Raw genomic sequence first — 266,370 nt, forward strand, 5'->3', positions numbered from 1 at the left:
ATCAATGATAGCTTCAGCGAAAGTTCTACTAGGAAGACTCGTAGTGTAGCTTACTCCTCCCATGCTTACACAGAGCCAATCTTAGCTTTGCCTACTTTCGGGAAAGCCCTGCAATCTGATCATTCACTCATTCAATCAGCGCTAGCCTATAGGAATTCAGTGGGCTCTTTAAATATGTACCACCTAACACTGCTTCTGCTTCTCAGTACGCTGACTTTGACGTCCCCTCCACCTCCCCTCCAGCCACCTCTGCCAGCAGTCCACGTCCATCGGGCACGGTCTGCCTACCACATCTTCATTCAGCCACCGCCACCAGTTGGTCCCCGTCTCGTCGTGGGGGGTAGGCTCCCCGCCCCTGCCTTCATCCATCGGCAGGAGACGAGATCCGCTCATCGCTGGACGGATCCGAGACGGGGCCTACGCCAAAGACTGTTACCTATTCAGGACTCTATCATGCTTGCATCCAAGCCGTTCCTTTACTAATTAAATCGTCAACTGATTCTATTCTGTCTACTGAGTCTTTCTGGTAGAATCACAGTTAATAATCATCAAAGTTAATTTGAATAATGCACTGGATAAATAAAATCAAGGATAAATAAAATACTTCTCAATAGAGAAAGGAAATCAAAAGACTTGATAGTCAAAACAATACAATATACAAAAATATTCTAACAATAAGATGAGCGCAATGGACTTGTCACTTGGGCTACACACATGAGACAAGCTCTCTAGACTTATGCCTATTCAAATTGCAGCTCCCACCCCCCCAAGCACCTACAGGCATGGGTTTAAGGATGATTGCACTCCTGTAATTGGATCAACCAATGCATCATAGCAGCACAGGGGTGTTTCAGGATACCCACAGAAACAAGTTAATACAGCCAATAAATAAGTCTACGCAGCTAGACAACATCTACTGAAGATTTAGCATATCTGCTGAACTTTGGCATAACCAAAAAGTATATGAACAGCCTAAATAATCATTAAAACCCAGAAATCATAGCATGCACACATTTAAATGTCTCTCATAGTAGGCAGCGCCTCGCTGCCGTGATGGTGGCTACTCGCCCCGTCACATTCTCTTTATGGACCTTGCATTTTACACACCAATGTTCCCTCTAAGCTTTGCAAGTGCAGGGTAGACCACTCGAAATCCCCGCACACAAAAATTTATCAGTAGGTCTCAGGGATGGAAATTAGCACCAGCTCCCAGCCGATTGCTGGTAAAATATGAGTGGCAAGTAGATTTCAGTAATAATTTAATATTGAGTGGCTGGTGAATTTGGCCAAAAATCTGCCAGTGTCTATAGGCTAGGCTAGATGTAGGTGGACCTACACATTTTCAAATGTAAGTTCCACCACTGCTAGGGCTGCAACGTTGATAATGAGAATCTGTTGATGCAGAATTGTATTATTGACATGTCGTACATAGGCCTAGGCAACCTGAAATCATGGGTGAAACTTGCATAGACACTGTAAAATCTTGAGAAAATCCTTCCGAAAAACTGTTACAGCTGCAAACTCCCTATGGGATGTTATAGAAGTCCCTGTGGCTGTAACGGCAGGCATCCCAAATTACTGTTGTCTAGTGTACATCAAATGGTGGCAAGTTGCTGCATGGTGTTGCTTTAAGGGGAACTGCGTTGGCAGCCAGACATACAGTAGGAGGACTGTATGCTGTTGTGAAAGGGGCTATGCTCTGTGCTGTGAGGAGTATAAAGCTCTGTGCTCTGTTCTGCAGCTCCACACTGCTACAGCAGTTAGATGAGGCCATGACTTGGACACAGGTGCTGCTAGTGAGCCTCTTCCTCTCCCCCTACGTGCTCTTCAGTGCCAACAGCAGACATGGTGAGATTAACAACGGCTCTTGCCTATTACTGCTGTAGATGATGGAAAAAAAGCCAGTTTGATTAAGTGGATGGAATGTTGATGTAGATTGCTAGATTGTGTGCCTTCCCATGCGGAAATTTGATGCAGTGTCAAGTAAAGCATATTTTGTGTCAGTTGTTTCAAGCAATAATGAAAGCCCTCACCAATCCATCCGTATGCTGCGGAGTCTGGAAAGCGTCATGGATAAATACAGAGAGCTGATTACCTCTTTTAAAACTCACGTAAGTTCCACACAATCTTTTACCTACTTGTAGACAGTAATGATGAACAGACAGATAATTATTTTATGTTTCATAATATGCATCCTGTGGTGAATATGTTGAATATGAGACTATGAGTCTCAGACTCGAATCCCCATCTCTGTGATGAACCAGGACACCTTAGAATAATTTCTCTCTTTTTTGAAGGGAAATATTGATAATTCTACAGAGGTGGAGGTAAGACCATTTCTTTGAAACTGGATAAAATCCACAACCATGTTTTGTTTTCATGTTGTCAAAAAAACTATATTTTCCTTTGTTTTGTTTCATGTTGATGTAGACTACATTCATATATTCATGCCTGGGTAAGTGTGTATACCATATTTGTATTCATATTTTATGTGACAATTCTACATACTAGGCTACTATATGCAATATAGGTTGCAGCATTATGAAAAACCATTATGTTACTGTGTAGGCCTATGTTACTGAAATAATGTTATGATCATAAGTTTTAAAATGACTAAAGAACCACATGTCAATGCAGCATTAATTGCTATAAAACTGACACCTATAGACTTTCTATACAATAATCCACATTTGTTGCTGTTAGATGCAGCCTTATCTTGCTGATTATTAGGACCAATGCTTTATATAAGATATATTTTGATATGATTCATAAATATAAGATTTGGACGAGAAGGCGAAGACCATGGACGTTATGGTCAAGACGCAGAGAACTAAAATCAAAGAATTGGGTATGTGGCATCAATCCACCAGAACATCAAATAAAATGTGTTTGATGTGTTTTTGTGGACTTATGTACACATAACTGATATATGACTTACTCTTAGAAAATAACTATTTCAACACGAGGAAGGAGCTCCGGGAGGAGATTGTGAATAACAGACAAAGCGAAGGAATGCTTTCCCTTCGCATTCATGGTAAGGGCGGACTAGCGGTGGTGGCGCAAGCGGCTATAGCATGCGCCACCACAGACGGGTACAAGTGCCCGTCTCAGTCAAGGCAACAAGCCGAAAAAATATGCAAAGCCATATTGTAGTGAAAGACTTGGGGGACATCTGTGAAGCTATGATATACTTATGTGAAGAAAATGTTTGCACACATCATAGTAAAATGTTATGTTTACAGATGGCCGAGTGTATGCAAAGTATCCCCTTCCCTCTTCCTCCAGAATATAATGGAGCTTCTCCACTTGATCTTGCACCCCCTACACACTGCCAACTACTAATGTCTACTGACCATAAAACCACACTGTGGTTTAAAATGTTCTTACCCACTCCTGTTGTGTGTATCTTACAGAAATGCAGGTCAAGTTAAATGGCTGGATAGATCAATTAGACACCAAAACACTCTCTATTGGAAAGTTAAGTAAGTTCAGTGGACTTTCAACTGATATGATAAACCACCCAACTGTAACCTCCATGCTATAACAATGTGCTGTGGATAATTGAGATAATGCTTTTACTTTGTACACTGACTGTGTGACCGTAGCCCCATCAGTAGCCTACACAACCTCATTTCTCATTAATGCCATTCAATGTATTTATTTCTCTTCTCCTCCTCCGCCAGCCCTCCAGACCTTGCTAAAGTACACTGAGTCTAAAGATTTGGAGAGAAAGATTTCCAGAGAGAAGGATAAAGAAAAGAAAAATGGTATTTCTCTTCTTTTCTTCATTTTAAGCAGATTTCAAATCATTTGGTCCGATGGGAAGTCTCATAGGGCTAGATGTCACTCAAGTATGAGTGAGGTGAAAGTCCATATGTCCCAGAAATGATCTTCACCCCACTATCCCCTCAGATGTTTTTGGATAGTTTAGAAATATAACTGTTGGTTTCACCAAACCCTTTTACTTTGTATTGTGAACAGGTTCTGAATAAATGTACACAGTCTTCTTGCTCCTACTGTAACTCTTTAAAGTTTGCTGTGCTACTGTTGTATTGCTTCATCATGGTCTACTGATTTCAAACTGCAATGTCATTACTGCCTGGCTAGTTTAGCGGTTAACCGCTCACATATGCATTTCAGCAAATCGGCATGTATGCATTTGGCATTCTCAAAACAAATGCAGATACACCTGCCTTCACAGGACCACCCAACCTAAAAACTGAACTGAGTTATTTCTCTGTGTTGTAGATTTAAAAAAACAGCTAACCAAAAAGAAGGAGGAACTTCAGTTTGCTGAACAGGAGCTCCTTGCTGCAGGTGGATCCTCTATACTGGGTAAGAAAAGCATCAGAATAATATGTTCCACTACACCACCAGTCATGTGCTCTGGTATGTTTATTTCACTTTGGGGATCAATAAAGTAATCTGTCAGGCTTAAAGCATGTTTGTTACTGCTGTAAAGTTTTTAATAACACATTTTAACATTGGACTCAATTAGTCTGGGTAAACCCAGACTAACCTGCAAGCAAATGAATTTGCCCTGCTGGTCCGCCTGGAAAGGATCCCATGCTCATTTCTGAACTTCCCATTTGATGACCTCCAACTTGTAACCAGCAGTGAAATTAAATTTAAACCTGGTGATTCGGAAACAGGTGTCAATGGGATTCTTTCCAGGCTGCAGAGCAAATTCAAATTTGTTAACAAGTTCATCGGTTCACCCAGGCTAGAACTCAATTGAAATGGACTTACTTTTGGAGCTATCCTCAAGTGGCTTTCTTGTTGGATTCACATTTCAGCAGTGGAGGCTGCAACAATTTGCACAGACTCGTTCACTTTAGCCCAATTTTCATGAAGGCTCTCAAAATAGTTGAACTGAAACCCAGCTATAGTTGCTGTCAATTGGACACTTTGTGAAAAAGCGCTACAATTTTATTTTACAAATAATATGTTATTAAGTACCAAATCATATTATTTTACATTAGTTGGTGCAAACATCTGACAGACCTTAGTATGGTTATAGTTATGGTATTTAGCACTTGTCCAAAGCAACATACAAATAACAACAATACAAAGTTACATTTAACAGTAAACTATTTAAAAGTTGGTAAGACTATTAAGGAGAAAAGAAATAATAAACAACAATGTCAATTCAATCAATAGCCTAATGAAAATAAATAAATACTATAATATACAAACCATAACAGAGAGCACTGGGCAACTCATTCCACCAACAAGGAACCACTGAGGAAAAGACTGCAGGGCAGTTGGGGATATATATCTTGATCATTGAATTAAGATAGCAGGGAGCAGATAGCAAGGAGTAAATCAGAGAGCTGGCTTGACTTGTACTTTTTGTGCTTCTTTGCAGTTATGCAAATAATTACACTGCGGGAGAAGATTCGTGAGCTGGAGAACAAAGAGACGGATGACACAGAAGAACAAATAGCTGGTATGTACCTATACCTGAGAGACCATACTCATATCCTGTACACAACTACAGCTGTCTGAAGAGGTGTTGAGAGTATAAGAATTTTCTCATACTAATTTCTAATACTACTTTTTAATACTATCAATTTAAGTTAAAGAAGCACTAAAGAAGATTTGCTCCCGGGGTCCCCTTACAGTTGAGAAGCGCAATAATATACTCAAACCCACAAACCCACTTGATTCAGTGTTTCTACCCCATTGTCTTACAACCTTTAGCCATGTGTCATTTTCAGTCAGAACAAACATATTGGTCAAGAGAAAATCAACATTAAATCAATATTTGCTAGGGGTATGAATAATTTTGTTCTTAAAGAGAAACTATGCAATAGTTTTGGCAATTTCTCCGCTGTTTTCTCACTTTTTGCTCGCAGGTTCCTCTGCAGAGCTCCCCCTACAGCCTTAGAGTATATGATATATACGACACCCTCAATCGGTCAGTCTGTCGTCTTCCTCTGCCCTGTTCCTCTTCCCTGATGAATGTCTGAGAAACTCCATTGCCACCTTGTTCTAGCCGGTGCCTGGCGTGTATGTGTGTAAATGCAGTAAAGCAAGTCGTTACACTCGTTACTTCCTGACACTGAGGCCGTCATTCCACTCACATGCGCTAAGGGGAAGCGAGGCGGCCACCATTCAACCCGAAAAAAGTCATATGACCATTCCAAAGACTCCGAAGCTGTTAAGTTTGGGTAAATTAAGCTAAAAAACCTGCATAGTTCCCCTTTAACTGTACATCTTGCACTCAGACACATCTTCAGTAATGTTTCCCAGAGTCATAGAGTGTTTTAGAAACTTGAAACATCATACACCCTCATCTGGTGCTGATCATACCCCGACTTGTGTCTGAGCAGCACCTCTCCATAGTTCGCTCCCTTTTAGCCGCAGCCATCTTGTGTCTGAGCAGCACCTCTCCACATTTCACTCCTCTTTAGCGGCAGCCATCTTGTGTCTGAGCAGCACCTCTCCACAGTTCACTCCCTTTTAACCGCAGCCATCTTGTGTCTGAGCAGCACCTCTCCACAGTTCACTCCTCTTTAGCGGCAGCCATCTTGTGTCTGAGCAGCACCTCTCCACAGTTCACTCCTCTTTAGCGGCAGCCATCTTGAGGCATTTTCTGCTGCCTCAGTGCTGCGACTGATGGCCTGCCATTTGCAGGCACCTATGATGCCTAAGAGAAAGTATGCCCTGCAGAGGGTTCGCCCAGCAAATCCTCTGCAGCCAACTTTAATGGGCAGGCACCTTGTCCTCCACTTGTCTATCAGGTCGGTGTACCTTGCCTCGCTTCCTCTCTGTCGCCTCCTCCATCTGGTCGTCTGAGTGGAATGTTAGCTCCATAATTACCACCTGTCTTGTTGACATTGACAAGAGAAGCATGTCTGGCCTCAGTTTGGTAATTGTGATGGCCTCTGGGAACCTGAGCTGCCTCTCCAGGTCAACCCTCAGCTGGTCTGGGCTTCTCTCCCACCTTAATAAAGGGGATGGTCTACCTTGTTGGTGTCTGGTGCCGAGAGCAGGCACCAGAGCTGAGCTGATAGACTTGGCCACTGTCTTCAGCACCTGGTCGTGGCGCCACTGATAGCGGCCTCCCAGGGCTTTTAGATAGCAGCTGAGAATGTGCTCCAGGGTCCCAGCCCCAGAACACAAGGACCAAGCGGGCGTCTCAACTTTACCCCAGCAGAAGAGGTTCGACAGAGTTGAAAGTATGTCATACACTGACTGGAGGAGGAACTTGATGTGCTGAGGCTTGGCTCACCATAAGTCGGACAAAAATAGTCCATTGCCTGGTTCCAACGCATCCAAGCTCCATGCAATCTCATCCCCAATGCTCTGGTGGCCCGACCACCTCCATCTGCCCTCATCTCCTACTTGACCAACTGGCGTCTGGTGGGTTGCTGCTTAAACCAGCCCTTCCTGACACCACCTGGCCCACCAGCATCCTGCACTTCTCTAGCACATGTGACTATGAACTCCTCCTTCACACTCCTGAATGGGAGTGTGAGTTTGTCCTTGCGTCCATACAGCGCAATGCTGCTTAGACTCCTGGGGAGCCCCAGACACCTGCGGCGGTACTGGCTGATCTTCCGCTCAAAGTACTCGGCTGTAGACATCAGCACATCATACACTAAGAGAGGCCACAGGATTCCATGCTGGTAAATCCAGGACTTGAACTTCCCTGGCAGACCAGATGTGTCCACTGCCATCATCTGTTTCTCCAGTTCTTGCCCTGTTGCTTTGATGAATTCAGTGTCTCGCAGGGAGCTGCTGAACACCTTGCCTAGACTTTTCATCAGCTTCTCTGAGACTGGTGGTATCTAATGAGAAGCAGAACTGGTCAGCCACCATTCCTTATTATCTTGGTTTAAAGTTCATAAAGTGCCCATGAGATGAGCTTCAGGCCTTTCAGCAGCCACCTGCAACATGGGACTGATTGTGGTTGTGGTTACTGTTAGATCATCAATGCCCAGATTGGTGGTTGTCAAACACCAGGCTTGGACAGGGGGCCTCTGCATTCCACCTCTGCTGATTTAGCCAGCATGTTCATGAGCAGGGCAAAAAGGCTCACAGATACAGTGCACCCCATGATAATCCCCTTCCAGTCTGTGCCCCCATTTATGCCCCAGCTGTGACTCTCAAAGCACACTGCAAAACTATAATGATGATTTGAGAAATGCACCAAAGCGACTTGAGAAAAACTGTAACAGGAAACAATTAACTCCACAAGTTTTGATAGGCCTACAGGATTTGTTTGTCTGCTTTGACATTTGATCTTTGTAGCCCAAGCTGCCACCTTGTTTCATGTGTTGGCCATTGAAATACTATATGACTACTATATGACTATTTGTGACTTGTGACTGTAAAACAGAAAATGACTTGTGCAATTAATAGACATTGTATTAAATTAAATAAATATGAAAACAAAATATATACCAGAACCATAACTACAAACACTAATTAAGCTAACAGATCTCAACCGTGACCCCTTTTTCAGTTGAGGATGAGGCAGTTTCAGGCTGAAACTGGACATTGGATAGGCTATGGTCACTTTGAGTTGAATGCTTATGATATATGATGTGCCAATTGCTATGTGGTAATTGAAACTAGTTTAAATAGGCTATGAGTTCATCTGATAAAACATATTTTCATTGTTTGTTTTTTGACAATTAGCCTAATGTCAGCGAAGTGGAAAAGAATTTGGCCGATTTCAATAGAACGTTTTATAATTAATATTTTAAGTGCATCTTCGGAATAGGTAGGCGATATTTAGCCTTCAGTTCTAATTACATGCTAACTCATCTGAAAGCTTAATTACAGATCAAGTCCTAGTCTTACTTACACTTTCATATGAACACCAGAATGTCTTGAGTTTCTCAATGCATATTGGATGAGTAGAGGTGTTGACTTTTTTGACACTGGCAAAGATTGCCTATGCCCCCTGCTGGATGAGAGAAACCGATTGTATTAGAGAGTGACACAGAAAAAAGTTGAGTTTGCATTGCTTCGTTTATTGAATTAATAACTTAATAGAGGATAATTAACTGGTCCTGTATTTGTGATTTACTTATCCATCCATGAATTCATTTATTTTCAAACAGCATTGAGGCAAGAGCTGAAGGACAAGCTGAAGGAATTGGAGGGGAGTCCTGATGAGAGCTCTACAATGGGTGAGTGTGACCTGTAACAAATATGCTAACAAATACTTAGGCTGTCCCCCTTAATGAGGGGTATAAAACATATATCAACCAGAAGCAACCATCAAATTACAATTAATGGTCATCTAGAAGCTAAGCTAAAGCCCATAGGTGCTAGTGTCAGTCGCTAGCATGTCTCTTACAGAACAGCGTTGTACTGGCTAGCTACCGTTCTTTGCTTTAGTCTATGCTAGACTATGTAAGTCTGCTTGTCTTTTGGCTTCAGTCACAGAAATCACTACATTGCAAAATGAGATTTTGCAGATATACATCAGGCTGCAGAAATTCAAACAGGAGTCTAAAAATACAGTTTCTGGTGAGTACCCCCCTGCTGCACACCTGACAAGATGTGATGTGGCAAGTGACTGCCAGAATGAAAAAACAACATGAATATAGCCTGCAATTCTGTCAAATCTAATCATTAAACTCAAATTTAAGTCACTATGATTACTGTTTTTTCAGGAGGGACAAAACGGTCTGCTTTTATGGTGCTAGTATTTGAAGTGTATTTGGTCTTTATACTGTGTGTGTGTGTGTGTGTGTGTGTGTGTGTGTAACAGAACTAAAAAAACAGCTGGAAAAGAAAAACAGTCAACTGAAACAGTTGCGTGAATCCTCTGATTCCTCCACATGTAAGTACATGATCTATACTCAGGCTAAAGGGTCAAAGCCAAGCTAAAGGCACCTGCCATTTTGTAAAGTAACCTAAATTGTTTGGTATGCTCATGTCCCGTCATGGACAACAGCCTTTTTGTTGAAAAGCTGAACATTTTCTTCCTTTGTCCTTTTCAGCTAAACAAATCATTATCATTGAGAAAGAGGTACATGTGATAGAGAGTAAAATAGAAGATCAACAGAAGATAACAGAGGACCAGAACAAAGGTGCAAGGAATTCAGCCATGTTTCTAATTTTCACCTTCAGTTTAGTTTATATTAACTCATTCAAATGTCTTAATTTGAAACAGTATTCTGAAACATTTGTTTGTGGGTTAAATCATTCAGGATTGACTGTTTTACCTCTAAATGTCAGCTCTTGCAGAATGGCTTGAGAAGAAAAGAAAGCAGAGTTTAAACTTGTTAAACTCTTACATTCATCTGATCAATAATGACCATAGTGAAAGTAGTGAATGCAAGAGCAGAGGAAATTTGAGTGAGATAGTTAATTTATGAACCAAGTGATGATACAAACTCTAACTAAAGGGATCCTTAAACAGCCCAGAATCAGATAAACTGGCAGACAGATGGAGTAGAACTCTGTCATGTTTGACTGTATGTTAACATACAGTACATATGATTAATAAATGTAAACTTTAACTAGGAGATAAGCAAAGGTCATCAAACAGACAAGCAAACAGGCATAAGAACAGAACAGACAGAAGTAGCATAAGAGGAACAGGGAACGGGGGGGGGGGGGGGTCAAATAGTGCAGGGTGGGTACATGGTAAAACACAGAGGGGAATGGCAGGGAACATACAGAAGGGAAAAAAAACTTGACAAAAATGACATTATTGTACCTGATCCCAGATGTTCACAATAATATCAGGAAAGAGATATCTAACCATTTTGATTGTGTTTGTCCGTCAGAGTTACAGAAGGCCATAAAGAACAAAAATGACCAATTGATGGAAAAAGTCACTGAGCTCCAGGAGGTCCACAATACTGACTATAAACTCAGTGAGTCTCAGTAGTAATTTAATATGGGAAGGGTCCGAATCAGAATGTCACTTCTCATTACAACACAATGGGGATTTCTTTACCCTTTCAGTTCTGAAGATCATCACTCAGCAGTTCCAGATTGGTGAGATGCAAGCAACTGAATGTACTGGACAGAAAGATACAAAAAGCATTCTTGTTGGTGTGTATGCTTTATTCCACTATGCCAAAAGGTCCTGTTGTGTGCCAGTGCCAAGATTTCCCCCTCTCAAACAAAAATAGTTTAGTTACGTTGTCAAAACGTTTGCCCAACATTCTCTAATGGTGATCTGACAAATGCATACTGTGTCATATAAGTGTCCCATGTTGAATTTTAACTGATTTCAATTCCATGAAAGTTGATGGTGTCACATCTAATTATGGTGTTCTGACACATGCATGTTTATCAACTGCCTGACTGACTGACTGACTGTTTTTGTGTGTGTGTAAAACAGACATCCAGAAGAAACTGAGTGTCAAAGAGGAGGAGATCCTGAAACTTGAAGCCAAGAACAAAAGTAAGCACTGTTTTTATTGATTTCTCTTGTTTGATGTTTTTTTTTAATTAAATGTATGTATATAAGAATTTTGGTGCAATACACCTGTCAACTTATCACATGTTAATATGACTACACTGCATATGGAAATAATACCTCAGAGTTCTTACTACTGTCCCCACCACACAAGACGTGAGGGAAAACTGAGAATATGACTGTTTGTTTCTGGCTCCTAAACAGGACTTCAGCAGCAGCTGCAAGACATGTCTTTCGAGTGCTCAACTGTGCTGGAAAAGTTAAAAAGTAGGCTCCCTCTCTCTCAGTAAATCTGGCAGTATGTGGGCTGTGGGCATTAGAATGTGGGCTGACATGGGGGGCGCTGTGGCTGCAACAGGCTATACCGCCCACACAGGCCTAAGTGCCCATGGGGACCCAGGTTCGAATCCGACCTTCCGGTCATTTCCCGGTCCTACCCATTCTCTCTTCCTGTCACTCTTCAATGCGCTATCGAAATAAAGGCAAAAAGCCCCAAAAAAGAGAGAGAATGTGGGCTGACATGTCTCCTCAATGCAGACAGGAACGTTGAAATCGAAGCATTTTTGTGTAGATTCTTGAGTTTGTACAGTATTTATTTACCTACTTGTTTATCTCATATCATGAATTAATGAAAAAGCTGAGCTTAGAATAAATTTATGCATATACATTAAGATGTACACGTTGCGTGACCCTTGCCCACATGGTCCACACGCACAAGATCAAATTGATGAATGTTGGTTGAATGGGATGCAGAAAGTGATCACTGTGCTTTGTTAAATAAAAAGGGTATACTAATAAACAGGATGAATGGATACTGTATCTTACCAGAGAGGTGTTGTGTCCTCACCTCTTTGTTCATGTCATGTTTGTACTTGTCTGTAGATCTGGAAGCATCACTGGAAAAGAACATACAAAAGATAGAGGGTGACCTGAAGCCTCGTAAGTGAAGCATAATATTCATAGTTGACATACGATTGCCATGTTTACTACCAACATGAGTCTTGTGTTGAAGTGAAGCTCATAACATCTACCGATCTTTAATTAGTTCTGGAGCTGGTCGCACTGAAAATCAACAGGCAACAGATCAAAATGAGCATCATGGCAGAGAAATCTGCCTCCAAGATCGCTGGTGGGTGTTTTATGTTCAACTCCAGGTTGATAATGTTGACAATGTGATGAATGCCATTACATCTCAAAACCTAGATTAAAGCTTGATTAAAGCTTCCTCTCCACAGGACTCACACAGCAACTGAAGGAGAAAGAGAGAGAAATCAAACAGAAGGTTCAAGAGTTAATGGCGGAAGGCTTGGAAGGTTCTGAGGAAGGTCTGAGCTTTTTTTCAATCTTGGATATACGTCTGTGCTGTCTCTGACAAAATCACTATCTATATTGAACTCAACTGCACAGAACTGAACTGAATTTAAAATTTCCAGCAGTCAAAATAATCACTCTTCTGATGGAGATATGGGAGCTTCAGACCGGTGTTGAGAGCGAGACCACCCTAGACCGCATTTACAGTAATGGCTTCTGGAATCCTCTGTTCTTGACTTACACATTGTGTGTTGTGAAGACACATATTTGGTTTGGAGCTTTGGTGACATTGTTCATCCTTCCACAGAACTCCAGAATGAAGTGAATCGTCTTATTGTTAGCCTGCAGGGTTCCGCCGAACGCAAGCTATGTAAGTTTATTTCTAATTAACTGAGAAAGGCTTGAAGATTCACATAGGCACAGCAATTCTTTCCCAATGACAAGCATCAACATAGATTTGTGTAAAATGAACTGTCCACATTGTTCTGCAATGTTCTGCTATTCTTTCAGTGCTGGTAATCTTGGCAGCGCAGACAGACCAGACCAGGATCAAAAGACTGAAAATCATTATCAGTCAGAAATATGAAGTGGAACTCGCAGGTGTGTATCTCTTCGTTGTTTAGACATTGGAAGTAGAATTTTGTCAGGGTAATTAAAGTTCATAGTAGTGCAAGACTTGATGGAAAGAGTTTGATTGGTCTATACAACTGTTGACTTGAGGACAAGATACTGTTCCATTAACAACATGAATCTTCACAGCTTTAAACATCAGACTGGAAAAGTCAGAGCTGGTGCTCAGCTCCAAGAAGTTAGAAGTGGCAGACAAGGACAGAGACCTTGCCAAACTTGGTGAGTCTGACTATTCAAACAAAAAGCAATTAACTATGGCCACAGTCTTTTTGACAGAGTTAGAATTGCTAGGACACATACACACAGACATGTTGTTATCACTGTTGTTTTCAATCTGGTGGCATGTTGCGCTGATCCACTCATTCATTTCACAGGAAAGGAAATAAAAGCTTTGCAGAGTGAAATCGACAGACTGAAGGAAACAATTGAAAAACTGAAGAAAACAACTAGTGCCCGCATTAAAGGTAACAGACTTATCATGCCTGCCCATTTCAAATGTCAAGTGCTGTTTTATAGAATTTAGCTCTACTAGACTGTATGGAATCCTTTCAACTGAAAAAGCAACGTGAGGTTATAGCCTCCAGGAAACATATATACTCGTGAAAAAGGGTATTGTACCTGAACCACAGGTTACTTTGGATAAAAAGCACCTGCAAAATGTATAAATGTGCACAGTTTTTTGTGGTCAACAGTGATTTAACAGCTGCATTTTCTTTTTTGTATCCTTCCATAAGACCTGGAGGGGCAGTTGAAGATCAGAGACAGACAGCTGGAGGACAAAACTAATGAGTTGAAAATGGCTGATAAGAAGAGTGGAGAACTTGGTGAGAATAGAAAGTCAACCATTCATCTGAATTCAACTTAAACTCTCTCAGCATCCAGCTTTTTTCCTATGATTTGCTGTCATGAAACTTAACCAGTACACGTCTTCATTGCCTTCAGTTATCCAAGTAACTGAACTGGTTGAAAAAATCAAGCAGACGGAGATTACCACCTATGAGAAAGACCAGGTGTTGGCCACCAAAATCTCCAGTAAGCTCATTGTGTAGACCTAAATAGCAATAATCAACATAACCAATTAGGTCATGGTCAGGAAAAACATTAAATAACAGGTTTTGATATTTGTCATGTAATTTCAGTGATAACTAATTTACACACATTGTACCTTATTGAAAAAGTAAGGTGGTGTTTGCAAATGAGTTGAACATTTTATATGTTTCATTTTAATTCCACCCAGAGCTGGAAGAACGGCTAGAAACCCTGAGCAAAGAAAACTCTGAATGCGAAAACAAGAACACAGGCAAGACTTTTCACTGAGAGATCTCCAAAAAACTACTTGCAAAGAAAAAAACAAACAGTAGAACAGATTCAGATAATCAACTTAAAACATTTTGTTTTACTCAGATTATTAATTTAAACGTTATGTTTTTCAACTCCCCTCAGCTTTGCAGCAAGAGAATGAAAAGTGCTCTAGACTGCAGGAGCAATATGTTGGTGAGGGAGCCTGCATTTACCATCTTAGCAAGATTTGTTTTTGCAGTGTGTATCAGTAGTATAATGATCACTGCAAATTACAGCTACTACTGTGATGTCTCATCACATGTGTTCAATTATTTTTTAAGAACTTCAGAAGAAAACTGATAAATTGATGCAGAATGTCGACGGCAGCTGTAAATTCAGTAAGTTGTAAAAGACAGATTGTCAAATGTGTCCAAATTTCTAAAATGATAAAAAAAGTGTATCATAGCTGTGATACTTGGGACATTTTTACAGTATTGCAGATCAATCAGTTGACTATCGACATTGAAAACCTTCGGAGGAGTATTGCTCAAAAACCTGACAACATTGCAGGTAAGTATATGCTACACGTCAGTAGGAAGTTGCTTTCAATTTTAGTAAGTCATCAGTGACTCATCCCTGGCTTAACTGGAATGCTGTCTTCCAGAGTTAGAGAAGTTGCTGAAAGAGAAGCTTAAAGAAATGGATAAACTAAAGAGAGAGAAATCCCCTGGATCTGCAGAAAGTGAGTTATTTTGGATGCCTAGAATTGTACACAATGATATGTAAGCCTGGGTACATTTGCACATGTAGTCAGTAACTGAGAATGGCAATGTGCTGCTGCTGTTTCATTTTCAGTCATAAAGATTGTTGAAGTCATCACAACACTACACAAGGAAACTGGTGAAACCATCGACAAGCATTTACAGCGTATCAATGGTGAGTGTCTAGGCTCTTTCGGTTCTTTTCAGAACAGCGCTCACCCAAAGATAGCAGAAATTATCAATATAAGATTGTTTACAACTTCAGGATATAGGAGTGTGAAACAGACAGACAGACAGACACACAGACTATGTGTGCGTGTGTGTGTGTGTGTGTGTGGTTGTTGTTGGTTTGTATGTCCATTAGTTGATCTCCAAGGGGAAAATGTGGAAATCAGCATGAAGGCTTCACATCTACCCAAGCAAGGAGAGAGTTTGAGTCGAAGCATACCTTGCCACAGACATAAATGCTGATAATGATATTAAAGGGCTACAATAAAAACAGGTCCCGTGTCGCACGCAGTACACAGGTGTATTTAGGTGTGTCAGAACTAGGCTTAGGTCTCACAGTGTCCGTGGCCCTAAAGGCCTATTTATTTCCCCTGATCTAAACATGGACGGACTATTAACTTTCGGGCCCCTGGGCCCAGATGTATTAAGGGCCCCCCACTAATTTTCGCATATGTGTGTGTGTGTGTGTGGGGGGGGGGGGGATGTGATTTCCTGTATTCTGGTGCATTTTGGGGTTGGCCAATTCTTTAATTCAATCAGATTCATAGCCTACATCCTGATGTGTTGACATTGAGGCAATGATTTCATGCAATGGCTTGGGCTTCAGGGCCCCCAGACCCCTTGGGCCCCTGGGCCTGGGCCCGGTAGGCCCGTCCACTAATCCATCCCTGGATCTAAATCAAATTACTCCAGGTTCATGTCATTTAGAAGGGATGTCAAGGCATGTTTCATGGTCAGACACTGACTTTGAACATAACAGATATCTTTAAATGGAACTGATACCTTTTGGTCATTTGGTCATTATTGTGGTCTAATTTACTATCAGTTTTATGCCATAATCTATTGTGGCAACAACTGTGAAGAGTTTAGGCAAGTGGTACAATTCCACATTGAGTGACTGACGACTGGTCTCGGAATTTACATATGGAATCAAATCAGACTCAAAAGTTTTCTACAGTATGTGTGTATCACGACTTGAAACTAGAAATGATTTGTAACTACAGTTAGAAATGTATTCTACAGGTACAGATCTATTTTACAGCTACAAATCATCCTACAGTTACAAATATTTTACCATTACAAATATACATTCACAAATCAAAGCTCTACGTACACATGTCATAAATGGCCACAGTAATGAAGAGGAATGACCAAAGAATTTGTTGCTAGAGAACCCATCATGACTGTGGAGGTCTGGAATGCCAGCCACTACTGTTGAGCCTTCTGGAGGTGTTATGGGCCAAGATAAATGAAACACCGGTGAAGGAAGTGCCTCCTTGGTAACCCCAGTGAAATGCTCTGAAAAGAACCAAAACAAATGTTGTACGCGCATGTGGTACTGTAACCGTGAAGGAGAGCCATTACGGATCCTGGGTGCAACATATGACGTTTTTACAACTGCTGCCAGCCAGCTGTGCATTGTTTTTGTTTCCAGTGTTAGATGGGCTTGGTTGTTGATCTGATTTTATGTCCGTCTGAATGCTAGCTTGGAATTTAGGTAAATGTTTATTTTATGAATGTCATTGATCCCGCACGCAGAGTTGCAGGTGTTGGTCGACAGTCTGAAGAATAAACTGAAAGACAAAACTGATGAGAATACCCATCTCGGTGAGTGAACGGGACCGTACTTGTTATTTCTCTAATTCTCTCAAAACTCCTTGTGTATCTGAGAGTTTATACAATCTGGAATGCATATGATCAATTCTGTGTTACATTTCTGGGTCATGTATGTGCTTGTTTCCTTTCTTTGTGAAAAGACAGGGGGAGTGGGGCAATGGGGTACCTATTACCAATTCAGTTCCTTTTCTATTTGCTTCAGTCACACAAATCTTAATCCAGAAGGCAACTGAGACGATGTTAACCAAAGAGATTGCAACTCTGAAGAAAGAGTATGCTACTAAAATCAAAGGTATAATTGCACCAAAAATGCATCCATTCATCACCCTGAAAGCCATTGCCTACATGATCGTAACACACACACACACACACACACACACAGAGAGAGAGAGAGAGAGACCATTGGTTTTATCTCCACAATCTTAACATAGTTCACACATGTCTCACATAGATCAGGCTCTCTAGTAGTCATTCAGGACTCATATAGGTTTTAATCAACTCTATTCATATATACTGCATGTGTGTAAGTCAGAAAATCTGTGTCACATTACTAAGACTGTTTACTGTTACCAAAAAAAGGATCTAATGTGTACAACCTGTATGTTTCAGGTCTACAGAATACAGTGAAAGAAAAAGAAAATCAGCTTGAGAAAGAGAAATCCAAGTGTCATAAGCTGGGTATGTTGTTTATAATTCAATACATTTCCTTAAAAGCTGTTGTCCTTAAATACTGTGTGGTCTGGATTCAATAAATCATTTTGGTGATGACTCTTACTCTTCAGCTGCACGGATAGAAGAATTGGAGCAAGAACTCTCAAAATCACAGACCGACCTGTCCAATTACAAGAAGACCTATGCTGCCAAAATTGCAGGTAACACAAAATATGAACCTAGAATGTTAGTCTCCACTTACGAAAAAAATACAAACTGAAAAGCAAAGCAGATTGAAAGAGGATGCCTGATGCCTGACTGATAGATTCCTGTCTGTTTGGCGTCACACTGTGATTATTTCAGAGCTGGAGGAGAAACTTAAGATGATCACTCAAAAGCTACAGGATGCCATTGCAAAACTGAAGGCAGTGGACAAGGAGAATGCTGAGCATGGTTTGTTTCTTACTACCATCAGCATAAAACAACTTTGAATGCATCATTTGCTAATGTTTTGCTAAGGCAATGAAGCTATTCTCTGTTACACAGCACATTGTGTGTGGTTAGTGGAGATTTTTTCTACAAAATGCCTTAAGTAGTCTTTGGGATTATGGGATACTGAATAGGCATCACACACACCCATACACACACAAATATGCAGTGCAGACTCAACATTCTCATCTTGTTTACAGTCCTGAAGATCACTCAGCTGCAGACTGAAATGACAGCTATTGCGAATAAGGCGGTTACTGAAAATGAAGTTCTGAATAATGAAATTGCAGGTGAGGAATATACTCTGACATATACCGTGGTATGTGCTGCATGTATCAGTCAGCTTTTACTGTTACCAGAAATGAGCTCACACTCCACTAACAACTCCCATTCTTACCCCAGCTCTAAAGAAACAGCTCGGTGTGTGCACAGGACAGAATACCAAACTGACCCACACCATCATAGGTTGGTCTGATGCACTGTTAAAAGATTCATCTGTCCTGTGTCAATACATAGTGTGGCTGTATAACCAACACCTCACTCTCTCACTCCTTGATATAGAACTGAAGATAAATGAGGAAACGATAATCAAACAGTGCAGTCTCGTCAATGACACGTTCGTTGGTAAGATGGCATATCTGATTTATTTTGTATGACATGCTGTCTTCGTACATTATTTGTCAGCTCGTCTTTATAGTATAATAGAACGGTTAAACTAATAACAATTGTGGATTGGACAATATAAGCACAAATTTGGCATAAGAAACGGATATGAAATGGATGTGCTTCAAACTAGTTTTTCTTTACTTTGTTACTTAGTTCATTTCCTTGTATGATGACTGAGATAGACCTTTTCATATGATGCATGTGTCTCTCTTTCACAGAGCTGAAGAAAGAGTTTGACCAAACAATAACTAAAGTTGATGAGACTTCCCAACTGAGTATGCATAATGCTCCTTTTAAACTCCAATACATACCCCTTTAATATTTCACACATTTTGTATTTTGAATCCTTGAATTTATTATAAACATGGTTTAATAGCAACTTTATTTCAATCCGTTTGCATTGTGTATGTACACTACATTCAATAAACCAATAATTCCTAGCACATGGATGGTCCCCAGATATATCACTTGAGCTATGTTTTATACCTTCAGTTTTCAGGATGAATATATTGATTTCGGAAATAGAGGAGCTGCAGAAGAAGCTTGAGGGGATGACAGGCGATAAGACGGGTGGGTATGAGACTAGAGGATATGACTACTTTTCACCTTCATCACTCTCTTCATATAAGTCTGTCTCGTATATTCTCAGAACTGGAAACAGAGCTGAAGTCTAAAACCGAACAACTGGAAAGAGTGGAGCAACAGCTGGGAGTGAAAAATAGAATGGACTCCAAAAAGAGTATGTTTCCTCCATCCTATTCAAAATAAGATACCCTTGAACGCCATTTGCAACATGTGCTGGACCACTTCCCTGTGTTCTTTTCCAGTCAAGAATATTTTAAGTATCATAATCCAGAAAGGGAAAACTATGGAGGAAAGCAACGAGAGATATTTGCAACAGATTGATGGTAAGACAAGACAAACAGTATCATACAAGCAATAAATTATAACATATTTGATGATGCCTTAAATAAGCATTACCGTATTTTCCAGACTATAAGTCGCACTTTTTTTCATAGTTTGGCTGGTCCTATGAAAATATATATATGTTTTTTTCCTCTTCATGACACATTTTTTGACTGGTGCGACTTATACTCCGGTGCGACTTATAGTCCGGAAAATACGGTGTAACAGCAGACTTTGTGAAACCCACTGTATGTTCTGTCTTTCTTAACAGAACTAGAGAATGAGCTGAATGAAATGATTGATAAGTTCAAGGGAAAAGAAGATGAAAACACAAAACTATGTAAGTATACTGAAGAGACAACTCAGTCTGAGCCAAACAATCACTGAAGTTAGTCATTCATTTTATTCATCATTCATAGGCTTGTATTATGTGTGCATGTAATAATATTCAATTCCATTGTGCCAACTGAATCAGTAATGGATGGAGCATATAACGTATTGACCTGCGAAGTTTAATTCTCTTTCAGTGATCAAGATAATGTCCTTAGAAGAGGATGTGACCTCTTTGCAGAGGAGAATATCGAAAACTAAGCAAGAGTCCACCAAAAGGATCAAGGGTGGGTGTATCATGGTGTGGGTCACTGGAAAAGGATTTTGAAGCTTACAGGGTCACATAACTGAAGTGTTCCGTTTGCAGAGCGTCTGCTGCAACAATTAGCTTCTACTGTAATCAATAGAACTGGCCACACCGGACGTGATAGCGGCGTATATGTTCTAAAGAATTAGACCAGTCTTCTAGAACTATTTTACGCTTCACAACCGGAGCGCTTCATGTGTGGTCCCAGTGTAGCCCGGGTATTATACAGTTACAAGCAGAATGTGCGATTCTGGCAAGCCCTTCCATGTTCCTGAAGTAATTGTGTTGATTGGCCGGCGTTGTTTATGCCTCAATCCGAGCCACTATGTTTGTTTCCCATTTACAGATCCTGGATAGTTTTTTCTAGCCTGACATAGTCAGAGTCAGTTCTATTCAGAATTTGAGTCTGGTACCGTACTGAACTAGCCCTGGCAGCAAATGTAATTTGCTGCCGCTAGGGGCGCGTCTAGATTTCTAGGCTAGTACTGAACCATTGGGACATGATTATGGGGCGTTTCAACTGATACAGGGGAAAATATGCCTCTACACACAATTGGATAAACCTAACCAATCAGAGCAACGAAATATGTGATTCTTGTAGATACAACAGCCAAAAACATTCTACTCAACAAATGCCCCAATCTCTGTTTTCTGTTTGTTTTTTATTTAAAGTTATTTAGCTGTCAATATCTTGTATAACAGACATGATAGCATTGACATGAATGACTAGGCACAGTTGCACATTATATAAAGCCCTCCCAGATGATTTGATTGGTGCGAACAGCTCTGATGTGGCCATAAAGGCTTCTCAATAGAGTGAGTTTAGACCAAATTTCCTGACCTCAAATTATGTGATCGGGGTATATTCGGGCTGGCATCCAGGCTAAGTTTTAGCACACACACATAATGGAGGAGCAATTTGCTGAATTTCACCAAACATTGGAGCTCCATTAGAGTCATTTGAGGGGCTTCTATTGAAACAGTTCACTCATGACTTCACTCCCAGTCTATTGCCTACTTGTGCCCCAAAGTGATGGGACTTGTATGGTTCGCTGCATGAAACAGAGAATGTCTGTGTGATCTTTGCCCACTTGTGTCAGTGTGTAAACTTACAATATAGGATGCAAATGAATGTTGAATCACAGTTCAACACACAGTTCTACCACATATTTGAATGTTTTTTAACCTGTTACTAATAGTCCAGAGACTGAGAGGGATATTGTTTTAGGAAAAGATTTTTTCAGATTTAATTTAATAAGTAATTTGATCAGGTCTCTTTGAAATCAGCCTTTGTCCTTTAATGTTTCAGAAATTCAGACACAACTGGATCAGAAATACAAAGAGATCAAAGACGTGAAAGCAATGAACTGTGGAAACATGAGTAAGTAAACTGTAACCTTAGAAAAGCAGATGTTAAAAAAAATCAAATGTCTAATATTATCCCAAATATCTTTGATTATATATGCACAGTTATAAAATTATATGAGATTATATAGGCTGTATCTATAATGAAAGATATTTTATATTTTTTATATACAAGTTTAAAGATTGATTGATTAATTAATAGTAGGCCTACTTAGTAAGAATCTTATGGTGATGAAGAAAATGTCTTCAACGTTTTGAATTTTCAGAGGAAAGGGTTGCAGAATTGGAGAAGGAGGCCAAAAAACTGGAGTTGGATTTAGCCAAGGAAAAACAGACTGCAGAGAACGAGATCAAAGGTGCCTTTCTTTTGAGTTTGAGTCAATGAAGGAGTCTGTGAGTCAGTGCTGAATCCAGTGCTAATACCAATGCTGCTCTGCATAAATTGAAATCGTTTGTCAAGTATGTCCAGTTTCTGTCATTTTTGGTTATGCAAACAAAATGTGTACTTGGCAGAGCTGGAGAAACGCCTTACGGAGAAGAAAAAGCAACTGCAAATTAACAGCCAGAAACTGATAAGTGTGGACAGTGAAAATGGAGAACTAAGTAAGTAAATTACAAATTGAATTTAAAACAAGAAATATGCCTCAAGACAGTCAAATATTTTTTTCCAGATGAAAATCTCTCTGACAGTCTCTCTTACACAATGATATTCAATCTGTGTTAGCAGAATACATTTTTTGTACAGACTGTATTTAAAGAAATGTGTCTATTTCAGAGTTGAAGCTAGTCGCTATGGAGACTGAAATGACCACAGTTATATCTGGGTCCAAAGACTTGGAAGAGAGATCAGCTGTCATAATCAAGAGTAAGCATTTCATGGCATGATTTTATTTGAAGTGCCCCTAAGTTTAAACATGAATAATGTGTGCTCTGTGCATAAAAATGTAATGTCTTGATTATGCAGGCCTGAAAGAAAAGTTGAAAGTCAAAGTGGAGGAAAATGACCAACTGCAAAACACAGTTACAGGTACAGTATGCTGCAGACAGGCCACATGGAATCCAGGAGTCACCTGTGCACTGGCTCCACAATAATATCAGGCTACCAATAAAAATCACCAGTACAATATTCCACGGAAAACATCTCTAGAAGATCAGGCGTACTTGTGTAATGAATGAGTGAATTAGGAAATACATCTTGAGTTTTTAAATTAAGGATGGCTCCTTTAAAAGTGCAGTCAGAGATTGAGCATGGCATTGTGTTTATGTTCACCTCTACCTTCAGTATTCCCAGAGAAACTCCACATAGTGTTTTGTTTTTGTTCATTGTGGGACAGGCTGCCCCAAATTAGTTTGTTTCCAGTTTTTTGGAACCTACCTACAGAGACCGGGTTTTTTACTACTCATAGGGATGCTCGATGGGGAGCTAGTAGTTTTTTACTACTCATGGGATGGGCGATGGGGAGCTAGCGTATTGTGAGGAGTTGTTTGGTGAATGTGACAAAAATGTTATGGGCTTGAAATCATGTACGATCGCTGACTGCACCTTCAATCTCAGGAATAAAAATATATGATTTTTTCTCCTTCCTCTCCCCCTTTCATCCTCAGCCCTGGAGCAAAGCAAGAAGGAAATAGAGGGAAGCTGTACAACTATCAAAAAACAATACACAGGTCCCAACCTTTCTCTCTTGTACACCTTGGTGTTAGGCTGAGCGTTCACATGGGTTCTCACATTATAAACCTCTGTCACACAGATCTGAAGACAAAATTTGATGAAAACATGAATAAAATGGAAGACATCCCAAAATTAAGTATGAAAAATACAACTTTTGTATTTTGAACATACTACTTTTTGTACGAGTTGTATGATTCACTGTATTTATGTATTTTTTGTTTGTCCTATTTTCTGTGCTTTTAATTATGAAATAAAGTGCATATACAGTACTATTTAACACGAAGTGTTGATGTATCCTAAGATCTAAAACAAAACATATATTTTACTTTTTTGATGCTCATTGCCTCAGTTCTCAGGATCAACATGCTGAGCAGTACAATTGCAAGACTGCAGTTGGAGATGAAGAACCTCTCAGGAGATAAGACAGGTAAAGTTCCCAGAAATCTCTGTCCCAAAAGGAGATGTAAGATCTCAGTGAAACTCACCTGGTAAAAAAAAAGGATAAATGAAAAATAAATAAATAATTCAAATGTTGTTGACATTGCAATATGTGTTTATTACCTAGAACTCAGGAAGGAACTGGAGGCGAAAATGATAGAACTGAAGAAAGCGGAAGAAGAACTTGGAGCAAAGAGCCCAGCTGCAACACAAAGTGAGCTTTTTCACCCTCCCAGGCTTTAGTAACTATAGTATATTACATAGACTTTTTATTCCCAAGGGTATTCTGTGACAATACATTTCAGTGTGCAACTTCTAAAAAATGTATTTCTTACTTTTACATTAGAGTGTATAGATAGAGAATGTCCTCATCATTTATTAAAAAAATATGCTGCATATCATCTCTAGTGACCATACTGTGGTCAGTACCTTTTTCCTTTTGTTAGGATTTTGGAAGTACCGATATATAAAAAAATGTCTCATGATAGGACATTATGTCAGAGAAGGTGATGTGCATTTACATTTTAGCACAACAGGAAAAAGCAATAATCTTCACAGAACTTCTCTCTGCATGCAATAATCGCTTATCTGATGACCTTATCTTCATACCTGATGAATATGTTTATGAATTATCCTCACGAGTCACAACGTTGTAATATTCGTCCTTGTTTAGTAAAAGAGCTCATTGCTGTTATACACACAACATCTTCAAGCACAGCAGAGAACAATGAAGAGTATTTAAAACGTATCACTGGTAAGAAAACAAAATGAACAGTTAAAAATGATTACATATCTTTGTGGGTTTTTTTGTCTGTGTAATACATTCCTGACACTCAGACAGAACAGCCCTGCTAATAAACTCTGATCCTCTTAACAGCACTGGAGGACGAATTGGATGAAAAGATTGCTGCCCTGCAAGGCAAAGAATCAGAAAAGATTCAAACAAGTATGTGAGGCCATAATATGTAGAAACCTTTTTTTTAAAACCTTAAGGATTTGTGACTCTTATATTACAATTTGGCATTGCTTTTATCTTGTTTTTTCTTGTTTTTTATCTTGTTTGACATTGGTTGTGCGAGTGTGTGACTGCTGTGGAACATCTGGATCAGTTCTGTGCGTGAGACGCTTGTATCATTCACCATGTGAATGCACTAACCAGTTAACATAGGAAACAATATGGAAACCAAGACTTTCTGCAGCCGTCACATGGCACGACACATTGAGTGTGAAACAGGCCACAGGCCACAGTTCTACTTTTTGTACGAGTTGTATGATTCACTGTATTTATGTATTTTTTGTTTGTCCTATTTTCTGTGCTTTTAGTGATCACGGTTATGAAACAGCAGAACGAAATCGCCATGCTGAAAGACAGGTTATCCAAAGTCAAAAAGGAAGCTTCCAAAGAGATTGCAGGTTGGTGTCAAACTTTTGGGGTAGTTGTCATAAGGCTTCCGCGATATCAACATGGCAGACAAGAATACATCGATCAATAGATAATAAAAGAAAATAAAAAAAATATTCTATAGATGTGGCCACATGAAGGGTGAAGAGTAAAGGGCAAAGAGAGAAAGAGACGGGAAAAGTCTGGTAATGTTCCAGCATGTCAAAATGATATTGATTTATACTTAACTACAATGAATTATTTACAGTAATTAAGGATCAGCTGGCGAAGAAGCGACAAGAGATTAATAAAATGATAATTGACAACTGTGGTGGAGCTGGCAAACGGAGTGAGTGGGAGAACTTTCTTTGTGCATGCTATTGTTATTATTCTCACAAGCCAATTAATATATTTTATACATTAATAATCATATTAATTATTCTTTATTTTTTAGAGGAGGAAATTGCTGCTTTGGAGTTAGAGGCTAGCGCTTTGGAGGCCAAATTGACAAAACTCCAACAAGCCAAAGACAAAGAGATTGCAGGTAGGCTAAGTCATATTATGCCCCGCTAATTAGTACGTCTCATTATACATTTTGAAATCGTAATGACTTGAGATATTAACATACCCTATCGTTATGGGTTGACTTTGATTCCTTGTTGGAGTGAATTCATTTTTATTTATCTATTTACGGTACTATTTTAAGCCATCTACATTTTCTTCTAAATTAAAAAATATCTTATAGAATTGATGAAACGCCTTCAGAAGGTGGAGGGAGACCTGGACAGCAGTAGTGATAAACTGCAGAGTTTGGATAAGGAACGTGGAAAACTGAGTAAGCAAATAATTTATTTATTTATTTATTTATTTTTGTTTGTTTGTTTGTTTGTGTTGCTTAATCATGCCTCTGAACTTGTTGGCTCATAGTCTCAAAACTCTAAAGGCAAACAATTACCCAATGCCAGTAATGTTGGCACCGCAAAACCAATGGCAATTGCCATTTTTAGTGTAGTACTGTGCTGCGTGTAGTTTCCTGTCTACTTAAAGACTGTCTACTTGTCTCCTGTCTTCCTGTCTACTTGTGACTGCACATAAACATAAGCACCCCTGCACATAAACATAAGCACCCCTGTAAAATGTCTTCTCATATACCGTCAGTTTGTTGACCAGAGAAATGTCCTTTGCTGAAAAAGATGAGTACAACCTCCAACAAGATAGTCAATCAGTACATGAATGTCTATGTCTACACAGAGTCACAGATTCCTCCACATCCATAGAAACTCATGCCCAGTTTTTCTTTTGTAACTCCATAGTTACTAAGATGATTGCAATGCAGGATAAAATGGATCAACTCATAAGTAATGACAAAGACCTGAAAGAGAAGACGTCAGAAGTGATAGCTGGTAAGAAGTAAAGTGTAATAATGTTGCTTTGCAGATACTACTGTTTTTATTGCATGGATGGATCAGAAAGAACCTACTAATGCAAAATATCTATAAAATAAATATTTATTTCCGTAGACCTTAACAAACAGAACAGTATAAAAGATGAAGAGATTGCCAAACTCAAAGCAGAAAATGAAGGTAAGGAAATGATAACACCATCTTAACTACTCAAACCAAGTTGGTGTCAGCATTTTTCAGATTTTCGCTTTAAGTATTTCTTTGGCAGTACTTACAACGATGGCCAGAGTTGTTTACAATGTTGTGAATGTGTATACAATTTAAATCCATAAGTCACTGATACAAACCAATATCCCGTCTACCATGAATCTGTGTCCCTTTAAAATTCACAATCTATCTGTGATATTAATGGAAGTAATGAATTATATATGAATACATCACTTCCCCACATGGTCGAGTGAGCATTTTGTTTTGTAAATAAAGCGCTGAGGGCTGTCCCAACATCTGTTTTCATTCTAAATATCATGAGGCACAGATGCTTCTCATGTATCCCCAATGCTCAGCATGACAAACTGCAAAATACACTAATACAATCCCTGATAAGACCATTAAATTGTTCCCAGTATGCTGGTCTGAAATATACTTTAGGCCTACAGTATACATTAAGTCTGTTTTGAACACTACATATTTTGCCTTTCAGCCTCAGAGAAAAGTAAACAGGAAGTGATTAACAGCTGTGCCACTGTTAAGCAACAATACACAGGTGATATAGTTTTATTTGCTACAGACATTGTCTTTGCCACAGTCATTTAAATTACTGTTTACACTGGATATGCAACTTTGCAAACTTCTTCTGCACAGAGCTGAAGACAAAGGCAGACAAAAACATTAAACAAATCGAAGGCATTCCAAGATTAAGTAAGGCAATGAAGCGATAGTTTGGTATTCCAGTTGTTTTTTAAATAATATACATAATATTTTAAATGTAGCATATTGTTTGATTATTCTTTGTTTTAGTTCTTCAGATCAACAGACTGAGCGCTGACGCTGAGAGACTAAGGAAAGCCATAGAGCACCACACTGGAGATAAGACAGGTGAAGGTTCCAGAAAGCTCTTTCTCAAAATATGTCATTGAAGAGTTGAAAACATTTGGACCACTTAATGTAGAAGTATGTACATGGAACTATTTATCTATGTGCCTCAAACAGAACTGAAGATGGAATTGGAGAAGACAAAGGAAGAACTGAAAAAAGTAGAAGAGGAACTTGGACTGAAGAGTCCAGCAGCCACACAAAGTGAGTTCGACTTTTGAAACTCCCGGCCTTTCCACAATCGATAGCAGCATGATGCATTGGCAACTGATTATAAGTAATGTAAAGTATGTCTTTTGCACTTGAAATGACAACCTGTCTTGTTGGTCATCACCTAAATCTCCTGCTTTACATCGCTCACTGACTGCCAGAACAAATAGCCAAGACAGATAAACTGCACATAGCCCATTTTCAAGCTCTGATCTCAGTAAGATTTCTTCTGCTGCCACCACGTCAGGCTAGACATATGATTCTTCAACAATTCCAACCCGATATTGTACAATAATGAATTTCATTTTTCAAAATTGTTCAAAGATTCCGGATCCAGATTCCAATAGATGTTTACCAAATATTTTGTATGCTTAGTCTCCAACATTGTCTCTTAGTCTTTTTCTGACAGAAAAAACATATGCAAATCTTTGCCTGAATCTTCATAGTATGGGCATCTTGATATTTCACGCAACCTTTATAATGTTTACTTCTCTTCAGTTAAAGAGCTAATAGCTGTAATTAGAGAAAAAGCTGCATTGAAGCCTGAGGACAACGAGGAGTATAGAAACCGCATAGCTGGTAAGAAAACTGGTGAAATAGGCTTGATCCCAATTGTAATAGCTGTCTATAGTAACTGTGTGTATGTAAATATGTGAAATGCACTGTATGTATGTATGTGAAAAACTTCCTGACATTAAGACAGAACTGCCCTTTTAATAAACTCTGGTTCTCTTAACAGAGCTAGAGGCCGAGCTGGATGAAAAGATTGTTGAGCTGCAAGGAAAAGAATCAGAAAAAATCCAAGCAAGTGAGTTGCATTGGCCAATGTTTGCAATATATACATTTACATGTATTCATTTCACGTACACTGTTTTTTTGTTCAATGCGATTTACATAGTCAATTATATTACAAGGGCCAAAGTCCCGAGCAACTTGGGGTTCAGTGCCTTGCTCAAGTGCACAACAGTGGAAACCGGGAATTGAACCGGCAACTTTTCAGGCTACTGCAATGCTAACCCAGCTCTACCACTACACTACCACCACCCTACTCAATAGATACCCTTACAAGGTTAAGGCTACCAGTTTTCCAGTCATTGTGTTCCTTAAACATCTGTATATAAATTCATATCACAACAAATGCAAAGAACATACTAAGGCTAACCGCTTAGAGTCCACATCAACGGGGCCTAAGCATTTGTTAGCAAAGCCTATATACATCCTACTGCAACAACTTGTTGCGTTAGCCTCAAAATGTATTATTATTATTATTACTATTATTATTATTATTATTTTCTTCTCTTATTGTGTTAAATGTTCCAAATGTAAAGCACTTTGAGCTGCATTCTGTGTATGAAAGGTGCTATACAAATAAAGCTTATTATTATTATTATTATTATTATTATCTTACACAGGCATGATGATGTATTGTTATAATGTGAAGTGATTTTAAATGACGTATTAGGGGTTTTAAGTTTTGTATTTGCTTTATTGTGTCCTTTCTATCCAAAGACACAGCACAGTGAAACTGTTCCAGTCTGTATTCTCCACGCTTTAAACCTAATCCCTTCTGTATTGGCAACACCGTATACTCCAGGGATATGCTAAAGGACCACCAGTATTACTTCTCAGAGGTAGATAACGCAAGTGCATATGTAGAACATTCTCAATCCACCACCTTTCTCTGTTTCAGTGATCAAGGTGATGCAACAACAGGACGAAATCACCCAACTGAAGGACAGGTTATCCAAAGTCAAAAAGGATACTTCGAAAAAGATTACTGGTTGGTATAATTTTTACCATTACTATTTTCTATTTACTTTTTTCATAATGTGACAGCCCACGACATTGCAATTGCAGCAAAACAACGTACAATATCAAGTATTGGAAATGAATGCAACGTTTCAATTTGTCATTAATTTTGTCATTTGTCAAGACATCATTTGTAATTTTTAAAAAAATACCAAGTACCTTGTTCATGATGTGGGTTTTTTTTTTTCACGCAGAGTTGGACACTGCGTTACAGAAGAAGCGCCAAGAGATTAATGCAATGAAAGCTGAAGACTGTAAAACAGGAAAATTTAGTATGTGCACCAGATTCTCTCGATTATTTGATTATTTAAAAAAAAACATATTTGTAAAAAACATGGTTTAAAAAATGTTTAATTCTTTTATCTTCAGAGGTGGAAATAGATGCTTTGGAAAGAGAAGCCGCAGATTTGGAGTCTAAACTGAAACAGCTGAAACAGTCCTCAGAAAACAAGATTGCTGGTGATTACATATTGACATATACATTTCAATAGCTAAGACTTATGGCATACATGTCAGCTGCTATGTACAGTCGTGAAATGGTTTGCCCCTTCCATGATAAAGGAAAACCCTCAATTTATGAGTGGGGGGGTGGGGTTATATGCAATGTTTCCTGACTATTCGCTCAGAACAGTCAGTCTATGGAACATTTTAGAACATCTTTCCAGCAGTGCCGGTGCCTTGATCCGTCCTGTGCCTCACCTGAGTATTTCTGCATTGTGTTGCTGGGCGGGCTCTGGCACTGCGACCTTGTCGCTGCCACACTGAACGTGTAGAGCTGACCGCAGCGCAGGGAGCTGACCTCACAGGAGGTGTTTGTGGAGGTGCAGTTCAGCCTGCGGCCCTGGCCGTCCTCTGCTGTAGCCATGTACTCGCCCGCGACCGACCCAACCCACGAAGTGAACTTGGAAGTTTGCTTTTGTTTGTTTCTTTGTCTTCCGATTTGCACTATCCCTCTGTTCAGTCTGGGGTAAATGTTCTTCTTGCAGCCACATCCAATAAATTATCTTCTATAGGGGTACCATGAAATCAACAAACTTTTTAAACCTCCTTTGCTCTACTCTATTACATTCCAAAGGCAAGCAGCTACACATGAGAAAATTGCCTTGATTTCATCACTTTTAAGGAAGAAATTAAGCATACTTTCAATAATCAACCACAACTGTAGGTCAGTATCAGGTTTTGAAGGTAAACCTGGTTAACGTGGTTAAATAACTTCATGTTCCAAACGTTCTCATTCACAGACTTGATGAGACGCCTTATACAAAAGGAGGACGAGATCAAAGCCAGCAGCGGGAAACTGGAGACTTTAGACAAAAAATATGGCGCACTAAGTAAGCTGATGCAGTAAACCTAGTACTACTGTTTAAGTCCCTGTGCTTTCTTATGCCCATATAAAATACTCCATGTTTGTATTTTACCTGAGTTCTGCACTCTTTGTGTTTGATCCGTCAGCTGTAAAGGCCATTGAAATGGAAAATAAAATGAATACACTCTTAAATGATGACAAAGACCTCCAAGAGAAGACAGCGGATGAAATAGCTGGTGAGACCTGGTGGCTGCCATTGGCTTTTCTTTTGATGATTGCCATACATGATGACTAGCTTGAAGGGCTGCAATGTAATATTAATTGTCCTCTCAGATCTTAAGAAACAACTTCAAGAGAAAGACAAAGAGAATGCAAAACTAAAGGCTGAAAATGACGGTAAGGCCCACCATTACAATAGGCTAGCTCTTTAAAACACTAAAAACAAATTTGAAGCTCAATAAATCACACTTCAATTCCGTTTCAAATGTAACTTTGATCAGTGTTAATATTTTAGTCTTTGCTGTTGCTTAGGATAATTAGCTGCATGAATGTGCCAGTGGTTAATATATCAATTCTGTTCAATTCGTGTCATTATTTACTCTGTTACTCTCAAAGTCTTGGAATGTCATTGTAATGAATGTCTTGCTCCATAGTTCTTACAACTGTTTCCTTTGTGTGTGTGTGTGTGTGTGTGTGTGTGTGTGTGTGTGTGTGTGTAGAGCTTAGGGGAAGTGCTAAAGAAGAGGCTAAAGACTGTGCCCAGCTCAGAGTACAGCACGAAGGTTAGTCTTCCTCTTCCCTGATAAGAGATCCATTGAACTGGAGGTATCCCTCATTCTCACTGTGAACGGTGTGCTTTTTGTCAGACATGAAGAAGCAGTTGAACAGAAAAGATGAAGACATTGCCACGCTGGAGAGTGCAAAGGGAAAGGTTTTAGGTCTACTTACAGAAAAGGAGGCTGCACTCAAAGTACAACAGGAGAAAGCCAATGGTGAGAGTCTGTGCTCTGATGTGACCCAGACCCTCACACACCTCTTACTTCACGTCTCACTCCATATTACTTTCCCTGTGTTGTTTCATGAACTCAATGCTTTATAGATAGTTTTTCTCAAAACAAAAGAAGATTCAGGGTCCCAATTCCATAAAGCAACAAGCACCACAACCGGGGTTCATGCAATAATAACCATGCGGTCAGAATAGGTGGGGATACCTATATTTGCTAATTGACACAATAGCAGTAAACAATCATCTCATTCTTTATCTTCCAAACACAATGATTCAACCATAGTTAGTATATTAATGTTCATATAGAGCACTTTAACTGTACAGTGGAGTACAGTAGAGTACACATTACCTACTGCAAACAGAGTGACCCCAGAGGTGAAAGAGGTTCTTGTGCTAGAGGTCTGCCAAACATGAAATCATTTTCAAAGTTTCACGGAAAAGGGTATTGCTTTAAAGCAAGTCATTTATACAGTATACAAGTATATACAGACCCACCCATGTTTGTGCTTAGGATATCACTCATGTTATCAAATTAGCTAAATAATTTTCGCAAAATTAGCTTTAGTGAATGCACAGTGGACTTTGCGTATTGGCAACTGTGTTGCCCATCAATGAAATTACAACCCTATGACTTACTCTACCTAGTTGGCCAATAAGCTTCTGGAAGTCTTTTGTCATTCCTGTACAGGTCAGCTACTTCTTCCCTTCTGCCCTTGGGCCACAGCACCCTGAGCACCTGAGCCACATTTCACTCTTAAAATAAACCCAAGGAACTCAACACTATACTAATTACTAATGTTTGTTCGTAAAGCTGATATAAAAATGTCTCAAAGTGTCAAAATGCTCATTCTCCCCTCCAACTCCTTTGTAGCTTTGGAGGCGGAGAAAAAACAACTTCAGCAATCATTAAAGAAAAAAGAAGAGGTAACCAAAGAGCTACAGAAAAAAGTTGATGGTGAGTTTTGTTGTTAGGTGGGTTGGTTGTTGGCAGGAAGCAGAATTACGTTTTTGCCAGAGGCAAAAATTGATATTCAACAACCACCAAACACGGTTTCTAAACCTTACCTTACTGTACCATGTCTCATGCTGGCATCTGTATGCTGCCTGCACGTCTTTTGCCAGTCGATCACTATACGGATTGGTCAAACACGCCTGGACCATGAGGCTCACCTTTGTTTTTGGCTCTGCTTTGCTTTGAAGCACAGAGTCTAAGGAGGTCATAGAAAGACCAGTTTTATACCAGATAATGTAATGTAATATTAGATTCAAAGGGTTCTGCACTGCCATCATTATCCTACAACTTTTTCATACCTCAGTTACCATAAATCTTCCATCAGTCCATAGGGTCAGCCAGTATTGCATGTTATCACATGACTCTAAAATACACTAGCAATGCAATGTTGAACATCTGGAATCTACATAATTCCTCATGTAGTACCTAGTGATATACACTACACTTCTACACAGAACACAATTCTGTAATGACAAAGGCAAAAAAACATTCAGCTGACTAACTTTACAGCAGTCATTTGAGTGTAGCCTAACAGACAAGCCCTCTGCCAATGCTTCACTTTTCAGCAACTTATTTTCCCTCCATGTTGTTGTTCAAAGAAGGTATCTATGGAGAAAATGTAATTGTGTCAACGTGTCTTTCCCCACACAGATTTTGTGAAACAGATTGCAGCAGAAAACGCAGTCCACATTTGTAAGTGTAAAGACTGCAGCTGAACACAGCTGAATTATTTACTATGAACAGTGGATCTTGCCACAGTCTGGCTACAATCTCAACAAATTCACACCTCAAATTCCAGTAATTTCAAGGATAATATTGAAATGCAGATCAGGAAAATAATTAAAAAAAAAAAAAGAAATAGACAAAAATGGATTTGGGAATTTATAGTCAGTCTGTTCTGAACACTTCTTTTTCTTCCCACAGCTCAGCCAGCCATAGACCCTGACACAGCTCACCCAAAACTGCAGCTGTCGCACAGTAACACTCAAATTAAACTCCTACAGACAGCACTCAATGTGCCAGAAGGCCCAGCACGCTACAATCATGTTATAGGGGCTCTGGCTAGCACTGGGTTTGATAAAGGCAGGCAGTACTGGGAGGTTGGTGTGGCTGGAAAACCTTGTTACATCTTAGGAGTAGCTGGTGAAACTGCTCCAAGAAAAGGAGCCATAACGTTTGACCCCAAGAATCAGTACTGGACCCTGATGTTGACAAGAACTGATATTCTCAGTACAGCTCAAAGAAAGAAAACTAAGCTGAGAGAGGTGGGGCAAGCCAAGCCAAGAAAGATTGGAGTGCTGATAGATTTCAAAAAGAAAGAAATTGCCTTTTATGACGCAGAGACTAAAGCTCTCTTGCACACATTCAGTAACATAGAAGTGAAGTCAAAACTCTTTCCCTTTATGAGCACATGTGAGGACACTGAGGAGGGTTCACCTCCAATGGTGTTCAATGCAGTCGCCTCTGTTGATTGGCTGAAGTCTTAAAAATGACCTTCTGCTTCCACTGAATACTCAGCATCTCTACCAATTGCATCCCAAATGTATTGCATCCCTGGTAGTGTAGGAAGTATGCTCTTTAAGCACATAATGACAAATTAAAGCATTTCTTTTGCATCATTTTTGCCTTTGGCTGTCTTTATTATAAATTCTCCCCACATAGTTAAACAGAATTGAAAATCAGTGGGTATAACAATGCTATAATTCCTAATCCGTTGTTCAGGACTACGATATAAAAAGCATAGCACCCTGACCTGAAAGTTTCACACTTTATCTTATGGTCCATGACATTAAACACCTTCTCAATAGCTCTGATTGTTTTGTTGAAGTAGTCTACATAAGAAATAACAATGCTGCAAGAGTTAATGCAGAAGATTGTGGTTTGTGATTGTCCACTGTCAACAGAAAGCTAAAGTCTGACTGATAATGGTTTAAAAATAATGGTTCAGTTCCTCCCAGCTGTGCCTGCCACCCCTCTATAGAAGTGGGCGACAAAGATGGGGTCTCTCTCCTCTAGGCAATTGATGAAGGCGTTTCTCTCCTCCTCAGTCCAAGACTCAAACCATTGCGTCCATAACCGGAGCTGGCACTCAAAGATGTTAGGGACCCGGTCCTTTACCTGTGAAACGGATAGGCACAATGTGACTTAGGCCTAAGTGCAAGGGAAAAGAAGCTTTTGACACTGCACAGTTACAGCTGTAAGGATTGTCTGTAATATAAATTCATCAACATAGCCATGTGATGGACCAGCCTCAGTATGGTTAGTAGGCTTACCTGCATTGTAGTAAGCTGCTCCAGTAGGCTGCACACTTTTCCAGGCACAGCTTTGGCTATGAGGTCCTCCAGAAATTGCTGTCTTTGAGTTGGTCCCCATCCCAGAAACCAGCTCAATACACAGCGCTGCTCCTGAAGAGTTACATACGACAGAGGAGGGGATACCCTCCCCGACCCAGATCCAAGGGGGGTACACGCCAAATCTACCAAGGAGGGTGGTTTAAAGTCAAGTGGAGCATTTGGAAAATCTGCTGAAGACGATGGCGACGAATAAATCCTATTATGTTCTGCTGGCTCAAAAGGAGGTGTCACCGTCGATGGCTGTTGAATAAGATCTTGACGCACATGAGGAAACCAGGACATCTGCAAATAATCACAAGATCAGCCTTGCCTCGAAAAGTCATGATTAAATCTTTCGATATAACGTTAACGGTAAAACAATGATTGCGTGTAACGTGAATGAAGACCAACGTTGAACTGGCAATGCAAGCAACCAAGCAAGGTTCCGATTCTTTGCATATGCCAAACATAACACCGAACAAATTTTAAATATAAAGTTAGCTTCTAAATAAAATAGGATTTATTTTTCCACACAAATCTTCACGACATTCCGACTGCTACGTTATAAACAGCCTAACGTCACTTTTAGCTGTCCTACAAGTTGACGTTAAAATACAGACTAGCTTGTTAGCCTCTACAACGATTTACTTTATACTGTAATTCTAAGTGAGTGTAAGTTATCTTTAACGTTACACACCTTATTAAGTATTCATTGATCTACCTTCTACCTTTGGAAAAGTCTTCCTGCCAGCATTCCACGAAGATCACCAGTGGCAGTAGGCTAGATTATGGACAAGGAAAGCTAACAATAGTTGCTGGCTGCTAACACTACCCACCGCTATCTCATAAACAGTAAAGGAGCTGCCTCCGGTTTATCCATAGAGGCATAGACAGCTCCGCCTATCTACAATCTTTGGTAAAGGCAGAGCCGAAGATTTTAACATCGGCTGTTTTAAACTCCACCCACTGACCTTTCAACTATGTAGTCTGTCCAATAGTTTTCACTTCTACTTGTTTGGAGGAGGTTGGTGTTTATGGATGATAAAACAGGATAAATAAGACCCAATAATAATAATAATGATGATAATATAACATTGATGACGTTACCTACATATCTATTTTATTTCAAGTGATCTTTCCAATTAATATATATATATAAAAAAAACATCTAGCTACAGAGCAGGCCTACAGTAGCTAAAGGCACCTTACATGTTTGCTATATATGGACCATATATATTTCTCACACTCTGTACTAAAATATAAGAAGGTGTTGACGGAGCTGTGATTATCCACACAGGCCTTGCAGTATGCCCAGCCCGTGAGAAGCTGCAGGGGCCTTATCAGCCGCCTGCTGAGCTTCCCTGTGGCTCACCCAGAAGCTGACGCTGCAGTGTAGAGAGCATCTCAACGGGGCGCAATAAAGAGGGGCCACCAGAAATGTGCTGCTCATCTCCAGGGATCAGTGTACACCTGAGTGGAAACACTGTCTCTGTTTGCCTCCTTCATGCTCTTTGAATACAAACATTTCACAGTCAGCTCTTTCAGCTGTAGCTCATCAATAAGAACTTATATCATGTCAAAGTAGGCCTATCAGCCCTCTGTGGATGATGACTATTTTTTGTTTTCTGCATTTGATAAAATTGTGGGAAGTTTCCAATAGATAAATGCTGGTCAGTAGCTCCTTATCGTATTACAATGTGCCTTAGCATGCCACATTTGACTGCACTCCATTAGCCTTACAACTTTGTCAGTGACATAGTGCCAATGCATTTTAAATGCAAATGGGATAAGCTTGCCAGAGACTGACATGAACATATTAGTTCATTCATAGCCATACAGTCAGTTCTATAGTACAATTTAAAACAATCTATGATTGATCAACTGCTTTACAAAGGGGAATAATAAGAATAGTAATGATGATAATAATAATAAAGCAATAACATAAAACATATAACAGCAGAAAAACTCTGCTGGGTCTTACCCATTTACCTCAAGGCTTATGTTACCCCTCAGCCACTGCACTCTTCCAAGGAAAGTCGTCTGGCACTGCCACCTCCACACCCACGGCAATCCAGACTATTTTCCATCTGTGGTCCCCCTATGGTGGAACGACCTGCCAAGTGCCACCAGAGCACGGGCGTCCCCCTCGGTCTTTAAAAAACTCTCGAAGACCCAAGTCTTCCAAGGATACCTGCTCTCCTACCACACAGTTAACATCCACTTCCCTCTCTTCCCTCCTCCTTCTACCACTTTCTCCTTCTATCACACTTGACTAGAACTTATGTACTATTACGATAATGTCGGCATTCTTATCCTCTAGTTAGTAATAGTATTGACAGATGCAGTAGTAATTCCTAGCTAAGGTCTCCTCTACAGAGAAACATGAATAAAAAAACATATAAATATACCCATAAAACAAAATAAAACACACCTCACTGAAAGTAAATAGCACTATAGCCTGCCTGGATATAAGGCATCCAATTGTTGAGGCTGATCTAACACAGAAAAGAGAGGCAGACCATTCTACAACTTGGGCCCTGCAAAAAAACACATACATTCACTTGTACGCTTCAAACTATTGTTGGAGATGGAGAGCAAGGGTTCGTCAAAAGACCTCAGTGTTCTGTGAGGACATGAAGATAGTTCAATATACCTTGTAGCAAGCCTATTAATGACTTTAAAACCAAAAAGAGAGTTTTTTTGTACTCCACTCCAGTTTATCCTACTGGTAACCTGCTGTTATGTAATCATTGGTGATATGGTGCGATTTTTAGATTCGGTAAGCAGGCATGCAGCTACATTTTGCAGATTTGAAGGTGCTGAGGTGCAGAAAGAGTGGGCTGGCTCATACCAAACTATAGGCTATACAGAGCACTGCAACAATCAGTGCGAGAAAAGATAAAAGCATTCAGAAAGCACGACTTTGGGTAGCCCTTGTGAGTTCGTTTGGACGGCGAAACCGCATACTTGCGTATTGATGATGTCATCGCCACACCTCAGCTGACCTGGACTTATAGTATTGCCTAACAATACTAGTTTTCATACATGACATTACCTACGATTACACTCAGTAGGATAAATATCACAACTGGTGCTGCTCAGCGCCAATAGTTTATGACTTGGTGGACTGAACACTGTTTATCCCGGTGTTTTTTTAATGCATTTATAGCTACTGTCAGTGACGCGAGAGAACTAGTCAGAAGTTATTAGGGAAGTGCGGTGTAAGTTTAAATTAATTACATTACATTAATTACATTAATCATTGCAAGCGCACCTGATTGATTAATCACCCACTATGTGGATATTGTTTTTTAGAATTGATTTAGATTAAGTTTTATTTAGTACAATTTGTATTTTAGTATATTCTTTATCTTCTACAGTCCTTATTGCTTAGCTGTGTTTTTATATTATATACTTTTAATTACTTTTTCTGCTGTTAATGAATGTGTGTGTGTATGTTGTCTGTATGCTGTGACCTTGAATTTCCCCTAGGGATCAATAAAGTATCTATCTATCTATCTATCTATCTTTCTATCTATCTATCTATCTAAATTAATTTGTGCGTAGTGCCGGTGTCATTCATTTATTTTACATGTCTTAACATAAATAAATGCATTCATAGTCTAGTAAGTCAAATATGAGCATACAAAGACGCTTAGAACTCATGTTAAGCCTATGGTAGATGCACACTAAATGCGAATGCGTGATTTGATGCAGGCAAAAGTATCGACTGTTACTAACGAAGGTATTATAGCAATATTATAAATGTGGCTACAGAATAGCCTAGAACTTGGGTACGCCTAGCCTTTAGTAGCCTATGCACTTGCGGTGATAGCCAAAACTAATGTGAATCGCGGACTATCCTACCAAAGAAAGTAAAGGAGATTATTTGTACCTGCGTTAGCCAAATAAAGGACGGGACTGCACCCTTCACAAACCGTAAAAATTACGTTTATTAGTTTTACAGTTGACTACAGTTGACAGTTCACTATCAGTCCACACAAACAATTCTGGTTTCCTTGCACTAGCCATTTTCATCTTAGCCTACTCTGTCTGTTTGTATCATAGACAGGTTTGCATGGCCTACACAGCGCGCAAGCTTTGGTCAATTTCTGTAACAAACAGTGCCACCTATAGGCCTGGCATATGAAGTGTTGAGTCGTGTTGAGATAGATCCGTTTGGACGCAAATATTCTTGATATGGTTCCAGTGAGTAAAAAAAGATCGGTTTGGTACGTGTGGACTAGGCCTTAGATATAAGGTGGTAAAAGGATAAGGCTAGGCCTACAACATCTGTTTCTCAACCTAATGCAGGTCCAAATAAAATGGCAAGATGTTTTAACAAGCTTAGCTGCCCAAGTTCACAAAGCGCTATTTAACTTATTGTGAATCAAAAAGTTTCAGTGTTGGATTCATACATTTAAGAAATTGCCTATTTCTTAATAGGCCTATTTGATCTCTTTTAAGCCGAACAAGCATTCAACGTGCCAGAGGCTGGGGGTTGTGTGTCCTGGAATGACAGGAAATCTGTATCAACTGTGTCAACAGTGCAGGCCTATGTGTTGATCAAATGCAACAGGACGATTTGGTAGGCTGGGTCTTTCACACCACTTCAGGAATTCATGTTGCACACAGGCGCCATCAATTGTCTGAAGTGAGGCAGAGCAACATACATCAGAGGGGACTATGAACAGGCAAAGAAGGTTCATTTTATTCCCCTCTCGCATACATAGCCTATACAACCCCCCTAGCTTACTGAATTACATTGGCAGTTCTGCTGTGTGAACAATAAGCCAATACATTGTAGGTTTATTTTAAAAATGATTCCTTCCACCCATCACTGGTTGTCTTTGAATTCCCGACTCCGCCTTCACCGGAAACAGTAGTTCTCCGACGTCGGGAGGAGGAAGGCGTTGCGGTGACTGGAGCTGGAGAACGGGCGAAGGGGATGCAAGATGGCGGACCTCGAAGATGTTACGCTGGACGGGAGGCCGCTTCATTCGCTTCGTGTGGCGGATCTTAAAGCTGCACTGGAGGAAAGAGGCCTATCCAAGAGTGGGCAGAAGAATGCCCTAATCAAACGATTAAAAGGGGTGAGTTTGATCACCTCTTTCAGGGTTAAAATCGTTTGCCTACAGTGGCTACACTGAGGTCTTAGCGATAGGCCAAGTGTTGGTGGTTTGATGGCTGGAAGAGCTCGATGAGCTCGCGCCGTGCGACTACGACCATGCGTGCATATTTAGATTGCCGCGTTTTATCTGAAACGTTTGTAGCTAAGAACCTTGCTGTTTGAGAAATGATGAGCCAAAGTGTTAACTACCTACGGGCCAAGTGATGCACAGCCTTGCTGCCATGCGAGAGTGTTTATCAGACGCTAGCTACTAGCCACTAGTTTTTAACTTGTCGGCGAGTCCGCGCTTTGTGTGTTTAGCGTGCACGAGGGAGGGGGAGGGAGGGGGTTATGAAACGGGGGCGCGCTCATCAAGTACTTTGGAGAGATTTGCACTGATAGACATCAATAATTTTAACGCAACTATTAGTTTATCGACACAATTTTCTCACCAATGTTAATATGGCCATAGATAATAATTGCAGCTACCTTGGCAACTGTCACTCTGCCGAGTGTGGGCGGAGAAATGATGTGTTAGCTAGCTAGCTGGCTAATGATTTTTCTTAGTTGCGCGCTTGTCGTGAGGACACATATCTGTCTGTCTGAGTGATTTGTTTGCCAGATATTTGCCTGAAGCCTTCCAGGATGCAAACCGTGCTGGATTCGCGTGTGAATATAGATGTGAATTCACCCTGACGTTGGGCCAATATCAAAACTGTTGTACTATGCTGTGACGATAATTGTGAACGCTTACACACTTCTTTTGATGTCTCGGATTCACTTCAGGGTATTTATGTGATAAAAACGCGACAATCCTGATAATGACAGATGCAGCATCTTAGTGGTCGAATAGATGCTAGGAATAAGTTCCTGTGTTACAAATGGTTGATGTATCTCCTGCCATTTTCATTTCAAATGTTTTATTAGCTGATGAAGTCAATAAGAGTGAATTCGCATAGCATAGAACTAATTTCACTGTGTTGAGAGCCCATTTCTATAACATATTATAAAGGTCGTGTGTGTGTGTTTTGTGTGTGTGATATCAGGCTCTGATGCTGGAGAACCTTCAGAAGACCTCAACACATCACATAGGACTCCAACCAAATTCACAGGTGTGTGTGTCAGAAAATGGAATGGGTTGCACTGAACATCACTGGACATAATGCATTTTACCTCAAACAGATGGCAGTGTATGCAAGCATAGAAAGGAAAACAATATGAATACTAGTCATATTCACTGACATTAGAATCTTGTACAGAATTTAAAATGTTGTTTTATTTTTACCATCAGGTAATGCATCGTTGAGTAAACATTTCAGTCTTGAACCATTGAGATTGCTAGACTTTCAGGAAACTTTTGCTTAAAAGGTTGCTTGCGTAGTTGACATGAACACAATTCTAGGATATGAAAGATCCCCCATTATTTTTGCATGAATTGTGTCAGCAATCATTTAAGTCATGTGGAATTATCCATTTCTTTGTGCTGTTATGTATAGTATACTATATATTTTTTATATTATTATATGACCTGGAAGTTTAAGAAGGAAGCCCACTTATTGCACACTGATAAATATTTAGTTGTCTGAGGAGCATGGCAAAAGAAAACCCATACAATCTGAATCTACCCTGAGTAAAGCCTGATCATTCTTTTTTTTTTTTTTTTTTACTGAGATCACAAAGGAGGCAGTCCAGGCCAGTGTGAGTGACAGGTTGGGATTGTCACTGCAGTTTGATGTAGTGGTGGGCTGTTGTGGTGTTATGCATTTCAGATAGGAGAGGAGATGAGTCAGAACAGCTTCATCAAACAGTACCTGGCCAAGCAACAGGAGCTCCTGAGACAACGCTTGGAGAGAGAGGCCAGAGAGGCTGCAGAGACAGACGGTAAGATTTTAGCCTGCATGTCCCAGCAGACTACAACAGGCTGCATGCTTATGCTGGCCGTGTGTGTTGATGATGGTATTGTTTTAAGCCTCTGCTCTGTTTGGTGTATGCCTATCACGTCATACGCCTACGTTTTCAGTTGTAGCAAGTAAAGTAACAGCAGCACTGTACCAATGTGAGTCTGTGTATGTGTATATGTGGCTTGTGATTCAGTCGGAAACTAAATGTTTCATATCTTAGGCACAGACCAAGATGACCAGAGGGAGGCCAGTGATGGTCCTGCATGTCCTGCCCCAAACCAGGTTAGCTCCTCTTTTACACAACAGAGTGTTCTTTGCATGTGTGGAAAACATTCCTCATTCCATGTTAGTGTGAAGTTTGCACTTTTTGCAGTTTGAAGTTTGTACATCTAAACCGTAGAATATATGATTTTGATGACATCTTTGTGGAAAGGGGTTATTGATGATGGTTGGTTATCAAGGAAAAGCAAAAGAAAGGCATATACATACTTTTATAGTTTACTAATTAGGTCTTCCATTACTAAATTTGGGTATAAATTTAATCTAAAGGGTCCCTAGGCTACATATCACCCTATGTTTCATACTTCTAGTCCAGTGCATGCTGCATCATTCAGGGCAAATTGATTTAGTCTTACCTAGTTTGTTGCATGGTTGAGCTACTGTTTGTGTTTTTGGATCAGAGTTTAGACTCTGGCTCCTCTTCAACCTGCCCTCTCCTGCACGTCTCTCCACCAGGATGTCGCCCCTGATTTAGTTGACCAGCACAAAAGTCTGCCCCCTTCAGTGGGCGAGGGCTACGGGGTCTCAGCAGGTGAGGCAAATGCGGACGGTACCCGCGAGAGGGAGGCGCCAGCAGGGCCCCCGTCGTCTTCTGCCCCCGCGCCTCTGCCCACCTCTGTGGCCGCCCTGTCAGTGCGTGTGGTGGCAGGCGACAAGGGCCCGTCCTCCAGCCGTGCCCCCGCAGACAGCGACGAGGAGAGCGAAGGAGGAGACGAGGACGAGGATGACGATGATGACGACTGGGATGCAAACGCGAGGCGTAGAAATCGAGGAGAGCAGCCGCTGCCGCAGCAGCAGCAGCTGCCGCCCAGGGCCCAGCTGGCCAGAGAGCGGTCTGGGGGCTCCCGGCAGCAGCCTCAGCCCCACATCCCTCCGCTGCTGTCTCAGCAGCTGCGCCAGCCCACGCCACCGCCCTCGCCTCCCCCAGAGCTCTCCTTCCCTCTGCCAGACACTCCTAAGCAGAGCCCCCCTAGCCCCGAGGAAGAACCCCCGCCCAGGCAGCGCACCAGCAGCACGTCCAGCTCGGGCAGCTCCAGCAGCGGCAGCCGCAGTAGCAGCCCTGAGCCACAGAGTGGCGCTGCAGACCGCCGACCCGGCCCCCTGTCAATGCTGGCACGCAAGATGGAGTCCGAGGGGGCCTTCTCAGGAGTGGTCAGACGCGGACGAGACGAAGCCCAGGGACGGGAAGATGCCACCGCAGGTGCCGCTGTGTTTCCCGGGAGAGGTCACCAGGATGGCGCAGTGTCTGCCATCACGCACACTGCCAACGCCTCGGCAGCTCTGGGCTACCCAGGATCCATCTCTGTCATTGGAGGCCCTCATGTTCACAGCCAGGGCCCAGTAAGTGTCGTTCGCACCACCATGGAAGAAAGGGACTCGCTGAAGCAGGACCATGAGCCTCCGCTACCTTGGCAGAGGGAAAACGAAGACAGAGGGAGGCAGTGGGAGAGGGAGCAAGAAAGGCTCAAAGCACTCGAACAGGAGAGAGAGGAGAGGAAAGCTCTGGAGCTTGAAAGGGAGAGAGCCCTGGTCCAAGAAAGAGAGGCGAGGGAGAGAGAACAAGCTTTGGAGCGAGAGCGACTGGAAAAGGAGCGATTGGAGAGGGAGCAGGCTTTGGAAAGAGAGAAATTAGAGAGGGAGAGACAACAGGGTTTGGAGCGGGAAAGATTGGAGAGGGAGAGACAACAAATCCTTGAGAGGGAACGTCTGGAGAGAGAAAGGCTAGAGCGAATACAGGCTTTGGAAAGAGAGAGGCTGGAACGAGAAATGCAGGAAATAGAACAGAAGGAGAGAGAGCGGCAGGAAAGAGAGCGGCAGGAGAGAGAGCAAGCTCTGGAGCGTGAGAGGCTTGAAAGAGAAAAGGCTTTAGAGAGAGAGAGGTTGGAGAAAGAAAGACTGGAGAGGGAGAGGCTCGAGAAAGAACGTCAGGAGAGGCTGGAACGAGAACGACAGGAGCGGGAGAGACTTGAGAGAGAGCGTCAGGAGAAAGAGAGATTAGAGAGAGAGAGACTTGAGAAAGAACGAAAGGAGAAAGAGAGAATCGAGAGTGAGCGCCTGGAGAGGGAGCGATTGGAGAGGGAGAGACTTGAGAAAGAACGAAAGGAGAAAGAAAGAATCGAGAGAGAACAAGCCCTGGAGAGAGAGAGACTGGAAAAAGAACGGTTTGAGAAGGAACAGGCTTTGGAGAGGGAAAGAAAAGAAAAGGAACAGGCTCTGGAGAGGGAGAGACTGGAGCAGGAGAGGCGTGAAAAAGAGCAAGCTCTAGAACGAGAGAGACTGGAGAAGCTAAAAGCCATCGAGAAAGAAGAAAAAGAGAGGTTAGAGAGAGAACAAGCGCTGGAGAGGGAAAGAAGGGAGAAAGAGGAAGCTCTGGAGAGGGAGAGAGCACTTGAGGAGAAGAGGCGTCTCATGGAGCAAGAAAAGAAGGAAACAGAGGAGAAGGAGAGGGCTCTTGAAAGAGAGCGTGCATTAGAGCATGAGAGAGAGGAAAGGAAGGCAGCCTTGGAGCAGGAGAGGCTGAAAGCAGCTGAGCAGGAGAGGGAGAAGGCTGCCTTGGAGCAGGAGAGGCTGAAAGCAGCTGAGCAGGAGAGGGAGAAGGCTGCCTTGGAGCAGGAGAGGCTGAAAGCAGCTGAGCAGGAGAGGGAGAAGGCAGCCTTGGAGCGAGAGAGGGAGGAAAAGGAAAAGATACTAGAGAAGGAGAAGGAGAGGGAGAGCCGTCTGCCTCCTTGGAAACGCGGCCGTGAGCTTGGGGGCTTTTCCCACTCTCCTGCCCTCCAGCTTGGTGCCCCTGGTAAGACCGTGGCAACAGAGGGAAGGGATGCAGAGAGTGGCGAGCCATTGGGAGCCTCCCAACACACGGGAGTCTTCCCGCCGAAATCCCCCCCAGTCACTACGCCCCTGTCTCCCCAGTCTTCCTCCAAGAAATTCCGTTTCCTGAGAGATGCCCCTGTGCTCTCTCCTCCTCCTTCTTCCTCTGCCACTTCTGTGGTCAAGGCACCCCGCACCTTCTCAGATAGCCCCTTCCCACAAGCCCCTTCCCCTCTCCACTCCCCCACCAAAGCAGGCCAAGGGGAAGGAGCCCCGCAGGGTCCTCAGGTCCCCTCCGGGATGGGCTCCCCTCAGAAACTCGTCAGGCAGGGCGTCGTAGTCTCAGGGTCCCATGGACCCGACTGGTACGAGGGAGAACGCTCGGGGACGGCCCCACACATCCAGTTCACGGAGGGAAAAGAGGAGAAACCCAAAATAAGAGATGCTCTTCAGGAAGAGGAGGGCAAGAAATCAGATCAGGGGACTCAGTCATCCACCAAAGCAGCAGATGCACCCAGAGCAGCAGAGGAGAAGATGACCCCTGCAACAGTGCTACCCCCTTCTCCCCCACCAGAGGAGGCTGACGTGTCAAGAGAAAGAGAGAAGGAGAAGAAGAAGGAAGAGAAGAGGAGGAGGAGGGACTCTTCTTCATCCAGCGACTCGGGTTCATCTGATTCTGACTCTGGATCCTCCTCCTCATCACGCTCTTCGGGATCATCCTCTTCCTCGCAGGAAAAAAGCCGCTCCTCTTCCGCTTGTAAGAGGGTGAGTGGTCATGTCGGTTAATCTTTAAATCTCTCTGTCTCTCTCGCTCTCATCTTCTGGCCTTTTGGATGATCGTCAGGGATGTCATTCATACTAACTACATCATCGAGTGTGCTGGCTGGTCAGGAGAAGAGAGAGTACAATAATTCAACTAATGGTTACATTTCACAACATCTCATAGGTCCTAGTTTTGTCTTAAAGGTTTATTCAAAGGCCCTGGAAGTTGTTACTGTTAAACATAAACAATCATATGCACTAACATAACAAAAACAAACAAATACACATATAGGTTTTTCAAAAGCATTAACATTTATCAAACTCTCAAGTGCCTTGAGAACATTTTCAAATCTAAATGGAAAAAGTTGCAGAGTAGTCATTATATGGTCTCTTTTTGTTTGTTGAAGTGGATAATTTCACTGTGTTTGTTGGTTGTAGTTATTCATGCTACCTTTACAAATCTGAGTTGCTAGGTAGCAAAAGGGATGCACTGTATTCAGAGTAGTATTATGTCTATCAGTTAGTTAAAGCTTAAAACTAACTGGAAGGGGACACTGGTTGCATAGCTCTAAATGTGTTACTTTTATAGGTATTCTTTCCTCATGCCACACTGGTTGTCCGCTCGTTCGCTGATCCCTTTGCATGGCTTTCCCACTATTTTTCATACCTTCTATGCATTCTCTTCTGAAAGCCAGTCTGCTTTGTGAACTTGGATGCATTTAGATGCCTTCTCCTCTCCCTTTAGTCTGGAGCCCCCCAGAAGGAGTCCCCAGAGAAAGCAAAGGCTCAGAAACCCGAGAGCCTGAATGAACCCCCAGTCACGCCAGCACGCAAGCGACGTGGTCACATTCAAGAGGAAAAGAAGGCTGTGAACGATGAGGATATAAACAAAAACAAGGTCAGTCAAGCATAGGCAGATCTCAAACAACCAGGACTCAACATCTCAACTGCCTCATTAACCAAACCGGTTGCACAGTTCTTTATTTATGTTGCCCGTGTCCCTTACCTCCATTTTGTTGTTTTGCTTTCCAACAGAAGCTCTGTCCAGAGGTGGAATCTGAGGAGAAGAAACCAGAGAAGAGAGAAGAACATGTAGGAGAGGAAACAAAGGAAAAAGATTCAATCAGGTCTGTTAAAAGGCACATATTGAGCAATAAATTGTTACAGCAGCTGCTGGTATGACTGAGGATGGTGTTTAATTAGTAAGGGATAATGTATAGAACGCCGGTCATTATTGGGAAAATAAGTCCCGACAGGGCAAACCGGACGGGGTCTTTCTTCGCCCTGAATGGACTTATTTTTCCAATAATGACCGGCGTTCTATACATTATCCCGCTTATTATACGGTTACTTGCCAAAACGAAAAAAAATAAACTCCACAATATATCTCTTTACATTTCCTATTTGTTACCGTTTCGTTGTGGCTTTTGCTAAGAAACAAATAGTTCGCAACACACGCAAACGTTCTTTAAAACACAATTGATCAACCGTCTGCCTGCACTTTTGAATGAAAATCCGTTGCCATTGACGGTGGTCATTATTTAGAGGTCCTTAGATGAAAATAATGACCGGTAGAACTTTGGGAAATCCCATTCAAGTCAATGGAGCGTTCTACTTGCATTGTGAAGAGCCGTATAATAATAGGGAAATATTGTCAAGCACGGGCTAAACATACTCCTGCTTGAAGTCCATGTTGTTCTCTGATGACAGTTTATTTATTTTTGGGTTGTTATTTATAATTTATTTGAAACACACAATTACAGCTAGAACTGTAGCAATTGGCTCATGGATACAGTCTTGTAGAGAAAGGTGTTTACAGTAATTGCCATGATGTGTGCATAGACTAGTTAGCTGGCTATGATTACATGCATATTGGCTACTGTGTCCCCAAGCAATAGCTCATGTAATTAAACATCATCTCCGGTGTATAACTTGTAAAATTGCATCCTGTTACACAAACACAAAGAACAGAATACTAAGATAAAAAAACAAACAAACAATGAAATCATATATTTTGTGTGCATGAATGTAAGAAATGATGAGTACAAATAGTATCTCCCTGCTAGTCTCCCTTTTAAAGTTTCACACACGGATTCTAGATGTTGGGTTTTTATTGCTTGTGTGTCGAGAAGGGGGAGAATAGTAGTATGCATAAATATCCTGCACATAATCCCTACATTATTACACAGCTTTATGTGAATTCAGAAGGGTAACAAATGTCCAACAACACAAGACTTCAATAACATTCAAAGCCCCTGTTCTTCTTTCACACTGGTGTATTAATGCTTGTGCTGCAATTCAAGTCATGCTACGGAGTGAATGAACGAAGGAAGCTGTATGCTAAAAGAAAGTAGGCCTACCACAAATAGGATTTGCCTACGGCGCTATGGTTAATAATAAAATTAAATCCCAAATGGAAACTGAGTTTAGAATTTAATTAGTATTTAGGAAACCTACCGTAGCCGTGGTTTAATCTATAGCTGCCTGGATTGTCACGAATTTATGTCGTAGAAAAAATTCTGTCAGGCATTCGACACGACAGCCTTGCAGCCGGTGAGCTTGCAATGATGGGGTCCTCTCTTCTCTCATTCCTCCTTTTATCCAACATGGCTGTACTCCTCGTTGTATTTGACCGATAACGCAGCGTTCAGGCCAACAGTGAAGTGCTGCTCCGAGCCGGTTTTTATTGCCGGTAATTTAAAAAGCTACAGCAGCTGCTACTAAATCGGGAATTCGTTCTTTAGGTTTAGGGCAGGTCCCGACGTAATGCTGTCCGAAGAGAATAAGATCGGGTGAGGTAGGAGGAGAGATTGAATGTCGCTACACTGTTCCTTCTCGATCAAGGTGTCCGTGGCCCCCGTCGCTGTCACGGTGTAACAATTATAACAGTTTTAGTGTTCTGCTTGTGTGAATCGGCGTCGTTTTGGAAGCGTAATGCGTATGTAGTTTTTGTTTGGAATGAAACTCCGCGGTAGAAATGAGGAGGGAGGGGGTATGCAGTGGGCAGCGCTAGCGATGCTGATGTATCCCTGATATGTCCTTAGCCTGCCTGATGTTGGAATAAGAAGCAGTGCGATCAGGGTGTTTTTGCCCACAGCCCTCACCGTGTATTCCCCCATGTCATATTTTTATTTGTTTAACAAAAAATAACGCAAGATGTTAACACCATATGTGGTTGGCACTACACAACTGCTGCAGTGTTGTTGTTGATGTTATTACTGTATTTTGGTGCAGTTCAGACTAGCATGTTAAAGTGAATTTTGCAATGATTTGCTGAGATGATATATTTTCATTATGTGATGTGTTGGTCATTAGTATATGTTCTAAATAATTTCTTTCCTTATCCTGTTTTAAGCTCTGTGTGTTCAGTTCTTGAAACACATGGCATTGCTGAAAACATTTTTCATTTTTCTTTGTGCAGTCACAGATTTGTAGGTAGCATTTAATACCCACATATGTTTCAAACTTGATTTAGTTAGTCACATCCCCCGCCACCCCCCCCCCCCCCCCCCCCCAGCCACCCACATGGTCTCTGTTTCTATTGAATCTGCTTTTACTAATGATATTTTCTTCTCTATTTATTCATCTACCCTGTTCACTCTCTCTCTCTCTCTCTCTCTCTCTCTCTCTCCCTATCTCTCTCTCTCTTTCCATCACATCTGTTCCGCTGCCTCTGTGTCTCTCCCACCCCTGTAGCGAAGTGAAGGAGCCAGTCATGGATGAGCCTGAGAAGGCTTCGGATGCCAGCGAGGAGGTAAGATCTACGTCAGGCTCCCACACATCCACCAGTGTCCCAGGAGGAGGCATCAGGATTAGGGACAGCCCAGCAGTGTATCTCACTAAGATTATCACTAGAACCCTTTACAACACTTGTTTTTTTTTTTCACATATATTATTATTTTTTCTTCAATAATTATTCAGAATCTCATAAAGCCATTTTAACATCCCTCAGAAAACTATTCTATGTCTTGGAAGTAGTGACTATTTTGGTAGCGTAAACAATTCTTTACTCTGTGTAAAGTTCTAACTCTTGAGATTTGGATTTCACTCACCTCTTAAATTATACTACCACTCTCTAATGCTATAGGTAGACTCTTTTTACCATTTTGCCCCAATTTTCTGTTGGGTTGAAATTTAACCTTTCATCATTGGTCATTAATTATCTTTAGTGTAGATAAACACATGCTAGCCTTTTTGCTCCACATAACATTAACAGTTGTGGGCCGAGGGACATTTTGTGCTGTTTTTTTTGTCCTGGGATAGTACTTTGCTGGCACTGTTCCTAGGCAGAAAGCCACAGGGAGCCAACTCATGTTTCAACTCCCCATCCCTTGATTGCTCTGTTGTAAAGGTGTTCATGCCTCTTCCATTGCCCCTATTGGTACCTGCATACTACTACTACTACTACTACCTCTCCTCCACCTGTGACACTATTCCCAAGCGCCATGGCTATACCTGATGTAGGCCCCCAGAAGCTGCACTGCAGTGGAACACCTTTGGCAACAATGGCCACGGCGAGGGCTTAGAGGAGCGGTTGATTGGACTGTTGGGGCGAGGTCAAGGCTGTGAGATGTGAACGAATTCCATCAGCAGCTCGGCTGTGGTGATGTTGGTGGTCTCTGCCTTGCAGTTGGACATTTTGCCAAAAGGAAGTCAATGGAACCACAGGGCTGCTGATACAATGAAAAAATGAGGTCACGGCATCACACAAGTCACCAGACGACTGTCACTGGTTGGACATTACAAACAAAAGGGTTTCCAGACGTCTCCTTTTTATGCTCCTGGTGATAATCGAAAGGGAATATACACGCCTCTTAAACAAGGACATTCACAGTCTTTATCAAAAACATTTGTCGTGGTCTTGGACAGATTGCTCTGCCTTTTCCAATGTGTATGCTTTTGGACATTTCATTAAAGATTTGATCACCTTGTGCGTCACCACATGGACAAAGCTGACCTGTCAAATCTGGTCCCTGGCCAGTGAACAGGACAGTATGACTGTTTCACCCCATTGTTCTGTCAAATGATCAGACGCACTATGGAAACACCAGAAATAATTTCCCGAAAGGACTGCTCTTGCTCTGGCCAAAATGTCTGGCAAAATTAGGGAGATTTGCTGACCCAGCTGACCCCACTGAACTGTTTGAAGTCTGCAAATGGGGCTAGTTTGTCAGATCAGCGTGACCACCCACCCACCCACCTGTCATGCTCTTCTGCAACTGCTCATTGGTGGTCTTAGCTGATTGATACGCATATATCTGTCCCACCAAAGACTGAACCTCGCCCCCCTATTAACAACATGGACTGCTGCCTCTCCCAAGGGCAGACCTCACATGCCAAAGCCCCACCCCTACTGAACTCCAAACAGAGCCCATCTGCCAACCAGCTGTCCCATTTCCTCACAAACATCTCAGCCTCCTATGATTGGACGTTTGTTGCCTATATACAGTACATGCAGACGTGCGATTGGGCCATAGCCAACCCAGTGGAGATCAGGTGTCAATGGTACCAGGAAATAAGTAGTCATTTATCCATTTTATAGAACTTTTTTTCCTATTTTAAAGATTTGAAATGACTCTTGTCAAAGACTGCCCATTAATCCTAAAGTGAAGGAATTGGCTACATGGTTTTTAAAAAATCACGATTTACAGTAGCCCATCATCCTAATAAGGTGGCAGTAATTTTGATTTAAAATTAATAATAATGTAACAGCTTTTGCACTATTAGCTTATATGTATGTAAGGAAGCACAGTCTACAGCAGATCTCAGTTAATCTGTTCCACCCATGAGTCTGCTTTATGTAACAGAGACGTGCTTGTGTTTGAAATCTATAGGAACTTTAGAAACTGCTGAGGAGTCTTCTCAGTATCATGTGTATACGTGTGTGTGTATGTCGGAGAGAGAGAGTGTATGTGTGTGGACAAACACAGCTCCAGAGCACTTGACTTCCCAGAAACTCCCAAAACCAAGTAGTCTTAATAGTCAGACTAAAGCTTAGATGCAGCACTTTCAGTGTATTACACACACACACACACACTCACACTGACACAGGCATCATTAGTCTGAAATGGCCTGAATAATATAATGTTAATGTAATGGGAACTGGGAAGTGGTGAGCTGGAGGGTGGTCTCTACCAGATGTCCTCTTCTGCCTCCCCTGCTCTGTAATGGTCGCCAGGCCTTGTATCTGGCCCTGACCCTCCTCTCTCTCTCCTCTCTCTCTCCTCTCTCTCTCCTCTCTCTCTCTCTCTCTCTCTCTCTCTCTCCATATTTCTGTGTTCTCTCCGTTTCTCTGGAGCGTTACCTTCCACTGCCTCGTGTCTCACCTCTGCCTCTGGGCCTCGGTTGTGTGTGTGTGTTTTTTTTCTCTCTCGTGTGTTACAGAGCGCCACACCAAAGGCTTTCTCCACTCGCAGAATATCCCTCAGTGAGTACCAGCAATGTATAATTACCTCTCTTGCGCTGTGCCTTAATTTTACCTGTGAGGTAGCCCTGAATGAAGTGCATGCTAAAGGTACGTTTTAGGGTACACAATGAGTAGTTTGAAATCTGGATAGGCAAGTCTCCCAATTGACGGCCATCTTGATGACATGCTCTGGCAGATATTGCAGGCAAGTAAGCACAGGGTCCTATCTACCTCAGGGTCCTAGCACCCTTAAAACGATGGAAACAAGCCACTCCCCCGCCCCTCACCTTGTCCCTCTCCCTCTTGCCCCCCCCCCCCCCCCCCCCCCCCAGCTAATAAGCCGTCCCCGGCTGTGGTGAGTGCGGAGGCCGAGGTGGAGAGCGCCACAGGGGCCAGTCGCAAGAGGAGATGGGGCGCAAGTACAGCCGTCACTGCCAAGAAGCCGTCAATCAGTATCACCACAGACTCACTGAAGGTACTTGTGGAGCCGTAATCCGCTTAACTGCCAACTGTAGCGCCAGATCGCCACTTATTTATCTAAATCTAGTCAGGAGGTATTCCACCACAAGGACTATTTCTACCTAATATTCACCTCTGTCAAAAATATAAAGCTGGTTCATGCTGTAAGTATTATGACCGTATATTAGACGATGGCTATTTTTCCGACAGTATGTAACACTGATATTAGCTGTGTACACACATGCATATAGGGAAAGTGGAAAAAATGAGAACCATTAATTCATGCATGACATAGTTACGATCCTCGGGTACTGCTTTCTATAATCGGTCATTAGTCATGCTATGTGTCTCCTTTCCTGCAGTCTCTGATCCCAGACATCCGTCCAAGCCTGGGCCAGGAGGCCGTGCTGGACCTGCACCCAGAGGAGACGCCTCTGTCTGGGGAGGAGGAGGCAGGCGACAGGGGCGACCAGGACCTGAAGATCCGACGCACAGTCACACAGGTGTGCAAGGCCTTGGCCAACTCTACTGACTACTTAGTTGTCTCTCCACTAGGCTTCCTCTAACTCAGGGGTGGGCAAACTGCGGCCCGCCGGCCGGATCCGGCCCGCCGAGCATTTCATTTGGTTATCAGGCATTTTTCTCCTGCGATAGAGACGACGTTGGTTAGCTTTACTGCAAACTGCTTTTCACTCTCCTTAGAGAACGTACAATGTCAATGTCAAAACATCATGTTAAATAGAGATAACATCATGTTAAACTAAGTTAACTCTTAGTTATCTCCTTTGCAGCAGATCTAACGTGAACGTCATGCGATCCATTTAACTGGGAACGCGTCTGCACTCACGAGAGGGAGAGAGAGCCGCAGGTTCCAGCTGGCTTGTCATTGTTGATGATTGATATCTCCTTCTTATAAGAAACTTTTAAAAGGAAATCATGAAGGCAACAGTAGTTCCCACTACTGACCATTTAAAAACTGTGAGAAGGCCCAGCCGTAGGTACAGCACTAGCTATAGCGGATCAGGCAGAAGATCATTGAGAAATAAACGTGACTTAAAGCGACTGTCTTAAAGCGACAGTGCTCAATTCATACATTTGTTAAACAGAATAAAATGAGCAGTTTTTTTAAGCAATTCATATTTTAAAACAAATACTTTTTATACTAAATTATAGGCTATAAGAAATGTATTTTTTTATATGTGTGTCGTGGTGATGGTGGGGGGGGGTGGGGTTGTTGTGCGGCCCGCCGGCTAATTTTCAAAACCCAATGTGGCCCTTGAGCCAAAAAGTTTGCCCACCCCTGCTCTAACTGGTTGATTGCTTAGAGTGTAAAGTTCTTTAGCTTTCTTAAGAAAGTATTTGCAAGGCCAAGGCAGGTTTATTTTTATAGCACACTTCATACACAGAGACAATTCGATGGGCTTTACGCACATAAAAGTAAAAAGAACAAACAAAGACAAGAATAAAATATGGTTACAATTGAACTGATAAAAAAAAGTCCATAAAAGGGAATACAAAAAAAGAATATAGGTAACAAATACAAAAAAAGTCTGTGACCACGACATTAATATACTGTACAGTGTCCACTATAAGTCTCTTAAAATGGAGAGTTGTGTAAATGGGATTGTGTGCGTCTGACTGACTTTGTATGGTGGTGTTTAACAGATGTCTGATTTGTTTGTTCCCTTTTCCAGGTGGTTCCTTCTGAGGCGCAGGAGAACGGACAGAAGGAATCGAAGAGGAGTGAGCAGGAGGAAGAGGAGGAGGACGAGGATGAAGGTGCAGAGGGCAAAGAGCGTGTGAGCCCTAACGAGAAGATGGACACCTCATTCCAGGTTGCCATGGGAACGCACGAGTCTCCCTCCTCTGGCCACGATGCAGACATGAAGACAGGTGAGGAGAAGGGGAAGATGGCATTGGTCAAAAAATAAAAACTTGGGAAGTGGACGATGAAACAAATCTGTGGTAGCTTAGACGTGAGAGTAGATGGTCACAGAAGGCATGCTAGAAATAACGTTTTGAATTTGAAGTGTTTGTCACTAGTAACGACTCCAAGGTTGTGGTTTTACTTTTTAGCTGGAAATGTATGTCTCACATGTACTGTGGGTTGCTTTGGATGATGGCTAAATAGAATGCTGGAAGACTCTAGTCTCTCCCTCAGGGCATTTATTGGGTTTTGTCATGGGAGAACGTTGCAACTGATGGAATTGGACATGTCACATTGTTTTTCATTAAAAAAAAATATATATGTTAAGCTTCTCTCTCTCTCTCTCTCTCTCTCTCTCTCTCTCTCTCTCTCTCTCTCTCTCTCTCTCTCTCTCTCTCTCTCTCAGTGATGCCCAGTGACACACTCGTCCGTCGATCCATAAGCCAGCAGAAGTTTGGCGTGAGCATCACCATTGATGACCCAGTCCGCGCTGCCAAGCAGCCCTCTCCACCGCGGGGCAGGGTCTCCAGCATCATCCACGTCTGCAATTTGGTACGGCAGTTTAGTAACTCTAATGCCCCTCTACGCATTTCTCCTGTGTGTCTGCTACAAACACACATTGAAGTGTTTGTGGCTATACTGACAGAAACGGGTCAAAGCATTTCTCTCAGGCTGAAACACTGGTATGCTTTTAATGTGAGCTTTGATTTAATCCTGATTTAGTCCCGATTGTGTTTTAGGCTATAGAGATGGATTGCATAAACTGGAAAAAATATCTCATGCCTCATGTTGTGTGCAGGTGCGGCCCTTCACCCTGGGCCAGCTAAAGGAGCTCCTCAACCGCACCGGCACCGTGCTGGAGGATGGCTTCTGGATCGACAAGATCAAATCTCACTGCTTCGTCACGGTGAGCAGTCCCCCCTCCTCCACCTCCTCCTGCTCCTCTCTTTCTTCTGTTCTCCATGAGTTCATCGTTAAATGTCAGAGTTAAAAAATGCAGTTGCTTTTTGTAGAGAAAGCAGATGGTTTACCACCTCAACAAGATCTTGTTTGACTTTGCCTTGACTGCCTACACTTACTATTGTCTCTCTCTCTCTCTCTCTCTCTCTCTCTCTCTCTCTCTCTCTCTAAATCCCTCTCTTCCAGTATGCCAGTGCAGAGGAGGCCGTAGCCACACGCACAGCGCTCCATGGAGTCAAGTGGCCTCAGAGCAACCCCAAATTCCTCTCGGTGGACTTCAGTCAGCAGGAGGAGGTGAGGCGCTTTGATGTGGTCGAATGGGCCACCCTCTCGTTTCATCTGATTAGAAAACACAGCATTGCCAGGAAAATGGCTCGTCTGTTCTGGGGTTTTTTGTTCTCCGCTTAATTGTACACCATCTCCTCCTATCTTCTGTGGCCTTTTATCTTGCACTGTGTAAGAGGTGTATTAATGAGGTGAGGTTTGAAGCCTCTTAATGGCCTGTCACTGAAGTGACCTGTCTTTACAAGCGCGCGTGGTGTATTTTTATTTATTTTTTTGGGTGGTGGGGGGGGGGGTCTGTTCCTGTGTCTTTGTGGTGTCTATATATCTGTGTCCTCTGTTTGTGTGTCTCACAGCTTGACTTCCACCGTGGTCTCCCTCTGGCCGAGAGGGCCGGTGACGAGGAGCGAGGCGTGGTGACAGCGGGCGGCGGTGCCGTGGTGGGTGCCGGGCCAGTGGTGGCGCCTGGAGCCCGAGCGCGGGGCCCGCTGCCCCCTCCCCTCCTGCCGGAGCGCGACCAGTGGGCGGAGCGCGAACGGGAAATGGAGCGACGGGAACGGACACGTGCCGAACGCGAGTGGGACCGGGACAAGGTGCGCGACTTCAGCCGCCCCGGCGACGAGCGGGAGGCCACCGCCCGGCGCTCACGCTCCCGTGACAGGGAGAGGAGGCGCAAGGAGCGGGGCAAGAGCAAGGAGAGGAAGACCGACAAAAAAGGTGAGGACGGTGTTTACCAGAGAACTGAATTCCATTTGTGGTGGTTGGTTTGCAGAATTAACTTGAATGCAACAGTTTTTAACAAATTAGCACAGAGTGGTTATGATGCTAACCAGATTTAAGCACAATTTAGTACAACCTGAAAAATCATTGTGTGGTAGGTCAATGTTGATATTGTGGTGGGCCACCACAAGTAAGTCAATGTATGGGAAACACTGGAGGTGGTGGTGGTGGCGGCGCAAGGAGATATCCTCAGCGTGTGTGTCTTGGGTTCAGGTTAGCTGCATTACAAGTCACAATCAACTTAACATACTGAGTACCGAGCATATCAGTAAGACTGATCAGTGATATCAAAGTTGGTCCAACTCATAAAGCTATACAACTTATTCACCTTAAATAACTCACGAAACCAGAGCGACTAGGTGTGTGTGTGTGTGTGTGTGTGTGTGTGTGTGTGTGAGTGTGTGTGAGAGTTGGTAGAGTCAGGGCTCTAGTCTAAATGTGTTGGGGGTTTTTTTCTGTTCAGAAAAAGTGCCAGAAGAGCCCCCAGCCAAACTGCTGGATGACCTGTTCTGCAAAACCAAAGCGGCCCCTTGTATATACTGGCTCCCCCTCACGGAGGAGCAGGTGAGTGTTGCTTAATGTGATCTTCTGCTTTTGCTTTCTCTGTGTTGATATTACTGTCTGTGTGTCTTAATTGTCTGTCCGTGTGTGTTTTATATTTGTGATTTGTGTTCTTATGCTTGTTTGCCTGTGTGTGTTACATTATGAGACCGTGCTTCTGTCTGTGTCTCCGTGTGGTACTACAGCTGTGTTTAATTCCGTTTGTTTAAATGCATGCGTCTGGCCTTGCTCTCACTTCCTGTCTTCTCTCTCTCTCACTTCCTGTTCTTTCTGTCTCTTTCCGCAGGCCGCTCAGAGAGATGCGGCCCGTGCCGAACGCGCCAAGGAGCGTGAGAAGAGGAGGAAGGAGATGGAGGAGGAGGAAGAGGAGAAGAAGCGTGAGGAGGAGCGCCGGGACAGGACAAAGCTGGGAGGAGGCACAGGAGGAGGTGGTGAAGGTGGCGTAGGCGAGAGAGACCGAGACAGGGACAGAGAGAGGGAGAGGGAGAGGGACCGTGGCAGGGACAGAGACAGAGAAAGGGACCGGGAGGCGGATAAGCGGAGGGACGGCTACCGCCGGCCGCCTGGGGCCAGCGGAGGTGGTGGAGTAGGAGGAGGAGGCGGCAGGAGATCCCGCAGCCGCAGCGGACCTCCACCCAGAGACAGGCGGCGCTAAAGGGAAACCAACCTGTAGCTCCCCTACCGGTCGACGTGCTGACACACCCTGCACCTCCCTCTGAGGACCAACTGATTCCACCCTATGAGTAATCACAAACACACATTATATACATACACACACACACACACACACACATACATACATATACACACACAAACATTGGGACCATGTTCTGGATGGTGCGGTGTCTCTCTTTCGACTACCATCTCAGTCTCTCCAGTTAGGGTGGGACTCCAAGTGTTCATTTTGCCCCTCAGTGTTTTTTGGCCTTTCGGTGTTCGGTGACTTGGACGCTCACACACACACACAACCACCCTACTTCCCCCAACCTTTCCCTCCACCCCTTGTGTGCTAAATCTCCAGACAGTGTTTCAAAGAACCTCTTCTCATGACCTTTTTTCCCCTTCTATCTTTTGTCGTTTCCATGGAGTTTGTTTGTGTGTGTGTGTGTGAGTTGCGTATCCGCACACGCGTTGCATCATTCTTCTCCTTCCCTCTTCCCGAACAGCAGGACGAGCTGTTTATATGTCACATCCTGTCATGGCCCTCTCACATGGCCCTGGCCCACACATGAGAAGGGCTGCCCTTTCCCACCCCCCCCATCCTTCATCCTGGGGCGAACGCCTTTTTAAGGAAAAAAAAAAAAAAGGCCTTGGTGTGTGTGTCCCCGTTTGAGTCCCTCTCCCTCGCCGTTACCCCGCTGTAGTCTCCCTGCGCTTCCTCGGACACCCATCCACCACTGGCACAGCAACATGGAGAAGGGCAATGAGTATTAACTACACACAACTGGTTTTAATATTCATTTATTTGGTTTTGTTGTTTTTTAATCCTTATTTTATGGATTTTAGTTTAAATGCTGAATTTTGTTCTTGGTTTCTTCGTTTTTTTTTTATTTTTATTTTTGGTTACTCCTGTAAGTGCTGAATGTACAAATAAAAAGGTTATGTTTAAGAACTGAAAAAAGACGTCCCTTAATATTTGCTCTGGAATCATTTTTCTTTGATTGGTTAAAGCTATGGAAGAAATATGTGTTCAAATGTGTACACGATGAAGATGTCTGCCAAATTGGGTAGTAACATGCCCACCTCGAGCACTAAAAGGGAAAGCACTAAAAAAAAACTCGAGCACTAAAAGGGAAAGCAATACTGTTGGCTTTACAGATGTTTGCCAGAACGCTTAAATGACCACAAGGCGGCAGCGTCGTCAAAATATATACACGTCTATTTTAAGGTTTATTATGGGTGTTTATTTTTCTTATGTTAATTGTGAGTACCCTCAAGACCGTTTGACGTGCGTGTAATTTGCAATGCAATATAACCCTTTACCACAGATTAACAATCAGGTTGTAGGCCTACAACATGCTAATGAGGTGGACGTGATTGATCATTTTCTCTGTCTGCACACCTGCTTTAATTTTGTACATAGCCTAAATCAATCACCTTAACATGTCAATGGCCTGTGAAAGGGCATCTGGGCTCCTTCTGGCCACCCTTCCCTCCTTTTTGCCATCCATTGTGCGCTCTGTAGTGCCCTTTTCCCGTGTTCCCCCTCTGCTAGAGGAGCGGAGCATTGACGTTCTTCCCGTCGAGCTCAGCAGAGCTCCTCTGTAATTACAGACGTGGTGGCTGAGTTGAGCATTTTTCCGACCTGATGCAACGTTTGACAGGGCAGCTGAACTGGGTCGACCCTTTTGCACCCATATGGCCAATCTCTCCGGTCTTTTAAGATTGCACCGCTCATCATCAATCGTTACCGGTGGGTATCAAGTATCACCACATGGGCACTCTTATTGGATGTTGCTTGTCCATATCCCAGCTCAACTAGGAGTTCAAATGCTACTTTGGAGAAGCGTATCGCAACGACTCGGGGATCAGATGACCATGTGTGGAGCCGTGTCGTTTCTGGTGAAAGACATTTAACATTTAAGTCTTTGCTGTAACATAACCCCCGTGAGCCCGACTGAATGGAGACGTGGGGATTAGGCTAGGGCCTAATGTGTCGCTTTGAACATAAGTCAACAGAGTAGCCTACGTCGGACAACGTAGACGCTTAGCCATTAAAAGCTTTGGGGCCTGACGGCGACGATGCTTTTTTGTTTCTTCCTAATTTGTTGCTGCAGACAACGTAGACGCGTTTAGCCATTAAAAGTGTTGGAGCCCGGCGTCGACGTTAATGTTTTTTTTGTTGTTGTTGTTGCTTATTCTTGATGTGTTGCTACGCAGAACAGAATGTAACACTTGGATGGTCTCCTGCACATCACACTCTGGCCTTCAGAACCAAGCGCGTGCTGGCTGTTTTTGCCCACTTCCTGTCTGCAAGTCAGCTGAAGTAAAGTGAGAGATAGGCCAGAATCTGCTCTGATGAGTGAGCAGTGAAAACATCAGATCAGGCCCAGTAAGCAGCCTTTGGCCTCGCCGCCCCCTCGCCTCCTTCTCTGTGAAACCGCACGGCCCGTTGTGTCCTCAACTTAGAGAAGCAGAATACGTCTCCCCTTGACAAACACTCACACCTCCCTGCCTCTTCCCATCTCCTCTTTCAAAGCACCTCTGATGTGGTGCTCACCCCCAACCTCCCGCCCCCGCTCTCCCTCTCCACCATCCTCATGAACAGCTCGCCAAAATGTGGAACGACTGAGAATGAACCTTGGATGCTTTCTTCAGCAATACTTTTCTCTCAAACTAGGGCAGCTTGACATTTGTTACCTATAGGCTATATAGGCCTACTGTATGGCAGCTTGTGTATGCCTGTATGGCAGCCTCTTTTTTTAAAGTGCTCAAATAAAACCTCATTCCGTCGCCATTTTAACAGGCCTTTTTAACAGCATGTTTTCATTGATATCATCTGCGTAGATATCCCGCTCACACACACACACACATTCGTAGTCTTCCTTCCCTCACCCCTCTCTCACTCTCTCTGCTTGTCTTTTTATTTTCTTCTGAGCGATGAGGACATGGATCCCTTCATGAAATCCAGATGTTGCTTTTATGCGTTTGGAGGAGGGGCAGACAAAGGCTCCAGGTTGTTGTGCAGTTCATTAACTTGGAGGGTGGGGGAGCCACAGGGACCAGGGGGTGGAAAGGATGGATGAGAGACAGCTGATGAACGAGAGAGGAGAGGTGTGCTGGGCGGGGCAGGCGGTGGTCTATTGCGTTGCCCGGCTGCCGCCATGGCCTGGCCACTGTCTTCTCAGCCAAACCACGTTAAACGAGCACATTTGCCAGACCGGGCCCGGACTGAGGCAGGGGGGTTTCCTAAAGGATATGACTAGGTCACAGTGAGGGTGGCTGGGCTTGGGCAAGGGAGAGAAGGAGGGTGCATGGGTAGTTGGGGGAAGGGCAGGAAGGTCTGATTCAGCAGTCCTTACTGCCCTACTGGGTAGTCTCTTCCTGGTTGGTTTAAGGGAGGGAGAAAGAGAGACGGAGGGGTGATGGGGTAATAAATGTTGATTGTTCAACTTCCTGCAACCTGTGTTATATTTTTACAATACCTTGTCTGGCTGAAATGAAGCACTTCCACTCCCACCACACCCAAATAGCAGACGCTGTTTTACATAGCCTAAGCACATTAGCCCAGCTGCGCTGAGGGTTCTCCCCTCCCCTCTCTGTGGCCTATGTGCAGACTTAGCCTTAATGTGGGAAGGTGAGAGACACCGCTTACCACAACAAAACATGGCAAAGGTTTGAAAGGGCAAACGAAGGGTAGGAGATGAATGGCTGTCGGTGTCATGGAGTAGTGTGATATGAATATCTATCTGTCCACCATTGAACAGTGGAGGTGCGGAAACGTCACACTTCTTTCCCATTTCTTTCTTTCAAAATGAACTCAATGGATTTTTTAACTATTTAATTACTGGTACATTTAGAAATCAAAACAATAAAATATAAGTAATATATACAGTCAAAAATGTGGTGTCACTTAGAAATGTCCATTACACTCCATTATAGATAGACAGAATACCAGCTGAGATCAGTTGCATTGTTTTTTTAATCAGGGCAGCAATTTTCAGGTTACTTTATGTGCTGACATAATTGCAAAAGGGTTCTCGACTGTCAAAGAAATGGCTGATCTTTAATGCAATATCTACATGGCCCATTATCAGCAACTATTCATCAAATGTTCCAAAGGCACATTCTGTTTACTAATCTGATATAACTTTAAAAAGCTAACTGAGAAAACATTAGAGAACCCTTTTGCAAGGCAACTGATCTCAACTTTTAATTGATTATTGAATAGACACCTTTTCTAATGTGTTGCCTGTTGTTGGTTTGTGTTTTAAGTGTTTGTAGGTTATTTTGTAGTATGTGGACATCAGTTGAAGGGAACAGATGAAGACAGGGATATTTGGTGCATTTGTTCTTATGCAGGAAGTGGCTTGGCCAAATTGAAGCCATGTGTAACCTACATATCACACACACTCCCACAAGAACAACTTTCTGCTGTGGTGGCACACTTGGACCATGTATCCCTGGCCCTGTACACACCCACTGCATGGCACTTGACAGGGTATGTTGCGATCAAAAATGTTTGCATCTTTGGCTAATTTGACAGTTGTTGGTATTTGAGTGTATGTGATGTGTGTGTACGGGTGAGCGACCCATGATGTAGAAGTTCAGACCAGCAGGCTCTTCATCAGACAAAACCTCTTCAGGCCTTTCAACAGCCTGGCCGGGGAGTTGTTCAACCAGAAACAGGAAGTCCTTCAGAGGTAGTGGAGCAGGACAAAGACAGAATAGACGGGTGGTACCCAGAGATGAGTGACGACCAGATCCAGCCCAGAACTGGGCCAGATGTGGACAATGTCCTGCAGGAGTGAACCTACCACCGCAGAAGAGGAGGCTGTGCATGATTTGTGCGGCACAATGACTTCAGGCTGTGAATGACACACAGGATGAGGTAAAGGCAATGGGCGTAGCAGGGGAGGGAGCCACAGCACAAATAAGCAAGAACAAAGAAGAGGAGGGACAAAGGTCATCAGGTTCCTTTAAGAGTTTACTGTCCAGTGGGTTTGAAAAAGACGTAGGTGGGAAGAGATAGAGAGGAGGAGGGGGAATGAAAGACAGCGAGCGAAAGACTGAAGAGGTTTGTGCGGTGCACCGTGGAGTGTTTTCAGTTAGGTCTTGTTAAAAAAGTGAGTCATTTTGCAGAAACTGAGGAAACACAGGCTCCAATTACAGAGGGAGCGAAAGAGAGAGACAGAGGGAAAGAGAGAGAGAGAGAAAGGAATGGAGTGGAGAAGAGGAGGGAGTTGTGGGGAGAAGAAACTGCTGAGGTTGTTTTTCTAATCCTGCAGAATCAGCTGGGAAAAAAGAAACCAGAAATGCATACACATTCTAGCTATGCCCATGCAGGCAGACTATGCCCATTGACCTCATTACAAGAGGGTGCCATTTTCCCTTTCAATTTGTGTTCTAAAAGGTCATAACACTACAAGACATGATCTATTGATGCATTCGTCAAACTTTATTAACTGTTTATTAAATGTGTATGTTGTGTAGGTGGAGCACAGGGGGATGTTAGCTGAATGTGTATGTGTGTAGTAACAGCACATAGCACAATAAGTTGGGTGAGTCAGTGAGCCTAGCTGTGTTATACCATGTGATGTGTGCATGTACGTATGTGAGGCTCTACACAAACTGTGACAACAATGTTCCCATGCGGAAAATGAAGACGACCTAAACAGAAACCTGTAGGGACCCAATTGTGTTACCCATGAAAGAATCAGCCATGATGAAGTCCACCAGTGCAGCTGTCACCCCCCGCTCTCTTCTCTGAATGTCTCCCTCGCTGTTCTGCTCCTCTCTGCTCTACTCCACTCTTCTGTGTGTCCAGCCGTGCCGAAGCAGTCAGAATTCCAGATGTTGCTCATGGAATTCTGCTCAAGTGTTGGCTTCCAAATGTGACTCAAATCCCTCTCAACCCAAAGCACAACCCCCCATCCCCCGACCCCCTCACCCGAGAGCCTCGTGATCTCACTGCACAGCCAACCCCCCCCCCCCCCAATAGCAACAAATAGCAGATGGAAATGCTAATGTAATATATTTAGGTTGGGGACAATGGCAAAGGGTGACTGTTACAGGCACTTAGCTGATGAGCTCCTGATTGCTTGAGACATTATTCAGCACATGCAATCAAACTATTGACATCCATGACCAGCCCTATGGAACAGTTTAGGGCTGAGTGACATAGACTGTGTTAGCAACACCATAAATAAATACACCTCTTTGCTATGGGTGGAAGGAGACACGTTTTCTTTTTTTTTTTTTCCTGGTTGGTTCTGGAAATGTGATTATCCCAATAGGCTCACTCTCATTTGCACAGTATAGCTTAGATATGTTTTCCTGCATAGTGTGCCAAAGGGTTTACAAAATCATCATCGGTTCTGCTTTCACTTAAATCCTTGGACCCAGTGCACTTTTTCCGACCCACTTTTCAGGATTGCCTCTCTCCAGTTAGAGAGGGAGAGAGAGGGCAAAAGAAAGAGGGGGAGAGAGAGAGAGAGCAAAAGATGGGGTTTGTTGTGACTTAAGTTGTGCTTTAGTATATGTGTGTGTGTGTGTGGTATTGTGGGGTACATAGGAGTCCTTTCGGTACCCTGTGCCAGTCCAATGGGAATTTAGGAAATATGGAGAGTAGTTGGGAATTAGGTTAAGATAACACCCTCGCTATTGGAGCATGCCCCAGCGTCACTGATCCCAAAGGATGGTAAGTTATGTAAAAAAAAATTTTAACATGTTGTTTGGTGCCGAAGGTAACTGCTCTGGGTGTAGCTATGTGATACGCAAGAGAATTGCGATCGTTTTTAGCGTGGGATCACTGACAGTGCATACCCCATCAATCTACTGAACAGCACAGACAAAAACAACATCCCCCCTCCTGTGCAGACAAGAGAGGAAGATCCTTCTGTGAAGCAATAAATCAGACTGTTTTTGAGTACTGCCTGTCTCGCTGGTCCGCTATGCTTTGCACTGTAATAGCAATAAGGTATGACAACACATGAAATTTAAAAAATATTTTATTTTGATTCAGGAAATATAAAAAAGACCAACCCAAAAGTACAGGGACAATATTATTATTTAAATTTTTTAGATAATTCTCATTATCATCAAAATTATTATTATCATTATTATTGTTTTAAATTAAATAAAAAAAACATCCCCTCAGAAAAAAGCACCATTGAGTGAGCAAGAACTGTAAACAAGAGCAATAACAAGTTACTTTCATATTTTCAATTTATTTTTGAGATGTAAAAAAACAGATTTCAAAACATTCCCCCCTCCCTTCACTTCCCAAAATAAAGGCCACTTCATAATTGCCTGTCCAGCAGGACATTTAATTGCAATGTTAAAACAACAGTCTTTACAAAGGAGAACAACAACAATAATAATAATAGTCATAACAATAATGACATTATCATTTATAATTATAATAGTCATTAGCCATAAACATTACAGTACAATATTATGGGGTAGTACAGGACACAGGACAAACATTTCAGCATTTAGTGTAGAAAGACCATGGGCTGGGGCAGGAACTTAAAAAAAAACACAATACTGGCTCTGGATTCTTTGCTTTTTGAATGTCTTACAGGACACACATTGCCCTGTGAATGTATTTCTATGTATGTGAATGTGTGTGTGTGTGTGTGTGTGTGTGTGTGTGTGTCCATTGTGTAACTCAATATGAAATGTGCAACAAATGAGGCCTGAAGACCCAATGCAAAACATTTGGCTTTGTCCATGGTGTTTACCATGCAAGGAGACTGTCTCCATTTTGATTCAAATTCCCCCTTCGTACAACATGCTTGTAATACTGGAGACTGATGACTGTGGGCTTGTAGTCATGGATACAGTTCACAATGAAAAACAAACAAACAACAACAACTATAAAAAAGGCTAAACAAACAGCGATCAGCTGGCGTCAACTACACACTCAGAGAGGTCAAAGACCGCCAGAGAGGAGGAGAGCGAGACAGATGAAGAGGGGGAGAGGATGGAGGGAGATCATCTGCCTGTAACCTTAGCAGAGGCAGGATTAGCATGACAGGAGTCCATTGGGTACAATGGAAAAGCCCAACATTAAGAGCTGAATATTGATGTCTTCGATACTTTTGATAAGAGTTTGTTATTTTGTTCTTCTTGTTGAATAGTTTCGGCGTGAGGCTGTGATTCTGTGCAGAGCGTGTTGGTAGTGATGCATAGCCATGTCTGGCTCCCTTTACTGTGATTCCGATTGGGTTTAATAGTTACATTTTCTATCTACATTATCACCACAAGCATTGATCCTCTGTTTCCTTTCCCCCTCTTCTCAATCAAGCTCTCACTCCTCCGCTCTTCTCTTTTTCTCTCTCTCCCTTCCTCTTAAACCTCTCTTTCCTCCTCCCTACTCTGTTATCTCTACCTTCTCTCTCTCTCTCTCTCTCTCTCTCTCTCTCCCCCTCACTCCCCAGTTCGTTTAGACCTTGTCCAAGAGGGAACGTTGGCAGTAGAGCAGGCGTCGAGGGTAGCCGTTCCTACGGAAGAAGAGCAGCACTCCCAGTGTGAAGATGACGCACACCAGCAGCATGAGAGGCACCACCACTGCCGCTGCCCCGGCCCCTGCGCCAATGCCGCCCTCCTCCTTCACCTCGATGATGATCACCTCCGTCTCCTCCTTCGTCTTTGTCTCCTTGTCCGTCGTCCGGTGCGTGTCGTCTGTCTCGTCGGGCGTGCCGTAATCCGGGATGTCAGGGTTGGGGTTGGGGTTGGGGTTGGGCCTGTGGCCATCGTCGCCACCACCGCCCGTCTTGGGGTCCTCTTCAGGGCAGCCCATCCAGTCCCGCAGAGCAGACTTGGGGTAGCCAGGCTCCACACGCATCTGCTGGTTGTTGAACTTCCAGTATTTGTTGGCCTTGTAGAAGTAGGTGTAACCTGAGACAGAGATTTAAAAAGAAGGTATGGCAGGTTCAGATTCCAGGACCGTGGCAATCGATTATCTACCTCATATCTGTGCAGGGGGGATGGGGAGCTACTCTATCAGCGCCCAAATGCAAGTCTCTTCCCTGTCCACACAGAACGTATAGGCATGTCCTCCCTGACTGGCCACTACAGGTCCTGCACGAAACTCGTAACCTGAGCACTGGCTTTCTGCCCAGCATGATGATAACCACTCATTTTCTTTGACGCTATTTACTACTCCCTTATTTTCTACCTTGCTTGCCTTATTTGCGCTGTACAGACGTGTGTGTGTGTGTGTGTGAAGGCTTTCCAGCCCAGGCTTACTATTTGAGTGCTTTGCCTATCCTTTAAGGGACCTGGGCGGGGGTGGGGTGCAACACAAGGGCTCGGTCTTCAGCTGTATCCCTGGTGAGGGACTCTGTCTCCCGTAACAAGCATCGGCAGCCAGTGGTGGGAGGATTGGCCCTGCCCTGTGTGTGTGTGTGTGTGTGTGTGTGTGTGTGTGTGTGTGTGTGTGTGTGTGTGTGTGTGGGAGAGTCCTTGAGAGACGGAGAGAGGGAGTGGCACGGTGTAGGCGTATCTGTGTGTGAGCCGCTGCGGGAATGCTTGGGGGAGCAGCAGATTGCTTCTGTTGATCTCATGCACAGACAGACAGACAGACACACACACACTCAAAACTATGCATACAAACACACATACACACACACACAGAAGGAAATTACCTTGGTCCCTGCTCATGAAAGCGGCTTTAGGATTGTCGGGCACTCCCTGCCAGACGCTGACGGGCTTGGGATAGTCGGGGTCCACAGAGCGTGTGTCCTCATTAAAGCGATAATATCTGGAAGACAGAGCACTTGTTCATGAGCCCCCACCATTCCCACTCCACTGTGTTTCTGAACTATAACAAAGGGGACATTATAGTAGAGAGACTGACTTGTTTCCTCGGAAGAAGTAGGTCATGCCAGTTGGCGTGTACAAGAGGGCAGCATCGAGTTTGTCCTTGGGGAGTCCACTGCCCATCTCCTTCAGGGTCTTAGGGTAGCCATGCTCCAAGTTAGACTCGGCGAATACCCAATACTTATCCCCTAAGGGGAGAAAGATAGAGGAAAGGTGAGAGTCATTCTTCACATAACAATGTTTTAGGTCAAACTAATACCGGAAATTTGGCTCAATGATGTTGATATATGATATAATTACCTTTGAAGAAAACAAATTTCCCATCTTCCCTTTCATATGCAGAATTAATGTTTGAAGGCAAACCACGCCAGAAGTGCCCAATGGGCATGGGGTATCCATCGAGGACTCTGTTGTTACGTACTCGCCAGAACCACTTATCCTGCAAGAGCACACAGGAAATTGTAAAGATACATCCATACATTTTCTCTCTCTCCCTCAAACACAAACACACACACACACACACACACAAACACACACACACACACACACACTTTCCTTCAGAATGTACATATAGTGCCAGATAAACTCACCCTAAAGACAAACATCTCCCCTCTGAGGATGGCCATGGTGTCGAAGTGGCCCTCACAGACATCAGGGCCGTAACGGGGGCCTCCAGGTCTGTGAGTGGGCCGGGGTGTATGGTGGGGTGTGCGCGGGGTGATGGGGTGGCGTGGGTGACCCCCAGAGCCTGACCCTGTAGACAAGAACACAACAGCCGCATTATACTAGGCCGACTACAAATCGCCTCATGAAAATTCATATCAATCTGTATCAAATCACTTTAGAATTCACATCAGTACGTTAGTAGCTGGTACTTTTCAGGGAATTTGGCATTTAGTGCAATGGCGACTTAACGTTGACGGTGATAGTCATTGACTCACCATAGAGCTGCTGAATTCCGCGCCGATCATCTTCGGGCAGCTCAAAGTTGTCTGTGTCCATCCACTGGTAGAACGGGGCCATGATGGCGGAGGGGTCGTTGGAATGTTCCAGACCGAGGGCATGGCCCAGTTCGTGCACGGACACCAGGAACACGTCATTACCTGCAACAGGATATAACTCATCAGGAACGCGACCTCCGACCTCGCATCCTACCTGAGCTCAGAGTGAATCACACAGGGGAAGCAGGAAGTGGTGGCCTTGAAGCAGGTGACACTCAAAGGGGTGTGTGTGTGTGTGTGTGTGTGTGGGGGGGGGGGGGTTGGGGACTGATTCAGACTGTAAACATGATTTCCCCACAGTGACTAAATACTCTGCTCTCAGCAAATATAGAGACTGCTTGTTGGGACTTGCAGTTGTCTTACCCGCTTCAGAATTCTGCAATCCCCCCTGCACATATGACATTTAAAGTGCTACAGGGCATAGTGTTGAAAACACAGTTTGCTGGATCCTGTGTTAAACACTGTAAATGAGACTCACATGAGACGTGTGACGTGTTTTGGTATGAGGTGGTATTGTTGTGCAGTGGTGGGTAAATCCCAGGGAGAGTGGCTCTCGGCAAATAGAGATAACCGGCCAAGTCAAAGCCCTCTTTGTCAGTAACCTGGGGACACACCCACCAAATGGAATTCCCAACCACAAGAAGCACTTAAACCAGGTCAAGAACAGATCTGCTTGCCGAGACCTGCATGCTGCCACTCTAGCCAGGAGTTGAAAACAACAAGAACACAATGGACACAATGGTGTCGTGGGGGGATGGTGTCAGGAACTTTCTCACAGTGGTTCGTTTCCTGCTCTCTCACCTAAAAGGTCCCGGTTGCCAATAGTCCAGGGCTCAGCTGCGTCGAAGTGTGTGTCCCCTCCGATGCCTGCACCAGGGAAGTAGGCGTGAGCCAAAAAGCCGCCTTCGCCATCAAAGGGGCTGCTGTCGCCGTGGAAACCCTCGCCAAAGAAGAGCATGATGTCGGCGAAGTTCTCGACCTTGTCCCGTATGTGGCTGTAGGGGATCTCGCGGAACTTTAGCGGGGTCACGCGCTCCCAGACTTTGAAGGCTTTCCGTATGGCTTCGTGGGTCTCATACTCGCCCACTTTGGGAGTGTAGTTCTGTATACTGAGAGAGAGAAATGGAGGGAATGGAGAAAGGAAGAGAAGAGAGGAGTGCGGGATAGCAGGGACAATCGAAGAAAGTAGGCCAAAGGAAAAAGCAATACAGAGAGGGGGGAGAAAGGGAAAAAAGGGGGATGGGGTGATTTACATTACAGACAAGTCACCCAGGAATTTTGGACACTCTTGCAGTAGCGTAGAGATTTTACAATATACTAAAGATTACTTTTCCATAAGGCCATTTAGGTATTTCTGAGTGGGTATCAACTTCCACAACAGTAAAGCTCTAATTTCTGAGGGAGGTTGCAATTAGTGTTATGGGTAATTATGTTGCATTATTCAATTTGCTCTCTTCTTAATGAGCAATTTCCTGAAATCCCTATTTCTTTTTTTTTTGCTGACCATATTATTATTGTGTTACAAGGTACTGTGGCGGCGTCTCACCAGAATGTGATTTCGTTCTTTTCCCACTTCAGTCCCTGGATAGCATAGCGCTTCTTCCTCAGGTTGGTCTTCAGCTCCGCACCGAACTTATCTGGGACACCACAGCGTGGCCTTTTCATCGCCCTGGAAACCACATCGCCATGGTGAGGTCATGCACAGTGAAGGGGGATCGAGTTTCAGACACAGGCGCAGGAGAGCACCACTGATTTTCTGCCCTAACATATTTTCCAGAAACCTGGGTGCCATAACTTTGGAACTCTACTGTCAGGCCGGTTTTCTGGCTATCCAGTGCTAACGGACACTAAGCGTGAGGGCCCCTGCCAGCTGCTTTCCCATGGTGAAAGATGAGCTAATAAGACCCCATGGAGAGATGAGAGAGGGGAGAGACCCCCCCCCCCCAACCCCACAGAGCATCAGACAGTGACACACTGTTAGTTAGGGAGTAAGAGAAAGGAATCAAAGAGAATCAAATAACTCTGTCCTCTTTGAGAAAAACAGAGGAAGTTGGCATGTTGAAGGTACTGTAGCTCCCTATGTGTCTCTGATGACTTTATTTTACTTGAAGAGCTTTTTGAAACCTCACTTCACCATGTGTTGAAATAAATGGCATATATTGGGAAGAACATTCAGTGTGTCAACTCTGTCTAGCACCTGCTTTTCACAAATACTTATTTGGATGTCAGATTGGATTGGATAATCTTGTCTTCAAGGGGCAATTTTCGTCACAAAAGAGTACAAGTACACAGCACCAGTGCCCACACAATCACATAAAACATAAATAAATGTGCTTAGGACAGGGACTTACTCGAGGGTACTGGGGTCGATTGTACCGGTGACCTTCAGGCCGTAGAACCTCTGCATGGCAGAGATGGCGGAAGTGATGGAGTTTGGTGAGCGTGCGGTGTGCGTGCGCAAGTCTCCCGGCGGCAGGTACCCATACTGCTGCAGCCATGACTGAGAAGAAGAGAAATGACCGTTACCATATGGAGAAAGGGAAATGGGAAGAGAAATGGGAAGAGAAATGACCATATGCCCCACACGCATAGCTAAGCGTCACATTACATATAGATCCCTTTCAGATGTTGTACTACATATACACATGAGATAATATTGTCTGCTATAATGCATATTTATATATACACACACACACAGTATTTATATATATAATATTAGACAAATGTAACTTGTGTGTAGATAGAGAATGAGATTGAAACTTAGGTAAGCAAAACTTCTTTATTCCACTTGGCCTGAATGTGTTTCTTGCTTTCAGCATTTTTTACCAGCCTACACAAACACCCTGAGCCACACACGAATCCCCCACTATAACACAAACACTGCATGTTCATATCAAATAAAACACTCCTCATCGAAAGCGATAGGGATACATCAACAATGAAACTGGGGCAGCCCAGAACTTAAGTGTGTGTGCTGAGGTCAGCTGTTTACTGCCGAATAAAACAAGCTGAATGGACAGAATACTGGTCTCTGCAGAGTCTGAACAAGACCTCACTCGCCCCAACTACGACAATAATAACGCATAACATGAGGAGACACCCTGGAGGACGGCCAGAGGGGTGGGTGGGGGCCTGTCTCCAAAGGGCTCCTTGGCAGCAGTTGTCGCTCTGGGCTGTTCATGTGACTTTTTTATTTTTTATTTTTGCATGAAAAGGAAGAACTTGAGAAGAGTCCCGAGCGTTGTCCAATCCTGTGGCAGGACAAGAGCTAAAAATGCGCTTTGATGTCATCATCAGCCACATGATTAGGAGAGATCTGAAGCCACTGTATTTTTTTCCGTTCAAAAGGGGCTTTTATCAGGATAGGGAGGAGTGTGATAACAAAGCAAGCCAAGCATGGCTGTGGCACATGTGTGTTGAATTAGGTTGTTTTCAATGATTTACTTTAGTGTACGATCAGAGATGTCATGTCTGTGTGTGCACATCAAAAGGGTAGTTGCGTATACATCTTGTATTTAAAAAAGGGGAGAGAGAGAGAGAGAGAGCGTATTGGACACGGCCTTGTGCCGTGTTGAATTTGTATGAGACAGTTGCTGTCTCTAGTGAAACCACATAGTCAGTCAGTAATTTTACTGGGAATTTCTCTCTGATCCCGTCCAAACCTCAGTCAGAAGCTCACTCTCCTTCCAGGCCCTCAGCCTCCTCCTTCTCTGCCCACCCCCACCCGTCCCAGAATCCCGAGGGTCAATAGCTGTGTGCCGCCACACCCCGAGCAGCGACCTGACATCTCCGCTATCTACCCCTCTCCTCTTTTCCATGAACCCAAAGAGCCTTTCGAAAGTGCGGAATTTCCACGTTTTATGGGTGCGCGGCCTCTGCCGCCACGCACAAGAGCACTGCAGGTTTTGCAATGCTCTGACGCACTCTTGCGGTTCTACCTTCATCCGTCCCAGTTGCTTACATCTGTGGGGGATTTTGCCGGTTTTTGCGTGAACGCATGGTGGGTTTGTGTGCCAAACATTGCCAACTGTGTCACTACGCCTGCTGTTTAACACTGACGCAATACAGAGTTTTTATATAAATATCTCTCTCACTTCCTTCATCTAGTCTTCACATCCTCGTCTCCTCTACCCTCCCCCACCCACTCACTCCACTTTACAATCTCAAATTCACCGGGGTTAATGATCACAGTGTGTGTCTCTGTGCCCCTCACACACACGCACACACACACACCACCCGCCTCTTTCTTTCACACACACACACACACACACACACACACACACACACACACACTTGTGTTTGGACTTCATCTCCAACTGCAGCCGCCCTGGCTCTGACTCACTCTCTCAGCTACAGGCCTGAAATAAAGACGCACTGTGCTATATCCATATGAGGAAAAGAGGAGGAAGGCCGGCGGCCGACATGAAAACGTGGGGGGAAGGGACAACGACAACAACACAAAAAAAAGAAAGATGAATGAAAAAAGCAAGACATAAAAACTATGGAGAAATGAATAGGACTAATTCACCTACAAGCCTACAAGGCAAACTACTGTGCACAGACAGTCCAGCGGGGGAGACTGGGGTGGCACACTGTAGACTCAATTATTTCTTTATCTCGTGGGCTTTTCTCTTTTTTTGTTCATCTCATTGCCAGTTCTTCCTGGCTTTGCGTTGGGGCCAGGGGGTTTTTTTCATGAAAAAGGCATTCATGGAAAGTTCACTCTTTTTTGCTGGTCTCGGCTAATTCCACTTTGCCTCTCCTGCCATAAAGAACTCTCCAGACAAGTAGTTTCAACAGAAATCACGATTCTGGTATGCAAAGACTATCCACGTCATGCAATCTAATTGACCAAAATGGGCCATGTATTCTTTCAGAAGCTCAGGAAGAGAGCTGCAGTACTTCTGACACTGTTGGACTGTCTCTGTAGTGAACCAATGAGTAAGTTGTAGGACATTCACACATTAGCGCATCATCTACACTACCAAGTAAATAATATGAATGAGAGTCAGAGTTACTCCATATGGTAAAGTGTTGTGTGGTTTATGTTGTTTGCCTTGCCACTAATATGACGACCCCTGCAGACATAAGGGTCCTTTGACCTCCTGTTTCTTGTGTGGCACACACAAAGAGAATGAGAGAAAGTAAAAAGCAGAGAGGGGGGGGGGGGGGGAAGAGAGAGAGAAATAGTAGAGAAATTTAAGGGGAAAGTTTTTTTACTCAGTTGTTCCGTTTATTCTGGGCCAATGGAAAAAACGGAATAGTCAACAGTAATCAAGTCCAAAGCAGTCACACACAGAGAGAGCCTCCCGACTTGCTCCTAATGCAATTTCTGATCCAAGACTGAATTAGAAACTGTATCAAAAGTTACCCTAGCATGGTCCCCCACTATCAAATTTAAAAATACTCCACGCCCATCTACACATATCACTGACATAGTGTCACTGATATGTGGACACCCCTTGAGTATATATGAACTCAAAACATAAACACACTCACATACATGCCTATTGTCCATCAAATCAGTAATCCACATATCTATGCAATATGTGGATTCTATGTTCTACTTATTTCCTTAAAGAAAGAAGCATGCTGTGAATGTTAAAACCTTCCGATCTTAAAAGCCCTCGACCTTCCTTCTATCTGGTGCTTTTACCCTTGCGTGCTTGTGGTTTGTTGAGGGACACTGAATAGGAAACTTGGAATGCAGCTCTTGATCTTCAAAACAATGCGTATGCTAGTCCAATTGTTCCTTACCAAGGAGAAACAGAAAATACTTCCCTGACAATAAACAGCCAAGCATTTCAGTGTCCAGAAAAAAAAATACCACTGTGGGTTACCAAACATCACTATAAAAAACAACCTAAAAGTGCATCAAGTGGAGCTTCCTGTTGGTCTGTCCAAGCCAGACAGTGCACAAGGCATGCCAATTAAAGAGTCATCATGATCGTAACGTCATAATAACACTGGGAGACTTCCATGTAACAGACCAACTATGTCCTTTAGGCACAGGAGAAGATGATACACTTGACCATTGCACAAAACAAGTGTGTCGCAAGACTGTGATTTTTAGCAATTACTGCTGCGCCCAAGGAGAGGTGCACGCGTCTCAGCAGTCCAGACGTCTAGACAAGCAAACTCCCACCTCCTGCCATCCCTTCCAGACATATCTATGCCCAGCTGCAGACACAAGGAGCGGATACAAGTGGCAACTATGGGCATCCTTTTCCGGTCATTCTGGGGGAGCTTGATCTCATCTCACTCACTCACACATCGCACCCTCTCATTCCCACAATGACCTCATCTACGCCACGACAATGACCCGTCTGTCTTCCATGTGGGCATTGCTCCTCCCACAGAACTTCCTGTCCCTCATGGCCCTCTCCCCCTCTCTCTCATTGTGTTTCTTGAGAGACTTCCGTCAGTCTTTCTCTGTCAGCTATCCACACTAAAGCGACCCTGTAAGAGTGCCTATTCAGCTCAATATCATCACTTCAATTGTACCATTAACAAAGTATTAAATATTGATAACATCTCTATAAGCCATATCCTTCACTATCATCAAATAAATCCAGTAGTCAGCATTGGTTATTTATTTACTACAACTAACCCTCCATGTCATATGAGGCCACATGAAGATTTATCCCTGTCGTTTGCCACTTGTTTAGCCTTGCACAGTGATACATTGTCAATATTGGTAACTGTTTGTTAATTCTAACATGAATAATATGTTCATGCTTAATAATAATGATTAGGTGCAAGATCTGGCTCTACCATAAACCATGACCATTAGTATTTCATACTACGTGTGCTTCCTTAATAGTGACAATGATAGCTTGTTCATGTTAATTAAGGCGTTACCAATGGTTAAGACTTTTAAATGAGGCCTTCTTGTAAAGCATGACGAGTGCCACCTCTCCCTCCCCAAGCGTCACATCCCAGATGGATCAAAGTGGGGAATAGCTACACAGGACATGACGTCAGGGGCTGTGGCCGGAAAAATACTGACCTTGTGGTTTCTGTAAGAAATGCTGGGACGCATCCTGCTGCACAACTTGTGATTGAGCAATAACCTCTTCAAAATATTTACTGAGCTGATGAGCAGAAAAATAAACTCCCACACTTCTAAGACGTCAAGTCCAATCGTGTTAAGCATGGCCCGAGTCAGCATTTTACAGGGCCAATTCAGCTGTTTTTTTTTTTGTTTGTTTCACCCTCGGTTGCGAAAGGTTTGTGTTGGAGGGATGATGGATGAGTCATTATAATTGCAACATCATAATGATTTAATTGTAATTACAAAATCCTGCCAAAGACTGGCCTACATATAAAGCAGTGCAGCTGTGAGGATATCCTCACCAAACCGGCCGGTGGACTTCCTTCTGAAACGAGATCACTTCCTGGGAATCGCTATGGGGATGGGGAGGGGGGGTGGGTTCTTTCTGCATGTCAAAACCCCTCCCTCCAGCTTCAAGCATAACTCAAGACATATGTCAACCATTAGATCTCGCTTTAGTGAAAAACAGACCTCATCCCTTTTGAACCCCCATCCCCCAGACCCATCCACACCATATCTGGCCACATTCGACCACAACACTAAAGCCATGGCATTTTTCAGCCTTCCCTTTTATTGTGCATCCTCAGCATCTTGGGGTTTTCACCACCCTTGCCGTTCAACCTCCTGCCTCAGAAGAGAGCAAAGACTTCCTGAAAACTTTACCTGAAACACTTACACTTTTATGATTTATGTATGCATTCAGAAAGAATACAGACCTAATGGATATGTACAAAATGTATACTTAAGACTAGCCTGATATCAACAGATATAGACAGATAGATGCAAATCTGTGCATTAGCAAAGTGCTCTGGACTCAGAAAGCCAACTGACACAGGTGATGATATCAAAATATATAGACAGAAACAAGTCTGTGTATGATATTATCGAAGCTCTCTAGACTCAGAAAGTACACTGACACTGGACACTTCTGCATGACACTCCAGATGAAGATGAACAGTTGGCTCTGGCCTGTCTACGCTTTGGCCGGCTTCCAGCCATTTGCTGGACAGCAACACAGAACACAGTCCTTTGTCCTGTCTACTGTAGTTTGAGGGTGACACCTATTCTTTCTAGGCTTATTAATAAGATGGCCAGTCTTCACAAATTTTTTTTTACAGCAGTAAGGAAACAGAAGGTTGTTCGCAAAGGATTAAAACAGATTGAAACCAAATTCAATTATAGAGGCTGAGGGCTGTAACACCCATCATAGTTCTAGATCTAGCCTATTGCTTTCTAATTTGCTATACAAAGAAGGAAAGTAATTTGTTTACCCTAATCTTTATTTACGGTTGGCTTCATGCCCCTTCGTTTCACAAGGATAGGGCCACTAGGGACTCTTGCTTTCAAACAGTGAGTGGACCAAAGGGCATGATACATCATTTTCCTTATACCCAACCATGCCTAAACACCAACCCAAAAGTCACACTTGTAGCTGTTTTCAAACTGTGATGGGCCTTCCTTTAACATGTTGTTCTCTAAAACAGTGGCAGATCAGCAAGGTTTTGACCCTGTTAGTTTAACTCTGACATTAATGATTAATATGAAGTCCTGTATTAGCTAAACACGTAGCCTACACGACTTATTGACATTTAATGCTTTATCTAAAAGGTGTGGCCATGATGTTTGCTTATCTGAGCGTATAGTGTAACTTACCTCTGCTTTGACTTCTTGTCTGGGTGCAGCCCCGTGAACGCACAACCAGCATGCGAATACGAGCAGCAACTCGGCGAGCGCCATTCTTTGGTCGACGTCAAGTAATAAAGTTACGAATTTGTGCTCCCGATTGCTTTCCCTATAGCCTACTTAGCCTATCTTTCGGTCCGACTTTTTCTCTGTTTGTCAGAACATTGCAGCAACTAAAATGTGGTAAGAAATTAAGTTATTACAGTGGCCAAATGGTTGCATCCACTTTAAGGAATAAACATAGGCATGTGCATTTGCAATATATGTATAAATAGGCTAGGCTACTGCATCCAAGGGCACTGGAGTTGATCCTGTCTATTCTAAACTTAAGATGAATAACGGTTTGACAACTCTGCTAAGCGACTATGTCGGTTCCACTTATTACTTTTCCGACTGGTCTTTAAACCAAACGCTTCTCATTCCGTATCTTCGTAATTTCTTTCCGCCTTTGTTCCTGATCCTGATCTTCTCCTTCGGTCATGTGCTTGGCTGTGTTGATGCTCCACTCAAGACCTCTCAGCTGCAGACGTGGTAGGTTGATGGTCCCTAGAGGCCGTTATTCCTTTTCCAGAGACCAAAGCCCTCCCCCTAATGTTTAGTCCATCCCTCCTCCCTTCGCTTAGCCAAACGTCCTTGATATCAACCTTGTTTTTGGCTCGCCTGCTCATGAAAAGATTAATAGGCATTCTTTCCGCACACCAAGTTAGACTTTGTTGGACTATGGACTAGACATTCAAATATAGCCTACTTCTTAATGTCACTTTTAATCCATAATGTGAAGGTTTCTTGTCATCCTTTATCTAATGATGGAATCATTCTGGAGGCTTTCCTACAGTTTATGACTAATTTCACGGTTCCCGGCAGTATTTTTAAATAAGTAGGCCTAAACAACATGGTTGATGCAGGCAAGTAAGTGTTCCCTGTTGTGAGAGAGAGAGGCTTGTAAATACCAGAAATACCTTTTGGACAGTGACCCACCCGGCACAGATGAGGCAGGGAACAAGCTCCAAGCATCTGCACTCTCTCATGCTGTTGGCACTCTGATGTTTCCAGCTCTGCTCTAGCAGCATGAGAGTTTCAGCCTAGAAGCTACTTCAAGGATGATTTCAGCGCTAGCCAACCTGGTCACATTCAGGGGAAAGACCAAACCTGATATCCCATTATACAAACAAAGCATGGAACAGAAACCCTATGCCTCCCACTTGTTTTCATCTTTTATTCATACAGTCTATATGGTTTTCATCTGTAGGCATTTAAGTAAAGGGGTTATTTTGAAATATATTACATTATGGTCATATTATGCATTATGGTGCAAAGAATACAGAACACAATTGTTTTGAATAACAAAGATTATTTTGAATGATTAAAAAAGTGTAGGCTAGGTTTTAAGCAATAGCACATATGTATACCTAACATAATTATGATAACCTCGTAGGCCTAAGCATTCTGTACATGCTGGATTGGGAAAATGCAGATAACACTTACATAGGCAGGGCAGTTGTACAGGGCTGCCGAGTTCAGTGACAGACAGGGGCATTGGGGATTTCCAACAGAACACTTTTTTGTATTGATACATAATTATGATAACCTCGTAGGCCTAAGCATTCTGTACATGCTGGATTGGGAAAATGCAGATAACACTTACATAGGCAGGGCAGTTGTACAGGGCTGCAGAGTTCAGTGACAGACAGGGGCATTGGGGATTTCCAACAGAACACTTTTTTGTATTGCATTGTTAGAATGAGCATTTTCGTTGGGGGCAGAGGGAATCACATGCTTTGAACATAACACAAAGAAACATTACTAATGTTGTAACTCTTGATACTGCACATTTACCCCTCACCACCCACCTCTTCAAGCGCTGGGCCTGTCACTAGTTGAATGAAAAGCAGATATCATTTTTGCCATCTACTTAAGGAGAGACCATGAGAAAGTTGAAAATTGGAGTATATGAATAATATAATGCGGAGTGAGGATTTCTTGATTAAATGCTGGCAACCCATGATTGGTACCTACCAATACAACACCAGGTCCCACATCCACACTTGCCTATATTGCCACTCTCTGTTGTTTCCATTGAAGCAATTTCCCAAGGCTCAACAGAGACTCCCAGTGGTAAAAATAGGAAACAACCCTTTCTTCTGATGGCCCGCACACACACACATCGCTCAACTACAAAAGAATAAGTTGAAAGGAAAACAAACTGACATCACAAGACATTGAGTGTCACGCCACACACACAGTTTTCACATGCGGTTTGGTGATGACCAAGAGTGCTGTGGTTTGGTGTGAGTGTGAGTAAGAATCAGGCGGAAACCATTCATAACGATGGCGGCCATCAGCTGCCCACTTCTGCTTCCTTCCAACTCGACAGTCCACCGTTTTATTTCTCTCTGTTTTTCAGTGATATGTGGTACAGTCATCTGGCGTAGACAGAAGCACAATTACCACTGTTTTGTAGGTCTACTGGCCTTGCTCGAGTACAACTCGAGTTATTCAAAAGAATAGTAGCAATTTAGCAAAGTTGTGCATGATTGTGTCCCATGAAGTCCTATGTTACCATATCACACATGCCTTACTCATTTTGTGTAAATATTTTCAGCCTTGCTGAGGAACATTGTTTTGTGCCACACAATAGTCTTTTCTTTGAGAAATTGACTTTTGAAGTCTGTATAGCCAGACATACCAACTCATCCTGTCACATTCTCTTACCCATACAGACAGACAGAAACACACACAGACACACACACACAAAACACACACATACACAAAACACACACAATCACAGCAACAGTACACCACTGCATGACTGTGCTGGTTGTCATGGCTTTGCAGATTAGTAGCCAGTGTGGGGCCATCTGGCCTTGCTCTGCCTATTTGTCATTCCTCTTCATTGCGCTTGGTGTGTCAGACACAGAAGAAGGCAGGGACGGTTAATTGTGTTAGGAAAGACCCGGGATTAGTGAAGCCTATATGTGAAGAGGCCTGAGAGGGTAGTGTGCCACACACACACACACACACACACACACACACACACAAACCTTCATGACAAACCACAAAGCCACTATTTGTTGATTTGTTTACTGCAGACAATGAGGTGGGGTAAAAAGTAAGACCGTACCTTCAGATAATGGTATCATTACCAAACTTTTATTTTACTCTTCAGTTTTGAGCATACACTGAAATAACAACTCACGAAAGGTACAGACTAATATGTCTGATTTACTGGTTTGAAAAGATAAAACAGTAACAAAAAATAGCTCCATTTAGAGGAACTAAAACTGAAAAAACAGACAACATACGGCACTGTGGATCCAAACAGTAAACATTACAGCCAAACAATTCACAAATGGCTACCGTTAGTTATTAATTTAACTTAATACTCTGCTGAGACAGGTGGGCCTTCTTTAGTTTATTAGTGTAAGGAGGATAAAATGTAAGTCATATTGACACAATTTAATAACTGCACAGTAATACATGAGCCAGTCACAAATATCTGAAGCGTTGGGTCATATGTACAAAGTTTAGAGACCCCTAGTCTTTTCCCTGTTATTTCTTCACGTCTTAACAGATTTTCTAATTTTTTCTACTTTTTGTTGAAGAAGATGCTTTCCTGATTTTCAGGTTTTGCTAGCTCACCATTTTTTTCTTTAAAACATGTCTTTTAAAACCGGGTCAAAATATTTTAATGCTGTCAAATCATGTAAAGAGTTTGTATGCTACATTTAGGCTATATTTTTTTCCCAAGTTGTCCTCTTTGAGGAAAGAAAAAACAGCACAACCATCACATTAAACAACCAACAAATCAAGCCAATGACTCATAGACTAGCAAAAAGACTGACAAGAAGTGAAACTATATGAAAACATAAATGTACATTTTTTTGTCTAAAGGCATAGAACTGTTTAAAAGCACCAGAACACTGGTCTGTAAATCACCTCACTCATCCGTTTCATCCTCCTTCTCCAAGGAGCCAATCCCTGAAGCCATTTCCATCATCAGCTGCGACCTGATTGGAGAATCGGATAACTGAGGCATCTCCAACCCCCCTTGGCTCTGACTGACAAGGCCGGGAGACGTGTCATCGGCTGGGGTTCCACTGTTGGTGTTGAGGAAGGCCTGGTACTGGTTCCAGAAGTTGACGGATGCCCGGGTGGCGGTAGCTGGCGGGGCAGGAAGGGGAGAGGACATGGAGGTGGCAGTGTGACGCTCGGAACTGAAGCGCGTAGATCTCGCAGGGGTGCGTGTAGGCTTGACAACTGCTCCACCATGGTGTTTCATGTGGCCCTGTGTCAATTAGACAAAAAAGTGACATATGTTTACCACATGGATGTAATGCAATGTCTTTTCAATAAAAACTGTACTGACTAAAACTTAAAAAAATCTCTATTCACATGTAGCTTCTTATCATTACATACTGTATAATATTGAGTATATACAGTATTTGTCTTTGAGTGTCTTTGAGTTCTATTCTCTCACCTTCAGACCACTGCGGCTGGCGTACTCCTTCCCGCATTCAGAGCAGCAGTAAGTCTTCTTCTCTGGCCGCGCTGCAGGGTGTGGCAGAGTCGGTGCAAGGCTGATGGGCATCACCGTCTCCGCCTGTTCCTGCTCGGGACCCGCTTTTTTCCCAGGATCCATCATTTCATCCTTCACAGGAGGAGGAGGAGGAGAGGAGAAGCTCTCCATCCTCAACCCTATCAGCTGTTTGAGCGCTTGCTCTGAGGCCTCTTGAGGAGGTTCAACTCTGTCCTTGTCCACAGTGTCCAGCATTGGCACTGGCTGGTTGCCCCCATCCAGGCTGGTGGTCACCATTTGGGAGATCTTTGGTGTTGAACAGGAAGGCCCCTCCACCTTGCTTTCCTCACTGGGTTCTGGGCTGCAGGCTCTCTCAGGCTGGGCATCACCCAAGTCCACATCGAGTGAGCTTGTTTGATTCGCAGTGCCCAAGGTTGGCATCGAGTAAGGTGGAGAGCTGGCACTGGACTGAGGCGGGGGCTGTGCTGAAGAACTCTGTGCTGAAGACATGCTTGGAAGACTCTCCAGATCTGACCTGCTGCCAGCTGGAAACAAGGAGAGGAACGATGGGGGATCGCTCAGGTCATTGTCATTGTCCCCGAGTAGACTCAGAGGACTGCTGGGTTTGGTCACCACGGGGGAGCACGGGGCAGAGGTGGCGCTTCTGGCCGGGGTTGCGACGACAGGGTTTTCCACGTGAGGGTCACCGAGGGTAGAACATTCTGGAGAAGCAGCAGCAGCAGGAGTAGGAGACGGGGAGAGAGGCTTGGGTGGCGGGAGTGGCGGTGGTGGAACGCTGGCACTCAGGACAGGCGGTTCCACGCTGCCTGACGGGGGAACGTGAGTGGCGGGGTTTAGGTTGGGGTCAGGGCTGAGGTCGGAGGGTGGGACCGGGTCAGGGCTGTAAGGCCGTCTGGGGCTGCCTGCAGTGGACAGGGACACCCCACTGATACCGCCGCCGACAGATAGAGACACAGAGCTGCTCACAGATGTGCTACATTCTGTGCTCTGGCCATGGTCTGTGCTCTTCAATTCGCCACCCGAGGAAACGGAACTGACCGCTCTGGGCCCCATGGTGCTGGCGCCACTCTCCGACTCCTGGAACAAAGAGAAGGAATCCGGCTCCGTGGCTTCTGAGTTCAGCTCTCCCTCGCCCTCTGGTGGCAGCTGGCCACCCAGGTGCATGCGGATGTGGTGCTGGAGCACCAGGGCGTTGGTGAACTTGCGCTGGCACAGCGGGCACGAATTCTGGGCGCGAGCGTTGGGCGGGCGCGCGTGGTGTGTGGCCAGGTGTGCCCTGAGGCTGCCCTTGGTGGAGAACGAGCGTCCGCACAGCTTGCAGGGGAAGGGCCGCTCGCCCAGGTGCGTGGCCTGGTGCAGGCGGAGTGCCCGTGGGCAGCTCAGCACCCGCAAACAGATGCCACACTGGTTGGGCGCCAGGGCGGCGGCTGCGCTCATCATCCCCAGGTTGGGCATCAGTATGCCGGCCAAACCGGACGGCCTGCCAGTCGTTATGCCCAGCGCGGCCAGCATCTCCCTGGTGAAGGTGGACGCTGGTGTCAGCATGGTGGAGGAGGAGGAGGAGGAAGAAGAGGATGGAGAGGAGTTGTGGCCATGGGTGGCCCCGGAAGCGCTGGACATCATGTAACTACTGGAGGTGGCGAGGGCTGTGGCCGAGGTCATGCTCATGCTACTGCTGCTGCTACTGCTGCCGCCCAGTGCCTCCCCCGTGGAAGACAACCAGTGGGACGGACTCGGCGGCTCCTTCTCCAGCTTCTCCACCAGCCTCTGCAGCTTGGAGGTGTCGGAGGTCAGGGTAGAGGTGGACGGGCTGGCGGAGGCGGCCGACGAGGCTGCAGCCTTTGGGAAGGAGGAGAAGGGGAAGTTGAGCTGCTGCAGCTGTTGAGAGGAGGAGGAGGTGGAAGAGGAGGAGGAATGCTGGGAGGCAGCCAGGGAGGAGGCTGGGGATCGGAGGAGCCCCAGGGCAGGGTGGTGGTGAGTGGAGGCACCGGGGAACAGGAGTTTGGGAAGGTGGGCCAGCTGAGAGTAGGCCGAGTGTGGGAGCAGCGTCGGGAGCGGCGGAGTGTTCTCGTCAAACCGCTGCTGCTTGGCGCCCTTGAGGAGCCCCGCGATGGAGGAAGACGCAGAGGTGGCAGGAACAGACATCAGAGAGGAGGCCAGCGAGGAGGTGGAGGAGGTGGTGGCCAAGGAGGTGGAGGAAGACGAGGAGGAGGAGGAAGGCGTCTGCGCACTGCGTTCCGAGGACATGGAGGCGGCAGCGGCGGCGGCGGCTGCTGCGGCCCGGTTGAGTTGTATGAGCGAGTGAGCCGTCGAGATTAGGGCGATGTCCACACTAGGGGGCAGTGGGAGGGATGAGGGTGGGGTGCGCTGGGATGACCCCCCTCCTCCTCCTCCTCCTCCTCCTGCGTTCGCACCACCAGATGCGCCGATGTCCAGGCTGTCGCCGAACAGCTCGTCCTCCGCCTGTCTCTTCCGCTGGCGATGAGCGGCGGCCGCGGCAGCGGTTCCCCCGGTGCTGGAGCCCAGGGGCTGGCTGTGCTCGCCGGCGCCGCCTGCGCTGAAGAGAGCCGGTGGCAGCAGAGAGAGCGAGAGCTCAGGATTCTGCTCGCGATGGCGCAGGAAGTGCACCTTGAGGTTGCCGCGCGTGGTGAAGCGGCTCAGGCACACTGGACACTGGTACGGACGCTCGCCAGTGTGTGAGCGCAGGTGGATCTGAAGCGACGAGTCACTGCTGAACTGCTTGCCGCAGAACCGGCAGGTGTGGTGCAGGCGCCCCAAGAATGACGATGCGGACCCGAGCGCCAGGGCGGCGGACGCGTTCGGTTCCGGTAGGGGCGCACCTTGGGCTGCGGCGGCCGGCAGGGCTGGATGGGAAAGAGCCGCGAGCCCGCTGAGTCCACTTGCTGACAGGGCATTGGCAGATTTCTCATGCATAGTACGCCCAGGCATACCCAGGGACAAAGGGTAGCCAGAACCGGCGGAGTTGGAAGCACTGAAGGAGGTGGACGAGGAAGAGGATGAGGAGCGGGCACTGGAGACTGGATACGTCTGGTTGTCTGTGCCTCCTCCGATAACTGAGCTGTCCAGCTGGGATTTGTGAGGGCGGAGAACTTGAGAGAATGGGTGCGTGGGCTTCGGCGGTTTGGACACGGCCTGGGGCGGGAGCAGCGACGAGAAGCAGGCAAGGAGAGGGGGCACGGAGGCTGGCGTCGGGGCAGGGGCGGGGGCAGGCTGGGACGACGGCCTGGAGCCGCTCTTGGAGCCCTCCAGGCACAGCTGGGGCAGTGGGGGTAGGAGGAGCGGCAGGGAGTCCCAGGCACAGGACGCGCCGCCCAGGCGCAGCACCTGCCGGCAGATCTCCTCGGTCATCTGCATCTGGTGGATCTGTCGCTGTTGGAGCACGTGCAGCTCCTCCAGGATCACGGCGATGCTGAGGTGGGCGCGCGGCGGACCGGGGGGCACAGCGCCAGGGCTGGGGTCGGGGGTCACCGGGCTAGGGGGTCCCTCGGGCACTGGGCTGGGACTGCCGGTGGGGGGGTGCGGTGGCGGGCAGAGCGGAGCGGCCGAGGAGGAAGACGAGGAAGACGAGGTGGTGGTCGCCGACACGCCAAGCTTGGGAGACGCCATGAGGAAGCGAGGACAGTGGCTCTGTGTGGACGGGGCTGGCGTAGGGGTCTGGGCGGGGTAGGACAGGTGAGGGATGTCCAGTAATGGATGGCCGTGGTGGTGGGAGCCTACAAGGGATGTAGGGGAGCCTTTGGGCTTGGGACGGCCAGAGTAGGCGGCTGATGCGGAGCTGTCCCCGGGCAGGGAGGAGATGAGAGGCCCTTTGCTGGGAGGGTGGGAAGCCAGGGGGGGCTGGCAGCTCCAAGATGAGGAGGAGGTGGCAAATGAGGAAGATGAGGAGTCTGTGGCAAGGGTTGTGTTGAATGACCTCACTGCAAACGTCTTTTCTGAGAAACCAAAGAGGAAGTTTTTTAAACACAGTGATTAGTAGAAACACAACATGATGATGAAGTACTGCTTATAGTTTGCATTATGGGCAGACTGGAATAATTACCACAAGTTGTGTGTATTCATTTCATGATTAGTAGCAAAGCATGGTTGTGTTTGCTAGTTCTGAGAGTTCAGAAAAACTCTTCGGTATTCAAGTATCCAACTGTTTTCTATGACATGATTGAATGTGCTTGAAAATGCATCTTTACAAATGTAGCACATTCTGGTTTGACAGGATATCCTAAGTGCTCCAAACTCCAAGAGATACAATTGTGAGAACTGCCATCGCTCATTACAAGGCATTCACTGTTTTAAAAATAATTAGGCACTCTGGCTTTCGGCTCTTCCTTACATACAGCCAGTCTTTATCCCTTTATCCCAGCTCCTCTGAAATCCCATCCTTGCACTCACTCAAAACACTTTATACACCACTTACAGCCAACCTTGTTGCCACAGCAACACATGCCAGAGGACAATGGCCCTTCCCACAGAATCCACTAAACCTTCTTAACCCCCTTCCCCTCCCCATCCGGCCTCAAAACACCGAGACACAGACCCTCTGTGGGCTGGGCCCCTCTTCTAACCACTCACCTTCCCTCCTAACCCTGTAAGGAGTCAGAGGTCAGCCTATCGATGAGGTGTTGGACACTGTAAGGACACTATGATTGGTTAAAGGAACTGAACATCTCAACAGTGAGGTCTTTTTTTGAAAATGTTGACATTCACACAGCAAAAAGAGCATTCAAATACATATATATACAGTCCATCTTTCATGGCAAAAGATCTCAGACACAAGTCATTTTCAAAGTTCATTTATAGATGAATGCTTTCAAAGAATTTCCTGTACCTGCACATGCCTAGCTACTGCCAGAACTATGGTCATGGTCCAAGACTCAGAGAGAGACAGACAGAAAGAGAGAAAGAGGGAGACTTCCTTGTGGTGGCCATGCCTGAGTGCTTGTCCACAAAGTGCAGGAGCACAATGAGATCTAGCGCTATTTCAGTTACATTTCAAGTGTCCCTCTTCCTTGCAATTGGACAGTTTTACACAGACCATCTTTCTTGCTCTCTCAGCACAGTCATTTATCAGTCAGCAGTCTAGAATCAACTAAGTTCTTTTCCTCTTTCCATGCCTTCTCTTTCACCAAATATCGCCATGTCTAAATACCCCCCCCCCCCCCCACCACCTGGGTGGTCTAAGCACCTGAGCCTCGAAACATGAGAAGCAACTTAGAAGAGCCAATGACGAAGGAACCTCCTAATGAGATATTTAAAAACAGGCACGGCTACTCCATTCGTCACACTCCACTGACTGGGCAAAGAAGAAAATAACTGCATTGAGCCAGGCTACTATTTGCAGTCAGGTAACCTATCTTTGAATCAGCAGTCTTAAATCTTTGCCTGACCTGTTACCTACTTGGTACTTCAGTATGTTCAAGACTATGATTGGATATATGAAATGTTCCTTGTAGCCTTTTCTAGAGTGCGGCATCAACATTGTCATGTACAGTGTAATACACCCAATTTTTATATCAAACATGAAAACTATAGCCAAAACTCTTGAAATCAAGGGAGCTGACTCCCACAGTGAGCTGAGAAACGCTGTAAGACAACATGAACATCACTTTCTCACCATGCCCGTGCATCCCTGAGCTCCATGGAGAGGAATTCATAAGCTGCTGTGGTCGTTTCTGTTTCCGGCGCGACATGCTTCAGATGGTTAATGAGAACTTGGATCACTGGTTAAAAGAGCATCGCTTCTCTTAAACGGATCTAGCTAGATCTTTTTTTTTCAGTCCCAAAAACAATTTATCTGAGGTGTTGTAGAGACACATCTTGAATCTAAGCAGTGTCTAAAAGTACGTCCGACTACCGACTACCAGTAAACAAGAGGAAACGTGTCTGAATGTGTGGCAAGTTATTTCTTCTTTTCTTCTTATTCAATCTCTCTCTCTCCCTCTCTTACACACACACACACACATACACACACACACACACAGTCACACACGGACATAGCACACAGTCTCCTTGTTCTCCCTCCACATTTGCATTCAAATGGCGACGGACACCACCTCCTCAGAGACATGTACCCAAAGCCTTCAACCAAAAGTCCTCTCTTCACCTCATTCAATCCGCTGCAAAATCTAGTAGAAAACTATTTTACTCTTCCCTCTCTTTCCCTCTCTCTCCCTTACTCTCCCTCTCTCTCTCAAACACCCACATACATACACAGAATGACCTCTTTCAGGAGTACAGCATAGACCTTAAATCCGTTTTTGTTGATAATATAACATAGTTCAATCGGACAGATTACGCCATGAAACATAAAATGACGCATGTTAAAACTGCATTAGATCACTCAGTGATCACACAGTAAAGGTTAATCTTAACCTGTGTGCATGTGTGTGTGTGTGTGTGTGTGTGTGTGTGTGTGTGTGTGTGTGTGTGTGTGTGTGTCATAAGGCCTATATTTTGTAAAAGTGCTTCTACCGATAGCAAAGATTATCCCAAAGTGCACCACTGGAGTTGAAGTTATTGATGCAATTTATAAACCTCCTAAAGAAGAGACTGGCAAGGGAGACAAACTGAGTGAGTGAGTGTGTGTGTGTGTGTGTGTGTGTGTGTGGTGTGTTTGGATGTGTGTGTGTGTGTGTGCGCGTGTGTGTGTTTGGATGCGTGTGTGTGTGAGTTTGGATGCGTGTGTGTGTGTGTGTGTGTGTGTGTGTGTGTGTGTGTGGTGTGTTTGGATGTGTGTGTGTGAGAGTTTGGATGTGTGTGTGAGTTTGGATGTGTGTGTGTGTGTGTGTGTGTGTGTGTGTGTGTGTGTGTGTGTTTGGATGTGTGTGTGTGTGTGTGTGTGTGTGTGAGAGAGAGAGAGAGCAGATGTTTTAGTCCTGTAGCTGGACTCCTTGGTCTTTCAAAAGGCAATAAATAAAAAAAGCATCAAGACATATTCTCACCATGAGATCATGATGAGTTTGGTCATTAGTAGATATGAATTCTTCTACCATAAAAAAACAACATCCTTCCTTTGACTTTGATATGGTAATGATAGGGATCAAATAAATGTCTGATAACTGAATTAAGGTTTTTGGCTTGTTTTTCTGTAATTATAGTGTGTCATTCATTAATCTCAAACAAATGCTCCTCATGCAGACAGACTTTTTATACTGAAGAAATAAATGAAATTATAAACAAATTATAAACAAATGCCTACCACAACACACACACACACACACACACACACACACACATATGCAATTATTACTTACACCACCTAAGACAGTGGAGACGCCAATCTGTTGGGTGAAACCAACATTAACATGAACACACTACATGTGCATTCAATTTTGCTGGGAACCTGCCCTTATAAGGTGTGTCCCATCAGTAAATTGTAACCATATAGTGGGTATATTGTTTAATATGCTTGCGTAAATGCACGTGTAACGTCTAAACGCTTGATTTAAGACTCTCGTGTCAAAATAATGTTATTGTGTTGTCTGCCCTTAGATTAACCTTTAACAAAATCAAAAAATAACAGATGTAGCCACAGCCAGTCCGACACATACAGTCAAAAAAATATATTTCATGGTTATTTTTACGATTACTATTGCCCCTAATCCCTAAAAATATTTTACGTCTGTAGCCTATTCTGACGAATCATTTTCGCCACCCAGGTCTTTTTTCTGTCCTATGGCGAACCGTACAACTAAACACATTGAATATCATAATTGCGTCAGCGTAACGCACGCGATAACTTCGGCTGCCCCGCTACTGTACAAGGGACCTGTTGAGTCGCGCGCTATGATCATAACAAGTTATGATTCATATTTTTATGACCGCTAACACGACGCTGATTTGGTAAATTAACCAAAGTTATTGTGCGTAAATGAATACTTATTGTCGCGTTGTACTCACCATATAAAACTCGATGATGTTTGATAGTTCTTTCTGAAATTATAGGATAGGATATCAGACGGACAGCCTTCCTGTCGGGACATCAACATCGCCTTTTTCGGCATTGAGCCACAAAGATGCGCAGCCGTATTTGACTGCAAGGCGAAACGTTATACACTAAATTATTTACTTGTAACGTCGTTTAAACTAGGAAATAAATGTTCATATAGGCTACACGTAATTACACCGGGCCATTGTTCACCGAGTAGCTTACTCAAAGAGAGAAAAGGAGGCGGGGGCGCGGGGCTGATCGCAGCCTATATGCGGTATTGAAAAAGAATTGGATTCTCGCCTTCCTGTCATCCCCTACCCCTCCCCTCCCGTTCTTCTCTCTTTGTATTTAGTGAAAGCGGCCTGCATGTCGGCTGAAGCCTGCGTTGGGTGCTCTGCGGCAGCGATGGGTGTCTGTCCATCTGTCTCTTTGTCCAATCCGGACATTCTTCCCCGATAATGACCGTGACGGTAGTCACAGGGATACTGTGGAACAATGTCAGTGGCTTGAGCAGTCAAGAACATGCATTTGCTCATGAACTGGCTTTAAGACAGTTATCCAGTACGGTGTAATTAAATCATTCACTATTACCCTGCTGTGTCTCTCTGCACTCGTGATTCCGTCTAGTCTGCACCGATTTAGCCCTGTGCGACTTTGCGGAGTAGCCTACTGTGTTTGGGTAGTCGTTAAAAAGCGTAACAAGACGCAGCTGACAAACATTCTAGAGACCACAGTGCGACTTCACTTCTCCGCACCTATATCCCACTAGATAGAAATATAGTGACATATATTAATCCGATTACTTAAAAGCATTGCTATGTTATGCTTTGTTTTGTTTTTCAAATGTAGTTTTCATTTCATGTCAGTGGTGAATTAACTTAACAGTATTACTGGTGTCACTAAAGTTATGGAATTCATAGCTGACAAACATAGTGTGTGTGTGTGTGTGTGTGTGTGTGTGTGTGTGTCATCCATTATTCACCATAAACTGTTGCAGTGCACACCTTTTGTGCGCCTTATTTCAAACACCAAGATGACCATTGAACAGACCCAAAATAACTTAAATGTAACATTTATTCAGCTCTGCAGCACAGGACCTTTGTAAATCCGAGCTTAGCATTTCTTTCTGATACATAACTGAAGATGATTCCACAGATACAGTAGGCCTATACACACAGTTGTCCTGATGAATGCAACATCCAAAAAAAGCTTGGGAGCATGTTCAAGAATGACATCGTTAGAACTCTGTGGACTATGTTTGTAAACAGCCTCTTACTAGAGATGAGTTCTTCAGTGAAAGGCCTCATCCTGATTTCTCCTGAAGTCCAATCTGAGCTAAAGGAAATCATCACATCCTGTTTAGTTAGCATGTTTAAGGATTACATCAAAAGCAAGAGAGTGAAAACATAAAAAAAAGCCCTCTTTGGGATTTGTATCTATAACTATACTAAATGTTGACATACAAATATGACTTGTTTTTATTCCTCAAAATCTTTTAATTATGTTATTAATTTATAGCGTTTCCAAAATCAATTTGATGGCACATAACCTCATAACATGACAAACAGCACTTGTGCCAGTGTTTGAGTGGCCCTCTGTAGGTGATTAGCAACTTTCTAGTTTCGTTATTCATACTATTCATGCAAAAGACGCATATTTAGTTTATTTATTATTCCGCTTCTCAACCAGAGGGGGACCCCGAGAGCAAATATTGTTAAGGGTGCCTTTAAATGTAAAGGTTATGAGTCTTCCACTCTCAGCCCATATCTTGCAGTGGGTTTCCCATATCCTGGATGGGCCTCACAGAACTCTCAGCTGTTTTCCTGGACTCTTCCTCAGACCCTCTGGCTATTCCACTGCAGACCACTCGTCTGAGAAGCCCCCCAGCGCACAACGAGACGCTCCGGGTGCTCCTAACATCCTGTCTCATGAATATGTACAGGAAGGGATCCGCGAGGGGGCCTAGATAGAGCACAGCACTGGTGACCATGAGTGACACGTCGTCCTGACATGTATTGTGATTACTGATGGCCGCCAGGAGGCAGTAAAGGTTCCTGGTGCAGAATGGAAGGAAGAGGAACATGTATAGAACTAGAACTAGAGCTAGGGTCCCCATAATCCTCCTGCGCTCGTCTTGACGTATGGCCCTGCAGTGGCGAAGAGCCCGGTAGGTGAGTGGGCAGAACACCATCAGCGGGAGAGCTGGCGTCAGAAGGATCACTGTCAAGATCTTCAGAGACACATTGAAATCCTGTACGAGTGTGAAATCCAGGAGGGCATAAAGCCCACAAGCTGCCCAGACACCACACACCATGATCACAGAGGACTTCACAGACCGACGGTTCCGGTACCATATGGGACAGGCCACGGTGAGGTACCGCTCCATAGAGATACACACCATGAAACCCAAGCTGGCAGAGATCCCCAGTCGCACAATGAGCCTGGAGACGCATCGCAGGATGACAAAGACAGGCAATGAACTGTCAAAGAACCGGCTGAGGATAAACACAGCAGTGATGACTATTTGGATGAAGTCCGAAATAAGGAGGTTGATGACAAACACAGGGGTCACATGGTCTGCTCTGACCAGGTGTCGTAATGCATAAATGGCTGTGATGATTCCTGGCAGCCCGATAATGAAGATGATCCAATCCACTGTGATACCAAAAATGTGTGAGTAGTAGATTAGATCTGTGTGTGTAAGTGGACAGAAACCTGTTCTGTTGGCCATAGTCTTTCTTCAGATGCCAGATAGGTTAGTTTCCTGTAGGTAATATATGGATTGGTATCAGAAAAGATGAAGGATTATGTAGTCTATGATAATATGCTCCACTGCATTTCTAGTAAAAGAAAATTGCACTCACCCTCATATACTTGGACTCTTTGTCCACTGTTTGAACAAAGCATCAGCAATGGCACACTCACCTGACTTCTTTATTCTTGTGAATTTTATGAGGCAAGCAAAAGGACCACCTTTTATTAGCTGAAACCATTGGTTGTGTCAGTAAATTGCATCATGGATACATGCAAAATATGAATATGACATGAATTTGCATCTGTTCTTCAGTTCTGCCCTGACCGTTGGCCTTTTTGTGCTGTGCTAAGGTGATAAGGTGAAAAAATACAAAGCTATCACCAGCTTTTACTGTTTGCAAAACAGTTGTGTTGTATACAGAAATATTATTGTGCATCTTTGACCTCATACATACAAATGTGTTACTATTTCAGTCACTTTTATGATGTCCAAAGGTATAAGTGTGTTTATGAGTTGAGAGTGAAAACCGAATACAAACCCTACCAACCAACTACAGGCCCTACAGTAAAGCATATTCTATATCCAGTATTTTATGTTATACACAGGATAAGATGGAAACTTTGTTGTGTTGTGGTTAGGAACTACCTAACAACCTTCCAAAGTATTATAACTAGGGCTGTCAAAATAACTGATTAATTTTGATTAATTAATTTGAGAAAAAATAACTGATTAAAAAAAATAGCGCAGATTAATCGATTACGTATGACCTTTGACCCCTGCCGTTCTAGTCAGTAACCATTAGACTGTAAAATGAAGGCGAGAGAAGAAAATGTGCTGCCTAGATCATTGATTGGAACATTTACTTTTAAAAAACAGCCTGATGGTGTTGATAAAAATAAAGTGTTGATTAAAATAAAGTCCTCTGCAACAAGGAATTTGCATATCATCGGAGTTCGTCAACTCTAAAGTCGCACATAATGCAAAGAAATAGTGTTGACATTAAGGGAAGTGTTAATTTTTTTCATTGTGTCCCCTAGGTTAAATCTGTGGCTTGAAATGCCTTGTATGTGAAAAAAAAAACTTCTTCCCGAAGCACTTTTGAATTTATTTCCTCAGCATATTAGGTCATATCATAGATTATTATGGCCATTATTTGAACAGTGAAAATAATAATAAAAGAGTTTTTTAACTTTAATGTCACTAATGCTGATTATATTGAATGATTCAATACTTTCACAGCAAAAATGATATATGTGATTAATTTAGATTAATTAATCACAGAGTATGTAATTAATTTGATTACATTTTTAATCGATTGACAGCCCAAATTATAAAACTACATTGTGCACTGTAACCATCACACACTTCAAGATACCACCTCACTGACAAACACACAGCGTGTGTGTGCGCATGTTATTATATTATAGGCCAGTAAGATGGGTTTTGATTTCAAATGACCATAAGCCAAAGGGTCCAATTTTAGCGGTCTAAAACACATGGGCTGGCGAAAAGCTTAATTAGATTTAGTGGTCTAGTCCACATTGGGAGTGGTTTTGTTATCAAACGTCGGGTGGATGGAGCAACAAAGCGTTCCTAAGTTTCTTAAAGGGATACCAGGCAAGCCTGATGCTTTTTCTCTACGAAGCTCCCCCTACCGTCTGTACGTGTCAATACGTGTGCAAGCCCTCGCTCGGTCTGAAGCTATTTTCCTTTTCTTTGCATCTTCCGTCAAGGGTTTTCACTGCTTCTTTGCCGGCTCTGGAATTATACACACGTTTGCAACAATCGCTAGCGTTTCGTTAGCCTGCCTCTGTGCTGGGGATGCAGGATGTAAAAACTGATCCTGTTTCTCGCGATGTCTGAGACTTTGTGAGACTGAAGGTTGGCGGGTAGGATACACTGAACTTGCAAGTGGGATATTCTTCCTACGTGCAGTAGGGGCGGGCGAGAGAGTCTTCATTCGGCCTGTAATGAGTCATTTAACCATATACCGACTTACGGGCGTAACATCATTTAAACCAATGAGAATGACATCTGTCATACCCTTTAACAGCAAGCAGCGCAACTTCAAACAGCGCATCGGTATATAGTCAGGAGCGCATTTGAAGGAATCTGCTTGCACCGTATGGAACAGATATTCAACTAAACCATGCTTTACTAAAACCTAGCAGAGTATATAGCCTACCCGCATCTGCACATGTCTATTATTTGAACTCACTGGCAAAGTGAAACTAACTTCACTGTGCTGTGTTATAGCCTACACCAGTGGTCCCCAAACTACGGCCCGCCACCTCATTTTGGGTGGCCCCCCAAAACATGTCCGTGGTATATAGCATCTGGCCCGCAGGGGAGTACGACATGGGGGTCGTGGGGCAGCCGTGGCCCACTGGTTAGCACTCTGGACTTGTAACTGGAGGGTTGCCGGTTCGAGCCCCGACCAGTGGGCTGCGGCTGAAGTGCCCTTGAGCAAGGCACCTAACCCCTCACTGCTCCCCGAGCGTCGCCATTGTAGCAGGCAGCTCACTGCGCCGGGATTAGTGTGTGCTTCACCTCACTGTGTGTTCACTGTGTGCTGTTTGTGTTTCACTAATTCACTGATTGGGTTAAATGCAGAGACCAAATTTCCCTCACGGGATCAAAAAAGTATATATACTTATATATACATCGTCAAACTATAACATCCGTAATTTCCCCCATTCATTCTCTATGGCGGGTCTTAACAGTACACGTGTAATACTCTTTTTGTCCACTGGTGGTTGTTTTGGCGCTGTTTCGCGTTTACCATCGAAAACGGAATGAAATGTAGGCCTAGGCCTACCTGCAAACAATGTAAGAGGCCTATGCTGACTGCATCAGTGCTCAAAGTATTCTAAAAGTTTATCAATTCATTGTTAATAACTAACTAACCTCTATTCAAGTCATATTTCTGGGACTTCCTGGGATAACTACTTCTATTTTTTATTCACTCATTCAAATGTTCATCCAAATTCACAATTCACAAAGTTCTCATCAGGTGAGTGAAAGTTAGAATGGTGGTCATTCCAGATGTTTTTGCCAGCACTTTATAAAACTCTCATAGTTTGAGAACTTTAAGATATTGCTTGTTCACAACTTGAGCTGTGTATGCAAAGACACAGAGTTCAGAGTTCATTTTAAATAAGATATACTTTTGGGACTCCCTGCTAATACTTTTGGGAATGCTAAATTCTTTTTATTAGTATTCATTTCATTTCATTTCATTTGAGCTACATTTTACATGGCATGATGGCAATATAAACACAGCTAACAATGGTATTAAATTGCAGTAGCTTATGATTAAATGTAATGGAATATTCAATCAAGGTAGATTGTTGTTGTTCACAGCACTAAGCTATTTATGGTTACTGATATACTCCGAGTCTCTGGCCCTCTTATTGCCAGGCTTAGTGAGCTGGCCCTGAGAAGAAAAAGTTTGGGGACCACTGGCCTACACAGTTACTTTCACTATTGACTGACAATAGGTTACCGTCGAAAACATATCCTGAAAAAAACAACACTTACCCCAATAATGTTCAAATGACTGAATAAAAAACCTAAGGACATTTATCGGAAGAGTTGCTGCTTAGCCCTCATTTTGTGACAGTGCGTCTTCAGCTGTGCTCCATATGTGCCTCTCATCTAATCACTTTTAACAGTCATTTACCAATTTGCAAATGATGGTGAATAACTACTCATTGTGAGATGTATTTCGTAATATCTTTATCATAATTATGTTTCCCATTGTAATCGTGTAATTTCTAATGTTTTGCATGGATGACACTGACACCTTTGGTATCAGTTTTGAGATCATCCATTCCGCCCGCCGGTATGATTGCTATGCTAAGCGTATAAGCTAAGCACATGTTTGGCATGGTAGCTTGCCGTGATCCTGGAATGCCTGAAGCGGAGATCGCGATAGAGCTATGGCCGCTTGCACCCCCTGATAAGGAGGGATAATTTTGCGAGCGCTGCAGCGTGTGACGTATGGATAAGGAGGCCAGCTTAAATATCCTGGCGGCGGAAGACAGGTGAGTTAATTGCTGTCAATCATCCCTAAGGGCTCCTCCCGAACTTTGTTTAGAAAACATCATTTCACTAGTTCGCTCGTCGGTATGATTAATATGCTGAGGGTATAAGCTAAGAGTGTGTTTGGTAGCTGGCCGCGGTCCTGGAATGCCTGAAGTGTAGATCGCGATGGATGCTTGCACCCCAAAAGAGCAGAAAGGAAGGCCACTACCGAAATACATTAGCGCCTGCTTAGCAAAATCGTAGATCCACTAGATTGGAGTGGATGTACAGTAGGACTGATAGGCATCTGAGGACCAACGGCTCTGTATTTTGATTGCTGCTCTGATAGGCCGATGCATGCGGCTGTGGTAGCAGCTCCTATCCTGAATGAATGCACAGAGTAGCGGTCTGCTGGAACCAGATTTGACAAGGATAGATTTTAAAAGAGTCTGGAACCTGTGACGAGTAATGGGAACCCTTCGTCTGAGATGAAGAGCGGGCTAGTAGGCGATGCATGAGATGTAGTGTGATGGATATTGAAAAGCTGAGGATCTGAGGCAGAGTTGAACATGAATATGGAGTGTCTTTTTCAGAACTGATCGGTTTACTCTGTTTGGTAGTAAACCTAATTGTGTCCTGGTCTAACGCTCAAGATCTGCAATGGGTAGCCATCGGGAATGAAATGAGACGAGGGGCATGTAAGCTCACTACATCTCAGCAGAGTTTTGTGACATGAACCCCTTGCGAAGTATAGCGAGGCAGGCGGCAAGTACACAGGAGTGGATCTTCATTGCGTTTGCTCAGCACAGCAGCGGACATTCGTGTATTGCATAACCGTGGGAACGATGGGTGTCAGGGTTCAGAGGAGTCGATGCAGGACCTGTTGTTGCATGGGTCTCAGGGTTCAGCAGAGCTGCTGCTGCGAGGGTCTCGGGTTTCAGCTGAGACGTTGCTGCATGGTCTTGGGGCTCAGCAGAGCCGTCATTAGATGGGTCCTGGACCTTGGCAGAGCTGTTCCTAAATGGGCCTTTGGGCTCGGCGGAGCCATTGTTGCCTGGGTCCTGGGATTCAGAGGAGCTGTTGCTGCATGGGTCTTTGGGCTCAGTGGAGCCGTCGTTGCATGGGTCCTGGAGCTCGGCATAGTTGTTGCTGCATGGTTCTTGGGGCTGAGCGAAGCCGTCGTTGCATGGGTCTTGGGGCTCAGTGTAGCTGCTGATACATCAGCATAGCTGCTATTGCGTGGGTCTTGGATCTCGGCGGAGCCGACGTTGCATGGGTCCTGGAGCTCGGCGTAGTTGTTGCTGCATGGTTCTTGGGGCTCAGCGAAGCCGTTGTTGCATGGGTCTTGGGGCTCAGAATAGCCATCGTTGCATGGGTCTTGGGGCTCGGCATAGTTGTTGCTGCATGGTTCTTGTGGATCAGCGAAGCCGTCGTTGCATGGGTCCTGGAGCTCGGTGTAGCTGTTGCTGCATGGGCCTTTGGGCTCAGCGGAGCTGTTGTTGCCTGGGTCCTGGGATTCAGAGGAGCTGTTGCTGCATGGTTCTTGTGGCTCAGCGAAGCCGTCGTTGCATGGGTCCTGGAGCTCGTGTAGCTGTTGCTGCATGGGCCTTTGGGCTCAGCGGAGCCGTTGTTGCCTGGGTCCTGGGATTCAGAGGAGCTGTTGCTGCATGGTTCTTGTGGCTCAGCGAAGCCGTCGTTGCATGGGTCCTGGAGCTTGGTGTAGCTGTTGCTGCATGGGTCTTGGGACTCAGTGGAGCTGTTGTAGCAGGGGTGCAGGAGCTCAGCGGAGCAGTTGTTGCATGGGTCTCCTTGAAGCTGTTGTTGCATGGATCCAAGCTCATTTGTGGGCAGCCGTGGCCTACTGGGTGGGCAGCCGTAGCCTACTGGTTAGGGCTTCAGACTTGTAACCGGAGGGTTGCCAGTTTGAACCCCTGACCAGTAGGAACGGCTGAAGTGCCCTTGAGCAAGGCACCTAACCCCTCACTGCTCCCTGAGCGCCGCTGTAGCAGGCAGCTCACTGCGTCGGGATTAGTGTGTGCTTCACCTCACTGTGTGTTTCACTAATTCACGGATTGGGATAAATGCAGAGACCGAATTTCCCTCACGGGAGAAGAGTATATATACTTATACTTATACTTCATTCCGTCCTATCTGTGGCAGCCTTAAATAATTCAACCTGGGCTGTAAGAAAACTGTTAGAATACCATTACCTGATAAAATATCAAATATTCAGCATGATACAACACATAATACATGATAGGCACACACACACACACAGGCACACACACACACACACACACACACACACACACACACACACACACATATATGTAAGGGATAATGTATAGAACGCTGGTCATTATTGGGAAAATAAGTCCCAACAGGGCGAACCGGACCCCGAAGCGCAGCGAGATCTCGCAAAAGTACATCTTTTTTTTTTTCTTCTTCATGTTTTTTTTCCTATGACTTTTTTTTTTTTTAACCCATGTTTTTTTTCCCCATGTCACCCGGGGGGCTCCGTAGATGAGTGCTGTCAACTTAAAAGTTCAAATTTGTTCAAGTAACACTGATGATTAGAGTACTATTAACTTTTTTTCATTTTTGAGTGTTTACAAATCAAAAACATTGTTTTACTTGTACTGTTCGGTTTTACAGTGTACGCTAAACTTACATCCACTGCATATCTAACGTTAACGTTACATTCCATAAGATACACACAGTGCAGCCCATATGAGCCTTTGCATGGCCAGCCTTTAAAGTTCTCCCTAAAATTATTTTTTACTTAGCATCATGCCCTTGAACAGATTAGTCTTCTGTATGGCAACAACATGTCTCTGCTATTAATATCATATCACTGGTGCTGGAAGTTTATTATGTATAAAGAAAATGAATGTTGTTGCACCTCTGTGGTCCAGGTAGCCAGTCACTCTCACACTACACTCACATTTACATTTACACAAATCATTTAGCAGACTATCCAAATAAAAGGGCCATTGTCCTGAAGCAGCTTGCGGTTAAGTGCTTTGCTTAAGGGCTGAACGGTGGAAGCCAGGAATTGAATCCACAACTTTTCAGGCTATGTGCTCACCCCCTTAACTACTGCGTTATCATGTTTGAGAATGGAGTACAATGTACTCACAAGTAGCCTAACCCACATAAATGCAAAGAGAGAATATTTCTATCAACATTCTTGTAGACACACGGCGTGACCACTGGCACACACTCACATACCAGTACCACACAAACACCCTCCCTCTCCATAGTGGCACTCCCCTACCCCCTCCCTCCTCCTCTCCGATGGTTATTGGGTCATGTGACCATTGTGGCTCAGTAGCTCCTGCGCTCATAGGTCAGCCTGTCAGTTTAAGTAGACATATAGAGTAGGATAAGCTTGCCTTAGCGTACTCCCTCACACAGACCACGTCTGTGCGCTGCTTCACTGGGTTCACGCTTGATGGTGACCGAACTCTGACAGACATCACTGGTTGGATCCAGTCAGGTAGGCTTCCTACTGAAGTCAGCTGTCTCTTGAATGCAAGGCATGTCTAGACATGTTGAGGTTGGGCCAGACGATGGGCTGGAACTTCCAAGCACATGTAGCCAAGGTGCAGAGCTGCAGGACAGCTGGGAGTGGGGGCCGGGGGAGGGCTGATCTCTTGATCCTTAAGGTGAGACAGGCAGGGATTGAGGCTTGAGGCGAGGTGATAAATGTGTTGTCAGGTTAGTATTACAGCCTGTTGTGAAACATGGACTGGACGGAAGTTTTCCAAGGATATAATTCACGGAATAAGCTCAGTTTTTTTTATTTAACATTCCTCAAGGAATTCTTACTAGTTTTCTTCTCCTGACATGGGGCTGATGAATGAATAGAAAAGTCCTTATAAACAGGATTAAGCTTAATGTAAGGGCAGATTAAACAAGTCTTTGGACCTGGAACAGCAGACTGATTAGTAGTTCTTACTTTACACTGCCTTAATACTTTCCATAACAGTATGTTGTAAATAAATGTCAGACACACAAAAGCCCTAGAAACATTGTATGCCCTGAGTTAAAAAAAGTTTTGTATCCCACTTATGCAACTTGTTTTTCTTGTATATATGTTGGTATTTGTAGATACCCGCAGATTTGTAGATGTCTGGTTATGTTGCTGATCGGATGATATATGGACACAACAACAAAGAAGAGAATTGGAGAATTTGTCGGTAGAGAACCCATCATGAGTGTGGAGGGGGGTGGGTCTGGGTCGCCAGATACCACTTTTGAGGCTTGTGGAGGTGTGGGCCTAATCAATAAAGCATAGATGAAGGAAGGTGCCTGTAGAGGGAGAGCAGCTTCACAGAAGAGAACTTCTGACGGCAAATTTGAGGAAAAGTTGGTAAACCACCCTTCTTACCTAATTTGAGGGTGCTGATTCTGAATATTTTGTTTACCAAGCTCAATTCTCAGTTTTAAGCTGCATAATCAGCATTTTAACATAAAATAGCGATTATTTTTGCTTATTTTTCCCTGAATTGGGTAATCACTAAAACCAAATAAAAGTGTTCTCTAAATACATGTTTGAGCATTAAATAAGCCATACTATAGTTTATTAACATATTTAATGGGAACATGATTACAGTTAACATGTAATAAACTCGGAAATTCTAATCAAAACACAACCATATTTTTATTGCTAACATAGTGAGTCACTCGTGGTGTTTAATGCATTTCATCACAATAACAAATTGCACAGATAACCTTCAACTCAGAATATATCCTACAGTACATATGAACTTAGATAGCGGCAATAAGCCTAATGCAGAACTGCATCTACCGTCAGCAACAACCGTGAAGTAAAAAACATTTTACTTCTAGCAACACTGGATTTGGTATGTGTGCTTGCCTCCATACTAGAGCTTGATAATGTGCTCTTCTAATATGCCATTGTGCAGCATCACTTGTTGGTAGTAGAGCCTCCAATCCTCGACATCTAGAAAACAGAGTGGCTCTGGCATAGTTATCATGATACCAAAATTATGACTTCGATACAATATCTGCCATAAATATCTTGATACTCGATACTCGAAGCGATATCCAAATCCTAAAATATCTGGAAAAGGAAGGCCGCAGGCCTCCTCCAAGTGTATTGAGTCATTTGTGTTGAATTTGGTGCACTTTTGGTCAATTCTGGGTTTCAAACTTCTAAACTTCCTACATAATTATTATTTTTGTAGTCAGTAAAATAGAAGTTTGTGTGTGATTACGTCCTTTATTGTTTGTTATAGCTCATTTATATTGTGTGATGTTTTGGCAATAAATTACCTTTAAATAGCCAAAGTAGGCTAGATCAAGGTCAGTGTTCAAATTACTGCATGCAAATCACTTAATGCTATACAGAAGAGCCTAATCTTTAGGCCATCTGATGTAGGCTACTGTACCCTAGGCCTTCCTGTGTTTATAGGATTTCTTTGACAGTTGCAAAGGGAAAAAGTGAAGATAGTCTTCTTTTCTCTCAGTGTAATTTAATAAGTATGTCTCAACCACTCTTTGGGTCTTAATCAGATATGCCTACACCATTATTACATTACATTACATTACATTTGGCTGACACATTTTTAACCAAAGCGACTAACAACATGGTAACAGTTAAGTTTTAAAGCAACTCTCTCAACAACTGGGTCTTCAGGAGTTTTTTGAAAATGGAGAGGGATGACCCTGCCCTTGTAGGAACTGGCAGTGTGTTCCACCAACGAAGAACAACAGATGAGAAAAGTTTGGATTGGCCTGAGCGTATCTGTTGCAATATCTGTGTGCATTCCTACATTAGGTCTATTTCTTTGATAGTCAACATCATTTGCTACCACATAACAAATAACAAATAACAATACAAAAGTTTCTTACAAACTTTCCTGCATACTTCTTTAATGTGCTGCAATCAGATGGGTGCCCTAAAGACATAACTAGATCTTGAGCATCTATTACCAGTGTTGAATGAGCAGTTTTTGTAGTGATCACTACTGGACCTTCGACATTGCTAGACAGCACTTGAGTGAGGATGACTTATTTCCACTTCACAAATAACCATCGCTATCTGCAATAGCTACAGTACAGGGACATTAATCAGTTCATAGCTGAGGATTTATCCTAGGTCCACTTCCCTTTCAGCATCATGCAGTAATGATGCACTGGAGAATTTTTCTTTTTGTTGCACTATATTTTTATTTGAAAATAATGCAATCTCCATAGCACTCTTCAGCAACCCTCAAACATGCACACTCTTCCATTTTTTTGCATGGCTGGGATTTGAATAATAGGAAAGAACACCAGTGATGTTTTAACTAGGCAAGCACAGTCGCCTTTACAGTAAAAGAAAATACAGTGTAAATCCTCTGTAAAGACTGACAACTCTTCATAATAGTTAGTGGCAAAATACTACAGAAAAATGAGCAGTCACCTACTATTCTATCAATTTATTATCAAGGAATCTATTTTGCTTCTAAACGTCATACTGAATTTTAGCTATTATTTCAATTTATATTTTAATTTTTATCTCATTTTCATTTGCTACTTGAGGGTCATTGGGGTAATTCCTGTCCTGTCCTACAACATATCTGATACATAAAGAGTATATTAATGCCTTATTTTTTGCAATTCCTACGATATCTGATGGCAAAACCAAAAAGTATGTGAATTATGCTAACTATGCTAATTAGCAAGCTTAAAACTCAAAATTGAGCTTGGTAAACAAAATATTTGAATTCAGCACCCTCAAATTGTGTGAAATAGCCCCTTTACCAACTTTTCCTCAAATTTGCCAACAGGACTTTTTCTGAACGTTTGTTAGCTATCTGCTCTCCCTCTACTGCTTGATCTACTGCTGTTCTGTTGGCGATGTTTTTTTGCCCACAAAGGTTGTGTAAGTGATTTTGTTTTTGACGGTAAATAGGCTTGGTTGTTGATTGGCCGCTGTGTGAAATCCCCTACAGGCACTAAGAATTTAACATTGAAATATGTTTCCTCAGAATGAGAAACATAAAATTATTGCTGTAGGAACAGATATGTCCTAAAGACCTCTCTACACACACACCCTGAAACTACTCTAGTAAACTGCATTTTGTTTTTCAACTTTATGTTTATTAGACAAAATGAAACATTAAATCAATATGACATTTTCCTTCTACATTCTGACTAATACAAATCCAAAGCCTTTTATTCCACCTGAAGACCCAATCTGGTAAACTGTATAATACTATACTTTAAGAAACCACCTGAAGACCCAATCTGGTAAACTGTATAATACTATACTTTAATAAACTTTAATAAACTTTAATAAACGTAATAACGTTCTCCTCCATCTCTGCTCTCTTTCCTGACACAGCCGTTGGCATGGGCTCCATGGAGGAGGAGCTCACCTGCCCCATGTGCCGCGATCTCTTCAACAAGGCCCACTTGCTGCCCTGCGGCCACAGCTTCTGCCCTGCCTGCGTGCGGGAGGCCTGGGCCCCCAGAGGCACGGGGCAGGAGGGCAGGAAGGGCCGCTTCACCTGCCTGCAGTGCCAGGAGGAGCTGCGCGTGGTCCTGTGCGACAGCTGCCCGCCCGGGTGCGAGAAGGAGCAGGCCGCTGCGGTCAAGACCTGCCTGCGCTGCGAGGTCTCCCTGTGTGCCCAGCACCTGCAGCCACACCTGGACTGCCCCGCCTTCAGCTCACACCTGCTGGTGGAGCCGCTGGGAGACCTGTCCCGCCGGAGGTAGGCAGCAAACTAGCATACGGTAAAGCTCAGGCTAGGTTTGGTCATCAATGTTACTTTGGGACAAGAGCACCCAATCTGGAGCCAAGCACCCCCCCCCCCCCCCAATCCTCTGCTGTTTCCCGATTGGATCTGCATGGTTGTGAATTCTACAGTCACAAGGCTTTGGATTAGTTTTTAGAGGTTTCGGCCACATCCTAGACAATTATTCCTCTCAGCCACATTTAACCAAAATAATGTCTCTTGATTTTGGGTACACATATTGTTTTGGTGCAGTAGGATTATAGGTTTTTTGAAGGTGTGTTGTGTCTCTCCTGACAGCCTGTTTCCACCACAGGTGTCCTCAGCATAAGGAACTGTTCCGCTACTTCTGCAGTGACGACAGCCTGTACCTGTGTGCTGACTGTATCCTGGACGGGGCTCATCGACAGCATCGTGTCAGGACCCTAAAAAAGGTGGAGGAGGAATTTAAGGTGGGTTCAGATCCTGCCGAGGGTCACAACAAGACAAAATTGGGTTTGACAATCTTTTATGTCAATCAAACCGAAAATGTGTGTTATGTATGTGCATGTATATACATGCATGCATATTAGTTCTGATTTGCATTCTGTCTGTAGTGTACATTAAGAGGCCTTCTTCAGAAAGCACAAGATAAAATGAAAGAGGGGGAGAAGATTCTCAAGGACCATGAAAAAACATTACGTACACTGAATGTAAGCTTTTTCTGTATTTGTTACGTTTGCTGTATCTTTTTAAAATGATTTATTGCATGTAAAACCACATACCACATGACTTGACTTCGCAAAATCATTACACACTGGTTTGCCTGTGAAGTCATTTGGGCCTTGTATGTAAAGCCTGGGGTTGGGGTTGGGTTGCTGTCCCCCTCAGGAGTCTGTGGAGACGGATCAGGCCCAGGCGGAGAGGCTGAGCTCCGGGCTCCAGCTGCACGTGGAGCGGCTGGTGTTGGCTCTCAGAGAGAGCACCCAGCACGAGAGGCAGGACGCCCTGCAGATCCTGCAGGAGGACGGTGGCCGCCTCAGGGCTGACCTCACCCAAACCCAGGCCATCTACCACTACGTGACCGCGCTCCTGGACGAGAGAGACCCCTTCCTGCTCATCTGGGTGAGGACTTGACTCATAGCACATGGAAAGCAGAGACAGAGTCTGATTCTAATTCAGTACACATTTTTGTCAAATTCAGCTAATTGCTGCTCATGGTCCTCTACCTGGTGGTGTGTGTGTATATACAGTTATGGCTCTATAATTGAGAAATAGACATTCTGGCTCTGTTCAAGCCAAAGACAAATCTAGCCAATCAACCTGTTGCTACAGATCATAGAAATGAGAGTTGTCATTTAACTGGCTATTGCCAGAGTCATGGACCACACATTTAAATTGTTTTAAAAGTTTAAATCAGTAGTACTATGACTATGTTTTCATGACCACTCTGAAGAGTTTCATGTCAGGTTGTATCTTCTGGCTCTTACTACTGGTATATTTGTATCTTCTAGGCATTACAGTGCGATGACTCAAAGTAAGTCAATCATGTGTAGAATAAAGAGTTTAGAATTATTATTGTACTGTAAAGTTAAAATAGGCTAAAGATGGACGTTCTTGCTGTGGTTTTGTATAGATGTAGGGATGTTTAGGTGTGTGTGTGTGTGTGTGTGTGTGTGTGTGTGTGTGTGTGTATGTGTCTGTCTTTCAGTCTGAGTGAAAGAGAGTACCGGTATGTGTGAGGCAGCGCCTTTAAGATGTTTTTTTATTTGTGTGCAGACTGATGAATGATCTGAACTTGGCAATGTTCAGCCCGAGACCAGCGAACATAGACCGCAAGCGCATTCTCGAGTACTTGGAGCACAAGTACCGCGAGTTCATCACAGCCACCCTGCGCTGCCTGAGCGACCTCAAGAGAGAGCTGTGTAGGTGCTTCAACAGTTACAGAAGAGAGAGAGAGAACTCAGGCCTCACATGGTTCTGCTCATAGTTTCTATCTGAGGGTGTCTCAATTCTGCTCATCAGCCTCTACCCTCCCATCAGTGGCTGAACACAGATATTTGTGGCCACTGTCATTTTCATCATACTAACCTTAATCAGGTGTGCTTGATAGCAGTGATAGATAGAACACTTTCAGTGCAGGGCAGGACATGGGGAGGGGGGAGGGAGAGAGGTCCTTAGGGGAGGGATTAGGAACTGAAGATCAGCAACCTTTGTGTCTCACTTCTCCTTTCCTTGCCTCTGTCTTTGTCGTTCAGTGAGCAGCCCCCTCAGTCTGGACCAAAACTCGGCCCACCCTCTCCTGAGCATCTCTGTGGACCTGCGGACGGCCGAGCGGGTTAAGATCCGCAGACAGCGTCCGGTCCACCCTGACCGCTTCGACCACTGGTCTCAGGTGTTGTCCTTGCAGGTCTTCTCGTCGGGAACACACTACTGGGAGGTGGAGGTCGTGGGCTTCTGGGACATAGCAGTGACCTACCCAAGCATTGAGAGGAAAGGGAAACTGGGCACAGCCTTTGGCAATAACAAGGTGGGAAATCCAGCTCTGAATAGGCTATGCATCAACTTCCTACTGTATTTTTCATTCTATTACCACTATACATTTAATATACATCATTATCAATTTCAATTTTGTTATCTCTTGAATATATCTCTTCAAATTAATATAATGTGTTCTAGAAGGGGCTATCAATCAATCAATCAATCAGATTTATATAGCACGTTTAAACATACAAGCAAACATATAACAAATAAAACAGAGGCAGGCCATACAAAACACATCATAAAGTAGACTATACAAATACACGAAAGAGACAACAGTACAAGCAGGGCTCTGGTCAAGATGAATGGGGAAACACTAGAGAGAAAAGGTTTTGAGCTGGGATTTAAAAGAGTCAACTGAAGGGGCGAATCTGATGGTGGTAGGGATGCTGTTCCACAGTTTGGGGGCTGCGACAGCAAAGGCACGGTAGCCCCTGTGCTTGAGATTGGCCTTCAGCTCCTTCAGTAACCCCTGCGTGGCCGATCTAAGGGACCTAACATTAGAGTAGGGGGAGAGGCTATATAGGTTTATATGTTTTTCTAGAAGAAGGGGCTACATAGTTTTGTTTTTGGATTATTCTGGGGGGTTATACAGTTGGGGTGTCTGGAAGGATTGACATGCATGGTCCTTTTGTTCAATGCCAGCATTTCCATAATGATTGACAGGTGTCTTGGAGTCTTACACAGCAGCATGACCGGAAACTGGCGGCATGGCACAACCGCCGGAAGATCCGTCTCTCCACACAGATGACCGGCAACCGCGTGGCCCTGGCCCTGGACTACGAGGCGGGCACCATCACCTTCTCAGAGGTAGGACCGTACTCTAGGCTGGCCCATCTGCACACCTTCAGCACCACCTTCACCCAGCCCGTGTGCCTGGGCTTCGGCCTCTACAAGCCCGACCTCCACAGTCGCGTCTCCATCGTCAGGATGTCCCCAACCAAACAGACTCCCCCGCCAAGTCAGGACTCTGCACAAAGCAAGGGGTGCTCAGTCTAACTCCTGAAGACCTGACATCTACCATCATTACTGCAGCAACAACTATTTGAAATCAACGTGGCATGATCTTGAATATTCAGTGCAGTTCATAACAACTTACATGTGTAAACCTAATCAAGAGTGGCACTGATACAGGAAGAGTGGGGACTGGACACCCAGTGGGAGGATCCTGGCCTAGAGCTAGACTGAGAGGCACTGCTCACAAGATGCTGTCCCTACCTGTCAAATTGCCCTACACAATGCACACAGATGAGACTGTCAATGTTTTGTTATAATGAACCATCTACATCCAAAACTTCACAGTTAGGCTTGTAACCAACAGAGGGGTGGGGACCTTTTTGGAGGCAGTATCCAAATCTACCACAAGGTGGTGACATGTCATATATTTTTGCTTGTCTCACTATGTAGGATAGCATTAGTTTTGGTTCTAATTTTTGGGGAGTTAAATTTGGCCTTTGCATGGAAAACAGGCAAAGTATAATTTATCATGTCTGTGAACCATGACGTTTAAGCTTTTAATTAAAACATAAATAAATAAACATCCATTTATATGGACATTAACAACCTCGAGTGAGTGAACAGACTGTCTAGATTCTAGATTCATAGAAATGTCAGAGTCTTGTTTGTGTTTAGGTAAATGTGATGTGCCTGTCATTGATTTTGTCTATCTAAATCATGTCTGTAATTGTTTTAAAGCCAAATATATTCACACCTGTGAATGTAGGATGTTTAAACGGTACGAAAAGGGCTATGTGTACTGTGTGTGTACTGTGTGTGTGGTGTGTGTGTGTGTGTGTGTGTGTGTGTGTGAGAGAGAGAGTGAGAGAGAGAGAGAGAGAGAGAGAGAGAGAGACAGACTGTGGGAGGGTGATTTTTAGGGGAGGGTCCAGTGGCTGATGTGGTGAGTAGGGCTGTGGCAGATCTTACAAATCAAAGGCTATTCCATCTCTCTGGAGGACTGGTACACGGAGCTCACGGGCACTACACTGGACGTCCATCAAATTGAAACAGGTGAATTCACACTTTAATACTTTAATCATGGTCTCTGTTGGTAGGTTTTATGTCTTCAATTGCAAATTGTTTGAAGTGAATTCTTATGTTAAGGTAGGAAATGGAATGACACTTAATGGGAAGACACATTCCATATCCAGGACTTTTTTTGTCTTGTTTGCAGTTATGGATTTGATCTCACCTGATTTGTTGCGTTGTGTTGGATCGCTATAAAATGGGCCGTTAAAGGTGTAGAAAGTATTTTAATGCTATTCATATGTTCACACTTAATGATGTCAACAGTTTGAAGCTTCAAGGATGTAAATGAATGGACTGATTTGAATGAAATCATAACTGGTCAATTATGACAATGTCGAAATTCTTTCCAAGCACAGAAAATGATGTCAAAATCTGGAACTGAAATAAAATGTTGAATCATGTTTTTGAAATTACATTCTCCTCATTTAGAAAAAATAGACTTTAAAAGATGACGGTGAATTGAAAAGAAAGGTGAATAGCCTGTGTATACGTGGGAGGGCAGTGTGGGGGGGTGGAGGGAGGGGGGCATGTTGTGGAACGTCAGGAGGGAGGGAAAGCGTGTGAAAGACAGATGGTCTCTCAGTGGAGTTGTTCCTTTTTCTCTCTCTCTTTCTCACTCCCTCCTGGCTGGTTTCACCCTCTTGCTGACAACAATCCAGAGCGTTACCTCATGCCCTCCTCCTCCTCTTCCGCCTTTCTCTCTCTCTCTCTCTCCCTCACTATCCCTCCCTTTTGCCCACTGCAGCTTCTCCTCACCTGTTCTGCTGTCATGGGAACCCACCTATAACTCCAGCACTCCCCCCTCTCTCTCTCTCTCTCCTTTCCTTCCTTCCCCTGTTTTTCACAGGCCCTGTTCAGGATGATGGCTGATATCAACTGAGGCGTTTAAGCCCATTACCTTCCTTAGTCTTTGTCACAAGTTAAATAGGAGACCCTTTGATCCAGAGAAATGGACAAAGATAGGTGTGCTTGAGGGAAGAAACAAAAACATATTATTCAGAAATTGCTGAAATCTGTACCACACGTTTTGTGCATTGTGTGTGGAATAATTTTATCCAGATAATATTCATATTTTAGCACCTCTGAAATATCAGCAGCTGGGCTTTTTGTCTAGCAGCCTGTTGACAATTTTCAGGCCTATTTGCTTCCTCATATGATTGTAGCAATTTGTTTTAAGTGCAGCTAGCCCAAAATCTTGACCAAAATAACTGAAGTCTACATTAGTCACAAGGCAGTTGTATGAATGCTGTAAAGAGCACTTGCCTGCACACATCATAGAGAATAATTGAGTCACTCCCAGGTGAAGCTGCAGTGAATTAGAGACCCCATGGCCACTCTGTGGATGACGTGGCGCCGGCAGGCTGGGCCGTGTGGTCAGTCTGCTGGGCTGATGCTGACCGTGCTCCTGGGCCTACTGCTGCTGCCACTGCCACTGTGGGGGCCTCGTGGAGTGTGTGCCCAGAACGACACGGAGCCCATCGTGCTGGAGGGAAAGTGCCTGGTGGTGTGCGACTCCACCCCGTCCTCGGAGCCCGCTGGCAACGCCCTGGGTATGTCAGTGCGCTCGGGCACCGGGAGGGTGGCCTTCTCTGTCACCCGACAGACCAACCATGAGCCCACAGACATGAGCAATCGCACCATGATCATTTATTTTGATCAGGTGAGCAGGTTATTCTAAAATCTCGCGTGGACGTCATATCTGATGACATGAGCTCTGTATTCATTTGGATGTTTATGGCTTTCAGCCACTGTCTTAATAGTTATCTCTCTTTGCCTCTTCTTCTCCAACCAAGATATTGGTGAATGTGGGTAGTCACTTTGACCAAGAGAGCAGTGTCTTTTTGGCTCCTCGAAGAGGCGTGTACAGTTTCAATTTCCATGTGGTAAAGGCATACAACAGGCAAACCATACAGGTGAGAAATCCTCATCGCAACAGAGAAAACATAGACTACACTTGTTACGAAGGCGTCCTATAAAAATGTCCTTATTCATGTACACAGACAGATCAAATCTCAAGATATTCTCATTTGATATTTAACCGCACAGATGAATGAATGACTCAGTGACCCTTTATTGTCCTAGGTGAGCCTGATGCTGAATGGCTGGCCTATGATATCTGCCTTCGCAGGGGACCAGGATGTGACAAGAGAGGCGGCCACCAACGCTGGCCTGGTGATTATGGAGCGAGGGGATAAGGCCTACCTCAAGCTGGAGAGAGGAAACCTGATGGGGGGCTGGAAGTACTCCACCTTCTCTGGCTTCTTGGTCTTTCCCCTATAGAGGAAGAAGGGGTGGAAGGTGTAGGGGGGTAGAAGAGTTAGGGACAGTTTCAATAAAAAAAGATGTATCATCCTTATAACGTTAATGAACTAAGTCTCACAGACAGAAATTAAGATCTGCAATGACATATTCAGAAGGTCAACACAGAAAGCCAGAACGTTACAATGAGATGATTCTTTGTCTGTGCACTCTTGGTGAATTATAGATATTGGATTAGGTTTGGTTGACAGGTGCATGATCTATTGGAATTATATTTCTGCGGATATAATTTCCTGCTGAAATTTCCAAATTTGCCTGGTAAAATTCACAAGCAATGTAGCAGTGCATAAGATGGTGTTTCAGGACAATTGACTAAGTCCTTTATTATTTATTTCCTGAATAAAACCATCTGAAATTGAATACCAGAAATTAAGTGTAAGATGGTTTGTCTTTTCAAAGACCCCCCCCCCCCCAATTTGCAATTTGAGCGTTCCTCTTGTCAGGGTGCATTGTATCCCTATTTAACCCTTGGGATAATAACATTTAGTGCTTGCCTGCTTGTGTTAAGCTGTACATTTGCATTTATGATGAATTTGTATAATGTTTAAAATATATTAAATGGACTAAAACAGAAACAGTTTGCTGCTTGTTCATCATTACAAAGTAGGCCTATCATTTTCTGAATATCTTAATTTCTTCTAATAAAGCCTTCCAAACCATCCTCACCTGCTGCGATTGGACCGTATTAATGATCATGGCAGCTGTTTGTAAATATAGCTCTCACCACCAGAGTTGGCATGCTTTTGCTGAGTTTGCTGAGCAGACCAGCAAAAGCGCAGCACATAGCAGGCACTCCTCACAGCGCCACCAACAGACCGCAGGCAGATGGACTTCTTTGGCAAGACTACACTCAGTCATGCTGGTCTCCTGTGGATCCAGCACCAGGCCATGTCAGAAACAGTCAGTTACGCTACTGTGGTTCAGAGGTAGAGAGAGAGAGAGCTAGAGAGAATGTAAAAGAGCAAATTCCATGGGTGTATGTTTATGTGTTTGTTTGTGTGTGTGTGTGTGTGTGTCTTAGTATGTGGGAGGTACATTGTTTGCAATATTAATTTCATTATGTAAGCTGCAACATTAGGCTAGGAGAGTTATGCAGTCACATATCAGTAGTAAACATAAAAAAGGCCTTCATTTATGCCGATGATGCCGTAGATGCTGTGTGACAAGAAGATTAATATTGAGGAAATGTTACTTATTATATATAATATGGTGCAAAAATAAAATGAATTTAAACAAAACCCACACAAGGTTCTGGTAAGAATAGGCTATACAATACTCTGAATGATACGCAGTTCAAAACCAGTTGAAATTATGCCTTGAAAAAAGAGACAGAAACAACCTTTATCAAATCTATAGCCCTATATGTATGTAAAGACCTAAGCACATTAAACATTATTTTATCCCCTTTTCCAGATTCAGTGAAATAACCCACATTTATGCACAAAACACGTTAATTACGAATATTTTGAATTAAAAGAAACGGGCGGATAGTAGCCATACACGGTTATATGCATTGATAGCTCTCAATTCACGTCGAGATGGAGGGTCATATTAGATTGTGCCTCCCTTTGCCATTTAAATGTCTAATCGCTGGTTGAGGCAACCTCTCTGATCTCAACTAGGCCGCATTTATTACAGAGTCAACCAAACTATGGCAGCGACCGATCTCCATTATCGTCTCCCGCCCAGTTTGTCCATACAACGAAATGATCGACAATGCTTTGAGCCAATGGTGTTGGTGGATATTGCCGGCCTGTGCGATCGCAAACCAATGGGAGGAAAGCGGATGGATTCGCGAGAACACTTTCGTCCCTGGTACTGGCAAGAATGTTAGTTCCTGCTCTACACTGGCCGTTTCCTGTAATCGTACAGTGTTGTGAGACGGAGAAAGCCATGTGTGTCGATGCAAAGGTAAATTTAGCACCCTGAAATTATAACGGAGAATGTCAGAGCAGTGGATGGTAACGTTATTAGCGGTTATTTTAGCAGAAAAACCGACGCAATGCCATACAAAAATCATCGCGGCCTTACCCGTGTCTGTACGTAGACAGGCTATGGTTTTTGTAGCACGTTGCTGTGGTTTGGTCCAGTTTGTTGATGAGAGGTATTGAAAGAGAACCCGAATGAGAGAGTTTGGTATGAGACTTAGTAAATGAATGAGATGCTAGCTAGATTAGACCATAACAACGTTTAACTTATCATGAAAAGAATCAATATATAGAGTAATCGTTAGCAGAGGCTAACGTTTGTCGAGGCTAAATGGAGGCTGTTGACGGGTTTGTTCAGGAGCTAGCTGCCTAAGGACTCTTACGGTGCCTTGATACGAGAGTTTCATCACAGATAGCATCTCCACTGTGAACTGACGCAAATGTTACTAACAAGGTAGCATATCATGTCAGTGATGCCACTTTATTCACTGTTTACAGTCTACGATCTCCATTACTTGCTCTGTTTAGTCACTTTAAGCGTGTGCATAAAGCTAGCTTGTTAGCCCTTCATCAGTGAAGTAACGTTAACGTAAATGAGGTGTCTTATAAGTCAGCTGTAATATAACGTTAGCGTGTTAACTTAGCATGTTACTTTTATGTAGGCTAAAAGAGTACCCACACATTGACTTCTAATTATTTTAGAAATATCACTTACATTTCACATATTATTTATATAGCGTAAATTTGGCGTAGATAAATGTTTTGATGGCCAGTAAGTGCCAGTTGCTAAGTTCACTTACCTCATCTCTAACATGCCGCTTTTATCCCGTTCTGTTGCAGGAAAACGGCAACAGTGGATGTTATCACTGATGGGTGTCTCTTTCTTGGGTTTAAAGAAGAGCAAGTAGATACTCAAGATAAAGAAGAGTAAAGGGACGGGCGGAAGAGGTGAAGGACTAGCAGGGGAAGCTGGGCAGGTGTTACTCCTCTTCCCCTGAGCCTCACTCCCAAATTTTCCCCAATCCTAAACTTTCCACCCTACATAATCCTAAAGCATACTGGTTTGGCAGGAAGACTTTTTTTAGTCATTGATTAAGGGAATTAAGGTAAGTAATTTGTATTGCTGGTTGATTTTCTCTCTATTTTTGCCATAATTAGGAACTTATGTCATTTGTATGCCTTTTCTGTCTCCAATTTCCCCTCAGTTTCTAAATTCTTTCCCCACAGTTTCCCATCTATTTGATTGAAGACCACACAGTTCACTGCTGTTCATTGCTGGATATCAGGTATCCCACATTCAGTTCACTGAGTGGTCTTACTCTGCAGACAGTTCGGCAACATGGCCGACCCCATCATGGACCTTTTTGATGACACCCCTCTGTTCAACCTGGACTCTCTGCCGGAGGATGCTTTCTCTCACGGCTCCTCGGACCCAGTTGAGGAAGCACTGAAGCTGGCTCTGGGCCAGGTGGACCCTCCTTCAGACGCTGGCACTGTGGTCCTTAGTGACCCCATGGCCCACGTGTCTTCAGTCCCCACAGTCAGTACAGTCACAGTCCCCCCTGCGGCCCCGGCGGTGGTCTCTACAGTGGCCCCCACTGTCCCGGTTCAAGTCCAGACACAGCAGCCCATGCAGGTCTCCCTCACACAGGTCCCGGTGTCCATCCAGGCCCCCGTTACCGTTCAGGCAATGTCTCAGACGCCTCTCTCGGTGGCTAACAGCAGTGGGACCACAACGGTGCTGATGAGCTCCCCGTTGTCCGTCTCAGGGGGACAGACCACCACCCTGCAGCTGCAGCCCCAGCAGCTCGCTGCGGTCACTCAGCAGCCAGGAGGCCAAGGGGCCCCCAAGATCGTGATCCTGAAGGGCCCCCAGGGCCAGATGCTGCAGGGGGTAACCGGAGCCACCGGTTCACCCTCGGGTAAGGTTACCATCGCGCGGGTGCTGACCGGTACCCAACTCAGGCCCGGCATGTCTATCGTGTCCGGGGGGACAGTGCTGAATGCGGGTGCCCCCGGGCAGGGCCAGGTGAAGCTAGGCACTGGGGTCCAACGCCTGGTGCAGACGGCCAACGGGCCCATGAAACAGGTGCTGCTCACCTCCGTCCCACAATCACAGGTGCAGACACAGCCGATGCAGGTGCAGATCCAGTCGCAGGCGCAGCTGGGGCAGACGCAAGTGCAACAGGTGCAGCAGGTACAGCAGGTGCAGCTCCAGACGCAAGGGCAGACCCAACAGATGCAGGTGCAGATGCAGCCCCAGACGCAACAGGTGTCCCTGCAGGCGGCCATGCAGACACAGACGGTGGTCACCACCACGGCAGGCACCACGATGCGACCACAAGGAGTCACACTCACCACGGTGCCTCAGCAGGTGAGCGTCATCTTACACACTTTGTCGGCCTGCCGGACCGCAGCGCTAACACTTGGGTATCGGCATTTAGCCTCGGTCAGGCCCAGGCTCTGTTGCCTAGTTCTCTCAGAGTTTCAGGAACTGTCCTTTATGTTATTTATGTAAAGGTCAGACAATAGCCGCTGTCTGATTCCTTCCTTTGATAGATGCAGTGGTTTTGTAGTGTTTTTGAATCATTCAAGATTAGAGTGCTGATGTGGTTCTTGTGTTATCTTGCTCCCATTCTCGGATAGCTAATAAAATGCCCGGTCTCTGTCCCTCTCCCTCGTTTGACTTCTCTTTTCTCTCCTCTCCTCCCTCTGTTCATCCTCCTCCCCTCCTCTGCCTTTTTTTACAGGGGGGCGAGCCTAAGAGGATCACGCTGGTGCTGCAGCAGCCCTCTCAAGCAGGCCAGGCCGGGGCGGTGGCCGTAAGCGGGGCAACCACTGGCACCGGAGCGGCGGTGGCGACTGTGGCAGCTGGCACTGGCCAGCAGCAGCAGCAGCAGCCCAGGCTGGTGCTAGGGTCCCTGCCGGGGAAGCTGGTACTGCAGGGCGGCCAGCTGGCAGCGCTCACCCAGGCCCGCGCCGGGCAACCTGGGGCGCAGCCAAAGGTGCTGACCATCCAGCTGCAGGTCCAGCAGCAGCCTAACCAGCAGGGGGCCAAGGTTGGTGTGAGAGTGGCTGTCCAAGTCATCACCTTTATGCTTTTAGGGTTCTTTCTTTAGCATGATCAAACAACAGGAAATGCCCTAATAAAGGCTAAGAAGATTAACAAAGGTGTGGTTGGCATTTGGATTTGTGTCTGTGAGGCCTGTAGGTGCCCTCTTTTAAATAATGTTGTCCTGGTTTAGGATGTCTGGTGTTATTTGAAATGGAAATTGTGGTTGTACCGGACTCTGTAAGAGCTGCATGTAGGTGTTTCTTTAGTAACTAACAAATATTTGTCCTTATGTCCTCTCACTACAGTTTCAACTAGTCTCCGGTGCAGGTGGCACCCCCCAGGTTGTCCAGATCACACAAGGACAGGGGGGGCAGAGACTGGCAGTGCCCCTCAAACTGCTGCTACAGCCACAGGTATGAGAGCAAAGCAGTTGTTTGAAGCTCTCCATAATTTCCACCAGAGTTTTTCACCTCTAAGGTGCTGGCCAATTGAAGTGTTTGGAATGCATAGAATTGTCAAAGTGTTTAAACTTGTGTTGGCTTGTCACATTGTGATTAGGCAGGTAATGTTGTAAACTGTTTTGACAGTTGTGTCAGCATATATCATGAATAGAAGAATGTTTATATTTTTTTTGCTTCTAAAAAAATGTAATTCCCTTCTGCATGTGTCCTGACACTTAAACAAAGAAATTGATTACTCCATGTGTAACTCCTCTTCTTCCTCTCTCGCTCCTGTGCACGCTTGCAGACGAGTGGTGCGTCGTCGGGCGCTGGCACCCTCTCCGTGGTGAAGGTGATCAACACTTCGGCCGCCGGCTCGTCCACCACCACCACAGTGGCCTCCCCTGGCGGCGTGCGCCTCGCCAAGGCCCAAGAGCCTGTGCGGCGCGTCGAGACGCTCTGCAAGCAGGAAAAGGCCAACCGCATCGTGGCCGAGGCCATCGCCCGCGCCAAGGCCCGTGGCGAGCGCAACATCCCGCGCGTGCTCAACCAGGACGAGCTGCCCTCGGGACAAACGGCGGCAGACGCGGAGGGCCTCAGCCCGGCCACTGCAGGGGCCAAGAAGAAGGGAGGTGGTGGCGGAGGCGGGGGTAAGAAGAAGAGCCCGGTGGCAGCTGTGGCCGGAGGGAAAGGAGGAGCGGCCGGAGGGGGCGGAGATAAGAAAGGAAAGGCCAAGGTGGGAGGAGCCGTAGGAGTTGCCGGGGTGACGAGCGGAGGAAGCAAAAGCAAAGGCAAATCAAAACTGAAGTAAGAGCATCTCTGTGCGTGCGTGCGCGGGTGTGTGTTTGAGTGTCTGTGTGTGTCTGTCTGTCTAGGCACCTTGCCTGATATTGTTTCAGACAGATTTATTATTGATTTGACCGTAGCTTGATCATAATTGTCTAGATTTGACCTTGATGTTGCACTCCTGACCATGTTGTGTAGAGTGTTGTGGCTGTTCTCTGGCCCCTGGTCTAACCTCCCCCCCCCCCCCATGTTCAGCACCATTACTCCAGTGAGCGGAAAGAAGAGGAAGAGGAATGGCTCCTCAGACCACTCTGAGGGGGAGGCCAGTCCCCCCGCCTCACCACGAACACTGGAAGAGGACATGCTGCAGGTACATCTCTTCTGCACTTACATTTCAATACACAAACACATGCACGCATGCACACACACACACAGACACAAGCTCTTCTCCTCTCTTTGATGTGCATATTATGTAAAATAGGCCGTCGGTTCTTGTATCCCTTCCACAAGATTGCAATACAAAGTTTATAGAGAAATGAAATGTAAATATGTTTATTTTTCATATTCCTTCACTTTTGGCTTCATTTCGCTCTGGTGTGCCCTTGAACTTGTTTTCTGACCTTAATCTCTGCCACCCTTGTTAGACGCGTCGCTCTAACCGTCAGATAAAGAGGAAGAAGTACACAGAGGACCTGGACATTAAGATCACAGACGACGAGGATGACGGGGACGGGGACGTGGACGTGACCACGCCGGCCGCGGTGCCTGTGGCCGCCCCGAGCCAGTCCATGGGCCAGCAGCTCCAGCAGGAGCTGGGGGTTGATGCCGACGGCGTCAACATGCAGTTCTTTGTGGTGAGCTGGGAGGGATTAGATGTGTGCCGCTCTGTTGCCGTCTCTTTGCATAGTAGATAAGGCTACAGTAGTATGATCAAGCCTGGAAAGTCATGTGGCAATGTTATGTACTAGTAAGTACAGAATATCGCATTTTGTTTTAAAGTATCACTTCTGGTCTGGAGAATTTGGGATTAGGTCTGCTCAAGCAATATGACACAAGTGAGAGTGCCGTTGGTAGTAGATGTCGCCACGGCTATGATTCGGCCGTAGACACAAATGAAATGTTTGTGTCGGACACTTCAGTGCAAAATGTGGAGTGATCGCAGTGTGGAGTACTAGCAGTAAAGAGTCCCAGTGTGATTGTCACAAGATCTCACCACTCATCATGACTCATGGAATACCTCTCCAATCAGAGCTTAAATGGTTCAACTGGACCTGTTGTATAAAATATGTTGACATTTGAAACTGTGAAATTTGAACTGGTTAAACCATGGCTGGTATTTGGTGAGATACTGATTGGATGGTTGTCCTTTTGGGGGACTTAAACTAACAGCATGCGTGTTCTTGTCCTGCAGGAAAATCCCAGTGAGGAAGATGCTGCCATTGTGGATAAGGTGTTATCTATGAGAATAACCAAGAAAGAGGTGAGCTTACATCTGCTTTCCTTGAACCTCACCTCACACATAACCTCACCTCCACCTCTTCATGTTTTTCATCTTATGCCCCAGTTGATTCAGTCATGTTAACTGATGTCATTTTCTGTCTGTTTTGAAGGTCACTACAGGCCAGTTGGTCAATGTGGAGGAGTTCTTTGTCAAGTACAAAAACTAGTATGTGTCAACCTTGCATTCACTTTCTATAAGCAAACTAGTGTACATATATTTTTGGGCAAAACCTACACAATGAAGAGAAAGATGTACGTTTGTGACTGGTCTGTTTTGTGTGTGTGTGTGTGTGTGTGTGTGTGTGTGTGTGTGTGTGTGTGTGTGTGTGTGTGTGGTCTCCTCAGCTCCTATTTGCACTGTGAGTGGGCCACACTTGAACAGCTGGAGAGAGACAAGAGAATCCACCAGAAGCTGAAGAGATTCAAGATCAAACACGCTCAAATGAGGAACCTCTTCCAAGAGGTCAGTGCTCATTTGAATACCGTTATGTTTCCTTTTGCATCGATGAATAGTATTGTGAAGTAAAGGTATTTTACAATGGCTACCATAGCAAACTATTCATTTATCTCCTAATTGTGCTGGTACAGGGTAATGGGAGAATACTTTGGTAGAGTTCCGGTGGTGGTACACTGTGCCTTTGAAACACAATGGCATCAAGTTCAATTCTAACTTCTTTCGAAGCGTAGGCCTATGCATGTCTTTAACATGTTCGGTGGTTGTTTTGTGAACCATGAGACAAATCTGCCCTCCATATTGTGGTGTGGAAAAGATTACTTTTGTCAATTTGTTTCCCTTACCCTGATCATGTAATATTTTTTTTACTTGCGTAATATATGTTTTGACTTAACCCTTTTTATGTACCTACAGTATTATCTTGTCTAGTGTTGCTGTGTTGGTTGTGTTTTGTAACGTCTGCGCTGATGCGCTTGCCCTCAGGAGGAGGAGCCCTTTAACCCAGACTACGTGGAGGTGGACCGCATTCTGGACGAGTCCCACAGCGTGGACAAGGACAACGGAGAGGTCTGCTCTGGAAGCCGTTGTCATTCTGAAATGCATGAGAACATGAGTAGTCATAATGTCAATGTTTAATAACAAGTATCTAAAAATGATGAGCTGAGTAATAAGCCATACGTGAACCTGACGAAACAAACTGCGACACGCGTTGTTCACGCAAATAAAATCAGCAAAGTGGTTTATAAGTGTGCTAATAAATGGTTTATAAGTGTGCTATAAGCTTGAGTGTGTTTGTTGCCTGACTGATGTTTGCCTCCTGGGTTTGCAGCCGGTGGTGTACTACCTGGTGAAGTGGTGCTCTCTGCCCTACGAGGATGCCACCTGGGAGCTGAAGGAGGATGTGGACGAGACGAAGGTGGAGGAGTATAGGGTGATCCAGGACCGCCAGGCTTGTGTCAAGAGAACCGTGAGTCACACTATTGGTGCTGTAACATCCACACACAAACACACACCCCAAAGATGTCTTAATCTCTGAAAATTCTCTAAATTGAGCAATGCTAGAAAAGAGTAATGATTGAATTGATCATGCTGGTTATGGAAAGGTTCAGTGGCCTCACAGTTAAAACAGGAGAATTTAATATGACTGGACTGTCCCGCTCCATGACCCTCTCTCCACCTCTGCCCTTTAGCCCCGCCCCCCTGCGGCCTCCTGGAAGAAGCTGGAGGAGTCCAGAGAGTACCGCAACGGCAATACCCTGAGAGAGTACCAGCTGGAGGGGGTCAACTGGCTGCTCTTCAACTGGTACAACAGGTAGGAGAGTCCAGTTGTGTACAAACACATACACAGACATACAGATACACATAGAATTGTGTGTTCAGTGAAAGATTTAATTCCATAGGTGCATGCATGCATTATGCATCCATGTATTTCTTTTTTTTTGGCCTTTTATGCCTTTAATTGATAGGACAGTGGAGAGTGACAGGAAGCGAGTGGGAGAGAGAGCCGGGGTGGGATCCGGAAAGGACCACGGGGCGGGAATCGAACCCGGGTGGCCGGCGCACGGTGCAGGTGCCCCAGCCAGCTGCACCACGGCTGGAGCCGCATCCATGTATTTCTAATACTTAACATGAACAGACCAGTGCATTGTCTAGAGCAGGGGCACACTGCATCTGGCAGAGATCACCATATTGGAGGGTTCAGGATCTGCTGAATGTTGCCGTTGAATAACAATCTTAAGCATTTCATATCCAAATAGCTTCCCAGTCAATACTGCTTCATCAACACACTCACTGTTATGACTGGAGGAAAGGGCCTGACCTTGTCAGCTACTAAGATATGTTGTTTAGGGGTTTATAATAGAGCTACAAATCCTCTTCGGTTGCAACATTAACAAAACAAACACAAAGAACCCGTACTACTAATCTAACCATCCCACACACTAACCGTGTGTGTGTGTGTGTGCGTGTGCGTGCCCACCAAGTATGAAGTCAATTGGATGAATGCTTATTTGAAGGAAAAAGAGTCCAGGAATCAAGCATAAAGAGAAGAGATTTCTGGCTTTATAGTTAGATGCCCAGGCTTGCGTCTCCCGTAATGATCCGTAATGATCAATATATGCCAGTAATGATCAATATATGCCAGCTACAGTAGAGTGCCCTCATTTATGAATAATATGCGAGACGGTGGGGTTTTCCCAGCAGTAAATGCACAGTCAAGTGAGTGTTGAGCCTTTTTCTCCGTCTCCCCAACAGGCAGAACTGTATCCTGGCCGACGAGATGGGTTTGGGGAAGACCATCCAATCCATTGCGCTGCTATCGGAGGTGTACGGGGCCAACGTGCATGGGCCTTTCCTGGTCATCGCACCGCTCTCCACCATCACCAACTGGGAGCGCGAGTTCACCACCTGGACCGACCTCAACGCCATTGTCTACCACGGCAGCCTGGCCAGCCGTCAGATGATCCAGCAGTATGAGATGTACTGCAAGGATGACAAGGTGTGTTTCATGCTCGTTGGACAGCTGATTGCACATGTACTGGACATTACTATACTAAGTACATCACTGAAAAAGATGCTTTAAGGTAAAGTCCTATCTGCATGTAATTCAAGGTTTACTTAATGGCGCTGTCAAGCTTGTCGTAGCTGCTTTAGTAAGTTCATGTTTAATTCCCTTCTGATGTGACGGAACACATAGATTTGCATTTGTTTTATTCCTTTGTTCCTCCAGTCTAATAAATGAAAGCCCTAGACCCTCTTCTGACCATTCTTATTAAAATGAGTCTGGGCTTCAGTGTGTTCCTAACCGTGTGCTTTGCTTTGTGTAGGGCCACTTGATCCCAGGTGCGTATAAATTTGACGCACTGATCACCACTTTTGAGATGGTGCTGTCGGACTGCCCCGAACTGAGGGAGATCTCCTGGCGGTGTGTGGTCATCGATGAGGCCCACCGCCTCAAGAATAGGAACTGCAAGCTGCTCGACAGCCTCAAGATGCTCGACCTGGTGAGGCACTCGAGTTTGACATGCTAGCTCTCAGCTCTGCATCTCTTTTATTTTGCCCTTCAAATGCAATTTCCTCTCTTCCTTGAAAGCTTAACCGCATGTGACTATGCATATAGGCACACACACAGCACATAACTCACATACTCTTATAAATAGGGGTGTGAATCTTCACTGGTCTCTGGATTCGATTCTATTACGATTATTATGTCAAAAATTCAATTCTATTCGGTTCCACAATGAATCACGACTGCATGATTCTCAGTGCATCTTTTTTCATTATTAATAAATACAAGTAGGCCTACCCAGTTTTGATCTAATTTTCCCTTGAAAATTATTAAGACGTGAGAAACACTATATAATAAGCTGTCTCCCTTTTCAAAGAAAATGATCAAGAGGCCTATGTCTACGCTTAATATTGTGTACCTGTCATATGTAAAAGTTACTGGGGATAAAACATGGGTTATATTTAGCTAATATGACAAAGGAAGTAATGGGCTACAAGAATTATCTGATCTGTGATGTGAACACGTTAAAATGCAGTTAAAACATGACAATACCATCATCAGATTATTATCATATTATCATCAGAAGACCCAATAGATTGTGTAGGCTACTCATGGAACGTAATTATTCAATCGATCTAACCGTAAGATAACTTTTTATTCACTTCATGTCTGTGACGGTGGCAAACGCGATGGAAAGATTAGCCTACGGGAAGAGAAAAAAAAAGTGGCCGAGCGAATTAAACTTCTTGGAAGGGTGTAGTACATGGGCAAAAGAAAAGGAGAACCCAATGAACTGGTCGGATGCACGACTCGGTTTCACTTCTGTTGCATTGACTTTTGGTGGCGGTGTGCACCCCTCAAATTCCCTTACGTAATTCTACCGGTAGTTAAAAAAACAAAATAGTCTACACATTTTACACATCGATTATTAAAATGTCTGCATCAATACATAATCGCTTTCTTTTGCATCACGATGCATTGTTAAATTGATTTATTTTCCACAGCCCTACTTATAAGGCTGGACATACAGTAGGATTTAGTGGAGGTGTTGATGTGGGTATGTAGGGCAGCATCTGAGCTGCAGGATGACGTTATCTCCTTCCCTCTCCTGCTCTTCCCAGGAGCATAAGGTGCTGCTGACGGGGACTCCCTTGCAGAACACAGTGGAGGAGCTCTTCAGCCTGCTGCACTTCCTGGAACCCGCCCAGTTCCCCTCGGAGACGGAGTTTCTGCGCGATTTTGGCGACCTCAAGACAGAGGAACAGGTACGTAAGCACCATGCCGTATGGGATGGATGTCAGTGATGTATTACTGCAACCACAACAAACAACCGTGGTCCCCAGTCCAGCTCTGATATCCTCCTCACTATTCTGACCAAATACAGAATGAGAATTTTCTTCCCATATTAAGTTATCTTCAACTGTTAAAAAGAATTCAAGTCATAACAATAATGGTAATAAGCCTGATCATACATACTTGTAATCAGACATGTGGACTCGAGTCACATGACTTGGACTCGAGTCATGATTTTAATGACTTCAGACTTGACTTGATAAAATTCGGCATGACTTGCGACTCGACTTGGACTTGAATACTATTCACTCAAGACTTGACTCGGACTTTGCCTCTTTGACTTGTGATGACTTGACATGTCTCGAATCAAAAACTAAATTTCCTGATCGTGTACCAGTCAACCCAGAGACGCTTTCCTGCGACTAAAAAAAAATTAAAAATAGCGGAGACAAGCGGCCAGAGCACAGTTCAGTAGCCTACTGCCACTACCCTCACACGCGTTACGCACTGTGTGTAGGGCACCAAGAGACAGAGGAAGGACCAACATTTAGCCAATCACTAGTAGCTTTACTGCAAACTGATTTGCACTCTTGTTAGAGAACGTTTGTCAAAAAGCACCAACAGCATGTTACATAAAGATGATACTTTTCGAGTCCTCTCCATTAAGATCCAACTTAAACTGCTAGGCTACTGCATTTAATTGAGAACACATCTAAGCACGCACGAGAGGGAGAGAAAACGAGTAGGTTCCAGCTGGCTTGTCATTGTTGATGATTGATATCTTCTTTTAAATATAAGAAACATATAAAAAGAAATCGTGGAGGCAACAAGTACGAGATTAGAGGAGATTGTGAATTTATCCGGTTCTCACTAGTCTACTATACTGTTATAAACTATGAGATCCAGGTCACTATGACATAGCTGCACTCACTGTGATTTGGAAAGTGGACAAGAATATTATGAAGAGTTGTCTTTGCCTTGTGTAATGGAACTGGTGAGTCTTGAAGTATTCAATAATTTATTTACATGAAGCACATGATATGCCGATTGAAACGCATTCCACTCAGCTACTGTAGCTAAGTGGCTACTGGCTATCAGGCTCATAATTCACTTTTAATTGCAAACAGAAAATGTCAAGCAAGCATCATGTCATACATGCTTCTCTTTCCAAAGGAATGAAAGCTGTTTGTGCCAACTTAATATCATGCTTATCATTGTTAATATTGTGCTATACATGTGGCACAAACAATGTTTGAGTTTGTGGACTAGCCATAGGCTATATTTGAACGGAGCTGGTAAAAAAAGATCATTATGAGAACGTGTGGACAGTGCACAATGGGCTTAAAGTGACACTGCACCATTTACAAATTAGATAAACAGCATCAAATGTGTAGTATTTCTTAAGAAATGAATACTTTAAAACACAATTACTGTCATTATTATCTTTTAAATAATATAAAAGTGTTGACCTTGGCTTCCCTTATGTGTCACCACTGGCAGACAGCCTAATAAATTGTTTGCAGGCAAATCTGTGGCCTAGCGCAGTGAAATACCATCAGTCAAATTATTACTCATCCTTACAGTGGGCTCCGCAATTTGGAAAAACATTATATATATTTGCAGCTGTGCTGAGTGTCATGTAGCTATCCGTTTTGTACAGATTACTCAGGTATGCACGTGTATATTACACAGGTATGCACATGCATATGTCGTAAAAGATTACAAGACAGAAACATTGAACATATTTTAATCTGTATTTATAAAAAAAATACTGTGGATTAGATGGAAGTGCTAAAATTATGATCGATAGTCTAATAATGGCATTATTAAGTGAAGAGTACCTGATGACTTGTTCAGGACTTGAAAAAGATTGGGACTTGGACTTGGACTCGACTTGGCTTTGATGTGACTTGGACTTGGACTCGACTTGCCCTTCTCTGTATTTACTTGGGACTTGACTTGGACCTGACTGCTAAGACTTGGGACTTACTTGTGACTTGCCAAACAGTGACTTGGTCCCACCTCTGCTTGTAATATTATAACCAGTGAACATAAAAAATCTTCACTTACGTCAGTTCTACATCTATACTGTGCAAGAGCATGCTCTGCCTAAATTTGATGCTCATGTCCTTTCTTGTGTGTGTGTGTGTGTGTGTGTGTGTGTGTGTGTGTGTGTGTGTTTGTGTCTCTCAGGTGCAGAAGCTGCAGGCCATCCTGAAGCCCATGATGCTGCGGCGTCTGAAGGAGGACGTGGAGAAGAACCTTGCACCCAAACAGGAAACCATCATCGAGGTTCGTTTGATTTGCATATAGCACTTTATTACTCTAATAAAGCTGTATCTTAATGCCGTATGGATGTTGTCACCTAGTTATTTTTGGAAGTGTCAAAGTGGGAACCTAATAATAGTTGACTAAATGGATACTTGTCAGTGTGACAGGCGTTGTATGTATCCCCATGTGAAGGAATACAAACCCTGTGAATAGCTCCAGTTGAGCCGTTCAGAAGTGGCCAGGTCCTCCCTGGTTGTTGATCTGACCAAGTCTTTTGCTGTGATGGTGTTGTAGGTGGAGCTGACGGATGTGCAGAAGAAATACTACCGTGCCATCTTGGAGAGGAACTTCAGCTTCCTCAGCATGGGTGCCTCTAACAATAGCAATGTGCCCAATCTGCTCAACACTATGATGGAGCTGCGCAAGTGCTGCAACCACCCTTACCTTATCACAGGTAGGCTGCGTCTCGTATAAACTTACTTTCGGCCTAAGCCATCGTCAGTGTGTCGACTTAGGCCGAAACGCGTCTGTGGACATGGCATTAATAAATAAGTAAAGAGAATATACTTGAGTGCGGTTTTTCTATTCTAAGTTGTTACCTTTTGGCTCGCACCCGAAATTGTTGTGAGATTTGGAGTTGAGCGCGGCTGCTCTCACTGCGTCTCGTATAAAGACATGCACAACACACACACACACATGCACACACGCACATGCACACACGCGCACAAATCCCTCACTCATCTGGGTTCGGTTGTCTTGTTCACTCAGGCGCGGAGGAGAAGATCGTGGCAGAGCTGAGGGAGGTGTACGACCCCATGGCCCCCGATTTCCACCTGCAGGCGCTGGTGCGCTCGGCCGGCAAGCTGGTGCTACTGGACAAGCTGCTGCCGCGGCTCAAGGCGGGCGGACACAAGGTGCTCATTTTCTCCCAGATGGTGCGCTGCCTGGACATTCTGGAGGACTACCTCATCAACAAGCGGTAGGCACTCTTGATTTAATACAGCATAAAGCAGGATACTTGCAAGAAATTAAAGAAGCCATGTCAGGGATAAAACGATTTATTATCAGAGGTTTATTTCTAATGTTCAGGGCATGAAATTGGCACATGCCAAATGCGGGTAACTTTTTTGATTGGCGGGTGAAACTGTCAATCTACCTGCCATGTTGGCGGGTAGCCAATAAGACAACACAACACTGAGCAAGGAGATGCACTGTTGGGATTGCCGTATGTAGCCTATGGCTCGGAAAAAGCGAGATCAAACCCATTTGCAGGGGTGGGTAGTAGCCTAACGCGTTACAAGTAACGCACGTGAGTAAAGTAGCCTATTTTTTTCGAGGAACGGCAACTTTCCTTTTCCAAAATGGTACTTCTACTCTTACTCAAGTACATTTTTGAGCCAATAATCTACTCTTTACTCCGCTACATTTTCAATTGCCTTTCGTTCCGAGAACAACTTTATTATTGGAGAAAGTATCTCTAGTAGTAATGGCTGGCCTATGTAGCCTACTACACAGAAGTAGATATTCTATATAGCTAACAGCTCAGTTAGCGCAATGACATCCTGCCAGTTGCTGCATCTTCTGGTGAGGCTGCCAGAGTGCCAACGAGACTAGAGGTATGACATGACACAGAAACTTCCCCGTATATTCATTTCAGGCCAGCATCGTTCAACAATCACATTGGACAAGGAAAGTAGGCCTTCAACTTAATTTAAAGCAAATTCAAAGCAAATGCACTGGAAATCGAGCATACAAGTAGTGCTGGGCGGTATACCGGTTCATATTTTCGTTATGATATGAATTTTTAAATATACCGCCATACCGGTGTATTTGATTACACAACGTTTGGAACGCTGCGCCGCGCGACAGTGTTTCAGACGGGACTTTTTTTTTTTTTTTACACGCACACATGGTGCCACTGCAAGGCATAGTGAGGGTAAACACAAAACACCTTAAGTTTTTCCCCTGAAGTATAAGGCTTAATTTCTCCTTAGGTAAGGGGTTTATTTAAGGGTGTTGCACAGAATAATATCTTAAATTGTTTCTTTAGTTAAGGAAAAACGTTAAGGGATACTGCATTGAAAAGGATTTACCGTCACGAAAATTCTATTGAGATTGTTCAACAGCTGTAACTAGCTGGCTAGTAGGTGATGTCGTTAGTTAGCAACCCACCGAACACAATGAAGTTTAATGATCTTATCATTCATCTCACCTGAAGAATATTCGCTGAAATTATCCAGGTAGCAAGTAAAGCGTGTTATAGACATGCACTGAGCAATACTAGCTGGCTAGTTAGAAATTATCCTGACTGTCATCAGTGCACCAAAACGAACTTTTTTGTTAATGTTTTGCCTAGCGAACCTAACCGAAGCTCATGGCAGGCTAACAAGACATCCACATGAAGTTAACGTTAGCCTACCACTAACGTCATGTAAACCACACAATAACAATACATTTCTGATAGGCCTATTTGACAGAGTAAGCATATTAACAGAGAGGTTTTATTTTAAATTGTAAATTTAATGGCAAAAATTGAGTGGCTCTTTGTAAACAGCATCATTTTCTGGGGCCATGCAAAACTGCATTACCACTAGTGTGGAGTTATTCTACATCATGACCGTAAAATAGACCATCCTTAGTCAATGTACTGCAGCAATTCCTCTCTCAACCTGTAAAAAATGCTGTGAATATCTGATTATGCATGGTAAAAAAATACCGTCATATACCGTGAAACCGTAAGAATTTTGAAAAATACCGTGATATACATTTTTGGTCATACCGCCCAGCACTACATACAAGTTAGAAAAAACCTAGCATTCATTTATGTAGCCTCAATGTTGCAGGACATGACATGAGACGGTCGGCTGAGAAAACAGATACTGTAGCCTGCTCTGTCGCTCTGCCCGAGTGGATAGGCTATTATAGCCTAAATATAGGTCTACCCATAATATAGCCATTGTTTTTAGGTTACATTGTCTGTATGGTGAAGTTATAACCAGACTTCTAGCAATGCAAAGCAGAAGAATCAGCTGCAATGTATTGGAAGTGACTGCTTTTCAATCCATAGCCACTTAATGCTTATTCTGGCTATGACAAAGTATATTAAATAAAATATATTTGAATTGGGCTTTTAAAATATGTTTGACTATATGATTAGCCTACAGAGGAGGAGAAAAGCAAATAGGCATAAAGGATACTTTTGTAGCCTTTTTTTTAGCCTTAAAATGTAGCCTACAAAAAAAATAACTTGTTAGGCCTACTTGAGTAATTTATTAACAAAGTACTTTTTTACTTTTACTTGTGTAGATTTCTCAGTTGGGAATATTTACTAAGTAATTTTTGAAGGGAGTAATTGTACTTTTACTTTTAGATTTTCAGTACCGTATTTTCCGGACTATAAGTCGCACCGGAGTATAAGTCGCACCAGTCAAAAAATGTGTCATGAAGAGGAAAATGTTGCACCTGAGTCGCATGACCAGCCAAACTATGAAAAAAAAGTGTGACTTGTAGTCCGGAAAATACGGTATTCTACCCACCCCTGCTCATTTGTAATCAGGACAAAAAAAATGATGTAACTATGTAGGTCTAGTCTAGATTAAGTTGGTTAATAACTCGACAGCACTGTAATGTGTATTCTGTACAAGTTCAAGAACCATTCTTATGCATTTTCTCGTCGTTCACCTTTATTTTGGGCACAAACTAATTTTGGCTGGTTAAAAACCACTGTGGCAGGTGGATTTCAAAATTCACCTGCCACAGTGGCTGGTGGCCAAAAAAATTAACTTCAGGCCCTGCTAATGTTGATCCACTCTGCCTCTGTGTAGGCCTCACCGGAGTAACTAAACACAGTGGAGGCTAAAATGTCATTTGATAATTATAGTAATACTGTAGGGAAAGGATAGTTTGGGTTTGCAAGGAACAATTACTGCAGTACTTAATCTCTCAGAATATGTGTGTTTGGTATCTGTAAAGAGCCTTGACAGATAGTTGTTCTCTGCAAGAACAAATTCCCCAAGTTGGATGCACATTTGAATTGTTTTTTTGTGGTCTATAGCTACCTGTACGAGCGTATTGACGGCCGGGTGCGTGGGAATCTGCGCCAGGCGGCTATCGACCGCTTCAGCAAGCCAGACTCGGACCGCTTTGTGTTCCTGCTGTGCACCCGGGCAGGAGGGCTTGGCATCAACCTCACTGCAGCAGACACCTGTGTCATCTTTGACTCCGACTGGAACCCCCAGAATGACTTACAGGTAAGGGTGGCAACCTCAATAACTCTTCAACAGGGTCATGTGGCCCATTTATCACAGAATGTCCACTTACCTTATGAACTGTTTACAAACTTGTCACACTGTGCATAAATCACAAATAACCAATCTATATGCACTACGCTTATAGGCTCAGGCTCGCTGTCACCGTATTGGCCAGTCCAAGGCGGTGAAGGTGTACCGGCTCATCACCAGAAACTCTTACGAGCGGGAGATGCTGGACAAGGCCAGCCTCAAACTGGGCCTGGACCGGGCTGTGCTACAGAGCATGAGTGGCAACAAGGAGAGCAACGTCAATGGAGTGAGACACTGATACTCACGCACACAGAGTAACAAATAGTACAGGCTCAATGGAGTGAGACACTGATACTCACGCACACAGAGTAACAAATAGTACAGGCTCAATGGAGTGAGACACTGATACTCACGCACACAGAGTAACAAATAGTACAGGCTCAATGGAGTGAGACACTTATACTCACGCACATATACCACACAGAGGAACAAATAATACAGGCTCAGCTGTACAAGTTTAGCATTATTATCTAAGGCTGATGGGTAAATCAGGGATAAACTAGACACAGAATGACCAGTTAATGACATTGGGTTTTCTGTAGTACACTGTAGATAGGATATGTATGTGAGGATGAATAAAATATATATGGGGGTGTGGTGGAGCAATGGTAACATCACTGCCTGACTATCAGTCAGCACAGGTTTGCATAAAGGCTAAATACCAGTCAAAATATACTGTATAAATGTAGAAATAACTTTAACCTTACAGTGCCAACTGTAACACATGGGCAAAAAAGTATGTACCGTATATCATTGAGGCCATCTGCTCTCCAGCACTGATCACCACACCGTGTTTTAGCAGATCCAGCAGTTCTCCAAAAAGGAGATCGAGGATCTTCTGAGAAAAGGCGCGTACGCCGCCATCATGGACGAGAACGATGAGGGCAGCCGTTTCTGCGAGGAGGACATCGACCAGATCCTGCAGCGGCGTGCCACCACCATCACCATCGAGAGCGAGGGCAAGGGCTCCACCTTCTCCAAGGCCAGCTTTGTGGCCTCTGAGAACCGCACGGACATCGCCCTGGACGACCCCGAGTTTTGGCAGAAGTGGGCCAAGAAAGCAGACGTGGACTTTGACACCATTAACAGAAAGGTAAGGAGCTCCATTTTCTGTGCATTGAAGCAGACTTACTGTAGAGAAGTAAGGATGACATTGAATTTCTGCTGATGCCAATAAGAGTAGGAATATTAGCAGAAATATTTATATCTTATTTATGTGTTAATGCAGATAACAGATCTTAAGCGATTATGTGCTGAAACCGATGTTGTACCAATGATATTTTGAATCCCTAGTTGAGAGCTTGTAGATAAAAGCTCAGTGTACAGGTTACCGAATATTCCCATAATTACCCTCTTGACTCGTCACATGTAGTGTTCTGATGTTATTGTTGTACCTTTTGTTTGTTGGCAAAACAAACATCTACAGTGGCCAGACCCAGAGGCTGCTGATTACCCTTGGTGTATGAAGAGAACCTGCTGACTAACTGTTCTGTCACATGTGGCACCTCCTTTTTCACTTTGTCTTTTAGTACTAACATCTCCTGCTCTCCCTCCTCTTTCTTTCTTTCTTTCTTTCTTTCTCTCTCTCTCTCTCTCTCTCTCTCTCTCTCTCTCCCCCCTCTCCCCCCTGTGATCTCTCTAGAACACTCTGGTGATTGACACGCCCCGTGTGAGGAAGCAGACTCGGCAGTTCTCCACTCTGAAGGGAGAGAGTGGGAACGACCTCACCGACGTTGACAGTGACGAGGAGTACACCCACAATTCCCGGCAGGCGCGCTACTCCCGACGCTCCGACCGCCACTCCGGAAACGGCTACGGACGCACAGACTGCTTCCGGGTTGAGAAGCACCTGCTGGTGTATGGGTAGGTGGCATGGCTCTTCCTGTGGCTCCCTTTGGCTAGGACTTATAGTTCCTTACATTTGTTACTGGGGATTCACACCATATCTCTTTTTGAAGAGTTTTTCAGTCGTCTGTCTGACGTCTGTCTATTGTTAGCAATAGAATTCCATTAGAATTAGACTTTTCAATTTACTCCGGCATGTACTGTACACGCATATTACGGGTGTTAAAAGTCGAGGAAAGCGTATTTTTATACCTCCCTTCTATTTTTAGAGCGTATGTGAAGCGTGCACATAGGAAAACAAATGGATAAACACATTGTTGTCATGTTAGAGACGTAGGTAGTGTAAATTGATTTACGTTTCACTCTAGCGCATTCATTCTTGTGGTGAATTCAAACATGCTTGGACATCTGAACAACACCTCACAGGTCCCAGAGAGTTTGTTTGTATACAAGTTCAAATTTCAAACTGGTTTGATAAAGACTTCTAATTAGTCTTTATGTTGCAATGGTGGACTGTTTTGTCGTGCAGCACCCTTGTATGAAGCGTGTCATATGAAATTGGTGGTGATGGTGCCTGACCCCAGTACACCTGTATTGGTTGTTGTGCTCAGGTGGGGGCGCTGGCGAGACATCCTGTCCCACGCACGGTGCAAGCGTCGGCTGGGCGAGCGGGACGTGGAGACCATCTGCAGAGTCATCCTGGTCTTCTGCCTGCTACATTACCGTGGCGACGAGAACATCAAGAGCTTCATCTGGGAGCTGATCACGCCTCCTGAGAACGGCCGAGCTCCACATGCACTCCTTAACCACTCTGGTGCGTCTGCTCCCTGACTGTCCGCCTGACTTTGTCTGACCGTCTCTCTTCCCTGCCTGTCTTTGCCCTCAATCTGTTACACACAGCATGCCCACATTTAACACACACACACACACACACACACACACAACTCTCCTGCCTTTACATCCTGTCCATACATATAAACCATCAAGAGTTGGACAACCTAGCATCACAGAGTAAGAGTCCTGCAATGTATTCCTTCTGTCTGTGCCCTTACAGCAGGTGATATCTCTAATAAGCTGATCTACCTGGCTGAATAGTTATTATAATGATCAGCTGTGGTGCAAGGACTCTGAAGCACTCCGTACATGAGTGCACTGTCACTTGTAACTGACAAGCATGGGATGAACAATGGATTATGTTGAGCGGCGCCGACAAAAATAAAACTGAATTGTAATCGACAAGGTGGCTGCAACAAAGTTCAACACTGGTGTGCGAGGTTGTATTGTAAACAGTGAAATCTCATGTTTAGTTTAGTTTACCTTTGTCATTGTACACATAATTTAAAGAGCTTTCCCTTAAGGTGCAACACATTCAATGACATCATTTCAATAAAAAAAGAAAAGAAAATAGCATACACACATGACCTATATACATACCCACTTCATACATACTAAACAGCATAGTCCTGAGGTTCCATAATTTCACGGATATACTACATGGTTTAAAATTGCCCTTATAAATAAGTATCTACTTAAAAAAAATAACATATACATTATGGTAGGATATAAATATGATATGGAATGTTGATAGCCTATATGCAAAAGAGGAGGTTTTTAATAGGGCAGGCCAGGGGGAAGATGGGGGGTTTAGGTGTAATGTAATCAAATGTTGAAAGCAGAGTGCGCCGCACTCAAGTCAGCGCCCATGTGTGGAGCACTTCAAACCCTCTGAAGCTGAGTTGTCCACCTCTGTAAACCATAATAGTCCCGTGAAACTGAAGTAGGGTCAATGCTATGTTGCTGTCCTGCAGAACAGGATGATCTGTGTCTTACTGTCTGTGTGTCCACCTTTCTCTCTCACTCTCTCTCTCTCAGGTCTGTCCATCCCTGTGCCTCGTGGCCGTAAGGGGAAGAGGGTGAAGGCCCAGAGCTCTTTCGACGTGCAGAAGGTGGAGTGGATCCGCAAGTACAACCCAGACACGCTGCTGCTCGACGACAGCTACCGCAAGCATCTCAAGCACCAGTGTAACAAGTGCGTCTGTCTCAGATCTCTAATGTTCATGTCTCTTTTCAGTCCCTGTGCTTCAGAAAATGGTTTCTCTATGAACTTACCTGACAGGTAGCAATAAGTAAATGAAAGAAGCTGATTCCTTTTCTGTTGTACTTTCTGCATGGTCTAGTATTTATTGCTGCCTGTACATTGTTATGTTGCTAGTGTCGTGTGTTGCTAGTGTGTGTGTGTGTGTGGTAGTGTGGACATTGCCTTAATTTAGGTTGAGTAGTGAAATGATGAAGGCCATATCTCCATTCCTCCTCTCCCTCCATCAGGGTGTTGCTGCGGGTGCGCATGCTGTACTACCTGAGGCAGGAGGTCATAGGAGACAACGCTGACTCCGTCCTGAAAGGAGCAGATGCCAGGTACTGTGGACAGTCCAGAGTCATTAACGTCCCTTCCCCCCCTCTCCCTGCAGTGGGCACTTCATCATGCCGACACGAAGCTGACTCCTGTGTCTGTTTTTAGGGACATCGACATCTGGATTCCGGAGATGGAACAGCAGGAGTATCCATCTGGCTGGTGGGACTCTGATGCCGACCGCTCCCTTCTCATTGGAGTGTTTAAACACGGTGTGTGTGTGTGTGTGTGCGTGTGTGTGTGTCCCGTCCTTAGATCTCCGTCCCTCATACGTACTTAACTGAAGTGTAGACACCTTTGTTGATGTGTTTGTTGGCTGCCTCTCCCAGGTTACGAGATGTACACTACCATGCGTGCCGACCCATGCCTGTGCTTCCTGGAGCGCTGCGGTCGCCCTGACGATCAGGCCATCGACGCCGAACAGCACTCGGCTGATCCAGAACTGGGAGAAGGGTGAGAGAAGGGGAAAAAAAACAAACCTCCAGTCCACTTGTATAGTTATAGAGCCTTATGCCTTCTTTGCGTCAAAACTGATGACTGATTGTTTGTGCATACAGAGGGGACTATGACAAATACTCAGAAGACCCAGAGTTCAAACCCCAGATGAGACACAACAAAGACTCGTATGACGAGGTGAGAGGAGAGCCACATCTTTTCTGGAGCCTGGGAAAACACCTGTAAACATCTGAACATCTGTATTGAATAGAATGTTGTTGACTTGTATCCCAGACTCTTCTGCTTCTAGAGGATTCCCCAGGTATCCCAGATTGAAGTAAAGTTTCTGTTTTATATTCAGGGTGATTCCATGAACACTGATGAGATCTGTGTGGAAGACCGCTCTGCCCCCGTGGCATCCGAGGGGCCATCCTCTAGCCAGACGGGCAGCTGCTATTGGCCAACCAGCTCGTCACTCACTGCCCGCTTAAGGCGCCTGATCACGGCCTACCAGCGTAGCTACCGGCGCGAGCAGCTCAAGATGGAGGCCGCGGAGAAAGGAGACAAGAGGCGACGGAGGTGTGAGCAGGCCACCAAACTCAAGGAGATCGCCCGCCAAGAACGCCAACAGAGGTAACCACCTCATTCAGACATGAGCTCTACACTCACTAGTGCTTTGAGCTCCATGTTTGTGTGATGATCAGACACCATACGCATTACAGTATTTGTTGGGAGGGAATGGTTTTCATCTGTAGTGTACTGTCTGGAAGTATTTGATACCAATCCGATCACCTTAAAAGACCAAGGCCAATATAGCCAAACATGTCTGGTGTCTTTGTCTAGTTGTCCATCCAGAATGCCAGCTGTGTTTGTGTACGCACTTTTCATTTGAAGACATGCGCTCAGAGAAGCATAGTGATGAAGTGGAGTCTTGGCCCACAGTCAAGTAGTGAATGACTCAGCGCATTTTGTGCCACCTTAGGTGGACCCGACGTGAAGAGTGCGACTTCTACCGCGTGGTGTCTACGTTCGGCGTGGAGCGGATGAAGAAGGAGCCCGGTGTACCGGAGGGGGAGGAATCCGAGATGGACTGGAGCCGCTTCCGCACGTTTGCCCGACTGGACAAGAAGACGGACGAGAGCCTGACGCGATACTTCCGCTGCTTCACGGCCATGTGCCGTCGCGTGTGTCACCTGCGTCCCACTCGTGGAGAAGGCAAGGCTTACTGACCCCCATTCATCCCTGTCACACACATATGCTCAGTGTTTTCCACAGAAATGAATTCTATTTGTGGTGGTAGGTTTGCAGAATTAACTTGAATGCAACAGTTTTTAACATTAGCGCACATATGTCACACACATATGCTCATAGAAATGTAGAACACTTACACTGATTTTTCACTTACACTAAAAAAGAGAAGTCAGATCATAATCTAGTCCTCTAGAAAAAGGAAGTGCTTAAATGTGATGCTGAATTTCTTTGCCATGTCACACCAGAATCTGTAAGACGCATGATGCAATGTTTTTATCTATCGGTGGGAACATGATTGATACTAATCTGAACTGACGATATTTTGAATGCTTGAAGCCTTGCGTCATTGGATTTTCTGATTTGTTAAGAGTTTGAATAGTGTTAAAGTAAAGTTAGAGGTCATAGAACTCTGCAACTGTGAGAAGCGTGTTAATTGGTCTTCCTTTCTGTGCTGCTTACAGACCCATCTGAGATGTCCCAGTCTCTGGCTCCCATCACGGAGGAGCGCGCCTCTCGCACCCTCTACCGCATCAGCCTGCTGCGGCGGTTGCGGGAGCGTGTGCTGCCCCACGCCTCCCTGGAGGAGCGCCTGCAGCTGGCCATGCCGGGCCCTGAGCTGCCCGTGTGGTGGAGCGTGCCGCGGCACGACCACGAGCTCATGCTGGGCGCCGCCCGCCACGGCGTCAGCCGCACCGAGCACTCCATCTACCACGACCCGGACTTCTCCTTCCAGCAGGCCCGGCTTGACTACCTCCACAACCAGCAGGCCTCTACTGCTGCCGCCGCCACCACCTCCACTACGCTCAGCGGGCAGGTTTCGGTCAAAGAGGAAGGGGCCGCGGAGGAAGAGTCGCGCCTGCTAGGTTCTGACGCCCTGTGCCAGTCCGACTCCCCCGCGATGCCCCTGGCAGAGCACCCAGAGGGCAAAGGGCGCGGGCAGGCAGGCTGGGGCTGGAAGAAGAGCCGGGGCAGAGGGTCCCGACGGGGCGGCAGGAAGGAGGGTGGCAGGAGCGAGGTGGGTGAGGGAGGAGGTGCGTCCGACTCCGAGTCGGATTCCGACTCGGACTCGTCCACTTCGTCCCGGCGTTCCGGCAGCTCGGACGAGAGCGGTGACAGCGATGCAGAGAGAGAGAGAGGTGAGAAATGAACGTCCTGTTAAAACTCCTCTTTGCCAGCCGTGACTTTGTAGATACACTAAGTCGTTTATTTTTGGTTACGCCGAAGATTCTCATTGACTTTGATGCGTAACATTAAAGTGCTTGCACTACTCTGATGTTTGGGCTGTTTTTCTCCTCCGCTGCAGCTATGAAAGTGTGTGATGGGGACGAGGAGAACAGCATGCTTTCCCTCACCCTATCACAAGAGGGTGCTCCCCCTGAGACTGTCAACGACCCGCTACGGGTGGACTGGCCTAAGGTAACGCTACAGCCTGCTGAAACTACTACCGCTACTACCACTACTACTACTACAAGATATACAGTATGATTAAACCTTTCTTTGACTGAATGTGAATATGTAGAAAAAGGTATAGTACTTCCTAAAAGGTCATTCTTGGTCTTATTTTGATTTTCCTGCAGGACCGCGTGCTAATAAACCGGCTGGACAGTCTTTGCTCACTGGTGCTGACGGGACACTGGCCATCAGGGCGGCGCTATGCGTCAGATGCCCAGATGAACCCCCCCTCAGACGAGCAGAGTGACGAGGTGGGGTACCCACGCGTGGCCCGTAGGGGTACCAGTGCGCCCGGAGCCGAGGGTCCTGAAGGACAAGAATCCGAATTCACTGTCAAGCTACTTAAGGTGAGGAGGAGTGGAGTGTGTCGGGAGGAAAGAGGTGTTCATGGGATGCCACTGCTAGAGTTAGGTGCTAGCAGCACCAAGATCATGAGTTTGATTACTAAACATACATACTGATGATGAATGTGCTGTAAGTTGCTTTGGATGAAAGCATATCCTCAGTGAATATATGTAAGTGTAAATGTACAGAATCTCCTTATTGACGTTTCATTGTTTTGCTGTCTGTAGGAGGAAGGGCTGAAGTTGACCTTCTCCAAACAGGCTCTCCTGCCCAATGGTGAGGGAGGTGGTCGGCGGAAGCGTAAAGATCATGAGGTATGCACCCACGCAGCTCGCTGGAAACACATTGACCCCTATTACCTTAGTAATATGCCCTCCATCTGTAATCAGGTTCCTGAACCAACAGGCCATTTTTGCTTTCTATAAGGCCTTACAGCATTTTGTATTACATATATGTAGACATAATGTCAATATATCATTAGCGTAGTCGTCAATCACGGGGGACTTACATTACAGGCACAGAAATGTATAGGCATGCAGATGTTCAAAAAGCTTACTTGGTCTCCCTCATCTGTGTGTTCAGCTGCTAGACCCAGAGGGGGCATCTGTGGATATGATGAGCCTAGGGGAGCGAGCCCCGCGCAGAAGGGACCTGCCCAACTGGCTGAAGGAGAACCCAGACTATGAGGTGGAAGGAGACATGCTGGAGGTGAGCATCCCAGTGACCGCTGAGCCCCCAAGGCTGCCAGAGGCAAGACAACACTACTCTAAATCCAGTTCTAGCATACTTTGAGAATTGTCTATGTAATCCAAGATTGGATGTTACAAAACAAAGATACGCAATAATAATATAAAGTCATTGACAGTCCAGCAGTTTTATAAGCAACCTCAGATCCTGCCAACTGGAGCTGTTTGAATTTGCTCTTTTTTATAACTCTGGGACTATAACTTAAATGTCTCCTATGAATGCAATTGTCCAGCTCTTGGTGAACAGGACCAAACGGAAGAGGAGGAGGAGGAAGGCGGAGAAAGCAGCTGCACTTACTGGAGATGAGAGGGTGAAGGTCATCAACATGAGGACAGGAAAGAAGGTGATGATAGATTGGTGATTGGTTGGAAAACAGAGGGGAGTGAAGAATAATGAATTTAACCAAATGGATTGTCCTACACTGTTTTAAGAAGTGGGGGTTATCATTTGTTCATTTGTTTTCAAAATTGCATTGTGGTTTATGTTTAAATGAGGTGGCATGAACAGGAAGTGACAATGAGTCACTTCCGCTACAATAATAATCATTAGTTGCAACCCTGCTATGAATAGTTCTTTAAGTATAGATGTGTTATCTCTTACAGTATACTGGAATGTATGGCCCTGCTCTTCAAGACCTAAAGGAACACCTGGAAGAAAATCCGGACCACGCTGTAGCACCAGAATGGTCGGAAACCGTTCGCAACTCTGTAAGTCCCTTTTTCATTTTGTAGATTGACTTTGTATAGCTTGTATGTTGTCAGTGTTGACTATACAAGCTACTACAAAAAAAACACCTGTAATAAAAACATGTTTATTGACATTGTCAGTCTTCTTACCCTTCTGCTTGATTCCCTCCAGGGCTTCCTGCCAGAAAGTCTATTCCACCGACTGCTTTCGCAGCACTCTGTGATCCCCAAGAAGGGTCAGGCCTACCTCGTGCCCACCCAGCCTGACGATCCTCTTCTCGGGGGAGGCGAGGGCGAGACCCTGGTCTCGGATGGAGCGTACATGATGGAGGAGGAGGACCTGGAGGAGGGCGGCGAGATCGCTTCCTCCCACCACTTCCTCACACCTACCTTTGATGTCAAGATGGAGGCCAGCAGCCTGGAGATGGATGGTGGTGACAGCTTGTCGCAAGAGGGATATGAGAGTTCCGACCGGGAGGCCATTTTGGATGATGTCATCATGGCATCCAAACATTCAGACAGTTCCTCCAGCTCAGAGGATTGACCAAGTTTATCTCATTTGAAAAGGGTTCCCCTCCCCTAAAATCATGACATTCTTTCCTTTATATCATATTCCTCCGCCTCTATTATATTATTTTTATTATTGTTATTACTTTAAACATGTTGAATTATGAATTCATTTTTGCGTTTTTTTTTTTCCTTGACTGTTTCTACTCCATACTTTTATTTAGTCGGGGGAAAAGGGCATCAAATTGTCAGGCATTATTCATGTTCTCACTTTATACACCTGTCCAATCTCTCCCTGAAGCAGACAGGTAGCGTACTAGGCCCCACAGCACATGCACACACCCTCTTTCCTCTCGTACCCCACAACTTCAAGCCCATTCCCTGCCCTTTCTGGGGCTGTTGAGCTCTCATGCTGCCTGGGATTCACAGTACAGGCCATCCTGGTGCCTAGTGTCCCCAGCCAAGAAGAGGAGGGAGTATGTTCATTGGATGTATGATATTGAGGAGGGGTAGGTAGGATCTAGTTACTGAACCAGATGTAGAAAGACAAGTGTATTGTACAATGTAGAGTTGTTCAGTTGCCTGCGATGATGCAATTATGATGCTGAATTTATTCCTGTTTTATGAACCGACTTCAACTGTCTGTGATATCGATATGAATTACAAGCTACAGTGGGAAAAAAATGGTCCTTTCTCTTTTTTTGCATGCAATTGGTTTGAGGTTCTTTACCAAAAATGGTTCTCTTAAATACCCCAATTTGCCTCATTTTGATGTAACCTCCTGAAGTGAAGAGTTGGTTTACATGTCATTGCTTATATATAAACCAACATGCTGTCTTTTATATGTATGCAGTAAGGCCATGTCATACTTTCGTATGTCAAATAGTTTTCATTTATTTTTATTCTGGCGCTCTCAATAGGGACCATGTGTTGCTGCAACAGACCAAGACCAGTCCCTATTAACCCCATTCATAATGTCCTCCATGGACCTTCATGACAGCCGATCCAAACACGCCTTCATTACGTCTAGGTCTGTACAGTATACAGACGTCATTCCATTTGTGTTCATAAGCATAATTAACTATATCATGCATATTGGATCTCTTCTCGAGATGAAAGACAAGCCTACTATAATGGCACAGAACAGCTTTAAACTGGTAGATTATGTCATTTCCTGAAGTATGTGCAACCCGGAAGCGAGCACAACAGTATCGAAGTTGCAAAGCAAACTGGCCGTCAGGTCTGTGGAAGATGGAGGTAAGACTTAAAGTAATTTGCTTAAACTGTCATTATATTACACCATCTAATCCCAGTTGTGCGATGAGTTACTGGAAATTTGAGGAAAAGTCGCTCTGGAGAAATTATGAATAAACAACCGGCTTGGTACTTGTCACATTAAAAAAATCTATGTTCTATGTGTGTTTATTTCTGCAGAGGAAACCCACCCTCTGTACATATCAGCCTCAAAAGTGTATTATCATAACATTACATTAGGTCATGTTTTTTGTTAAAGAGTTCAATTTCAATTTTACGTATTCCTCTAACCATCTCGTTATCGTACGTAGTGTGTGGTTTCTGGTATGAATACTTTTTAGGTTTACAAATAATAACTTTTTAGTAACCTCTTAATGCTGCCTCGTTCTCGTGCAGTCTTTAAGCATACGCAACCCATGGAGCTGTTTCATGTACAAAATGAGAATGCTATTTTCTTCATTCTCTTGTCCCTTTTATGAATATTTCACATTATTCTATGAGAAAATATTTACCGGTGACATTTTCATTGACTGAAAACGTGCGATAAATGGTAAGATCTAGCAACAATGACGTACAATGATTCATCATTGACTCTAGGTAGATTGATTATGCCTTAAATTCCTAACCCTCTAGGATTGTAGGCAAGAGTGCCGATCATCGATTCGCATTTTCTCGCCTGTCCAGTAACATTAGCCAACAAAGTCTGGTCTCTCTCCAGTTCAAGTTGACGTTGACACTGAATTTATTCTACTCGGGATATTTATGATCCTCCTCTGAAGCTATTTGTTTGTTTGTTTTGTATGGCCCGTAATCAAGTAGCATGACCTTAGCGATATCTTGATTAGAAAGGTATGATAACACGCAAGCTATCCTAGCTAACGTTAGCATAGTGTTGATGTTGCTATTCAACAGTTAACGTTAACGTAGCCGAAACGTTAGCTACAGCTACCACTGATATCAGTGCCTAGCATCCACCTAGCTCCATATAGCTACCAATATTTTCTGCTTATCTAGTATTGTAACGTCAACGTTAACACATGAACACGTTTTGATAACAAATTCTTAGGAAATACGCCTCGTGATTAACGTTCTTCGCACCACCATATCAAAGGTTTGATACACAGCTTCTATACACATTTTCCTAGCTTAAATCGTTTGAGTGAACCTTAGCTTACTTGCTAGTCATTCTCGCCACGTTTAAGTTACTCTAACGTTAACACACGCACCGTCACATTTTTCTTATTATTTAACCTAAATCAGCAGAAAGGGTCTTATGTGAGGACATTGGGATCCTAGACGTCGTAGAACTTAGTTTGGTTAGCTCCATGGACCTCAACTTTTATTCCGACCTCTCGGATGGCTCGAGGCAGCAGGTCGACTCGGATTTCTTGGATGCTCAGTCTTTCAATGGATACGAATCCATCGACAAGGTGAAATAGAGCATAACGTTACATTGAAGAAAACTTGTGATGATGTGAGCAATTTGTCTCAGTGGTGTTAGCTGCTAGCTTTTTTCTGTCTTCTTGATCAATTGATCACTATCCCGCTGCCAGTTAATACTTTGTTTTTTTTGTTCCGTTTACAGTGCTGTTCCCCTAATAATCATCGATCATGTTAATGATGTTTGTGATGTTTTGTTTTCTTTGTAGTTCCCAGGTGGCAGTGACAACTACATGACCATCACTGGGACGAACCATCCATTTCTGTCTTCTACGGTAGGCAAAGGATCAATATCACACTGTTAGTTTCTTATCCACGCTTTTTTTTGGAGAATAGAGGTATGGAAATCTCGATTTCCAAAAACTCTAGTTTGTATTGAAAGTAAAATATTGAGATAATCTACAAACCTTGTCTAGTTATTCCTCCATAGTGTTTTTAACATCTATCTGAAATCATCTTAATACAGTATTGGTTGTTCTTGCGAAACTATGGCATAGTGTTTGATGTCTGTTTGATGTTTGATGGCTTCACCTCTGATTTGAAATTCTCTATTCCATAACAGACCTTTCACACTCCCAGCCTGGGTGATGAAGAATTTGAAATACCACCGATCTCCCTGGACCCAGACACGGCCCTCACCGTAGAGGATGTGGAGGCTCACTTTGATGAGCTGACCGACAGCTCAGGAGGAGGGGGGGGGCCTCTGGGGGCAGGTGGCCTGACCCAGAATGCTGTCGTTGGGGGCACGGACCCTTCTTTTGCCTCCACGTATGTGAGTGCGCAGGCACAGGGCCTCGAGCACCTGAGTCTGGGGGTCATGAACCAGTCTGGAGGGAGTGCACTTCTGAGTTCCACACTGGCAGTGGTGAGATATTACTTTTTTAGATTTCCTCAGATTTTATGAAGAATTTAATCAGGCCTCGGTCTCTGTAAAGTACTTTCAAAGTAAGCTTAATTGAATTGTAGTATTTGATATACAGTATTTAGACTGTATTAATATTCAGTTGTGCCTAGCCTAGTTTCTGAAAATATGAATAACAGCCTATGTATTTCTGCCAACAGAAAGAAACTTTTTTTTGTTTACTTCACAGGACCTTGGTCACTCAATGGACTCCCATTTCAGTAGCTCGTCTCCAATGCCCATTGATGTGCCCCTGGGTGATATGAGTGATGGTGTACTGAGTCACAACCAGCTGACCACCATCGACCACTCAGAGCTGAGTGCTCAGCTGGGCCTAAGCCTAGGAGGCGCAGTGATGCTGTCGCGCTCCAAGTCTCCGGACCAGCCCCTGTCTGCCACGCCCTCACCTGCAGGCTCCCTGCAGGACGAAGATATGGACGACTTCAGACAGGTGAGTGTGCGGAGCTGTTTAACTTTGCATGTCATCCAGCCTGCCAGCCAGCTCCATTTATAGGCACTTATACCATCATTTTTTTCCATCTAAAACTCAGGGGCTTTCGTCTCCAGTTGAATTGAAGCATTAAACAGTATTGTTGCACTTCTTTTCAGGGGTTTCTCCAGATCATAACTAGGAGCACAGTTGCCCCCAACACACACCTTAAATCAACATGCTAACCAAATATACACACTACTAATTTCTACTAATTTATAATACTTTGATAGTGGATGCAGAAATTACAATGTGCTGTTTCAAATTCAGTGTCACATTTTATTGTGCACTTTTTGAAGATCTGATTTACAGGCTCTTGTCTTAGCAACCGGCAGTGGCTTTTTCATTTATTAACATGTCACGGCATACTCTATGCTTGAGGAAGATTGTGTTTAACTAGTGTAGTGTGTTTAAACTGCGAAGTGCCTGCACTGTCGGCAAACTTTGTGTTCCCCGCAGTTCTGGGGTAGCGACTGCAACATTCACAGTTCATGGAGTTCGTCTCCTTACAGTATCTTCCCACAGACGTTTACGCGCGCTCGATTATCTCTAGGATCCTCCCCCTCCACACATTAGCCACATGCAGTGGTCATTCCCTATCCTTCTCATACTCATTAGCCTGCCACAAATTCCGGATTCATTGACCTTCACCACTTCCACGTTTAATGTGTAAAAAAAAAACATGTTTAATGTGTAAAAAAAAGGAAGAAAATTTACTGGTCGCACATGTGCGACTGGATGTAAAATTCAGTCCCACACTCTCAAATTTTGGTCGCAAAAGCGACCATTTCGTTGCAGTCTGCATTGTAATCAGCCTTACTAAATGCAAAAGAATCATCCAAATAATTAAATATGGTGGGAATGTATGTTTGATTGGCTTCTTCTGTCTTTCTCGCCCCTTGCCTGTTGTCCTTTACACGTTCACCCCAGAGCGTGCTGATAGATCCGCCAGTCTCTCTCTCCTCTCCTGTGGTTGTGACGCATATGCCCTCGTTGGCGGGCACCTCACAGGCCTCTGCATCCTCCCCAGCCCTTGTGCGGAGGATTGGGGGCAAACCCGCCATGGGGGCCATTGCGGGCGTGGGTAGCGGGGCAGGGGTGAAAAAGGGGAGGAGGAAGAAAGATCCCAACGAGCCGGCGAAGCCCGTGTCGGCGTACGCCCTCTTCTTCAGGGACACGCAGGCGGCCATCAAGGGCCAGAACCCTAACGCCACCTTTGGGGAGGTGTCCAAAATTGTGGCCTCCATGTGGGACAGCTTGGGCGACGAGCAGAAGCAGGTATGTGCTGTATGCCCACACAGCTTCATGTCTTATTCAACACTTGCTGCGAGGAGTCACAGAAGATGTATATTTTTTCTGTACAAATGTACATTGAAAGGCATTCAAATATATCCTAGACAGAGACAGTTAATCTGAGCTTTTTAATCAGCTCTTCATGATTCCACTGTACAGTAACTTGAGTTGTGTAGATTGAGAGGTGTATATAATGTAAAAATGGGAAGTGCTTTAAAATGTTATTGTCTATAGGTAACTTGTTAATGTCCTCTCCTTTGTGTGTACAAGGTGTACAAACGAAAGACTGATGCTGCTAAGAAGGAGTACTTGAAAGCACTTGCTGCCTACAGGGCAAATATGCTGTCAAAGGTAATTTGCATAAACAAAGATTCCAAAGTCACTAGTTTTTGTTTTGTTTTTCAAAAAAGGCAAGTTATTAGATGGCATTAGGTTTCTTGTGTTTGCTGCTGTTGTTTTTATAGTACATAGTATATATGTTTTCTGTAGACTCTTGTGCTGTATGTGGCAGAACAGGTAGCCTGTTATTAAGAGCCTTTTTCTCTGTCCTCTCTCCGTTTTCTCTCTGTTCAGCCCTCTGCTGAGGTGCTGGACGCTCCTGCCTCCCCTCCCTTGTCAGCGCCGTCCCCTGTGACCATGGCAACCCCTGCTGTCCAGGCCCGGCCCATCCGCCTGGCCCACAACCCTGACCAGAACACTATCACCAACATCTGCGCCTCCAACATCATCCTGGACCTCCCGCAGGTCACCACCCGCTCGCGCACCGGCGCCCTGCCCGCCACCGCTGCAGCCCCCGCACCCACTACTGCCGTCACCGCTACTGCCCCTGCCCCCACAGTCACCAAGATCATCATCTCCAAGCAGATGCTGCAGGGCCTGCAGGTCCAGGGCGCCCAGATCCACCAGATCCCCACCTCCATGGTGACTGTGATCCCGGGCGGCATGCGGGCGTTGCAGACCACCACCATCGCCGGTGCCACGCGCCAGCCGCCCCCGCTGCAGCAGATGCAGCACACGCCTCCACCCCCCCGCCTCCAGCAGATGGTGCACTCCTCCGCCCTGCCCCCCCTGCAGGCCAAGCCACGGGTCACCGCGGCCGCACCGCCACCCCCGCTCCAGATCAAAATCGTCCCCGCCTCGCTGCAGTCGGACATGGCCACTCCCGTCATCGTGACCACGGCAACAGGCATGGGCCAGACCGCCGTCTCGTCCTCAGCGATGGCGGTCTCGCTGCAGATGGCACCGGCTCAGCCCACAGCGATCGTGGCCACTCCTGTGGAGGAGGCCTCAGCAGACGAGAGCTCAGAGCAGGTACTGTCACACAGCAGGCACACAACAGGTTAAACACGACCATGCTGATGCACATGCACAGCTTACTGCACACAGGAGTACTGCTGAAATTGTTCAACCATACTGTACATACTGCATGATTTGCTACTATATGAATACTAATAGTACATAGTAATAGTTTTCCCTTTATCAATACTTGTAGTAGTTAAAAGTGCCTTTTAGAGACCTGCACCCTTAAAGCTATTATGCCTTGTGAGGGACCTTCTCTCACTAGTGTGGTTTATGCAAGGGCTGGCTTTAAGCAGCAGTATCTTCTCCATACATACTGTAAGTTGTGTGGAGCTCAGCAGACGATGAACACAGCAATTTAAGCCGAGTTTTATCACTGACTGTTTTTGCTGTTAAAAGAACTGTGTTTGATTGAAGATCCTCAGTGTAATGTATTGTTTTTAATCCAAACTATGTGCCCCCTTCCGTCCCCAGATGGAAGTCGAATGGAATGTGTCCCCAATGGCGGCGGATGCCACGGCGGGCCACCAGTGTGTGCGCGCGGGCTGCACCAACCCAGCCGTGGAGAGCCGGGACTGGGATAAGGAGTACTGCAGCAACGAGTGTGTGGCCACCCACTGCAGGTGAGGGAGTGGGGACTGAGCAGACACTGTTATCCAAAGCAACAGGGACAGCTGTCCCATGTGGGGCGATGGTGTTTATGGTTCTTAGTGGTTTATGGTTTGGCCAAAGCGTTTTTTTTGCCAGGCCTGAATCTGATTTGATCTCATAGTGCAGTGCAGTGCAACATAGGCTACTAATGAGGTGGCCAGTGTTGGTATTTGTATTTACGTATTCCATGAGAAACCCCAAATATTTCTAGCATTGATTGATTTAGTAATATTGTTTTTTTTTTATTTTTATAAAAAACACTGATGTTAGATGATGAAGTAGTGACTAGAATGTTAAATATCAGCTTTTTTGTGGGGGGTCTATATCCGAGAGTCTAGAGTAATATACAGGTGCTGGACATATAATTAGAATATCATCAAAAAGTTGATTTATGTCAGTAATTTCATTCAAAAAGTGAAACTTGCATATTACAGCGAAGCTACACCAGACGTGTAACTGTAGCGTTCCGTTCGCGACGCGTAAAATCCATTTTAGATGAATGGTCTATTTTTTTCGAACGTATACGCCGCTATCACGTCTGGTGTAGCTACTTCCATTGATTATAGTGGAAGCTAATTGTTGCACCAGACACAACGCGAACCGAACGCTGACAACTACTGAAAATCCCAAATTCAGTGTCAAAGAAAATTAGAATATTGCTTAAGACCAATACAAAAACAGTTTTTTTAAAAATGATGGCCAATTGAAAAGTATGAACATGTACAGCACTCAATACTTAGTTGGGGCTCCTTTTGCCTGAATTACTGCAGCAATGTGGCGTGGCATGGAGTCGATCAGTCTGTGGCACTGCTCAGGTGTTATGAGAGCCCAGGTTGCTCTGATAGTGGCCTTCAGCTCTTCTGCATTGTATGGTTTGGCGTATCACATCTTCCTCTTCACAATACCCCATAGATTTTCTATGGGGTTAAGGTCAGGCGAGTTTGCAGGCCAATTAAGAACAAGGATACCATGGTCCTTAAACCAGGTACTGGTGGCACCTGCACACAGTGCCAAAGCTAAGTCCTGTTGGAAAATGAAATCTGCATTTCCATAAAGTTGGTCAGAAGCAGTAAGCATGAAGTGCTCTAAAACTTCCTGGTAGACGGCTGCGTTGACCCTGGGCCTCAGAAAACACAGTGGACCAACACCAGCAGATGACATGGCACCCCAAACCATCACTGACTATAGAAACTTTACACTGGACTTCAAGCAACGTGGATTCTGTGCCTCTCCTCTCTTCCTCCAGACTCTGGGACCTCGATTTCCAAAGGAAATGTAAAATTTACTTTCATCTATGAACATAACGTTGGACCACTCAGCAGCAGTCCAGTCCTTTTTGTCTTTAGCCCAGGGGAGACGCTTCTGACGCTGTCTTTTGTTCAAGAGTGGCTTGACACAAGGAATGCGAAAGCTGAAACCCATGTCTTGCATATGTCTGCCCGTGGTGGTTCTTGAAGCACTAGCCCTTTTCACACAGAGATCACGCAAAATTTGCAGGAAGAGGGGATGTCTTTTTGCAGCATCGTGTGTCGGAAAATAAGGTGAAAATTTGGAAGGGAAATTGCTGAGAAGAGTTGCCCCCTGCGTTGGCCGTGATATCCCTTTGAAAATTGGAGGTTCACAGGCTACTGTGGCCTTGGTGCCCCCTTATTTCGATATTCTGCTTTACGTCTGACCAGCAATTTTTATTTATCCTATGGCCTGGCAAATTAAGCTTAGCATTCACAGCGCAATTAATTTAGTCTTTTACGCAGTGGAGAAAGTCACAGAGCACAGCAAAAAAAGAGAGTGCGTCCACATGTACCCATTCTTTGCTGAAGAAGTAGCCTACTCATCAAACAGACATCACATGTATCACACAAAAGAGCTTTTTCTCAGCAAAATGTCTAGGCTTGGTAGTAAATTTGGCGAGACACTTCGTGCTGCCGTTCCGCCTCGGTCTATGTGAAAGGGACAGTCGTTCCGCGATTCTGGTACATAAAATCGCGGGGATTTTGGCAGTGTGAAAGGGCTCACTGACTCCAGCTGCAGTCCACTCTGTGAATCTCCCCCACATTTTTGAATGGGTTTTGTTTCACAATCCTCTCCATGGTGCGGTTATCCCTATTGCTTGTACACTTTTTTCTACCACATCTTTTCCTTCCCTTTGCCTCTCTATTAATGTGCTTGGACACAGAGCTCTGTGAACAGCCAGCCTCTTTAGCAATGACCTTTTGTGTCTTGCCCTCCTTGTGCAAGGTGTCAATGGTCGTCAAGTCGGCATTCTTCCCCATGATTGTGTAGCCTACAGAACTAGACTGAGAGACCATTTAAAGGCCTTTGCAAGTGTTTTGAGTTAATTAGCTGATTAGAGTGTGGCACCAGGTGTCTTCAATATTGAACCTTTTCACAATATTCTAATTTTCTGAGATACTGAATTTGGGGTTTTCATTAGTTGTCAGTTATAATCATCCAAATTAAAAGAAAATACTTGAAATATATCAGTCTGTGTGGAATGAATGTATACATTATACAAGTTTCACTTTTTGAATTGAATTACTGAAATAAATCAACTTTTTCATGATATTCTAATTATATGACCAGCACATGTGTAGACAATCATTATGCCGTATTCTGACTGTGGCCTTGGATGAAAGCCAGTGTTTCAGCTGCATGGTTGTCGAACCTGTTACATCTTACATGTGAAAGGTTTTATGTTGTCTAAAGGAGAATTCCGGTGATTTTTCACATAGATCTCTGTTTCTCGAGGTCATCGAGTACTGTCTGTACAAAATAAAACGAAAACAATCGGTTCTACCTAGCTTAAGTTGCTGCAGTGAACAGCTAGCGCTGCCAGGCAGCTACAGTGCTACACTCATGAGCCCCCATGTTCATGCCCCCAGTGTTTAGGACTGTAACTGTTGGAAGAGTCAGTGGAAGAGTCCTGTGTGGCTGCATTTAGACAGCTTGAAACGTACAGAGTTGAATTGCACATAGCTGCTTTAAATCATCATGTAATTAAGTTGTACATGTAAATCATAGACTCCAAGTGGGGCCTCTAACTGTCTAATATAATCCAACAGGTCTAGAGAGAACATAGTGGAACCTGGATGTTAACTGTGACCGATTTGAAAATGTTTTTATTTATTTATTGTTTTGTTTTCATTTCCACAGGGACATCTTTATGGCTTGGTGCTCCATCAGAAGCCAGAACTCGACAACGGTCAAGTGAAGAAAGAAGTCCTGGAAGTGGGCGAGACGGGAACGAACAAACATGATGGAACATCTTGGAGGCTAAGAAGAAGTGATGAACAAAAGATTATGTAGAAGAGAGGCTTAGTTGAAAAAACTTTTTTTTTTCTTTTTAATGTTTACCTCTAAAATGAGGATCTGTACGTATTTGTAAATAGTAATAGGAAGGAGCACAGGTACACAAATCAACACCAGAATGCAAGGACAGTAAAATGTGTAGTTATTCAGGTGCCTTTCAGCTCTTTGAGGATGTGGAAACACAAAAGTTCCTCTGACCAACTGGATTGGACTTTTCAACTCTAAATGATTGCTCATGACCTGTGTCTCTCGGTCCTTTGTTTCCTGAATGCTACATTCCACTGCATTTACAGTCCCCCAGAACAGTCAACACACACACACACACACTCTGCCTGTGCCATGACACTCAGTGCCATAATTAAGAAAAATGTAAATCATGAATAAGGGCAAATGGAACTCAAGGGCAGTGGTTACTTTTGTACTTTATTTTATTATCTTTCTCCAACTGTACAGGCACTGAAATGGCATCAGAATGGAATGGTGGTTCAAATGAGTTTGGCATGCGCTGGTGTAGTTAGCCTATTGCCTTCAATTCACTCTGTCCATTTGATCCCAACCACCAGCATCACAAAGCTGCCCCTTAGTTTGTCCAGATGGTTTCAACGTGAGGCATGTGTACATTGTTTTTTCTGGCATTCTACATGTTTAAATAGCCTAGTATCTCTTCTCAAAGATTCCTTCAGAGAAGTTTTTTTTTTATTATTATTATTATTATTTCATCAAATGGCTAATGGGGTTTTGGCTTTTCTGTTTTTTGTTGTCTCAGGTGGTCCACAGTGATTTCTTTGCATTTCTGTTTTATTTGGAAACTTGTAGATCACTGTCCACAATGAATAAATAGACAGACATGTAAACGTATAAGCAAGGGTGGAGTTTGTATTTATTGTTTCTGTTAAGTAATGTTTGTCATCAATGATGAAACTTCAGTGATTGATTCAAACAAGAAGAAAGTCAAAGCTCACTTGATAATTGCTGACAAACCGCACATATCCAGCTGTGTATGCAGCCACGTCTCATTCATTAGTCTTTACAGTAATCCGATTTACACCAATGTGCCGTCATCAGATGAAGTCTCAAATTCCACTGTCTGAAACACTCCTGACTATAGACATTGAACTCGGGGGATCAACACTGTATAGATCAACGGCCAGGCAAACAGACTGGGTTAGATGAGCCTCAAAGGTGTATAGATGGCTGAGTTTGTGTCCTACTTCAGCAAAGTGTATGGCCCCCATTTCAAAATCCACAAACACAGCAATTCTCTGAATGTCTGGGTTTTCAAGCAGCCTTTGGATCTTTGTCTTCTTCTTGTTGTGGTAAGCGGTGAGATTGCCCATCTTGTGGCTCTTGAGGCTCCAGGAGTCATCATTTGTTCCCAGGCTAGTGCCTTTCCCGTTTCTGCCGATGCTCGGGTAGGCCACGCCGATGTCCCAGTAGCCCTGCACCACCAGCCAGTAGTTAGACCCAAAGTGTGCACAGTTGGTGGTGAGGACCTGGGGGTGGGCTATAGAAGCGGGAGGGGTGTGAAGAGTAGGGAAGTCTGCTGGAGAGATGGATGGCAGATTGGCGGTCCTCAGTCACCATCAGAAAAGGACTCGCAGAGTCCAAGTCCAGATACACCCTGCCATGTATCACAGAGGAGCACAAATATGCAGTCTCTGGAAGAAAGTTTAATTTTGTTCTGGATAATTGACAGAATTCTATTTACAATGATGTGCATCAAGGAAGAAAAATAAAAGTTTTCACATGAAGATTCACCAGCATCTCTACAAGGTTACTCTATGCTTAAAAGGAAAAAGGGTGTCAAGCAAGTCCTATACATAAAAATGTAGGTGGCTAGTAAGACTACTTTATTTACACACTGAAAACAAACTCTGCTTCTATCAGCTAGAACACAGAGGACACAGAATGCAAATACAGTATCACCAACTTACCTGTTCTAAACCTGTACTGTCTGAACTGAACCTTTGTTCGAGGAAATTTTGCGTCCCGAGCTTGGATGGATTTAGTTGTTTTCTCATGACCTTGTAAAATGTCAAAGGGAGGATAAAACTGAAATTTCATTTAATTTTTCATCAGGAAATAAGTACCAGGTATAAAATACATCTAAATTAAGAACAGCTAAATAATGTACATAATGCATATTGCAGAATAAGATCTAGCAAAGTATAGTGATTTATTCTGATCATTGTTCAGAACACCTGCTTGTTAAATGTGAACACAATTTCTTAAAAATCTGTTCTAAACAGATCCTGTTTATGGGGATTGTTCTGGTTAAGATCTTGGAATGGCTCAGGTTCTGTTTTAACATCAGATGCTTGGCCTGTTAGTTAGATGTGTCATGTAAAAAGGAGTAGAGCTTTTGCATAAGCTTCTGGCCTTTGGTGTTACATGTTCCAGGAAAATGACTGCAGCACCATCTCAGATGTGTATATGTATGTAATATTTGTATCTTGAGAACTAAAGCCTCTAAAATGTTTTTTGTTCAATTGACATTTGTTTGGTTGAAATGTTATTAGTTTTAAAAGTCTTGCTCAACAGTTTACAGAACTTCATTAACAGGAGTCTATTGGCCAAGTTTCTTCAGTTACTGACATCTTAATTGAACACACAAACATACACACAAACACTCACCTAGACAAACAAATGTCTGAATGGACTCACCAAAACTGAAGTAAATTGCGACAATCAGTATGATTAGTGATGTCGCCCAAAATAAAGTTGAATAACTCTCGTTCTTTTGGCGTGTCTAAATAAGATAAGAAAGTAACTTCCTTCAAAATACTGTAAAGCCATCCACAACCTTAGATATCACAAAATACAACAGCACTTCTGTTTGTGTTATAGCCCATATCACAAAATACAACAGCACTTGTGTTTGTGTTATAGCCCATATCACAAAGCACTGAATTGCTCCCTGAATGACAAAGACATTGCAGTTATATCTTCGTTTAATCTAGTGGATATGAACTCTCATGCATAAAATGGATGGATTGGTTGTGATTGGTCTTCATGCATGCACTTAGATATAAGTGGGAAACAGTTTGTTCAGTGTACCAAGCACAAGGACATAAAATATTTAACAATATTAATTAAAGCAGTTACAAATTAATATTGAATAATGATGAATATAAATTACAATAGAAACAATATATGGATCTGTGTACATCTTTTAGGAAGGAATATTTAGGAATTTCCATACTTGTGTGTAAAATACAAATAACCAGACAAACCTCATGACAGGTTCTGATGTAGCCACAGGCACCTGGAATGCAAAAGCAGTTTGTTCAAATCGCAATTTCAAGAACAAGATCAATGCCTTGAATACACATTTTCGTTGCAGTGTGAAATTATAATGTTTTCTGCCATGCATCACATCATGAAATATCAATGAAATTAACAAAAAAGGAAAACCCTTACATTGGCTGTGATGTTTCTCGTTGGAAGGCGCACAGTCTCTCTTTGCTGAAATGCAAAGAAATATTTTTATAATTCAATTACCATTTTATAAAAAAAATTAGTAAAACAGCATTGAAGTTGAATTTTAGTTTTAAGATATGTTGCAAAAATATTTCCAAAAAAAGAAAGTAAGACAAACCCTCAGAAGTTCCCTTTGTATGATCAAGAGACGTAGAACTGCAGCTCTCTAGAACCACATAAATGAGTTCAGAGGATGTTACAACGTGTTGCTGTAAGTGCTTTGAGTGTCAAGAAAAGCGATATATAAATGTAACCAACAAAAATCAAATGTATAGTCAGCAGGGTTATTTATGGGTTATTTAGTTGTTGAAAGTTCTACACTGCAATTCAACAATGACTTATGTACACGTGGATCTTTCAATTTAGTCAGCAATGACTATGTTGCACATTGAGCATATGTATATAAACAGTATCTGCAAATACTGCTATTTAAATGCACCAGAGGATTCTGACATGCAGAAAAGCAGATCTGCAACATTTTGTACAAAGTAATCTCCCAAAATGAACACAAATGTTTTTGTTATTTTTGTGTAGCAACTATAATAAGATATATGTATTAATGAGTACTTCTCTGACTAGAACATGTATGGTTACAAAATGTATGATTACATACGTGAACACAAACCATTTGTAAAGTCCTGAGTTGGTTTACATGGCTGAGTGATTCTGGCTCAACCTAGGATACAACAAATTATGTTATTTTGGTATAACTAAGACATATTTGGGACAGAAATACATGACTGAATTATGTGACTGAAATATGATTACATGAACACAAACCCTGTGGATGGTCCTGCCTTGGTTTACATGGTGACTGAGTGATTCGGCATGAGCCTAAATATAAAATATATGATTGTATGATCGAAATATATGAATTTTATTCAAATTCTATAGACTTCTGTCAGACCTTTTTCTGTCAGACCTGGACCTTTTCTCAAAGACCAACACAAACAAGCAATTAAACGTGATTATAATGATTATAACATCAAATGAAAAAAGAAATAAAAGTATATGCAAATCAATTTAATTAGATGACCTTGTTTATTGTCCGCATTTTATATGATTATTATCATAATGTTGGCTAAATTATACATTTTCAAAACAAAGATGATTGAACAAAAATGTGAATTATTTTGCGTTAAAGTGCCAATGCTGATATTAGAGCAGGTGGTCTGCTAGTCCAGCTACAGGTGTCAGCACAAAAAGGCAAACCTCATACATGTTCCTCAAGTTGTCTACAGGGGGGCGTTCAGTGGGGCGAGCAGCCGTTGGCTCCTCCTACAATAGCAGACAAATTTGTATCATAGAAAAAAGCAGTGTCTGTTAAAGGCTATTAATTGTTGAACTGATTGCCCTAATAAAACTTTGATAACATTTTGACAGTGTCTATATGTGACATGGCAGTTTGCATAGCCTAGCCTATTATCTAATAGCACATACCTATGGGCACATTTAGCCTAATATAATCTGCAATACACACCTCAAGGGCACATCTGAAGCTGTCCACAATGCTGTTCACTGAGAAGGTTTTAAATAAATTAACTCTTGGAAAGATAGTCCTGCAATCAGGGCAGCTGAAAATCTGATTCCCACGTTGCAATTCTGACTGGTATTTCAAACAGCTCTTGCAGAAACTGTGACCACAACGAAGCTGGCGTGGGTCATCAAAGATGTCCTGACACACTGAGCAGGTTAGCAGCTCTCTCATTTGGTTGCTCAACCAATTGTTTTCCTGTGCAGAACATAATGTACATTACAGCTTGCTATGCAACTAGTTATTCTTCTTGATATGTGGTGACTATACATCTGTATATATATCAACCTGTCATCTGTGTAGGACTATATGTTACTGGTCTCTAACATATGCAAACATGGTCATGAATGATGCATACACATGTGCATTCAGCTAGCTAGCACAAAATCTTCCACACTGTAAGCTGTATAACTTACATGCTTAATATGTAGCCTAAATCACCTCAGCAAGCCTAAGTCAACGTAAAGCAAAGAAATAAGTCTGAACAGGCTTGATAGAGACTGTCTACAAGCTTGAGAACCATGCAATAGTAGGCTATACATATGTAAAGCCCACTAGGGTTACCAGCTGTGAAGGTTTGAAAATGAATGCTCATGTCTACCCTGACCACATTTGTTGTGTCAAATATTCCTGGTCCAGATAATAACACAAGCCAGGACATGATGATATATGACAAGCAGGATTAGACAAGTCAAGACAAATTAAAAAGCCATAGTCTTATACCTCGGAGGCATTCTTGTAGTAGTAGTAGTCCGCAGTGCCACTCAGTGCCAGGGTGTTGAAACTGTGCATTACTGGCCCGAAACAAAACCTGCAGATTGGACACTTGAAAAATGGATCATATTGCATTGATATGGCAAGGTTTCTAATACATCCTAAGCAGAAGGAATGTCCACACAAAAGCTGACGGGGATCATCAAAGACATCCAGACAGAGTGAACAAGTCAGAAGTTCCCTCATCTGCTCCTTAAACATTCTTCTTCTGCTTCTTTGACATTTTGATTTGAATCCTTTTGGCAGAAAAGGGAAAAATAACGTTGTGAATTCGATACAGAAACAGGGTGTTAACGTGTCCCCTTGGTCAGATGTGCTCAAGTGCAGCCTTTTATAGGCTACACACAGCCGAAGTTCAAAACAGTTTTGACAGTGATTTCGGAGGTGTGGCCTTCAAAAGAAGGTGTGGATGGGATCCAAAATAAGCGGTTATGGTTATGGAATTTGGAAATTATGGAAATGAATCATTCACATTCAAGTTCATATCAAGTTCATTTTTTTGATAACAATTGGTTATACAATGGCATGCAGACAGGTACTTTTTATTGCTTCCGTAAATGCCTGCTCAACCCTGCCCTGGAGATTGTGTGAAATTTTCCATGGCAGACTTTTTTAAGCATACAAGGGGGTGCTGACATTGTGTAGTGTTCCAAGACTGGACTTTTATATTTATGAAGTGTTTGTGTGTTTGTATTATTCCACACTGAGGCAGGATGAAAACCTTCTCCAATATCACATAGAAAATGCATAATTATATACACATTTATACACCTTTGTTGAATTCTTACAGGGCTCTATCAGAATTGTAAATTTGCCATCCCTGCCTGAGGTATCACTGGAGAAAGGCAGGAAAGCACTTGACAAAGGCACCAGTTTGCAGTAAGGCAGGATATCTCCCAGATTTAGATTTGGTGCGTGTGACAGAAATCTGTTGACCCCTGAAATTGAGAAAAGAGGCTAGTCCTGTAGGTCAGATGAAGAACATGTCATTTAACTACTTTTACAAAATTAGAAATGTTACTTTTGAATTTAAATATCTTGCTGTTTTCTACTGATGATTGTTACGGCCAGCTCGTTCCCAGACCGAAACATAAAGAGGGACACGGACAACAAGGTTCAAACCAAATATATTAATTTATTAAAGTAAAGCACAAGGTTACCAATAGCAAAAATGTCTAGGGGGAAATGAATGGGAGTGGTGGCGTGCGTGTATGAGTGTATGAATGTATGGATGCAAAGAGTCAGTATGTGAGAAGCTAGTGAAGTAGGCCTAAAGACAAAGAAAGAGAAAGAGAGGTAGAGTTAGAAATGAGGGAAGAGAGCAAAGTGCAAGTGTGAGAGAATCAAAGTGAGGGCCTACAAGAAGGAAGAAAAGTACCTCATGAGAGAGATAGGAAACCCATTATATAGCCCCACCCTAACCATAGGTGTAATCAATGATGACATTAGCCCAACCAGGCCCAGCCCTGCCCGTGCACTGACAGGAGAAGGCCTGAAGGGGCACAGGGTCATAACATGATGTAAAGTACCTTGAACTGACTTGGTAAGAAATGCACAATATAAATAAAGTTGCCTTGCCTTGCCATTAATAATACATTAAATAGTAATTAAAAAGGTATATTACTTATGTGTGTGTGGGGGGGGGGGGTGTAATGGGGTGTGTGGGGGAGGAGTGTACCTATGTTTGTGTGTGGAGGGTGTTTTGGGGAGTGGGGTTACCTGTGTGTGTGTGTGTGTGTGTGTGTGTGTGTGTGTGTGTGTGTGCGTACTATGGTGTGAATGTGTTATTCTGTGAGTGTGTGTGTGTGTGTATGTGTGTGTGTGTGTGTGTGTGCGTGTGTGTGTGTGTGTGTGTGTGTGTTCACTCCTGAGTGTGTGTGCGTATGTGCGTGTTTGCAGTTTATGAATGTGCGTGTGCGTGTGTGTGTCTTTTCAAAACTTGAACCTTGTTGAGTGTGTCCCTCTTTATGTTGTGGTCTGGGAACAGGCTGGCCATAACAATTAGGACTGATGTCCTTTTGCCCTGGTTGCTAACCGACATACAGCCTACGGGCAATATGGGCAGTGACGTCTGGTAACGATTTGAGGAAAACTGGTTATACAACAACAAGGCATGCAGGTTATTTTCATTATTCCTGTAAATTGTCAGTCAGTGTTTTCCTGACTTTAGCTAACCCATACATTCTTTGAGGTTTTTCCGTATGAGGTAATTTAAAAAAAGATTCTGGGCATTGCATTTGTCTTTTTTTGTTATTAAAGGGAAGATTTCTACTTTCCACAACAGTCATTTGAATAAACAAGAAATCAACGTACAATTCTAGTTATACACATTTCAGATTGTGTTGTTTGTCATAATCTTAATCCAGTTTCGAATTGAAGTCTATTGTCTGTTAGCAGATCAAACCAGATATTCTTGTAAGATTTCTGCTGCTGCAGTGTATCTTGTCCAGATATATGCATGCCAAGGTTGTGCATGCCAAGGTTGTGCATGAATACATTGTTGTCAAAGATCAGTTATCTCTAGCAAACTACCTCTCTATCCCCATGTAGTCAAGGAGATGACGCAGACACAGTGCCATGTCACCCCCTTAAAGGAAAATTCCAGCAGTTTTTCACATAGATCTCGGTACGAAAAAAATCGATGCTTCCTAGCTTGAGTTGCTGCAGCTAACAGTTAGAGCAGCCAGGCAGCTACAGTGCTATGAGGTAATAAAATAAATACTATCTAACAACTGTGTCACTATCTCTCTCTCTTTCTCACACACACTCTCTCTCTTTCTCACACACACACTCTCTCTCTCTCTCTCCCCTCTTCAGTAATTCATATAGCATTAATTTGATGATTTATTCAATCATTATTATCTGTAATGGAACAACGGTCACCATTGTGTAGCTTTGAAAAGCTATTCTGAAAGGTACAATACCCTCTTAGTTTTATATTTCTTCATTTAAAAATGTGTATATCATTGTTTACAATGAATATGCACGTAACATTAACAAAATCAAAAGGTTTTTTATTCATTTATTTTTTTATCCATGCCATTTATCCACTCTACTTTGCAAAACGTATAGGCTACAGCTGAGTGTAACATTGCTCATGTTACAGTGAGAAACCAAAGCTGAATTAGTTTGATAAGGACAACAGAGACCAAAACATTTTTTTTAACAGGTTTTAAGGGTTTTTTCAGGGTTTTTGAGGGATCAAGTGTGAAAAATGTAAGTAACAAATAGGCTCACATATAAAAATATAGTCGTACAATCAATTGTTTTAATTAACATCAAAATGACCATCCAAATGGAGTCAAAGTTTTGATGTGAGAGCCGGATAAAATCTAGTTAATTTCTTAACCAATAATTGAAACAGAAAGTTGAATTATAAAAGGAAAAAAATAATTGTAACATAAACCAGTGTGAATTCCTAGCATATAGGCTACATTTCAGTAATAAGGTCGATATGAAAATGTAAAATCCAACCAGCTACTTTTCGTAAGTTTTGACAACAGAGGCTGTACTTTGGGGCTTCAGACTGTACAGGCCAAACCAACTGTCTTATCAAAGGAGGCTTTGAAACCATAGAGACTCTCCAACCTAATTCCCTTCCTAGCAAAACTGATGCCCCCCTCTCAAAATCAACAGTGACTGCTATTTTCTGTATCATAGAGCTATCCAGAGAGGTTTCGATCTTGCTACGTTTATTATTGTGGAGAGCAAGTACATGGCCCATCTTATTGTGTCGGATGCTCCAAGACTCTTTATTAGTTCCCAGTCGTACGCCACATGTTCCTTTCCTGCTGATGTTTTTGTAGGCCACGCCGATGTCCCAGTGGCCTTGTGCTTCCACTAATCAGCTGTGCTTCCCAGTGGAGATGCACTCAGTGGTCAGGGCCTGAGGGATGTCCAGGGGCGTCACTAGACCTTATTCACTGGGGCACGTGCCTTAGTAAAAGTCTCCAGTGCCCCAGTAAAATTCTAGCTGGAAACGGCATTCATGAGCGCATCTCCGTGCCTGCTTTAATCATGGCTCGAGCCTGTCACTTACCAGCCAATAAATAAATAAAAAAACAAGGAATAAAGAAAGGGGCCATAATAGCCAGTCAGGAAATAGATCAAGATTGAAAAAAAGATTGAACGCAACAACCAATGAAAATCGTTCACATGATTCTTCCGAGTGTTTCATTGTACTGCACACACACTGTGGAATCCGCTGGAGCTCGTTACATCACTTTGAGCACAGAGTAAGTCGTCCCCTGTTTAATGTTACAACAAATTCACAACTTGTTTGACAGAAAAAATGACAAGTTGATCGCTGTTAGAGAGTGTTACCCACATAACTAGCATCTGTTTTTCAATGCTTAGCGTTATTGTAGCCTAAATTTAGCAACAGTTTACCAGCTTATGCTCTCTCACTCACACACACACTCACACCATGCGTAGGCTGCATGCACACATGCGGACAATTAATAAGGATTTACACGTATACTGTAGAGAGAGTCCTGTAAAAGTAGCCTATACTGTTTGTGAAGCTGTCCTACTGTAAAACTAAACATATCCTTCTGATAAACTATTCAGAGATGGACATCAGAAAATTCTTCCCGAACAGAGGGAGAGGAACAGTGAGGAGGATGAGGGAGGTATGATAATTTTGCCCACATTAACGGTAACATTAACATTTATGCTGGTAATAGCCAGTGATTTGATCAATGGTTTAATGGCAAATGTAGCCTATAATAATATACACAGAATCAGAGTAGCCATCTGTGTAGATTATTATAGGCTACATTTGCAAATTATCACCAAAAGTCAGTATGAAGGCTTTAGTAGGCTATTTAAGCTACAAAGAACTGCAGTATTGCCAGGATGTCTATAGGACCCTTGCCTGGGAGGGAAGTCTCAATTTTGACTAAAAATAAGCTTCCCTTGTGTTAGTAGGAAAGCCTATTAAATTCATGCAGTTAGTATAGGCCTACTTATGCCTATGTGTTTGGATGTTGCTGGATAGTGGCTGCTACAACAATTGAGGGAGAGAGTGATGGAGGAGGAGGAGGAGGAGGAGAAGGTCGAAGAGAGGGGAGAAAGAGCACAGGCTGGGCAGTCAGTACTAGGCAGGGGGAGGAGGAGGAGGAGAGAGACAGGCAAGAAACGGATGAGGACATGATGGGGGCTAGACGTAAAACGATTCAGAGTATGGAGGAGGACGTCTGTGACCTAGGGGAGATATGTGATGGTCCAAATCAGGCTAGCGATTTATTTTATATTGCGCGCACAGTTAATTATTATTATTTTTTAATGTATTGGGAGTTGGGGGCCTGTGCCCCAGCAAAGCTGTAGGTCTAGAATCGCCCCTGGGGATGTCATCGAAGCGTGAGGGGTGGGAGTGATAGCACTGATTTGATGACACCCGGACAGCAAAGGTGTGGTCGCTGGTCAGTTTCAGGAGAGGGTTCAGTGTGCATATTTAGAGTACATTCAGTAGCTGCAGAATTTTTGCATTATTATTGCTTCTAAATGGATGATATACGATGAAGAAGTGATAATCCACAAACACAAAGAACAAAGACAGCTTGAGAGATTAGATGGTCTATTTTAGGAAATAAGCTCTTTTGTATATTAAAAATAGACAAATTACCATGTAAAGTATGCTATACTATTCATATTTTTTTTTCTTTTCTTTTTGGTTTACAGACCAAATGATGCTTCATGAAATTAACCAGCAAATGTAAAGGTGAGACTCACATTGTTACTTCATGAATACAAATCATAAATAAAATGAAGAAAAACCATTATGACAACCATTTTTTTGCATGTTCATCGGCCAGAGTCAAATGTGACCTTGCCAACCATAATGTAACAATTGTCTTAGGCATGACATCAAATATTTTCCAGTAATTAGCTCAAACATTTTGTTGACAGATTTCCAAATTTTTTTACGTAACTTTGACTGTCCCATGACCTTACCCAGCGCTGGCGGCAACATATAATGTATGATGTCTCCACTCAGGTAACTGATGCACGCCCCGCCTTAAATGAGAAGAGTACACCCGCATTAGAGCTCAGTCTGGACCTGCTCCACACAGTTATTATACACCCGCATTAGAGCTCAGTCTGGACCTGCTCCACACAGTTATTATACACCCGCATTAGAGCTCAGTCTGGACCTGCTCCACACAGTTATTATACACCCGCATTAGAGCTCAGTCTGGACCTGCTCCACACAGTTATTATACACCCGCATTAGAGCTCAGTCTGGACCTGCTCCACAAAGTTATTATAGTTTTCAAGTAACAACATCAAATATCCAGACTTACCAAAGAAGTAAATCATTGTGTGGAACAGGCCCATAGTGATAAAAACTAAAACGGCATCACACGTATTACCGCTTGGTCTCTGCAGCTGTATAAAAACATCAGTGAAGTGAAGAAATGAGACAACACTCCCAAGCTCACTAGGAGACTATGAAAAGATACTAACTAGAATCACATCCTCTGAGAAATCCATCAAATGTTGAAAGAATACATTTCAGCACCAAAAATTATTTTCCCATTTATTTCAGTTTGTTATGAAGAAGTTACCAAAAATGCAAACCTTATGACTATTAGAGATCAGAGTTCTGCCTAACATGGCGGTGCACAGTCTCTTGCTCTTCCTGGACACCACACAAGTTTGAGCCATGGAACAAAATATTTAATTCAAGCAATTTGCATCACTGATCACACAACTGATTAGTATTAATGACACAATTTACACTTATGGTTATGGTTATGGTTATGGATTTAGCAGACACCTTTGTCCAAAGCGACACATAAATACATAATAATATTTAAAATTGAACAGGGAACAGATTAGAATGTTGGTCAAATATAATAAGGAGAATAGTTATAATAAACAATAATATCAATTTAATCAATAGCCTAATAAAAATAAGCAATGAAAATGAGGGGAAAGGCAATAATAAAACAATAATGTCCATTCAATCAATAATATAAAAACAATGACATGCTAAGACTACATTAAGGAGAATATCAGTAATAAACAATAATGTCAAATTAATTAACAGCCTAATGAAAATAAAACAATATTATACAAACCATAACACATAAGCGCTTAAACAACTAAGTACATGTTGAATAGGAATGTCTGTAGACCCCTCTTAAACGACCCAAAACTACCACAGGAGAGCACTGGGCAACTCATTCCACCAACATGGAACCACTGAGGAATAGAGTCTTGAATTAGACCTAGTTTTTATGACTGGTCGACATAACAGACGCTCATCAGAAGACTGCAGTGGGTGGTTGGGGATGTAAGGCTTGATTATTGAATTAAAATAACTAGGAGCAGATCCAGTCAGTATCCAAAGTGAGAGATTTAAATTTAATTCTGGCTACTATAGGGAGCCAATGGAGAGTAACTAGAGGAGTTACATGTGTCCTCTTTGGCTGATTGAAGACCAGGCATGCTCCAGCATTCTGAATAAGCTGTAATGATCTTATTACACAAGCGGGTAAGCCAGCTAATAGTGAATTACAATAGTCCAGCTTAGAGATGACCATGGTCTGAACAAGAAGTTGTGTGGAATCTTGAGTCAGATAAGGTCTGATCTTCCTAATGTTGTAAAGCATAAACCGACATGATTTTGCAATAGAAGCTACATGCTCAGAGAAGTTAAGTCGGTCATCAATTACAACACCCAAGTTACGTGCCGATCTAGTTGGGGTCAATGAAGTTGAGTCAAGCTGGATGTTAATCTGTTGGGGAATAGCTGTTTTAGCTGGAAACACCAAAAACTCTGTTTTTGAGAGATTAAGCTGAAGGTGCCGATCTTTCATCCAGGCTGAAATATCCTTAAGGCATGCAGAAATCCGGTGGGAAACACTAGAGTCATCAGGTGGGAAAGACAGGTAAAGTTGAGTGTTGTCTGCATAACAGTGAAAGTCAAATCCATGGGAGCGAATGGTATCACCTAAGGAAGTGGTGTAAATAGAGAAAAGCAAAGGTCCTAATACTGATCCCTGAGGCACACCTGTGGTGAGGTCATGAGACTTAGATACCTGTCCCTGCCAAAACACGTTGAAAGAACGCCCTTTAAGGTAAGATTCAAACCAGTCAAGAGCTTTTCCAGAAATTCCCAGTTCAGATAGTATAGAAAGGAGAATGTCATTGTTAACAGTATCAAAGGCTGCAGATAAATCTAGTAGAATTAATACTGATGACTGAGCAGAGGACTTAGCTACTCTCAATGCTTCAGTCACAGACAGAAGAGCAGTTTCAGTAGAATGACCACTCTTGAAACCAGACTGCATAGGGTCTAGTAGATTATTCTGATGAAGAAAGTCACAAACTTGCTTGAAGACCACTTTCTCCAAAACCTTTGATAAGAAAGGAAGAAGGGAGACAGGTCTGTAGTTCTTCACCTGAGTTGGATTAAGTGTACTTTTCTTTAACAGAGGTGTAACCCTAGCCTGTTTAAAAGAATAAGGAACTATTCCAGAACTGAGTGAAGCATTAAATACATGTGTGACTGCTGGTAGAACAGCGGGTGAGATAGACTGTAGAAGAGTGGACGGGACAGGATCCATGGGCATGTTTTTGGACGACTTCGCTGAAGCAATTGAGAGACTGCTTCCTCATCAAGAGGAGAGAAATGATGAGTACAATGATGCTGTCATACTAACACAAGGCAAAGCCCTCCTTATAGGTGCATCAAACTGAGCACTTATTTTAGCAACTTTTTCAGTGAAAAATGTTGCAAAGTCATCTGCTGACAGTGAAGTAGTTGATGGTGGTGGTGGAGGATTGAGAAGAGATTTGAAAGTAGAAAAAAGTTTTCTACTGTCAGTGGCGCCCTCAATCTTGCTTTGATAGAATGCCTTTTTTGCAAGTGTAACAGTGGATGAAAAGCAAAGCAAAGATAGCCTGGCTAGCGCCACCACTTCTCAATGAGACGTGGTCTAGGAACCAAACGTTCATTTTCTCGTATTTGAAAAAAATGCTCAGATCCGTTTATTGGGTGCCACGGATGTCTATCAAATATGTCTGTGCATAGCTCATCATCGTCTTGCTTTCCCACCTGTTCTGTGATTGGTTCCCTATCTCAGGCGAAAATTTGCTCCATGGTCTCCAGGCTGCCTTAGCAGCGTGAATCAAATCGCGCGCAAGGCAGCATGGGAACACCCAGGCTAAAGCAAAGACTGGTAGTTACTAAGATCATTACCATCTCTGGATTTACGCCATTTCCTCTCAGCAGCTCTAAGTTCCTTTCGTACTGAGACTACAGTATACTGTTCGTCAGCCATGGATGACGAGGTTTAGAACGAGTAGGTCTTAAGGAAAGAGGACATGCTGCATTCAAACAAGATACCAGTGTAGAGCAGAGTCTCTGTAGCGTTATTAACCTCAAGTGCCAAGAATGAGCTAGGAGTAGGTAAAGCAGATGTTACTAATGTTGCAAAATGGTCACTTGAGAGGCTTCTGAGGTTATGCCGGAACGAAATTGTCGGAGGAGGAGCTGCTGGGTTATCCAGGAGACGCACAGAGAATCTGATAAAGTGATGATCCGATACATGTAATAGATTAACCAAAACGTTGTCTGTATTACAGTTACGTACCAGAATTAAATCGAGATCTTTACCAGCCTTGTGAGTAGGAGGACTGTGGACACGTGTGATATTAAATGAGGAGAGTAAGGACAGGAAGTCAATTGAAGACGAGTTATCCAAATGAATATTAAAAATCGCCAAGGATTAATAACGGGCATGCATCCATTGGAATAGCAGACAATAGAATGTCCAACTCATTCACAAAGTTCCCAAGTTGTCCTGGAGGGCGATAAAAAAACACCAATTATCATTTGTATGGCTCAGTTATCATGATGGAATGATATTGTGATGAACGTAATGACGTGATTGATTGCCTGCTCACATGGTTAGGAACGTGTATTGATTGAGCGATGAGAGACACCTGGAGAGGAAGAAGTTTAAAAACGGTACACAGTGCTTGGTGGAGAGAGAGAGAGAAAGGAGAGGGCAGACGATTGAAGACGGGCAAAGATGATGTGTTAGCGTGGACATAGTTGCTATATGGACAGGACACCTGAAGTGATGCTGACTAAATCGGAAGGAAGAATCAACGTGGGACGCTATATTTTTTGTGACTCTTTTTTTGTGGGTATCCGGGACGCCGGTGCTCGCGGACTGAACGTGCTACCATACGGGAGGGTCTCGAAGGCTGCTGGACAAGGGAAGTGGCGATTGTTTTAACCATGTTTCATGAATTGTGTGTGTGTGTGTGTGTGTGTGTTATTATTATATCGCAGGTGATTCTTTGGGGATGTTTTTAGGATGTGTTGATTAGTTAAGCCATGAATTTGCGTTTCTATGTGTGTTTATCCCCTGTTGGGCCTTTAGGTGTGTGCAATAATTGGCCTATGGTGTGTGTGCAATAATCGGCCTATGGTGTGTGTGTGCAATAATTAGCCTATGGTTTCTGATTTGTAGTGGTGTTAAGTGGCTTAGTGCAATATATCTGATAACAGACCCGGACTCCTGCTGACTGGCTTCAATCTAGTACTTTTATAAATGAATTATCATTAATAAACAGATTTACTTATACTAACTCCTGTCTGTGCTGGTTTTGTGTGGAACTTTGGACGACAACCGGACCATACCGGTAAAAAAAGGTGGTGGCAGCTAATTGATAGCCAGCTGTTACATTACAATATTCAAACGAGTTGTGGACCTGAGCAGGCAGCAACTGTGTAAACCTCCAATCATCAGAGACGAAAAAACCTGTCCCGCCTCCTCTACCAGACGAACGACTGGTATGCGAAAAAGCATAATTGGTCGACAACGCTGCAGGTGTGGCAGTATTCTCTGGCCTCATCCACGTCTCTGTAAGTGCAAGCAATTGAAGCGATAACTGTGAGGCCAGAGCAGGAATTAAGTACGATTTATTCACTGCAGATTGGCAATTCCACAACCCTACAGAAAAAGTAGGACAAGCCTGCTGAACTGATTTCAGTGAAGACATACAACAGAAATTGTTTGCCAAATATTTGTAATATTTTACAATAGCACTAAATTATATGTGGCTTGATTGAATGGATGAGAAGGACACAAATAAATTATTTTACTGCAGGTCTTTTATTCCCCGACTGCTTCCGGTGAGAGCAGCTTTAACTGTATGGATTTAGGTAAAGTAGATCAACAAAATAAAAAAAACTCTAACTTCCAGTGCAGATTGACAAACAGGAATTGAATATGTTCTAATGACAATAGGCAACAGTAGTGGCTCTGGGTGATCGTTTAAACCAGCGGTCCCCAACCACCGGGCATGTTTGCATTTTGCAAGGTCTATTTTCTTACGTCTGTCTGTCCCGCCTTCAACACTTTTACATATTGCCTTCAGCGCTGCGCAGCCTCAGGTCAGCTCACTTCACTTGATCAGTTCTTGGCGAACGGTAGTGTCACACGAAGTTAGCTAAACTGCTAGAATGAGCAACAAAAAACAAGCATCTTTAGCAGGTCACTGGCCAGAGTGTTTGAGTTGCGAGAGCAGAAAAAAAGTCACCGTTAGCTGCACATTTTAGTGATGAGGACTGGGTGTCAAAACTCGCTTACCTGTGTGACATATTCGGGTTGCTTAATGATCTCAACCTGTCACTCCAGGGGAGAATGACGACTTTAAACTGGCAGATAAAGTCGCTGCATTTAAAGCCAAGCTTGATTTGTAGGGACGACGAGTGGACCGGGGTGTATTTGATATGTTCCAAAAAGTAGTGGGGGTTTTGGGAGAGACTGAGGCAGGGCCCTTTCTCTCGCAGCTGGTGCGCGATCACCTTGTTGCGCTCTCAAATGAGTTTGAGCGTTACTTCCCATCCTTCAAAGATTCACGGCAAACCAATGAGTGGGTCCGCAACCCATTTGTCAATATCCCGAATAGTCCTAACTTGTCAGCGCAGGAGGAAGAGCAGTTGATCGAAATTGCAAATGATGGTGGTCTTAAGAGTGTGTATAAGGAAACCTCTCTGGAGGGTTTTTGGATCAAAACCAAAGCAGAATATCCCGAGATAGCCGTAAAAGCGCTGAAAACGTTTCCCACCACGTATCTATGCGAGGCCGGGTTTTCGGCAATGACTGCAACTAGACAAATTGCGCAATCGACTGGACATTTCAAACACACTGAGGGTGTCACTGTCTTCCATCACCCCCAGATGGAAGCTTCTTGTTGCAGGGAAACAAGCAGGGCTCCCACTGATTATATTCGTAATGCACGTTTAGTTCCCATGTTTTGTTCCCATATTTTGTTAAGCATGTTCACACTTATAGATGTAGCTTCAAGTTGTTCAATATTCATAGTTCATATTGTTCAATTTTCACTTCTTCAAGTTCACGTTTTTCACAAGAGATTGTTACCTTCACTGTTCATACATAACTGGAGCTAGTTCTTTTCAAGTAATGCATGCACAACACATATGGAACATGGAACCCCCAAACCCCCCCCCCGGTCCGTGAAAAAAAAAATGGGAATCAAACCGGTCCATGGTACATAAAAGGTTGGGGACCCCTGGTTTAAACCCCTGGATGTGACCGTTGGCTGTCACCAGCTAATGTAGCTTCAAACTCCCCTGCTGCTTCGTCCCGCTCTCAGCTTAGTTCTAGTGGGAGATGTAGCTCCGGTCTGATGCATTATCTACGTACCGGCTTGAGAGTCTGACTCGTTGCCTTCAACGACACTTTTGCTTCAACTGACGTGATTGTGCGCGAGCTGTTTTATTTACTTTTTAAAAGTTCTCCCGCGGCTCACCTCTTAAAGCTACAACGTGAAATTCCCCTGCCCTCTGTTCACCCGGTTACATTCTCCCCTGCTTTGTCATCGTCCCTGGTGACTTATTGTTCATCTACCAACCAGTTTAATTTAGAGCTGTAGAACACCATGCCTGCTAACACCTGGGATAATACATCTGGGCTTAGCGTCACTGCATTGCAGGCAGACTGAGGCAAGTTATGTGGGTTTCTGTTCATACCCACGGTAGTTCTCTGACTTTTGCGCAGAGGAAGATTGGAGACATTAACCCCCCCTTTCACTTCTTCCTGCTGAGCAGGCACAGAGCTATCCTCTGGTTTTTCCACCTCCAAGTAGCAGTCAACTGGAATGGAGTCAGGGCATGGCCTTGATCTAGTCCCCTGTCCATCCACAGGTAGGTCAATCTCTTCACCAGCAGAGAGGGGCCCCCACACTCTGGATTCTCGATTGTCTCCTCCAGGTGGTCATCTGCCTCAGTCTGTGCAGGCTCTGCTTCTGACCCCCGCTCGACTGCTGGATACCTGTTTACCTCCAGTAGGACAAACTCTTCCCTCAGGGACTCGAGGTCTGACTCCTGGTCCCAGGTCTGCTTATCCACCGGGGAAACTGTGGGACGTCGTCTCTCTGTCGTCTGTATAGGCTCAGGACATAGTCACAAATTCGACCTGTGCACCCGTTTCACTGGCCCCCTTCTATTGGCTCCACAGTGTGGGTGGTCCCTTGAACCCCAATGACTTTGTAGACTGTAGGTCCCCAGGCATCTTGTATCTTATTCCTTCCTGGGAGACGATGGCGGAGGTAGACCAGGTTCCCTACTTCCACAGGAGGCCAATACACCTTGCTTTGTTGTAAAGTGGCTCTCTCGGCAGCTTTCCGTTCAGCATACTCCAGTGCTCTGGAGTGGGCATCTTGGAGACGCTCCTGATGTACAACTAACCAGTCTGGCCCGTCTACTTGTTCCTGTTCTTGGCCCAGCAGCGCATCAATTGGAAGGTGTGGATGGACCCCAAACAGCAGGTAGTAGGGTGAATACCTCGTCGTTGAGTGTGGCGTGACATTATAAGCATACACCAACTCTGCCAGGTGGACATGCCCTGATGCCCCATTCGATCATGCACACTCTCAAGCACCTGCTCTTTGAGGCAGGAAGGCAACAAGAACTGATAGCATTTCCCCAAGTGTGAATCTTCTATCACACGATACAGGAGCCCATCTTTGTATTGGATCCGCGACCACTGCTTCAACAATGAGCGTGCTGGTTTAGACAGCCCCAGCTTTTCCCGGTGGGTGGGTTTCCTCTGCAGGTCCCAGAACCTCCTTAGCACCCCGAGAGCTGGGTCTGCCTCCTGGAAGCTCTGGAGTTCCGCCTTGGTGTATGCAGGGAGTGTGGGTGTGTTACTGAGAGCTCCGTTGCTGGCCCTAGTTTCGCCTACGTCTGATGCACAGAGCTGCCTGACCCGGCAACACTCAACACCCGCTGCTATTAGATTGGGGTCTAGGGTGGTGCTTGCTCAGATTGTGTCACATACCACGACACACCCATCAAACTCAGCATCCTCGCTCTCGGGCTCTGGTTATTTGGCAGTGGGTTGGCGGGAGAGGGCATCGGCTGCAGAGTTACATTGGCCTGGACGATATTTGACCTCGAAATCAAACACAGCTAACTGTGCAACCCAACGCTGTTGAATGGCCCCTAATTTGGCAGTGGAGAGGTGACAGAGGGGGTTATTATCGGTGATAATGGTGAACTTGGACCCAGAAGGTAACTCCTGAACTTCTCGGCAACCGCCCACTTTAGTGCAAGGAGCTCCAGCTTCATGCTGCTATAGTTTTGATCGTTTCTCTCAGCCCCCCGCAGCCTTCGACTAGCATAAGCTATAAACTTTTTTCTCCCCTCTTGGACCTGGTAGAGCACCGTGCCTAAACCCAACATGCTGGCATCTGTTTCTAGCAAAATGTGGTTAGCTTCTCCTTGAGTAATTCAAAGGCTTGCAGGCACTGTGGTGTTCAATTTTGGCGGAACAGCAGGTTAGCCTGAGCTTGCCTGTTTTCCTTGTTGCATGCATTGACCACATCGTGAAGGGGCCCTGCGATCTTGGCAAAACCTTCTATAAACCTCCTATGGTAGCTACAGAACCCCAAAAAGGATCTAAGTTCTTTTACACTAATTGGGAAGGGCCATGTCTTTTCAGTGCTTACTTTATCAGGATCTGTGCTTATGCCCTCAGCTGAGACCCGGTGGCCGAGGAACCTGACTTTGGGCTGGAGAAAATGACACTTCTCCACTTTTACTTTTAGCCCGTTTTCCCTCAACCTTTTAAGAACTGTCTCTAACCTCATCAGGTGGTCTTGGAAGGTAGACGAAAAAATTAGCAAGTCGTCCAGATAAATCAATACAATTTGGAAAGCTAGATCACTCATGGTGGCCTGCAAGAGTCGTTGAAAGGTTGCGGGCGCATTACACAACCCAAACGGCATTCTCAGGTACTCATATAAGCCAAAAGGTGTGGTGAATGCTGTCTTGGGTCTATCTCCCTCCTGGACAGCCACTTGGTGGTGATGGTATCCACTCGCAAGGTCGATCGTTGAGAAGAATTTTGCGCCACTCAATGCATCTAGACTCTCATCAATGCGAGGGAGGGGGAATGCATCACGCCGGGTCTTTGAGTTTAGTTTTCTGTAGTCAACACATAGCCTTAGGCTACCATCAGACTTGCGCACCAGAACAATAGGTGAGGCATATGAACTTGAGCTTTCTTTAATCACCCCTTTCTTAAGCAGTTCCATAATGTGGTCGCGGACCTCTTTGTACTGATTGGGTGGTACACGCCGGTAGGGTTGGCAAACAGGTGTTTCATCCACTAGAGGTATCTCATGCTCTACCCTATCGGTATAACCTAGGTCTTCGTCACTCACTGCGAAAACGTCTGTATACTGCATCAGAAGTGCCTCTAGCTCGGCCTGTTGCTCTGGTGTACCTCCTACGTGTAGTTGGCTCAGTAAGCTTGACTTATCACTTTCACACCCCTGATCACTCTTACGGCTTATGGTCACTTCCTCATGCTGGGCGGAAATCCACTGAAATTTCACTTCATATGGGATATTCTCGATACTCTGGCATGTACTAATAACCCCCAGCCTGGTCTTGGAGGGTAACCAGACAGCTTCAGGTGAAAAGTTTATTATGTGCACTGGAAACACATGACTGTTGGGTGCTATTGCAGTCGGGACCACTATTAGCCCACTGGGCAGTGAGGTATTGCCTGGCTCCACCAGCATATTCGGCTGTCTCTTCGGGCCCCTTGCATAGATGGTGGCGGTGGACAGAGCTGGTACATGCACTTTGCACCTGCTTGCCACTCGTGCTGTGGACACTCTTTTTACAAGTTCTGCCTCCTGCACATGTTGGAAAGCCTCCCTCCAGTCAGAGCCCAACTGTCTCTCTCGTGTTGTTTCGAATTCCGAGATCACAAGCTGTCTGCATCTTTTAGCAATGTTCATCCCAATTATGCCAGGTGGAGAATAGTCCGGTTCTTTCTCGTCTTGTCCCCTTTCATTATCATCTTTGATTATCAGAAACCCACAATCCGGGATGGTGACCCCCATAACGTCTATATCTAATTCCACATAACCTAAGTAGGGTAGCGGTAGCTTGTTAGCTGCCATTATCTTTAGCCATGTGGCAGTACAGTACATATCTTTGTCCTCTCCATTGAGGTGGTTTCTAAAGAAGTTTTCTGTCAGTGTGCTTACATTACTTCCTGTATCTATTAGACATCTAAGAGGAACACCACCTATTTCTATGTGCACTTCGGGACACTGACCTACTGCCTTTTCCAGGAAACACTCTTTAGTCAGGGGGTTATTTGAGCCTTCTGACTTACCCCGCATTGCCCGGCTCATAGCAATGGAGGGATCCCATTTCCCGATGCCGCATGAGTGTGCGTGGGGACAGACTGACTTCCTGGCCTGTGTGGTGTGGTGCACTGCCTCGCCATATGCCCAACACCTTCACACCGAAGACAGATTGGCTGACCATCATCGGTGTACTTGGGTTTGGCTTTAGGTTTGCCCCCCCTACCAGCCCCTTCAGCGCCTGCAGACTGCATGGAGAGCTCGCGAACAGCATTTGTAAGTTCACCAATAGCTTTGCCCTGCTGTGAGATTAGCTTCACTACCTCATTCAGCGTCACTGTCAAGTCTGGCTGTGGGTTAGTCAGGTTTGCTAAATTCCCCTCTGGGCCCCAACTAACAAGGTGTCTGTTTCTTGCCACATTCGCACTGCGCGGGCGGTCTTCTAGGGTCCACATCATTGCCTCCTCCTGTACATCAAAAAGGCTGGATGTGGGCTTTTCTCTAATGAATCTACGCAGTTCGCGACGGAGTGTGGAGTCTCGCACTCCTTCAATGAACTGGTCTCTGAGAGCTAGGTGTGCATCGACTACTACATTCATGGGTTTGTTGGAGAGCAGAATTTAGCAGCTGAGAAAGTGCATGTGAATAATCCTCCCCATAAGTCCTCCCCATCTAGCTGCCTACGACTATAGAAAGCGTTTAACAGTTGAGGAATAATAAGTAATAAAACGCATCACTCGTAAGTAAGTAAAATAATATGTAATAAAACATATCACTGGGTTGTGTGGCATGTCCCCCCATACATAGTTTAACTTCTTCTAAGGCTGAACCCTTGAGGTGTGAGAGAATCAAATCTACCTGTTCCTCCCTGTGTAGACCCCGGGCTCTCAATCCCCGCTCCAGTTCCTCTATGAACTCATCTACAGTGTGGACATCTTTCCCCATTTCCCCACAAAAAGGAGTAATGTGTTTTTCTCTAGGGATATATACAACAGGCCTTGTTTGGGCCATACTTGACATTACAGTATCATGTTTTCGATTCAGTTCTGAGATCTGTGATTGCAACTGCCTCAAAGGGTTACCTTCGCCATCACCCCAGTCAGTGGCAGTGGCCTCCCCATCTCGACAGGTTCTTTGCTTCAGCACGGCTGCGCCCCCATCCGCAGTAGTGGCTCTGGGTGATCGTTTAAACCCCTGGATGTGACAGTTGGCTGTTACCAGCTAATGTAGCTTCAAATTCCCCTGCTGCTACGCTGCTTCGTCCCGCTCTCAGCTTAGTTCTAGTGGGAGATGTAGCTCCGGTCTGATGCACTATCTACGTACCGGCTTGAGAATCTGACTCGTTGCCTTCAACGACACTTTTGCTGACGTCATTGTGCGCGAGCTGTTTTATTTACTGTTTAAAAGTTCTCCCGCGGCTCTTAAAGCTACAACGTGAAATTCCCCTGCCCTCTGTTCACCGGTTACATATAGGCCTATTTTACAGACATCATCTGTACATTTTCCATACATTTTAGCAGTAGAAGTTGTTAATCTACTAATCTATGCAGAGCCTTAGAACATATAGTCAGGGGTGAAAGTAGGCCAGTACAGTCCGGTACCACTATAAGATTCAGTGGCGTGCACAGTACCGGAAAGAGCTCCTTACCAAAAACAGGTCTGGACTCCCACAATTGTTACATTTCACACTCTACTGTCAAACATGTATTTTTTGTGCTAACTTTTCAACCTATGCTTCCTCCAATGTGATTTTTAAATTAAACGTACAACATCAGTGCATTAAGGTAGACAGTCTACTGTCTATGAGTGTCTGACGCAACAGCGCAATTGACACATCACTCCCCACACACAGGGATGGATTACTGAACGGGCCTACCAGGCCCAGGCTCAGGGGACCCTGAAGCCCAAGACTCTGTGTGAAGTCACTACTATTGTGTGATAATCATACTTGGCAATTGCCATCTTTTTTCACAGCAAGATGCCTTGTATCTGTTGATGGTTATGCCATTTCTTTCCAAAGAACTCGCCAGAAGTCATAATTTAAGGTGTGCGGGGGACCTCCCCTCGCTTGCCTGAGTTACTAACTTTGAGGTAGCCAGACGAGGGTCCTTTTCACTTCTGTGCCCACAGGGGCCCATAATCCATCCATGCCCACCTATGCCTTTCTCGTGCTACATTTTTGTCAATGCTTCCTCCAATGTGACTTTTAACTTAAACAACGACATTCGTGCATTAAGGCACACAGGCTACTGTCTATGAGTGCATCTGTCTCAAAACTAAAGCGCAACAGTGTCCAACCAATTATCAACCAATAACCGAACAACTAAACTAATTAAGGAAGGCACCACATGTTACCTTACTTTTTATCTGATATAGACCATCATCATTCATATGGACACATATTAGTGACAGACTGAAACAAACTAACTGTATTTTGAAAGGTAACATGAAGCCATGCAAAAAAAAGAAGTGAATGAAAGAGAAGTGAAGTGATGAAGTGAAGAGAAGTGAAGGAATAAGAAATAACACACATTTGGGAATGCATGTTTATTTTATTACTAAATTCATAGTTCATGAACACAACCCAACATACAGGCTTTGAAATAATACAAACTCTTATCACAGTCTCTTATTTAGACTGTTATCATTAAAAAAACAAGGGAGACATAAGAACAGTTTACCCTGAAGAGTTAGGAGAGGACAGGCAGAGGGGCATTCCAAAGAAGGCAGGGAAAGAAGAAGAGAGTGAAATAACCGGTCCTGATGAATGCTCTACAAATTGGCTAAAATAAATCAATTAATGTACCCTATTTCGGTGTGTTGAACGTTTCTCTGTGCACACTCTTTTCCCTATGAGAAATGTACGTAGTACCGGCAAGAATTTAAAACTACTTATATATATACTTATATATATATATATATATATATAAACTACACATAGTGTTTAATAATCTATAATGATTACAGCCAGAGGAGTGAGGCCAAGGGGTGCTATGGAGGAGTCTTGTCTGTTCCAGTAAGAAGACCATACATTATGAATCTATGAATCCTAAAAATCAAACCTGTTGCATGATCTTGAGGTGGTCCACTGGATAGCCTCTGGAAGAAGAACATGTTTCAATGGGGTGTTAGCCTTGCGTTACTGTCAACCAGAAATCTGAATCTGATCCGGTTTCTTCATCAAGATAACACATAATAATTTTCTGTGAAGGAACGTCTCTCTACCATTTAAATGTTTTTACCTTATTTGAAAAAAAAAAAAAATGGAATGCAACTCCAAATTGGAAATCGGTTTAGTTGCAGAGGTTGGCTGAAAACTGTTATATATGACTTTTAAAAATCTTGTTGCTGAGAAGAAAACAGTAATAGTCATTAAGTCAGGTAGATATCTGAGGTATCCTAAGCTAGTGACAAAAGCCAGCAGGCAAACAAGCATTTATTTACAAGAAATGTTAAGAGGTAGGTCCATAGGCGGAGTCAAGACCAGGTAGACTTGGTGTGTTTCATATTGTCTAAAATATGGAGATATCCTAATATAGCAAAACTTTAAACTGTTCAAAATAAGAATTAGAATGCTACACACAAATGACAACCACAATGTCATTGAATAATGAAAAATAAAATAATCAGAAATGAAAATAGCTCACTGAATTAAGATATCATACTTAAAATGAAAGTATGAAGATATTGGCTAATATGTCAGAGGGTGTGATTTTATTTATTGACTAAACATGATAAATGTTGAGAGATAAAATGTTGGCAGCATGGATGGCAAAAATGAAATGCATGCATAGACAACATATAATAAAACCATGAGCTCCTCCTTTTTTCTGTTATTTCCTGTAATGCTCTTTACTCACTGGTACAACACTAACTAATGCTCATGTTGATTGTCATGTAAATACATAAAGCATATTGCTTATGCATACTTCTGTGTTGTTAATCTTATAGCCAAACTAGAAAGAAAGCTTGAGCCTCAAAAGCAATGTCTTAGATCAACTGTCCTAATACAATCAGTGAGACTAATAAAGAGTCACACTCTTGTATAAGACTTCTGAGTCTGATTTGAATTTTTCTGACGCCTTGATTAGAGAATTCTTGACTTGTATCTATCAGCAGTGAGATATATTATTGTCATGAATGATTTTCCATGCCACTGCATTTATGTCCTCCGAAACACTACCCCCAACACACACAGAGAGAGAGAGTTTATCACCTTTGTCAAGAAAGTTAAGAAGCCAATTGTTATTATCAGTTCTTTAGTCACTGTTCTTAAATAAAACACACACTTGAAATCCTGTGTTATGTCTAAGGTCCTTATAGATTTTCTCTCCTGTTCACCCAATACATTATTGTTTTTGTTTACTTTTCATCTTCATCCTCTTCTTCTCTTCTAACTAATTCTGCAAACCTTTTATGGAGAACACGAAACCACCTCAGAGAAGCAGGAGGGTTGTTCTACTCCCAGTACGTTCTGCAGGCACTTAGGAGGTTTCCATCATCCACCTCTGTTCATGCCAACAGTCTGAACTACTATAAGCATTCTATGAGATAACAAATTCCTGAGGCCATCACACAAGTCATGCAAAGCACACTCCATCAGACTTATTTATCAGCAATATGGCATTTTCTTGCTCAGTGCTCTGGATATCGGAACATAGCTGAAATAGAATGAAATCTTGATCTACAATGATCTTTCATACTTTGTCTACCTTGTAGGTCTTTAGGATGGTTACCTTGGAGGGGCGATACAGCCCAAGACCTAAACACAGGGGGCCGCTAAGCTGGGGAGTAAACATGTGCAACTGTCTCAGTTTCGTCCCCACCTCAAAGAAAAAAACACTTCCCTCCTGAAAACCAACAGTCACTGCCACGCGCTTATATTGCAGGGATTTAGACAGCAGCGTTTTCTCAAGGTTGTGGTAAGCAAACAGGTCACCATTTTTATGCGTCAGGCTCCAAGATACCTTGTTCATGCCAAAAGAACTCTCAGAACGTCCCGTCCTGTTTATGTTCTCGTGGGCCACAGCGATTTCCCAGTAGCCCTCGGCCTCCAGCTCCCAGTAGTGAGTGCCACTGGTCACACACTGGGCAGTGAGGATCTGAGGCCTGTTTAGAAAACGTGCTGGGTGTGGAGGATAGGGGAGTTTATCTGCGACTCTCTCAGCGGACAACAGGTCATCAGACACTTGGACAAGAGGGCTTGCAGTGTCCACGCTGAGTTTCAGATCTGTGTTAAAGGGAAAAAATAAGGAAACATATTCTGATATATTCTCATTATTTCTGGTTTTCAAATAATTATACTATAATGTGAGAAGATTAATTAATTGTGTAATTAAAAAAAAAATCATACATTTTTTTCAAATGTATTATTGAATTGTTTTTTGTAAGTATATTTTTGGGGCTTTTTGCCTTTATTCGTAGAGCAGTGAAGAGTGAGACAAGAGAGAGATGGGGTGGGATCGGGAAATGACCACAGGTTGGATTAGATACCTGGGTCCCCACGGGCACTTGGACCTGTATATGGTATGAGCGCCTGTTGCGCCACAGTGCCCCCCAAATGTATTATTGAATTTAATACCTACTGGGTATGTGTGGGTTGAAGTTGACAGTTTCTTGCTCCTTGGGTTTTTTATACCAAGAGGTACATATGTACACTGTAATCATGAAAATCAACAAATGTATTTGTTGCATCTTGGTGTGTTAGCAAACATGGATAAAAAAAAAATTGATTTTAAAGAGCTTCAATACTCACAAGTCAAGGCTGTAACCAGGAAAACGACCAATGACAGTGCTACATGTTGTTTTGCCTGTGGGAAAAAAAAACCTCAATTTTAATTGGTGCATTGAGGCATGGACAAGGGGGATAAAATCCAAAGGTAAAGTGCAAATAAATGATGGATAAATCAACTCTGTATAGAAAATCAAACAGTAAGTTTAACAAAAAAATGTTACTGCAAACAAACTGCTCAGAACCTACAACCAATACCGCAGGGCTACACAACCAATACACAACTCCAAAAACTGTAAAAATTAATTTAAAATGTTTCAGTGGGAGTGCAACAAAACAAAACAACACATTCTCCTAGATCAAATAAAACCATTAAGTAAAGAAAAATGCAGTGGTGCATTTCAAAAAGCCTTGTGTACATAACTCCTAATTACAGTACATGATCACAGCATAGCTTTTTAGTTTGCGAGATGTATGGCTGTCATTACGACATGATTAGGGCTGCTGTCAGTTCACATATGCTTCATGAAACTTAGCCTACATAGTACAACTACTATACTTCATTGTAAGGCTACTAAATATGATCTGGGAATGTCATATAGAAAGAAATCCAAAATAAGACCTTTACCATTGCTCCTGAGAGTGTTCTCCTGACTGAGACTGTTATACTGTTACTGTTAGAACTGAAAGTGAAAGTGACACAGAGGACAACAGGCTTATAACCAGTTCCACATGGGTGTGTCCCTGTCTGCTAGCCTGGAAAATCCAGACCCTGTGCTCTCGTGAGAACTCTGGATTTCCAGGGTACTTTCTAAAGTCTGTCTGCAATCTGGTTAATTTATCTTTATTCTTATTGGGTCATTCCACGTCAGTTAAACCAGGGCCCACGCACTTAGGTCTCAAACAATTCTGAAAAAATTACCAGGTGTACCTATGTTACCCAGGAGACACACTGTAAAATTACTCTTATGTAAGATCAATACTTTTCAAGATACAGCCAGTTTTACAGGGGGAGGGGGGTGTCGATTTTGTTCGGCCTCTTTTTTTTGTCAAAGTTCACAATCCCACAGCGCAAGAACTAAACCATGTAGGAGGCTCAAATTTTGCATGCTGGTACTTAAATAGGAATAGTATGTAGCAAAATCGTCACGTTTGGTCTGGATAATCCTGCATGGCCATAGCTGTCCCTCAAAGTTGATACAAATTTTATTGGAGTTTTTGGCTGGGCTCTGTTTAAGCCTTCAGAAGACATATTTGTACTCAACATAGGCTCTTGATTTATTTTCCTTCATTCATTATTGAGATAAGTAGAAACACTCTCACAAAAAACAATGAACAGAAAATAAATTCCTTCAGGGTCTGAACAGCAGACTTTACAAGTCTAAAAAATCATTTTGGTTCTCATTTTCAGAGCACCCAAACACCTTGTGGGAACATACAAAGATTTTTTTAATATTTTTTTCTTCATTCTCCATGATCTTTTCTTTTTTGAAACACCAATTTGACTTGTCTTATGCAAATCTTTCTTTTTCACTTTCCACCCTGAACATGGGCAAAATGCACCATTGACATCAATATGTTTTGTATAGAGCTACCACAGGTTACTCTATACAACCACAGGTGGCAGTGTGGTGACTCTATATCAAACATATTGATATAGAGGATTGACTCTATATCAAACATATTGACCATGCAGGATTGTAGGGTTTTTTGTGAGGTGATTTAACAGAGGACAACTGCTCCTTCGTCCATCTCAGAAACAAACACTTAAGTGAGGGTCTTCTTGACTGAGATCTTGGTGTGCAGGTCTTCTCGGTACAGGCCCAGTCCGAGGCACACAGGCCCAGTGAGATTAGTTTTAAACGTGTGGAGGTGGTTCCACATGTGGCCCACCTCGTGGAATGCGACAGCACCTTTCTCGAAATCAACGACCACCCCGACTCTGTTGTGCGTCAGGGATTCTAGGATCTTCTCTTTCACGCCCTTGTGGAAGGCGAATAGTCGCCCTTTGCTGTCGTGCGTCAGACTCCACGACTTTGCGTCATTTCCAAAGGAGCTCAACTTCAGCCTCCTGTTGATGCTCTCATAGGCTACAGCAATGTCCCAGTAGCCCTGGGCCTCCAGCTCCCAGTAGTGGCTCCCTCCAGACACACACTCGGTGGACAGGACCTGGGGCGCATCAGTGAAGCGGGCAGGGTGTTGGGGGTAGTCCTTTTTGTCCTTGACCCGCCAGACCGACAGGAGGTCCTCTGACACCACCAGATAGGGGCTGGCCGAGTCTTTGTTCAGGATGAGGTCTGAGTAACAGATGACAGAGTGTATGAAGACACATCTTTGACACATCTTTGATTTTATAGCTATATAGCTATCTTTATAATGTTAATTCAAATTGAAATGTGAACCCTATCAATTGATCAATTGAAACCCCTGGCTCTCAAATCCAACCAACTCACCAGTAATCTCTGGGTGATACTTAAGAAGTAAAGTGCGTTGTCTCTGTACTGTTTCAGTAAGAGTGTGATTCTCCACAGAGCACATGAAAGCTGAATCAGGACAGAAGCAAAAAATAAAACACATTCACATCATGTAGATATGGTACATTATACAGAGTGGTGAATTTAGCAATTTGATCAATACAATACCTTTGCTAATACATATAAATATGATAGCCAGCAGTAGAAACAGGATGCAGTTATAGCTGGCATGATGAGTTCTTTCAGCAACAGGATCAGTCTGAGTGGACTGTTCTCTTTGGTCTCGTTGTTTTTCCTAATAGTGAAAATAAAAAAGCACAGACAAATGAAACACTTCATACGTCACAGGACAAAAGCACCCTCACAAAGATTATGGAATAACAAAAGACTGTACTGTACTGTACTGTAACTAAATGGAATACTGACCTGCTGTGCATTGAAGTCCTCCACAACGCTGTGTAAAGTGTAACTCTTGTGCACACCAATGAGAGGTCCAAAGCACGCCCTACAGGTGGGGCAGGAGAAGGGCTGAGCTAGGGGTCGATGCTTAAGCATGCCATCCAAGCACCGCATGCAGAGGCTGTGTCCACAGGGTAGCTGGTGCGGATCTTCAAAGATGTCCTGGCATACCGGGCACGTGAGCAGCTCCCTCAACTGGCTCTCCTTGGCGGGCCAGGTAAGCTTGAGATATTCCATCCTCAAATGGCACTCGGGGGGAAAAGGTAGACTGAAAAAAAGTCAGTAGTTAAGACACTAGTTAAGCAAATGTGTGGATTTAACCGAGTTGCGATAGCTGATTTAAGAATGAGTGATCGAGTCTGTCACACTGGACACCTTCTGAGTGAATAACTGGTTTCTTTAGTGGGTCAACCTTTGTCATGATAACGTAACTAAAAGAGAAACCAAAAGACAGCTGTAAAAGGGGTGGTTCTATGAAAGGTAGTAGGCTCATGGCCATGCCAAGAAAGCAGAGACATTCAAGATATGTCCATCTAGCCATCTCATTCCAATTAAATCTCAGTTCAGAACAAGACACCTCATTTGAACATAGACATAAGTTGCTATGAAATGTCATATTAACTGAATTGTTTATGATCTTGGTTGCCGAGATAGCAATCTGGAAAATCTGCATTTCCTTCTTTCGTGTGGGCAAGACACCACAACAGTTTCACACATATCACAAGACAAAAAGGCAATCTAAGTTGAGAGACAAAAGATCAATCATCAAATAATGATTCAGAGGACCAAAGTTATAATATACTACGAATAGGCCTAATCACCTCATTCATCCAGTGAATAGATGACTTAATGAAATGAATACACTACGGATGTAACAATACACTGAACTCACGTTTTGGTAGGCTACGATTCACGATACGATTTTCTCTTTATATTCTCAAATTATATTAAATATTATTATAATTGCCATGACATTATTATTTATATAAAATGAGAGGAACACAAGATTATAACTCATTGTCACCTTGAAATCAAAAGCAGATTACACCCTATTCTGTTTAAAAACTACATTACTTGAATGTTTTTATCTCAACCGTTTGTAATCTTCGTACATTTGTATAGATTTTTAGCCGATTCATGGTACATAGTTACATCCTTATATTCAAATACCTTTGAGTATAAATATACTTTTATACATGGATATATGATTTTTGTTAAGCTCATTTTCAAAAGGAAAGTGGGTATATTGTGCAAAATGGACAACAGACATGGAAATATGTTTAATGTGCATATACAGTGGTCCTACGCACTGAGCACATTGTCTGTTTATTAAATATGACTTTTCCCTTCGCAAAAGTCAGTTTGATCAGGGTTACGTCTTGGGTTTAAGGAACACCTTGCTCAAGATTATCTTTGTGTTCCATAAACCTATTTCAATTCACTGATTTTGCTGGGCTTCTAGTTTTGGGTAAACATTTCATTGCTTTGCCAGGATGTGATGCATAATTGAATAATTCTACTCACATTAACAGTTCCACACCAGTTAGTATACTTAAAAAAGTCTTTACTTAAGGAAACACAAAGACAGAGCAAGATCTCTTTGGGAGCTAAATGATTAGTCCCCTTTGAGAATGGTTTGTAAAAAAAGAAAGAAAAGGTAAACAAATGGTTACCACATACACAAAGTTACATATACAAAATGTTCGTGTTATATATGCTATAATAAAGTTTGTACCTCATTTTCCATTTATTCTCAATAAACAGCCCATCACCAAATATGAGTGTTAAACTGGTTCCAGTGTTAGTTCCGTTTGCAGCTTTAACATTCAGTGGTTAAAGACAAGTGTAAAACATGATCAAATTAGATTGTGAGAATTGACTGATTAAGGAAACACTGATTGATTAAACTATGGGAAGCATGTTTAGTAAATGATTTGCTTTCTGCTACATGACAATCACCATATCTCACCATTGGTTATAACCTGATACTGGCCGTTATACTATAGCTTATTCTTTGCCATGACAAACATCTACCAACCAGTTTTTCCAGGTATAAACTAGCCATGTAAACCTGAGAAAAATAAACTCTTCTAACCTCAGCAGGAAGAAATGTCATTACAGCAAATGCCAACAATCCATCAGATATACTGAGGTCTGGCTTCTCTGAAACTTAATCATCTTTTGAGAAACAGCTCCACACAAAGGGGAAGTGGATGAGAGACGGACATGATTCAGCATGATGTGGTGGCATGGAGTGGAAGATAAACATTAAGCCGTCTCATAGGGTTAGGCCTATTTACTATAAACCCCAAAAGGTGACCCGAGTCTCAAGGTCATGTCTGGACCCTAAACATACTTCTTTAGTTGGGGTCACTTCCTCAAAAAAACAAAACAAAACAAACAAAACACATATTTGTGTAACCATACATGGCTATGAAAAAGTGTTAACACTGTCAGCTCTCTCTCAGTTTACATCTGATAATTCTCCATGCTCTCCAATGATCATAACTCACATAGTCTGTTTGGCATACTTATTGCCATGCAGACTTACACAAACCACCCATGCCAACACATGCTCTTCCAAACACTGCGCTTGACACAGGAAGCACACACATCCAGTTTGTTTTTCTCCCCACCACAACACCAGCCACCCTCCGTGGTTTCAGTGCGTGAGACTGTGCCTCTCCAGGTTCTTAAGGATCCGGTAGCTCTTGGGGCAGAGAGTGCAGGCGTAGGGCCTTTCCCCGGTGTGGAACCGCAGGTGGGTCTTCAGGTTGTCCTTGAGTCGGAAGCACTTGCCACAGTGCGGGCACCCGTGCGGCCTCTCCCCAGAATGGAAGCGCAGGTGGCGGCGCAGGCTCTTGCGCAGCGTGAAGGCCTTGCTGCAGAGTGTGCAAGAGTAAGGCCGCTCGCCCGTGTGGAAGCGTTCGTGCCGCCGCAGGATCTTGCGCCGCTTGAAATTCTTGCCGCAGATCTTGCAGGCGAGGGGGCTTCCGGCGGTCGGCGGCAACGAGGAGGAAAGGACGCGCTGCAGCCGCCACACGCCGTTGCCGCACTCGGTGAAGCAGCAGAGACGCCGGCCAGTGTGGAGGCCCTGGTGGGCGCGCAGGTCCTTGGGCCTGGGAAAGCGCTTGGGGCCGGCCAGGCGGAACCTCGGCCAATTGGAGGCCGTCGCCAGCAGCCGCACGTTGACCAGCTGCACCGAGCAGGGTTTCAGCAGCTTCCAGTCTGCGTGGTTCACCCCCATCTGAAAGTGCACAGTCTTGTGTCTGAAGGGGGAGGGTGGAGGCTCTGGCACCATCACCTGCTCAGGAGCTATGGTGCCGCTGACCAAATGTGAGTTGTTGGTGCTTTGGTCTGACAGACTCATGGGGGTGGTGGTGGTGAGAGTCTCTGAATGTGGAACGAACTTCTCACAGTCGAGGTCATCCGAGCTTTGCTCTGGTTGTTCTGTCTTGTTGCACGTGGCCTTGGAGACACAATCTGGCTCTTGGCTTTCTGGCCACGCCAAAGACTTTTTCAAAGAGTCAAAAAGACTGTTAAGCTCCATGGTGTCTGAAACAGAAATAAACAGTACAAATGACCTACCTTAACAAAACTCAAAACAGTCTTAGAGCCATTTATTTATTTCACAGACCAAATCTGGTATCTACGGAGCCCGGAAGAGCTCACTTTAAGTGATATTTTTTCTGGTTGTGATAATTTGTGAGCACGTTTTCCTTTAATTGAGCCCTCGAATTAATAAAACGTGAGCACTTTTTCCTTGAATTGAGCCCTCGAATTAATACAACGTGACCCCGTTGTAGGCCTAAATTGAGCTCTCAAAATAGGCTATGTATTTCGTGCTCACATTTAGTAATTCCCGACATATTCTCACCGCTCGCTGTGCTGTGGTGGCAACTTCGTCTTACCCTGGCATGGACTAGGCCTTCAGCTGTCTGCAACAGTTCATATTGGTAATGTGATAACCGTAGGCAGCTAATTAAAGCCTTAGGTGGTCAGGATGGTTTATAGCGGACTTCTACTCTTTGTAGCAGGGGCACCTGTGGTGTCAACCGCCAGCTATGGAGACCCATAATGGGGAAATTCTACTAGGCTACATGGGCTACTCGGGCTCTGTTGTAATGACCGGTTTCCACTACCTCCTGGATTGTTGACTAAAGCCTACGTTAACTGTGAGGTCTAGAAGGCAATCGAAGCACATCACAGCGACAAGCTCCCAAACAATTACAACACGTAGACCTACTGTTGGTACAAATAGGCTACTGCGTATTAGTGGTAGCCTAATACCCACCCAATGCAAGGTTCCCTCTAGCGCCCGATGGGCCTCACCATATAACCCACTCGCACACCAATATATGATGCACACGAGGTAAGCTTTGATACGGACTATGAAACGGGAGACATAAACAGTGGCGTTCACGATGCTCAGCTTCTCAGGCTATGTAGGCCTAGCCCAGCTCACACCGTTCGCGATAAACACCACAGCTCTGCATACACTTGGACCTCAACAAACACTCAAAACTTCGGCAAACATTCAGCTGGATGATGATGGCAAGGGGCCTGTGCAAACACACACAATCATCTGCTCTCCCACCTACAGCCTACCTAACGGGGCTATATCCAGGTGCACTGCAATCAATGAGATTCCCTCTACGTCTACAAGCCTACAAGCGACACACCTCCCGACGTCATTCCCGGGGATACCCCTTGACACCACACTACGTTTTTGTGCACACAATTTAATTTCTTCGAGCCCACGTTTTAATTATTCGTGTTTTAGTAGATCGAGATCTCGAATAACGTGCTCGTGTTTACATGTGTCAAGACAATATTGAGTGCACGTTTTACAAATTGTGGCCACATTTAAGTAGATCGTGCACACAATGTTCTATAACCATGTTCACAAATTGTGCTCTCGTTTTAATAAATCGTGCGCTCGTTTTAGTAAATAGTGCACTCGTTTAATAAATTGTGCCCTCGTTTTACTATGCTTAAAATGAGAACTCAATTTAGTAAAATGAGCTCACACTATAGTAAAACGAGAGCACAATTTAGTTAAATGAGAGCACAATTTAGTAAAACGAGCGCACAATGTAGTAAAACGAGCGCACATTCTCTCAACATGCAAAACATTTTGCGATGACCCCTCTAGGGCTCCGTAGGTATCCACACTCACCATTGGTAGCACTGGGCAACTCAGTCTGCTGTGTTCCAGACAGGTTATTTGTATGGCTACTTCCAGACTCTCCATCCTAAGCAAGAGCAATTGAGACTAGGTTTTAGTGACCATAAAACATAATGTGCAAGCAATGTGGTACAATTAACATCACTCCAAAATACTGTTGACTAATTTAATGTGTTTTCACCGAAGCACTGAGAATGCAAAAAGATGAGTCACATGAGGTTTCAGACAAAACACAGAATGCACATCAGTAAGTTAGTGGGTGAGAATGGAGTTTACTCTTGAGATACCCTAAAGGTCCTAAGCTGATATGATTCCTGCAAAAGCAATGATTTGCTTCAAAACAACACATGGGAATACTGCTGGCACATGTTGACAAGAGAACTAATGGCTAAGTATGCAGGTTTTGTATTGTACTTATAGAAATAGCTGTTGTTTGGGTGAACAAACTAGATAAGTCACATAATATATTATACTAACCCTGTCTTTGAGCACCATGCAAGGCAAGTCAACAGTGCAGTGCAGGTCGACGGCTTCCAGCGCCACCTTCTCCCGTAGATCAGTGGCCACTCCCCCTTCTTGCTGAGGACTTTGATGTGAGCTACACAGGGGGTGATGGTGGGGGTTGGGCTGTCGGTGCGTCAGAGCTGCGGGCATTCAAGAACAACATTCTTTAACTGATTTGAGAGATACACGAGGAGTACCATGCAAGACTTGTAGTCATAACATTGTAAGCTTTGCAGTGACTTAATAATTTCTGACCTCAACATTTAGCTTAGATAAGAACAATTTAGAAGTTGCATTAGGATGTCTGTGACTCCACACAATTATTGGTAAAGAAAGTTATTACATTACATTACATTTAGCAGACACTTCTTGACCAAAGTGACTTACATATGTCAGCTATATTACAAGGGATCACATTGTCCCCGGAGCAACTTGGGGTTAAGTGCCTTGCTCAAGGGCACAACGGTGGAAGCCGGGAATTGAACCGACAACTTTCAGGCTACTGCACGCTAGCCCAGCTCCTTAACCACTACACTACCACCGCCTAAAGTTATATTTTAGGAAAGTCTCTATCCAGGCAGATGCAGACACAACAAACAAGTTTCTCCAGATTTAGTTCTGACATTTTTTTCAATTTATGAGGGAACGGTACACGAAGTATTGCTGCTTAGACATCTCTAAATTTACACGGATTGAGATATAGACCACATGCAATCCCAGTATGCAATCCCAGGAGATAACATCCATGGCTTGCAAAAGGTGTATGGCATAGGCTTCATCCACGGACTAAACGCATGGCACAACGTTACACATAAGTAAATACAGCCGACTCGTGTCATTTCAACCCACTGTATTCACTTTAGTTTGGGATATAGTAGATTAAGTCCAGTTTGAAGGGGAATGTTACTGTTTACATGGAGGCAAGTTACGATACCGAGCGACGCCATGCAGCTCCACGTAGCATAACTTGCTAACTCGCAATGGCTAAATAACAAAAAAATCAAAACATGACCTTCTTTCTCCTGTGGAATGAATTCATCTCCAACTTGCACACCAACACTGCATTTATAATTATCTCCACAATGTTTCAATGCAGTTTCCATGTCAGTTCGTAAATCCGATTGGAAAACAGACTTCCCCCAGGGATTTTCCACAGTTTCAACTTTAGATCTTCCAGAATCGATGGAGTGTCCTTCGAAAAGTTTGGTTATTTCCTTCACAGCCACCCTCATCAACACATCCATTATAAACACAATCTGCGATTGAAAGTCAGGTACCGATTCCGACATTTTGGCTGTACAGCGTTTTAAAGGAGGTATGTTTTTTTAAAGACAGATTTTCAGGTTAGAAACACCCTTTTTCAGTGCTCTACCGTCGTTTTATCACCACATGTCCAGCAGCAACAGAAACATTGAGGAGGCCAGCTAGGAAGATAAAAGGGGCGTGCTCTGATCGAGCAGGCTACGGGCTACGGCGTACCGCGCGAAAACACTTCCGGGTTTACATCGAGCGTCTTGGTGTTGTGTCTACGAGCAGAGAGAGCGAGCTTTTTTTTTTAATGAAAAACTATTATGTTAATTATGTGCATGTTCAGATGTGTATGTTCATATACTGTATTTTATAGTAGGCTAGGCCTAGCTGCTTTGACAATACAAGTGACCTTATCATGCCCAGGGGCGATTCTAGACCTACAGCTTTGCTGGGGCACAGGCCCCCAACTCCCAATACATAAAAAAAAAAAAAAAATTAACTGTGCGCGCAATATAAAATAAATCGCTAGCCTGATTTGGACCATCACATATCTCCCCTAGGTCACAGACGTCCTCCATACTCTGAATAGTTTTACGTCTGCTCTCCCTCAATTGTTGTAGCAGCCACTATCCAGCAACATCCAAACACATAGGCATAAGTAGGCCTATACTCTCTGCATGAATTGAATAGGCTTTCCTACTAACACAAGGGAAGCTTATTTTTAGTCAAAATTGAGATATACTTCCCTCCCAGGCAAGGGTCCTATAGACATCCTGGCAATACTGCAGTTCTTTGTAGCTTAAATAGCTAAAGCCTTCATACTGACTTTTGGTGATAATTTGCAAATGTAGCCTATAATAATCTACACAGATGGCTACTCTGATTCTGTGTATATTATTATAGGCTACATTTGCCATTAAACCATTGATCAAATCACTGGCTATTACCAGCATAAATGGTTATGTCCTCCTCACTGTTCCTCTCCCTCTGTTCGGGAAGAATTTTCTGATGTCCTTCTCTGAATAGTTTATCAGAAGGCTATGTTTAGTTTTACAGTAGGACAGCTTCACAAACAGTATAGGCTACTTTTACAGGACTCTCTCTACAGTATACGTGTAAATCCTTATTAATTGTCCGCATGTGTGCATGCAGCCTACGCATGGTGTGAGTGTGTGTGTGAGTGAGAGAGCACAAGCTGGTAAACTGTTGCTAAATTTAGGCTACAATAACGCTAAGCATTGAAAAACAGATGCTAGTTATGTGGGTAACACTCTCTAACAGCGATCAACTTGTCATTTTTTCTGTCAAACAAGTTGTGAATTTGTTGTAACATTAAACAGGGGACGACTTACTCTATGCTCAAAGTGATGTAACGAGCTCCAGCGGATTCCACAGTGTGTGTGCAGTACAACGAAACACTCGGAAGAATTCCAAGTACGTGGTTTAGTGACAATCCTAACACAGAGTAAGTGGTAAACCTCCTAGGGCCTCATAGGCCTATGGCATTGAATGAAGCCATAAGCCTACAGCTCCAAGGAGGTTTACTTACTCTGAGTTAACTAGGCTTGCCACTAAACTACGTGGAATACCCCCCAGTTCATTGTCTTTCAGGTTTAGTTCAAGGAGTTGAACAAAAATATTGCATTATCAACATTTGCGTTGTCATCCCATTAATGAGGCTCAAAAGTAATTAGACAAACATACAATATTATTATGATGATTTTTTAATAGGCTTACTTGGAAAATATCTTGGTGGAAAATATCAATGACAGGCAGGATCAGGAACCCATAGAATGCTAAGTTTCCCCATGATGAGATGCTTTGCCTGCAGCCACCCTCATTTGCTTGTTTTTCAGCCTTAAGTTTTGTCTTTGTCTTTGTCTTTTTATTTGAGTTGGGGACCATCTAGGTAATTTAGTCAGTTGAGCATTTTATAATTTAAATGTAGCCTATTGAATAATTTGAAATGATACTTTGGATTCAAGCAGAAACTCTTCTTTAATAATTGCTTGTATAGCCTACTTGAATATGGAGAGTAGGCCTATGTGCTCCATGGCTACCTCTAATCAGAAGCTGTAAAGAGTATGTGCTCCATGGCTACCTCTAATCAGAAGCTGTAAAGAGTATGTGCTCCATGGCTACCTCTAATCAGAAGCTGTAAAGAGTATGTGCTCCATGGCTACCTCTGATCAGTCAGAGTGATAGCCAATGAGGCCTACATCACTTCAGTGCTTCATGACAGTTGAAAATATATGCATATTTAAGGGTAATTTTAATTAGGTGTGCCCGACCGATTTGAGGGCCACTTGGGCCAAATATGCCAGGGCCAATTTTTGGTCCCAGTCCGCCCCTGCCCGAATCTAAGAGTATCAGACCTTAACATCAGTGACCTCTTCCATTTGCAGCCCTAGCCTACATGCCCATGCCCTACCATACAGGTAGCCCTTCCTTTTATTCTCCATACACTTCTCTTCCCATCATTTTGTAATAAGCTCATTTTGATTTTATATATCCAAAGAATCTTGTTATTGGTTTTCTAGCGAGGTCTAATCTGACCCTCTTGCTCTTGAGTGATAGCCTACTAGTGGTTTGCACCTTGTAAACCCACTATATTATTCATGCAGGTGTCTCTTGATTGTAGACTTTGATAATGATATGCATGTCCTGTCCTCATGTGTGTCAGTTGCTATGAGTTTTTCTTCAACAAGGAAATAATTCTACCATCACCCACCTACCTGTCTTCTGTGGTCCTTCAGACTTTTTGGTGTTACTGAGCTTACCAGCACATTCCTTCTTTTTAAGTATTAAGTTCCCTCCTTGAAATGAACTCCAGGCCTTTTATATGCTTAATTTGTTATGGAATAATGAGGAAACAGGCCACAGTTGGCCATGAAACATTTTGTCTGTCAATTGTCTTTAGAACATCAAATCAGTCAATGCAATATTTTTGTTCAACCCCTTGACTTCAAGCTGAACATCCACATTCCCTATTGATCCATATCAGATCCATTGTGATGGTGAACAAAGGCAAAATTAAATATAAGTACAGTATAAGTACTTTTTGATCCCGTGAGGGAAATTTGGTCTCTGTATTTATCCCAATCCGTGAATTAGTGAAACACACTCAGCACACAGTAAGGTGAAGCACACACTTATGCAGTGAGCAGTGAGCTGCCTGCTATAGCGGCGCTCGGGGAGCAGTGAGCGGTTACAAGCCCGAAGCCCTAACCAGTAGGTCATGACTGCCCCCAAAATTACAAAAATTGTGTCAGATACTTATGGAGCCCAGATAACCACCAGTTTCACTTCCAATTTGTTTGCCTTTTTAATGCATATCACATCTATTCTATAACAGAATTATGACTTATAATGTAGGCAGAAAAGGCCCATCTTTGTGTGTGGTCTGAGCTGAGCATATGTGTATACCGATAGGCCTGTTGTTTTGAATGCATTCTATTTCACAAAATGATCAGCGTTATTTCATCTCTTCCCACATTATTATTTATTTTAAGACTTCACAGTAAGTTCTCTTTGTTTACAAAAAATAGAATACTGTTGTTGTTTATTTTTTTCATCAGTAGAAAACGTTCAGATGATTTACAGCACCTTAGCTCAAAAAAAGTAAAGCAGGTTGTGCCATCTCTTTTTTTCTGTCTTCAAAAGCAAAGTCACAATGATTTAAGAGAGGAAGTTGCTAGGTCTGTGACTTGGAGGAAGTCCGTACCAGCATTCTCAGGTTCTATCAGAGAGGGGCAGGGCAAACATCCATCCAGGAAATTAAACAAATATACATTCAGATTAATACACATTTTTTCAGAGGACAAAGAAACACTGAGCTACTCCTCCCTCTTGCAATATTTGATATTTAATGATGTATTTGTGTTTAGAAGGATGGAAAATGATGTTACGCAGAAATTTAGTGGGGACTTGGCAAGGTATTGCGAAGTAAAGACTTCGAATTATTCCTAATATGGATACTGGATGATATTGCCTGTTTGCTTTGTGAAAATAGTGACGAGGGAGGACATTGAATTATACCACATGAATACATCAACTGACAACATGACAACAAATGATGAGGAGATTCTGAATATGTTAATTGTAACTGATACAGCAATATGAATTCAGTAACTTTTGATTGGGTTGGTGATGTTGAATATGATGGCAACATTTTTAATAATCGTCGTCATCATCATCATCATCATCATCATCATCATCGTCATCATCATCATCATCGTCATCATCATCGTCATCATCATCGTCATCATCGTCGTCGTCATCGTCGTCGTCATCATCATCATCGTCGTCATCATCATCATCGTCATCGTCATCGTCATCATCGTCATCATCGTCGTCATCATCGTCATCATCATCGTCGTCGTCGTCGTCGTCGTCGTCATCATCATCGTCGTCATCGTCGTCATCGTCATCATCATCATCATCATCAGGATCTATTTCTCCCTCCAACACATCTTCAATCCAGTCCTCCAGTTCATCGGCAGTAGGCATGTCATCCTCATCGTCCATATCAAACCACACGCTCTCCGCCTACACAATAGAGGGGTGCCATGTTAAGTTCTGTGGAGTTTTCTCATGCTGTGTCACTTTATCATGTCAGACAAATAACTTACGTCATCAACATCCACTACACCAATCTGGGGATCAGAAAGGTCAATGTCGAAAATCTTCTCCCAATAAGGGACAAGCTGTAAAGAAAAAACTGTGTCAGAATTGAATGAAATACTATTAGGTGTGTACGTTTAAGACTCAAAAGTTAGTTAGTTAGATAAATATATCCATCACCAAAATCCCATAACAAGCTAATATTTTTCGTCCAATAAATCTGTTTCAAGGTGTCTCTTTTGTCCAGGGGACTTTTGTCATGTTCTGAACTACCTTCACCCTAAGATAGACTGGGCTCTTACCAGTGGGAAGTCATCGGGGTCGATCCAGATGATGCTGAGATCAGGGTTGTCTGTGTTATCCTGAGCAACATCCTTCAAGATCTCCAGGAACTCAAAGCCATCTAGAGGAAATCAGCAGGTCAGAGTCAGGTTGACAATGTCATAAAATCAGTATGTTATCTTTTGTGCTCAAATAGTGCTCAAATACAAAGTGGAGAGTGTGCCACTGCTTGTTTAACAGGTTAGATAAGGCCAACAATTATTTTCTGTTATTGTACCAATTTGTGAAATTTCAAAAGAACATGGGTCAGTCAACATTGTCTTTATCATTGAGAAGCTTTTGCACATTAAACATTGAGTCCCATATTAAGATGTAAGAAACTTCAGAGGGTCTCAAAACCTTACATATGAACAAATGGATCATGATCAAAAATGTATTTTTCTCTTATAATGCCATATCTCCTTATGTGATTCTTGTCTGTATATTTTATGTGACATTCATGTGGTGAAATCATTCACCCACAGTGTGTTATGGCATTAAGTTTGTATCTATCATAAGATTTAAAATAGATCTCTCTCTGTTCTCTTATTGTAAATATAAGGATTATACTGTAGTTCCCATATTTCGATACCTGGATCACTCTCCTCGGCGAATGCAATGATGTGCTCGCCATCCATGTCATCCTCCTGAGACATGAAAATAATTTGTCAATGTTTATATTATTTGCTATTGGTTTTCTCAAAACATTACATTCGATTGATAGTGGTGGATAATTGCTAATTATCTATCATTGAATATAAAGAAAAAGAACTGCACTCACAGTTCCCTTTAAACAACTTTTAATTGCCCCACGGATGTTTCGAGCAGAAAGCGCTGAAGAAGAGCTTTCTGCTCAAAACGTCCGTGGAGCGATTAAAAGTTGTTTAAAAGGAACTGTGATTGCAGTTCTTTTTCTTTATATTCAGTTAATTACATGTAAGGATACAGCACCCAGTGTATAAAATTTAGGAGGTGTTGAGCGCGTTTTTCCATGATTGATGATTTGCTTACCCAGATCTCATACATGTTGTGAGGTTGCAGTTTCCTCAAGGTTGGTCTGAAACAGAATAGAGGTAAGAGAGATGACTAACACGTTGATCAAAACACCAACAAGATCATCCATTCATGATTTCAAATATTCACCATTGTAACTCAAATATACTCACACAGTTCACAGCAAAAATGGACACACACACACACACACACACACACACACACACCTGTCATGGTCCTCAATGAAGTCAACAAGCTCATCCTCTGAGTACGGTTTTCCAGGGATGGTGACGGGTTCATCCATGAAGGGTTCGTAGAAGTCAACTTCATTCAGCTTGAGGTCGAGGGCCTTAGCAACCTGTCAGGGCAGCATTGGAGACAGAGTGACATAGGAGATATAATTTTGTAAATATTTAGTAAATCATACATCATGTAAAATGTAAAAATATTTAGTAAAGCATACATCATGTAAAATGAAGCAGGAAATACCACACAGATTTTTCAGTGGTGCGGTTTATAGGTACAAAATACTAGAGAAGAAAAAAGGCCTTCAGCTATTTGGGATAATTTGGGGGTATGGAAAGGTGAATCGATAACAGAATTGATTGTTAATGTGGATAGCTTTGTCATTGTTCTTCTAGACCTTTACATTAATTCTCAGTCAGGACAGAAATGTGCCCATCATGACAAATGCAATGCTTTTCCATATTTCCATAAAAATGCATTAACATCAGGGCGAATCGTCAATTTAATTATAGGCTAATTTAGGAGATATATATGGAAAATGTATATATATATATATATATATATATATATATATGTGTGTGTGCGCGTGTATGTGTGTGTGTTTTTCTGACAGCGCTGGCCCTCAAAGGACTGACAGCGGCTCACTGGTTCATTTTCCATATTGACACCGGCATGGCCCAATCAAATGTCTTACTTTTTGGGTGCGCCGGCCTTCAAAGAGCTGACAGCGGCCCATTGGTTCAATTTCTATACTAGCGCTAATACGACACTGGCTGTGACAACAAAATAATTGTTCCCCGGCTTTCTCTGTCTATGAGCTGCAGCGTTTCTCAAAGTCAAACTATGAGCCTCCTCAACGAGTAGATTGCTATTCTACGGAGCTGTGAATTTAAATTATGCCGGGCCTCTCTCTGTTAATTTGCGGCACAATTGAATGATAATGGGGGTTCTAAGGGCCGATTCTAAGGGCCCAGCACTGACAGGGGGCCCCCAGAGAGCCCTCCAGATAATACTATATATTATTGGGGGGCCCAGAATTAATGTCTGTCATAGGGCCCAAATTTTCTAGCAGCGCCCCTACTAACATCTATTGACGTGAAATAGGCCTATGTCTCCATGCAGGGTACAAGCAGTGAAGTTATATTCAGATAGCCAATGTTCTCACTTAGGCCAATATAATCTGGAATATTATCAAAATAGTAATAATAATTATAATGTCAATACAAAATCAAATATCAATAATAAAAAAATAAACAAATACCATACATATACAAATCATAACTCTAAGAATTAATTCATTATTTAAGTGTAAACTGAACAGATATGTCTTGAGACCCCTCTTGAAAGATCCAAAACAATCACAGGAACGCAGAACACTAGGCAACTCATGGCATAGAATGCACACATATTTTAAGTGGACTGTCTGCAGGGAATGCGTCTGACTGGGAATGTGTGGGCCATCTCGGGCAAAATGCCAGGGCCGATTTTTTGTCCCAGTCCAGCCCTGATTAACATCTACAGCAAAGGCTGCACTGTCAGTGATCATCTGAAAAGGGAGATTCCAATCTTCGGATAAAGCGTATTGTCAGTGAGTCCCGGACTTTAGCTCCGGCAACTAGTTGTCTTTAATGGAATCTTATGGGCAGGCGTCCCATAAACGCCTAGTGGTGAAAAGTAATAGTATATAGGGTGGATCTTTGTCTTTTGTGTAACCACATTTTACAGAGACATTTATACCCAGTGGGGCTTTAGTGGTGTTCGACAAAAATTGGAAACATTTGGAAACAATACCACTGAAATTCCTCAAAACTGATTTTGAATTCACATTTATTGCTAAAAATGATAGATGATATTCATGTACTGTAGGCATACTTCTGACTACTCATATGAACGTCATTGGTCAGCGGCAGTAGGCAGTTATCACCAGACTACAGAGTTACAACTCTACATATTACAACATTTTTGTTTTGAGTTGTCAAATGGGTGCTCAAGATTGGTGAGTAATACATGTCACCCAGTCTAAAGCTTGTTAGCCATTACACTTTTGTCAATGGGGAAACTGCTAACATTGCTATTTCCCCCATAAGAAAATCTCAGATTCACTGTATACCTTGGAGTCAAAGGTGGCGAAGAACTTGATATGAGGGTGGAATTCCTCAGCTGCATCCTCATAGGCATCAAAATCTGAAGTGCGACAAAATATAAAGTTCGTCAGCAGCCACATCAGGGCTCTACACAGCACACATCACCTATATGCTCACTGCACTCTCTATACAAACCACACAGGAGTATGTGAAGGGCGAGAATGAGAGCATGTGCTGTTTTGTTAGTGGGACATGGCTTTAGTACATACGGTCAGATTTCTCATTCTTGAAGAAGCCCACCAGTTTGATGTCCTCATCAATGTTGAAGAAACCTTTCAGCTCGTGCCTGTTGTCAAGGATTTCCACGGGGTCATCAAGCAACTGGGAAGAAAGGAAGAGGGAATAGGATGGAGACAATGTAAGCTGTCAGGAAGCATCCAACTCATTTGGTGCAACTGAAATAATTGAATGTCACTAGCTACAAATATCGTTCACCAAAGTGACATGCCGCCAGTACTTAATTTTATAACAGGCTTTATTTCATTACTTGAAGTCCGGCTCTGTACTATAAATAGCCAATCAGAATGTCATTAAGGGATCATTGATGTTTTTAGGTCTGTCTGACCATTCCAAACGGAGTTATGTGTCTGATCTTGTTTGCCCATATATACAGTACCCTCCAGAATTATTGGCACCTCTGCTAAAGTTGAGTAAAAACCTGTATCGTACATAATCTGTTGGTTATTTATTGTAATGACAATGAAAAATGAAAAAAATAGGAAAAATTGAAGGGAAGCAAATTTATTCTGAGAAAAAGGAAAATCTCATAAAGAAATAAATATTTTTAACAAACTCACGTCGCTCACAATTATTAGCACCCCTGCTTGTAATACCTTCTTAAGCCTCCCTTTGCCAATAAGACAGCTTGTAATATTCTCCTATGACACCCCATAAAGTTGAATACAAAGCAAGGGATTTAAGGCCATTCGTCTTTACCAAATCTCCCCAGATTGTCCAGATTCCTAGGCCCACACTTGTGCATTCTCCTCTTTGACTCACCCCACTGTTTTTCTATGGAGTTCAGGGGACTGAGATGGCAATGGCTGAAGCTTGATTTTGTGTTCAGTAAACCATATTTGTTTTGATCTGGACGTTTGCTTTGGTTCATTGACCAATGACCTGATGATTGATCCAATCATGACCAACTTTTAATGTCTTGGCAGAGATTGACAGATTTCCTTTGAAAATGTTCAGGTTTTTCTTGGTGTTCATGACACCATGCACTGTAATTAGGTTCCTAAGGCCTTTGGGAATAAAAACAGCCCCACAATAGCACAGCCCCTCCACCATAATTCTCATTAGGTATGGGGTTCTTTTCAGTATAGTCGTTCTTCTATGTACGCCAAACACACCTAAAGTGTTTCTAGCTAAAGAGCGCAATTTTCATTTCATCTGACAAGACCACAGTTCCAGACAAAGTCACTGTACCATTCAGTTACTGGACAGGCCTTTACCTGGCATGCCCTCTAAATAATCTTTTAGCAGTGAGGTCATTTTTGAAGATTTTTTGGGGGACTTGGTGACCCCAAGATGATACCTTTTTCTGTAACTTTCAAACAGTGGTTATATGGAATGTTTTGCCTATCTTACCATCCACCATAATGTGTGTGGGGGCAAGATAACCATGGGTCTTTGTCCAAGCATGTCACATTTCCAGTTGATTACAACCTGTTAATCATTGTTTTAACTGTAAATATAGGCATAACAAAGTACCTAGTTTTTATAGACATCCCCTGACTTACAAATGTCAACAGGCTTTGTTTTTATTTAGATTTAGTGTATTCTCTTGTCTTTCCCATGTTGAAAAATGACTAGAGGACTTAGCCTGTGTTACTTTATTTTCATACCTTAGTGAAAAATAAAGTCATGACTTCTGAAAGTTCAAAGACACTCTGATTAACTTAAATAAGTTTTTGTATAAGATTTTTCTAGGGGTGCCAATATTTGTGAGCAACGTGTTTTTGTTAAAAATATTTATTTCTTTATGAGATTTCCCTTTTTCTCAGAATACATTTGCTTCCCTTCAAGGGTGGATTTTTCCTCATTGTTTTCATTGTGAGATTATAATAAATCACCAACGGATTATTATATATATTATATTATATATTTATACCTGTTTTTAGTCATCTTTACCAAAGGTGCCAATAATTCCGGAGGGTACTGTAGCTGCCCAGAGGCATTTCCAGGATGAAATTGTGATATGAATATGTGGAGTTGAGTATGAAAATATGGGTATAAATCATTATAAGGATGAAGCTGACTGCAGCATGCTTCCCTCTCACATACATCATAGATGAACTCCACCAGTGTGTCAGCAGCAAGCTCTCCATCATACTCAATGACCTCATCATCAGCGAAGATATAGACACAGTCTTCCTCATCCAAACCTGTGAGACGGGAGGACAGACTTCAATAAGGCAGATATACACTTTCAGGATTACACCACTAGAGGGAGTGATTTTGCTCAGTTTGCCTGTAGACTGGTAGGGCACCTTTAAAGCTCAGAGTGTAAATGAACTAATGAGTTCCCATTCCCATTCTGTCAGCAAGGGCTTAGTGCTTAAAAGCTTTTGGCCTTATCATCATGAAGGTTACTGAAAACCAGTTGGTAAACATGCATAGTGAATATGAAATAAAAGGAATATGGGGGAAACATGGCCTTTTCCGTATACTATGACAGAGGTAGGGTACCTAGTTTCTTGGCAACAGCACTGTCCTTCTTCTCATCAAGCACACCGAATCCTATATCTTCGTCATCTAGGTCATCCAGGACCTGGGCTGCAAGCTGCCAGAAAAGGAGTTGCAATTAGTCATACATTTGTTTCATTGAGGTGGTAGACTATACTCTACCATTACAAGTTCCTACATATGTGCTACAAATGAAGCAAAACAAAATATTTACACCATATCTTTTAAACTCTTTTCATCACCCCTCTAGAATGGCAATAGCACACCTATTTATGACCCCACAGTGTGATTTCATCTAAGTGAGTGTTAGATGACTCTGCATCCGTCTCTCTGCACATGTAGTGGAGCCCTATTATTTTGTTTCACTCCCAGCTCACATATTTGTGAGTATGCTGTAAGCAGTGTCGCTAGTCCAGATGAAGCCTTCACACCATAAAAGCCCGGCACAAAGACCGCTGCCCCTGCACTTTCTAAATCGGAGTGAAACCTGACCCGATTGATAGACAGCGGCGTCCACCAATGGTAGCATGGCATTCGTGGAGGCCTGGCATGAGGAGATGGAGGCTCTGTGCCAAGTCGGAGTAATAGGGTTCTGGGGTGCCGACAGGTGCACTGCAGTGTGAGATGTCTACTTGCATCTTGTCAAGGAAATGTTTGCTCTCTCTCTCTCTCTCTCTCTCTCTCTCTCTCTCTCTTTCCAGTTATTCTTTCCATGCTTCTTAGCTCTGCATTGTTATCTGCATACTACCTTGGAGTATAGGAATAACTTCACTTGTATTGATATTTTATCATTAAACACTGTAAATATTTTTCTCTGAAGGAGCCATTTTTTAATATGCAGTTGACACTGTTCAACATGCTTGCCATTATGTGATTTTAGCAATAATAATAATAATAATAATAATAACAAACAGATTATGATTGTAGATAAAAGAACATATAGTTACTGAAACTACTACTACTGTACTGTAGGCCTAGAGAAAGATGTACAGTCAAGTTAAAGATGCCAGTTAATATAATGCAGAAAATAAATAGAAATAAGTGTGTGTGTGTGTGTGTGTGTGTGTGTGTGTGTGTGTGTGTGTGTGTGTGTGTGTGTTATTTTACATTCTGATGAGAAAAGGGATTCATTTTGCTCAGGAAAAAATCTGTTAAATATTTGTCCTAAAGCACAAGACCAAAAACACAAGATATAATGAAGATGCCTGACACTGGCCCATGATGTGTAGTTGGTTTATTGTATTGGCATAATACGGTTTGTCAGATTGTTTTACTTTTAATTTTTGGTGCAGTGTCCCTTTTATATTTAGCCTGTCCTCTGACGCTGAACTATTATTGGTTGAATGTGGGGCCCACTACCTGGAATGGAGGAGTATGGATGTGTCGTTGAATGTGCTCTGTGGGAATGGAGGGGAATTGATGTGTGTCTCAGCCTGTGTGTGCCAGCCCATTTCTATCATGATATCAATGACCTCATTCAGTGGGGCTTCCTGCATTCTGCATATTTAGTCTCTTTCATCACTTTCATCCCCTCTCTCTCTCTGTCTGTCTGTCACTCTCTTTTTTCATTATTATTTTTTTTGAGGGGGGGGGGGGGGGGTGTTGGGAAGCCAATTGCATCAATAAATTAATCTGGGTGCTATAGACTGCTTTGACTAATATTGCCCCCCCCTCTCTCTCCCTTCCTCTCTCTCTCTCTCTCTCTCTCTCTCTCTCTCTCTCTCTCTATCTCTCTCTCTCTCTGTCTCTGTTGTGACTAAATTTGTGTCACTATAGATAGTATATTTTAAGCTGAAGACAAAGTATATTTTAGCAGTATATTTTAAGCTGAAGACAAAAATCTGGGCATTGATTGAATACATCCAAAATCCGAAATCAACCCATTCTACACCCAAAAGTTTCAGCCATGGGTATCATGAAGTTGGTATTAATATGAAAAGGCCTTTAGGGGGGGGGGGGGGGGGGGGGTTGAGGCTCACATCTATCTGTTAAATAGATTGAGTGCTAAACTCAGCTCAAAGGCTTTGGGCCAAACGGGCCACAGCTATATAAGGTAGCCCCGGCAGAAGCCATGAGTCGACAAGAGGGACGAAATATTTGCCATGAAGGCTGAGGTCGGGAGCTTCAGCTTCTTGACAAATCAGGGGAAGGGAGGGAGGGAGGGAAGGAAGAAGGGACACTTGATCCAATCCGGCTTACAGAAATCCACGCCCTTCTCGTCTCTCTCTCTCTCTCTCTCTCTCTCTCTCTCTCTCTCTCTCTCTCTCTCTCTTTCGAATGGCGCAGGCACAGGGAAGTGGTTGTCAGGGCCAGCGAGGCCCTCCCCAGGTGGGGCAGGGAGTGAGCCGTGCACTAAAGAATAGAGTCATGGGGTCATGTTTCAGGCCTAGGGCCCTCTCCATGCCCCAGGGACTGTCTCTGCACTTTGTGTGATTTAGGAGGTCATAACGATTTTCTGGCTAAAGCTCAACCTAATGTGTTGATGCTGCACTGTTGTTAACTCTCTGGAAAAGCGTCAAGAGCTGGAGTTTCTAATGAGGTGGCAAGGACCCCATACTCTGTCACGATGCACCCTGCTGGCCCCAGTTGTGGCATTTCCTCCACAACGTAGCATGTACACAAACCTTTTTGTTTTTGAGAAACATACTTTTATCATGTGATAGCTACTCGTCAATGTCCAGGCCAGGCTTCAATTCATGTGTACCTTAATCAAGTTTTACATTGCAAAAATGTACATTTTTCTTATGGATGGATACTGTATACTGTCATGCAATTAAATACAGAGAATTTTGAACTTGAAAAACGGTTTGTGAAAATGATCAACGAAAAAGCCGCAGTGCAGTACAGTTGGAGAGTACAAGATAGACCCTCCACCCAACCCCACCCTGTCCCTGCAAATGTATCTATAAGGGAAGAAAGATGATCTACTGGAGCTGCTTAACATCCCGAGAAGCACAAACAACCACAGCAGTGATATACCGGCTATATTTAGCTCGAGCGAGTGGGAGCAGATACGGATCCGGGACTATTTTGGCCAGGTGGTGGTGACGCTGGAGTCCCTGGGATCTGCTGACAGGTACAGTACTGCGCCCATCCGTCACCCGCCCTCATGAGCCCCCAACGACAGAACTCCACAGCCCAGAAGCTCCTCGCCCTGGTGCCCGGCCAAGAGACGGAGCCCATTGGCCCCCAAGAGGAGTATGAGGGCGAGGGTGGAGAGGTCAGCGGGGCGGCGAGCGAAATGATCTCATACATAAATGCTTTCGGTTTGATTTATGGACCGTGCTGGTGCAAAGAAGCTGTCACACACATACATAGGTGTGTGTTGTACAGATGTAAGTCTCCGCATCACATGAGGCTGGATGGAATATGTTCATCTGGCGAATCCTGCCAAGTATGCTACACATGGTCAAAAAAAAAAAAACAGCCACCAATGCATCAAGACTTTGGAAAATGCACATACACACATATCAAACATTACGTTCTAAAATTAGTGTAATTTTATATCAATCTTTGATGTCAGCCTTCTTTCAGCACACCTGTTTCTGCCTGAGCTCTGAGAAACCATATTGATCTCGATTCTCTGATTACTGTCAGTTCCTCGCCATTAGCCTGTTGAATGGAATTTATTTTCTACTTAGTAAAGCCAAAATAAGCACCTTACACATGCAGAAGGCACTATATTCCTTCCTTTTGGTCTTTGCAGCATGCAGATGGCTCTAAGAAGGCCTATATAAAGAGATGCAGGAGCTCATACACCTCCTAGGTGTGCTTGGAGGGTGACACTGTTGAAGAACAGGGGGTGACAGCAAGGCCAAACAATTATGTAACCTTCTGACCAGCAGGAATGCAGACTGAGTGTTAAGTGGCAAGGCTGGCCCGGAGATTTATGACATCCTTTGTGGAGGATTCTCAACACTTTCATCTTTTTTGTCCAAGGAACATTAAGAGGTGAAATTAACATGTGAAAGTGAAGCGCAAGGCAACTCTTAAGGGATTGGAAGGATTTGGAACATATCACTTATCATCATTTAGCTTATTGGTACTTTGAGGGTATACATTCAAATGTATCATTCATTAAACAGTCCATCCTGGGTGGATAAGGTTGAGGTTGGTAGGGAGGTTCTGGACCCAGTTGACCAGAGCAGGAGATGTCGCCTCTCACCTTTTCCCTCCACCCTCCACCTGAGCCTCTCTGATACCAACTGTCATTCAGGCAAGTGAGGAACAGCTGACAGCTGAATGATTAACCTTGGTGATGGGGTTGAGATGGTACAAGACTTGGACAGAGTCTAAGGCCAGTATCTGTGGAGGCCAATATCCAAGGAGGCCATTCAAGGGCCATATAATGTCTAGGTCAAATACAATGTAAAAAAATGTCAATTTCATCTAACCCCAGCAAGGTTCTGTGCAAATCATCAACATGTAATTCCTCATTGGCACTCAGTGGGACTAAGTAAATGAATAATCTTCCATCTTCCATTCAACCATCCAAACTTCAGCTGTCCACATTGCAAAGTCAGTGTCAGGGTTCTTCTTCTACCCCAGGAGGCCTGCGTTGATGATCCAGATGTTCTGACATCTATCTATTAAAGGGCTATGAGGTGGAAGGACTCTAAGAACATCACCCTGGCAGGGCTCCAGATTTATTGGAGACAAATAATTACTTTGAGATATGTTCATAGTATCTTCTCCATGGGTGCCACTATCCAGGAGTTCATGTAGGTGACTTAATAAACTCCTGACCCGTGCCAGCATCAAGGACTCATCACCTCTATCAAAATAGCAGATCTCCATGCATGACGCACTGAGATATGTAGTTTTAGGCAAGGTGTTATAATATCTTTAAAACTCAAGTGGAAGATGCCAATTGTCACTCATCAGAAAGAACCTTTAAAAAACATATTTGCTGGAGTACTGACTAATGACTCAGCATAAGGCTTCACTCCCAAACTTTTGTCTCCATCATGTGTGGGTATGACCTGTGACGGTTTAACATGCAAGAGGTATCCCTATTGTTGACAGCTTGCCAGAGTTAGAGTTGGGATCTAGTGTCTGCACGACTCAGCATTTGCCATTCTGGCAGGCAGACCCGCTGGACTGAGCAGTGTGGTTCATGATGCTGTTACACAGACCCATAAACAGATAACCCAGAAACAGATATGAGACATACCCTAACAGTCAGCAATTCTCTCTCTCTCTCTCTCTCTCTCTCTCTCTCTCTCACACACACACACACACACACACACACACACACACACACACACACACACACACACACACATGCACACACAAACCAAAAACAAGTCCTATCACGTTTCAGCATAGACCTGAAAACTTTACACTCTAATGTAAACAACAATCAACACCATTAGCACTCAGCACTATTAGCAATCAGCACCAGTAGCCTGTTAGCCAACACATGTCTTTCCTAGGTAGCAGCAGCATGGTGAGGAAGGCCATAATACAAGATGTCTCCGTAAGTAGAACAAGTATGACTTATAATCTGACAAAGAACAGAGTGTATGTAAAGCATAGATTCAATGAATTGTGAGAGTACGTGTACTGAGGGGCTTATTTCAAAAGTGGCTCAAGCAAACTCAAGCATTCTTCGTGTCAAGATAACTGCTAATGATGCTTAATTTCTGCCCCCACTCACACACACACACACACACACACACACACACAACTGAAGATCATGAGCCTCTGACAAAATCCTCGGTAACTGAAGATCCCAAAGTGGAAAGCTAAAACAGCATATCTGCATATCAGCACATTCAAGCCACAGAAACTCAGACAGTGCTATGTGAAAATGTCCATTTATATTCATGCAATTCACTGCAGGGACCTGAGAAATACATACTAGTTCTTTACCAGTATTCAATGGTAGGCTATGCCATAAGCGGCGGTTAAGTAAAATTTGACATTAGGCTATGTTTCCCTCTCTTTTAGTTGGGTGTTCATCTCAAACATATACACCATTCACATTTTAGCATTGACAACATTGACAACACTTGAATTTCCCCTGGGGATCAATAAAGTATCTATCTATCTATCTATCTATCTATCTATCTATCTATCTATCTATGTCAAATAAGTGCAAACTTAAAAAAATGACTGCTCTAAATATCTGCTTCTCTCTTACAATCTCCCATTTGTGTACTTTGCTTCCAGCTGCAGTAAATTGTACAGTAGGCAAGCCTACGCTCAATCAATGAGCCCTCCACTCCCCTCCCCATCTCTCCCCCTCCCTGGTTAGGTCCCGGCCCACCAACCTCAAGGGCCAGCTCCTCGACCTCAAACTGCTTTTGGGCGACACGGCTGCTCCCAACGTGCTCGTGGTAGTAAATGACGAACACGTCATACTTCTTCATCACAGCCTTAAAGTTCTTTATGTTGAGGTCGATGACGCGGTCCCGTCCGTCGAACTCAGGTATGTCCAAACCCTTCTGGCCCCAAGCTAGCTGCCCGAAGGCCATAAGCAGGCCCAACAGCACCCAACCCCACTTCATTCTGAATGTCTTGGTGGGGTGCGCGAGTGTTGCTCCACTAAATACAATGGAGAAGGAAAGAAAGAAAGAAAGGATCCCCGCTACCCAGAGCAGAGCAAGACCAAGTCCTGAGCCCCCCGTGTGAAAACCCCCAGACACAGACACAGAGAAGTTGTAAGGGGGCAGAGGGAACTTGAAGGGGTGGGATCTGGTGTGTGTGTGTGTGTGTGTGTGTGTGTGTGTGTGTGGGTGTGTGAGTGTGGGAAAGATAGGGGGAGGGAGAGGGAGCGGGTGGCAGTTGTGGGATGATGAAAATGTAAGAGTGAAAGGGAGGAGGGGGGTGGGGGGCAGGGGTAGAGTGACAGAGAGATTGACACCAAGAGGCTTGAGCGAGCAAGAGAGGGAGAAAGTGGCAGACAGACAGATAGAGAGAGGGAGATCATATGAAGACCCAAAGTGGGCTTGGCAAGGTTTGCAGCTGACACTAGCCCTACTGTAAGGAAAGGGGGTCAGATGAAAGTGAGAGAGGTGTGTAGAAAACACCTCCTTTACTGACAGAGAAAGAGAGAGAGAGAGAGCAAAGGTGGACAAAAACAAAGCAAGAGGTGAATGATAACAGCAAGCACAAAAAAGTGTGCTTATAGGATAGGCATATGACACTCCCCTCCCATACTGAGTTTTTAAAGCGCTCCGATCCAGGCTAAAAATATGGAGCGGATCGTGAGCGCTGTGTGGTGTGCGGGAAGGGGCAGACTCAGTGTCCAGTTAGCTGGCTTTGGCACAAGCGCGTGCTAGAATGTGCCACTAGGTCGCACGGGGACAGGAGGGGGAGCTGCAGATCAAGCCTCTGCTAAGGCTGGACCTCCTCAAAGATGTACACTGACCCTCCCTCTGCAGCAACATTGCTGGTATTCCTTCGAGGTAGCCCAGGACACGCATAAAATCACGGGAGACTGAATGAATCTGTATGCTTCATAATATGTGTGCCTACAATAATAACAGCCGTGAAAGAAAAAAAGGACAATGAAGCACTGAAGAGGACATCTCTGAATTTAAAATGTCATGATTTAGTTGTCTGTCAACAACATGCGTAAGCTTATGCATGTGATGTGTATGAATATGAGAGCATACAAGAGCATACAATGTGTGAGTCCTCAGTGTGTGTGTATCTGTGTGTGTGTGTGTGTGTGTGTCAATGTGCCTGTGGTAACTAGCTAAATGTCTCCCATATTAGTTTTCGAATTGAAAGTCGAGAGGTGAGTTATTAATAAAAGTCTGAAAGGCGATCTTACAGCATCTTCTCCAACCTCTTTATTTAGTGTCCTGTGGAGTTAATGCCTATTTTGCCATCAGAGGAGGATTTGCTGTTGAATAAGAGCGCTGTTCGCAAAAACACCCAAACAGGGATGTATCCGGTGTGGTTTACTAAAGAAGCCAAGGATCATTTAATTATGCTCCTACTTAATTCTATGTGTGTCTCTTAGCATGTGGATTGCCAACTGAAACTAAAATGTAATGTGAGTGGAAATACTGGAATGACCTGGTGAATCATCGACGTGTTATATGTGCATGGGGTGATATGGAATCTTTATGTTAGACTGATTCATTACTGAAGATTGGTCAATTCATTGATTCAGACTGTTTTCTACTAATTAGTTAAGTTATTAGTTATTCTGGCACATTGAAGTCTTGACTATCTGTGTTTAAGCCTTAATTGTCACTCTTTGCCTGCCTATCAAAACAAACACAAATCGCACAACATTGACTATGAGGCTTCTGCAAGTGTGTTACTGCATCCAGATTGCAGGGACAGGAGTCCGATGGGCAGGACAAGATGGCCCTCAAGTGTCTGAGGATGATACATTGCATTAAACATTGAGGTAATGTCTGAAGGATACTACAATCTGATGAGCCCTATGGAAGTTTTTGAGAGTGAAAAAATAAACATGGGGATCATGGTCCGTGTCTTGAACTAACATGACGCTGGCTCTTACCAGCGTACACAATCTTGTAACAAATTATCACATCTCAGATATTGATTGCTGTTGGCAGCCAATGTGAGGTAGGCTATTTTCCTAAAAGTGTCACTGTTCTGTTTGAATCTGCACCTTCACAGGGCACTGGACTGGTATTCAAACATCATGTATATTAGAGAGAGATAGAGAGGAATTAAGTCATTTGGTTTTGCAGATTGTGTGACAACGGTCAGAGCTGTGTAAAACAGCTAAGTGATTATAATTTCTAAATTCTATCTTTGCCCTAGATGCATTCTCAAATGCCGCCTCAACTTGCTGGAAGTCAAAATGAAGCATCCAAAGATAAAATCATTGGAGGATGAAGTGGTAGATGAGGAAATTAAGGGAAAACTAATGTTTGTTGAGAGAGCACAATAATAAAACAAAGACTAATCTTTATGACCCTCCAGAAGGTACAGAATTCACACAGCGTAAAATCAGCTCAACCTCAAACACCTTATAAGAACTGAAAGTAGATTTCACGCACAATCAGACTATACAGATTCTACAAAAGCAGGACAGAAGGTTATTAAAATATAAATGTAATGATATCCAGATGTCAGCATTTAGTTTTACACTAGCCTCATTTCCTTAAGAGTCCTCGACAGTTTGCATATGAAAGCTACTTGAAGACAAGGAAATACAGTTTCATTATGAGAACAGCATCCAATTCCTTTTATTCATTTTACTTGGACCATGGTAATCAATGTACGCTTAGTAGCATCCAGTAGGTTCTAAACAAATATTACAAAAACTTGAGAAACATTTAACAGCGGAGTTTTAATTTTAGACATTTTATTGAAATATTTCTTTACAGTACAAGTGAAACCAGGTAATATATAAAAAGACACAATGTTATGAAGACAAACTTATGCACCATTTTCTGAGAACACAAACATCAAAATAAAACAGAAAAGATAGCATTTCATTTCATTTCATTCAAGACATTAACAAGGGAGAGGTTTTCATTTTACACCATTAAAATATATGTCTACAAACAAGACTCGAACCTGGAGCTTTGAGGTTTCCCTAGCACACAACCCTTCTGCTTCACTCTGCTGGTCATAAAACAGAACACCACATGCGCACACACGTCCTTTCTAACATTTATACACAGACAGACACAGACAGACACACAGACAGAGAGAAAGAGTGCATCCTACTGGTAGTCTTGTAAAAGACAGTGGAGAGAGAAGGCGAGTCATAAAAGCAAATGGAATGACAGGAGAGAGACCGAAGAAATTAATTCCAAGGACTTCAAGTCACCTTGAGAAGTGTGTGGGTGTGTGTGTCAGAACATGCATGTGCACTACATTAGTGTTAAATGATAAAACAAAGGGGAGAAACTCCACTTCAATGCAAGTTTGTCTATGAATCCTGTGTGTGTGTGTGTGTGTTTCTTCTTGAGCTTTAGGAGTCGTCTCCGTTGACACTGTCTCCGTCATCTTCGCCTTCCTCCTGCTCCCCCTCCTCGCCTTCCTCTTCTTCCTCCTCATTCTCTCTTCCTTGGCTCTTCACCTAAGACAAGGAGAGCACGTGTTGACAAGACCTCTACAGACATCACACAAGAATACAGAACAGCCTGTGTTCCAGAAGGTAGGAGGAAGGCCGCTTTTCTTTACACATCAACATAATCGTGTGAGATGGAGGTGACTGATGCCTAAGGTACTTGAACTTCATTCTCTTATCTTAAGTTGCTTTTCCACTGCATGGTATCTGCTCAATTCGCCTCTACTCGGTTTAGGTAGCAAGTTTTCCTTTTCCACCACTAAAAAGTACCCTCTTTAATGTAGCTGGGAGCCATAGCAACGAGGAAGAATACTAGCATGGCGTAACTAATGCGGACACGGTAGCCTAATAACAATAACAACGGACAAAATCAAGGGGATTGTGTTTCTGATTCCTGGTATGTGGCTGTTTGATTTAATGTTAAATTTAATCCATGAGAGAAAGTTTGTTAATTCATAATGAGATAGAACACTCGTCTTTTCGAACTGCAGGACATTCTTCCATTTTCAGAGTGGCAAATCAAATTAACGAATGCAACTGTTGTGAATAATAACGTAGGTAACGCAATCTAGTTGTGAAAATTGTTAACGGCTCGTCGTGTTCGCACAGTATTGCTGAGGTATTTTTTAAAAATGACGGGCTTGTTCAGAACACAGGGACCCACCAGTAACCTGCAATACGTCACCTTTTGGCCATTGCCTCAGCTCGCTTGGAACCTCAATGGAGGTGATACCAGAAATAGTACCAGGTACCAGTTTTTGCTAATGGAAAGCCAAAAAAAGCTAGTAGAGTTGAGGCGAGTTGAGCTGATACCATGCAGTAGAAAAGCGACATTAAATGAGGACATATGTCCCGATCACCCGCCCTCCACCCCTCCTCACCTCCTCCTCTTCCTCCTCCTCCTCCAGCAGGTCTCCCTCCTCCTCGGAGTCATTGAGCTCCTGAGGCTCCCGCTCCTTCTTGCTGCTGGTGTGCTGTAGGGACGATGCCTCTCCAGCTTCTGTCTTAACGCTCTTACCCTCTGCTCCACACAGGAACAATAAATAAATAAATAAATAAATAAAACAACAATTAATCAACCACTTATTTATTCATTAATTTACAATTAATTCAATGTATTAGCTTATAATTAATTAAATAAGGTATTTTCGTTCAGCCATGAGGGTGGAAAGTGGCGTACCGGACTTCTTGCTGTGATCCTTCTCCATACGGTCCAGACTTTCCAGCAGATAGTCCACCTTATTTTTTATCTGCGTCAGCTCTTTTTTAATGGTCTGCAGATCGTCTGCCTTCACTGAGAGGAAATGACACAAAACAGAGGGAGGATATAAAAGCACTGTGTGTGAGTGTGTGTGAGTGTGCGTATATGTGTGTGTGTGTGTGTACTGACTGGTGCGTGAGGATGTCCTCTGGCTGCTTTTGGACGAGGAGAAGCTGGACTTGGTGCGGCGGCTGCCACCACTGCTGATGCTGACACGGGGCCGCTTGGAGGGGATGACTGCACGTGGGAGGGGGGGGTGGCGGGGGAGGCACACGTGATGGGTACGAGTACACCCTTTACAACAGAGAGAGGAGAGAGTTGGAATAAATGTGAACCTACAATATGGATTGATAAGAATCTGGAGATACAATACACGTCATGATACACAGGTTGCGTTTCAATATCGTGTGTTTTAATCAAGGCCATACTAATTTACTAATTTATGTGATAGTAATTTTAAGGAAACATCATCGTAGGCATAAAGTGCACCGATTTTGTTAAAAACTTAAAGGCATCCTAAAACCAAGACCTGTAAAATATTTCTGCTCAAATCCTGTGATGTTATGTCTTCTTGTTAGCCCTTGAATCTATCTATCTATCTATCTATCTATCTATCTATCTATCTATCTATCTATCTATCTATCTATCTTGATATTATTTACATCCTGAAAAACACATTATCTGGGAAGCCATGTCTTAAATATCTTGAAAATATATTTAATGTCTTGAAAAGTATATTACAGCCATGGCAAACTTTGTAGGATGAAAGACAAACATGTTTTCAGTATGACTGAACCACTAAAAGTAAGACATGCTCACTGATTTTCTAAATTGCGCTAGATTAGGAAACATTTTCAAAAAGAGATACATTGAGGGCATTATAAACTTGTACCCATGGCAATCAATTATTACTTTTTCTTTAAATGCTATTTTTTTGATGCTGTACCTATATTTGAGGTCTCCACATATAATGGGCATTAATATATAAAAGGAAAAAAGTGAACGTTGTCATTTTCAAAAGACTGAAATGGTATGTGGGATAGCTAGTAAGAACATGAAAATCTATGTTGATAAAAAATAAGTATCAATGTTGTACCATAGATAAATATTATTCATAGATATAACGATGTAATTACTATGTGTATTTATGTATAGGGCTGCTCGACAATGGCAAAATCATGAGATCACGATTATTTAACACCATTACTGAATGATTTTGGAAACATCATCCATTTTCTAAACTAAAAAAAAAAAACCCAGTAGATCCAATTCCATTTTAAATAACGCATCTGAAAAAGAAACATAAAACATGCAAAAACAATCCATGTATACAACAGTTACCACTGTAGTGCTAAAGGGTTCACTGGATTTATAACACAAATTATATTTTGATTACGTTGTTCTCATAATTGTTGGGAGTCATAATTGATGATTATCTATTAATTAAATTAATTGCACAGTTTTATTTCTTTATGGATATACAACAGTGGCACTTTGTACCCTAAACTATCATAAATCATTCCCCTATAGATTTACATGTTCCTAAAAGCTACCCCACATTCCATTTTAGCCCTATGAAAATGAAATAAAATCTCACCCTGTTATATCTTCATGTTGTGGAGACGAAATGCTGATTGATGCCATGTGGGTACAAAAAAAAAATGTTATAAAGCCAACAATAATACTCTCTTCGCACTTTGTTCCGAGTCTAGGCCTTATATAAAATCGATGGTCATGCAGTACAAACAAAAATTTGGTCAAATTTGGTCAGGCTAGGAATCCTACTTTTTAAGACATTAATGCCCAGACATGGCTTCAAGGGGAGGCATTTCTGAAAGGGTAATAACTAGAAAAAAAATGAGGAAAAAAAAAGGATGAAAAAATTGGAATCGAACAAAAATACATACATAATATTTGGGACCTAAACATTATGTAAAAAACCTGAGACGCCTATTATTTTTAATGTCTGAATCATTTACACTTAGGTTTTTTCCAGTACACACATGGTAAAACCCAATAAAAAAAAAAATATAGCTGCAAACAGCAATGAGGGGGCCAAGCAGATAGGCCGGAGTAACCATGGCAACGAAATGCTGTTAGCTCAATGCTGCAATCAGACGTATGGCCATAAGCTGTCAAAGCAAGTTTCACGTCTAGCACGTCAAAAATTACAAGGCAAAATGCATTTTTGCTAATTGCAGTGACCCTAGAGGTCAAAGGTCACAAAATTTCTTCGGCATTCACCTGATGGGGTCATGAATCCATGTACCAAGTTTGGTTTTGATACATGCAACGATCGCTGAGATATGAGCTCACTTCCTGTTTGGCGGCTTCACCACCAATTTTGATTGGATGTGACGGGCGAACGCTTCTATCAATTGTTACAGAAATAAATGAAGTGACAAGGCATGGTCTGAAGATGGTCTGTGCCAATTTTGGTGAAGATCAGATGAAATTTGTGACCTGTGCGAAATTGTTGGTGTTTTTGATCAAATCAAATATGGCGGCCGAATAAATTATATTAATGTGACAAGTTGCCCTTAGTTGACCTAAGGACCTTTCACAGTATTACCAGACACCACTAGTACAATTTAATTCTAAGCACAGCAGCAGCTACAGGCCAAAAGGCATGTTTGTGAATTACAGCGCCCCCTAGAGGTCAAAGGTCACCGAATTTCTCGAGGGTCCTCCTGATGGGGTCACGAGTCAATGTACCAAGTTTGGTTTTGATACATGCAAGGGTTGCTGAGATATGAGCTCACTTCCTGTATGGCGGCTTTGCCGCAAAATTTTGATTGGCTTTTACGGGCGAACGGTAATACTTCCGAAGACAAAAAGTGATAACTTGTGAGGCTTGGTCTGAAGATGATCTGTGTCAAATTTGGTGGGAATCAGAGAAAGTATGTGACCCCCCTGATACATTTTAAGTGTTTTTGATGAAATCCAAAATGGCGGAAAATGAACTCTGCTTGGTCCAAGGATTGCGTTGAACTCTGCTTGGTCCAAGGATTCCAACAATACCGGACTTTTGAAAATCGGACCAACAGGTCAAAAGTTACGTGCATGAACGCACGTCCAACTTTGGCCTGTTGGTGGCGCTAGAGGGTTCGAGTTGCCGACATGAAACTTGGTGACATGAATCATGGGACCGTCCCCAATCAGTGTGCCAAATTTCCCAACTTTTTACCATACGGTTCTATGGGCTGCCATAGACTCCCACTGCATATAATAATAATAATAATAATAATAATAATAATAATAGGAAAACGTAGAAACACAATGAGGTCCTCGCAGCTTCGCTGCTTGGCCCCCAAATACTAATGGAAAAAAAGAGGGTGTGGCAACCATTTTCCTAGATGCTGTCTGATTTGACCAGGAATGAGCCTCAGGTCATTACAATATTGATATACACGCTGTGTGTGCCACAAGCCTTACCTGTCATAGTAATCTCTCTGGAAGTCATAGTCCAGGTCAAATGTTGAACTACTGCATACACAAAAGAGAGAGAAATTAAATTAGATAACCAAAACCCCTAGTAATATGAAATGGTGAAGCAGAGAGGCATACCTGTACATGTCTCCTGCTGAGCGCTTTGTAGTCTTTGCCCTGTGTGGTTTGGGCTCTGCGGCTAAATTAATATCTGGAGAGTAAATCATAGCACAAAACACATCATTAGCTCCCTTAGCCCGTCATAATACAATACTGTTTACATGTGCCGTACATATGCACATGCTAACAGTATTGTGATTCACAGTATATGCAAAACCTTTCTGTCCTAATCAAATGACTCTGTAATGAATGAGGTTTCCCAAAAAGTTCAAAAGACATGCAAGTTTACAGATAAACAAATAGTCAGATAGCTAACTGCTTTGCTAGTTGAACCAACTGCACACTCAGCCTAGGCATGTCTCCCTCATATGTTCTTACCCAGAACCTGCCCCACGACCATACGACCGTCTTCGCTGGCTACGGCTGCCCTGGCGTTCCTCTCGTTGGCGAACTGCACGAAGGCGTAGCCCTTGTGCACAGAGCAACCCACGATCTTGCCGTACTTGGCGAAGATGGCCTCCACATCGGCCTTGGTCACCAGCATGGTGTTGAGGTTGCCGATGAAGACCCGCGAGTTGAGCGAACGTGGGTCCGTCTTGTTGGTCACGTTGCTGGCCATCAGGCTTGCCAGGGAAGGTGAGCGACTGGATGGACGGATGAATGGATAGATGAAGGTGAGGGGACAAGGACAAAAGCCAACGGGTTAGTCAGCCACAGAGGATATAACCCCCCCCCCCCAAAAGTAAACTACAAACATGGACCATGCCAACCAAAGACACAGCCCTATCCTGGTGGACATACCAACCAAAGACACAGCCCTATCCCTGGTGGAAATACAGGGGTGCCTGAGAAGAGGCCTCTCCTGCACAAAAGGGAAGCTGGACACACTCCTCGCACCTTTCATTCTCTGACAAAATTCTGAAATATCTTTTCATTAAACGTAATTAACACCACAATTAATCTCTATGCTGTTAAGTCAATGTTAAATTTACAGAAGGGAAGTTTAACTTCAAAATGTTAATCTCAATTTAAAAAAAGCCTTGTGTAACTAAGCATTTGTATGAATACTCTTGAGTTGAGAGCACTGGTATGGACCCATGGAATCAAGCAAATTTTACCTTTGCAGGAAACCTCAACCTGACTAATCACTAAACAAAACACACATTACTTAAGCCTGAATAGCAAGGGGGAGAACCAGCAATTACAACAACACATCAATATAACAGACCAGTAACAGTGGCATCAATATAACAGACAACTGGTAGAGTGTTTCCCATTCTCAGTTCAACACACATTAACTGGTCAACTGAACATAGACATCTGTGGGATAGGGTTTTTAAGGGTGAGAAAGGGGTACTCCTGAGGGGTGGGGAGAAAATAACTACGTGTGTGTGTATGTATGCATATGTGTATGTCTGTGTGTTCTTAGAGTCTCACTGAGAGCAGCCGTCATTGCAGGAAAAGATGTTGACAGAACAGAACTGTGGGGTTTAATAACCATCACTCACTCCATGGAGCCTGTGTGGAGGGAGGTCGTCTGTCCTGCCTGTAAGTTCTTTGTCACTGAGGATGGGACCAGTGTATGCTGGCAGGGGTCTTGGGAGGGGTGCTCTCAGCCAAAACTACAACTCCCAGCAGCACCTTCTCAGAAAGCAGCGCTTGGCCCAACGAATTACACTGAGGCGACAAAAGAGACACCTCAATACAACTACATAGGGTTAGGTAACTCGGTGAGTGGTTTTCACAATGTTGCCTTCTTTCCCACAAAAAACAATAGTTTCACATCCATGTTGCAGCCCCCCCATCCTCCCCCAAAAAACAGAAGGGAAAATCACAATTCCATCCAATTCTTTGTAAATGTCGGTCTTTTAACTTCTGCTGAAGATATTTACTGACTGGCTTTTTGACAGGAGACAGTATCTAGCCAAAAAATAAATAATACAGGACCAGTCAATTAGGAAGGTCTCTCTCTCTGTCTCATCACCGAAATAACCCAACATAACTGCTAGTAAGGCTCAAAAATAGTCCTTCTAAAATGGCTACTATTGGCCATCAGATGACACATAGTATCCATAAGAGAAAGTCTAGTCTAACCATACAGAAGCTGCACTGCACTGTAACAAAGGTGAAAGTTCACCATCATGATGACTCATCAGGTGCCATGCTTGATGTGTTAAAACTCAGGTTAAAAAACAAAACACAATCTTACTCTAGTATAAACTACACAGTGTGCTACAGTAAGCAACCTTTAGCTAAAAAAAGATGGTTAAAAACTTAGTGTATATGGTGGTGCTATAATCTGTTTTTGAGTCATCGGCCATCTGAAAGAGAAAGCATTGTTAATGTGTTTATGTCAAACAGTTGTAATACATGAGAACACACTCCTGCTACAGATAATTGTTCTCCCTTTGGTACAATATAAATATGAAGTAGTAGTTTGATTGTTTTTATTTACTATGAGGCCCACCACAGAAATGTACTCGTTCACTAAGCTTGCGGCTGTGATTGTAATTACTGACTTGTGTGCAGCCATTCGTTCCAATGCAAAAGTGAGTTACAAATTAGAATGCATCTTGGTTTAAAATTTAAAATACTGTGCACTGAAAGTCTTCACCAATGACTATTTAAGGGGGCGATCAGATAAGACGAGGTGACTGCAGTGAGCTGCCCCCTTTTTTATGTTGTTTCGTATTTGCAGTAAGCGCTTTACACACTGCTTATGCGCCCAGAGCGCCTCTTGTTGGGTGCGTTGTATGCCGAGTGCCTCGAATTGAAAAAAGTTCAACTTCAAGTGGGCCCGTGTTTTTATGATATTTTTATCTTGTGTTTCATAAGCGGCAAAGCTCGTCCTGTCTGATCGCCTCCTAATAGCAGTTCTCAATTTCTTCAGGTATGTGACTGTATTTGTACACACTCATGTGAATAATTCTGGTTGAATAATATGGTCATCATAATACAGTCTCATCCATGCCAACTTCACCAAGTCACAAAGTCGGAATTACATAAGTGAAAGAGAATGAGTTGTTTATCTTATTCACCCCAAGTGATGCAAATATCAGATCTGACAGCTGTATAAATTATTCAACTTAATTATACGATCAGTAAAAGTGAGCCTCATCTGATGAAATTCATCTGTGTGGCCATAGCTATATGTCTAGTTGAGGACGATCAGCTGACATCAATACAGTGAAGTGATGATGGAATGTCAGGAAAATGACTGAAACTGGTGCCGGACTTGCTGTTCCCTGAAAACATGGCATTGAGCAGGGTCCAGCTAGTCAATGTAGCCTTGTTCACATTACCACTCCAAATCGGAATCAGGACAGTGAAAAACTACGAGATCTAATTTTTCCAAATCTGATTCAAACCATATGGCAGTGGTTTCAAATGCGATTCCAATCAAATTTTTACAGATTCGTTTTCTTCCAAGTCACTTGCAATGCAACACTAACAACAACGTAGATCCGGAGAGATGGAAATTAATTCAAGGAGTGTTAAACACAACTAAGTAGTCGCCACCGTTTCTGTCGCTTTCTTGCAGTTAACAAAAACTTTGCGCTGTGGCGCCACATTAGCCTGGAAATCCAGACCCAAATCCAAAAGATTAAGGGTCCTTGCTACGAGTAATGAAAATGGGCCAACTCGAGAGGCAGCGCCAAGCATGCATAGGTGTCAGTTTGGGGGGGGGCTTTTTGTCATGACTCATTTTGTCCCCATCACTTTTTGAAACCCCTGGGTAAAAATAAATGAAGAAAAAATAGGCTATATCTCCCGTTTTCATTTAGTATTTTGCTATGAGTGAAACAGCACCCCTTTAAATGCTATGTAGTGAATGTGGTGAAACACAGTATTACACTCCCGTAGTCTTCAAGTGGCCTACACTGAAACAGCTGCTGAGCTCGGACACAATTGAGCAGTTATAGTCCACACTTCAACAAGCCACAAACATGAAATCTACTTCTATCTATTTTATAGGAATAGAGGTACTAAATTAAGTTTTGAGTGTAAGCACACACATAATTTAAAGTGGCTTTAGGAGCAATGAGCGAGCGAGCCATTAGTGTTTGTTAGTGCCCGGTATAGCTTGCAATCTGGCAAGGCTTAAAAGCTATGAATATGAGACACTTTTGTTGAGAGACGAAGCTAAAAGGTGAAGGAATCTCCTGTTGCAGGACCAGCAGGTACGTGATTGCCTCTGCCACTCGCATCGTCTAGACTCACTAACCATACTCCAAAGCACAGTGAAAATCGTTCAATTAGCTGTCAGAATTCTAAAAATTCAGAGAAACCTCCGATTTTGGTAGCTCTATTTAACACGTTAAAAATTGCACAACAGTCTATGCGCATTACAATGACAGTGATTTTCAAAACATGAAATAGGCCTATGCAAATTATATTGTAGTCACAAAAATGTCATTGTCCTCATCACTTTTTAAAACACACTTAAGTTGATGGTTATTGTCCCCATCACTTTTCAAAACAAACTGATGCCACTGCCTCACCTAGATCAGATACACCAGTGTGATTGGTGCAGCTCGGCTCCATGGGCATAGGTAATGAGCATCATTACTGATCGCCAGAGTCACTTGCTGAGCAAATTCATATTGTGCTCTCGCAAGAAAGAACTCTGGACTTCCAGAATAGCTCCACATAATCATTTGGGGCAAAAACAGGCACAGCTCTCTTTCATCCATTTTGCTCATTTGTATTTCCTGGGCGTAGCCTATTACCATAGAAATCACCGTGGATAAGATTGAGTCAATACGGACAGGCCGATTGGATCTGATCACTTGCAATATGTAATGCGGACGGTCAGTCAGGATGATTGAAATTCTGATCAAGGCTGAACAAGGCCTATTAGCATTGTCCTTGGATCTGAATCGTAGCCTCGCTGACACCAAACAATCTCAGTTCACTTCACTTTGAGTTCCAAGGGGCATAACCAGCAATGATAAACCTAGCAAACATATATTTCTTGTAAATTATGGTTTTGAATGTTGTTTACTCAATCTCAAAAAATAAAAAATATATATGTCTGTCATTTAAAACGTCTGAAAATGCACACCCCTGTTGTTTACAGCCAATGGTTATGTACAAAATGTTGCCAACCGCCCTCCTTTCATCGTATAAAGCCCACCCTTTGCTGGATAAGCAGTTGGCATGGGGTCCTGGGTTTTTGATGATTCAGAAATCGCCTTGAATTGCAAGGTGACCAGACAAATCTGCCAGAACAAATTCAGTATGTGCCCCAAGATTCGACTGGTCTCCAGGCCATCTGTATCCTGGAGTCCACATTTGCCACTTTCTATCAAATGTTTTAATATTTTGACAGCTAATCAACCTGTAAATAAATAGGAAGATAAATTCCAAAAAGAAAGAAAAACATCCTATTCAAGCTTCCTTCAAGGCATGACCAGTAGGTTGTCTCAAACAGAGGTAGATTTGTGAAATTCTGAAGCTTTCTCTCAGCATTTTGTAGACCTCTGTGGAATGTTGTGCTCACTTGCTACTGTCAGCTATACATTTTAATTTAATAGTTGAATACTATGCTATTAATACTAATTTATATTTAAGCTGCTTATTGAACATCCAAGGTTAAAATATACAAAAGGCTCATCATCTACATTGTGGATTGCTAATAAATGTCAAAGCATCCAAACTATGTTCTTAGCCAGTGAAATTGTTGGGAGGACAATTTTACATCTGTACCAAATAAACTTCTGTATTTTCAGTCCTGACAAATAACTCCAGGTCAATGTCAGCATCTAGAGCAATTGATTGCAAATAAACGTAAGAACAGTAAGTTAGCGAGCAAGCACACTATAACTGTGCAGATCACATTAGCTGCAGGTTACAAAGCACTCACTACTTATTTCTTGGGGGGGGGTTCTGAAGTAATCAGACGTGTCAACCAAGTTCAGCTATTTTGTAAGTGCAAACGCGACTGTCAAATCTTTGGATTAAAGCATCTGTGCTAAATAAATCAAACTTTGATTTCGCCTGCTAAACAGCAATATTGCTACAAGTGTAACACTAGATGAAGGCAGGTTAACGTAACAAGAATGCAACGCTGGTTCAAGAGGCTTCATCAATAACCTCCCAGTTTTGGATTTCTGTAATCAGAACATAGACCTGAGGTTAACCACAGGTCTTCCCTGAACTCTTTGGAAGTACAGTAAAAGGAGAACAAGCCCTCTCCCACTGCATTTCACGCCTTCTTTTGATCTCGTCACAGTAGTGCATGTTCAGCTTACATTCAGGCAGCTTGCAATCAAATAATTGAGCGTGCTCCCGTATACTGCAAACATGTACATTTATTGAAGTCAATAAAATATTTATGTAAAATTGAGTCCATGTTTTTGTTTAGAAATTGTTCCTCGAAAAGCCAGAAATGCTCTTGATGAAAAAACACTTCCCTCACAAAAACATCTGCAACCAATATTTAAGACAAAATCGGCCATGTGGAACAAAACAAGAGTCAGTGCAGTCCAAGGTATGGTTCCTCAAAAGTAAAGCACTACCGACAAAGAGCAATACTTTAAAATGGGAAAAACACCGCAAACAAAGTAAGAAAACGTTCTTCAGCTTGCTCTAAAAATCAGCTACGTTAGCTCCCAGCTGCAACAACTAGCACCGGTCAGTCATTCAAGATGCAAAAAAATCAGTCCCAGCTCACGAAAAACGTATAAAAGTCACACCTTACAAAAACAATCCTGCAAATTTAGTGCAGACTAGTGTGTTGTTATTGGAATAAATGAATAGCGACTTGCTTGCGACGACATAGCTTGCTAATAGCTAACGTAGCTAGCTTCACATTCTTAAAAAATAATGCATCAAAAGATCCCAAAGATATTGCCAAGGCAGAAAAACAAAAATGTGTAAAAACCTTGAATAAAAATACTCACCAAAACCTTAAAGTTTAAAATGAATATTTCGGAAGGATCTACAAATTCGGTTGCTGGCACAAGTACTGACTACGCATCAAATTGACGCCATGCGTTTCTCCTTTACGAAATGGCGCAGGGACAGGGAAAAGAGAGGCCTTTAATCTCCGCCCCTTCTCTCAAAGTCGACGCCTGTTTGGCTACTTTAACAGTAAACTTAAGGAGTACTGGTCCATGTATGGCTTGAATGCACGTCCGTTTAAAGTTTCACGGGCGTTTTTGACAAAGACCTTGCAGGTGATTGGTCTACATAGAGGCAATCCTCAAAAATGGGAGTTTCCCAAATATCAGAGGCTTGTGTGCATGTTCTATGGTAGACCTCGAATTCCACAATTTTGTTTTTCTGGCTTGGTAACATCTTTTTTCATATAAGCCAACAGCTACAGTAATTTTATAATTTCACAGACTGTCTTTATCAAGTGCAGGGCATGCATTTTACCAAAGCATCAGTATTTATTGATTTGTATTCCTATGCAATACACACCATTATGCCCTTGAATGAAGGGATCATTGTTAAGTGATTAATTATTATTAGGAACAACTGAAAGTTCATATTCTGTGGTTATCAATTGTGCCAAGAGCAGCACATTACAATAATTAACAGATCTTGTGTACTGATTGATTTACCCACATTTAAGTACTCAGGCTGGATTTGTAGACATACACAAGAAAATATATAGAAATTACAGTATCTTAAACGACAGAATCAGGTTAAAACACACAGTGGTTACTGGTAGCACAGTAATTCAATATGTGAGTTTGAAAGGCCCAATTATCACTTTGAAAATGTTATCAAGAAAATCATCATTAGCCTTTCCTGTACTCTCTTGACTGCACTTCAGAATTTGAGCCCTTTTTGAGTTGACAGACAATAAATATTCAACAATCATTATAGGACACCTCATTAAACATCTGCTATTACTTCATTGCCATTTACTCTCTACCAAAGACACCGGGAAAGAGAGAAGCCCAAAATGATGGAGGACCAGTTTAGCATCTAAGTTGACGGAATCAAAGTCTATTCAGTTCTCTTGTCCCAAACTTGTTAAGAAACATCTAAGGGATGTTTATTTGTATTAGGGACACATTCTGTACAAAGGCCTTTATAGCACAAAGACCTCTGAATTTGCCTACAAAAAGGACCCAAAGCTGCCATCTTGGGCAAAGATGGTACCCGGATCTCCTCATATAGGCAAAGATGGCAGCTTTTGGGTCCTTTTTATAGGCGAACTTCAGAAGTCTATAGCATAATGTTGCTATTTAATGATGGCTTAAACTGATGTCTTTTTGCAGCCTTGGAGAAAAACAAAACACAGAAGTCTTTCATCTTGTTTACTGCACAAATCATACATGTTTGTAACTGAACTGGTAGAACACAGTAGGCAGCAGTGGGAAAAATAATCATTGACCATAGACCTAAACATTGAGCCTATACCAGAAATAACATTGCCATCAGGAGGGTTTTCACGGGACTGTCTTTGGAAACAGAGAGGCAGTAAAATGACAGAAAAGGAAACCAAAACAAAATCAACATTAAAACTTGAATGTTGATGACATACAATTCAGGTTCATGAATCAGAAACGATTAGAATTGTGTTGTGTTCAATTCATTTCAAAAGTACTTTTTTTTAATAATATAAACTTCTGCATTAATACCAATTGAACATTTTGACATCTTTTCAAAAGATTATTTGGTAAAGATGATTTCTTTACAGTTCATTTTAGTATATATATTTATATATAGTTATGTACATATAAATTTATTTAACTTATTTCACTTATACAAAAGAGAAGAACTGGAGCTAATTTTCCTCTCACATGAAAAACAAAAACAGGCATAAACCACCCTTTTCTTCCAGCGCTCCCAATAACCCCATCCACCCAGACTTTCCCCCCACCCCCAATCACCATCCCTTTGCAATCCTTAACAAACATCCCTGTAAAGCACCAACAGTTCAGAACAGTCCATTTTCACTATTTTCTCAATTCCACATCCAAATTTACAATCTTATGGGGAAAAAATATTGTAAAAAAAATTGAGACATTCCAAACTGGGTGGAGTCATTATATAGTCTTGGTATTCCAGGGGTTTCATGAGCTTTCCTGTAACAGAGGGGGGGCGCTTTCTCTTTGAGGGGGGGGGGGGGGGGGAGAGAGAGAGAGAGAGAGAGAGAGAGAGAGAGAGAGAGAGAGAGAGAGAGAGAGAGAGAGAGACCAGACCTCCTAGCCTTGGTCTACAGTCTCAGGTGAAGATCAGAGGGGTGTAGACAATGAAATTTCAGGAGACAAAGATCCAAGTGGCTGCCCATATTAGAAAAAAGGGTTGGAGGAGCAGAGAAGGAAGTCCCCATCTTCAGGCTCCTGGCAAGTGCAAATACCAAACTACTGAGCTGGTGCCAAATCTTTATTTCAGTCTAAACTAGGTTTTTGACTTTTTTGACTTATTTTTTTTTTTTTATCTCTGAACAGAAATAAAGAGAAAGCAATAGAGATCGAGACAAAACAAAATGAAACAAACAAAACAAAAAAAAAAGCATACTTTCAGTAAGTTGAATACATAAAATATTGCATGCCCCCTCTGCGCACACGCTAGTCTTACAGACTCAAACTAAGCAGATCCCTGATTAAAGTGCACTCAGTAGCATGGGGAGAGGACCTGGAGAGAGCGCACAGCAAGATTGGGACAGGGTGAGGGGGGGGGTTTGCTGTCTCCCGGCTTGCCCTGCACGCACCTGTGGCTGGCCCCTACAGCAGGTGAAGGTGTGGTTCAGATCACCACTAGCAAGTGGGCTAGAGCCGGGGAAACATGCACCCAAAATACGACGAGACATCAAGAGCGGGAAGCTCAGGCAAGCCTGCCCATGGCCATCCCTGTCCATGTCCACCTGATTAGTGGCCAGATCAACAAAACAATAAGGGAGGGAGAGGGCGAGATTCACAATCCGTACGGAGCATCCGGGCACTCATCCACAGACGCTCCAGACAGGTAAAGAAGAGGAAGGAGCCTCGAGAAATGCTGGTTTGGGAAGAAAACACTGCACACACAACGAGCGATCGCGTTCCACCGCTTTACGTGTGTCACGCCAAGTACCTACCTGGCCAAAAAGTTGACTGATTGCGTCAGTGAGTGAGTGATAAAGTGAGTGAGTGAGTGAGTGCGCGTGTGTGTGTGTGTGTGTGTGTGTGTGTGTGTGTGTATGTGTATATGTATATATGACGGAAAGAGCAAACAGGAACAGATTTTTACGATAGCCAACAAGACTCAATCCTAGATTCTGACAAATACTTCTGCGACTACTCCTAGGATGTGAGTGCTTGCAGAACTGGAGAAAATCTTCTTCTAAGATGTTTTGAAAAGGCATCGAAAATATTCAGGCTAAATCTTGGGCAGATTTGCTCCTGTGAGAGCATGTGAGTAGACTCAAGTGACTGAGTGTAATTGGAAGTCTATGAGCGTGATGATGACGTGTTGTATGTATAAGTGTTTATGTCGAGTGCAAACGAGGAAACAGTGGATGAGTGAGAGAGTGTTTGTGTGATTTATATGTGTGTGGTGTGTAGGTATGTTGTTCCACAGTATCTCTGTGTGAATGTGCTTCACGTTTGTGTATTAAGTCAGGTATGATTTTTTTTTTGTCAGCACTGACTTTAGTATGTGCTCCTCCATGACACTTACTAAGTGTATGTGTGATGTCCCATTGTGTGTGCGTGTCCGGTGATGTCCCACTGTGTGTGTGTGTGTGTGTGTGTGTGTGTGTGTGCACGCACATGTGTTTGTTCTATCGTTGCTGGCTTCTCAGTGTCTCTTGTGTGTACCAGTGGGTTTCCAGTGTCTATGTGCTTCAATATGGGGCTCTGAGGTGTATATGTGTGTGGATGTATGGATGAAATTAACATCTGAGTGATTAGTGAAAAACAAAAACAAACATTAAACAAAACAAAAATGTTTATAAAAGGTGCATATGTGTGTAAGTGTGTGTGGGCGCACGTGTGGCTCAGGAGGACATGCACTGGACGTGGTCAGGACCGCCGTCCTCTTCATCAGAGGAGTCTGGTGAGCTCCAGGATTCATCCGTGTCCCCCTCCCCTCCTTCTCCACGCCGGGCCTGAGGACAAGAGTGAATACATTTAGTCATTTCTGGATAGCTAATGGTATAATGGTATAATTCCGGAGATAATTTTAATGTATTGCCATTCCAGTTACAATAAAAAAAAATAGCACAGATATATGATGACAGAGATGCCTACACTCCACAAGGGTGGTAAGGTATTCTGATAGCGCTGGGTCTGTTTCAAACACTGTCACTTTCCATATCCACACAAACATTTCAAATCTATTTAATACTCCTATAGCAGCAAATAGCCTGGTCTCTGTACTGGCTCTGGGGCAGGTGCCTGGTGTGGCCACTCACCCTCTGAGGCCTACGGTTTCTCATGTGCCTCATCAGGAACCACAGCAGCTGTGTGTCATACTGGTCTCCATGGCGCACGCTGTCCTCATCACGCTCACGTTTGTTCTTCTTCATCACCTAAGCAACCAAAAAAACAGCAATCAGATTTCAGAAAATCAAATCAGTAAGGCAGCCAGTTAGTCAACAAAATGGCCCTACGGTCATCTCCTCAGACAAGATCTTTTTACCACCTTAGAATCTTAAGTAAAGCCAAAACTATGTTTTCTTTGAAAGACTTTGTGATATTGATTCATGCCTTTATTTCATCCCGCCTGGACTACTGTAACTCTCTTTATTTTGGTGTCACTCAGTCCACTCTATTCCGACTTCAGATGGTGCAAAATGCAGCTGCAAGGCTGCTCACCAAGTCTAAAAAGACTTGGACATATTTCTCCAGTTTTGAAATCCCTGCAATGGTTACCAGTGAAATTTAGAGTAGATTACAAAATTCTTCTTTTTGTCTTTAAACAGGGTTCCCAAGTTTTGAGCTCAGCTTGGAGTGAGATTGGGTGGGTGGGGGGGATCTTGAAATATAATAATCTTGACGGCTACCATGGCTCACCAATTTACAAGATGTATATGTAGCCTACTGATTGAGACTAATCTTGTATTTATTAGGCTAATTGCTTTATTCACTTGAGTAGCCTATTGTCACTGAACCATTGGACCAAGAATGTGCATGCCGAGACCAACTTTTGATGTTTTTTTTTATACGGACAGCAAGTTCATTATTTTGGGTTTCTATTACATTATGGTGGTTGGCAGCTCATTGTCTGCAGCAGTCCTATATCTTTAGAAAAAAATGTATGGGTAGCATACTTGTTCAAATTGATAACTCATTGATAATAAGCTAATTTTCATTCATTGTTGACATGGTCCATGGAGGCTCAGACGGGTGTCCCGGGACCTGATGAACACGGCGCTAAAAAGCACAAACGAGTGCGAAACTTGCAGCCGGCCCGTGAGACAGGAAAAGTGCAGGCAGCCACGAGAGTGAATGGTCGTATACAATGAACGTTGCTGATGTCTGGGTTACACAAAGCTACAACTACACAATCATTATGCTTTCTTAATGACCGACAGTTTAGTTTAGTTGATAAATAAAAAATAATTTTGCCATAAAGTAGGCCTAGGCTATAGGCTTATTAGCGTTACAAGTGTTCATAGAAAGGCCTGATTTACACACACTGTTAAAGTGCCATAAGTAGTCTTGGCTGGTTTACCAAATGACAGACTTTCTGAATAAAAAGAATTTTGGTGCCGTTTTCAAATCTTAAATGTGTAACCCCACACAAGCTTAACGTGGTTACAGGGAGGGGATGTCCTATTTTGGAATTTTACCCGGATACAACGAATACTATTTTTTGATTGGATGTCGGTGGCTATTTATTTTTTTGATTTGGCTGGTGAGTGGTGCGCTAGTTCTGAACCCTGCAAGAAATCCTCTCATATCACTGCGCCTCTTCTAATAATTATGCAAATACTCCTAGTAATATTTCTGCGTGAGAAATGCAAGGTGTGGCGTGTGAGTGTGTGAACTTGTTGAGTTGCGTGTGTCTCACACCCATTGCGTGAGACTTGAGAACCCTGTCTTTAAAGCTTTAAATGGACAAGCTCCCCAATACCTAAGTGAGCTTGTACACTTTCACTGCCCTCCCAGAACTCTGAGGTACTCAGATAAACTACTGCTCTCAGTACCTCAGAGTCGTCTACTCTAAACAATAAAGGTGACCATGCTTTTTCAGTAGCTGGGCCTAAGTTGGGGCCCAAGCAGTGGGCCAAAGAACATATGCAATGGCATATCAATGGCTATTAAATTAAGTGTGGAACAAGCAGAAGTATTATAGTGATTTCATGGATAGGATCTACAATTAGGTGTTAATTAATATTACTACGCTAGGTCGAAGTACTCCCAAGTGCTATTGCGCCACACATTGTAGTTCTCCCGTTTATTCGCTAGGAAAATCGCCACGTTTCATGTTGTGTGACCTTACACATTTTTATCAACTACTCGTGCAACTGTATTTAAGTAGGGAAAACGTGGATGTTTTTGATTACTGCTATCTTCCTCCCTCTATGGCTACGTCTGAGCCCGCTAGCATAGCAACATGCTAACACATTCGCGCCGCGCACCAGAGCGTTTGAGTGCACGTACCGACAGGGGAGAGGTATGATTCAACTCGTGAAAGTTAAGGTAAGAACCAGGCTTGGAATTTCACCATTCTGGGGGCAAGGCCACTTTGCCTTCAGTTGGGCATATTTGGTGGGGGGCACAAAGGCCACATGTCAGGGCAACAAGGCCAAAGTTAACTATACAGTAGTAGCATATAAAAATGATCAAAGTTGTATTTAGCCTATTCACTGCAGTAGACCTGCATCACTGTATGAAACATTACAAAAACATGACATATTACATAGAACTGTAAATCATCTGATCATCTAATAATTACAGATATTTAGGCTATATATAACATTTATTTTATATTTGGCCTGCTATGAAATCATGTATTGAACAATTTAAGCACAGCTCAGCTTTAAGAAACTCAAATAGCCTAGATGCATGCTTAGCATTTTGTAATCATTAAGGCTACTTTCACAAACTCTTAGTCAGCTGTCCTCTGATTTACCAATATCTAGGCGATATTTGTAACATTTATTTTGTATTTGGCCCGTTATGAAATCATGTGGAACAATTTTAACACATTGTAAAACCTAAAGCCCAAATTTGGAGACATCCATGCATGTCGAAATTTTCTGCAAATTCAAAACTGGATTACTCTGGAACGGCTAACTGTACAGGGGACTGCTTTACACCTTTGTTTTCGGTAAGGTCTGCTCTTTATTCTGATATATGGTTTGTCATGTGTTAAAAGAAGGGTTCGTGAAGTATAAGAGATGAATGGGTAGGGAGATCATGGACGCAAAACCTTCAGTATAATGTATGATTAAATTGAATTATATTATTTACTTTTCTCGCGAACCGTTCAACAAAGCAATTATCAGCTAACATCGTTTAAAAGCTGAGAAAAAGCTCTTTCATGTGATACTTGTGATGTCTGTGTGATGATGAGTAGGCTACTTCGCAAGTAGTTCAACTGAGAAGAATGAATTTGGACGCACTTTCTTTCTTGCGCTGTCACTTTCTCCACTGCGTAAAAGACTAAATTCATTTGCGCTGTGAATGCTAAGATTATTTTGACAGGCCACAGGCTAAATAAAAATCACTATTAGTAGGACGTAAAGCAGAATATTGAAAGAAGGGGGCACCAAGGCCACCGTGGCCTGTAAACCTCTGATTTTCAAAGGGGCATCATGGCCAACGCAAGGGGCTATGACAGCCATGGCCGTCGAGGCCGCCGTGAAATTCCTACCCTGGTAAGAACATATATTACTACTGACATTGGGTGGCGTGTTCCTTTAAGTTCACAGTTAATGGATTATCACTGTATACATAATGAAAAATATGTTTGGTTGATAATTTTGCTTCACCATACTTTCTTGAAAACTCAAGCAGTCAATTAAACCAAATCTGAAGAAATTCCCTCACTGTGTTCAGGAGATATCTCCTTCACAAGAAAATATGAACAGACTGACAATGCGAAAACACGAGGCCTCCAACCATGACTGTCCACAACTAAAATATCTATCTATCTATTTACTAACTGTAATCTTCTAGCGTTGATTTGACAGCGTTCTTATTGACTGTATTGTGGGGCTGTGGGCCTGCTTGGGTGCTGGGTCTATTGCTTTACCTCTTTGAGGCCCTTCAGTGAAGTGGGTGTCTCTGCAGTGGGAGCCCACAGCTTCACATCGTGGTCCAAGCCACTGGTGGCCAGACCAGGGAGGTGGGGGTGGGGCTCGAGACAGTTCACCTGTACACAGAGAGAGAATGGGGAGAGAGAGAGAGAGAGAGAGAGAGAGAGAGAGAGAGAGAGAGAGAGAGAGAGAGAGAAAGAAAGAAAGATAGAGATAGAGAGGGGGGGGCAGGTGAAAAAGACAGAGGGACAAACATAATGAGGTTATGCATATATCATACCAGTTGCATGTCTTCTTCTGAAATGACAAAAAGCAAGACAAAACCAACGAGGAGTTGTATACCTCATGTCACAATAGCATGTAGCTCTCAGATGAAAAAAAAAAACTGTTTACAATGTCTTTCAATGTCAACACTTTCTTAATTGACATATTCAACTTACCACACCGCCTCTGTCACCCTCCATGAATTGCACGATGCGAGCGGAGTTCTTGTCCCACAGGTAGATGTGTCCACAGTCACTGCCACTGACCACAAACTCACTTCTGGGGCCGTAGAAGTTCACTCCTTTCACTGAGACACAAGGCCAACAGAAAGCACCTCAGCACATGCCACATTCATTCTTCACAATCAGATTAGAAAGCCAGGGCTTTCCTATTCACAGGCTGATTGCAGATCATACAGACTGTTGTGGGAAAACACAGACAGGCGTATTTGCTGCCTACTTGTGTTCTTTCGGGCACATACCTGTGGCATTATTGCGGTGGCCTTTGTATCTCCTATGGTAATCAGCACCGTCACTGTGGTTTGAGTCAAACAGGTAAATGTCTTCGTCATTGTAGCTAGCTAGAAGTTCTGGGGGGGGAGAAATGCTTTATTAGCCAAATACAAACAATCTGCTTGGCACAATTATGAATTACTCAATGGGCTATGTGCATTTCTTTTACATAACACAGTTAACACTACGAAAATACACTTTTTGAAAACATCCTTTCAGGTGCAACATGTCATTTTTCATGTCATCCTTCTAGACCCCCCACAAATTCTATAATACTGAAGGAACAGTGGCATGCTTATCAGTATTACCATACAATGCATGCATCTTGACATTCTAGTCTTTTTTATTCCTTTGTTGTTATTCATTTGCATTTGCAAGAACTTTTACAGAACCACCATTGAAAGTGTTATCACTGGGAGTATAACAGCTTGGTATGGAAATAGCACTGAGCTAGACCGTAAAGCTCTGAAGAGAGTAGTGAGATCAGCTGAACGTACCACCAGAAGTGCCCTACCCAACCTACAGGAAATTTACATAAGGAGATGTCAGTCGAGAACAAGAAAAATTATCAGGGATCCCAGTCACCCCAACAACTGCCTCTTCTCTATCCTACGGTCTGGGAAACGTTACCGCTGCCTGAAGTCCAACACGGAGAGAATGCGGAAATTTTTTTACCCCCAGGCTATCAGGATTCTAAATGAGTTGTAGCAGGAGCACCAGCATAGCCTAAACACTTTGCACTTTCTTTCTTTATTCTTCGCTTTTTTTATATATATCCTTTGCACAGTCTTGGAGTCAGTGGAACAAGCGTTTCACTGCATTTATAGGCTACCTGTATAATGTATGTGACAAATAAACATTTGATTTGAATTTAATTCCTTTGTTGTTATTCATTTGCATTTATTTTCAAGGCAAATAAATTAATACAAATCCAATAAAAACCTGTGGGAGGCGAACAAGATGCTTGCAAAGCACGGTAATATTATGCAACACTTGTCTTTTTTAAAATCATGCCTTCACTATTACATCACAGTAAGCCTCAACACATTTTATTGGGCACAATAAAAACAAAGGTCTTGCACCTTTAAACCAACACTAAGTAACATGTGCAGAAGTAAGTGTGCATGCTACCTGTGCCATCGTGACTGTAAACCAGGCAAGTGATGTTTGTTTTGGACTCGCTGTTCACCAAGTGGGATGGGCAGAACTTCTTCAGAACACCATTGTTGTTGTTTTCATTAATCTTTCTTCGGTCATAAATCCTAGTGGAAGACAGCGGACAAACAATTTGCATTAAGAAATGCAGCAATGCAGGTCAGTGACGTAGAAGGAACACAAAAGTAATTCATGGTTCATCAAAACATGTGTCTCACCTGACATACTGATCTCTTCCTCCAACAGCAAATTGGTGTGTGTTGGCAGGATTCACAAAGATGGTGTACAAGCCCACTTTCTTATCGCCCTCTTTGACCACCACTAGTTTACTGACATAGAGAAAGACAGGCAGACAGTGAGAAAGAGAAAAAAGACAGAAAGAGAGAGACAGCCAGTGATAGAGAAGGCAAACAGAAAATACAAGTGAGTTTCAAAGATACTGTTTCACATATTCGAAAAGAATCCCAAAGCCAGCCAGTTTAAAAGCACTCGCCCAAACAGAAGCAGGATGCAGAAGCAAGAAGCTGCTGGAAAGCTCCTAACTTACTATTTATACTCTCATGGCTCAAGCATCCACGGGGACCCAGTGTTTATATTACATTCTGTCCCATGCCAGAGGTGGCACGACTAACGGAGACACTACAGCAAATCTCCAAATATGACACCTGGGAAGACTTTTCTATTCTGACGGGTTTAATTAAACAGTCTTTTTTATCCTGGTTTATGATACACAGCACCCGATTCTACAAGATTGACTGGGACTTACTTTGCGGGCCGGTCAAGACAGAGGTCAATACCAAACACGACTGCGTCCTCTCCAGCAGAGAGGAAGGAACAGCGAGAGTCGGGGTCTAACGCCAACTGGGGCACAGAAGGAGAAAGAAGAGGGGATCGAGGGGGGAGAATGAAAGATAGAATGACAGAAAGAATGAAAGAAAAAAAGAAAGAAAGAAAGAAAGAAAGAACTGACTATTAACACCATGGCACCAACATTTGTTTCTTGTGAGATGCAAGATTTCCACCATGGAAGTCATGGCAGCTCCAATGACATAGGCTTACCTTGTGTGCTGCCCCCTTGTGCTGTGCCACTCTCTTGGTGTTCTTGCAGCGCTGGGTGGCAGAAAGCTCTGCCACACGGATCTGGCCATCGCGAGCACACATCGCCAAAGTGGAGTCTCCACTGTGTGGCAGAAACTTAGCCTGGCATAGGGCAGGAGACATGAGTGCACATTTAGTTAAGCACAAGTTTTATCCAGTTAAGAACTTCTCAGTTAGTTAGTAGATTAATTACTTATCAACAACAGTACTTTTGACATAAAATCATACCAGATAGACACCTAACCTGATGTCAATTGTTCATGGCTTTTAGGGGGACGAAAGTGCGTGTGTGTGTGTGGAGGGGGGGGGGGGGAGGGGGGGCTTGACCTAAGCTCAAAACAATCTGTCCAAATTGTCCTGAATGAGTTGTGACAAAGGACTTCTGCTGTGCATTGCAATCTAATGACAGGGTTGCATCATGATGGGAATTTGACTGTCCATCGTCCAGTTTACTGGCATTCTCTCCCTGGTCAGTCAAACTACTAGTGTATGGTCCTACGCCTGCCTCATCCTCTTCCTCACCTGAAACACGTTGCTCTTGTGGCCACTGTCAAACTCCAACTCGGCACGGAGCTGTGCCCAGTCCCAGATGACCACGCGCAGGTCGTCGCTTCCCGAAGCGAGGCGCGTGCCCGATGGGTTGAAGTGCAGCGTGTTGACGCAGCCCGTGTGCCTCTCCAACCTGCCCTGCAGCTCCAGGCGCTGCACCAGGCCGCGGGCGCCACAGACACGTCGCACAAACTGCCTGGCGCCCCAGCCGATCTCCCGCGCCCGCAGCGAGGGCACGGCGCACCACCCCGGCACACTCATCTCGTGCACCTCTGTGCCCAGCCACTCCTCCATAGCCTGCTCGTCTTGGTCCTCCTCCAGCTCCTCATCCTCCTCGTCGTTCTCGTCCTCTTCTGAGCTGGAGGAGTGGCGGGCTGTGCCACTGCCGCCACCCCCGCCGCCACTACCAGGACGGTTCCTCTTCCTGGCTGTCCGTTTGGTGCCACCGCTCCCCGCCTCCTTGACCCTCTCTCTGCGGCCTCCCTCCTCGCTGCCCTGCTCCCCTTCCTCTGTCAGAGAGTACAGGCCGCTGCCGTCCATGCTGTCTGTGTCCTCTTCCTCATCCTCCTTGTTGCCCTCTGCCTCAGCCATGGGTCTGTCCTCTCCCCCCTCTCCTGAACCTGTGGCAGGGTTAGAGTCTGCTGCAGATGAGAGATTTCCCAAAACCAAACAAAAAACAATATTCTTTATTATTATGAATTCTACACAACTAGTATGCAAAGTATAATGTGAATATTATGCACAAAATGGAGCCACATGCTACTGTATCAATTTGATGACAGGGAAATTCACAATGCAACATTTATCACAAACAAAGAACTATAGAGGACAGACAATACATTTAAAGAAAAAATGGTCTCCTTTCACAAAGTGGGCAAAAAAACCTGTGTCAGGGTATGCCTGGACCTCTGCAGCCGAGTCCCCCTCACCCCCTCTGCCTTCGGCAGAATCTTGGTCTTCTGCACCACCTAATGCACACATATTATCGTCAACGTGTCATCAGGAAACTTAAAGCAAAATAGTAAGTACTGGCGGTGCTTACCACTTGGTACACTTGATTTGCCCTCAGCATCGGCCATCCTCTCGAGCCTTCCAAGTCTCTCCTCCAAAAGACGAGAGGCTTTGAAAAAAAGTGATATAAAAAGACGGTGAAACAAAGAACTTATACGTATTTGTAAGTTTTATTAGGAACTCCACAGCCCACTTTTTTAACGTCAGTTGCCCCATGTTGAAACTAGTCCACTACACAGTCTGCCTGACGATGTCTAGACAGCCAACGTGGGTGCGTCAAACCCATATTTCAGTGGACGGAACGGTGAAAACTTTCACGCAGCTGTCAAAGTAACGAGTAACGTAGCCCACCCACATGAACGATCACTAGAAAGCGTAGGCCCATTCGATCATCGTTTCCTACAAAAATCTGTCTTTAAATGTTTGATGCTAGACCACTGAACAGTAACATTTTGGAGGTGGCAGTCCCAGCTCATGCAACTAACTTCGCATGTCTCGACTTTGAAAGTGAATGCATTGCTAACTGTTATGCTGTTAGATTAACTTGGCAAGTATCGTTATATTATTAAACTATCGCCAAAAAATCCCGTTGACGTCCAGGGAGATGAGTGAATAATTCTGTCAATTCCATTTTATGACATAATATGTCTCCTCTTTGTTGTCAAGGTGTAGATCAGACACTCGCCTACGTAGTTGGTCACGCTAACTAATCTTAGCACCACAATGTGACATTAGTCGAAAATAGCAAACAGGCCAGTTAATGGTAGGCTAGTTCTCAAATGCATGGGGATTTAATAGTGCTAACATTACTATTACTGTTTAGTGCCAAAAGGTTTCAGATAGCATTTCTACCCAAGCTAACGTTTGCCAAAAACCTCTCAACCTTTGGCATACAGTAGGCTACTGCAGGGCTTAGCTTGTTATATTTTCTAATATGTGATCTTGTAAACAGCAATGGAGTACGTGGCTGGTTGCTACTACTTTCTACCTGATTACACAGGCCTATGCGCACACAAACTGGCTAGAGTTCTCTAGCCATCTAATGTTAGCTAGCTAGGTATCGACAGCTACCCAGCTAAATGTTTTGCTAGCTAGGTGATAGCTGGCTACCTCTGTTTGTAGTAGGCCCGAAGACTCCGCACTGTAGTCCTCTACGCAGATTTTAGTCCTCAATCTGCAAATCAGGTACCTCGAATGGAAAGCCTGAATATGAAAATGCACGATTCGTGGAACCGGTACATCGACAAGTTTAAGAAAATATAAACCAGCAGATGACGGCTAGAGCTTGCAGCCGTGCTTGTTCTGTTTTGACTGATCTACCTCACACTCTTCTCTATTCCCTTTCCGGCGAGCGAGGCGCCCTCTTCCGGAAATGGCAGACTATTTAAAACCCAAATAAACAATGTTGGGCCCATAGACAGTAAAAAATAGGTTGAGCCCCTACTGCCCACATGGCCACCATCTCATGTGGCCCTTGGGCTATTTGGGATAGGTAGATGTTGCACACTGGGCGTGTAAAATGCCACCATCAGTTGAAAGTTTTAATTCCTGTAGGATGCCCAGTGTTCATGTTCATGATGATGCCCGACTGCTTGCATTGGGGGGGGGGGGGGACGACGACTAACCTAACCTAAACTTATAGACTAACCTAAGCGTAGGCCCAGGCGGAGGCAACTATCCCAAACTAGAAAATGTAATTTCGAGAAAATTACCAGTGCATGAAAATATAAACATACTGTATATTAACATAAAATGCCAAACAAACTTTTATTTGGAAACAGTTGGCAGGAGTCATAGTTGATAACAACTGACAGTTGAAATGGCTGAACAGTTAAATAGTTGAGTAGTTTAAATAGTTAAATTATTTAATAGTGAATTATTGTAGTGAGGACATGTATTTTGAAACAGTTGTGGGCAGATGAAATAGTAGTCTTAAGAGAGCCAGATTGTATGCTTAAAGCCTGAGACAGAGTATATAGTTTAAAAGTTGAATGTAGATAGTGTAATGGATGTTGATCAGGGGTGAAAGTAAGCCGGTACTGGCCGGTACGGAGTACCACTAAAATATTTGGAGAGGGTACGCCGTACCGGAAAGAAAACTATACTGTCTCTGAAAAATCAGTGCACTTTCAGCATGACAACACAACTGCTAACGTCAAATTACCAGAAGCAACACGTTTCCCCCAAAATATATTTCATATACATCGTTCTGAACTGTATCTAAATTGTGTCTAAACCTCCCGTGCAGCTGGACAGACAACGAGCAAGCTATAGCGCGCGTACAGTAGCCTAATTGCGCCAACGTGCACTGGTATCCAAAGTGTTTTAGCAGACGGACGTTTCTTGGAAAGTCTCCGAAATAAATAAAAAAACATACAGGCTAAAGAAAAATATGTTGATTTTTCAATAGCCTATTCTGGTTTTATGTGTGCAGTGTTTCGCTGGATAGACAAGAGACAGACAGCGTGTGTTGGCAGCCATGACAACCCACACAGCAGTAGACTCCTAGGCGGATCCGCCTTCAAGTCGGCAAACCCGCGTGCCTGTCGCATTCGTTTTGGTGCCGCACAGAGGATCAGCTCCGCCTTCAGGCGGCCCCGTAAATTCTACTGTCAAACAGCGGATCCTGAGTGGACCCATGTCGGATCCGCGGGCGCGGACGCGCCTATACTGTAACGGTTGAACATGACTGTACACCAAGAGCCAAGAAGAGTCATACTAGTGGATATTTTCTTTGCTGGGACACGGTTGCGCTGAACCCTCTCTAGTAAGTGATATTTATTAATATATTGCGACATTCACAATAGCTAAACATTGGCCTTTGTGGTTTTATAATCATCATGTTTATTGATTGTAATGACGTTGTTTGATATTAGGACTAACGTTAACGTTAGTGCAACCAGAGACGTTTGTCATTTTGTGCAACAGTTTGTGCAAAGTTAAAGTTATTGTTAGCTGTGATGCTCATATGAGTCTGTAGCCTATCTGATATAAAATGGGATAGCAATTTCGGCAGAATATGTTATGGTAGTGTGATTTAAAAAACACACATTGTTATTTAACATTAGTCTGGTCTTGTCTGTTTTAATGTGTCGCTGTTGTCCATATAGTGCTACTATGCTAGCGGCATATAGCTGCTAGCTAGCATGCTGCTAGGCGCAATTGCATAAGTTATTGCTAATGTCTATTAGTGCTATACATATATTGAAATCACGTTTGCGATGCAAACCTTGATTAAGGTGATACTGGCACTGGTATTTCAGTCAATGAAGTCAGTGAAGCACTCGTCTGCTATGATAGCTACCTACAACTTTAGCATGTTGACTCACTGATAATGGTTTAGCCCTAGCCTCTAGCTAGCTGTGCATTAACGTTTGCATTTTGCCAAGTTTGGAATCATAACATTACGTAACTTTAGTTTCTATCTGCCATCTTTGTAATGAAAGCCTCGGCATTTTAATCACTGTTTAAGTCGGTTCAGACAACTATTGGCATCTGTTTGTGATTTATTATGCTAACGTAACTTAACTGTATGGAACTTGGTCCCCATCTTCTATTTTGTTTGTTCTGCAGCGTCAACTTTTATTGGCTGGATTCTAGCATCTAACGTTACGATTGCCTCTGTTGGGTTTGCTTGATCAAGTAAGATACTTTCTGGGTTGTTAAAATGTAATGTGAACACATTCCCGTAGCATTCCAAAATAGACCAGAGATGCTTGTACTATATGTATATTTGGAAATTTTGGGATTGCAATAACCATAATGATATCGTTATGTAACAGCCATCGTTTCGGGGACTCTGATGACAGTGAAGAGCCAGAAAATGGTGACTTTGCATCTCTGAGGTACCTTCCAACTCGCCTGGTATATCAGTTGAAGCCTCAAGCCCAAGCTTATTGCACTGGCAAAGTAAGTAATACTCTCTTAACATTGAAATAACTAAATCATAATATTAATATTAGAGATATGGTTAACATTATTAGTGCTAAAGACATTCCCCTCTCTTTGTATCTATTCCTCCAGCTCCACCATGTCGCCGAGTGCCAGGCAGCCGAGTCACTACCCCTCAACCTGGAGAAAACTGTTAAGGTAAAGACTGATCTCTGAAATAATACTGAATACAGTGGCCCCATCTATATTAACACAGCAGTAGTCACTCCATTTCAGATCAACAGATTGCATCTGCATTACCATCTCAGATTTTCTGCATACTTTATCCATTACTTTCAAAATCTCAGCCAAATATTTTGTCAGTTAAAACATCTGCATTCATGCAATATTGCCTGAAAAGTTCATTCATTATTATCAGATTGTATTGAAACACATTGATTTCAATGTCAATCCATTCATGGAGTTGATATAGATAGTGCATACCAAAATATTGAAACATACAAATTCATGTCCAGCATGACCAGAGATTTGATTTTGTTTGCCATTGTTTGGCCCTGTAGCTCTCAGCCTACCATGGTTAACAGATCACAACCATTTATCTCCCTTAGCACCTCACCATGGGGCAGGACCGCAACACTCTTCACCACCTCAACTCCCTGCACCTGCATTTAACATACGGAGAGTTACTCAAGGTAGGGACTGATCTCTGAAATATTAGTGAATAGAAAGGCCCCATGTGTATTATCAGTCATGGTTAACAGATAACTACCATTTAATACATTTTTTTTCCCCCTCTCGCACACCACCCACCTCACTATGGGCCAGGAACGGCAGTCTCTCCTCAACTCCCTCCACCCCCACACCAGCCCTCAACGTGCAGCGAACAGAGGAGCTTTGTAAGTCATGTTTCTTTTTAAATTTAATCTCCTTAATACCTATCTCATATATTGTATTGTGTAGGCATACTTGGCTTTGGATGCTACATACCATAAACATAAACATATCTGTCTGTGTGATTACAGGTGCTGTGAGGAAAAACATGGTGACACGGTCTGCCACGGACACTGAGGTCACCAAACACGTAATCAGGTGTTTCAACCGGCGGTGGATCGGGCAACGAGGAGATGTGTTCCGCCTCCATCCACACAAATGGAGTAATAGGAGAAATAAGCATTAAACAATCTTTTTATTGAACTTCTTGTCATTCACCAGTTATTCATTTTCTGATATTTTAGCTGTGCATAGCGCAGTATTTCATTGAAGTTGTAGCCTATTACAGTAGATAAAATATTTCATGTCTGCACTGACCTAGGCCTATAAAGCACTAAATTAGGTTTTGACCACAAAATGAATGTAAAGTAGCCTAGGCAATGTAGGCTACTTAACAAAAACAGAATAGCTTATAACCTGTAACTTTCCATAAATGTCCATTTTATATTTCCATTGAGTAGTGATCACGTTTGTACAGTAAATTGATGTCTTGACTTAAACCTTTTCTGTTAGGTTTATTGACAGTATTGTTAAGTTAAAAATACGAGGCAATGCAGATTAATCGTAGGCCTATATTGCTGTAGTAGCCTAGTGATAGTTTTACTTTTATCCTATAGTTGCCTAGTTTTATCCTACAGCAAGAACAGAAGGAATTTTGAAAATGAGATAAACGGGTCCAAAACGGACCCGGGCCAGATGAGCCTTTGAGTCCGTTGCGGGTCCGCGGCGGATGTATGTATCAATTTGCGGATCCCAAACGGACCCACTGCGGAGGTAAGGTTTTAATCGCGGATGCGGAGTGGATGCAGTGCGGAGCCACGGCGGGTCCGCGATTCGCCTTCGTAGCGGATCCGTTCCTGAGAGCATCTGGACTCCGATACGGGTCCGTTCCGGAAGGCGTCATTCCGCCGCGGAGTACTTTTGCTGTGTGGGAATAAACCAGTTCACGATAGTGAAACGCTACAGTATGTTGCAGTCTCCCAAATAAAAAGGCATGACTCAAAGAAACGTGTTTCATGATATACAGTAGCCTATATAAAAAAACAATTGGAAGTGGGAGCGAGCAGAGTAACTAGGCTAAATAAATAAATAAATGTTGAAATTAAGTGTTTGCAATTTATTCATAATCAAAAACAGATACAGGTGGGTTAAAGATATCTAGTGATACTAGAGTGATAAGAAGTCCTAGTGAATGCGTGATAAGTAGACTATAATACAGTAAATAAACAAACAAATAAATAATAAATAATTAGTTTAAGTGACATTTTCGGCGCGCGCTTTGCGCACGCATTATAACTCTATATCATAGTACCACCAAGAAATAAAAACTACTTTCACCCCTGATGTTGATAGACAGAAAGTTGAATGGATGTTGATAGGCAGATTGTTTAATGGATGTTGATGTATAATTTAATGGGTGGATGAGTGAATGGTTTGAAGAGGATGAATGGATAGAAAGTTGGATGGAATGTGCCTTATATCCTTGTAGAATGGAGAGACACAGAGAGAGTTGGCCTAGTTAAGCAGAAAGCAGTTGATACAGGTGCAATCAGTTTAACTGGCCCTTTGATGGGTCCTAGTAGTGAGCAGCTGGAAGTTGATACAGGTGCAAATCAAGTTAATTAGTCCATTGTGATGTCATAGTGCTAATACAAAGGCTATGGGGGAAAATAACCTTGTTGCATTGCATGTAAATGCAATGGACTATTATCACTGTTCTTTTTATTATAGTGCATGAAAATGCACTATACTGTTCTTCCAAGGCTTCTTCTTATTACAGTGCATGAAAATGCACTGTACTGTTATTCCAAGGCTTTTTCTTCTTCTTCTGATTATTCTTCTTCTTCTAACGCACTTAATGCAGCTTCAACCGTTTAACGTAGAAACTTCATTCAAACTATGTTACGTAGGTCTTACTTAGGACATGGGTGCTATGTATTTTTCAGCTTTGTAACTTTTATACTTTTTAAACTATTAATTAAAAACTATCAAAATTTCCCCATTGACTTAACATTATGATTATGACATCACAATACGGCCGTTAAGCAATTAGAATCCTATGGCAGGTGTTCGGGCCACCTGGACCAACTGCCAGTCTCAGGCTTTAAGCATACAAACTGGCCCTATTAAGACTACACATCCTGTTCAACTGCTTCCTCTGCCAAAAACTGTTTCAAAATAAAAGTCCTCACTATAATATTTTACTGTTAAACAATTTAACCCTTTAAACTACTGAACTTTTTAACTGTTCAGCCATTGTAACTGTTACTTGTCATCAACTATGACTCCTACCCACTGTAGCTAGTTAGCTAAGTTAGCTAAGTAACATGGTTAGCATAGTTAGCATGCTAGCATGTTAGCATGTTAGTTAGCATTTTTAGCAAAACTGCTTAAAATGATTAGCTAAGTTAGCTAAGTCACATGGTTAGCGTAGTTAGCATGCTAGCATGTTAGCATGCTAGTTAGCATTTTTAGCAAAACCTCTTAAAATGATTAGCTAAGTTAGCTAAGTCATATGGTTAGCATAGTTAGCATGCTAGCATGTTAGCATGCTAGTTAGCATTTTTAGCAAAACTGCTTAAAATGATTAGCTAAGTTAGCTAAGTCATATTGTTAGCATAGTTAGCATGCTAGCATGTTAGCATGCTAGTTAGCAATTTTAGCAAAACTGCTAAAAATGATTAGCTATGTTAACTAAGTAACGTGGTTAGCATAGTTAGCATGCTAGCGCTAGCATGTTAGCATGCTAGTTAGCATTTTTAGCAAAACTACTAAAAACAATTAGCTAAGTTAGCTAAGTAACATGGTTAGCATAGTTAGCATGCTAGCATGCTAGTTAGCATAGTAACTTTGTTAACATTATTATCTTTGTTAACATAGTTAGCATAACTGCTAGCAAACATTAGAGCCATTCCAACTGTCAGTTATCGTCAACTATCTACCTAAATAATTTAACCATTTAAACTATCCACCTATTTAACTGTTCAGTCATTCCAACTATATTAAACCTCATCTACTTAGCAACCAATATAGTTTGTTTTTACTCTGTATGATATTTTACATCATATTTTTGCATTTTCATGCACTGTATTTCCTTCAGGAAATGCTTTTCTAGTTATTCTTCTTCTTCTAACGCATTTAATGCAGCTTCAACCGTTTAACATAGAAACTTCATTCAAACATTGTCACGTAGGTCTTACTTAGGACAAGAGTGCTATGTATTTTTCAGCTTTGTAACTTTTATACTTTTTAAACTATTAATTAAAAACTATCAAAATTTCCCCATTGACTTAACATTGCCCTTTATGACATCACAGCAATTAGAATCCTATTGCAGGTGGTCAGGCCACCTGGCCCAACTGCCAGTCTCAGGCTTTAAGCATACAAACTGGCCCTATTAAGACTACACATCCTGTTCAACTGCTTCCTCTGCCAAAAACTGTTTCAAAATAAAAGTCCTCACTACAATATTTCACTGTTAAACAATTTAACCCTTTAAACTACTGAACTTTTTAACTGTTTAGCCATTGTAACTGTTACTTGTCATCAACTATGACTCCTACCCACTGTAGCTAGTTAGCATGGTTAACATAGTAACATTGCTAGCATTGTTAGCATTTTTAGCAAAACTGCTAAAAATGATTAGCTAAGTTAGCTAAGTAACATGGCTAGCATAGTTAGCATGCTAACATGCTAGTTAGCATTTTTAGCAAAACTGCTAAAAATGATTAGCTAAGTCTCATGGTTAGCATAGTTAGCATGCTAGTTAGCATAGTTAGCATAACTACTAAAAATGAAAACATTAGCTAAGTTAAGTAACTTGGTTAACATTATTATCTTTGATAACATAGTTAGCATAACTGCTAGCAAACATTAGAGCCATTCCAACTGTCAGTTATCGTCAATTATCTACCTAAATAATTTAACCATTTAAATGATACACCTATTTAACCGTTCAATCATTCCAACTATATTAAACCTTATCTACCAAGTAAATCATTTAACTATATAAACTATCCACCTATTTAACTGTTCAGTCATTCCAACTATATTAAACCTCATCTACCTAGCAACCAATATAGTTTGTTTTTACTCTGTATGATATTTTACATCATATTTTTTGAATTTTCATGCACTGTATTTCCTTCAGGAAATGCTTTTCTAGTTATCGTCTTTTATTATTCTTCTTCCGACCAAGTTTGACGTTTAATGACACTAAAACCACTGAACCGTTTGACGTCATTCAAACACTCCTACAAAGGTCTTGTAATGGACAATTGTACAATGTATTTTTTACATTTGTGAACTTTATACTTTTTGAGATATTTACGATAAAAGACCAACAAATTCCCATTGAGTTAACATTGACCGCTTTGGCGGCAACTTTTAGCATTATGACGTGACCTGCAGCTGAACGCAATCAACCTCTACCACTGGAGCTGTGAGTCTTCTGAACGTTCGTCTTAGGCTACTTGCTCGTAACTGACTGTCCTTCTCTAATTACAGACACGGTAAGTAGTCCGATTTTTGGCATTTGACTCATTTATGTCGTCAAACATTATGTTGTATGAAATGATAGGTGACAAATAGCCAAACTAACGTTATAACGTTAGGGAAATAGTTAACGTTAGCACCCACCTTATCAGCGTTAATAGGCCTAGCAGCTACTGTATGTCGTCAACTTTAAAGTGACCGGTTAGCCGTAGGTTTCGATAACGTTAGCTAACGACAATCAAACCTAACATTGCTCCCAGCTAATCACCGACGTTAACGTTACATTTGCTCACTAACCAACGTTAACGTTAACCAGATACAGTAGTCTAGCCTAATCATATTGTACAGATACTATCTGGCTCTTGATTAAATACACCTGTGGAAAGGGACCTGATAAAAAACTGTTTGGAAACGGACCATATGACCAAAGTATTGTTAAAACACACGTACAGAAGTTGAGGTATAACGTTTGTGTCGTCAACATAGGCTACAGAGTATGTTTACTTGGCCTAGGCTAACGTTACTAATTTCTGCATTATTCTGGCCTAAAATTTAAAGTGTAGCCTGGCACACGAATCAAGCTTCCAAGTTGTAGTACATCCTAGAGTAGGTCGGTAACACTTTACTTGACGGGTGAGTTCATAACACATTCATAGCAGCTGTCATAAACTGCATATAAAGCATTCATGACTTTCATGAGACATGACTCAACATTCATACCAAACCTTTCATGAATGTGGAAGACAGAATGACAACAACTTGTCAAAATAAAAGTTCAACAATCGCAAAGGTGCATTGTCATTGCCGACAACTATATGAAGCATGCATACATTTGAATCATGTGCTGTGACATCTGTGAAACTTAGCTATGTTGTTAGACCTCTGTTTTTAGACCTGAGCTGTGCTGTGTGAAAATTAAGATTCTAACCTACAGTGCTGGCCAAAAGTATTGGCTCCCATTCTAAAGTTGACTGAAAAGAGGAATATAAAATCATCTTTTGGAAATTGATCTTAATGCCTTAAGTGAAAAATGAGGAAATATCTAACCTTTAAGGACACCAATTTTCTTAGTGAATGAATAATGTATCAATTACAAAAAATAAATAAATGTTCTTCCTTAAAATACAGGGGTCATAAGTATTGGCACCCCTATGTTAAATTCCCATAGAGACAGGCAGATTTTTATTTTTAAAGGCGAGTTATTTCATGGATCCAGAATACTGGGCATCCTGATAAAGTTACCTTGGCCTTTGGAATTTAAATAGCCCCACATCATCAAATACCCTTCACCATACCTAGAGATTGGCATGGGTGTTATTTCAGTTAGCCTATTAGCTGGTTTGATGCTCATTGAGCTCAATGCAAATCAAACCAGCTAATAGGCTAACTGAAATAACACCCATGCCAAGACCTACGTTACGTTACGTGTCCTTTTCAAGACCTACGTTAAGTTTGAACGTAGTTTCTACGTTAAACGGTTAAAGCTGAATTAGACCCAGACATTTGGTGGGAAGAAGAAGAAGAAGAAGAAGACTTCGGATAACAGAACAGTGTTACAGTACAAGTTACAGTAATAACGTCTTTTCCCATAGACTATAGGCTATGCAGTAGTAGTAGACCAGCCACACGCAAGCACGCATATTTTTATTGTTTGTTTGAGGGTTACTGATAAAGGCAACACCAAACAACGATGAAAATGCGTAATTGCATTGCATTTGACTATTGCGTCATAAAGGAATATGTGAGCACACAGATGATTAGATCAGCAATCCTGATGAACGCGCCTCCACGCACACAGAGAGAGAGAGAGAGAGAGAGAGAGAGAGAGATTAGTTGAAATTCAGTCTTTTCATAGAGCGGATTAGTGTAATTCGTTTGCAGAGGACCATATTAGTCTGGTTTGTGACGAACTTTGGAGTCAATCTGACCCTCTTGCTGCGGAATAACAGGTTTTGGTTTATCTCATTGATCAACGGCCAACATAGGTGCACCTGCAAAAGGATACGTAGCCTACATTTCCGTACATTTCAGTCCAGGAGCTCCCCCGATTGATTCACATATTGACTGAAGGGCGCATTTCGACACATCTGAAGATGAGTGAGGTGAGTTTCTATTTCATTTCCACAAAGGTTTTTTTTATTTTATTTTAAACTTTCCAAATGTTTAAGGAGGAGCAATCCCGATATCCACCCCTGGTCATTCGTCTTGAAAGGAGGCGAGTGAATTTTAACATCCCGCAGGCATGATTGCTGGTACGATAAATATCTTCGGGGACTAGGCTATAGCTACGATACTTCCGCTATGCAATCACTGAGAGCATCATAAAAAGTTGTTAAGCTACAATAGGCTAGCAGCCTATACGTGCTATAATGTTCTGTCACTGCTTAAGATGTCAAACTTGTCAAACTTGTCTTTGCAACCACAGACATTCGCAACCATTGAAATGCGTTCTGCACAGCCTCACCGCCAGCGGACAGCTTTGGAGTCGCTGGGGTTTTTCGTAGTAACGTGAACTCAGTGAACTCAGGGCAATGTGAATCGATGTGAAAGACTGACTTACACTCGGGTCTCTGAATCAGTTTCTCAGTGGATTCTTCTTGTCTAAACATAAATATGGAAGCAGTCGTTTTTGTAAGAATCTAGCCTAATCCATAGTAGCAGGAGAAGTCTTAAAAGAATGAACACAATTTATGTGACATGTTTTGAGAGGTGGAGGAAATGGGTAGGCTTTTGAGAGGAAAGGGACTGCAACAATCTTGCATGCAAAATAACTCATTGCTGCAAAATTGAGTGTTATAGTGTCCATCAAGGAGAGGCTGAGGCAGCAACAGAAAATGATCTATAGGCCTATTGTGCTAACCCATATCCTCCATCTCCCCTGTACAAACTGAATGAAGTAGCCTATAGCCTACTTAAACACACACAGATGAAGGAACAAGGCTAATATTGTGCTAACCCATCCTCCATCTCTCCCGTAGGTTACAAACTGAATGAAGTAGCCTATAGGCTACTTAAACACACACACATGAAGGAACAAGTGCTGATCCATTTTATTGTTTGGCCATTGTGAACGCAATCAGGATAAGGCATAGGTCTGTTGTACTCTGACTTGAGACATGGCTATGTTCCTTCACACTTGAATTCAGAAAATGAACTAAAAAGACCTCACAACCGCAAAATGAAGTGGAGAAGCAAAAGGGGAAAGATATTCACACTTATGTATGTGGGCAGGCTTTCCACACAGACCAATCTAGGCCACTGTCTTAAGGCTAATATTTCACGTTTTTCATTTCATAATTAGATTAGCAGGGTGCCAGTTATTCTATTTTTACATATGAAACTGATGGAAGGAATGGAATAAGGACAGAGAAAAGGTATGCTCTCACAGGAAGGTTCAGTTTTAACTCTTTCCATTTCCCATCTCTCCACTCATTTTATCAAAGAAAAGTGTGCAGCAGTGACAGCTATATTATTTATCTGGCACCAGATGTGCTTCCACTTTCAGATTTTATTTTCATTTATCCTTTATTTTACCAGGAGAGTCCCATTGAGATCTGAATGCAACTGCAGCGATTACAGGATATCAGAGGATGCATTAAGACACAGATGCATAGACACAATAAAGGCAGTCTTTCTGTCTCTCTCTTTCCCTCAGATTTCCTCTTACAACCATAATCTAAGAGGTGAAATTCAGAGTGACATAGAGGGGATTCTCTGTAGGGAATCATGCCATCAGGCCAGATTGAAAAAAAAAAAAGAACGTCAGATCAGGATTAAACAGGAGATTATGGATCATATAGTATCACAACACAGGTTTGATGCTGATGTTATTCTCCTCAAAATTACATGTGTGTGTCTGATGGGGCCATTGTGAGGTCTTTCTGTGAAAGATACAGATGTATGAATTGTCTACTCCACCACCTTTTCTTTTACTCAGCCTGCTCTGTTGACTTTGTTGTAGGCAACAACAGTTGGAGAGCCCTCTGATGGACAGGCTCCTTCGACTGACAACAAAGGTATGTTTTGTGCTTGCTTTACTACTTTCAGATGTTTGTCCTACATCCAATTTCTGCCTTTGTCTCTCTGTCCGTCTATCTGTCATATTTTTAGCCCTTGGTGGCTTGTCTCATTACCCTCTCTCTCCTTCTTCCGTCCTCCTCCAGAGCTTTCTTTAGTCTTTCTTCCATGTCTGAGTCATCCCGTGTGTCATTTGCCTTCCTCTAGGCCCTCTCCATCCCATCTCTTTGAGTAAACAAACATTACACTGTTGGATAGTTCAGTGTCACAAAAAGAACTGCTGATCCTTTTCCTACATTTTTCGGGGATTGGATTTAGAATGATGTTGAAAGAAGAATAACCTGACTCCTACAGTAACGCTACTCAGACTCTTATTTATTCTGCTGTTGCGGCACAGTGCAGTGTGAGTCATGTAGAGACACATTTAGGCTGCGTCGCTATGTCATGACTCATATAATTCCAAATGGACTTCCAAAATTAAAGCAGACTTGAATTTACCTGAGGATAGAATTTTCCAGATGGCACTGAAAAACAGCATTCATGGTTCATGGTCCTGAAATTTAAGGATGCATGTCTTGACAGGGACCTGTCATTTTTAGGTAGCCCAGCTACTTGATACTTTCAATTACAGTATCTGTTCCTTTCAGTCATGTATATATTAGGGGCAGCCGTGGTAGCGCTTCGGACTTGTAACCGGAGGGTTGCCCGTTTGAACCCTGACCAGTAGGAACGACTGAAGTGCCCTTGAGCAAGGCACCTAACCCCTCACTGCTCCCAGAGCGCCGCTGTTGTAGCAGGCAGCTCACTGCGCTGGAATTAGTGCATGCTTCACCTCACTGTGTGTTCACTGTGTGCTGAGTGTGTTTCACTAATTCACGGATTGGGATAAATGCAGAGACCGAACTTCCCTCACAGGATCAAAAGAGTATATATACTTATACTTACTTATATTGTATTGTCTATTTGCTTACCTTGACTGTAAAACACTTTTAGTCAACTCCTGTAGTTTTTAAATGTGCTATAAAAAATTAAGTGACTGACTTGATTTGACTCTGTCAGGTAGATAACTATAGCTAACTATATTTTGTCAAAAGCACTCTGTGTTGTCCAGATATCCACTGAAGTTTATCTTTCATGCAAATCAGCTAGCGTTGGCACAACTCTCTTGCAATGCCACATTGTGTACCATGTGTCAGTGTATTAAATACTATGCATGAATTCGGGTCCCTAAACCTCTCCTCTTAATTTCCCTTTCGGCGTGTGTTTCCTAAATATTTCAACCGGAGCCATTGGGTTAGACAGCACTCAGTTCTGTTGTGTGTGTGTGTCTCCTATTGTCCACAGTGCCCAGTGAGACTGCATCCAACTCAGCAGGGAAGCCTGCGGAACAGGAGGAAGAGATCGACATCGACCTGGAGGCTCCGGAAACAGAGAAGGCTGCTTTGGCCATACAGAATCAGTTCAGACGCTTTCAGAAGAAAAAAAAGTGAAGTGAAAGAGGCAAATAAAGAAAGCCGGACAGAGAAAGAAGGCAAAGACCAATTCTGAAGCTAATCTATGGGTGGGTAGCTAAGGGGATTATAGGAAGTGACAGTCTGTAAATTAATCTTTATTCCTGGGAGTGAAAAAGGGCATTTCTTACATTGGATATACTACTATACAATTAATCACACTGTTTCTCTACTCAGTTAAACTTTATATCTTCTCAAAATTCATATCTTCTCAATTTATCATGCAACCATTGTAAAAATCATGTTTGAAATCAAAAAAGCACAAGGATGTTATATAAGCACATCAGCTGTAACCCTGATTAAACTTTGAGAACTTAATTTCATGCATGCTCAATTTTTACAATCACATGTAATCTCAATCTGACTAAGGTTGAAATAGGCTGTTTTCTGTTCTAGAAATGACAGCACTGTGGTAGAGTGATGACAGAAAGTTATTTAGATAGGGGTGTAACGGTAAATCACGGTTCGGGGTGTACCTTGAAAAGCTGTAAAATGTGAAATGTTGAAACATGGTCCACAGGCAAAAAAGCTTACTGTGGATTACTGTTATAGACTGCATTCGGTACATTTGGTACACATCTGACCTAACGTCCCCTATCTAAACGGTTCAGTACGAATACGTGTACCTTTACACCCCTATTAGATATGAAAATATAAGCCACCTGGAATTCCAGAAGAATGGACAATTTTGAATGGCAGTTTGGTAGAGAAAAAAAGTCCGGTTTTATCTGTGTATTTCAACACTACCACGTCTCAATGAGCACATTAACTTTGCAGATAAACTACTATATCTTGTTTGAAATATTTGCTTACAAACTTTGCTTGTTCTGGTCCACTGTAAGGTGTAAACTATGACTTTTTTGTTGTTTATGATTTTGGCAGACACTCAGTAGGGCAAAGTGTCAAAGTGGTCTGTCCACAAAGTCTAATAATTAAAAACTGGGGGTGAATGGACAAATGGACTGTATGGGCTGTTTTGGTTTTTATCCATTATTTTATTAAAGACTAGCCTATATGTAGACAGACTACCAATGATATTATTGGTTACGGTTTGTTAAGTTTGAATTACTTCTTTATTCTGGTTATGTTAAGGGTCAAGAGAATTCATGAATACGTCTCCTGGGTTTAGCGACTGTCTGTCAATTGGACACTCTAACCCACAAATGAAGGATTCATCAAAGTCATTGCAATACATTTAACCTAGATACCCTTCATCACCAGAAATAGAACAGTCTATTTGAAGTCTCTAAAAATACCCCTATACCAGAGGGAGCTAATTGTGGCAGAAATCATGCCAGGAAAAAGCATCATAAAAATAATCGCTTCCATGCAAGCATAAATGACTAATTCTACATTGCATGAAGCAGTACTGTTGTGTCGGTTAATATTGCTTGTGTTTCTTTGTGGGATTTGTGTTTGTGTGTAGATGGCCCACATCCATGTTTCCTGCCACTTGAGTGAAAAATAGAGATTTATGTGTTTGAGTGTGTGACTCACTAGTTTTTAAGGCGTACCTATACTAAAATATAGCCAGAGGCATGTAAAAGAGTTATGTAAAGGAGTAAGGATTACCTAATAGCTCCTCTGTTTGACACTGGAATGCAAGCTTAAGTTATGTGTGAACAACACTAAATTGCACATTATTTCTGTGAACTTTACAAATGCTCAGAGTAGCCTGCAGCTTAGAATGTGTGTGATTGAGTATTTGCATCCTTGCGTGTTGTTGACATGCATCTATGAATGTGTGTGTGTGTGTGTGTGTGCGTGTGTATGCGAGTGAGAGCACACAAACAAGTGAGAATGGTAGGCTGTAGTGCATCAAGTGCTTTGTTCACAGGTGAAGAGAGGGGGTGTGATGAGACAAGGGGCCATCTCTCTCTCGCTCTCTCTGCCAGTTATTTATATCCCCTGAAAAGAGAGGTGGAATGGAGTGTGGAGGAAAGGAGACAGTGGAAAGGGGGAGAAATACGAAACAGGGTGAGGGAAAAAGTGAAGTGGGTTGGAGAGTAGGAGTGGAAGAGAAAAAACAAGAAGAGAGAGAGAGGGAGAGTCAGAGAAAGAGAGAGATTATGATGATGATGACCATACCAGTTTGTGGGGAGAAAATCACTGTGGGTGGGAAAGGCATCTGAGAACCGACTGGATGATTATGACCAAAGTAAACTTTCATGTGAGAGAACAGAGCTGTTAGTCTGCCCACATCCTGTGCAGTGAGCAGCTACATGATGGTGAGGCCATTTGCAGGCTGTGTAACTCCCTTCCCTTGACTGTATTAACCAGGATGGAAGTGCTGGCAAATTTGCTGGTGCACATCGCATCTTGGCACCATGCTGTGGGTAGCACAGCTGCAACTGAAGACAGACCTCTGGGTGTTGACTCAAGTGACAAGGTCAAAGCAGCTGAATAATTAAGCATTTGGTACTTTGTGTTTGATCATAACTGTAACTCTCCTGGTTCTCATGGCTAAACGGGTAGACATTACAACACAAACATGGGGTTAACACTCAAGAAGTTCATGTTATAAATTTGTCCTGTAAGATATGTCTTTAAGAGTTATAAGTCTGTCACTAGTTGTTATGTTGTGGTATCATCATAACTGTAAAAGCAAAGTAGGCCAGTATTGAAGCAAAAAGGGTCTTTTTAAACATAGTTTCTCTGAACAAAAAACATTGGTGTCATCTTAAAATGAATTTTGATGGAATATATCCCACTGGCCATTCAGGTTATGCTCTGGTTTGGGTCAGAACACCCTGTGGAAATGTACTGTAAAAAAAACCTTTGCAGCATAACATCACCAACAACATAAAATTAGCATTTCGGCAAGCTGTTATCAGTGCCAGTTGGGCAGTTGGTGTTTGCAAGGCTTTTTAAGACGAGATGTTTCCTAGCTTTAGACCAAAACTCTATAATGTTTGAGAGACCATAAGTGTGACAGTGCCACTGTTGGGATCCCTTGTGGCAGAGGTTTATGATTTTCTGTGCAGATTTGCGCAAGGAAGCATGGGCAGAGTAATGCCACCATACTGACAGCTTGGCTTTGCTGTTGATGTGAGGGTCAGTCAGGGACCGTAAGCTACCAATGGCCCTCCATGACCTTCCCTCCCCCCTCCAGGCAGTGACAGCTGTGCGATGGAGCTCAGTAATTTTGCCAGATTTCAGCAGAATCTGTTTGGCATGACTTTGAACTCCTCCCTTCACAGACTCATGGCCTGCACTTCCTGTATTCAGAAGGAAGAGAAAGTACCCCAAATGAAGTTTCATTTGCAGAATACGGAACATTTCAACACTCTTTGGCCAATCAAGAGCTACTTACACAGCAGGCACCAATTCAGTGTAACCTACTTGTAGCAGGGGTGATTTAAAAAATATTAATATAACGTTTTGACTTGTTGATGCCCTCTGGTGTTCATGTGGATGATAATATGTTTGTGTTTGAATCACACAAACTCATGATCGTGGAAAGTGGAAAAGGCTCCAAATATAATGGCCACTCAATTGAGGTGGTCTTAAAATATTACTGGAATTAAGTGTGAAGATTCAAAATAATTCTAAATAATAATGCGGTCAAATCATTTATTTTAATAACAATGATGATGTAACTGGTGCGATTGCCGTGGATGATGAGAGGGAAACGCTGTGTACTGTACATTGTACTGTATGTCAGGAACTGTGGGAGGCCTCAGTCTCGGACTCTAAAAATGGCTCCACATGAATGTCAGATAGGTACAGTCATGCTTTATGTAACCCTCCGCAGTCAAATTGACCCCTTTATACCACTTCAAAGTCCATTTGTCATTCTTGCTCTCTCTCTCTCTCTCTCTCTCTCTCTTTCTCTCTTAGATGTCAGTAAGTGCATTGTCACAGAAACATTGTTCAATCAATACCGTCAACACACAATCACAAAGTATTTTGTGAAATCATGAATGGTTGGATATTTAAGTCAGCAATCACCGCACAAATGCATTTTGCCTATTTGTTATGTTTAGGCAGACCAATATCAGGGGTGTAGCCTAAAGGCTGGATTACGCACGGTTCACTTTCAAGGAGACTTTGTGCACATCCCAGGTGCTGAACAAAAAAGTCATGTTTTTTAAGAAAAAAGTTTGCACACTCCTTGGTACTCTTCTTTTTTTTTTTTTTGCGGATGGCAAGTGAATCTGAGGAAGACCGCATGGTCGAAACGTCATCTGCCATATAATGAGAAAATAAACTAAAAAAAAAGAGTACCAAGGAGTGTGCGAACTTTTTTCCTAAAAAACGTGGATTACGCACGGTGCCATGCAAACGAGGCACGATGTGGGTGTCCACTATTCCACCGCAGGCATACATGAACGTAAAACGCCTGCTCTTCCCCGTTTGCCATAGCTAATAGTTGGGGTGAAGTGCAGGGATCAATATCATTTTTGATCCTCGTTGTAATGTTCTATTCGTGACAATTGACTGATTTAATTTCATTAACACAATGGATGAGGTGATGGAAGAATTTCCACAAGACTATTTCACGAAATATTGCAAGATTATTTGCGTTTTATCACTTTTAAAATCGACTTTACATTTCCATTTTGGTGGTAATTATGAAGGTCTGAGACCGTTGTGTTCTGTAGTGTTCTAATGAATAATTGCATGCGAAATGCCCCCTCAAGAGCTGACTATCTTCCTATGTCACAAACTGGAGGGTTGAAACAGCAGGGTTTTTAGACGCTTTTTAGATGCTTTTATGAAGCATCACAGGTCCAATATTGACTCTGGTCATCACAGTTGTCTTATAGCTTTATGTAATAAGAGACAATAAGAAGGTAAATTGACAAAGTTTTTAACTGGGCTTTTTAGCCTTTATTGACTGGATAGTGAAGATCTTAGAGGAGATGAGGAGTGGGCTCTGGAAATGACCACAGTGAGTACTAGACCCGAATGTGCTATGGCATGCTAATGCTACTATGGCTTCCCCCGGACAAATGGGAAATCTGATCCGAGTAGAGTGGCAATGTCAGTGAAACTGATGTTTCTTGAATCCTTCATCAGGTTCCCTTCAAAACAAGCGAAGAGCTAGGACACTCACAAGGATGGCCATTGCTAAGCAAGGGAGCAATAAAAAGACAAATTAATCCACAACAACAGACACAAATGTAGAAAGCTTAAATTTACATTGAGACAAGACAAATGACAAGTAGACACATTGTGATAAATAAGCAACACACATCCCCCACCTCCGATGTGATAATGACAGAGGGCATACCACATGACTGCATCTTGTACAGTCTTGACAACAAACTCTTTTATACTTTCCTCAAATTCTTCCAGAAGGGAAGAAAATGCAAGGCTGCATATATCTACTGTACCTTGAGTCAGTGGATGCATGAGGGAAGAACAGCCTGCTGTAGTAGCAGGGATGGTAGTAGTAAGAGTAGCAGTAGTAGTAGTAGCATTTATGGTTGCGTTGCGAGGATTAGCCAGGTCCACGATGCCAGGGGTTCTGAAGAGTGTATCACCGGGGGCATCAAACCCATTAGCTGCAAATATAGATGAGACAAAACCACTGAAAGCAAGACAGCTCTGGTACACCTTAATCAGAGATCACAATCTAAAGATGATACATTTCCTGAGGCCATGGGTTCTCAAAGACGTGATTTTTTAAAGTTCACCGTACCGCTGACATCACCCCTGATAAGGGAAACTTGGACATTGATTTCAGAGGCGCGGTTATTGATGGCCTGGCTCAGTCCCCGGGCAGTGAATGTACACTGGTGGAAACTTCCGTTGATGCTTCTGTTGAAGTTGTATGTGATGTCCTCCACTATTGGCTAGAGAACACCCACATGCAGATAAATCACCAGACACATATGGGTTTGTTAGTGGTAGCACACTTTCAGACTGGCTTGGGCACAGTCATACAAGGATACGTGACAAGAATGCCAACAAACAAGACAAATCAGACGGAACACTCACCGAGTTGGTTAGGGTGATGGTACCATTTTTGCCAATCTGTGTAGCTGTGCGGAATAAGAAGTTCCTGGTTGTATTGAATGGATCCCTGGAACAAACAAACACCAAACCGCCCCCCTGTAGAGCAAGACAGATAATCTCACAATTCAGTCCATTATGTTATGTAGTAAGTCACACAATGAATAGGGAAATCAGCCCAGAAACATGTAATGTTACACAGTATACAGTGTGCCATCATGTCATTGTGTTGTGTTGGTTGGTGTTGGACAACATATATACAAGATGTACTAATGATACGGCACTTTACTATTTTATAATGTAGAGATACTAGGTGTTGTGTGTTGTTTTTGTGTGGGGTTATGGAAAGGTTTAGTGATCATGTTGTCGTCTGTTGTCTGTCTATCTGATGAGCTGTATGATGCAAGATCAATTTCTGAAAGGATTAATAAATATATATCTATCTATACAAGACAAGATGGACATGTACAAGTATAATTACCTGGTCTACATTAGTGGTGAGCACCAGAGCAATGTATCCAGTGGAGTTCCCAAAGAGCTCAAATTTCACGTCTGAAGTACTAGCATTTACGACCTTAGAAGAGATAAAGGAGCACAGAACATTGCCGGCAGGGTCACAGCCAACTTCTCCCAAACACAGTTTGGTGGAACCGCAACCGTCACGAGTGATGCTCACCTGGAAATGACCACAGACAACATGAATTAGCCACCTGGATAACATGATACGACAACACATCCAAGGCTCTCAAATACGATCTGTAGACTTAATAAAGTTATGCTTGGAGGATATGGCTGCCATTAACGGTTCTATTCAATAAAGCTGAATTAAGTTGAAATTAACTGAACCATGTCACTTAGGTGGCTTTTTCACAATAGGAAACTCACGTCTCTGCTCTAACCTCAATAAACATACTGAAAGTGTAGAAAAAATATGAAAACATCAGATGATGCATCATGAGAGCTCCATTGAAAGCCATGTTATAGTGTAATGGCCAACGCATCGCAATGCTACAATGGAAAGCTGTCTTACCATAGTGGCTGTAGGAGTTCCCAAATTAGCAGCTGGGTCAAAAGCAGGAGAATTTCCTGTAGTGATTTTCGTCAAGTCCACCAAACCATTGGTTATGAAGAGCAGGTCTGTAGCACCAGGGGCAACAAATGACGGACCAGCTGCAAATATAGACGAGACAAACACACGGAAGGTAAGACAGGTCTGGTACATATCCAATGGTTATGGGCAGCAACCTCTGATTGGTACACTGTCTATACTCAGAGGCCATAATCTGAAGATGATAATTCCTAAAACCATGGGTTTTCTTAAAGGTGTGATTTTTTAAAGTTCACCGTACCGCTGACATCACCCCTGATAAGGGAAGCTTGGACATTGATTTCAGAGGTGCGATTATTGATGGCCTGGCTCAGTCCCCGGGCAGTGAATGTACACTGGTGGAAACTTCCGTTGATGCTTCTGTTGAAGTTGTATGTGATGTCCTCCACTATTGGCTAGAGAACACCCACATGCAGATAAATCACCAGACACATATGGGTTTGTTAGTGGTAGCACACTTCCAGACTGGCTTGGGCACAGTCATACAAGGATACGTGACAAGAATGCCAACAAACAAGACAAATCAGACGGAACACTCACCGAGTTGGTTAGGGTGATGTTACCATTTTTGCCAATCTGTGTAGCTGTGCGGAATAAGAAGTTCCTGGTTGTATTGAATGGATCCCTGGAACAAACAAACACCAAACCGCCCCCCTGTAGAGCAAGACAGATAATCTCACAATTCAGTCCATTATGTTATGTAGTAAGTCACACAATGAATAGGGAAATCAGCCCAGAAACATGTAATGTTACACAGTATACAGTGTGCCATCATGTCAGTGTGTTGTGTTGGTTGGTGTTGGACAACATATATACAAGATGTACTAATGATACGGCACTTTACTATTTTATAATGTAGAGATACTAGGTGTTGTGTGTTGTTTTTGTGTGGGGTTATGGAAAGGTTTAGTGATCATGTTGTCGTCTGTTGTCTGTCTATCTGATGAGCTGTATGATGCAAGATCAATTTCTGAAAGGATTAATAAATATATATCTATCTATACAAGACAAGATGGACATGTACAAGTATAATTACCTGGTCTACATTAGTGGTGAGCACCAGAGCAATGTATCCAGTGGAGTTCCCAAAGAGCTCAAATTTCACGTCTGAAGTACTAGCATTTACGACCTTAGAAGAGATAAAGGAGCACAGAACATTGCCGGCAGGGTCACAGCCAACTTCTCCCAAACACAGTTTGGTGGAACCGCAACCGTCACGAGTGATGCTCACCTGGAAATGACAGACAGCTCATGAATATCCTCTTGAATGACATGAGGGTCGTAGCTGACAAGGTTAAAACTCCTTAACAGGACATTTGCCCAGTATTATCTTAACTTACCTTAAATTAAATTTCCTTCGTGAATTATTATTATGATGTCTTCAACAGCAGAATGAACTTTTGTAACTTTCATCACAAGGGCATTTTGAAACTCGTTACAATGGTTGGTCTTGTAATGTTACAGTCAGTGCTTCATTTGTAAAGTGGGAGGTGCCGGAGCGCAAAGGGGGGTGGATCCGGCGACTCAAAACGGGGATTTCAGGTTACGGACCAACAACAAAAAAACCTGCGTACAGTACATAGCTCTGACTAAAAAAAACTAAACAACGCGGTGTGTACACCAGGGCAATGTTTATTAACTTCAGAACTTGCAACACACTGCACTGCATGGGTGTAAAATGTAAAAAAATAAATTTAAAAAAAGCAATTATCCATTATAAAATTATCGGAAAAAAACTACTCTACGCATAGGCCGAAAAAAAAACCATATAGGCTATAGTATGCTATTGCAATGATGACCACCCAGTAGGCTAATCAATAATCAACTAGATACAGCGTGGAATGATATCAGTAATTTCTGATTGACACATCTGAATACCTATCTGAACCCCTATCCCCCCGGACACCTCCCCCCAATCAAAACACATCGGAACTGACACATAATATGACACAGAGAGGGAGCGGGAGACACAAACACTCACGCGCGCGCACTCACACACACAAGCGCGCACCGGGAAAACAGGATAGGGGAACCAACAAAACAGTTCAACAAGGGGCTAATAGCCTCGGCGCAATGATGCAATGATGGCCACCCACACCCAGTAATCAATGATCAACTAGCGTGGAAGCGCGATTTCTTCCTACCGTAGCCAAGCCTACTTGTCCAAAATGGCCCATACAGTATCCAGACCCCCGGCCTCCATTACCCTGCTTCTTTTTCTACACCTAGGCTATGTCCATGACCTCACGTAAGGAAAGGGGTTGAACCGGGCAAGCGGCGGGCCGACAAGGCAAATGGGGAGGAGATGGTAAGCCCTGATGACATTCCGCGGGCTATCGATGCAAAACTGCTGGCAGAGCGTCTCAACTTCTCTCCCCGAACAGCGCGTCACCCTCCTGTGACCAATATTGTGGATAAAGAACTTTCAAATCCTCGATTAGCTTGTTGTATCCTGTTTGGTCTTTCCCCTATTTCTAAAGACGAATAGGCTAAGAAATATATCAACATTGAACACTACACAAACAGTAATTTATTTATTTTTTGTTTAGGCGATTTATTTTTTATATTGACTTAATTGACGGATCCAATAAAAAAGGTTCCGGATCCAACGTCGGAGGTGCCGGAACATGTTCCGGCCGTCGTGTTCCGGCTCAAATTAAAGGAGAATTCCGGTGTGATATTGACCTAAAGTGTATTGAAACATGATACCGAGTGTGAACGTATGTCTCATAGCCCATCTCGGCTTGTCCCCTGCACTCCAAAATCTGGCGCTAGTTAGCCGATGCTACCAACAGCTTTTTCAATAGTGGTGCTTCGGCATCGGGCTAGCCATGCAAATAAATCACTGTTTTACACCCATTTACGAGGCTCAATGTATCTCCACACTTCATTGGTAGACTTCCGAGGGCCCTGACATTTAAAACGAGACATTGAGAACTTTGAAAAAGCACTGGTAGTTTACTTACAAGACGATTTATACAGACAGTATCTTCACGAAGTTTAGCGTTTGCAGCCATCTTGAATTTAGTCACGATAAGTCGAGCAACGAGTAAGAATGAACAGGTATGATAAGGGATCAGATTCCAAAAATAATTCAGTGGAAATGCATGGATTCCAGTTGCTGCTAAACTGGAATCCATGCATTTCCACTGAATTATTTTTGGAATCTGATCCCTTATCATACCTGTTCATTCTTACTCGTTGCTCGACTTATCGTGACTAAATTCAAGATGGCTGCAAACGCTAAACTTCGTGAAGATACTGTCTGTATAAATCGTCTTGTAAGTAAACTACCAGTGCTTTTTCAAAGTTCTCAATGTCTCGTTTTAAATGTCAGGGCCCTCGGAAGTCTACCAATGAAGTGTGGAGATACATTGAGCCTCGTAAATGGGTGTAAAACAGTGATTTATTTGCATGGCTAGCCCGATGCCGAAGCACCACTATTGAAAAAGCTGTTGGTAGCATCGGCTAACTAGCGCCAGATTTTGGAGTGCAGGGGACAAGCCGAGATGGGCTATGAGACATACGTTCACACTCGGTATCATGTTTCAATACACTTTAGGTCAATATCACACCGGAATTCTCCTTTAAGCCCTGGTTACAGTGTAATGTACAATGTAGCCTACATCCATGTTTAAATGTAAAGCTTTACATTAGTGGCTGTTGGAGTGGTCAGATTGTCAAATGTGGCATTTGTAGTAGGAAGCAATGTTAAACTTCAATGAAACTTACGTTGGTGGCCGTTATTTGGAAAGGCCCATCTCCTCTGATTCCAGTTGTCAGATAACCAATCAGGAAAGTCACCAGAAAGATTAGTTTGCCGCCCATTCCTACAGCCAAAACCGTAAGTGGCAGAACAATGACTTGAAGATGAGTCTTAAGTAAATTAAATGAAACCGTGTTCATAAAAAAAACTGTTAAAAATGATAACAACTGACTTACACAATTAACCTAGATATGTGACTGATATTTTGTCAGCAAATTACTGCAAATTCTATTGGTGGGAATATAACAGTAATATTGCATAAGATTTATTATAAGATAATAAAATGCTACATTACAGTAGATTTACATAGCATAGCATTGAAAGATTTCCCCCTTTGTTATTATTATTATTATTACTATTATTATTATTATTATACTCTTGAATCTGTCAGTAAATCAATAAGCACCTTAAACGAGAGTCTCACCTGCAGAGCCTTGTTTCATCCGTCTCCGGTACTTTGAAAGGTGTGAGGATGTGTCTGAGAGAGGCTATTTGAACGTCCTCACACACCAAAGAGGGCAGGGTCACGGCCTGCACATCATCACTGTTCCACAGCAGAGGTATGAGGACATTTCTTCTCGGTGATGGACATGAATTTTTGTAAGACACTTCCTTGAAGACAATGTTTTTCCAGGCAAAGGAAGACTTCACTTGATGATGTCAGTAGCCGAGAATTAAGCAGCCTGACATGTCCCTGAAATTTGTTTTGTTTTTTGCACCAAAGCTTTTCAAAGATAAAGTCTATCCTCAGCACTCCATCTTCCTTGTATTATGTATGAACATTTGGGCAAAGTCAAATTGATAAAGGCCTACATCTAGATTTCATTTCAGTATCTCCAAATCATATTCAAAATGCATTCAGTCAGTAATGGAAGGAGGACTGCGGCTATGTCAGCTCTATAAAGAAGGATTTGTTGACTCATTAATGATGTGTAGTGTACTGTCGGTCAGACTCTTTTGTTTTGTAGATGTGATCATTTTGTACTCCAAGGTGGATGAACGGTAATGCCAAAATATGAAATCGTTAAATTAAGTTGCATTATCTTCAAGACACTGTAGATTTTGTTCATTGGTACAATAAAATGTAGAGTTCACCTTTCTTTTTAAAAACAAAAACAAAAACGGCCATTAAGACCTTTATTATCATACCATATATCAGGACACTATACTGGTGCATGTGTCACTGTGACAGACTAACAATTTTCTATAATATTGTATCATACATGTTGTTTGTACTGTAGGTTGTATACCTTTGTCAAGTATTCAATAATCCAAAAACATACAGTATGATAGGAGACAATAGACCCTTTCAGCAATAAAAACAAAAACAATGCTTGAACGTTCTATTTGGGCCCCAACCTACTTCCTCTGCATTAAGATAACATATGGAATGTTAAAAAGGAAGTCTTGTGGGGCCAACTATGATGCTGATAATGGAACTCTCTTGAAAGGGTCCATACAAAGAGGCCGGTTGGTGCATTTTATTGACATGGAACTGGTATTTCCAGTGACAGAGGCATTTCCTGTAATGATCATTACTAACTAGATGTACTGCAGAGCGGTACAAAATATGACCGCCGCCCAGTCCAGCACATGTTTTCCACAAAAATAAGTCACGCTGAAAGGCTTCTAATGATTCTAACTGTCTCACTGAATTGCATTATGCACACTCAATTCTCACTGGTATCTGCTAGACAACAAGTACCAAAACATGATTAGTTCATAGATTTCACATGTAATATACATTTTATACAACCCCACCCCCATCTTGCCTCTTCATAATTCTGAGAAATTCTTGAATTGTGTGCATGTACATGTTTATGTTTATGTGTGTGTGTGCGTGCATGTGTATGTGCTTGTGTGTTTGCCTGTTTATGTGCCTGTGTGTGTGCATGTGCATGCATGCGTATATATGTCTACTGTGTGAGTATGTGTCATACTTAGGATTACTGTGAATGTTTGTGTGTGCGTGTGCATCTGTTTATGCACATGTGTGAATATGGAATGGGTTTACATGACCCCTGGAGGCAAACATACGCAAAAAATTGGTCATCCTAGGCCCTACGGTTCTCAAGATATTCACAGAAAACTGTGTCTGCCCTACCCTCCTTTCGGGGGGTCCAGTCCAGCGGGGGGGCTACAGATCAAAACGAAAAGTGATGGTTCCATGCTATCCATGTGGGGTTACATGCCCACCAAGTTTCGTGTACCCCGGTCTTACAGTGTCCCGGAAATCCTTGACGGAAAATACGAAAAAATGCGGAAAAAAAAAAAGATAAAAAAATCTGACTAAACCTATATGACCGCCGCTTCGCTGCGCGACGGTCATAATAATATCACCAGTATTCAATTACATATTTCATTAGTGACACACTCACTCACATGCTGGATGCAAACAGTTGATGTCACTGAATTCCACTCAAGCTATTGTTTATTGTTTGACATTACATGGAGATCACTGGAGGTGCCAGACATGCAGACAGGCAGTCTGTTTCAGTCTAGGTGTTGATCTTTATGAGGTGCTGGGTTCCCAGTCCCTACTTGACCTAGTGTAGCAATGTAATAACAGATGGAACATAAAGGCATGATATAAAAGACATGGTGTATAAAATGACAGAGCATGAACTTGTTGGAGTACAGCAAAACATGTTCTGATCAGTGCTGCGCGCTCATTCGTTTTTCATTCTCACATGGACAGTTGAACACATGTTGCAAAACTTCAAATACATTACAATCTAAACAAACTTTTTGGCCTTTGGTCTTGGGAGATGACAATTGCAGACCTAAATGTTCTTTCTTTTGCCTATAATGATACTTAATGAAATTCCAATATGTATGTATATGTGTGTGTCTGTGTGACTGACAGCTGGAAGCAATCACAGTCACTATACCACCAACCACTTTCACCACCATCAGCCTCCAGTCACTTGCAACAGCATCATTGATGTCATCAGAAGCATCAGCAATCTTTACACTACAGATAAAGAGTTAGGATCCCCTGTCTCTACCTTTTGGAAAAGTCTGTTAATCCTACTTGATATTACATATATATTATATTATATTATATTATATATTAGAAATTGGTGTCTGGTGGCTCATCACTGAGTTCAACGTTGACAGCAGTCATCTCTCAGACTGGAAAGCCCAGAAAATGGAGGGATCACTTCGTCATATTTGATATTATTAGCTAGTTGGAATATTCCACCTCAGATCATAAACATGTTGGTAAACCTGCGGGTATTACTATGATAAGAGCACAGCTTGATTCTGATCTGAAGAACGATAATCTTTAGATTATTTACACATTTAGATTATTAGATTAGAACTTCTTCAAAAAACACAGGCTTACATCCTAGTGTTAGTCTCAAATGGTCTCTTGTTATTGGGTCCTTGTTCATGTTGTATAGAGTACACACTCTATGAGGAGGGATGACTCATAGTACAAACAAATATCGATATAGTTTTGAAATGTTGGAGGTTGTATATACACAATTTATGAAACAAAAAATGACATTGCTGTTAAACATACTGAATGATGAATTGTTTTAAACCATTCTTTAATTGTGATTTTTGCCTGGTTTCCTGACCAAAGAGGACAGCAAAGCTTCCCTATTTCCTCATATGCATCATAACTCTGATGTCACATGCGGGAAGACAAACTAGATGGGCAAGCAAAGTTGTCTGCCAAGCAGAGACAGTTTTACACTGCGGTCTGTGAGAGAGAAGAGAGAGCAAATATTGGCATCTGATAACACCAGCAACATCCAATTTATGGGAAGTCAAGATCACATCTACTGTATGCAAGCCCATACTGGTTATACTGGTTATACAGAGAGAGAATTGAATGCAACAATTGTATTCTCAACAGCTTCAACACACAAAACAGCTTTCTGTGCTTGTGGGCCAATTCATGCCATCTTAAAATAAAAATAGTATTTAGGAATCTTGGGAAATGTTTGTCTCAACTTAATATTCATGTCACATCACCAAAACTAGATTCTAGAGCAAGGTTCTTGTCGTGGCCCTTTAACAGGACTATAGGCCAATGAACTCCCCCCAGACTCATAAACCACAGAAATGTGAAAAGGCAATACTTTTATTATTAGCAGGCACTAAATTCATAGACAAACAACAGAGTTCTCTGCCACCGATCTTAAAAATGCTCTAACCAGGAATACTACACAGGGCAGTGGGACAGGCATGGACAATGGTAACTAAGTTACACAAATAGCAAGAACAGGCATGGACAATGGTAACTAAGTTACACAAATAGCAAGAACAGGCATGGACAACGGTAACTAAGTTACACAAATAGCAAGAACATATTTTAAAAGATTAGCCGTCAAGTGAATAAATAGTTCAAGTTGCACACTAAATGTATCACACATAAACCAACACACTCATGAGCCAATAAAAGTGACGCAAGCACAAACCGCACACCACTCAGGTTACACTACGACACACTCCTTGTTCAGCTCACCCACAGTGCTTCCTGTCCAGCCTTAGGTAGCAGCAGAATCCGGACAGACAGACAAACAGATAACAGAGAAGAAATGTCCACTGGTCGGCTTCCCCTGCAGACCAGAAAAAAAGAAAGAAAAAACAAATACTAACTAGAAAATGTAATTTCAAGGAAATTACCAGTGCATGAAAATAAACATACTGTATATTAACATAAAATGCCAAACAAACGTTTATTTGAAAACAGTTGGCAGGAGTCATAGTTGATAACAACTGACAGTTTAAATGGCTGAACAGGTAAATAGTTGAGTAGTTTAAATAGTTAAATTATTTAATAGTGAATTATTGTAGTGAGGACATTTATTTTGAAACAGTTGTGGGCAGAGGAAATAGTAGTCTTAACAGAGCCAGATTGTATGCTTAAAGCCTGAGACAGAGTATATAGTTTAAAAGTTGAATGTAGATAGTGTAATGGATGTTGATAGACAGAAAGTTGAATGGATGTTGATAGGCAGATTGTTTAATGGATGTTGATGTATAGGTTAATGGGTGGATGAGTGAATGGTTTGAAGAGGATGAATGGATAGAAAGTTGGATGGAATGTGCCTTATATCCTTGTAGAATGGAGACACAGAGAGTTGGCCTAGTTAAGCAGAAAGCAGTTGATACAGGTGCAATCAGTTTAACTGGCCCTTTGATGGGTCCTAGTAGTGAGCAGCTGGAAGTTGATACAGGTGCAAATCAAGTTAATTAGTCCATTGTGATGTCATAGTGCTAATGGAAAGTCTATGGGGAAAAATAAGCTTGTTAGTGGGTTTGATCCAGCAAGCCCACTATTGTTCTTCTTAAGTTTTCTTATTAGTGGGTTTGATCCAGCAAGCCCACAATTGTTCTTCTTAAGTTTACTTATTAGTGGGTTTGATCCAGCAAGCCCACTATTGTTCTTCTTAAGTTTACTTATTACAGTGCATGAAAATGCACTGTACTGTTATTCCAAGGCTTTTTCTTCTTCTTCTTATTCTTCTTCTTCTAACGCAGTTAATGCAGCTTAAACCGTTTAACGTAGAAACTTCATTCAAACTATGTTACGTAGGTCTTACTTAGGACATGTGGGCTTTGTATTTTTCAACTTTGTAACTTTTATACTTTTTAAACTATTAATTAAAAACTAGTCAAAATTTCCCCATAGACTTAACATGGGCTGATGACA

The 266,370-nt window shown here is 42.9% G+C and overlaps 16 protein-coding genes and 5 long non-coding RNA genes across 35 annotated transcripts; 8 read left to right on the plus strand and 13 right to left on the minus strand.

Moving 5' to 3' along the window:
- Positions 1-1,698: 1,698 nt before the first annotated feature.
- Positions 1,699-34,888, plus strand: LOC121709860 (GRIP and coiled-coil domain-containing protein 2-like). Of its 2 annotated transcripts, XM_042093530.1 has the most exons (82): positions 1,699-1,848; positions 2,005-2,111; positions 2,298-2,327; positions 2,431-2,455; positions 2,780-2,848; positions 2,945-3,034; positions 3,414-3,482; positions 3,684-3,767; positions 4,249-4,335; positions 5,369-5,449; positions 9,078-9,146; positions 9,400-9,489; positions 9,734-9,805; positions 9,966-10,055; positions 10,758-10,847; positions 10,939-11,028; positions 11,321-11,383; positions 11,603-11,665; positions 12,281-12,337; positions 12,444-12,527; positions 12,634-12,723; positions 12,832-12,915; positions 13,017-13,079; positions 13,220-13,309; positions 13,469-13,558; positions 13,714-13,803; positions 14,074-14,163; positions 14,282-14,371; positions 14,577-14,639; positions 14,783-14,833; positions 14,962-15,018; positions 15,113-15,190; positions 15,285-15,362; positions 15,476-15,556; positions 17,149-17,217; positions 17,429-17,518; positions 17,836-17,904; positions 18,009-18,098; positions 18,241-18,330; positions 18,567-18,656; positions 18,769-18,831; positions 18,928-18,990; positions 19,251-19,307; positions 19,525-19,602; positions 19,682-19,771; positions 19,860-19,940; positions 20,210-20,278; positions 20,466-20,555; positions 21,885-21,956; positions 22,207-22,296; positions 22,454-22,543; positions 22,716-22,805; positions 22,905-22,967; positions 23,546-23,608; positions 23,692-23,748; positions 23,962-24,039; positions 24,178-24,264; positions 24,724-24,804; positions 24,928-24,996; positions 25,374-25,463; positions 25,700-25,780; positions 25,886-25,975; positions 26,177-26,266; positions 26,745-26,834; positions 26,952-27,014; positions 27,535-27,597; positions 27,696-27,752; positions 27,852-27,929; positions 28,044-28,130; positions 28,635-28,715; positions 28,876-28,944; positions 29,827-29,916; positions 30,140-30,217; positions 30,315-30,404; positions 31,187-31,276; positions 31,398-31,487; positions 31,585-31,647; positions 31,971-32,033; positions 32,118-32,243; positions 33,129-33,212; positions 33,921-33,962; positions 34,194-34,888. In XM_042093530.1, exons 1-82 carry the CDS (start codon positions 1,773-1,775, stop codon positions 34,754-34,756), a joined length of 6,828 nt encoding a protein of 2,275 aa, XP_041949464.1. In that variant the 5' UTR covers positions 1,699-1,772; the 3' UTR covers positions 34,757-34,888. The 2 variants fall into 2 exon arrangements, with proteins under 2 accessions (XP_041949464.1, XP_041949475.1); XM_042093541.1 differs by lacking the exons at positions 25,700-25,780; positions 25,886-25,975.
- On the minus strand, positions 34,879-36,525 carry c1h14orf119 (chromosome 1 C14orf119 homolog). Of its 3 annotated transcripts, none has more exons than XM_042093728.1 (3): positions 36,324-36,525; positions 35,543-35,905; positions 34,879-35,387 (listed from the first exon to the last, which is right to left on the minus strand). In XM_042093728.1, exons 2-3 carry the CDS (start codon positions 35,903-35,905, stop codon positions 35,214-35,216), a joined length of 537 nt encoding a protein of 178 aa, XP_041949662.1. In that variant the 5' UTR covers positions 36,324-36,525; the 3' UTR covers positions 34,879-35,213. The 3 variants fall into 3 exon arrangements, with proteins under 3 accessions (XP_041949662.1, XP_041949658.1, XP_041949649.1); XM_042093724.1 differs by having other exon boundaries at positions 36,331-36,524; XM_042093715.1 differs by having other exon boundaries at positions 36,300-36,523.
- A 3,952-nt stretch (positions 36,526-40,477) lies between these two features.
- acin1a (apoptotic chromatin condensation inducer 1a) lies at positions 40,478-59,458 on the plus strand. 3 transcript variants are annotated; one of them, XM_042093574.1, is made up of 19 exons: positions 40,478-40,695; positions 41,759-41,824; positions 42,482-42,593; positions 42,834-42,895; positions 43,349-45,388; positions 45,491-46,465; positions 47,208-47,360; positions 47,498-47,589; positions 50,159-50,216; positions 52,847-52,889; positions 53,201-53,343; positions 53,690-53,830; positions 55,022-55,220; positions 55,661-55,806; positions 56,054-56,161; positions 56,401-56,508; positions 56,853-57,213; positions 57,740-57,840; positions 58,124-59,458. In XM_042093574.1, the coding sequence occupies exons 1-19, from the start codon at positions 40,558-40,560 to the stop codon at positions 58,490-58,492; spliced, it is 5,415 nt and encodes a 1,804-aa protein (XP_041949508.1). In that variant the 5' UTR covers positions 40,478-40,557; the 3' UTR covers positions 58,493-59,458. The 3 variants fall into 3 exon arrangements, with proteins under 3 accessions (XP_041949508.1, XP_041949500.1, XP_041949491.1); XM_042093566.1 differs by having other exon boundaries at positions 43,349-45,070; positions 45,104-46,465; XM_042093557.1 differs by having other exon boundaries at positions 43,349-46,465.
- Positions 59,459-65,705: 6,247 nt separating this feature from the next.
- mmp14b (matrix metallopeptidase 14b (membrane-inserted)) lies at positions 65,706-78,565 on the minus strand. Its single transcript, XM_042093608.1, has 10 exons — positions 78,034-78,565; positions 71,678-71,826; positions 70,873-70,995; positions 70,128-70,435; positions 69,267-69,428; positions 68,916-69,079; positions 68,626-68,764; positions 68,363-68,513; positions 68,151-68,266; positions 65,706-67,401 (listed from the first exon to the last, which is right to left on the minus strand). Exons 1-10 carry the CDS (start codon positions 78,115-78,117, stop codon positions 66,947-66,949), a joined length of 1,851 nt encoding a protein of 616 aa, XP_041949542.1. The 5' UTR covers positions 78,118-78,565; the 3' UTR covers positions 65,706-66,946.
- LOC121709979 lies at positions 78,113-82,141 on the plus strand. Its single transcript, XR_006032073.1, has 3 exons — positions 78,113-78,246; positions 78,575-78,594; positions 82,032-82,141. It is a non-coding gene; the product is annotated as an uncharacterized LOC121709979 (long non-coding RNA).
- Positions 81,192-91,181, minus strand: sall2 (spalt-like transcription factor 2). 2 transcript variants are annotated; one of them, XM_042093595.1, is made up of 3 exons: positions 91,137-91,181; positions 82,541-86,553; positions 81,192-82,348 (listed from the first exon to the last, which is right to left on the minus strand). In XM_042093595.1, exons 2-3 carry the CDS (start codon positions 86,225-86,227, stop codon positions 82,001-82,003), a joined length of 4,035 nt encoding a protein of 1,344 aa, XP_041949529.1. In that variant the 5' UTR covers positions 86,228-86,553; positions 91,137-91,181; the 3' UTR covers positions 81,192-82,000. The 2 variants fall into 2 exon arrangements, with proteins under 2 accessions (XP_041949529.1, XP_041949521.1); XM_042093587.1 differs by lacking the exon at positions 91,137-91,181 and adding an exon at positions 88,230-88,752.
- Positions 91,182-92,301: 1,120 nt separating this feature from the next.
- LOC121705920 (mas-related G-protein coupled receptor member A6-like) lies at positions 92,302-93,276 on the minus strand. Its single transcript, XM_042087299.1, has one exon. The coding sequence runs from the start codon at positions 93,274-93,276 to the stop codon at positions 92,302-92,304; it is 975 nt and encodes a 324-aa protein (XP_041943233.1).
- A 7,457-nt stretch (positions 93,277-100,733) lies between these two features.
- trim110 (tripartite motif containing 110) lies at positions 100,734-109,418 on the plus strand. The gene is made up of 9 exons (XM_042093621.1): positions 100,734-100,825; positions 104,684-105,053; positions 105,391-105,526; positions 105,671-105,766; positions 105,945-106,178; positions 106,568-106,590; positions 106,833-106,978; positions 107,312-107,583; positions 108,261-109,418. The coding sequence occupies exons 2-9, from the start codon at positions 104,692-104,694 to the stop codon at positions 108,591-108,593; spliced, it is 1,602 nt and encodes a 533-aa protein (XP_041949555.1). The 5' UTR covers positions 100,734-100,825; positions 104,684-104,691; the 3' UTR covers positions 108,594-109,418.
- Positions 109,419-109,471: 53 nt separating this feature from the next.
- Positions 109,472-112,511, plus strand: cbln12 (cerebellin 12). Of its 2 annotated transcripts, none has more exons than XM_042093693.1 (4): positions 109,472-109,604; positions 110,470-111,282; positions 111,416-111,535; positions 111,705-112,511. In XM_042093693.1, the coding sequence occupies exons 2-4, from the start codon at positions 110,950-110,952 to the stop codon at positions 111,900-111,902; spliced, it is 651 nt and encodes a 216-aa protein (XP_041949627.1). In that variant the 5' UTR covers positions 109,472-109,604; positions 110,470-110,949; the 3' UTR covers positions 111,903-112,511. The 2 variants fall into 2 exon arrangements, with proteins under 2 accessions (XP_041949627.1, XP_041949636.1); XM_042093702.1 differs by having other exon boundaries at positions 109,485-109,604; positions 110,368-111,282.
- Positions 112,512-113,710: 1,199 nt separating this feature from the next.
- chd8 (chromodomain helicase DNA binding protein 8) lies at positions 113,711-144,017 on the plus strand. Of its 5 annotated transcripts, none has more exons than XM_042093476.1 (42): positions 113,711-113,852; positions 114,710-114,975; positions 115,097-116,243; positions 116,620-116,928; positions 117,230-117,337; positions 117,672-118,171; positions 118,406-118,520; positions 118,795-119,004; positions 119,562-119,630; positions 119,761-119,816; positions 119,996-120,113; positions 120,588-120,671; positions 120,934-121,071; positions 121,295-121,416; positions 122,358-122,601; positions 122,930-123,106; positions 124,233-124,376; positions 126,598-126,696; positions 126,970-127,129; positions 127,444-127,654; positions 130,730-130,925; positions 131,071-131,241; positions 131,815-132,108; positions 132,658-132,878; positions 133,472-133,674; positions 134,733-134,889; positions 135,186-135,275; positions 135,379-135,482; positions 135,600-135,723; positions 135,828-135,903; positions 136,067-136,338; positions 136,688-136,920; positions 137,418-138,092; positions 138,260-138,372; positions 138,534-138,755; positions 138,981-139,067; positions 139,336-139,503; positions 139,733-139,843; positions 140,103-140,207; positions 140,359-141,950; positions 143,597-143,662; positions 143,950-144,017. In XM_042093476.1, the coding sequence occupies exons 3-40, from the start codon at positions 115,209-115,211 to the stop codon at positions 140,728-140,730; spliced, it is 7,893 nt and encodes a 2,630-aa protein (XP_041949410.1). In that variant the 5' UTR covers positions 113,711-113,852; positions 114,710-114,975; positions 115,097-115,208; the 3' UTR covers positions 140,731-141,950; positions 143,597-143,662; positions 143,950-144,017. The 5 variants fall into 5 exon arrangements, with proteins under 5 accessions (XP_041949410.1, XP_041949438.1, XP_041949428.1 ...); XM_042093504.1 differs by having other exon boundaries at positions 139,336-139,461; XM_042093494.1 differs by having other exon boundaries at positions 131,818-132,108.
- An 8,093-nt stretch (positions 144,018-152,110) lies between these two features.
- Positions 152,111-155,134, minus strand: LOC121709974. The gene is made up of 6 exons (XR_006032071.1): positions 154,929-155,134; positions 154,751-154,795; positions 154,564-154,595; positions 153,995-154,079; positions 153,265-153,354; positions 152,111-152,988 (listed from the first exon to the last, which is right to left on the minus strand). It is a non-coding gene; the product is annotated as an uncharacterized LOC121709974 (long non-coding RNA).
- A 721-nt stretch (positions 155,135-155,855) lies between these two features.
- On the minus strand, positions 155,856-157,429 carry LOC121709985. Its single transcript, XR_006032075.1, has 3 exons — positions 157,068-157,429; positions 156,291-156,542; positions 155,856-156,088 (listed from the first exon to the last, which is right to left on the minus strand). It is a non-coding gene; the product is annotated as an uncharacterized LOC121709985 (long non-coding RNA).
- Positions 157,430-178,016: 20,587 nt separating this feature from the next.
- LOC121709938 (E3 ubiquitin/ISG15 ligase TRIM25-like) lies at positions 178,017-199,157 on the minus strand. The gene is made up of 6 exons (XM_042093679.1): positions 199,153-199,157; positions 187,772-187,780; positions 180,134-180,155; positions 179,530-179,584; positions 179,360-179,431; positions 178,017-179,004 (listed from the first exon to the last, which is right to left on the minus strand). Exons 3-6 carry the CDS (start codon positions 180,134-180,136, stop codon positions 178,472-178,474), a joined length of 663 nt encoding a protein of 220 aa, XP_041949613.1. The 5' UTR covers positions 180,137-180,155; positions 187,772-187,780; positions 199,153-199,157; the 3' UTR covers positions 178,017-178,471.
- LOC121709924 (zinc-binding protein A33-like) lies at positions 181,192-183,015 on the minus strand. The gene is made up of 5 exons (XM_042093653.1): positions 182,782-183,015; positions 182,406-182,712; positions 182,148-182,274; positions 181,959-182,048; positions 181,192-181,802 (listed from the first exon to the last, which is right to left on the minus strand). The coding sequence occupies exons 2-5, from the start codon at positions 182,673-182,675 to the stop codon at positions 181,273-181,275; spliced, it is 1,017 nt and encodes a 338-aa protein (XP_041949587.1). The 5' UTR covers positions 182,676-182,712; positions 182,782-183,015; the 3' UTR covers positions 181,192-181,272.
- On the minus strand, positions 183,986-189,576 carry si:rp71-1g18.1 (uncharacterized protein LOC559922 homolog). Its single transcript, XM_042093633.1, has 4 exons — positions 189,143-189,576; positions 188,104-188,270; positions 187,618-187,693; positions 183,986-185,993 (listed from the first exon to the last, which is right to left on the minus strand). Exons 1-4 carry the CDS (start codon positions 189,417-189,419, stop codon positions 185,101-185,103), a joined length of 1,413 nt encoding a protein of 470 aa, XP_041949567.1. The 5' UTR covers positions 189,420-189,576; the 3' UTR covers positions 183,986-185,100.
- casq1a (calsequestrin 1a) lies at positions 192,857-207,087 on the minus strand. Its single transcript, XM_042093639.1, has 11 exons — positions 206,672-207,087; positions 200,400-200,493; positions 199,995-200,095; positions 197,918-198,029; positions 197,675-197,748; positions 195,546-195,676; positions 195,337-195,382; positions 194,918-194,972; positions 194,307-194,407; positions 194,013-194,087; positions 192,857-193,929 (listed from the first exon to the last, which is right to left on the minus strand). The coding sequence occupies exons 1-11, from the start codon at positions 206,906-206,908 to the stop codon at positions 193,555-193,557; spliced, it is 1,401 nt and encodes a 466-aa protein (XP_041949573.1). The 5' UTR covers positions 206,909-207,087; the 3' UTR covers positions 192,857-193,554.
- Positions 207,088-209,662: 2,575 nt separating this feature from the next.
- On the minus strand, positions 209,663-222,288 carry LOC121709931 (heterogeneous nuclear ribonucleoprotein C). Its single transcript, XM_042093665.1, is given in 10 exon segments — positions 209,663-210,420; positions 211,293-211,432; positions 211,592-211,705; positions 211,802-211,923; positions 211,925-211,966; positions 215,108-215,158; positions 215,240-215,312; positions 215,600-215,865; positions 216,730-216,898; positions 222,127-222,288. Coding segments are annotated over 9 exon segments (921 nt in total). The 5' UTR covers positions 216,735-216,898; positions 222,127-222,288; the 3' UTR covers positions 209,663-210,312.
- A 1,195-nt stretch (positions 222,289-223,483) lies between these two features.
- On the minus strand, positions 223,484-236,309 carry dcaf8 (DDB1 and CUL4 associated factor 8). Of its 3 annotated transcripts, none has more exons than XM_042085133.1 (13): positions 236,072-236,309; positions 234,993-235,070; positions 234,835-234,918; positions 233,924-234,570; positions 233,363-233,503; positions 233,070-233,164; positions 232,522-232,632; positions 232,280-232,410; positions 231,118-231,225; positions 230,813-230,943; positions 230,369-230,488; positions 226,578-226,694; positions 223,484-226,271 (listed from the first exon to the last, which is right to left on the minus strand). In XM_042085133.1, the coding sequence occupies exons 2-13, from the start codon at positions 235,027-235,029 to the stop codon at positions 226,161-226,163; spliced, it is 1,833 nt and encodes a 610-aa protein (XP_041941067.1). In that variant the 5' UTR covers positions 235,030-235,070; positions 236,072-236,309; the 3' UTR covers positions 223,484-226,160. The 3 variants fall into 3 exon arrangements, with proteins under 3 accessions (XP_041941067.1, XP_041941057.1, XP_041941048.1); XM_042085123.1 differs by having other exon boundaries at positions 233,924-234,588; positions 236,072-236,308; XM_042085114.1 differs by having other exon boundaries at positions 233,924-234,591; positions 236,072-236,308.
- A 1,660-nt stretch (positions 236,310-237,969) lies between these two features.
- On the plus strand, positions 237,970-239,041 carry LOC121704712. The gene is made up of 4 exons (XR_006030613.1): positions 237,970-237,988; positions 238,535-238,603; positions 238,744-238,870; positions 238,985-239,041. It is a non-coding gene; the product is annotated as an uncharacterized LOC121704712 (long non-coding RNA).
- A 648-nt stretch (positions 239,042-239,689) lies between these two features.
- On the plus strand, positions 239,690-240,046 carry LOC121704705. The gene is made up of 2 exons (XR_006030612.1): positions 239,690-239,748; positions 239,875-240,046. It is a non-coding gene; the product is annotated as an uncharacterized LOC121704705 (long non-coding RNA).
- A 14,615-nt stretch (positions 240,047-254,661) lies between these two features.
- On the minus strand, positions 254,662-261,260 carry LOC121704694 (putative ferric-chelate reductase 1). Of its 2 annotated transcripts, none has more exons than XM_042085139.1 (11): positions 261,124-261,260; positions 260,666-260,763; positions 257,970-258,164; positions 257,474-257,587; positions 257,175-257,328; positions 256,856-256,995; positions 256,307-256,501; positions 255,811-255,924; positions 255,512-255,665; positions 255,204-255,374; positions 254,662-254,937 (listed from the first exon to the last, which is right to left on the minus strand). In XM_042085139.1, exons 1-11 carry the CDS (start codon positions 261,140-261,142, stop codon positions 254,894-254,896), a joined length of 1,398 nt encoding a protein of 465 aa, XP_041941073.1. In that variant the 5' UTR covers positions 261,143-261,260; the 3' UTR covers positions 254,662-254,893. The 2 variants fall into 2 exon arrangements, with proteins under 2 accessions (XP_041941073.1, XP_041941074.1); XM_042085140.1 differs by having other exon boundaries at positions 261,106-261,125.
- Positions 261,261-266,370: the final 5,110 nt, after the last annotated feature.

This window comes from Alosa sapidissima, chromosome 1, assembly GCF_018492685.1.
Source record: "Alosa sapidissima isolate fAloSap1 chromosome 1, fAloSap1.pri, whole genome shotgun sequence".
NCBI classification, from domain to species: Eukaryota; Metazoa; Chordata; class Actinopteri; order Clupeiformes; family Clupeidae; genus Alosa; species Alosa sapidissima.

Bases quoted from the DNA above. Each gene is read 5' to 3' on its own strand.
- LOC121709860 (XM_042093530.1), top strand. From the start codon at position 1,773: ATGACTTGGACACAGGTGCTGCTAGTGAGCCTCTTCCTCTCCCCCTAC. The intron at 1,849-2,004 runs GTGAGATTAACA...ATTTTGTGTCAG, and splicing joins CAGTGCCAACAGCAGACATG to TTGTTTCAAGCAATAATGAA. The intron at 9,490-9,733 runs GTGAGTACCCCC...TGTGTGTAACAG, and splicing joins GTCTAAAAATACAGTTTCTG to AACTAAAAAAACAGCTGGAA.
- c1h14orf119 (XM_042093728.1), bottom strand. From the start codon at position 35,905: ATGTCCTGGTTTCCTCATGTGCGTCAAGATCTTATTCAACAGCCATCG. The intron at 35,388-35,542 runs GTAAGCCTACTA...TCCGTTTCACAG, and splicing joins AGCAGCTTACTACAATGCAG to GTAAAGGACCGGGTCCCTAA.
- acin1a (XM_042093557.1), top strand. From the start codon at position 40,558: ATGGCGGACCTCGAAGATGTTACGCTGGACGGGAGGCCGCTTCATTCG. The intron at 41,825-42,481 runs GTGTGTGTGTCA...TATGCATTTCAG, and splicing joins GACTCCAACCAAATTCACAG to ATAGGAGAGGAGATGAGTCA. The intron at 42,896-43,348 runs GTTAGCTCCTCT...TCTCTCCACCAG, and splicing joins CATGTCCTGCCCCAAACCAG to GATGTCGCCCCTGATTTAGT.
- mmp14b (XM_042093608.1), bottom strand. From the start codon at position 78,117: ATGGCGCTCGCCGAGTTGCTGCTCGTATTCGCATGCTGGTTGTGCGTT. The intron at 70,996-71,677 runs GTAAGTCCCTGT...TGTGGTTTCCAG, and splicing joins ATCGACCCCAGTACCCTCGA to GGCGATGAAAAGGCCACGCT. The intron at 70,436-70,872 runs GTGAGACGCCGC...TCTCTCTCTCAG, and splicing joins AAGAACGAAATCACATTCTG to TATACAGAACTACACTCCCA.
- sall2 (XM_042093587.1), bottom strand. From the start codon at position 88,305: ATGTCGCGCCGGAAACAGAAACGACCACAGCAGCTTATGAATTCCTCT. The intron at 86,554-88,229 runs GTGAGAAAGTGA...TTGGTTTCTCAG, and splicing joins CTCAGGGATGCACGGGCATG to AAAAGACGTTTGCAGTGAGG. The intron at 82,349-82,540 runs GTGAGAGAATAG...TAATTGACACAG, and splicing joins CCAGCCGCAGTGGTCTGAAG to GGCCACATGAAACACCATGG.
- LOC121705920 (XM_042087299.1), bottom strand. From the start codon at position 93,276: ATGGCCAACAGAACAGGTTTCTGTCCACTTACACACACAGATCTAATC.
- trim110 (XM_042093621.1), top strand. From the start codon at position 104,692: ATGGGCTCCATGGAGGAGGAGCTCACCTGCCCCATGTGCCGCGATCTC. The intron at 105,527-105,670 runs GTGGGTTCAGAT...TTCTGTCTGTAG, and splicing joins AGGTGGAGGAGGAATTTAAG to TGTACATTAAGAGGCCTTCT. The intron at 105,767-105,944 runs GTAAGCTTTTTC...TGTCCCCCTCAG, and splicing joins AAACATTACGTACACTGAAT to GAGTCTGTGGAGACGGATCA.
- cbln12 (XM_042093693.1), top strand. From the start codon at position 110,950: ATGGCCACTCTGTGGATGACGTGGCGCCGGCAGGCTGGGCCGTGTGGT. The intron at 111,283-111,415 runs GTGAGCAGGTTA...TCTCCAACCAAG, and splicing joins TGATCATTTATTTTGATCAG to ATATTGGTGAATGTGGGTAG. The intron at 111,536-111,704 runs GTGAGAAATCCT...TTATTGTCCTAG, and splicing joins ACAACAGGCAAACCATACAG to GTGAGCCTGATGCTGAATGG.
- chd8 (XM_042093476.1), top strand. From the start codon at position 115,209: ATGGCCGACCCCATCATGGACCTTTTTGATGACACCCCTCTGTTCAAC. The intron at 118,172-118,405 runs GTAAGAGCATCT...CCCCATGTTCAG, and splicing joins AAAGGCAAATCAAAACTGAA to CACCATTACTCCAGTGAGCG. The intron at 136,921-137,417 runs GCAAGGCTTACT...TGCTGCTTACAG, and splicing joins GCGTCCCACTCGTGGAGAAG to ACCCATCTGAGATGTCCCAG.
- LOC121709938 (XM_042093679.1), bottom strand. The intron at 179,432-179,529 runs GTGAGTATTGAA...TCATGATTACAG, and splicing joins CCTGGTTACAGCCTTGACTT to TGTACATATGTACCTCTTGG. The intron at 179,005-179,359 runs GTAGGTATTAAA...CCTTTAACACAG, and splicing joins CTTCAACCCACACATACCCA to ATCTGAAACTCAGCGTGGAC.
- LOC121709924 (XM_042093653.1), bottom strand. From the start codon at position 182,675: ATGGAATATCTCAAGCTTACCTGGCCCGCCAAGGAGAGCCAGTTGAGG. The intron at 182,275-182,405 runs GTCAGTATTCCA...TTTCACTATTAG, and splicing joins AGGACTTCAATGCACAGCAG to GAAAAACAACGAGACCAAAG. The intron at 182,049-182,147 runs GTATTGTATTGA...GTCCTGATTCAG, and splicing joins ATTTATATGTATTAGCAAAG to CTTTCATGTGCTCTGTGGAG.
- si:rp71-1g18.1 (XM_042093633.1), bottom strand. From the start codon at position 189,419: ATGTCGGAATCGGTACCTGACTTTCAATCGCAGATTGTGTTTATAATG. The intron at 187,694-188,103 runs GTTAGTATAATA...GCTCTTGCTTAG, and splicing joins GCATGGTGCTCAAAGACAGG to GATGGAGAGTCTGGAAGTAG. The intron at 185,994-187,617 runs GTGAGTGTGGAT...TTTCTGTTTCAG, and splicing joins GTTGCCCAGTGCTACCAATG to ACACCATGGAGCTTAACAGT.
- casq1a (XM_042093639.1), bottom strand. From the start codon at position 206,908: ATGAAGTGGGGTTGGGTGCTGTTGGGCCTGCTTATGGCCTTCGGGCAG. The intron at 200,494-206,671 runs GTTGGTGGGCCG...CTTTTCTGGCAG, and splicing joins TCGAGGAGCTGGCCCTTGAG to CTTGCAGCCCAGGTCCTGGA. The intron at 194,973-195,336 runs GTAAGCAAATCA...TTCATGTCTCAG, and splicing joins ACAACATGTATGAGATCTGG to GAGGATGACATGGATGGCGA.
- dcaf8 (XM_042085114.1), bottom strand. From the start codon at position 235,029: ATGGCCGATGCTGAGGGCAAATCAAGTGTACCAAGTG. The intron at 231,226-232,279 runs GTAGCATGCACA...CTCCCCCCCCAG, and splicing joins TTACAGTCACGATGGCACAG to AACTTCTAGCTAGCTACAAT. The intron at 226,272-226,577 runs GTGAGTGGCCAC...TCTTGTCCTCAG, and splicing joins GAAACCGTAGGCCTCAGAGG to GCCCGGCGTGGAGAAGGAGG.
- LOC121704694 (XM_042085139.1), bottom strand. The intron at 257,329-257,473 runs GTGAGTGTTCCG...GGTGTTCTCTAG, and splicing joins ACATCACCCTAACCAACTCG to CCAATAGTGGAGGACATCAC. The intron at 255,925-256,306 runs GTAATTATACTT...CTTGCTCTACAG, and splicing joins TCACCACTAATGTAGACCAG to GGGGGCGGTTTGGTGTTTGT.